The sequence below is a fragment of the Carica papaya genome, chromosome 4, assembly GCF_054855325.1.
Source record: "Carica papaya isolate Zhongbai chromosome 4, ASM5485532v1, whole genome shotgun sequence".
NCBI lineage: Eukaryota > Viridiplantae > Streptophyta > Magnoliopsida > Brassicales > Caricaceae > Carica > Carica papaya.
In genome coordinates this window covers 28,317,257-28,590,000 of record NC_142312.1, presented here as the reverse complement: position 1 = coordinate 28,590,000, position 272,744 = coordinate 28,317,257, and the positions used below count along the sequence as shown (strand labels likewise).

Genomic DNA, 272,744 nt, shown 5'->3' with positions numbered 1-272,744 from the left:
TTACATTTTAATTTTCAGTTTTACAAATTAACCGTAATCATGCAAGACAAACAATATATGCATTAAGAAAATACAACTGAATCATTTAACCATTCCAGTATATTATCGTGCATTTAAAAATGTAAAATCAATCATCAGTTAAACATGACAAACAATAAATAACTAACCAATTTCGGCTCTATTAGTAACCCGTAATTATTCTTAAAATTTTTTAAATTGCACAAAATACCATATTATCGATTATTAAGCTTCAATTCCATAATGAAGAATAAGGTGAGAAATTCTTACTCAAATCAGTGTACGAAATACCGAACTTTTTATTGCGCTTACTGGCGGTCCCCAAGTTTTCTGAATTTTTCTACGGAAATTAAAACACACTTTATGTATCTAAAAATACCCAAAAAATCCAAAATCAGTGTTAAAATCCTTTTCTGACAAATTTTAGGGCTCACATTCGCGGTTGGACTTTTTTTCGGCTAACTGTAGAAACATAACAAATAACACAACGGTGGAAAAATTGCATAAAATGAGAAATGGAAAGGGACTCATCAGAGGCGGTTGCGGGTTTTGCCTGCAACGGTGCCACTAGGCTTTATTCGCAGTTTTCGGCTCATCCGTCATTTATTTTGCTCTGATATGGCCATAGGGGTGCTCGGAATCGAATTCTGAGCGGGTGGGAGAATTTTTACCTTTTTTTGACAGTCGGAGGTGGCTCCGGTGCGGCGGCGGACGGCGGTTGACTCCTTTCTCTAGCGACTTGTTCTTCTTCTCTGGCGGGGGGCTGGTGTAACGGCCCCGGAAATATTAAAATGAAATGAGTATTTAAATATATCAAATGCGGAAGCGAGATCAAAATTTCAGTTAACATCCCTTACACGAAAACCAAAAACGTACTTAAATTATAAAAGGTTAAACTAACTAAAAGAGAAACTCGAAAACAAAGCTATGAGCATGACTACAGAGTCTCTAGGCATCCCCTTCGTCGTCCTCCTGCGGAACGGGCTCGGGAACCATGTCTTCCTGATCTGAAATGGTTAAATAATGAGTGAGCTACACTAGCCCAGTAAGAACATCACGATATCTCACCGTCACGGAGGTAAAGGTGGGTATAAAACACAAAAAGACCAATGGAGCATAATTTACAACAAACTCGCTTATTAACATAAAACCATTTTCCATCCACTTACCTCGGTGGAATTTATGAAAACAATATAAGAAAAACAATAATATTATCATAATCATGGAATAATATAAGCTGTAAAACATAACACTTATCACGCCTCTTGTAATTCAATCATTGTACAACATATCTTTTTCTCATTTACCAGCCTACTAGTATCCGTGGGGGTCCATAGGGGTCCCGCTACCCGTTAACCTTTAACATTCATAATCAGTTTCCAGGGCCGTCCCCATACCCCGTCCGGTATGAGAGTGAAACGGGTCGTCCCCATACCCCGTCCGGTATGGGCGCCAAAATCATAAGATCTCCATACCCCGTCCGGCATGTGAGACCACAATCCCGGTAGGGTTCCCTACGGACCTGGTCCGTCCACCATCTCTCAGGATATCTAGTCAGGCTGACCCCCATAATACAATTATCAGTCTACACAATCTTTCATTTTCCTTTTCCTCAGTCAGCACCATCAATTCACATTTAAACAAGCAAATCGTAATTCATGCCAAACAGACAACATACAGTATCAGTTTTTCAGTCATTCAACCCATGATTAATAAAAACGTAGTATATGCACACAAATCTGTAAAATGAACACATCAAACCTCATTTTGCATTTAAAGCTGTAAACATGACAAATAACAGTAAATCACCAATCACACTAGACTCGGACTCCATTAGCCACCTTAAACAATTTCACACATTCGTTAATTCAAGGAATACCGTTTTATCATTTTTGAACTTTAATACCGTGATAGGAAATAGGGTGAGGGGTCCTTACTCGTTTCGAGGTCCGAACACGGCTTCACAGTGCGCTTGCAGGCTGTCCCTAATTTTCCCTGAATTTTCCTCGGGGAACTGAAACGCACTACTGGTACCTGCACGTGTTCCAAAAAAAACCCAAATTAGGCCCAGGGCCTCTTTCGGCCCAAATCGCAACGGCGGCTCCGCCGTGCTCCGGCGACGGCGTCGCTGCTGGCGGCGGCGAGTCGCCTCGGGTTGGCTGTTTTCGGCCGTTTTCGGCCGAATTCGGCCACACTCGCATCAGTCCCTGTGAAAAAACAACCCTAGGGCCCTCGGGGGGCAAAAAAAAAATCACGGAAAAACGGAGCTTACCGGCGGCGGCGCTCTCGGGTGTGGCGGCTCTCCGACGAGGTTCGTGTTTTGGTGATTCAGCTCCGGTCAACCTGTAGAGAAAAGAATGGTGATCACGGTGATATAAAAATTGCATCAAACGGAGGCCGGGAAGGGCCTCATCGGAGGCAAAAACCGAGAAGGGGCGCGGCGGCGCCGCTGGGCTTCGGCCGCGTATTCCGGCCGTTTGGCCGGGATTTTGGCTCCGATTTGGCCACAGGAGGAATCAGCGTGGAAAAATGAGTCGGGGGTACGAAATTTACCTCGATCGGCGGTCGGAAGTTCCTCCGGTACGGCAGTGGGTGGCGGCGGCCGGCTTCTGGTTCGTCTTCTCCGGCGAGCGGCAGGCGGCTAGGGTTTGTGGTCTGGTGTGGGGGTTCTATTTATAACCTCTTGCCCTTTGATCTCAGCCATCCATTTTGATTTAATCTGGGCCGTCCGTTTTTGATTAAATCTGGGTCGTCCGTGCGATTAAATCTGGGCCGTCCGATCGTCCGCCTGATCTGGGCCGTCCGATCGCGCCCACGCGGATTGCCAACGTGGCCCTTTCTGGAACGATGTGGTATTACCACGTGGCAGGTCCTGGTTGGGCGGGGCTGCTGACCGGGCCTGCTGACGTGCCTTTTTTTTTTTTCCCTCCTCCTTTCCGGGTGCTACAGCTGGCGACTAGGGTTCAGGTTCTGTGTGATGCGAAATATTTATACTAATCTCGCGTTAATCTAAACCGTTCATCGCATTTAATCTCGACCGTTCGATCGCGCCTAAGGAGGAAACGAATCTAGACCATTCATCGCGTTTGATTTCGACCGTCCGATTACACTTAAGGAGAAAAAAAATCTGAACCGTTCATCATGTTTGATCGTGGCAATTCGATCATGCCTAAGGAGGGAACGGATCCAAACCGTCCACACGCACGGGAAGACTTCTGGGTCGTCCGATCGCGTGGTACGCGGATCACCAATATGGCCTCCCGCGTGGCACCGAGTCAGCGTGCCTTACCACGTGGTGCGCTCCAGTTCGTCGAGACTGCTGATTTGGTGGTCTTACGTGGTGCAATTTTTTAAAATTGTGTTCTGACCCCCCAGTTTCTAATTTTTCTTTCAAAAACATCATCCGAACCCAAATTTTCACCCGTTTTTTCCAAAATTATTTTCAATTTCATTCATAACCTAATTTTTTCATAATTCTACATTAAATTAAAATTTATTAATTTCAAAAAATAAATTTTTATACATTTTAAAATGTTAAAATTAATCTCGGGCCAAATTCCTGGCCTGAATATTACAAATTTTGACAAAAACTAAAATAGATCAAGTATGTGAAACATTAAACATTAGTATTACATTGAGATTATCTAACAATACGAATAAAATTAACGTTTCAAATTTCACTATGTAATAAATAATTTAATGTTCGAGTTAGTAACTGTTCATAATAGTTAAAAAATAATATGCGATATGTAATACCCCTAATTAATTTTAATGTAAATAAAATTAATGTATAAATATAATCTTTTAATTTTTGAATTTTTGTTTAATGTAAAATGAAGAAAAATAGGTGGATGATGAAATTGAAAACAATTTTGGGAAAAAATAGTACAAATTTGGATTCTGAGGGTGTTTGTGAAAGAAAAATCAGAAAATGATGATCAAAATGCAATTTAAGAAAATTGTGTCACGTAGGACGTCCAGTCAGCAGCCCCGACAAATCGAAGCGTGCCACATGGCAAGGTACGCAGACGCAGTGCCATGCGAGAGGCCACGCTGGCGATCTACGTGTCCGCGATCAGACGGTCTGGATTTATTCCCTCGCACACGGACGGTCTGGATCTATTCTCCCTTTAAACGCAATCGGACGATCCAAATCAAATGCGATGGACGGTCCAGATTAAAAAGAGGCAGATATAAATAACTCTCTTCACACCAAACTCTAACCCTATCTGCCAGACCCCCTCACCGGAGAAGAAGAGCCAGTCGCCGGGAAGGAAGTCGACTGACACCTGCCGCCGTGCCGGAGCCACTTCCGACTGCCAAAAGAGGTAAAAAATTTCTCATTCGCTCAAAATTCAATTTTAAACACCTCCATGGCCAAATTGGAGCAAAAGAACCGGCGGATGAGGCAAAAACCGCAGGCAAAGCCCTGCGGCGCCGCCATAGGAAAAAGTAAAAATTGCCTCCGATGAGGCCCTTCCCGATTCCCGTTTCGTGTAATTTTTTCACCATTGTAATCACCATCACTTTCTCTACGGGTTGACTGAAGCAAAACACCCAACCGCGAAGATGAGCCGGCGAAGCCGCCGCACCGGAGAACCCTGCCGCCAATAAGCTTTGATTTTTTGACTTTTTTTTGCCAACAGATACCCCTTAACGTGTTTTTTCGCAGGGATTAGTACAAAACTTGCCCAAAACAGTCAAAACCGCCACCGTGAGCGACGGTGCCGTCATCGGAGCATGGCGGGGCTGCCGTGTCAAAATTCTAGAATTGGCCAAAAAAGGTTTCTAACACTAATTTTGGGTTTTTTGGGGGGTATTTCTAGGTACTTGAAGCATGTTTTAATCCTCGAAGAATTCAGAAAATCTGGGGACTGCCAGTAGGCGCAATCAAAAACTTAGGGTTCGAACACCAATTCGAGTAAGAATCCCTCACCTTATTCTCTATTATGGAATTGAAGTTTAATTTTAAATAATATAGTATTTTGTGAAACTTAAAAAATATTCATAATTAATTACAGGTTATTAATAGAGTCAGAACCCGTTACTTATTACTGTTTGCTATGTTTAATTGATTGTCTGATTTTATAATTTTCGAATGCATGATAATACACTGAAATTGGTATGCTGATGCGATTGTGTTTCAGTTGATGCATGTATTATTTGTCTTACGTGATTATAGTTAAATTGAAAAATTTGAAATTAAAAGTAAACGAAAAATTATTTGATTAAGTGGATGGATGAACGATAGTCTTACTGGATATCTTGAGAGATGGTGGACGGACTGGGTATATAGAGAACCCTACCGTGAAATTTGCCTCATACCGGATGGGATATCGATGATTGGTAATTCGACACTTATACCGGATGGGGTATGAGGACGACTTGTTTCACCCTCATACTGGGTATCGATGATTGGTAATTTGCCGCTCGTACCGAACGGGGTATGGGGGCAGTCCATTTTACCCTCATACCGGACAGGATATTGATGGATAATATTTTTTGACGCTTATACCGGACGGAGTATGGGGACGGCTCGTTATTTGAAAATATTGAATAAAGGTTCACGCGTAAAAGAGAAAGTCGTTGTTTTGACTGATTGAATATAAGATTTTGATATTGTTAATGTTATTGACTTTATAAGTTAGTTTTTTGAAAATCTCGTTAAGGTAAGTATGCGGTAAATGATTTCATTCATGTTAAAGGAACTTACTTAAATTAATAGCTCTATTAGTTTTTTTATGATTTTTACCAACTTTCGTTTCTGTATCGGTAAGTAGTGTGATATTATTGCGAGGTAGTGTAGTTCATTCTTTCATTAACCATTTCAGATAAAAAGAACCAATTATAAAAAAGGTAAGACTTATTATAATGTATTATTTAAAATGTCTTAATAAAATATATATTTAAAAATAATACTAATTTTTATATCATTCATTATCACATTATTTATTATCACAGTAATTTTTTAGTATTGTGAATAACTTTTCAAGTGTCAATCATATTTACAAAAATAATAACGTATTAGATGTATGAATTTATTTTCAATTGATTTAGTTAATGTGCTAGAAATGCTTCTCATAATTATTTATGAAATATATCAAGAGATCAAATATGCTATTCTTTGTTTTGACATTACATTCGGAATATTTTCCATTAATTTTTAAATTTTTATTTTTTTATTTTAATAATGTATAATCCATGAAATAAAAAATATAATTTTATAGAATTTAATAAATAGTTAGAAATTATGATTATATATTTAAAAGCATTGTTATTAACTTTATTAAATTAGTTTATCTAATTTTTGAATTTCATTAAGAACAAAATATATAACATGAAAAACTCATAATTTATTATCAGAAATTTCACAATTATAAAAAATATCATGAATTAAAGTAATTTTGTAAATTTTTAAAAAATTATGAACTACAAAAAATTATACGATTACGTGGTTCAACCGACTGCGCGGGTGCATATTAATATTGCGGTGGTCCCTTCCCCAAAAGGCATCCAAGTAAACGTTAAGGAGACGGCGGCTGGAGTAAATGGGGCCCACTTGAGATCGAAAGCGCAAGTGGATATTCGTCAATATGACTCATTGTACGGTAGCTTTCTCCGCATAAAGAACGCACTATAAATAGCCCCCCATCTTCTTCAACTACTAGTATCATATCTGTATTCCCGTCTACTGATTCTTCAGTCAGGGCGAATACCAAAATCCATAAGCTTGTAAGAAAATTATTGACTTCTTTAGTTAATTCTTGGTTAAATCCGTAACTACTGTGTTAATATTCTCAAGCGAAGCATTTTTACTTGGATTTCTTATGATGTTAATGGTAATTATCTGTTCTTGATTGATTGGTGGTTTTGTTTCCTGGTCTATTTGATAGAGATTTTTGCGTGTTTCTCTTTCTTTGTTTGAATCAATATACCGCTTTATTTTTCCAGTCTTAATTATTTGTTGATACTCTCTGCAAAATACTTCCAAGTGTGAGAGCGTCGGGTCTTGTGTGAGCCGTTTACGGTGCAACTATCGGGAGCTATGTCGGTGAATCAAGTGCGGGAAAATGGTGTACACGACGTTAAAGTACTTCCCGCTTTCAATGATAAACATGGAGGTGTCATTGTGGAAATGAAGGAGCCTATGGATCCGGAGTCTTTTGTTGCTTTACTCAGGGACTCAATAGCATTATGGAGATTACAGGTTCTTTTCTGATATAACTTTATTTATGGTGGATATCTTGCTTATTTGTTTGTGGTTTACCTTTGTTTTAGACTGTTTTCTATCACTAAATGTTAGTGAATCTTGCTTGAACTCATTAATATCATTTTTACTACAGGAATCTTTTGTTATTTCGTTTTGTTTTTTATTGCTTAGTACATTTCAGTAAAGTAGCTGGTTCAAATCGTATTCTAATTAGTAGTAGTCTTTAAGGCTGCCAATGAAGAATAACTGGTAAACAACTATCATTATGCATTTGAGTTTCTGAGTCAGGTTTCTCAAAATGTGGTCTACTTCAGAATATATTAGGTCATACATCATCATTCTTAGGTTTACTTGCTACGCTTTTGTAGTATGTTTTGAAATTTTCACTATAATTATCAGCACATTGCGTAGATATTTCATTCTTTCCATCTTCTTCTTACACTAGATTGCAGAAAAAACAATTCTATGTTATACAGAGGTTTAGTTTTCGTGTCCTTCAATATGTGAACTTACTTTTCTACTAGAAGTCATTTAAGGAAGGATGTTAGGTGCCGGACCTTTAGCCTCTTCTTTCTCTTTAATTTGTCATGGATTTTCTTCGCTTTCAGATAGCCAGGTGCCTTTGTTATTAGTGACTGTATTTGAATTCACTTCGCAGGGCAAAAAGGGTGCTTGGATTAAATTGCCTATTGGACTTGCAAATCTTGTCGAAACAGCAGTTAAGGTAATTATCGTTAGCTGTGATATTATAATTACAAGAATCTTTAATATGTTGGATAGTCGTTGAAAATCCAAGTGTCTTTTATCTTATATTCTGTTAATCTGCCTTACTGAGGGAGCACGAATTGTGATAAGCACACAAGGCATAGGAGCAGTTGATCATTTCCCAGAAATTTGATACTCTCAATGCAGTCCATAAAATCTAATTCAATTTCATTTGAGAATTATCTTCATCTTTATTGCTAGCTTCATCACATATTTCATGGCTATCTTAGAAAAGATACCGTTTCAACTACTAATTTGTATGTGGTGTATGTGTCCTATTGTTTGCAGGCGGGGTTCTGGTACCACCATGCTGAGCCTGACTACCTCATGCTTGTTTGCTGGATTCCTGCAACAACCAATACAATCCCTGCAAATGCTACACACCGAGTGGGTGTCGGTGCTATTGTCTTGAATGATAAAAGAGAGGTACTCCTTGCTTTGTGGTTAGCATAATTTCCTTGATGTTTCTTTGTGCTCTTAAAATAGTGGCCCTTTCTAGCTTTCATTAGTTTGGTTTAAATCAACTGCTTAACTTTTCAGGATTTTACATATCTTTCTTCCCTCCTTAGCTGGGAGCTCTAGTTCTCTTTGCACTTTAAAATTTTTACTAGTTAACGTGCGATCTCCTAGGCTAATCAGGATATTGAGGAATTCAGCTCCTGCAGTTTCTATTTACCCATATCAGAGAAACTACTGTCCTTGACAGTCTCTATTCCAAAGATATATTGGGGTGAAAGCTCACCTCTTTAGAAATCTATGTTTTCTTTGACAACAAGGTATTTTATTTTTGTAAAATTGGGTTTCTTGATGACTTTGTTTCTATGATGTTTGAATTGAAAGAGAAAAAATTTCTCTGGAAATGATCTATCATTTTGGATCTTGATGTACATTTATGTAAATATTGTTTAGTATTCTATCAATTCTTTGGAATTTCGTTCCCTCATGGATCTGTATTATTGGTTTTGAGTCCTATTTACATGGAGCAGATGCTTGTAGTCCAGGAAAAGAGTGGCGTATTCCAAGGAACAGGTGTTTGGAAGATCCCTACTGGAGTTGTTGATGAGGTGAGTTTAACCAGAGGACTTTTACGATGTTTTGAAGCTAAAATGCATGATATAAAAACAAATAAGCTCTTTAACATGCAGGGTGAGGATATCTTTATGGCAGCTGTAAGAGAAGTGAAAGAGGAGACAGGGGTAAGTGAAACATGCGTCTCAATATTTTTTGTTCATACTTCTATTCACTCATCGGTATCGCTCTTTCTGAGACCACTATTTCCAATTATTCAGGTTGACACAGAGTTCTTGGAGATTCTAGCATTCAGGTAAGACATCTGCTTTCTCTCAGAACTTTTGACATTTCTTTATATTACAGTGTCAGACGTTGTAATTTTTTTAATACTAAGTCACAAGTCACACTTGTGATGTTTGAAGGGCAGGTTTGATAGGTTACTTGATGATGTAGCAGGAGCGCACCTCTGTAATATGTAGTTAGCCTATGAAAACTAGCGTATGGTGAGATTCTTCTTGGAATCTCATTCCCAATTGTAATGGTTTTGTATTCTGGTTGATGTGATGAAGACAAGGACAATGGCCCTTGTTTGTTGCAATTAAGAATCTACCTATGGGCTTATATTGGTCCTTACCTTTCGTATCCCTTCGGAAAAGTATTTTGTCATTAGGATCAAATATTTTAGGTGTGTCTCAGATGTTTGCCTTTTCTATTGTCGCAATATAGCTGAAAACGTATGAAATTAATTGTTGTCTAGCTCATTCGAAGTGGCTTAATATTTCTTCTGTACTTCTTTAAGACCTTAACACATATTTGCAGGCAATTACACAAGTCCTTCTTTGGAAAATCAGACTTATTCTTCTTGTGCATGATGCGCCCCTTATCCTTCAATATTCAGAAACAAGAACTAGAAATTGAGGCAGCCCAGGTACTCTGTTTATAATTTTGCTTCATTTGAGCTGATCATAATGATTAAGTTATTATAGAAATTCTGAAGATGAAATCAAGTACTAGAAACCATTAATTCAACCTACTTAGATGTCTTGTAATTTTACATGATGCTTAAGATTGATGATAGTCCATTTTTTTGTTTAGGAAGAATTGACGAAACCTGATATCAATAACATGAATTAAACATGAATGCTTTGGATAAAACCAGAACTGTATGGATGTGATTGAAATTTAAAAATCGAGACATAATTTGCAAACATGAATGCTTTTGTCACAGTTGTATTAACCGTTTCTCTGGTTGTTTCATTTGCATAATTAATTTAGCTTGCAGTCATTATATCTTAACATACTCGAGACACACATGTATGTGATGCTCTTCTTTGCCACTCCAAAGTTGCATAAACCAGAGAATGCTGAGTTTAAAAATCTCTCAAACTAATTGCTGATATTTTTTCATGTGTTTGCAATGTTTCTGCATAGTGGATGCCATTCGAGGAGTACGCAACTCAACCTTTCACCCAGAAGCACGAACACTTCAGATACATTGGTAATATATGCTTAAAAAAGATGGAAGATAGCTACACAGGATTTTGTCCCCAGCCTATAAAATCATCATTTACTGATGAGCTAAGTTACCTTTATTTTAATTCCAGGGATCTGAACAATTCAAATTCTGTTGATTCTTCCTGAACGGTATTTATTTTGTTGCCCAATTACGCTGTAACTCTATTATTTAGTTTATGTTAATCCTTTTGGTAAGTTCAGATATTTCCAGTCTTGCTGATAAAAAAAATGCCAAATCCGTGTGAAATTACTGACACAGAAGACAGTTACCATAAAGAATAAATTGTGATAGGCTTCACCTTTGGCACTCGCTAGTCTTTTCCCTTTTTTTTGTCGGTTCTGGATTTCTAGTTCTCTTTGGAAAAGGGACAACGCCTTGTTTTTTGTCTGTACATGTAAATGAGTCTCTCTTTCAGGATTGCCTCTTCATGACCATGACAAGTGGTTTGCCATGCGGCACCAAACCCGAAACACAGAAGAAGAAAGATCCAAACGAGAGCAGAGAGCTAGTGGTTATAAGTCTCAAGAGAGGTGCCCAATTTTCTGCAATCCCATCAAAATTCTGTGCTTTGTCAGTTAATTTAATCAGCTTAAAATAGCCTCTGCCCTCTGTTTCTTTCCCTTTTCATGTATATTATCATTGCCTTTTAGAGTTCTGCAGTGCCAGGAAGAAAAATATGTATCAACTGAAATTTGCTTTTCTTCTGGCATTCTGGTTCTCTTTTTTTAACCTTGAAGATGTCATAGGGCAAGATACTGATGATCATGTCTTACCTTCACCCACTACTTGCTTGAACTGCACAATTTGTCCATATCCATGCCATCAACTCCCTCCGCCAACACCATCAGGCTACCCTTCATATGGAACTCCACCACCACCAGTTTCAGGCTATCCTCTTTACGGAACCCCACCGCCACCGCCACAACTTTCTGGGCCACAGTCCCCAGGAAACTGCCCTCCTACCCCTGCACGTTGCTGCGGTTACCCTCCTCCAAGTGCTTATGGATATATCCCACAGGAGAGCCACTCTGCTTCTCCTTATTCGCCTCTCCTCCTCTTTTCCCTTGTGATGCTTTTGTTTTTATTCGCTCTCCTCCTCTAGATTTTCTTTCTGCCTTTTTCTTTCTATTTTTCTTCAGGTTTTCGTGCGGTTTACCATAAAACTCGTCAACCAATTTACTGTACTGCTAATGTTAGTGTGTAATGTAAAAGTTTCCCATTTCTGTTGTGTAGATACTTTGATGAGGCTTTCCCTTTTTCTTGAGTTATCATAAGCACAATGAATGGGTGTCATGTTCTATATATTTGCTTTAGTGTTCCTAGTTCTTATTATGGTTGGTTGAAGTACATATATACGAAAGAGAGTGAGAGACAAATGGGCATATTTACCTTAACTAGGCGAGGTAAGTTTGTCTTCTTTTGCTTGGTGGCTTCTCTCAGGCGGTTTCCTTTTGACTGAGATCCATCCATATATGATCTCAGGTTGTATACAGCCTCTTGGCAAGACGACAATGTATCATTCCTTTTATTAGTAAAGACTCCTCGTGGGTGATGCAGGACGAATAGTCTACTAGCTAGCTACTACAATGAATGAAGTTGTCATTATTCATCACGTTTCTGAGTCCTTTTTTTTTTTTTTTAATTCAGTACCGAGCTGTGATCCTGCAAACCAAATTTAGTGCCAATAATTTCTCTCTAATTTTTTTTTTACTTCAACAGCAAGTGTAGGAGTTATCCATATGTTTAAGAAACTATTTTTAGAGCAAATGACGTTGAAGAAGGATATTTTTCATAGCAACTCTGTATATTACCTTTTCAAGGAAATTAATGAGAATAAAGTCGGGGTTCAATGAACTCTTAGAAATTAGTCTTTAACCCCCATTTATTGAACCCTACCTTTTTTTCCCTATAAATCTTCCAATCTTGGTTTGTTAGTATTTTATAATTTATTTATTTCTTAATAAAAATAAATAATTTTTTTTATATCATAATATATAACTTTTTTTAAAACAGAAAATAATGTTTTCGTAAATATTTATCTTATTTTAATAATAATAATATAGTAATTTAATAATTAAAATTTTTATATTTTATTTAAAAATTATAATTTAAAATTTATTAAAAATATATTATTCATCACTTTATAAATATATTATAAAATAATAATGACCGATTTATAATATTTAATTCAATAAAATTAAAATTTTAATTTATTAATACATTAATAAAATTATAATAACTAAATTATATTAAATTACAGTAACACAGTGAATTAAAAATGATTATGCGATGATTATATTTTCTTAGTTGCAGTAACACAATATGTAACAATTTCGAAATTTTAAAATAAAATATGTGTATTAAAAAAGTCAAATGCGAAAGCGTAATAAAAATTTTGATTAACATTTTTATTTAAAAAAATGTTATTTTTATCGTAATATATAACATTTTTTTTTAATATAGAATGATGTTTTCGTAAATATTTATCTTATTTTATTAATAATAATATAGTAATTTAATAATTAAAATTTTTATATTTTATTTAAAAATTATAAATTTAAAATTTATTAAAAATATATTTTTCATCATTTTATAAATATATTATAAAATAATAATCATCGATTTATAATATTTAATTTATTAAAATTAAAAATTTAGTTTACTATTGATAAAATTATAGTGATCAAATTAAATTAAATTTACTAACATATTGATAAAATTATAGTACAATTATATTTTCTTCGTTTGAGTAACACAATAAATTAAAATTTTGATAATTCAATAAATTATAGAGATGCAGACCAACACGATAACATTTCCAAGAGTGAGCAAGTGATTAAGTAATTTTTGTGTAACAATCTCGTAATTATCAAAATTATTATAAAATCTTACAAAATTATCATATAAAATTACAGAATTTACTATACCATCTTAAAAAAATTACTACAAAGACATATACCTCCACACATTATTAAGTGATTACTACAAAACTTAGTAAACTAATATGCAATGCTAAAAAATTACCACATAGAAATGATGCTTCCTAACTCTATAGAATTTCCCAAAATTAAAAAATTAAAAAATAAATTACCCTTGATGCCAATAAACAAATGTGTATTTAAAAAAAAAAAAAAATCTACAGTATCTATCTTTAACAACAAAGACTAATCAACCTCACAAAATCAAACTGTAGGAAAATTCTATTCAACACAGAAGAAGACTAGAAGATAACTCACCACACTAAAAAACAATATCAAGAATTTGGGGAGAGGAGAAGAAAACACAAAGCATAAGAGAAAAAATGAAAATGAAAATGGAATATGATTTTTTTTTAAATATAAAATAAACACTCACTGAAGCAAGAACCCTAAGCACAAGCTTAACACCAAAGCAACAACTTTTCCACCATAGAATCTCACACCAGCATTATCATCTGCAGTCTGATCAGCAGGGTCTTCTTCAGGTGAATCAGCAGGTGCATCTGAGTCTGGTGAGGGGATTGCTGGTTTCTTCTTTTTCTTCGCGGGCTTGGGAGCATCGGCTGGCTCCTCTGGTGCGGGTGCAGGGGCTGGAGTAGGTGATAGTTCTACCTTGAACAACTCTTTTGGCAGCAATACCTTATTAGTCGTGTAGACTGCAACAGGCTGCTCATCAAACAGAGTTCCAGTGATCTTAACTGTGTTGATCCTGGTCTTGAGTGTCACCTGATCACCATCGTTTTGCACTGTGATGTCAAACTTATCAGCACCATCAGTGGCCAACGTGTTCATGATGCCATTGTTGGACTTCAACATGGACATCGATTGGTATACAGGCACAGCAAGGAATTCAAGGAATGATGTTTTGCCTGCTGCTGTCAAGTTCTTGAATTTCGGCAAGAATCCCTTCATTGCATCATCTAGAGGGCAGAACACTGTCAATCCTCCATCAACATTGTCCTGGGAAATGATCATTCATTCCAAATTAGCAATGGAGTTCAGGATTCAGTTTCCCCAAATCAATTCCAACACAACCAGGGTTAACAAAACAAAAAACACATTCAATAGTTCTTTTGCAGAAATGAATATTTGCCGGCATCATATCATTCTCCCATTATTACTCAATATCAACGAGACAGAAAATGTCAAACTTGTGCTCTCCATGTCGAGATCAATTCAACCAAAGAAAAAAAAAAAAACCACAATAAGATCCAGATCTTAGAATTCAGAGTTAGACTAGAAAATGGGGCAACATTGAAATTTTGGAAGCCAACAGTATCTCTGCTCCTAGTACTGATTTTAGTCAAGAATGGTGCTTTTCTTGGTTGATTAGACTGACCCTGTATTGTTAACCCCTCAATGGTCACCTTCAATCAAGAGCAGAATTATTAGTGTTCTTAAACCAATTTATAAAAAAATTGTCTTCTATACTTACTCCAGAAAAGGAAAAAAAAGAAAAAAAAAAAAACAGCCTTTTTACACTTCTCTATTTTTCAAGATTCTCTTTTAGCTTTTTTCTTAGCCATTCATAAATCTCGTGCAACAACCGACTTCTTCAAACCCAAACATTAGAAGCCGGATTTCAATCTTTTTACCCTTTCATTTTATTTATATGTATGGTTTCCAAGAACCCATAAAGAAACAAATCAAGTGTTTAATGGGATCCACCAGTTTAACAAATCTGCCAACAAATTCAAAAGCATTTCAGCTCAAAAATGTGTACCAAACAATAAAAAAATGTAACTGAAAGCTCAAAAATTATCCAAGACATGAAAACCATTTCAAGGATTTAACATTTCACAGTATACTATACATGCTATACCTGGTAAGTCTTGGCGGCATCAGGATTAGCCAATAGAGTATCTGCAAACACCTTGCAGCCATGGGCAGACATAATGCCAGTGAGGTTGAGGTCGCTGGGGCCTGGTGTCGGAGCCTCTGCGACATCAGACGGCAGGGCTTTACTGATCTGAATGATGGAGATGTTGTAAGGTATCTCCTCCACCGACTTAACGAAGAACGCATCAATTGTTCCCTCACTGTCCTGAGACGCGAAACCCACCTTGCCGCCTCTAAGGTCGGTGATGTTGACAAATCCGGTGGAGCCCGGCGCGGTTCCGGTGGCCTGGAACATGGTGGCGGCGAGAGCAGTGCCGTTGGTGATCTGGTGGAGCTTCCTCGCACCGAAGTAGTCGAGGAGGACATGGAAGGCTAAGAGGTTCCTCATGGAGTGGATAGAGAGGTGCTTAGACAGCACTTCCGCCATGGCGTCGTTGCTCAGAGCGCAGACAGTAATGGTGGTGCGCTGGTTGATGTCGGCGGCCAGATGAGTCTCCGTCAAGTAGTGGTTGAAGGTAGAGAAGTCTGGATGCTTTTCCAGGATACGTGTGATGTTGTGAGCGCGAGATTGGTTGGGGAAGAAGGAAATGAGAAAGAAGAAGAAGATTGAGAGAAGATTCCTCATCGCCTGCATTGTACTGTAATCCACTGTTCCTGCTTCGGTACTCTCTCTGCAACAGAGAAAACAGAGCTAAGTTTCTTCAACAATGGCAAGAGAGAGAGAGAGAGAGAGAGAGAGTCCAGTCTGAGGTTTTGGGGAAGTGTGAGTTTTGTAGAGAGGAAAGATGGGTTCATGAAAAGAGACTTAGATTTAAGTAAAATTACAATATTGCCATCGTCTTCTTTCCTTGTGGCTAACCTTTCAAAACACGGTTACAGCTAAAGCCAGTCTGAGAGCGAAAGAAGATAGCAGTTAAGGGGAAAACGAAAAAGGACATACTTTAATCAATTATTACAATATTGCCATTTGTATTTATAATAATCTTTTATTTCATTATGAAGTTAGCATATAAGTATGGATTATTATTATTATTTATTAGCTGGAATCATAAGATACACCAACCTTTTATTTATTTTCTTCACCTTTGGAAAATTAACATATTAGTTGTATTTAGCCATAGATTATCATGTAATAGTTGTATTAACATAATTTTCATAATCTATATTAACAAATGTAGTTAATATATTAGCTAGCATTAAAAATTATATATTTCTTAAAAGTATTTAAATATGTTTCAGAGTGTATAAATTTATAAATTCTTATCATAAAAAATAAAAACTAACATGAATCAAAATATTTAAAATTTTATAAGTTTAATTAATGTTATCTATTTCATGAGACAGATAAATCTCTATTTATATTATATATTTACAATTCATATTTTTTTAAAAAAATTGGGTACCAACTAAAATTAACTATACAAGATTACAATTCAAATTGATAAGATTAGATATGCACGTAGCATTATATGGGAAAAAAAATTATAAAACTATATTGCAAAATCAGGAATTAACTTCCACAACAAGACAAATTTATTACATTAAAAATGATTCTATGTTACTTTAATTTATTAAAATATTTATTACATTTTTTTTATCTCTCACTTACAGTAAAATTTTATACGAAAATTATTCATTGATTAAGTTATATTGTAATCAAAATTTATTCAAATATTTGTTTATTTTATTAAATTAAATAGAAAAAAATAGTATCTTTTGGTAAAATTTTGTACAAAATTAGCTATAAGAAAAATAATTTTTCAATTTTTTTTAATATTTTATTTTAAACAATGAGTTTAATATTTTATAGGAAAATAATATGGTACCCTCCTAAGTAAATATTTTTTAATCTTAATTGTTTAACATTAATTAATTTGTTAGTTATTCATTATTGCATAATAATGTTAAAATTATATCATATTATTTTTTTAAATATATTTTTCTTACAAGTAAATTTGTAATCTGTTATAAGTATTTTATATAAAAGAATATAATTATTATAAAATATTTTTTTAATTATAAATTTATTTAAATTTATCATAATATAATTATTACAGATACACGTCGACACATTAATAAAATAAATTTGTACTTGTATCAAATCGAATATTATAGATCAGTTATCATTAACTTATAACGTATACATAATAAAATAATAAATTTTATGTTTTTAATAAGTTTAAAATTGTAATTTTTAAATAAAATATAAAAATTTTAATCTATTTAATTTTTTAAAATCCAATTGAGAAGTTGTTAAAAGGTGTGGTATGATGTTTATAGTGGCTTAAAAAAGAAGAGTAAAAGGGTTGAGAGACTTTTTGGGTATGAGTGAATAAACACACCACGTGCATTGGCATCTCTTCATCGAAAATCAAAGCATCCAAAAATTAAATACAAACATTACAAGTATGGAATATACTATAAACCACATTTCCAAAACTCCAAAATCATCCTTTATTATTATTGGTATTTAAATTAAGTGTGACATATATTTACACTTGTTATGTTTAAAATATAAATTAAAAAAATATGATTTTAGAGATAAATTTAAGCTTTTAATCCTTTAAATTTTAATATATTTTTTATTACATTAAATTATATAACGTATTTTTTAATTGTAATAATTCGGAATTCTACGCTATCGTGTTTTATTTATTTATTTCAATATTTTGTAATATATAATTTAAAACGAACAATTTTATAAAATAAACGGGTATTAAATTAAAATAAATTTGTAAAAAATAACACACATAGTGAGATATAATGATTTTCTAGGCATGTATGTTGTGTCTATTTTAAATTCCAAAGATGTATTTTAAAATACATTCTTAATAAATTAAATTATAAATAAAATATAAATTCAAATAATTTCTTTTATTCAATCTTACATTTTCCCGTTCGGAATATCATCGGGTGTGGTGTATTTGCACAAAAGTATCATGATGATCGCCAATCGTTGGCCGTCAATCCTTCGAATCATCCGAAGAAATCAGCATCGTCCATTTTGTTGACATCAAGTAAGTTTGGAAGCGCGACTGTCGGCGCTGAAGCAGAGAATCATAACGGTCTGATTGGTCAACAGATTTCAGGTTGGGGTATTTTCGTAGTTTTAGCTAAATCCGGGGGTAATCTAGTCCGATGATTAAGGGGTTGTGTGGGGCCTGGTCACACTGGCTCCAAAACGTGCCAGCTGGCATTTCTTTTGGCCACATAAACGGCTCATAATCGATCGTCCGACGTCAGCAAAATCCTCCACCGACAATTTGGTGGATGGCTTGATTGGAAACACGATGCAATGTTCAACGGTTGAGATTTGTTCTCTCCTAAGCCTATTTTATTTCGTTTATGAATTTAATAAAATAATTTTCTGATGATAACATGGATGGAAAATACTTAATTAACAATTAGTCTCTCTAATAAATTTCTGACCAATAATTAATACTCAAAATTAAATAATAATTATATTTTTTATTAAAATAAATAATTTATTTTAAATTATCACTAAAAAATACAGCACTAAAGTTACAAAAAGTCAAATAAGAAAAATTAAAAATTGACTAATTATTTGAATATCTTGCATGGTTAAATGGATTATACTAAAAATAAGATTATATATAATCAAGTTAGTTGGTTCCAATAGGCAGCTTTGTTTATAATTCACATATATATAATATTATATATAATTAAGTAGTTAGTTCAAATATTCTTAGGCGCCTGTCTTTGATTAATTATTTATATATATATATATATATATATATATATATATATAAAGAATAAATTAGTCATGATGGAGAAAATTAAGGTCTCTTCTTAAAATTTTTCTTACCTACCCAGATTAAATTTAGTATAAGTATGAAAAATATAGCTCACATATTACCTGTATCTAATCAATTTGCCGAGTCATGCAAATATCACCCACCATTAACAAATATTTGAAGGCCTTAAAATATGGTGATCAAGAGATATTTATCTCATTAACCCACTTCAGTTCAATTGGCAGTGCAGAAACATTACAATTATATATATATATATATATATATATTCTGGTCTGTTGAATAGATTCTTGTAAGGAATGACAATCTCCTAATTAACTTCATCTTGATGCTTTGAACAAATAAAGTAAAAAACTTTTAATGCATTTTACATATAATATTTTCTAATCTGTTGTTAAATTTATATCTTACAGAGATGGTATGAGATGAGAAAGGATTTTTCTACCCACCCAATTATATAACAAATATGGTGGAGAAATTTTTCTACCCACTCCAATAATCAGGTATCAAATGAAGCCAGAAGCTTGTATCCTTCATATAATTGTACGTATAATATAATATACATCCATTTCAAAAAATGACATTTCCATTAGCCACACCACAAAAGGATATTCTAGTTGTATGTTAAGAGATTTGCCTGTGCCAATCTATCTTCTTCTCTCAGCTCAACAAGTTCTTTCCCTTGTCTATTTCTTCAAACATAAATTCTTCCTCCCTAATAATTTTGAGCATTGTTTTTTAAGTTTAATTTTCAGCTTTTCCACCATCGCAACCATGACATCCAGATGTTTTCTAAATTTTTGGAACCGTTACAATCATAATATTCACGGTAGAAATGTCCTAAAAGGATTCATCATTATAACAGGTTGTCATAAACTATGTCCATTGCAGCTGATCCGAGTTCATCACAAAGACATGCTTGCGGACTAGAGTTTTAGCCTCATTCATGCCTACCATATGTTTTGTTTCCATGCTGTTTCATAGTTTTTGTCAATACTGTTTCCTAATATGTCTTTCTACAATCATCAGATCCTATGCTAATATGCAATGTATAGTACTTAATCAAGTACAATCCAGTTTCCTCGGATAAGCATACCATTGTGATAACAATACTTGACCCTAGTTTACCCTGAAAAAAAATTCCACCTACTCAATTTCAAACACTTAGAGCCACCCATTTGATCTTTACACCTTTTCTCTTGAGCTCATGGATGATTACATGTGGGCATTAAGGTAGGGGGTGTAAATAGATAAGTTTGGTTTGGTTTATACCCTATACTCAGACCAAATCACTAAATTTGGTTTTTCAATAATTCAAACTGCCCATATGAGACGAAACTCTAAAGGATAGTTGACAAAAACTTTGGAATTCACACCCTGCACATGCTATATACATGAGTCAAATATATAACTCCGCTACAAGCCAAATGAAAACAGATTCTTTATGTGACCTTAAACCAAGCGTAATATTCAAGGAGTTGAAAATAGCATCCTTATAACATATGAAAAACCTATTTACTACTCTTGTCTCCACAAGAAAGAACACAAGCTCTGAAACCATGGACTTGCAAATTTCAGAGGGAATTCAACAAATATTTAGTTAAGATTTCACATCATCACATGCAATTCTTTTTCCCATGATATGGTTTTGTTAATTTGCATAAACGAAGAAAGACAATAAAGAGATGAAGATGATAAGTTATATAGTACAGAGAGGACAAGAATGGCACACTCATGGTTCTTTGGTCATTCCATTTTCTAATTATGTTGCAACAAACAAACAAATGGTATGCGTCTATTAAAAATAACTTCTATCCATTTTCAAAATTCCTAAGGGTGATATTATTTAAGAATCTAACTTAAAACGTGAGCTATATACACACTAGTATCTAATCACTAGGCTATGATTTCGGAAATAGTTATTCTTTAGATATTATAATCTAAATGACTAAAAAGCTAGTTATCGCAATTAAATTTGTGAGCTTTTGAGCTTATTAACATTCTTCGATTCGTGAACCAGACAGAAACCTCCAAACAAATAGGTCCTCAAATTTCTGAGGTTAAAATGACCTCTGAAAAAAAGTTTTGTTAATCACTAACTCTTAACTATACTTAACATATCAGTTTCTAGCCTGAGTAGCATTTCACAAATTAAAATCTCTCTAAATAACAAGAGGAAACCAACCAGTAACATCAACTGATGATATATAAAAAATGCATTCATGAAGCTATATGGGGGCTATGGGTAGTTGTTCAAAACTGCAACTGAAAAATATTCCTCATTCAACATTTCTCCTCCGTTAATCCCTCTCTATGTTTCACCCGAAAGGAGATCAAATACTAAAGTTTAATCTCTACTAAGATGATAAAGAATCTGTCCAGTAGGAATATACAATGCCTCAACCATGTGTAAGCCAAATAGAAAACTCACTACCAAGGAAAAGAGAAGGCCCATTTCTTAAGTTTTCTTTCTTTTTGGCCAAGTAAATTTTAAGCATTTGAATTATATAAAGAGTGAAACTTCAAAATCAATTACCAACAATTACAAAATCACAGAACCAATAAACAACAAATGGTCAAATGGGTGATCAAAGAACTTGCCTATCAGCAGCTTCAGCAACAATTGGCAACCTGGGAACCTGACCCAACAAGCAAGAAGACGACCCATAAATCAAGCACACCAACAAGAACAAAAACACTGTACTATCCAAGCTCATCACCAAATCCAATCCTAATCCACCTCTCGGATTAAAACTCCTCTCCAGAAGATCAGGGAAAATCAGTAGCACATCAAGCACGATAGCCTGCATTGTATTGAACCTAACGTACCTACTGAAATTCGTGTTCCTCACAACAACGAAATAAAGAGTCAAAAACACTAAGAACCCATTAAAGGGAAAGCTCTTAAAGACCCTTATAGCCGGTACAAGTGGCTGTATAAGCGTTTGAATTGGAGCAAACTGGGTAATTACATACTTGCCGTACTGTATACCGTCGAAGAAAGGGTAGAAGTAACAGACGGCGGAGATTATCCGGTCTGGCGGGTCAGCTGAGTTGCTGCCATTAGATTGCGCAGTCACAGGTCTACTTCTTCTATTGAATTTCAATTTTTGGCTTCTAGTTTTCTTTGTTAAGCTAGTTAGGGAGCGAAGCACAGGGGGTCTGAAGGAGAAGAGTAAAGGAGCACAGTAAATAGCTTTGTTGGAAGAGAAGGTGAGCGGAGATGTTGGAGATAAAAGATTCGACATCGTCATTGTTCGCTGTACTCAGAGATAAGAAAGCTTCTCAACTCTGCAGAGGAAAAAATCTACAGAAAAAGAAGAATGATGGAGGATTGGAGGTTACCAACTGATTGTCACTGACATGGGCAAGGCAAGAATATCCCGTTGCAAGATTTTTTCTTTCTTTTTTCTTTTTTCTTTTTCCTACAAGAAAAATACAGTAAAAACGACGTCGCTTGTTGGGCCGAACTGAAATCTAAAGGCTCAAGTTGAAGAGTTAGCCATTTATGCAAAACTTCTCTTAAAAATCCTTGAGGCCCATTACCCAAAAAAATATAAAATGGAATAATATATATATAATCAATTTTTATATGTTAATTATTATATATATATATATAATCAATTATGTTTCACTCATATGTTTAATATCACAAGGATAGAATTTTATTTTTTCATTTGTCAAAAAATGATTAAAAAATTATCTAATTTGAATTAAATGGATAATTAATTTAGAATTATTATTATTTATTTAAGTATTTATCTCATTTGCACTATAGTTTTATTTATAAAATTAAAATTTAAACTATACTTAAAATAAATTTATTTTTTATTTAGCCTTGGGGAACTGTGGAACCAATTCCATGTATCAAGCTGAATTTCTTTATACTTTTGGTGGTAATGAAAGCCGTGTCTTCTTCTTCCTCCCCGACAGAACACAAATGGCATACCAGTTTCTTCCCATCTTAAATAAGCAAATCTATACCAAGCTATTTTGTTAAGAGCTCGACGTACAGACCCACCAGAATATGAACCCTAAACAGAAGTGAAATTCAATGTACAAGTAGAGGAGACCACAGTCCTCTCACTAGCTAACTTTTCAGTCTATTTACTCACCATCATTATTATTGCCAGCAGTTACAAATGAAGAATCACCCCACCCTCCTACAAAACCTAGACTCTTTCCCATCTCCATAACATCTTTAGTCTATCTTATTGTTACTTTTCCGAAAAATTCATTTACGATTTCGACTATGAGTGTTGATTTCTACTGAATTTTTAGTAGATATCTATGTTGTCATTAACATGCATGGTTAAAACATAACTTGCACTTTAATTTTGTGAATTCCAATTTAGAATTTTTAAGTTCTAGTTAGAATTCTAATTTCATGAAATAAGACTGTAAATATAGTAATAATTAATATTCTAATCCTATGTCCGATCTAAGTTAAATATTTTCGTAACTTCTTAGTTTACACATAGAAATACAAATTCAGGGTCATCAAGATAAATATTTGAATGAACTTAATTTAACTATATATCCGATGTATAAATTATAACTAGTTTTTTTTCATGGCAAACAAAAAAGTAGAAACTAAACGAGAAATATAAGAAATTTGAACTAATCCGATTCATTCTTTAAGGTCAAAGTTCAAACATCATCGCAAAAGAATTCAATATATGATGATAGTTATTCAAACACAATAAGTTATATTCTAACTATGTACGACCACGATACATTATGAAAATTAAGATTAGAATTGACTAAGATTTAAGCAGAAACTGAATCAAAATAAAACCTCATTTTAATATGAGATAATAAAATTTCACTTTCACATAATTAAATTAAGAGGGTATTTTTAAAAAATTATTTGACTTAAATCCAAAGACAAGCTTTAAAATTTTGTCAAGGGCATTTCAAATACAGTGTTGCCCAACACAGTAATCCCTTACCTAAATTGTTCTTTCAATACCGACTTGATGGTTACTGTAAGCACACTAAAATACAGACAGGAACAATTTTCTTTAGTGCCTATAACAGCATAAATTACTACCTCGCTCCAGTTTAAATCCATAACCTCCACATAAAAAAAAAAAAAATGAAATAGTTAACTATTTCAGCTACCCCCAAAAGAGTCCTATAAGCAAATTAAATTGCTACTTCCATCCATTTTTTCATACCCATTAACTCTTGTGTTCCTTTGTGTCAGTGACTTTGTAGGGTTACTTCACTACTCAAACTCCTGTATATGTATCAAAGGAATTTCCTCAGGATGCTCAATGTCCAAATTTATATAACCTAGCCACTAACTAAATCCTAAGTATCTTTTACTAAGATGTCATGGTCCTGCATCATCTTCTTAGCAATCTTATTACCTGCTAGCTTTGCATTCTCTGCTCGTTCTCTGATGCAGATATCAGATGCAACCAGATGGTTAGTAGTATCTAATTCACACCTTTCACTGACTAGTTAACCAATGCAAATTAAATATGAACTCTTCTTAGTGTTACGTGTTTTGAGAGATTGTGTGTGCGTGTATTGTGCAATCAGGAACTCAAGAAGGCAGTTGGAGGCAGACAACATGACCGCCCCCTGTTTTACTAGTAACCACATTGATGCCTGTTGGAGGTGCGACCCCCAATGGGAAACCAATCGGAAAATGCTAGCCGATTGTGCAGTTGGGTTTGGTCGCAATGCCATTGGCGGCCGAGATGGTGAACTCTATGTGGTCACAGATTCTACAGATGATGACCCTGCAAACCCGGCTTTGGGTACTCTCAGGTATGCCGTCATCCAAGTAGAACCATTGTGGATCATCTTTGATCATGACATGGTCATCAACTTACAAGATGAGCTAGTAGTGAACTCATACAAGACCATTGATGGAAGAGGATACAGGATCCAAATATCGGATGGACCATGCATAACTATTCATAATGCTAGTAATGTCATCGTACATAACATCCATATAAAGAACTGCTTACCAACAGAAAATTTTCTAGATGGCAGTTCCACCGATGGAGATGGGATATCGATATTTGCATCCAGAGATGTGTGGATTGATCATTGTACACTCTCCAGCTGCTATGATGGACTCATAGATGCTGTATATGGCTCCACAGCCATAACAATCTCAAACAACATTATGGAGCATCATAATGAGGCCATGCTTTTGGGTCACAGTGATGAGTTCTTTGCTGATAAGGGCATGCAAGTAACAATTGCCTTCAATTACTTTGGAGAAGGTCTGGTTCAAAGAATGCCAAGGTAATTAAGCCTAAATAGCACCACATGCATCCAAACATAGATAACAGAACTATAAGTTCATATTTTCCTGAATGTGTTGCAGGTGCAGACATGGCTATTTTCACATAGTTAATAATGTTTACTCTGGGTGGGAGAAGTATGCAATTGGTGGAAGTGCAAATCCAACAATAAATAGCCAAGGAAATGTATTCACAGCAGCAGACGACAATTTCACAAAGGAGGCAAGTTTAGCTTCTCTGAGAATTACCATAAATTGGCCAATAGAAGAATTTATCTACGAAAAACACCTTTGGCTTGGTTTTGCCTTTGTCATATGCCAAAAATGCCCAAGAAAAGTAAAACTCCATGAAATTTGAAAGGCCATCCACCAAGTTAGATCTGATGAGAAAATAGTTTCATTTTGAATGAACTCAGTGAAAGTTTCCCTGTGTTCTCTAAAACTTTATTTATTGCCCAGGTGACTAAACGAGACAGCTTATTAGGCTACGATGACTGGCAGAAATGGAATTGGAGATCAGATGGAGATCTAATGCTCAATGGTGCTTTCTTTACACCTTCTGGACAGGAAGATCCTGCAAGCTACATAAAAGCATCAAGCATGGTAGCACGGCCAGCTTCACTTCTAACATCAAACCCCCTTTCTGCAGGTGTTCTTTCTTGCTATATAGGCCACCAGTGCTAAAATTCAGCCAATAAACATTTCTTCTTCCATTACCTCCTTTTCTGTCCCCCTTTTTCCAGAACCTACTTAAATAAATTTTTTTTTACATTTCAAGACAAGTATCAATTTTCAGGTCTCAATTTGTAGTCAACAAAGATTAAAGGCCTTGTACTTAGAGACGGTAAGAAGTAACAAAGCTTTCCCAACTGCCCTATCAGGAAAAATGTGTATATGCAAACATGCAATATACATCTACAATGTGGATGGTGAGGTACTGCACTTAATCATTAAGAAACAATTAATGATCAGATTGTGTCCAATGGTACTTTACAAATTGGCACTCATCTTTCTAACAAATGGGACAAAGTTATTCCAGTTTTCAACCCTAAAAATCTTGTCATTCATCCTGAAATAAGTAAATGATCTTACAGTTTCTGCATGAGGGTGATAACAGTTTGCATGTATTTGCCATAATCCAGTCTGCATGAAAGAAAAAACTGCACGTTAAAGACATAAAGTTTGAACTAAAAAAAGAGGAAATATTGATCAAGATCAAATACTGTAATTGATAACCGTCTCCTCAGGCTACTTTTAAAAAGCCTAAGCAATAAGGATACGTGCACTGTGGTTGGAGAACATGACTAGGCCCCAGAAGTATCTTAGTGGTTATGTACAGAGAAACCAAATTTATTTACCTTTAACTAACAATTACAGTAGTTGGAACATGTCAAGAATGGAACAGTGTTTACCTCGTCTAGGCAACAGAAGTGCCTTGGTGGTAATGTACAGACAAACCAGATTTATTTACCTTTAACTAATAATTACAGTAATTGGAACATGTCAAGAATGGAACAGTGTTCACCTCATCTAGGCACCATAAGTGCCTTAGTGGTAATGTACAGACAAACCAAATTTATTTACCTTTAACCAATAATTACAGTAGTTGGAACACGTCAACAATGAAACAGTGTTTACCTTATCTACTCGTTCGTTTGCATTCCTTCCAATCAAGTCTATGATCCTTTTCTTTGAAACAGCTCGTATCTGCCATAAAACGGAAGAAATCATGAAAATAACAACCATATGGGAAAGCTACAACAGAAGTAACTTTATGGTTGCATGACACATTTCTAAAACAATCGTGATTGAAGTTTCCTCGAAAATATGTAATCATAGTATTTGCATTCCGGACACATAAGTTTTAAGTTTCCTGAAGTGTAGTAAGTAGTGATAGTCAAAACAGCAAACTTGATCCATAAGCAGTACTTTACATCCCAAGAAATTGGGTGTGCAGAAATTTAGAATAATGATCACAAATTTCAGAATGGATACAAAGAGAAAGAGAAGGCATGAAGGAAGACATTTTTATGTTAACTCCATCCAAATTGTCTCTTCTAAATATGAAGTAGAAATGCAGTAAATTCATTAAATTAAAAAAAAATTACAGCACCAAAGAGGAAAAGCAGCTTTGTCAATCTCAGGACAATCAATACCTGTTCAAGCAATCCTTCAGGGCTGCAAAAATAGGTTGTTGGTGTTTCATTGTCCATCATCTCCAAGCAGCTATTAATAAAAAAAAGCAGAAAAAGGAAAAAGCAAAATTGTCAGGCTTCTCCAGAGCAAGACAGTGGAGAGGGCTTATAACAATTTTAACATAAAGAAATTTAGTTTTTGGCTTTATATTATGGGCTTTACAAGGAAACTAAAAGTTGGCATCCTTGTTTGGATGGGGTTAGACTTGCCTCGTCTGGGGCTGGAGGAAAGTTAAGCAGGATTCAACAGCCATTTTCTGAAATGGAAGTTGTCAAGGCTTCCAGTCCTGCAATGAGGAGAAAGCCCCTGGTCCGGATAACTTTTCACAATTTGAGGGAGTTTTGTATTCTTGGGCACTGAGACACAATGGAAGAGTATGTCCTTCAACTTTTTTCAGGACTCAATGAATCTGGCCGTTTTGTTAAATCCAGCAATACTACTATATTTTCTTGATCCTCACAACTGCAGGGCAACTAGACTGAAATAGTTCATGTTCATCAGCCTTGTGGAATATATCTACACGCTTATCAAAAAGTGCTTGCTAAAAGGCTTAGCAGAGGTGCAACATGCTTTTGTAGGGTTGGGGGAGACAAACTCTTGATGCCTTCTTGATCGCTAATGAAATGGTTAACTCTTTCTTGTAGAATGGTGAGCATGATGTTTTATGTAAACTGACTATTGAGAAAGCTTTAACCGTCATTGATGGTCCTTCCTCCTCTATCTCCTTAAAAGGATGGGTTTTGGCCACATACAGTGTAAACCAATTGAGCACTGTCTTTCCTCCCCATCTTTTGCTGTCCTTATCAATGGTGAGCTAGGATTTTTTCAAGCTTTTTAGGGATTTAATGTATGGAGTTCCCTCTCTTTCTTTCTTATCCTAGTCATGGAAGCTTTTAAATGTTTAATCCTAAGAGCCAGAGACGCAAATATAATTCACAGGCTTAGTGAGAGGATTGGGGTTAACTTTTTTTTTTGAACAAGATGGAAATCATCCATTTGACGCTTGTAGATGACATTCTTTTCCTTGAAGCAAGGAGAGATACCCTCGTCAACTTAAAATACAATATCATCCGCTTCCAGGTCTGTGTCCACTAACAAAATTAATTGGAGAAGACCTGAGATTGTTTGGGTGAGCCGAGGGATCAACGACATTGAGATTGCTCAATTTTTTGGTTGTAGAAACAATTCTTTCACCATGAAGTACCTTGGCCTCCTTCTAGGTACCAAGTAAAGAAAAAGCCTATTTGGGATTCATTGTGTGCGTTGGAAAGTGTATATGTGTCAGGAGCCTTAGATATAAATCATCAAGAAGTAGGAACTAGTGAGAAAGACAAAGAAAGAGAAAATATTGTTATGTTCCCTGATTAAGGATCGAGTTATCAAACGATTAATAACAAAGTCATCTTCTAGCAAAGAGTTAACACCCTTATTCTTATTGCAAATGTGATATATTATATGAAAATAAATTATAATTCATCAAAAAGAGCTCTATCTTGGATCTCGTTAGAAAGATCTCCAATCTTACAATTTGAGATATTATTCTGGTTTATCTTTATTAATAGTAAACATACTCTTTTATATAAAGATTAAAATTTTTATTTATAAATCTTACTTTAATTAATAATTTAAATCTAATTAAGAATACTTTACTAAAATATTAAAAAAATTTATACTATTTAGGAATCTAATATTAATAAAAAATCATATATTATTTAAAAATCTAATACTAATTAAAATTCTATGTTTACTATTTAGCAATCCAATATTAATGAAAAATCATTTATTATTTACGAATTCAATACTAATTAAGATTTTATATTTAATTGAACTATAAAATTCTATTATTTAGAAATCCAATACTAATTATGATTTCATATTTAATTAAACTTTAAACTCCTATTTAGGCCTCATACTCGCCCTCTGGTTTTCAAGTTCGCCCTCAAGCTTGAAATATGGATATAAATGCCTTGTCGGTCTTTTCTTGTTACTCAAACTAGAACAACCATTTACATTAGTGACCTAGTACAAACAGCTCATCACCTTTATAACACAACCCTTTCAATCTATTTTCTATCATCTCTGCCCTTATTAGGTTCTTCATAAATGGAGATGAAACATTAGCAAATTGTGTCGTAACGTTGCTACTCTGTGGAACCGGTATTTTTTAAACTTAATTGTTAGCCTTGATCACAGACTGAGAAAGGTCACTATAATTGTGTTCGCTCATATCTCACAACTGTTGTTTCCTTTCAAAAACTCTATCCATGCTCATTGCGTGCATGAGAGTGGTGAGCGATTGCACCTTGATCTCTAAATGGAGAAAATCAATCAGTCATGCTGCGAACAAATTGACTTGCTGATCATGGTGTACCGCACCGGCTCGGGCCAATAATCTTTAAAATTGTCATTGATACTCCTCAACCGAAACCGTTTGCTTAAGTTTGACCAATTCGTCTAATGGATTGCTTTGCAGGGCGGTCCAAACCGTAAAGTGTAATACTCTACAAATGTTTACCATATCGTGTCTGGCTCTTCCTGTTATATCTTATAATACAAAAATTGGGTTTCTCTTAACATGTGAAAAGCTACTACACTAAACTTGTCAGAAGCGGCGGTCTGTTGATTAGTAAAGAATTACTTGCATAGATGGAGGCATATCAAATGATCTTTTGTCCCGTTATAGGTGGGGAAGTCCATCTTGATGTAACGTAAATAATTCCTGTGTTTCCCAGCTCTGTGTTTGTAGTGCGTGATTCTGGCCAGCTGTCAGCGTAACCAGATTAAATTGTGTGGTTGTCGCCGCCTTCTGTTCTGCTCTGTAAATCTCTATCGCAAGACTAGGTGGCTATCTGAAGAAAAGACTTCATCTACTGAGACATCACTTTAATCAATTCATAGTACCCATGACGAATTCATCATAGATCTCTGCCCTCTAACTATCTGCCGCGTGATTGGATTGTGTGGCTGATGCATCATAGATTGGAAAGTTGTTGGTGCATTAATCAATTCAAATGACATCAGTTTCAATTCATAGTACCCATGATGAATTCGGAAAGTCTTCTTGTGAACATCTTTTTCTTTTACCTTTATCTGGTGGTACCCTACTCTAAAGTCAACTTTAAAATACCACTACCCTATGTAATTCATCCAGTAAAATCATCAATCATTAGTATCGGAAATTTGTCTTTAGTTGTTATCTTATTGAGCTCCCTTAGTCCACATAAAATTTCCAAATTTCATCCTTCATTTTGACTAAAAGTACAGGAGAGGCAAAGAGAGAGGGCTTGGTTGAATGATTGATTTATCCAGCATCTTTTTAACTTGTTGCTCAATTTCTTTCTTCTAGAAGTGTAGATATCGGTAGGGTCTTACATTAACATACGAGCTTGCATTATCCAGGCCTCTTGAAGGAGGAAGTCCAGTGGGTTCTTCAAAGAGGAGTTTATAGCAGTTGTTCCATGTTCAGGCTACCTTCCTGAACCCAATCTTGATCTTTGGGCAATTCTGCCTCCATCGCCCGTAGACAGCACATTGTTCCCCTGCTTTGCTTGTTCCTATTCCTCACCATCTTATTCAACTTATCTTCTGATATTTTGGTTAATTTATCAGATACTTTAATTCCTTATAGAGTTATTTGTTTGTTTCCCATTTTAAAACTGATTTTTGTTTCCGCAAAATAAAAAAAATATGGGATTATATAACTTCATCCAATCTACTGTAAGAATCATATCATATCCCCCTACTGGAATAATTCTGAAATTCTAACAAAATTCGTAAGTCTGTATCCTCCACTGTACTCCCACACATTCTCCTCCACTTGTTATCTTATGGTCATTTGCCACCATCACTGTGATAGGTCGACCGTACACCACTTGATCACTTAGTTCTTCTGCTATAAAAGTGTCCACGAAAGAATGTGAACTACAGCTATCGAACAGAATCATAATTATTTTTTTTATTAAGGACTCCTTTAATCCTTATCGTACTTCCTGAAGAACACCCTTCTATAGCTTCTAAGGTACTGTTATAGTATCTTCCTGATCTTTTGGTGGTTCTTCCAATTGTTCTCCTTCCTCCTCTTCCTCCTCTTCTTCACATTTCTCTACTACTATTACTGATTTCAGTTTGCACTGATGACCAGGAAAATACTTTTCTCCACAATGATAGCAGGAATTCTTCATTTTAGTTTCCCTTGGTGCTGCATCTTTCCTGTCTGGATTTTTGGGTTCGATGGAATCTTTGGTAATTTATCAGTGGTAATAGGGTTAGAGTAGTAGGATTTATGGCTGCATGAAGATGGATGGGATTGTTTGGTGGTTTCGCTCTTATTCATTGCCTCTACAGCTTGCTCTTGCCAAAGTGCTATCTCGAATGCATGATTAAGTATAGGAGGTCAATGCATTTTAACTACTGGCGTCAATTCTTCTTTCAGTCCACTAATAAAGCTTGAAATAAAGTATCTTTCAGAAAATTTAGAAATTTAAGCAAGCAATAGGGATCTCATTTCTTCAAATTTTTCCTGGTACTTAATCACTGTACTTTCTTGGACTAGCTTGTTAAATTCTTCTACAATATCTATACCTGCTAACCCTCCAAATCGTTTACAAAATTCATCCACAAATTCTTACCATTCCAACACCCTATGAGAATTAGCTAACACGCGATACCAGATTTCTGCCCTATCTCCTAAGTACAATGTTGCAGGTTCAATCCTAATTCTCCTCAGCCACATTATACACATGAAACATTACAGTGCATAATCCATGTCCTAGGATTCAAACCCTCAAAGATAGGAATATCAATCTTCAGTGTTGGATTATCCAGCGGGTTGACCCACAGGTTTTGCAAACCACTGCCCCCAACTTCCTACTGTTTCGAAGTTGGCAATAAACCTTTATCAACAGTCTATTGCATCTTCCTTACAGGAAATTTGGTCATATGGAGAAGTAAGAAACAGAATGTGGTGACAAGATCTAGTGCAAAATCAGCAATGACCCAAAGAGTCGTGGGCTGCTACGGTTGAAGGTGATTCTGGAAGACCTAAGGATCAAGTGAGCTGGTCTACTAATGCTCTATTGTGACAAGAAGCCAGCAATCAGCATCACCAATAATCAAGGACAGCATGACTGCCTACCAACTCTCAACTCGCAAATGTACTTACTAAGGACTTGAATGATCCAGCATTCCCAACCATTTTTGCTAAACTGGGATAGACAATGTCTATTGACCAACTGGAGGATATATTTGTAAATTAATGTATGAGGGTATAATAATAAAGTACCCCTATGTAATTAGTTTGTGGGTTTTCTTTCTTATACTTAAAGCTGTATATATATAGGACCCAGTTATTCAATAGTAAAAATATTATTATATTCTTCCATGGTGGGTAAAATGGAGAAGATGGTGACTGGGTTGAACTGGATTTATCTTTCTAAGGGTAAATGACTTACTTTAATTAAGAGTGCACTCTCCAGTCTCTCTCTGTTCTATGTTTCTTTTCCTATTCCAGTGAAACTGGCCAAGAGAATTGAATTTGTTCAATGCAGATTTTGTGGGGTGATTCTAAAAAGCAAAGAGAACATCATTTGATGGCTTGGTACATGGTTAAGAATCTTTTGAGCAAGGGTGGCCTTGGGATTAGGCCCCAAGTCTGCCTTGACAAAGCCATATTGGCCAAATGGCAATGGAGATTTCCCATAGGCAGGCACTCTCTGGTTGAAGTTTATTAGAGCCAACTTTCACCTTCAGTTGGATGGTTGGTATTCTAAGATGGGTAGTGATGTTATCAGGCAGCCCTCAGAGGTGGATTAGCAGGAACTAGAGAGGAGTCCTCGATTGTACTAGGTTCAAGGTTGGGAATAGCAACCTCATCCGCTTCTGGTTTGATCCTTAGTTTGTAGAATTTAGATCATTCTTGAACGACTCCTTCCCAGCTATTTTCGGCATCTCTGGAAGTAGGAGGAGAGTTCGAGCATAATTATAGAACTTTTGATGAAGTCCTTTTCTTCCTTCTTTTCCATCAGGTATCATTGGCTTACGACCCGGTTTATTTGGTTTAAGGGTGACCTCATTCTGGATGAGGTGGATAGATCTGTTTGATTTATTCACTCGTTGAGTATGAGCTCTTTTTTCATGGGTGACACCCCCTTAGCGCCTACCTCAGGTAGAATTGGTAGTTACAAGCGACCTTTATTTTATCAAGCATGTCATATGAAAGTTTCAGGAAAAGTATTACAAGTAGATTAAAAAACTAAAACAAAAGAACGTGGAGACAACAAACTTAAGGATAATTTCTTACGAAATATGTAAAGCAGCTCCATGGCGAGATAGAACTGAAGCAACAGGATCATATCCGTCTCTTAGAGCAGTATTATAATAACCAGCAGTAAGTTCAGCAGGGTGTGACACTGTCTGGTACCACCAATAAACTCCACCAATTTTAGCCACTAATACAACAGAAGTTTGCTTGTTTTCTTGGTATTTCCTTAGAATACTAGCTGCCTTCGCAAGAATAGCATCTGCATGACAAATAAGCCTTCCACTATACCATTCCTACAAGAAAAATATGATATTCAGAGCTCTTTATGCTCTATATAATCCTAAGAATTAGTTTTCATGCACGATAACAGGTAAAAATATTATATATTCAAGAGCATGAATTTCCCGAATCCCATACACATATATATATATATATATATATATGCATATATCTTAATTTGGCCTTCCTATGGTTTAATATTCAATCATCAGAAATTAGTTGATTCAACCTTCTCAAGCAATCTTAAATTATGTCATCAGCTCAACAACAGTGCTCCTGCCTCACAGATCACAACAAACATGGGTGCCTTCTCTATGTTTTAACATTCTTCATCTTGGATAATATCTTACTTATTTGGTCCATCAGTTGGTTCGAGAACATTGAAACTTTCTTAATTTTCTTTTTTTTTTGAGATAAAAGATGAAAGTATTATTATTCACAAAGGTACTAAAGGAGTACCACCCAATTACATAGAAACTACATATCAATTAGGCGGTCGATGGCGCATCCCAAATCTTCCCAATGTAATATATCATGACCATGTAAAATGGAACCAAGTTATTTAACCATCCATCCTAGATATTTACAAAATCCATTTCAATACCCTCAAAAACTCTAACATTCCTTTTTTTCCACACAACCCAAAAAATGGTAAGTGGAATAAAAAATAAATGTTTTTTCTTTTTTACAAAAACCTGTCCATGCCCACAATTCTTTACTAACATTACCCGCTATAACCCAACTCACTCCCATCATCCCGAAAACCGACATCCATAAACTGTGTATAACCGGGCAAAATACTAAATGCAGTCACATGTTTCCTCATCAGCCTTGCCTAAGTAACATCGGTTAACAAGAAAGTTGTCCCGCCTCTTTAACATATCAATGGTCAAAATACTTCCCCTTGAGACTTCCCAAGCAAAGAAAGTCATTCTAGGGGTAACTGTAATTTTCTAGATTTGTCTAAGTGGGGCTGTCACATTATTACCATTGTCCCCTTTAGCTATACTTTCCTTATTTTCTTATCAAATAATTTGCAGTTTCAGCAAAGTTGCAGACAAATACAAAGTTATAATGAAAAGGAGTGTTGTTGACAAATACATGAGATCAAGAAATTATAAAGAACCAAATAAGCATCAGGTAATGGAGTTGGGATCAAGAAAACATTCTGGTACATATTATTGAATCGGATACTTTCATACGCCACTTACAAGGAAGAAATGACCATAATCAGAGATAAAGCTTTCATGGCCCTCTTCAAAGAAAGGAACCCCTGATGGAAGACTATTGTAACAGCCAGCATTCTGTGGCCCCCTTTCTCCCCATTGAGGCTTTCCTTCTTGACATGCAGCCATCTTCAAGTCCTCCATCCTAAAATGAGCAAATTCTTGTCAATTTAGGGACAATGATATGGATACTATCAGATGAAAGATTTTAACCTACTTGTAACCTACATGTACTTGTCATAACACTGGAATTCACCAATTCCGGGGAACTTCCACCTCCCATCACCAAAAGGATGCGAAGGATATCTGCAAAAATTTCTACATGAGAAAACTTTGCAATGGCTTAGCAATTCTGGATCTATCATAGCTTAAAATTACCTAAGTTCTCCAGAAGGACCAAGACCAACACTTAATTCCTCAATCACACTTCCAATCAAGGAATCAAATTTGTTAACAAAACTGAGCATGAAGTCTTCATAGCATTGAAGAGCAGTCCGACCACAAAACAGAGGAAGTTGATCCACACCAAGTGTAAGATAATCATCATTAGAAAATCCCTTCTTGTCTCGATAATATATATCTTTATTGAGGTCCCCAATCTGAAAGGTTAAAAAGAAATACTTACTAAATTCCAGTTCTAAAACAAATGAACATGTGATGAAGGCCACATTTATATTCTCATTTCATGTTCTCTCCAGTGACAAATTTCTTGTACAAGGGAAACAGAATCATATCTGTAAATTTGAATGGGTAGCCTACACAATTTTTACTTGGAAAGGTGGTTTCCTAAATGTAAGGTCCACTATACAGATGGGAGATAACATTCTGACAGATGCTTCAAAAAAGTGATTTCGAAATTTAAATTCCCTCCAATTTAATATGTTTGCGCAGAGCCTATCTTCTGGTTAAATAGGCAAATAGTGCTACAAACTGTGTACCCCACTTCACCCAGTTTGCACCATAAACAGAAACTTCACCACGTAAAGATATACTAACCTCTAGAATCCATAATGGAAGAGTCACACCCTCTTTTCTGCTAGATGAGTGCATATTCGAGTGGAAACACAAAGCAACATGTAGTTTCAACCCCGAATTAGAAATTAATTTGAAAAGCTCTTCATAAAGAGACCAATTATACTCAAAAGGGGAAAAACGCTCCACAATGCCCCACCAAACTTCAACTGCAATTCCATGAACACCTGCAAGCTTGAGCGCTTTAAGGGATACAGTTAAGGCTCTGATTCTGAAACAGAAAAGAGCAGAATATGAAGTTTTCTATGCCAGCACCAGACAATAAAGAAAAATAAATTGTAGGACATTGAAAAGAAAAAGACCAGATCTCTTAACGTGGCTACTTGATTTATGAATGTTTGCAGTGAATACTTGCTGTACATCAGAAATATGTCCTGTTCGAAATTCAGTTAAATATTGGCCTGAAAATAAATCGTGATTTCTTAGGCAATATGGGATCATCTTAACTTCAAGCACGCATACAACTCTCCTAATACATCGAAAGCCGAAGGTGCTCAAATAGTTCTAGTTTAAAGCATTAAACTCACCTCTTGATCCTTGGACTCCCAGAAGAATCAATGCCAAATGTATCGACAGGCATCATCACAAATACAGGGATCCTCTTGTGTTTTGATGATTCCAATATTGTAGATCGCGATCTCTCTCGAGCATCCATGCTGCAATAAATGTATCATGAAAAACTGTCAAGAAATAGTTTCATTTTCCCCTCTTCTTTCAGGATGGTAAAAGAAAAGCATCAAAATCATGATGAATTCAACATGAAACCTATACCTCTCAGTCTAATGTTCACAAGAAAATGTAAATCGTAACCAAAGGCCTTATTATCTCGTCAATTAGTAAACTGTCAACATACATGACCAATACATGGTTTTGATCTTCCCAAGTGAAAGGGGAAGGGGGATAGGGGACAAGAGACTCGAATTTAATATAATTTTTCTTTCATTATTGAAATAAAACTTCTTCATGCATCAAATAACTTCAGCTTTTTATTTATTAAAAAAAACTTCAATTTTCAAAGCATTCAAACAAGTTAAAGCTAGAGGACATTGTTGTAAGATGAATATCCAAATAAAGATTCCCGTTCTCTAACATAGAATTCAAAGATACTAAAATAACCTTTATACTAATCTTCCTAGTGATGAAACTATGACCGTAACATCCTCTGATGGGAGGCAAAGATATTGTATCACCAAACTGAAAGATAATGTATTGCCAAACTGAGTCTCTAGAACACAATTTTGTAGGAATAAAAATTGGGTTGATTTTGGGTAAGATTTCAATAATGCACGTCTCATCACCTCAAAAGGTTTTAATATCAATCCAATCTCCATGCATCAGCTATTTTATTTGAAAATGCCACCCCAAACAATGGCTTGCACTTTCTCCTCCGGTCCTTAACCTATTCGTCAATCGTCAGCTACCATACTGACGGCAACACAGCTTAATCTGGTTGAGTTATTCAATTTATCATTGAAACCAGAATAACGCTGGAAGGAAATTCCAAAATTCTCGACTCGTCTTTCTTCATGTTTTATCGGCAACCAAACAGAGAACTAGAGAAAGATGGAGAGAAAAAAGATAGAATGAGTGCGTAGGGGCGACCTGAAAATGCGGCTGTTTCCAGCAACAAATCGCCATTTAGTGACTACGCGTCCTCTCCTGAAGAGAGGAATCATCGAAACGTTTCGAATGAAATTTCGAGTTCTTCTGGCGCTGTGATCGAAACTCGAATCTCTGGTGAATCCATGGCAGAAGCTTCCTCTTGTGGGCCCGCATTTGCACGCAAGCCCTCTATTCTCCGCCATTCCCCTCGGCCTCTTCTCGCACAGAGAAATTTCTCAGAGACAGAATGAGAGAGAGAGAGAGAGGCGAACGAACAAACCAGCAAAAACTGTTTTTCTACGGTATGATTATTGTGATGATAATTAATTTTGCAAAAACATTTTTTGTTTTCCATGTTTTATGTTTAAGGAATTATTGTTGATTTTTTTCAAATTCCACCTCCTACCCCTTTTTATATTTTGATAAAATTACCGTATTAGTCCTCCAATTTTGAATTTTTATTACATTTTCATTTTTAATTTTTTTTTTACAATTTCATCCCTAATATTTTATATTTGCTTTAAACGTTTAATTTTTTATCGTAGTAAAACTTTATACCTATTACTCACCCTATTTAACTTTTTTAATTTTAAAAAAATTATAAAATATTTAGATAATATTAATTAAAAAAATATTAAATATTGTTCAAAATAACATATAATTTAAAATTATATTAAGTATAATATTTAATAATAAATAGAAATTAATATTATAAAAAATATTTATTACATAATATTTAATTAATTTAAGTAAAATTTTTAAAAATTTATTAATTATATATAGTAAGACAGAAAAATACAAGTACGAGACAAATAAATCATTAAATCTATATTCATTATGTGTCTGTTTTAAGTTTATAACTTTTTACTCATATTTAACTTTTATTTTAACAGTGAGATATTTTTATTTATCTTATTCGGATAAGTTAAAAATTAATTAATGAATCACGTCCTCTAATACCAATATTTAGACCTTGACGACCTTCTCTTTTTCCTACATACTTTGACAATCTTATTAATGATGAAATTTGTCACATCTCTTCATCACTCGTGAATCTTTAATGTAAATTCGTTAATTTTATTTATTTTTAAATATTTTCATACAATATTTTTCAACATATATTGCAACTTATTATTATTAATTAAAGTCGTACAGGAAGAAATATAAATAATAGATTGAAGCTCTAAATTTCAACATTATTGAATATTTTAAAACAAATGAATAAAATAATTCTATGATTATATATATTATTAATTTCTAGTTCAAAATTAGTTCATAACATACCCAATTTGATATTATTAATTTAAAAGAAATATAAATATGAATAAATAAATATTGAATTTCAACAAAAATTTTCATAACGTACCGAATTTGATATTATTAGTTAAAAAAATATAAAAACGAATAAATGGATGCTATTAAATAAGTGCAAATATTCAAATACAAAAATTATTTTTTAAAAGTACAAATTTTATTATAAAGCTTAAAATTAGCTAAACCAAATTAAACAAATTACAGCTACGCTTAATTACATATGATGTAACGACCCCGAAAATATTCAAAGAAAATACTTGATAATTAAAGTGCGGAAGAAAAATAAATGTTTAAGGTTTACATTCATTACACGATAACCTAAAGTACCAAACAGTGTTACGGAATTCACATTTTCGAAAAAAATATAAGAAATAAAGAAATGAACGGAAAATAAAGAAAATCTGGATCCTGATCTTCTTTATCTGAAATGGTTAAATAAGAGATGAGTTATACTAACCCAGTAAGAATATCACACTATATCACCAACACATAAAAAAAGGTTGGTAGAAAAAATCAGAAAACAACTAACGGAGCACTAAATAAGCAAATTCATTTATCAATAATAAAATCATTTACCATCTACTTACTGTAGTGAGGTTTATAGAAAACAATCTAGAGAAAACAACCACATTATACGTATCATGATTCCGTATAAAATTGGCAACATAGCACATATTATATTTTCATATTTAAATCATCAAACAACAATTGCCCATTTTTTCACCAGCCTGCTGATATCTATGAGAGTTCATAGGGGTGTCCCCGCTACACGTGAACATTTTCCTTTAAAATTCTCAATTACGGGCCATCCTCATACCCCATTCGGTATGAGCGCCAAATTATCAAACTTCAATACCATGTCCGATATGAGGGTGAAGTGGGTCGTCCCTATATCTCGTCCAGTATGAGTGCCAAGTTACAAAGTCTCCATACCCCATCCAGTATGAGACACATTCATGGTAGGGTTTTCTGTGTACCCGGTCCGTCTACCATCTTCCAATATGTCTAGTAAGACTTGTGTTTCATCCAGTCACTTAATCACACAAGTTTTTCATTTATCTTTAACCTCCATTTTTCCAATTCAACCGTAAACACGTAAAACAACGATACATGCATTCAATGCTATAAAATAAATAAATAACGCACTATCATGCATTTAAACTATAAAAAAAAATCAACAAAATCAATAGAGAATAGTTTCTGGTTCTCGCTCCATTAGCAATCCATAATTAATCATGAACATTTTCTAAATTGTACAAAATACTGTATTTATTGCTAATTAGACTTTAATTCTATAACAAAGAATAGGGTGAGAGATTCTTACTCAATTTGGTGCCCAAAAAGTTAAGCTATTTACTGCACCTACAGACGGTTCATAAATTTCCTGAATTTTCTTTCGGGAATCAAAATGCGCTATAAGTACCTACAAATATCCCAAACAAACCCAAAATCAATCTCAGCGCCCACTTTAGCCAATTTCAAAATTTTGGCACGACGCCGCCGCCTGTAGCAGCGATCCGCCTCGAGTCAGTTGTTTTCGGTCGATTTCGCATCAATCCCTACGAGAAAACATGTTAAGGGGCCATAGTTGGCCGAAAAAATACAAAAAATTGAAACTTACTGATGACGAGGCTCTCTGGTGCGGTAGCTCATCCAACTCACGTTGCGATTTGGTATTTTATTCCGGTCAACCTGTAGAGAAGGAAATGGTGATCATAACGGTGAAAAAATCGCGCAGAACGGGATTCGAAAAAGGGCTTCATCGGAGGCATTTTTGGGAATTCTCCACGACAGCGCTGCCGGGCTTTACCCACGTTTTCCGGCCAATCAGTTGGTTCTTTTACTCTGATTTGGCCATGTGTATGTTTAAAATTAAATTCCGAGTAAAAAAAATTTTTTTTACCTTTTTTGGCGGTCGGAAAGGGCTCTAGTGTGGCAACGGGTGGCAGTGGTCTCCTTCCCGGCGGCATGGTCTTCTTCTCTAGCGAAGGGGTCTGGCGGCTAGGGTTAGGGTTTGGTGTGGATGGGGGTTATTTATATTCGTTTGCTTTTGATCTGAGTTATCCATCGCATTTGATCTGGACCGTCTGATCGCGATTAAATTGGAAGTGAATCTGGGTCGTTCATTGCAATCCAATTTGGACTATCCATCGCGATCTAACCTGACCATCCGATTGCGTTTGGGGAGAAAATGCATCTGAGCCGTCTGAATGAGTGGGAACGCATCTGGACCATTCGATCGCGGGCCTTCGGATCGCCCGCAGAGCCTACCGCGTGGCACGCATTAGCGACTGCTGCCACGCGGCTTGTTCTGATTTGTCGGACCTGCTGACCAGGCATCTGACGTGGCTAAACTTCTCTAAATTGTATTTTGACATCTGGTTTTCGATTATTTTTTCAAAAATATTTTTAGAACCCAAATTTTTACCCGTTTTTCCAAAAATTATTTTCAATTTAATCATTCATCAATTTTATTTTATTTTCACTCTAAATTAAAATTAAAAAAATTAAAAAATTAAGAAATTATATTTATAATAAAATCCTAAATTACAAAAAATTAATTTAGGGTGTTTCAACTGTCCCCCCCTTAAAAGAATTTTGGTCCCTCAAATTTATCTCTCTCACTCTCAATCAAACAGCTGGGAATATTTGGCTCTGAAGTCTGATTCTAGCTCCCATATGACCTCTTTCGGTGTGTGATTCTGCCATAGGACCTTAACAAAAGAAATTTTCTAGTTGTAGAGTAATATGCTCTTTCGGTCCACAATGTCGACCGGTACTTTTTCGTATGACAGATTCTTCTAGAGTGAAAGAGACTCGTAGACCAAGACGTGAGAGGGGTTCGGATTATACTTGCGCAGCATGGACACATGAAACACATTATGGACTCTGAAAAGTCCTGGAGACAGTACCAGTCTGTAGGCGACAATACCAATTCTGTCTAAGATTTCGAATGGTCCAATAAATTGGAGATTCAGTTTTTCCTTCTTACTGAACCTACTGATTCCTTGAAATGAGTGACCTTAAGAAACACCCGGTCATTTTTCTCAAATTCCAAGTCTCTCCTCCGGGTGTCCGCATAACTCTTCTACTTATTCTGAGCCGTCTAAATGTTCTTCTTTATCTTAACTATTTTGGATGTAGTCTCATCTATCAGATCTTGGCAGAATAGTTTTCTATCACCCACTTCCTCCCAATAAATCGACGATCTGCATGGGCGCCCATATAACGTCTCATACGGAGCCATGCCAATACTTGTTTGGTAGCTGTTGTTGTAGGCGAACTCTATCAGGGGTATATTGTCATCCCAATTGCGTCCAAAATCAAGAACACAAGTTCGGAGCATATCCTCAAGTGTGCGAATTGTCCTTTCTGACTGTCCATTGGTTTGAGGGTGGAATGCAGTACTATAGGACAATTTCGTTCCCATAGCTTATTAAAGGCTATACCAAAATCGAGAAGTGAATCTGGGTTCCCTGTCGGATACTACTGTCACTGACACTCCATGTAATCTGACTACTTCTCGGATATACATTCTTGTCAACTTATCTAAGAAATCAATCATCTTGATGGCCAAGAAGTGGAAAGACTTAATAAACCGATCAACAATTACCGAGATGACATCATGTCCTGAGTGTGCCTTAGGTAATCATGTTAAAAAATCCACGGTGATATGTTTCCACTTTTACTCCATGATTGGTAATGATTGAAGTAGCCCACCTAGGCATTGATCCTCTACTTTGACCTGCTGATATACCAAACACTTAGAAACAAAGTCAGCTATATCTTTTTTTATCCCGTTCCACCAAAATCAGGATCGCATACTTTGGTACATCTTAGTGCTTCCGAGATGCATGACAAACTTTGAGCTATGGGCCTCTGTCATAATGTCTCTTTTTAACTCAGTGTCACATGGAACACACACTCTGTCCTGAAATCTGAGCAACCCATCGGTGGCGACTCAAAATTTTGGGTTAACTCTCTGTTTTGCATTTTTCTTAAAGGCCGCTAGGGTGGAGTCGGCAGACTAAGCTTCATTTGTTATCTGTATTAACTCAGGTTGAACAGTCAAGTAGCCCAAACATGTGACTTTCTTCATGTCCTGAAATCGTACCTGTTGTGCAGCCCCTATCTGCTTGCATTCTGAAACCATCAAATGAGCTAATGTACCTGTATTTTTTCTGCTGAGCACGTCGGCTACCACGTTGCCCTTACCCGGGTGATACAAGATGTCGTAATCATAGTCTTTGAGAAGTTTGATCCACCTTATCTTACGCATGTTGAGATTATTTTGAGTGAATATATGTTTCAAACTCTTGTGATCAGTATAGATCTGAAATGTCTCCTTATACAAATAATAGCGCCAAGTCTTTAAGGCGTGTATGATTGCGACAAGCTCTAAATTATGGGTGAGATAGTTTTTCTCATGATTCTTCAACTGTTTGGACCCATAGGTTATGACATTCCCATACTACATTAAAACACAACCCAAACCTAGGTAGGAGGTATCATTGTAAACTGTATATCTTCCCGATCCACTCGGCAAAGCCAACACAAGTGCAGTAGTCAGTAACTTCTTTAGTTCTGAAAAACTTATTTTACAGTTCTCGTTCCACTCAAACTTGACATTCTTCTTTGTGAGCCGAGTCAGAGGAGCAGCTAGACTAAAAAACTCTTCCACGAACTTGTAGTAATAACCTACCATCCCCAAAAAACTACGGATCTCCTTAACCGATGTCAATTTTTCCCAGCCGAGCACGACTTCCCCCTTTTCAAGGTTCACTGACACTCCATCATTTGATACGATGTATCTCGGGAAGGTAGTTTACTCAAGCCAAAATCCACACTTACTCAACTTTGCATACAACTTCTTTTCTTTGAGGATCTGCAAAACTTGGGTCAAATTGTGAGCGTATTCCTCTCTACTTTTTTAATAAACTAAGATGTCATCGATGAACACAGTAACAAACTAATCCAAAAATTATTTGAAAATTCTATTCATCAAGTCTATGAAGATAGCTGGAGCGTTGGTTAGTCCAAATGGTATGACCAGGAACTCATAGTGTCCATACCTGGTTCGAAATGCTGTCTTGGGGATGTCTTCTGCCTTGATTTTTACCTGATGGTAACCTGAACGCATGTCTATTTTGGAGAAGACTTGGGTACCCTGCAACTGATCAAATAAGTTGTCAATCCTAGGGAAGGGATACTTGTTCTTGATCGTGACTCTGTTCAGACATCTGTAATCAATACATAACCTTAACACCCCATCAATCTTTCTTGCAAATGTGACTCCGGCACTCCAAGGGGACACACTATGTCGGATGAATCCACTATCTTGCAGTTTAGTGATCTATTTCCTCAGTTCCTCTATCTCAACATGGCTCACGTGATAAGGAGCAACTGAAATAGGCTAGGTGCCTAGCTAAAGGTCTATAGTAAATTTGACTTCTCTATTTACTGACAGTTCATGTAGTTTATCCGGAAACATATCTAGAAAGTTTCGGACTACCAGCATCTCTTGAATACAAATCTCTTTCTTGAATTTACCATATACCACGTCCAGGTTGACTTTTGCATCATACTGTGTGAGATTGTAAGCTCTGCCCTAGACAGGAGGTCTGACCTGGTTCTGGTTCCTCGGGCACTCCCTCGCATAATGTTGGACACTACCACATATGAAGCATATATTGTTGAGACGATAGCAGGGTCGGTCCCCATGATCATTGCTACAATGCTGACAGATCTTGCGACGTCCTGCTGCTGGAACCTGAGGGGGAGCCTGAGTCATCGGTCTGGGTCTCTTGTTCTATTGAACAGGTGCAGTAGGTGCTGATCTGCAGTATGTAGCTGAGGGCCTGAGGTTCCTGCTACTTAAGGGAATGTGCGAAGGCTCCTCTCCGCTAACTGTGCCTTGGCCAGAACAGCCGAATAAGTGTTGAGTTCGAGCACAAACAACTGCTGCCTGATCTCATGACGGAGACCTCACTCGAATCTTCTAGCCTTCTTCCTTCGTCCATCATGCTCTCAAGAGAATATCGACCCAATTTTAGGAACTTGCGAGCATATTCTGATACAGTCATGTCCCCCTGAACCAAGTGTGCAAACTCCATCTCCTTCAGATGTCAGAGATGCTCTAGAAGGTACCCTGCATGAAAGACCATCAGGAACTGTTCCTAAGTGACTGGAAATGGCAGGGTGGCCTGCTTGAGTTGCCACCAACAGTCTGCTTCTCCCACTAGCATCTAGGTAGTAAGGATGACCTTCTGTTCAGGGATCACCCCGAGGATTTTGAAGGCCTTCTCTGTCTTAGATAACCAGAGCTCGGCCTCTTCCAATGAGGATCTCCCTGCAAAAATAGAAAGATTTAGTCTTTTATACCTTTCTATGTAGCCTGGGTCCATCATGAGAGGAGTTGGGTCCCGTGGATGAGGGATTGGGCTAGGCCGAGGATGGACTGGATAGCCCTGCAGTGGTACTTGATGATACGATTGAGGCACCGCATTATATTTTGGTGGTGCCGGGTGACGTGGTGGCTGGGGCACCCAATCATACTGAGGTGGTACCGGGTGGTACGGTGGAGGAGCAGGGTCATATTGGGGTGGCTCAGGATCTTCCTCCTGCAGGGGTGGCTCAACCTGTGGCAACAGAAAAGGGTCGGGTATCTCCCTCCTTTCCTCCCAGGCCTACTGTGCAGTAATAAGTCTTTCCACCATCTCAAATAATAGGTTGACATTCTCTCTAAGCCCTCCTGGGCTACTCGGTTTAGTGGGGGTCTTCCTCCCCTCATCTATCTGTACTTGCATTTCACAAGAAAATGTTGAGGGTTAATTTATTATTTTCGGTGTTTTCTACGGGTTTTGTGTAAGGAATAGGTCCGAGGAACGCGGCTCCGATACAAACTGTAACGATTCCAGAAATATTTAAAGGAAATAACTAATAATTAAAGTGCAAAAACAAAATAAATATTCAAGATTTATATTCCTTACACGATAATCTAAAGTACTAAACAGTGTTACAGAATTAACTCTTTTTAAAGAAATACAATAAATAAGGAAATGAACGGAAAATAAAAAAAAACTTAGCATATACTCGCAATCCTCTTGCGTATCGGGCCCTAGATCGTAGTCCTCTTGATCTGAAATAATTAAATAATGGATGAGCTACACTAGTCCAGTAAGAATATCATATTATATTACTGACACATAAAAGACGGTTAGTAAAAAAAATCAAAAAACAACTAATGAAGCACTAAATTAAGCAAATTCATTTATCAATAATAAAACTATTTACCGTCCACTTACCGTAGTGAGGTTTATAGAAAATAACCTATAGAAAACAATCACATTATACGTATCATGATTCTGTATAAAATTGGCAATATAGCACATATTATATTTTCATATTCAAATCATCAAACAATAATTACGTCTTTTTTCACCAGTTTGCTGGTATCCATGGGGGTTCATAGGGGGGGTTTCTCCGCTATGCGTGAACCTTTTCCTTTAACATTCTCAATTACGAGCCGTCCCCATACCCTATCCAGTATGAGAGTAAAGCGGGCCGTCCCCATACCCCGTCCGGTATGAGCACCAAGTTACCAAATCTCTATACCCCGTCTGGTATGAGACACGTTCACGATAGGGTTTCCTGTGTACCCGACCCGTCCATCATCTCCCAAGATATTCAGTAAAACTGTCGTTTCATCCAGTCACTTAATCACATAAATTTTCCGTTTACCCTTAACCTTCATTTTTCCAATTCAACCATAAACACGTAAAACAACGATAAATGCATTCAAAGCTATAAAATAAATCAATAAGGCACTACCATACATTTAAACTGTAAAAACAATCAACAAAATCAATAGAGAATAGTTTCTAGTTCTGGCTCCATTAGTAATCTGTAATTAATCATGAATATTTTCTAAATTGTACAAAATATCGTATTTATTGCTAATTAGACTTCAATTCTATAACAGAGAATAGGGTAAAGGATTCTTATTCAATTTGGTGCCCAAAAAGCTAAGTTATTTACTGCGCCTACAAGCGGTTCCCGGGTTCCCTGAAGTTTTTTTGAGAATCAAAACGCACTATAAGTATCTACAAATGTCCCAAACAAACCCAAAATCAGTCTCAGGGCCCACTTTGGCCAATTTTGGAATTCCGGCATGGTGGCCGTGCTCCAGCAATAGCTGCGACGCTCACGGCGGTGGTCCACCTCGGGTTGGTTGTTTTCGGTTGGATTCAGCCGATTTCGTATCAATCCCTATGATAAAACATGTTAAGGGGCTCGGTTGGCCGAAAAAATACAAAAAACTGAAACTCACCGGTGGCAAAGCTCTCTGGTGCGGCGGCTCCTCTGACTCATGTTGCGGTTGGATGTTTTGTTTCGGTCAACCTATAGAGAAGAAAACGGTGATTACAATGGTGAAAAAATCAGGTAAAACGAAAATCGAGAAGGGTCTCATCGGAGGAATTTTGTAAAATTTCCTACGGTGGTGCCACCGGGTTTTGTCTATGTTTTTTGGCCAATTGGTTGGTCCTTTTGCTTCGATTTGCCCATGCGTGTGTTTAAAATTGAATTCTAATAAAAAGTAGATTTTTTTACCTTTTTTGGCAATCGGAAAGGGCTCCGGCGTGGCAACGGGTGGCGGCGGTCTCCTTCCTAGCGGCCGGGTCTTCTTCTCTAGCGAGGGGGTCTGGCGACTAGGGTTAGGGTTTGGTGTGGATGAGGGTTATTTATATCCATCCACTTTTGATCTGGACCGTCAATCGAGTTTGATCTGTACCGTCCGATCGCGATTAAATAGGGAGTGAATCTGGATCGTTCATCACGATCCAATCTAGACCGTCCATCACGATCTAATTTGGGTTGTTCAATCGCTTTCAAATCTGACCGTCCGATCACATTTGGGGAGGGAACGCATCTGGGTCGTCAGTGCACGCTGGAACGAATCTGGGTCGTTCGATCGCGGACACGCAAATCGCCCGCGTGGTACCGCATCAGTATATGCTGCCACGCGACGCGTCCTGATTCATCGGACCTGCTGACCGGGCGTCTGATGTGGCGAAACTTCTCTAAATTGCATTTTGACCCATGATTTTTTATTTTTCTTTCAAAAATATCTTTAAAATCTAAATTTTGACACATTTTTCCCAAAATTATTTTCAATTTAATCTTTCATTAATTTTATTTCATTTTCACTCTCAATTAAAATTAAAAAAAATTAAAAAATTAAGAAATTATATTTATAATAAAATCTTAAATTACTAAAAATTAATTTAAGGTGTTACATATGACATGGCCATTTTATTTTTGGTAACTTAAAGAATTATATTATAAATACTTTTAAAATTTTATTAATCTCTCAGTTTAATATTTACAATTTTATTATATTTTTTAATCTGAATTTTTGGACAAAAAAAAACTTATCTTACATAATTAATTACTGGTTTATAAATACTTTTTAAATTTTACTAATCTCTCAGTTTAATATTTACAATTTTATTATATTTTTTAATCTGAATTTTTGGACAAAAAAAAACTTATCTTACATAATTAATTACTGGTTTATTTTGTAATAGTTGTATATGTTATTCCTAAATATGAATATGTAAATAAATATTCAAAATACAAAATCATAATTAAATAAATTAAAAATTAAAAATTAATATACGTAACATAAAAGCTAAATTAAATAAATTTTATAAAGTTGGGAGGGGTTTTTTTTATATATAGAGAAACATATTGGACTGCATAAAATAAATATTTATTACCTAAATTTATCAATTTCCGACGTGGAAATAATAATCCAAAATGGATAAGAACGAAAAATACGAAGCATTATTGATCAGATCTCTCTCTAGTGCTCACAATATAAATAAATAAATAAACGGGTAATTATTTTCTCATTTTTGGTTTTTTAAATTAACTATTTTTGTAATTTAAAAATGCTAATTACGCCAAATTAAAAAATAAAATTAATTAAAAGCAAAAATAAATTAATACTTAATTCAAAATTATCATACAACGTGTTTAAATGAAAAGGCGAGAGATTTAAATTAATTTTAAAAAATTCTAAATAACTAAAGCGGCTCCAATGCCCAATAACCAGCATAAAGCGGTTCGGGCCTCGTATGCGGACCTTGAACCCGACTCGTCGCTAACCGGACCCTGAACCGTTTCGGGCGCCAAGTTTGATGCCGCAGGAGACATAGGAGGAGTGCCAGTCGACGGGAAGACAATAGGCGGTGGAACGCCGTCGGATGGAGACATCTCAGGCGTGGCCACAACAGCCGGACCTTCTGCTGTTGCTGGTGGGGCCCCGACCGGAGTGATTGCTGGAGTTTCCGCCGTTGGAGGGGATGTCGGGGAAGAGGACGGAGACGGGGAAGTCACAGTAGGTGTGGGAGCGGCGGCCGGAGTTGTTTCTGGAGATGGGAGCGGGGCGGTAGACGGAGTTTTTGCAGGAGTTGGTGCTGGAGTTGCTGCAGGAGGAGGCGGCGTTGCTGGAGAAATAGTTGGCGAAGCAGATGGCGGCGATGTTGCTGGAGAATGGGAAGTGGGTGGTTGAGAAGTTGTTGGAGGAGTCGTCGGAGAAGCCGCCGGAGTTATTTTTCTAGAGGGTATCGGCGACGGACTAGGAGCATTATCGGCTTGAACCGAAGCGGAAATGGAAAGGCAGAAAACAAACATGGAAACTAGTATTACGAGCCTATCCATCCTCTCCGCTTACTGCTATATCAAGGCCCAGTAAACTGTGAAATAACGAGGAGAAGAAGACGAGTGAGTTTGTGTTGAGGTTTCTGGTTCTGGTTTTAATGGAGGAGAGATTGATATAAGGAAGAATTTGAAGGCTAAACGTTGTGATTTCTGTTGGGTGATGTTCGTTGATTGGGAAATGTGACCGTTAGAATTGTGGGGTATTAAGGGGTAACCGGTTATAGCAAGTAAAGTAGCCGTTACTTGGCAGTATTTGACCGGCTGCTTCCAGTTACAGTGAATTTTTTAAACAAAATCTTAAAATAAACATTAAACTTCTATAATTATTAGAATAGTTTAGTAACGTTAAAAATTAGTATTCAAAATATTCATATAATCAAATGATATATATATAAAGTTGCTTTGTATTTGCAAAAGAATAATTTTAATTTTAAATATAGATAGAAGGTATTCCAAAGCTTACCACTTGTTTCCATGTACATTTTGGTAGCTTATAACCTTAAAAAATAATTTATAAAAAAAAAAAAACAGAAAAAGTAAAATATAAGAGTTTTTATTTTAATAAATAATAAGGTCCACCCATTGCTTTTGTTTTTTAAGTCTATACTATATTAATGCTGAATTAATAAATAATTATTTTTATTAAATAACATAAATAAATTATTCCCCATTCTACTCTTTTAAGTCTTTTCAAATTAATTTATATAATTTTTAATCGATCGCATGTTCCAAAAATCGTTTAAGTACCAAAGGGGAGGAAGAGAATTTTAGAACCCCTTCCCTAAACGGCGTCGTTTAGGACAGATGGTTTAGAGCGCTTCCAACGGGCTAGGCCTTTTCCTTTTGGAGTCTGGCCCAAGAAAGCAACAAAAATTTGACTTCTTTGTGTTTTTGTCAAATATTTGTTTTAATGCTTTTGAGTTAAAATAAAAATTGGATGGGGCTTATCTCCCTTCTAGGTTTGATCCTCATTTTGGTTTTCAAATAAAATTAAAAAATAGATTTATAGAATAAAAGAAAAACACATATGTATATGTATACTTTTAAAGCAAAATTTTGCCTGAGTTCATAAATACTAATGATATAGAGTTTTTACAAAGTTGTAAATTTTTATGATTCAAAAGACGAAACACAATGTGATTCACGTCCCATTTATCTCATACGACAAACCTCAACAATTTTCTTTTTATCTCAATTCTCATCTCTTGATAAAATTTTCTTTATAAATTATTTGTTTTTTTCGTATGAAAATAAATATCGTGTAAAAATACTTAACACTGTTATGTAAACCTATTATTTTTGTATCACCGTCAATATAAACTTTAATAACATGGTATATTACTTCATTTTGGATTAACTCGTCAATTTGGAGTCACAATAGGTGAGGGTGTACTAAATACATTTTGTTTGGTGAGATCAATAAGAGGTGAAGGATGATATATTCTTTTTAACTGAGCATGAAATGAGATAAAGAACAAGGCTTGGAGGTTAGAGAAGTCTATGGTTATTGTTTTTTCCTAATATAAGTTGTTGATAATTGAGATATCTAGACTTAGAGCTTCCATGTTATTTGAGTTCAGTCGTTAGAGTTTTTTATTTAGAATATTGAAAAAAGTTTCTTATATTTAAATTTTTTATTTTATAATAAAGTAGTTGATCTATGATAGATATTTATAATTTAAGAATATTTTTGAATATTAGGTTTATGTTGAAGCTAAAAATATAGTAAAAAAATTTAGTTTCAGACAAAACTTTTGTTTTTGAGGATATAACAACAAAACATATAAGTTTTTAGAAAGAATTATTGATAAGATTACGATTAAAAATTTATTTTTATTTTTTAAATTTTTTTATTAGTTATTTTAATATTTTGAGAGCAGACGAATAAAATAAAATAATATAAAATTTTAGAAAAAAAAAAGAATGAGAAAATAAAATTTTTTTGTTTTTATTTTTAAAATATTGTTTGATAAAAAATATTAAGAGTATACGCCACATGATGTAAACAATGTTTGAGGCTATTAATAGGGAGATACCAATTTGAATGAATTTTTATTCTACATGCTCAATCTGAATTATAAAAAAAATATTATTGTGAATTATGTATAACTTTATTAAATCATTGAACATTGAATATGCATCGATACTATTTTTTTGTCACGTTCTTATCTCACAAACTAAATAACTCATTTTGTACCTATGCCTTCATAAATGCAACTCGTGTACAAATAACCTTGTCTCTTAAGCATTGTCTCTTCAAGACGAAAACTCATATTTTAAGGTACATAAATTCGTAAACATTATGAACACCCGTATAACACAACCTATTAGTAAAGCTTTATAGTACAACAAATTAATAAAGATATTTGAACTTTGTTCTAAATCTATCAATAATTGATAAACAAGTTGATCCCATATGCCAATATTATGTTAGCCATGGTTTATATTGGTGTATGACCTTTAACTATACATTTCATATATTTTTTTTAAGTTTTTACTACATATTTATTTTTATTTATTTTTTTAACTAACTTGTGTATCAAAGTTATTACTCTACAAACCCCCTTAATGCATAAGTCATGCTCCATTTAAGTTGCAATACTTAGATGAATAATTTTTGGATTCCAGACCACTTTCAACATCGAACAATTTGTAATATAAAAATAATTTGATAATATAATCAAGCTCATACTTTTGTTAAAATAAATGTTATGGTGTATATTAAGTTTGCTATAAAAGTAAACATTTTAGCTAAATATTCAATATTTTTTTGTGGTAAATATTAAAAGGTAAGTTAAATTGTTTAATTATCTGAAACCAATGTCGTAGTTTCTTTTTATAAACTCGTTCATTGATTTTAACACGTATTTGAACAAATCACGAAGAAGTAATCTTATAACGTAAAAAACAACTCAATAAGACCATATTGCTTAAGAAAATAGAAACACATAATAATTTGAGATTTTTTTGCATACCATTAATAATTAAATTTTTTTAATTTATAATTATTAATTGGTGAATTGTATATTTGTTATCGTGTATAGCTATTATTTATTATAATTAACTTTTTAAATATTATAATTTGTTATTATTTTATATATATTATTATTCTATTCAAGTATCAAAATGAGGATGCTATCTACCTAGCTCCTGTCTGACTTAGTAAATGCCTAATTCGAACCATTGCAATTGGTAAAATAGATTAAGATTGACCGATCCAATTATTTTTAGTTTGTTAAAAATAAATAAATAATAATAATTTTATTAATAAAATAAATGATAAAAATATTAAAATTAATAATAAATTCAATAGAATTAGTAGAAACTAATAATAAAAAACTAAGAAATTAAAATATTACTGAAGTTAATTAAAAAGCAGGATACATGGGTCGGGTCGGGCAATCAAACTGGGCTTTCTGGTCAAACAAAACAAGGCTTTCTACGCCCATTTTTTACGCCTAGACCTCCTCCATCAAGGACGAAGCAAGGAAATAAAGGGTTGTGCGCAGCATGCACCCAGCGCACGTTAGAGAATACAGCCGCTGGATTGATAATTAGTAGGTTGTACACGCACAAGGAAAAGAGAAGGAAACCCGCTAGAAATTCACAATTATCTCGCAAACATTCCAGATTAGGGTTTCGTTGTCTTCTCTTCGGCTCTCCCTCTGCGGTCCATAACACTCTTCGTCGTTTGCCGGTAAGATCCGTGAACCCTTCCCCCGAGGTCTTCCTTTATGTTCGTTCCTGTTTGTTTCTTTCTTTACTTCGATAGAACGTCATGTTGCTTACTTTTGATTTCTAGAACGCCTTTGTATCATATCTAGCCTTTAGAAACGAGTGAAAACGAAGGGAAACAGAGGAAAAGGGGACAGAGGAGAAGGAGGGGAGGGAAAGGAGGAGGATGAACGAGGGTGAGGGAGGGGATCAGATGGATCAGTTTCATCGAAATGAGGCGATCTCGGCCGTTGCGGATGAGGGGTTTCTCGGTGAAGAAGATGATGATTATGAGGATCTTTACAATGATGTTAATGTTGGAGAAGGGTTTCTCCAATCTTTGAGAAAGAATGATACATTAGGGTTTAGAAATGAGGAGGAAGAAAAGAAAAATAGTAATATGACCAATAGAGTTGAGTCACCGTTGGTGCCGGAGCCTGGTGTTTCTATACCGGGGGTAGGTGGTGAGAGTGCTGCCAGTGGGATTGGCGGAGCCAGCGGTGGTGGTGCTGGAGTAGCAAGAGTTCCCGGTGGATATGAGGGTCAGGGGTTTAGAGGGGGTGAGATGGCTGGGAAGGGACCTGGCGGGCCTGTAGGTGGAGTGGGTGGTGGAAGTGGAGGTGGTCTTAGGGTTGAATTGGGGCAGGCTTCAAATAGGGTGAATGAAATGGAGGCTCATAGTGCCAATAATAGTGTTAGTGTAGGTGGTGTTCAAGGTGTCTCTCAACAGCCACATGTTGTGGGGAGCTCTGAGGGGCTGTTAAGACAAGGTGCAGGGAATGTGAATGGTGTTGGAAGTGGCAGTGGGACGATGGTCGGAAATGGTAGTGGCATTGTTGGTGGTGGAGGTGGTCCCACTGCTCCTGGCGTTGCTGCTGCTGCATCTGCATCTGCATCTGCATCTGCTTCTGTTCCTGCTGCTGGAAGCAGTGCAGGTGGTGGTGGTGGAGGGACGATACTCTTTGTGGGCGATTTGCACTGGTGGACAACTGATGCAGAACTGGAGGGAGAGTTGTGCAAGTACGGGTCAGTGAAGGAGGTAAAGTTTTTCGATGAGAAGGCTAGTGGGAAATCAAAAGGTTATTGCCAGGTTGAATTTTATGACCCTGGCGCAGCAACAGCTTGTAAGGAGGGTATGAATGGGCATGTGTTTAATGGCAGGCCATGTGTTGTTGCATTTGCATCACCATATAGCGTGAAAAGAATGGGAGAGGCCCAAGTGAATAGGAATCAACAGATGGCACAGGCTGGACTTTCACAAAATAGGAGAGGAGGGCCTAATGAAACTGCAAATAAAACTAGTGGGAGTAACATAACTACTGGGGCAAATTATCAAGGCGGAGAGAATAATAGAGGTTATGGGAGGGGGAATTGGGGGAGAGGAAATGCTCAGGGGATGGGAAATAGAGGACCAGTTGGTCCAATGAGGAATAGGGGTGGTGGAATGGGTGGAAGAGGTATTATGGGTAATGGTGGAGGTGGCTTTGGACAGGGCATGGGTGCAACGCCTCCTCTTATGCATCCTCAATCGATGATGGGTCAGGGTTTTGATCCAGCTTTTGGAGGACCTATGGGAAGAATGGGCAGTTATGGGGGCTTTCCTGGTGCCCCGACACCCCCATTTTCTGGGATTTTATCTTCTTTCCCACCTGTTGGAGGTGTTGGTTTACCGGGGGTAGCCCCTCATGTAAATCCAGCATTTTTTGGAAGAGGGATGCCAATGAATGGAATGGGAATGATGCCCACTAGTGGTGTTGAAGGAGGGCCTAATATGGGAATGTGGTCAGATCCTAGCATGGGAGGGTGGGGTGGTGAGGAGCATGGTGGTGGCAGAGCTGGGGAGTCTAGCTATGGAGAGGAAGCGGCATCTGATCACCAGTATGGTGAGGTGAGTCATGACAGAGGTTGGCAAAATCCCATGAAGGAAAAAGATAGAGCTTCAGAAAGGGACTGGTCTGGTTCTTCTGAGAGAAGGTACCGAGAAGATAGAGATCCAGGGTATGAGAGGGGAATGTCAAGAGAGAAAGATACAGGTCATGATCATGATTGGTCAGAGAGAAGACATCGTGATGACAGGGACACTGGTCGAGAACGTGATAGGGAGCGTGATAGAGAACGGGAACGTTCTCGAGACCGCGACCGTGACCGTGATAGGGAACGGGATAGGGACAGGGAAAAAGATCGTTATAGGGAAGACAGAGAGAGATATGCAGATCATCATAGATACCGGGACCGTGAACCAGAACATGATGATGAGTGGGACAGGGGACGATCATCAAGGACGCACAGTAAGTCACGATTATCTCAAGAGGAAGAGCATCGCTCAAGGTCAAGGGATGCTGATTATGGGAAGAGGAGAAGGCTTACCTCAGAGTAACTATTGCCTGATACTGCTATTCCAGAAATTTATTCTAAAGAAGAGACAGAGATTTTTATTATAGCCACACTTTAGGTTCATCATGCTCATTTAGATTCTCTTTCAAGTGGTGGTTTTGGGTCCTCAATTTCTTGAACGCCAGTTCTCACTGCATTTGCCTGCAATTTATGGATTGCTTCTTTCACCAGACTGTGGCTTGATTTTCATAGAAAAGAGGTATTTTACTTTTATTTTTGGTTGATTCTGTTAACCTATTATGAGAGAATATCAGTGGATAGTTTTGCATGAATTGTGTTATGAATATATCAGGTTTGTTGCTATTATTGTTGTACATAGCTTAGGTCGTCTAGGATGACTTTTTGAACCATTATACAGATTCCACTTATGTCACCTTATAATGTCAAGATAACTACATCTCGATTTGAATTTTTATTTACATGAGGCAGAGATAACATCACCCAACAATTCCTTGTTTGTTCCTTCCTTCCTGAAGTACTGCATTTGCTGCCATTTTCTATCAAAGGTGATGGGAAAAATAAACCTTTCTCAGAATTGATTGAAGTACTAGATAAATTTATGAAGACAATATTTAGGTCAGATTCGCCAATTTTATTATGCGGACACTGGCAAATAATATACTAGTCAAGAAAATTGTTAACCTAATATATTATCTTGCAAATAAAAAAGAATAATATGGATCTTTCTTGGTCAAATATTGAAAGTTAGAGTTTATGCAGGCATGATATTCATACTGAAATGAACACATGGCCCTATTCTGTGAATAATAATAAGCCTTGAATTTTTGTGATGGGTACTTTAGCATATCTCTGGCGTCCCGTGTTGTGCCAGAACTTTTAATATTGTGCATGTTATCTGATGCGGCGAAATTAGCAAGGATGTTATTGATATAAACTATTATTATTGTTTTTGATACTCTCCTTGCGGTTAAAATTTTAACTTTTCCTTTATAAGTAGAGGCTGCTGTTGCTTTCTGTTAATTGCCTTGAAGAACTGAATTGCTAATGCTATGTAACATTTGTTTGTTTTATCAATAGCTTGAAGGGTAGTTCATCTTGATTGTCAGTGCTGTTCGGCAGAGCCACGTGTTCATAGGAAATGAAGAGGACTTCCAACCTTATGTTGTGTGAGAGAGAATATTAGATGGTGATTCCCCTGTGGCAGCTCCCAGTGATGTAGAAGTGGAACTTTTTGCTTTTAAGTTTTTAGACTTCCTTCAATTTGTGTTTTGGTTAATTAAGACTTGATGAAACCAATGTTGTGGATGATATTATGGCTTGACATTGCTGAAGTCTTCTGAGATGTGGTAGAATATTTTAGCACTTACCTTTTGAATGTGATGTAATAGGATTTAGCACAGAGGATGTTGCTGATGTGCCTTGTTTTTATTGGCTAGTTGTTGTATCATTGCAGCCCCTCTTTTTTTTGCTGTTTAGCTTTGAGTATACCACAATGTTAACCATGCGAATCTTTTTTGTTTTCTTTTGTTTTATTCTTTTGTGAAGGGGATGTAGAAAACCTTATGTAGAAAACCTAACCTGTTCATTGCAGCTCAGCTAGTTAGGCTCTGAGAATTGTACAGAGATTTACTTGTATATATTGGACATTGTTTACAGATGTTCTTTATAATACAGAACTTTGTTTTCTCAGTGGTTTTTTGCCCCCATATTTTTCTTGCATTTTCTTCTTGATGGTTAAGAATTTGCCGACCCTTTTGTGCTTAGAACATCAGATTTGCGTTTAGAACATTAGAGTCAAATAATTTGTGTTGGTGCACCTAGCTCAAACCAGGAATTGGAGGCATGATATGGTCATGCTGGTTTCTTTCTTATTAATTCCTAACAAATTCTTATATTTGATTTTCACTTTAGTAGTAATATGTATGGTTAGAACACTACTTTGTTGTAATTGAGGTATCACTGTATTCACCTTTTGGTTCTTTGATGGTAACAATTAAAACCTACCTTTTAGGGTAGGAGTTGAATTGTTACTATCAAAAAGTCGAAGCAAGGGTTAGTGGTAATTCAAACATGACAAATTGTATCCTAACTAGACGTATTATATCTATGAGCATTGAGTAGGTGGAGTGTGGAAAATGAATCTAAAGGCAGGACAAGTCCTTTATCCTCCATTTTTTATTTGACTTCCTCTGTTTTCGTTTTTCTCTTTTCTCATCAGAAACTTAGAAAAACCAGAATTCTTTTAGGACCACCTGGTTTGAACTGGCATATGCATTTTGATAGTTATGATTTTTCTCCTTTTTCCTGTTTTGAATGTTAGATCTGTCATGGCCTATGGCTCTCTGGAAACTGTCTACTTAAGATTCCCTAGGTCCTGATGAAAAAACTAGAATTCTAATTCTCTTTTCATAGTGTTCTCTCTCACTAATGGCTCGGCCTCCACGGAAGGAAGCGGATTACTGTTCTTATTTCTAGGTCCTCTTAAGATTCTTTTTCAAACATATCTCTTGTTTGAGTTAAGAGATAAATAAATAGACGCGTCTATTGCCACTGATCGGGAACATTCGTAGTGACCGAGGGAGTTGGAAGGTAAAGAAGTGAATTAGACAATGCCACCTCTTTCCTCTTTTTATAGCAAAGTTGCGATTGGTAATTCTCTGCAACTGAAATTGCCAATTGAACTGCTACTTCCATTTTTTAGTGATATCAGGAGATTTGGCTTGTTTGGTGTCTTAGCTTTAATTTAGTGAAATCCCTGATGTTGTTTATCCTAATTCCCACGATGTTCATTCAACAGTGAGAATTTAAAAGATTTGTCGTCTTCAACATTTTTTTTTTTTTGGGGATATTTAATCATATAAAATTGTAGTTTAAGAATTATATAAACAAAAATTTAACCCTACTGGTTTCATTTCAACTTTGCCACGACAATGTTAATATATATTTTTTTAAAAAAAATTAATAATAATATCGATATAGAAAAAAAATGTAACAATAGTAATAATAATAATAATTTATTATAAGTGTATACCCTGTGTATAACACAGTAATCATGAACATTAAATTAAACCCTAGACTAATCAGTCACACGCAGCTATTCACAACTCATATACTTTCTTAATTTTTTTTTTTAAACATCCACTAATTCACAGAAAACCCCATTTAAAAATATGATTATGTCTTCCTAAAACTACCCCCACTTTAAATTAACCCCAAGAACAAAAAAAGTGTGAAAATCAACAGCCTATCCAACTAACTCCAGCCCAGGCCCAGTAGGACCCATCCCATCGGTCAACATACCACATCCGTACACGTGTCCCGGAAAATTCATCAGTACTACTATCTGGGCCTACCCAAGCTAGGTCCGGGCCCACCACTACCCTTCCCCAACACAACGCCGCCGCCACCACTAACAGCCACCTGATGAAACCCGCCAGAACCGTACACGTGTCCGCCCATCATCATCTCATACATCGCACTGCTAGTACTTCCGCCGCCACCATCCGCAGCGAAACCACCGGGCGGCGCGTCCTTGTCACGCACCCCAGCAGTCTTCTCGCCTTCCATCTCCCTGAATCTCTGCAGGTAAATCTTGAGGGGTTCGACGTAGTCTTCGAATCCCAAGGTGGTCATCGCCCACAGCAGATCGTCGCCGTTGATCGTCTTCCTCTTCTCCCTCTGGCACTTGTCGGAAGCCTCGCCGGTGATGAAACTGATGAACTCCGACACGCACTCCTGCACTGTTTCCTTCGCGTCTTTAGAGATTTTGGCGTTGGCGGGAAGCGCCTTCTTCATGATTCTGCTAACGTTGGCTATCGGCAGGAACCGGTCTTGCTCCCTCGGCGACAGCTCGCTGTTTCCCGCGTTCTTCCCTCTCGCTTCTCCCGATTCGTTGTCCGAGTCCGCCATTCTTATAACTCTCTCCCTTGCCTTTTGAGCCTCACAGCGATATGGATAATTTGGATTTTGAGCTCCTTTCGTGAAACTTCAACTGCCAAAACTTAATTATATTAATAATACAGTATATGACTACGCACGGTGAAGAATTACCAGAGAGAAGCTGAAAATGGAAGGTTTTGATTCCCGTTTTAGTTTACAGAGGAACAAAGGTAGGTAACGAACTTTCAATTTTAGTTTACAGAACGTTTGAAAACAAATGCTTTAGCTGCGAAAATGAATTGGAACGTCCGTGAAAATTCTTGCTTTCTGCGATGAAAATGGAGAAGAGTGAAGGAAGTAACGCGTTAAGAAATTCAAAACAGGAGAGTTTTCTTTTGAGTTTTGATTGGCGAGTTTACAAGGAATGGAAATCAGAGAGAGGGAGAGGAGGAGGAAGGTAGATTTGGGAGCGAGTGAGTTGGATCCGTTGGATCAAGGCTTTTAAAAACGGTAATCTTCGGCCACGTGGATGATTATTAACCGTTGTTTATCGATAAGTGCGACTTTACAAGGACGGGTTTTGGACCACCCGATTGTTTGTTCGCTGGCTTGTCTGAACCGTTGATTTGGTATCTGGCACGTGTTCGGCATTCCATTTTTTAAAAATTGCAAAAGAATTAACGGGTAATTAGGAAAAAAAATATATTACGTTCCTTAATATAATTTCTATTATTTTAATTATTATATTTTTAACAAAATAGTTTAATGACTGTAAAAATAATTATTATTTAGACTTTTAAATTCTATTCTTATTTTATCTCAAAACAAATAAAAAGTATACTTTATAATAAAATGACTAATGAATTTTAATTGAAGACATTATTTTAAATTAATATATTGCAATTATTTAATATTAATTGATTATTTTGTAATAAATTTAACAATAAACACTAAGATCAATACAAGTCATGTAAAAAACAATGTTGCCAAAAATTAGTCAAATAAATTTCTACCATGTGCAATGTCTTTTCCACATACCCTTAAAAAAAATTAAATTAATGGGCTAACTTATTTTATGTATTAGTTTACAGTAATATTCTTTAAATAAAAATGTATGTATTTTAATAATTAAATAATAATATTATATTAATAATAATAGAATTAATTATTAATTATATGGAATATGTATAAAGTTAAGTAAAAATAGCCTTAAAGGTCTAATTGGGTCACGACCTTTCACAAATATCTTCTTTCGTGATTGTATAGTTTAAGAATGTCTCTCCCCCTCTCCCCCCTTAAAACAATATTAAGGCTGACTAATGACGACCAATTAAACTATTAAGTTTGGTTAATATTTTGATTATAATTATCAAATGTCGGCGTAAGTATATATTTTAAGATAATTTAAGAAGGGAAGACAATCCAAAAACTTTGATTAATTAATAATAATTAAAGCTTAGACTCTTGTTGTAAATAAAATTTAATCTTTTAATTTCGAGTAATGAAAACAGCCAACCCACTTGATTGTGATTAGCTTATATATATATATATATATATTATAATATTTTAGGGACTTATCATATGGGATGATTATTTTGTACCCATTCAACTCAATCGTAAGAAATTGTAAAAAAAAAAAAAAATATCTTGAACAATAAGTAAATTATATATGCCATAAATTCATACTAAAGTCTCTAATTAAAAAACATTTTTTAACCCCTTGTAGTGCATGTGTATATATAAAAGTGTGTATATGTGTGTGTGTATACAGACATACATATATATATATATATATATAAATATTGTGTTGTGTGTGTGTGTGTGTGTGTGTGCATGTGTGCTTCTCATGACTTGAAGGTCAATTGAATTGAGTGCGCCACTACTTTAGTGGAGCATAGTTTTTGTTTTTAGTATGAAGATTTTTTTTTATATTTTGATATTTTTAAGATTTTCTTTTATTTGTCACTTTTAAAACTTTCTTTGATATTGTAATATATATATATATATATATATATGATATGATATGATTAAATGGGAAGGTTCATGAACGATTAAAAGTTGATTAGCAATGGTAAAACAGTAATTGCATTAGAAATGATGCCTAACTAATCTCACCTACCCGGTTTTTGGATTTATCTTAATTAATTTGTATTTATTATAAGATAAAAAATTATGATTTATGTAAAGCATAGGTTTAAAATAGAATATAGTTTTCTTTTTTATTTAATTTTATTGTAATTTGAATTCTATAGTTAATTACAATTTTATTTATATGGTTTCGTTTTTTCGTATGCTCTATTTATATTTTCAAAGAATAAGGCATGCCTCAAACTATAAATTCAGAAAAAATTATATAACAATAATAAAATAAACCCACATAAAATGAGATAACTAATAACAAAAATAATTAAAGCGTAGTATAATTTAAAGGCACATGGCCATATATATATATATATATATATATATTATAATAATAATAATAATGTTTGTGGGTCTTACCCAAATAAATTTATGAAATTTGAAAAACCTTGCCATTGTTATAAAGCTAAAAGGCATGGAGAAGGGAGGAAGATGATGGGAAATTTCCAAGATTAGTTATGATTGATTATAATGGAGGTCGAAAGAGAAGCTCAACGGGATTCAAAAAGAAAATGTCCCCACAAGGAAAGACTTCCATTAGAGATCTACAAAATTTCAAGTCTTAGGGTTTAAGAAATTTTTACAATGTAAGAGCATAAAAATATTATACTTACAAAATTATAATATGTAAACAATTAAGTCGAAAGAGTATTAAATGTGTTAAATAAATAGTCTGACTATTTGTGATATATTATAATATATATTTAATTTAACACATTTTGATACATATGCATAATTATGTATACTCAGTTTTTTTTTTTTTTTTCTACTCTACTTGTATTTATTCAAAGGTAATAATAGTTCATAATTATATTAGCTATTTAATATTACTATTTTAATCATTAGTTATTATTACATTAACAAACATAGTTATTCATAAACGACAGTTAATAAATTTTAGTTAAATAAATAATGACAACATATCGAATGTAATTTAATTAAATATTTTTAAGTGTCGATATTATTATTTTTTAATTAATTAAATTGGTATTTTTACAAACTAAATTGTTTATGAATTAGGGTTAGTAAATGTACATAGTATGTAAGACCAACAATGCATAGAATGACCTTGTCTCTGGCGGATTGAGCTTTAAGCCTCATTAGCATTTTGTAAAAGGGATGAACTCTTTCTAAGCCTTGAAGATTAGATGTGTGAGAGAAATCGGGATTCAAATAGGGCTCTGTGGAAGGAGCTTGAATTGGGTCTTCAAAATTTTATAAAGCCATTATTGGGGGGTGGTTGACCTTGGGATCTCTTGTCGATTAATGTTCGTGGTCGTCTCTGTCTTTTCAAATTAGGGTTTTAGTGGATAAACAGCCCACCCCACACAACACATGAGAGATTGCAATCACATTTACTGGTTTCACTTATTTTTTTTTTTTTTCTAAAAAAAAAAGAAACCCATAAATACAATTATTCAAAATCAAACAACTAAACCTACCTGGTAGTGACTCTTCAATCAATGGCTTCGGCTAGTGCCTTTCACGATATTATTATTGCCCACAAAATCGTATGACTACGACCTGTTTTAAAATCAAAGGGGTCATGACTTTGATACTGGCAGCTTAATTCAGTATCAATCACCAGTAAAAAGTAATTACAAATAATAATTTCAGTGAAAACCATAATGGTGCAAGATTCAGGAAAAGGATAAAGACCACTTCTAATTGTCAAAAATAAAATAAATATTTTAAACCAAAGTTGTAAAAGATTTGTTTGGTTTAAACCGTAGGTTACAAACTTTTGAACAAGACAAAATCCAATTTGGTAAAGTCAGAGAATTACCTGAAGATTTCATGAGCCAATCTTAGAACCGACCACCACATTCTGTGGTTGCCACTTTCTGTTCCGACCAGAAAGAAAACCCAATATTTTCCCGGTGAAAAAGAGGTCCCACATTCATAATGGACCACCATGGAATGCATTGCAGGAACGGTAAATAACTCAAGCAGAAGACAAACGGCAATGAACTATAAAAACAATAATGCATTTTGAACCCTACAAAAGGTAGGTCAGATAGAGTTTAAAACATGGGCAAGAAAAAAATCCTACACCTTATGATGTTACTATGTAACAACAAGCTGCAAATCCTGTAGCACAGCTTTCCCCTAGTTTTCTAACAAATGCTAGTTCTGCCTGCAACCACCAAACTCCCAACACTACAATAAAATTACAGCCCACCTTTACTTGGGCAAACAGGCTACCAGATACATAATGTTTATAGTCAAACCAAAAAAAGGTAAGATGACATTAAATAGCTACACTATGTTCATGCACATCTGTACCATCCTTTGGCCATGGGTTCAAGTTTAAACCCGTTGACCACCAGATTGGTTATTTGTCATCTTTCTCTTTCTCTGCATCACCTTCTCCTTCTTCATCTTCACCATCATCTGCTAATTTTGTGAGCTCCTCCTGGATCATAAGCTTTATAGACGACTTCCTCTGGGTGAGGTCTGTATCAAATTGCTTTGCTGAAAAGACGTAAATGTTTCATTAAGCATTATAGGAAGGCTGAAATCCAGGTACAGTATTATAGAATCACGTTAAACATTTAACTGTGAGGACCGGTTGAAAAATCAGACAAAAAAATATTTAATTTAAGAAATATTCATATATAATGACTCTGTTACCATATATGTTCACCAGATCATAAAGGCAAGTAAGAAGCTTGAAGCCAAAACAGATGAATCTACTTTGGTCATGTTTCAAAATTGAACAGGGGTAAAGAGTACCAAAATAGGAGAATTGAACAGGGGAAAGAGTTAAAAAAAAATGAGGGCAAGAACATGAAAAGAGCATACCCAGTAGCTTCAGAATGTCGGTAAATGTGGCCTGCAAAATAGAAAAAGAAAGCTTAACACCACCTGAAGATCAGAGAACTAACCAGCTGAAAGATAACAAAGAGTGAGCCACGTAATACAAAATTCTGCATGTACTTTTAGTCAGAATTGCATCATAGCTAGCAAGGCAAAAAGATAAAGAGATGAAAATCCAACAGCTGCAGAGATGTAGTAGAAATGTGGAAAGGTAATTGTTTGAAAGAGCCATTACTTCTAAAATTTCCAGAATATCTGAAATATTTTCAGGGGAACCTGCTAGTCATTTTAGAAGTTTTGACAGAAAGCTTACCGTATTGAAGTCCACTTCTTTAAGAATCTCACATATTGCATCTCTTAACTCTTCATCAGCTGGCTTCAGTTTCTCTTTTGACTTCTCCTCTTTAGCCTTGTCCTTCCCTTTCCCAACATTTGTTCCTTAAAAATAGGTGGGAAAAAGAAATTTTCAAAAGTGGTGGTCGACACTCAAAAACCTTCATGTCATTTCTATTAACTGTCTCAGCATCACATGTTTAAGTAAAAAACTCACAAAAGGTTTCGACAAAAACCCCAACCACCCAAGAAAAAGAAGTCATGTCTTACCAGCTTTTTCCTTTGAAGAGGATTTTGTAGGAGTAGAAGACTTCTCCTTGGGAGCTTTTTCATCTCTTTTCTTTCTTGAAGACACCTTTGGGCTTGCATCACTGTCATCAACTGTTTTTGTGGGTTTTGATGATGGTTGCTTTCGCGCTCGTTTTGGTTTTCCAGCTGTCATTTTCCTGGCCTTAGGTTTTCCAGCTGGTTCCTTCTTTCCAGATGATGCTTTTCTAGCTCGTTTCCTTTTGCCAATGTCCTCTTCAGATTCTTCTTCGGATTCACTTTTCTCTTCACTTTCAGAATTTACAGGTGTCTCATCCTCAGGTTTATCAGGAACACCATTTTCAGTTTCTTCTTCTCTGTTCTGCTCCTCTTCTTCATCATCTTCCCTTTCTTCCTCTTCAGCAGATTCATCTTCTCCATCAGCTGAACTTTTCTTCTCATCAATCGAAGTTTCTTCAGTCTTTCTTCGACTCTACAAAAGATGCCACATAAAAGATGAGAAATACTGAGACACTGAAAATGATATTAAATCATTTAAATCGAGAAGCAACAAAAAAAAAGGAAATCCTTACATGGTATGTTTCAAAACTATCCTATTTCATTATTTTCTCAACCATTTCCATTTATCTGTACGGTCTCAATCAAATTGACCCTAAAAATCAACATAGAATTCACACAAATCTAGACTCTTAACATAACCCAGTAGAATAGGTTAGGATCCAACAATGCTTATCTAATGATTAGTGGAGACATTGACCAGAAATGAAGAAGACTTCCGCTAATTCAATTCTAATTATTATAAGATAAAAAAAATTGAATCTACACAACCTAAATATGCAATCAAACTGATATTATTGCTCCAGCACAAAACAGCACATTATCCAGTCTATCCAAAGTCAAACTGCAAGAAAGTAGGATTGCATATGACGAATAAAAGGATATCCAAATAAAAACATTCCCTTAAGTATATTTTACTGCAAAAATCACAAGCACGTTTCTGATGAAGACCAAGAAAGAAATAATACCTTGGCTGAAAGTTTTGATGAAGCACTACCAGATGCCGACGAACTTTTGGAAACCCTCCTGCGCTTTTTGCCTTTGCTTGACTGAATACAAACAGGAAAATTAAAATAATGTTGTACCATGAATTAACAAAAGAAAGGCGATATTAAAAAAATGTAAATTAAATTTAAGCCACATAGAATAGACAAACCTTCTCTTTTTCTGCAAGTAGCACAGTTGTTGTAGCATGAGGAGCAACTAAGAAGTCCATGAGCTTCGCAACAATGTCCTCCTGTGCAGTTAAGCAAATTAAAAACCAATCCTCCAGGCAATTGTTTTTTTATAAACAGTATTGCAATAGGCAAAAATTAAAAATGGTAAGCCCCATAATTAGAGAGGAAGCCAGACAGAATGCTCAGATTATAATAATAACCAAAAGCATTGGATTTGCAAAATACCTTCTAAAGAAAAATAAAAAAGAGGAAACATCTTTAATGAATAGGCATGAAAACAATATAAAATTTAGTCATTAAGAAAAAAACAATTCCAGGGTAGGAAGCAGCAGTATCAAACACACCTTCCTGGTAGTTGCCCTGGAAACTGGTATGTCAAGCAAATCACAGAATTCCAACAGCTTCTCTTTAGTATGCTTGTCTAATTTTTCTCTGACCTTGCCCTTCTGTTTTTCCTGCAGATATTCGACATAAAAGCTCGTTAAGATAAAATACTTTAAAATAACATCCATTATCACATTTTACGGTCCAAAGTGCACCGTATATCTACAAAATGATTACAAGTTCAACAGATAAATTCCGTTTCTCAACCGTCTAATCGAAGCTTGTTTACCTCATTGTCATGCCATATGAAACCAGAAAACCTGGATATATTATTCTTGATCTGAACTGCCTGCAAAAGCAACAAGCAGAAGCCACATTAAGCCAGTAAGTCATAACCACTATGTAACCATCCAGCAAAGCACAGCCTTTTACAGTACCTAGCTATCTATATCCAACCTAACCTTCCACATATAGATACATGCATGTATACACATGCATATAATCCTTCTTAACTGAACGAGCAGAGATAAGGAAGGAAAATGCAACAGAGGAACTATTCCCAAAGTCTAAAACATTCAAACTACCTTTCCTCTTCTTCCATAGAGAACAGTATGAAGCATCTTGAAGGTGTCATCCATCTTTCTTCTAGATAACTTGAATGCCACTGAAACAGGAAACAGTTTCAAAAGTAATTCACATACATCAGCCTTTCTCGAGGATAAATATCAAATACCTAAAACATGAATATCACAAAAAGATGAGAAACCAAATTGATTTTTCAAGTTCTTTTATAAACCAAAGCTTTACCTACACCAACCCGGCATAAGTTTGATTGGCTTAGTGACCACTTGAAATTGTAACACGAAATATGACTAGATAGTTTGACTCCTACAGTCTCACAATAGATAAGTAAATACAGAAGGAAAATGCAGCAAGCAAGAACACCTCAATCAAGCAGCAACTGCTAGTCAACATAACTTCCAGAAGAGCTTGAAATGGAAAAAAAAAATAATTCGGCATGTTCACCAATTTCATCTTACACATTATTACAAGAAATTTTAAGACAAATCAAATCAGCATATCAAAAGTTAATAGCCAATGGGCCCAGATTAGAAGTAGACTTAATCTCTAACTAGCTAATGTGGAGAAATACCATCCCATAAATAAATATAAAAAATATAGTTCAGAAAAGGGATAAAAAATATACCATTTGGAATATCTTTCAATGCAGTACCACGTCCCTGTAATTTCCAAGACAAATTAAGAATAAATAAATCCTTCAAACCAAAAAATATTTACAGAATAGAAATTAAATAGAAAACTAAAAACCTTTTCAATGTGGAATTCCTTCACAGTGTCCCTCTCAATAGAAGCCACAAGCCTTTCAACAGATTTCCGCTCACGTACAGGGCGATCAGTTAGAGGAGTCCTTTGCTCCAACTCTTCCTTCTCTTCAACTTTCTCCTTTGCCATCTTCCCCCTCCCACGTTTCCTGGGTACTTTTGCTTCCTTCCTCTTGTCCTCCTTCTCCTCTTCCTCCTTAGAATCATCAACCTTCTCTTTCTCCTCCACATCCTTCTCCTCCACTTCCTCTTCCTCCTTCTTCACATCCTCTTGAGCTTCCTCTTTCTCGTCCACCTCCTCCTTTCTTTCCACCTTCTTCTCCTCTTTCTTTTCCAAAAGCTTCTCCTCCACCTCTTCTTCCTCTTTGTTTTCCTCCTTTTCATTCATCTTTTCATTTCCATTTGAACCCGTTTCTTCTTCCATTTCTTCAGCTTTAGGTTCCTCATCTTCTTCTTTCATGTCAGCTTCTTTGCTTTCACCATCTTTCTTGATCTCCTGATCTTCATCCATTTTCTCCATACCCGCTTTCTTGTCTTTCTGTTCTTCTTCCATTTCCCTTACTCCATTAGTTTCCTCCACCTTCTTTTCAGCCGCAACTTCAACAGGTTTATCTGGCTGAGTGTTCCCATTGGCTGCTGCAGTTTTCATTTCCTCGTCACCCATGTTAACCCAGTTCACTTAAAGCTTGGACAACTAGAAAGCACTGAAGCTGAAATATAACCTTCTGTCAAACTCAAGTCCCAAAGAAAAATTGTGAAATAAACCAAACAATAACTGAAAATCAAAGCAGTATCAAAGAACCAGAAACAAATGGCCAATTAAATATTTCAAGAATCACACGCAAGTTAAATTTCTAGGGAATATCACTTCTAGCATGTTAATTTTCCAGGGCATCTCTACCACAAATCTAACATTAAATAATTATAAGCATCCCCGATTTGCATTTCATAATATCAACGTGAATCCATCCAAGAAAGAGCAACATGCATGCAAGTTAAATTTCTAGCAAATATAACGTCTACCATAAATGTAACTTATTGCCAAAGTATGATAAAGTGTCCCAACTTGCACTTTATAACATAAATCCACATTGATACTACAAACATGCTAGTTAAATTTCTAGCAAAATATCAGTTCCACCCCAAATCAAATGATAATTTACCCTTAAAGTGTAACGAAGTTTCCCAATCCTTACTTCATAACATTAATGTGCATGGATCTTACTTTCAAAAAAAAAAAAGTGCATGGATCTTACGAATAGATCTGTGTGAAAGCTAAGTTTCTACTGAACCACAGTTCTATCAAAAATCTATCAATAGGTTACCGTTAAAGCATAATAAAGTTTCTCAATTTGCACTTTATAACATTAATTTGCAAACACGTGCAACTTAAATTTCTAGTAAATGTTATTTCTCAACAAATCTAACAACAATTTACCACAAAAGCGAACGACAGTTTCTAGATCTGTAGTTTAAAACATCAATGCTGATTGATCCCATGAAGATGCTGTGAACGTGCAAGTTAGATTTCTAGCGAAAAACAGTTATACCAAAAATCTACCAATAATTTACCATTAAAGCATAATAAAGTTTCTGGATTCCACCCTATAATATTAATTTGCATGATACTAGGATGAGCTGCATACATGCAAGTTAAATTTCTGGTAAACATTAATCCTACCACAAATCTAACAATCTACCATTAAATATACTAGAGTTTCTCAATTTTTAGTTAATAACTTGAATGCTCATTGATTCCATGCAAGTTAAAATTTCTAGTAGATATCACATGCAAGTTATAAGATCAGTACACATGCAAGTTAAATTTATAGTAAATGTCACTTCCACCACAAGTTTAAGTGTAATTCACTGTTAAAACATATTAAAGTTACCAATTTGCACCTTATAACGTCAATGTGCATCGATCCTTGGAAGAGCTGTCCACATGCAAGTTAATTTTCTAGAAAGTTTCACTACTGCCACAAATCTAGCAACAATTGACCGTTAAAGCATAATTAAATTTCCTGATTCACACTTTATAACGTCAATGTGCATCGATCATAGGAAGCACTGTTCACTTAATTAATTAAACAGAGGAAAAAACTTAAATAAAAAGGAAACAAACAATTAGCAAAATCTAATAAAAGTAGTGACTAACAAACCTACCAGAGTACAGAATCCCCACTAAACTCAAAAGCGCATGCAACCTGCAACATAAAATCCACATCAAAATCATGAGCAACAACTGGACAAGATCTACAGTAGCCTAACGGTTCTCAACCACACGAAGAAAAAAAATTTGAATTCTGTAAAACAGACTTCATAGAAAACTAAGACAGACAAAGAAAAAAGAAAACCCTTCTTTTTACCGAGTAAAACAGAGATAAGGTCGAGAGAAATGTTCAAAATCTCATACTTCGCTTCAGCTCTCAATTCAAACATAAAACCGAAGCACAACTATGGCGAAAAAAAAAAACCCTAGAAACAGCACAACAAAGCCATGCTCCAGTTATCTCACACGCCAAAAAGCAACCAACCACAAATCCAAAATTCAAACTCCTTCATTTCCTCAACTCTCTCCTCGGACAAACAGAACCACGCAAACAAAATCCAACAGAACCAAACACGAACAACAGCCAAGTAACAGCTCGAGAACAGAAAAACGTACTCGATAAAGCGCACCGAAAGGTAAAACCCTAAAGCCCTAATGCAACTTCAACCAGTAAACCAGTAAACAACACCGAAACAACGAGCGTATAACGACAATTAAACAGAATTACAAACAAATTCATGTAAGAACAGCATTCAATCAGATAAACCTTAAAAGATTCGAAGGCTCGAGCGATTCAAACCTCGAAACGAAAGAGGGAGACCGAAAATTTTTTCTACTCTCCTCACACCTCAGTGTTCTGGGGGGGGGGAGGACAATAACGATTCTTGGTTTTTTAATTTTCGATTCGAGTTTAGTTTGGCTTGTTCTGTAACGTGGGTATTTATAGTGCGGACTTGAAGTTCGGATTTTAAATCCAGTTAAATGCCACGTAGGAAGGGGGAGAGTGAGATAAACATGAGCTGAGGTTTGAGATAAAAATAATGAACGGTCAGGATTTCATCCTGAGAATATCAGACAGATCGACGGCTGAGGATTGAGTTCCGTCAACAACGGTGACTCATACTTGTGGGGTCCATCGTGGATGTACGTGGACCCGGGGCCAAAACGAGAAAATTGTGGGCAAAAAGTTGTTAATTGCCCGCTGTTAGACCTTGATTTTTCAAAAAAAAAAAAAAATTCCCATAATAACAATAATAATAAATTTGCATAAAAATAATAATTTAAATTCCTTATAAGTATCATTCATGCATCTCTTTTTATAGATAATTAATTAAATTCATTAAAAAATATTTTTTTTATAAAAAGAAAATCCTTAATTTTGTATAAATAATAAATGTAGATAACATATAAATCTACTAAATCTTCTTAAAAGAAAATAAATATGCAAATCCAGTAAGTAATTCATTTTATATTAACAATCTTTATAAGGAGTAGTTGAATATTCTTCCTTTTTTCAAATTATAAATATTAAATTTTTTTAATAATAAAATTACAGCGTCGATTTCTCATGCAACATTAATATTACGATTTCAATGACGTATTATTTTATATAATTTTTCATGCAACGATAATATTGTATTTTATTTTAAACGATTCCAATAATATATTATTCTTTTATCAATTTAGTACACGTAAAATTCTATTTTCATGATCTCAAATAAAATATTTATAGAGTTTAATTATTATATTTATATTTAAAAATTTAAAATTTACATACAAGATATTAGTTTTTTCAAAATAATATTTTGTGTATCTCTTTATAAATTTTGAGTATTGTGCTGCCCACAATTTCTTAATAAAATTTATTTTTATTTAAAAAAAATAAAATAACATAGATATGATAGTTTATGAATTTATTTAATTAAAAAATAAAATAAATAAATAAAAAATGTCCAAATAATTGTATTAATAAGTAATATAAAATTATTTCGATATATTACTAAAAATAATATAATTAAATAGTGTAATTTAGGTTTCTTCAAATATAAATAAATTATTTTTTATTAATTTTCTTAAAAAAAATATTTAATATTTAGAATATAATAATTTCAAACATATTATTTTAATTAGTATACGTAGATAATATTGTATAATGATTATTTTAATAATATTTTTTATTTTTATTTTAGAATTTAATTAAAAACAATATATTCATACAATGAGAATAAGAAGAGAGAATCTTGTTAGCAAACGACGGTGCTGACACCTTCCGCGGAGGTAGGATCACTTTATAAGCGTTGCCACGTGTTATTATTATGTTTTTTTTTTAAGAAAACACGTGAAAGATGTTCGTTGTTAGTTTCTTTTTTTATTTTTTTAAATTATTCTATGATCATTGAATTATAAGTAAATTCAAATAATTATTTAAAAAATAATTATAATATTTTCTTCATTCTTATAAAACATATTCTTTTAATTGCGTTCTAATTAAGATTCTCGATTAATTACTTAATTAATACCGTTATTTTTTATTAAACTTATTTATATTTCATTAATATTACTATTCTTCGTTAAAAACATATACATCTTATTAATTATGCTACACATATATACACCATCATAATATAAAATATTACAAATCACGTGTAGTAACATAAAATTGAAATTGAAATTATAAATTTTCATAAGATAGTTAATATATTAACTGAGTAAAGAATTATCAATCAAATAGTTAATTTTATTATTATGTTGCACGTTATATCAATAAATAATTAATTTATTATGTGATAGGCCAAGTCAATATAATGTTGAAGAATATACTTAAATTGTAAATATTTGTATCTTGTATTTAATTATGATGTAAAATTTAATTTAATTAAATTAACTTATTTGTTTATAATAAATCAAAGAAGATAGGAATTTGAACCATTTAAATTAATTTAATTTTTTATTCAAACAATATAGAGTAATTCAATTAATTATTTACCATCAATAAATATGGAATAAAAATATTTTTTATAGTAATGTAGTTTTAATAATAAATTTCATTATGTTGGATGATACAACATATAACATGTCTATTTTGCTTCACATGTCATGTTATTAATGCTGTTAATTAAATAATTACACTTACTTGAATCGGACAAAATATTTATATCTTTTTGTTCTTTATTTTTCAATAAATATTCTTGTTAAGTTCTATTAACGTCATTTGATTAAATATTTGTGTAAAAAAAATGTATTTATTTATGTTTTTTGTTGTTATTAATGTTATTGTACTTTCAATAAATATTCTTATCAAGTTATATTAACATCATTTAATTGAATATTTGTATAAAAAAATATGTTTATTTATATTTTTTTTGTTCTTATTCTTATTGTACTTTCAATAAATATTTTTATTAAGTTATGTTGATATCGTTGAGATATTTACCATATATTATTAGATTTAACACGTAATATTTATTTAATTAGTTAATTTTCTTCATAAGATATCATGTTATATTTGAAATATAAAAATAACGTATTCGCTAGTTCTTCTTAATAAAAATCAATAAATTGAAAATAAAAACAACAAAAAAATGTAGTTCCCAATTCCTCTTTCCCTTCATCATCATCTTTCTTGATGACAAACGCATCATCCCTCTCCTTGGCAGCCATAACCATCAATATATGCCCCTCAGACAAGGCTATACGACAAACATATTATCTTTTCTCGAGAAATGCCCTCGTTAGCATATGCTTCTTCCTCCTTCTAGTGGCCAAAAATAGAAGCCTAATCCTAAAAACCTTCTTAGATATGTTCTAATATATCAATGGCTTAAATATGGGTAATCAATTTAAAAAAAATTTAGGAATATTTTTTCTAATGACAAAAAAGGCTATTGAGATATTTAAAGAATTTTCATTCGATCATAACTATTAGTCGTACCCCTTTCTTCAATGATTTCCCCAATGAAGAAAAGCTCATGTATGCATGTGATCCAAACTCCATTGTCTATGAAGAATACGATAACCAAATGTTGTTCGACTCCTAAAAAGATATTGTTTTAGAGCAAAAAAATCACTTTGATTATCACACCTTTCACATTTCTTCTCACAAATCATCTCAATGGCCTCATTTTCCTTTAGATTAAAAGTTTATGATTCATTGTCGGTGGACTTATAGATATTTTGAAGGTTGACAAAGAGGGTGGTGACGAGTATGACGAAGTGGAAAGGGAGAGTGTAGAAAGTAAGTTTTAAATTTTAATATTTTTTTTTTAAAAATATTAAAAATAATCAAATATTTCTACATTTTTACATATTATCACGTAACATTTAACATGAAAATATGTTTAATCAAATAATATTATGTGTTGAATTCTGAAAATATATGATAAATGTATTAATATTATTAATAAAAACTAATGAATATGAGTTAACGTAAATAATTAAATATAAAAATTAAAAACAAAAAGGTCCTATACCAATCAAATTCAATAAAAATAAGTACCAAAATATTATTAGGCATATACATCACACACACACACACACATATATATATATATATATATATATATATGCGAAATACTCAATAACATAACTCTTTTCTCAAATGAGAATCTTCTATTAAGTTTTAAGGTGCAAATTTAGAAACATATTCTTCAACTATAAATAGATAAAGATGTGATAGTTTTAATTTTTAAAAGAGCAAGATTATAAGAATTGGTGTATGCTATTTAAAGAGGTGAGTACACATTAACTTTTGGTAAAAAGTGAAAGAACAATTCATTTTGTGTTCATGGTGATAGGTTTTAATTTTCAAACACCATATTAGGAAATTTTCTACTAGTTTGATATGAAACCCAATTTCAAATCTTTGTTATAACCTAAATTTTTATTACTTTCCAACGATTTATTTATTTTTTTCTTCGACTTCAATTTTTCATTATCTAGCAATAGATTCACACGTATATATGTTAGAGTATATAAAAAATAATTTCACGCTTATTTAGTAATAGCATTTAATTTTTTTTTCTCATCTTATATCGTATGTTACTTAAGTGGATAAAATCTTAAATTTAGAATTGAATGACCTAAAAAAAAAATACTTACGTTAATACACGAGTTATGATAATAAATGATAATATGTCAGCAAGCTTTGCAATAGATTCTATTTAATAAGTACTTTTAGGTTTTATTGAGAATTTAAAGAAAAACTATTTTTTAACATGGAAAGATAATTTGATTAAGAATATTCATAATTAACACTCGACTTAATGAATTAAAAAACAAATGTCTGACTATAAATAATTAATTAGAACTTATTATGAAAAACCGTATATGAATATTTTTAGAGAAATAGATAGCTTGTAGTATTTTTAAGATAATGTATTTGAAATCATTCTTAGTAATTTCTTATATCGAACTAACATTTGACTTTCCATACACATGATGATTGCATGACACTAAAATGAAATTCAAATAAAATATTTTATTAATTGATGATTAAACATATTTTATATCCCTTATAAAACTAATGATCCTAAATATATAAATTTAATTGTCCAAGTTTAGTAGATTTGGTGAGTTACCCATGAAATTTTAAATTTTCGTTTAGCAAAATTAATTTTTAAAAGTTATTGGTTATTAAGTGGGTATTATATATAAATATATATATATATATAATTGATATATTAACAAATATATTTTTTTTAATGAATAATCAAATATTTATTTGACTTTTTAATTTCAACATTTCTTAATCCTTTTGATTCTTTCCTATTCGAACCTTCTTTTTTCCTATTCTCCTCTTTCTTTCTTGTTTTCTGTATCTTCTTCGCCGGACTAGGGTTTAGTCCCTGCAAATAGGGAAGTTGTTCCCCGTCATATGCAGAATACAGAACAGAGAGAGTGTTTCCCGACAATAAATTCTCAAGGCTTCGGTCTGTTCTTGGGTTTGGTTCGAGGAAATTTGTTCATACACCGAGGAAGCAATGGCGGCAAGCTGTTATAGTTTGTTGGGGGGGAGGGGGGGGGGGGGGGTGGGCAATTCAAGCTTCGACGGCTTAACGTCTATGATCGATAATTTTATCGAGACATACAGAAACTGGACTCCTTCGATCCATATATCAGATTACCTTCTCGGCACTGACCGCTGGCCGGTAACTTTTAAGATTCTGGCCATGGCGGCCAAGAAGAAGGAAGAGATCAAGAAGGGCTTTTTATTAAGTTCAGTAAGCGAAAATATTATGATGCTAAAATTGGGAATTCTTGGAAACATGGGTATCTCTTTTATGGTCAGAGAGAACAGGCAGATAGATATAGCTCGCTTGATCTTTACAGGCAGAGAGAACAGGAAGGTGGTGGTGATGATGATGATGATGAGAAGGAAAAGGAGAAAGAAGAAGATGATGATATAAGAATAGTAAAGTGACTCTATCTGGATTACTGAACTTCATTGATGGACTCTGGTTATGAAGATGAAGAAAGCTGTTTGTAGAAGTTGATTGAGGGTCCTAAGGTTGCAAAGTAGAGATGCAAGCAAGGGAAATGGGCAAGAAAAGGTAGAAGATGAAGAAGTAGATATTCCTAACATTTAGAGAACAGGAAGGTGGTGGTGGTGGTGATGATGATGATGATGATGAGAAGGAAAAGGAGAAAGAAGAAGATGATGATATAATAATAGTAAAGTGACTCTATCTGGATTACTGAACTTCATTGATGGACTCTGGTTATGAAGATGAAGAAAGCTGTTTGTAGAAGTTGATTGAGCGTCCTAAGGTTGCAAAGTAGAGATGCAAGCAAGGAAAATGGGCAAGAAAAGGTAGAAGATGAAGAAGTAGATATTCCTAACATGTAGAGAACAGGAAGGTGGTGGTGGTGATGATGATGATGATGATGATGATGAGAAGGAAAAGGAGAAAGAAGAAGATGATGATATAATAATAGTAAAGTGACTCTATCTGGATTACTGAACTTCATTAATGGACTCTGGTTATGAAGATGAAGAAAGCTGTTTGTAGAAGTTGATTGGGGGGTCCTAAGGTTGCAAAGGAGAGATGCAAGCAAGAGAAATGGGCAAGAAAAGGTAGAAGATGAAGAAGTAGATATTCCTAACATTTTTATATTTAGATGAAATATACGCATCATTCACAATTTAAGTCCTATATAAACACATAAACCAATCATAACACACAAACTCCTGTCTAAACCTACAAAAACTCATGACTCGATGGGGAGCTAATTACCTTTATTTATGTAACATACACCTTCTACCAACTAATGAAAAAGGCAAAAGAAAGTAGATTCCATTTTCAAATATTGGCATGCTTTGATTATGGTCCCATATTATATACAAACTGCATATGAAAGTCAAAAATAAAAGTGAATCAATCACATTTACAAAATTTTCGCTAGCTTTATATTTTTTCATAGTATACATATCTAAGTAATATTAAGCATAATAATTGATAAAGATAAGCTAATTCATTTGACCCACCAAAAAAAAAAAAAAATCTTTATAACATTTAACCAAAATGGTAACTATAAGAAAGATCCTAAAACCTAAACCCTGGCTCCTTGTATCAGAAAATTTGAGATTAAAGTTTAGGGTAAATACATCTTGAATGGTCCTCTTGAGGCAGTGTTGAAGTAACCATTCATGCTTCAATCTCAAGGCTTTTTGAAGGAGACTTGATGGATCCCATTGAAATGTCAATCTCAATCAAGTTTTCATCTTCATTGATCTCTGCTAACAGCTCCCTTATCTCCTCTTGCCTGAAAATTGAATCTGGCAAGAAACTTTGCAGTTTTTGCTTTGGTTGATCTTCATAATTCAAATCAGTTGAATCACCTCCTCGAAGAGCAATTTCAATGAGGCTATCTTCATCTTCTTCCTCAGAGACTGAATCATAAGAAACTGTTGAACATACATTTTGATGGCCCATATTGTTGGGATAAATCCATTGACCATGATCAAGCTCGAAGTTGATCTCGGAACTTGTTATCGATTCTTCAATGCTGCTGCTTTCACTGTCTGATATTGGTGATTCAACTATGAACTCATGCATTTCAGCAGCTTGATCAGTTTCTTGGACAGTAGCATTAGGATCACATGCTTCTGCTGCCAGCATTTTTGGTTTCTGCTTAAGCTCTGTCTCAACCAGGCTATTCTTCTCATATTTTTGGCTTTCTTTTTGGATTTGGGAAACTGGGTTCTCAACCAAAACAACCCTTTTCTTCCTTTTTGAGAATGAGAGAATCAAAATTGTTGACAGACCCAAAATTGGGATTGTCACTAGGAAGGAAAAGAGCTTAGGAGAAGTGCTTAAGAAACAAGTCAACATCAGAGAAAATATCAAGACTGCAACATAAAACAAAGAAGCCTTGAAGAAAGACAGTGATGAACAGATTTGACTATTCTCCATTTTCACCATAAAAAACCAGCATCAAACATTGAAGAAACTGAAAATTATAAACAAACAAGAAAAGCTTGTAGAAAACTCAACTGCAAAAATGAGATTGACCTAGTTGTGGATCTGTGAAAAGGACAACAGAGGAGAATCATATATGGCAAAAAGCAGGTATTCTACATTTCTCTATGGCATTTTTTCATGCAGGTGGTAGGACAGCATGAGGAAGAGTAAGGTTCAAGATTTGCTGGGTCTATAAAAAGCGATAAAGGGCATTTTGGGTATGGAAAAAGAAATCTAGAACCAGAAAAAAGCTTCCAACTTTCAGTCTCTAAACTCAAGAAATCAAGAAAAGCAACCTCAAAATGCAGAGATCAGGCGGATAGAGTGAAGTAAAAACATGAAGAAGAAGAATACCTGGTGTGAGACTCCAAAAAGCTTAAACCTTGAAGCAGCTATAAGATTTTTTCCAAGTTGTGTTTATACTAAAAAGCCAGAAATCCAATACAAAAACACTCTTGTTCTTATCCCTGCAACTTATGATTCTCTTGAAAATTGCAAAAGACTGTAAATGTTTTTTTTAAGCTTTGGAACTTGCCAAATCCATGTGAAACACATCTTTGCTGAACACATGAACCTTGTATGTATATATAAATATATCTAATCCTTGGACAAAACAAAACAAGACCCTTGTAACATCGATTTAATACATTTGAAAGATCTTTTCCATCTACAATCTATCCCTACAGAAACGCTCGCTCTCTCTCTCTCTCTCTATTTTTCTCAGGAGCCAAACGAAATCTAACAAGCTGACAAAGACCAAGAGATGCAACAACTCTAATGGGTCAATATCAACCCCTGAAAAGATCATTAATTTTATCTTGTGGACAGAAAATCTGACCAACAAAATAAAAAAAAACCTGTGCTAGTGAATACAACAATAATTTAAGAGAAAAAAAAAAAAAGAAAAGGAGATTTACTGCAAAAAAATTTTGTCAGATACATTATAGCCAAAAATCACACACACACACACACACACACACTGCTCACCAATTATGACACTTTTTTTCTACCCATTTTCCTTTGTCTCCTCTTTTCTGTAAAGGCCATCAATATGTAATCATATACATGTATGACTCTATATTTTTCTTCCTCTGTTTACATGATATTTCAGGGCTTTGTTCATGGAAGCCCATGACAGTGATGAAATTTTTTTGTTTGGCTGGTAATGTCTGGTATCCAACCAGCCATTAATGGCTATTACTAGTCTGCTTTCACAAGCAAACAGAACAGGAAGTAAAAAGAAGTCCAGATGCAAAGGTATAAATTAGGCAGTGTATAGATATAATAAGACTTGATTGCATGTATGTGTCAATCAAGAAAAAAAAAAAAAAGGACAAATATAGCAGCTGCATTTTGTAAATATTAAGACAAGAAAATCATAAGGTCAAATTTTTTAACTTTTTCATTAAATACTCAGAATTTCTATCAATTATCATGGCTGGATGCCTTCTACCCCTTTGTAATATTTTGCTTATATGTATATATACAATTATATACCAAGTAAAATCTTCTACTATTTCCACAATTCGTAAATACATTATTTTATGAATGTGGGTCTAATGCATATATTGGCATGCAAAAGCAAATATTAAACAATATCTAATATTGTATGCATCAACTTTTATTTCTATACAATCAAACATTGAGGCCACATTACTTATACGTATATGTATAGTTTATGTCAATCTAGATTCTTCTCAAATTTTGTTTACATGTTCAAATTAGTCTTTATTTTAATTTTTGATTAAATTAATTTTTATATTTTTTAAAAAATTTAATTTATCCCGTAAATATGAGTTAATACCATTAATTTATATCTCATGTGATGTATTAATTTTCACTAAAAAATTAAATTACAAAATTTTAAATAAAAACAAAAGTTTTGCTAAAAAATTAATATATATAAACTAATTTAAAAAATTAAATATTACACGAATTAAATTCCTAAACTTTTTTTAATGAATATATTTTGAAATATAAATTAAAGACACGTGGCGGGCCCATTCTAGAGACCAGACCTACAGGCGTTCAGGTTGATTTTCCACCGTCAGATCACGAGAATCACGAAACCACTAATCCGGTCGCACCTGATGTTGACCTCCACTCGATGCCAAAATCAACCCATCATGAACCGAATCTCCACGTCCCGCACGACGCCACGCGCTATATCCACGCGCTGCCACCTCCAAATCACCACCGTACATCAGGCATACCAGAAAAATCACGTGACCAATTGACCAAACTACCCTTAACATCTAAAAACACCAAGGAGAAAGAAGGACTAGGCAGGAGCATCCTCGTTTCTTCTAGGGTTAGGGTTTTAAAATTCCAGAAAGAAATATATATTTACTTATAAACAGCAGGATTCCGTATAAAGATATATTCGTTTTTTTTTTTTGAGAGTGTATATAAAGCAACTCTGCGTTGATTATCAGACGGGAGGTACCTAAATTTTTCTGGGGGTTTGTATCTAAGTTGTTGATTTTGGGCTTTTACCGCCCTGTGGCCGTTCAAAATCCATGATCATCAGCGTATCATGGACCCATCTCCAGTGCGCACCACTCCTCAAGTCGATGAAGAAGATGAGTGGGGTAATTGTACTTTCCTTGTTAAGTTTTTGCCTCGGTTTCTTTTCCTGTATGTTTTCCGAGAAAACACAGGAAAAAAGGGGATGAGAGTAAATTTTGGATTTTTTAATGTTGTCTCTTGTCCTGGTTGTTGGATATGAGGTTGTTTGATTAATTATTTATTGTATTCTGATTTTAAGATGATTGCCTGAACATTGCTCCGATTGAAGTTGGATTTTTTCAATTCATTTTTTCTTCTGTGAATTCCTCGTTTCTGTTAACTGTATTAATGGCTTTGCTCTTAATTTTTAGGCAATTCATTGGGTATTGCAGTCTTCATTGCTATTATTGATTCTGCTTATGGAATTGTTTACTTCTATTTCTATTTGCACTACGTTTTTGCTCGTTTTATTTTATTTTTAGGGAAATGCTCTCTGGTTTTTATTAGTTCATGATCAACCAAAGTTGTTACTTACTAAACTTCTGCGTTTTCAACCTTGGCAAGTTCAAATATAGCTAAGTCATGAGAAAAATTATTGGTTCACTGACATAACTGAGTTGGAAGACCCAGATTGATTTATTCTAAGTTTTGTTCGTATAATTTTTTGACAAAGTTTTGAAATGAAAGAATTATATTCATAATATCTTCCAGTTTATTTGTGCTCCTAGGTTACAAATAAGTTGACATAGCTGCCATTTTTATTTTGGAGTTCCTCTCTGCATTTACTGGAGTGATTATGTTGCCTCTTTCATGCAATGGCGCTATACATTGAAAAACATATTAATATGATTTAGTTAAGCATGCTGTGCAATGAATATTTTGTGGTTGAGAATGAACTATCTTAGATGTTTTGTTCTTGCGGAAAGTATAGGTACTACCGGCTTATGTATTGGCATATAGATCGTTGTACGTTCCTTGAAGATTTCTATTATATTGATTTTTGTCAATTTGTCAAAGGCATTTACCAAATCACGTGGCTACAGATGGTTTGCTCCGGTACCTAAAATTGCCTATCATTTTGAGCTATGTCAATTGTTGAAGGCATGTGGTTGTATCTTTGTTTTTCCTGTCTCTTTACCTTATGTTCTGCCTTATAGAGTTGAATTGATCGAGTTACATCAGTTCCATATATTGTGCTTGAGGAACTTGATATGCATGGGTGTTATAAAGGCACTAATTTCTTGCCCTCGATGTTTCTTGCTAGACACTGATGGTTTTGTGATTCCAAGCTTGGGAATAGAAGATCCTGATAAAGGTGAAGTTGATTCTCCAGAACTAGAGTCGTCAAAACCTCCTCCTTCAAAGGTTGGCTGCAAGCAGTATTTTTGCTTCTCCAAACAAAATAGATCCATATTTCTAGAAGCTCTGATTGCGTCTATATTAAGCAATTATCCCATCCTGCATATTTCAATGCTTTCTTTTCCCTGTGCTTTTGTAGGATAAGGTTCAGGAGAACATCTACCTCGGACCACACGGAGCTCCTCCTTCACAATCAAAGCCGCAAGAGCTGAATCCATCTAGCCGGAAACAGCGGTTCAAGCAGAAACTAAAGGAAGCAGACAAAAGAATCAGCGGAACAGGGAGGGAGAATAAGGTGGAAAATTTAAAGGAACTTGTGGGTGGCGGAAAAGGCAGTGTCAACATGTCAAAAGGCTCCTCCCGCGATTGGCTTGATCCACATTGCCATGAGTCTCAGTTCGAGAAATGGTACCCCCAGTAAATGGAGCTTTGGATAGCTTTCAGTATCTCATCTTTGGTTGATCCTTGTTACTACAAAGATTTGGTCTCTTCTAAAGAGAAAACATGTTATCAAGGAAGTCTATGTATGATCTCAATAAGACTTGGGTTGAACATTTTTGTATCCTTACTATCTGTTATCTTTGCCAGATGTCTGAATCAAAATTTACATTTTTACAAAAGATTTCCTTTTCAAAAACCAAAGAAAACAACTTGATCTTAAGATTCTTAAGAAAAAATCTTTGACCTGATCTGAACCATCAGAAATATCTAAAGCAAACTTGTTTATAAAACTCATGGAAAAAGAAATGTATTATTGCCCTCAAAAATTTATCTGAAAGTATTTTATTACCAAAAACTGTTTGCTTGCAACACCCAAGATACTTTCTTTCCTATTTGGTAATTGATATTCTTGCTTGCATGAAAATTTGATCTTCTGTCTATGGGAAACTGGCATAAACTCGATATTAATGCATATCAAACATCTTACAAAAAGTTAAAATGGTCCAGTTCTCATTAGAAATACAAAAAACAATAATGATTTTTAACTGCAGTTCGTCACTGGACTTTCCAATGAATAATTCAATCAGCCTATATACAAAAGGGACTTGTAATAATGTGCCTATTCCTACAAAATAATCTGTGCTAATATGCTCTACTTCTACAGCTTCAAGACTGTCAAAGATACAGGTTGCATCCTTTAGAGTGCACCTTTGTGATCCAACCTTGAATAAATTCATACAGCTGCTATTGCCAGGATTGAAATTTTCGATAGTGAACACTTGAAGTCAACTTGTTTTTCATTTTTCCCTTCAAAAAATTGTTTGTTTCCATTTTATTCTCAGAAATTCTAGTTCTGTTGCCATGGGCGTCAAGCCATGCTGAGCCAAATACTGAGCGTCATAAAACTTGCTCAGATGCCTCATTCCACTATCACACAGAATAGTGACAATTGTATGACCAGGGCCTAGAGATTCTGCCACTCTTACAGCCCCAACGCAGTTCATTGCAGATGAACTTCCAATAAAGAGACCATCATTCTTCAGGAGAAACCTGGAAAATTCAAGTGAATTTCTAGGATCAGAAACAACTTAATGAAACTTCAGAGAAACTATAAAACCATGAAATTTCAAAGACTTGACTACAGAAAAGTAAAGGGCTAACGGAGGGTTGGCGTGAAACCACCAGTTCTAGTGATCCTATGAATACCCTGGTAGTTCTGGCATGGTATTTTTTCTTTAAACACAATTGTAGAGATTTGTAATCACCTTCTCAGCAATAGCTAAAAGGAATAGTGATAGAGTAAACTAACCTCGACATTTCAACTGCCTCTCTATCTGTGCCCCGAAATGCACCATCAAGATTTGCCATCATGAAATTCTGAGTTAATCTGTTGACTCCAATCCCTTCAGTTATCGTGTCAAAAGGATTTTTCAGCCTTCGTCCTTCTGCCTCCTCTCTGGTGTACATCACCCCCCTAGTTACCTTATTAAACAACCCAGAACCAGGAGGATCTATTAGGAAGCACTTGATCTTCGGATTCTTTTCCTGTTGAACGTGCAATAATACATTAATGAAATTTTCACATTGCAATATGAATTCATATTTTCTAGAAGGGGGCAAGGATTGGACCTGGAGAAACCTGGAGACACCAGCTACAGTGCCACCTGTGCCTGCAGCTGCAACAAATGCATCAAGATCCCCACCGGTCTGCGCCCAGATTTCAGGCCCAGTCCCCTCATAATGAGCACGGAAATTTGCCAGGTTCTCGAACTGATCAGCAAAGAAACCTCCAGTACAAGATTTTGGGAAAACTGATTCTTGCTTCTCCCCATCAGATATGTAACCATTAATATGCTTAAACTTTTGGTCCACATCTCTATTTTTTGAAGCTAATACTTTTGCTTCCTGCGCACGTCTCCTAGCAACATTTACATAATGGTCTCTGTGAGTAATTGACACTGGCCTTACCCTTTCCACAGTTGCTCCAAGGACTTCAAGAATTTGTGACTAAGAAAATTTAATACCACGGCGAAGTTAATTACTCAACTCAAGAACAAACATATTCATCAAAGATCGAGCATGCTTATACAGTATCCTTAACGTTACTATAAATACCTTCTCAGCAGCAACATCATCAGGGATAACCACATGACACTTGCATCCATAGGCAGGAGCCACGGTGGCAAGGCTAATAGCGGTGCTGCCAGCACTCCCCTCAGTTACTACTCCCCCTGGAGTTAGCTCACCAGACTCCAGAGCCTGCCAAGGAACAAAATGTAAAATATAAAAAAAAGAAAATATTTGCAAACCCAACCTCACATGTCTGTAAAAAATTCTCAAGGAACTTACTTTGGTCAGTAGCAAAACCAGAAGCCATAACCTTTCTCCTTTTCAAGGTCAGCTTAGAATGAATTTTAATTTCTATTTTCAAGTTACCAGATATCTAAGCATGGATACTTTTAATTTCTTTTACCAATAAAAAAAAGTTAAAGGATCTCACCTCCTGAATAATTTTCAGAGCAACCCTGTCTTTCACACTGCCTCCTGGATTGAAAAATTCACATTTGCCAAGAATCTGGACAGCTCAAAAGATGGAACAAATACATAAATATAGTAAACAGACATACTGAGGGAGTAAATACAGTTGTTGCAAAAAATTAGAAATGGGAATTCAGATCAACCAGACAGAGATAAATTGAAGAATCTATCACTTCACTTGGGAAGTAGGGAAAATTCATATGATCATACAAATCCTAAACTGGCAACAAAAGATGCAGAAGACCTGAATTGGGAAAGAAGAAATACATAGAAATCATCACTTAAAGATATGACTGTGCTAGTACTATACATATAGTTATATTCACAAGAAATTCCACTACAACTATATTAAAAAAAATCATCAAACACAGAAATTAGAGAATACCCAGATCTAAAAAGCAATAGTAAAACCAAACACACTTGAATACAGAGCGAGTTAATTCGACTCATAATTTTTTTTTAAAAAAAAATAAAACAGAGCCAGTAACCCCAAAAAAAAAAACGAAATTCAGACGAGACCCAAATACCAAAACCAGACGAAAAATCACTTCGAGACAACAGAAATGGAGAGAATAAACCTCACATCCAGTTGCTTCGGAGAGGCTGTTAATGCGAATCAATGGGGTGTTGCCAATCGCATCAACGAGTCCATTCCTCTGCCCTTTCTTCTCCTCCTTCTTCTTGCAGCGATTCTGAGCACAGATAAAGTAAGAAAGCACTGCCATGGAAATAGAGATTGTCCCCGCCGCAATAACAGCGCCCGTGGTGGTGGCTCTCACAGGCGCCATTTTGCGGTTCGATCTCCAGACCTCGCGCGGTGTTCAATTTGGGGTATACTAAAATTGGTCCGAGTCTCGTAGACGGTTAAGACGGTCTTGCATAATTGTTATAGCCTATAACTGAAGATGGATCGGGTTATCAATTTTGGTAGGCCCATTTTAGTTTCCTCTTTGCGGGTTTGGATCTAAGGGTCACCCCGTTTCACTTGACCCGAAACTACGGTCCGATTTTAGATCTTGATTTTTATTTTTTTGGTTTGAACCTTCCATCGTATTCTATATAATATTACATACATATATATATATATATGAGACAAACACGTACGTATGTATACATTCAATAACATAATATAATATAATATAATGTTTTTTAGTACTTAGATGATAACATTAAATAAGAAAAAATCTGTCGATATTTCAAAATTTAATGTCACACGTACTTTTAAATTCTCGCCTTTCTACATGCTCATATGAATTCAATTTCATATTAGAGACCAAAAAATTCAAACTTTATTTTTAATACTAAATAATTAATATTAAATAATATTGACTGAATCAAAAATACAAATAAATTATATATAATTATGTCATATTTTACAAGTGTTTTGTTATCCAACCATTAACATAATTTTTTAAAAATTAGATAAAATTTTATTTTATAAACTTTTTTACAATTTGTTCCATAAATAGCTATTTACTATTTTGTTATATGATAAATTAAATTGTATTTTTTAAAATTTAGTATATTTTAAAAAATTATCATATTATTACAAAATACACAAATAGATATTTATGATAAATCATTTGACGCCTAAATTTAAGAGTACAAACTTTTATTATCAATGTTTAATCCGATTACTAATATATCATGTTTCATATTTTAATTCTAAATATTCGATTTTTAATGATAATACTGTAACAACCGAGTTCAAAATTTGACTTGAGATAATTTAATATTAATAAAAAAATATATTAAAAATAATTTTATTATTATTTTTATGGAATTTTTGAATAATATAGATTTGGAGATGAGTTTAAAATTAATTTTGAAAAAAATAGGGTGAAACTGTAAATAAGTGGGGTGTGTTTGAAAGAGAAATTTAAAATAGGAGGTCAAATCACAAAAAAAATAAAATACGGCCACATGGGACAACCACGTCAGCATCAACGACTAGTCAGAACGTGTCGCGTGACAGACACGCTGACACCGGTTTAACGTGGGAAGTCATACAAGTGATCTGCATGCCAGCAGATCCAACGACATAAATCGCATCTCGCACGCACGGACGACCCATATGCGTTTTCTCTTTAGGCGAGATCGAATGACCTAATTTGATAAAATCGTGCGACTCAGATTAATTTTTCAAATAAGAGAGATAAAACTGCTGCAGATGAGTCATGTTGCCTTAAACAGACGACCCAAATCTAATCAATAGGAGTATTTAAACTCTTTTTGGCAGTGAACCAAAATCCTAACCAACAGAAAGGTGATCAGATAAGAAGAAGAGGGCGGCTGAGAAGTGAACTAGACGCCGAAGAAGGAGATCGGTCACTGTTGTCGTCGCATTAGAGCCACCGCCGATGCTAAGAATGTAAGATTTTCCTCCCCTCCACTTGAAATTTAATCTTGAACCTCCCTATGCCCATATCGGAGGCAAAAGGTCGACGGGTGAGCTGAAAAACATGAGCAGAGTTTGGCCAAGCTACCGTAGCCGAAACCTGAAACATCCTCTGATGAACCCTTTCCCGTTTTTCATTTTTCTTGATTTTTTGACCATCGTGATTGCAAAGGAGGAACCACAAAGTTGCCGTACTCGGAGACCCTTTCGCTGGTAGGATCTTTGTTTTTCCCTTTTTCGGCTAATAGAGGCATCTTAACTTTGTTTTTTTGCAGATTTTCATGCAAAATCGGCAAATATCAGCCAAAATATGTCAAAAACGGTCAGGGCGAGAGGAACTACCGTCGTGCAACAACCCTAAATTGGCCGAAAAAGTTCAAAAACACTTATTTTGGCCTTTTTAATGGTATTTTTTGGATATAAATGCGTATTTTTTATTTATGAAAAAAAAAATCAGGAAATCCGAGAACCATTAGGTGAGTAAAAAGTACGGTAGTTCAGATACCAATCCAGGGTAAGAATCTCTCATCCTTTTTTTCGTTATGGTAAAATAAAGTTTAATAATGAATAATTTTGTGTTTTATAAAAATTAAAAAATTCTAAAATTAATTTTTGGTCACCAATGGAGCCGATAACTGGTTAGTATAAAACTACCTATTTTGTCGATATTGTTTATCTATTGGTAGATTATATTTATTGGTTTGCCACGTACACTTTTATTTATAGATTTATTACCCTCTCGTTATTGATTGCCTAATTGTTTCTCTTCTTTGCCGATTGATTGAAATAAATGTCTTAATCATGTTTTATTGATTTACATATTGTCTATTTGCATGATTTACTATTGATTGGTATTAGTATGTGATTGGTGATTGGTTGATGATGTGAATCTATGTATGAGAGATTTTTCGAGTACCATAAAGAATGGTGTATGGACTCGGTGTATAGAAAAAATCTTACCGTATACATTATCTCAGTCGAACGGGGCTAAGAAGTCCAATACCAGAAGGGATTGGGAGGTGTAATTCACGTTTATACCGGACGAGATATTGAAGCGGTAGTATGTTTGGCTTCCATTATCGGACGGAGTATAGGGACGACTGGTTAATTGATAACTTATATATTGGGTACACGCATAGGGGGGATCTCTATGAATCTCTAGGGGTACTGGTAAGCATGTAAAAAGATAAGTTGTTGTTATTGCTCATTTGAATATGAAATCAGAATATTGTTCGAGTTATTATTTTCATTGAATGATTTTGAAAACTCATAAGGGTAAATATGAAATAACAATTTTTTTAAAGTTAAATAAATTTATTTAAAATGAGAAATAATTGATCAATTAGTTGTTTGACAAATTCTACCAACATTTTATTTTTCGTATATACGTTAAAAGTGATATTTTTACTGAGTTAGTGTAGTTCATCCATCTTATTTAATAATTTCATATCAAAAAGATCAAAATTCAGATACTGAATAGTAAGAAGGTTATGAATAAAATCTAACTTTCGAATCTCATCAGAGTCGCCCAGCGAATGTTAACCTTATAGAAATTTTAGTTACACTTTATTTTATTTATTTATTCAGTTATTTGAACATTCTTAAAAGTGATATTTCTGTAACCTTATTAGCTATCATGATTTACTGTGTAAGAAATACAAATCTTAAACTTTAAAATTGTTTCTGCTATGGTTACCGAATTTAATATTTTCATATTCGATAAATTCTGGACTTTTACGAATATTATAAAAGTAAAATTTTAAACGTATTAAATTAATATTATAAAAAATAAATGTAAAAATTATTTATGAACTAATATGCTATTAGTATGCAAAAAGTTAATTCGATAATATTTTTTATTGCGAAAGTAAAAAAATACCCTTTTGATAAAAGTATAAAAGTATTCTAAAATTTTATTTTAAAATATTATTTTTAAAAATAACCAAAGTTACCAAATGCTATGTGCTATATGTAATTAGAACTAATGCTTGATGGGATAAAACTTTAGGTTGTTCAATTGCCACACCATGTTAGGTCATACTTATCTTTCCCTTCCAACTTATAGAGAAAAATGTTTAGAAAGTTAAATAAATTAAATACATATATATATATATATATTAATGAAAATTAAAGCATATTGAAATTTTAAATAATTATAATTATTGAAGTTAAGAAAATTAATTATTTCGTATTAAAAAATATAATATATTTGTTCAGATGTAATTTAATTTGACAAGTGCAACATTAGTAACTAATTAATAAGTTGTCGTCAATTCTATCGAATTACATATTGCATAATGACCATTATTAATTATAATACACTAATAAAACGACGATGAATTTATAATTTTTTTTTAAGTGAAACAAAAATCCTACTTAACACACACCAAATTATTACACACACTTAAAAAGTAGCCGACAGATTTAAGTGAAAAGGACAAAATAACAGGGAAGATCTTGAATTTATTTATGTCTAACTCTCCAATTCACTATTTGTTCATATGTTCTTTAAAAATAAAAAATAAAAAAAAATTACCATGTATTAATAATTATAAAATCACTATGAAAAATATTTCAAACTAAAATTTATTATTAATATAAATAGACAAACAGGTAAAATTACTTTTAATTAAAATATTTAAAAATAATTAAAATGTAGTATAAAAATTTTACAGTTCTTCGTACGACCCATTCCATAAAAAGACGCATATTTTTTTCTCTTCAAAGAGAATCTCTGCAAAAACCCACAAACACCCAAACAAGAAAACTGAAACCCAACCTCCTCCTCCCCCCAACTTTCTCTTTCTGGTTTTTTTCTACTTTCCCAAACAGACCCCAGAAACCCGCCATGGAGATCCAACAAAAGCTTCTCAAGTTCAAGTACCACATACTCTTCTCCTTCACTCTATGTGCTTTCATCTTCTCTCTGCTCGTCTGGGCTCCCAGTTTCCTCACTATTTTAGCTTACTTCTGGCCTCTCTTCCTCTCCACCGCTATGTTCCTCGCCGCCGTCGTTTTCTTCGGCAAGACCTCGGCCTCCCCGGCGACCGACGATCCCGGTGACAAAGCCGCCGAGGGCCTCCTCGATTACGTCGCGGGACAACCGGATCATAACCACCATCATGATCCCGTAGTTGACAGCTACAAGACCGAGTAGAAACTGTAAACCCTCCACAGTGTAATCTGATCTCTAACCCTTTCTCTTTTTTCTTTTTGTTTGGTAGCTGAGAAAATGTGAACTATAAAAATTTGAAGGACAATAATAATGTAATTTCATTTTCTTTTTGCTGTTTAGTCCTCTTCTTTATTTCTTTTTATATTTCCCCCCCCCCCATCCCCCGTTACATATTAGTTTTTGTTTTAATTTTATAATTTGATTGATATTATATTTAATTTAACTATATTTTAGAATTATTTGATTAATAATATAAATAAAATTAATTAAATTATGCATTAAATATTTAAATTATAATTAAAACATATAATAATTAATTTTGATGCAAATACACAACATTTAACTGGACTAAAATTATTTACTATTTTGACGTATACTAATACGTCATCAATTTTTCCCCCTCTCTTTAACTTGATTTTAATTTTATTTATGAAATTTGAATTAAATTATAACTTACTTTCAAAATATTATTTTTACTATTTAATCCCTGAACCCATTAAATATTTTAATTTACAAAAATGGCAGGAGAATTTATTAAAATTAATATTTTAGTTGTATAATTTTTAAACTTTATAATTATGACATATTAATTTCATTTATTATCAAATAAAAGCGTAGATTTCCAAAAAATTCTGCAGAATTTAAATAATAATAATAATGAATTCGAAAATTATTCTAAAATAAAAAGTACAACTTTTTCTTTGGATAAAATCAAACTTAAAATAATGTGTTTGATTCTTTGGCAGACAAGAAAAAGAAAATAAATCCATCACCCATCATCAAAGTTTTGTACTGTTCTCTTGTTGCTGTTACGGTTTTTTTCCGGTGCTTCGCAAACATTTCTGAATTCCCCCACGATTTCAATTGGACCGTTGATTTTCTTCTGATTCTGGGCCCCACCCGGCAACCCACGAGACGATAGTCAAATTAAAATTCGAAAAGCCTCGAAAGTGCTGGCGCTTGTACGGACAATATATTCTTATAAAAAAAATATATCTCTTAAAATAATTAAATAATTTTTACTATAATAAACTATTTTCTGTATTTTTTGAGAAATAAATATAAGGCACATTAAGGGTCAAAAAAATATAAAATTATTAAATAAATACATAAAAAATTTAAATTATTTATTACACTGCTAAATATATTAAAAAAAGATTATTGATTGATTGATTCTATTTTTGAACCACTAGGAATTGATCCCGAGTCAAACCGAGTTTGTGATAGGCTAACCAAAGAGCCATAATATTTCATATAAGTTCGTGTATAATTCTAATTTTTATAAATAGGTCTATGCATGCACATTTTATCTACGTTAATTTTGTATTTTTAATTTTTTTTAAAATAAATTCATTCGCGAATGAATATTTAAATCATGTCAATATTACATCCGCAGCACACGTAACTAATGACATAATTATATTAACATTCACATAATTTTATCTATATAACTTTTATATGAATATTACACTAGTTTTCTTGTAATATGTATTATATGATTTTATTTTTATTTTTATTTATGAAATAATATTTAAATATTTTAAAATAAAAATAAAAAACTCTATCGTTTTCTCTAATATTTCCTACTCTTCAATGCCACTAACTTCTTTTATTTTGTCGGCTTTACTTTTTTTTAAGTATTTTATAAAATTCATAAATTATGTTGCCTGTAAATATTAAAAAAGGTAATCCAACACCAAGAACAGTAAAAAGAACAATATTACTTACTTTAATTTAGCCACTACAATTTTTCAACAAATAAAGCTTGTACAAACCTCTTAGTTTTCCTAAATATTTTTAATCTCAATATTAACTAGAGAAAAATCAGTCTCGATCTACTTTTCTCTTGACATCGTAGAAGGAATTCTATTCCACAATATCAAAATGCTTTGCGGGATTTTATTTTCTCAGAAAAAAAAAACAAAGATCACAGAACAGGCATGTCCAAGGCTCGCAGAACATCCTTGAATTCAAAATCTCGTGTTTCTTTATTAAACCGTTCAACGAGTTTGTATATGGTATCATTCAGATAGAGAGACTGAACCGTCTCCAAAAGCCACTTCGCTTCTTCATCAGTGAGCTTGCTGGTGAACACAACATCTCCCCGTATAAGTACCAAGTCCTTGGTTTCTGCAAATTCAGTGTAAAAAGTTGCAGTCAAGTAGGGAGCTGCTTGAGTTCCTCTTGCCTAGTAATCTTCAAGACCAGTGAAAAGGATGTGTGACATCTGCACTGCATATAAAATAGAATAAAAGCCTATAGAAATAACAATTTCTTCAGCAGTAATGGATCTAGTTTAATTTCAGTTCAAATTTTACTTTATGAAATAGGAACAAAAATAAACATAAATGAAATAATAATTTAATTCATCAATATATACCACATACTTTTTGTTTCGAAAATAAATAATTTAATTTCAAGTAAATTAAATGCCCAATTTAAATTTTGTTTCAGTTATTCTTTCTTAACTGTGAATACAAATTTATCATTTTTTTTTATTGAGTCAAAGATATGATTAATAAAGTTGTGACTGCCTAGTGAGAGAGATATGATTCAAGAGAGGTGAGAGTCTGATACCTGATTTAAACGGAGGGTGAGGCCATCACCTGTCGGCGTCGGGTGGGTGACTAGCGAATGTGAGTGAGAGTGAGAGAATGAGAGATATTAGATAAGATGAGAGAGAGAAATAGTTAGAGTCATAAAGATGAGAGAGAGAGCTGAGTAGATCTTAGAGAGAGAGCTTTGGTGGTTCTGCCATCATGGTCTGGACAACTCATGGCTGGATCTCTTCTGGTTCGACTGAGAGACAAAGTCTGAGGGAGTACGGGTTCACTTGAGGCGCCAAGGGCTGAGAATGTAAGTGGACTGTGGGTGATGGTGTTTGAATCCAGGGCTTAATATATGATTTTGAGAAGGAATGTAGATAATATTTTTAATTGGTATATTTATTAATTTTATATAATTAAATATTTTATATGTTAATTTGGTTTTTGAAAATACAAGTATTTTGTATTTATTAATTAAAAAATACTATATGTAGATATATTTATCTTATAATCTTATGTATAGTATCTTTAATATAATAAACTATCTAATCAATTTTAAATAAATAAAAAAAATAGAAATACAAAAATAATAACAATAATACAATAAACATCGAAATTTTTATATAGAAACCATTCAATTTAAAGTTTTTACATATGAAACTGTAATTTAATTTTATACTAATAATAATTATTTATCGTAATTCCCTAATCATTCTTCTACGAAGTTGTCACTCTATTCAACCGCCTTTCACAATTCTTCTCTATCAACCACGAAGTTGTCACTCCGTTCAACCTCCTCCCACAAGTCTTCTCTATCAACTGCAAGGTTGTCTTTCTGTTCAATCTCTTCCCAAATTCATTTATATCAATTACGAGATTGTCATTCCATTCAATCTTCTCACGCAATTCTTTTCTATCAACTACGAAGTTATCACTCCATTCAACCTATTTCCGTAATTCTTCTCTATCAACTGCGATGTTGTCTTTCCATTCAATCTCCTCCCATAATTTATCTATATCAACTATGAGGTTGTCATTCCATTCAACCTCTCGCAATTCTTCTATATCAACCACGAAGTTGTCACTCCATTCAACCTGCTCCCACAATTCTTCTCTATCAACTGCGAAGTTGTCTTTCCGTTCAATCTCCTCCCATAATTCATCTATATCAACTACGAGATTGTCATTCCATTCAACCTCCTCCCCGAATTCTTCTCTATCAACCACTAAGTTGTTACTCCATTCAACCTCCCCCCACAATTCTTCTCTATCAACAATGAGGTTGTCTTTCCGATCAATCTCCTTCCACAATTCATCTATATCAAATACGAGATTGTCATTCTGCTCAACCTCATTCCGCAAGGGTGTAGCAACGGTCATCTCTTCAGCTATTTCTCCATCATTATACTTCGCCGCCAAAGGTGCAGCAGTGGCCAATGGATTGATATCCCTCGCCACCAAGGGTGCTGTAATGGTCATCTCCTCAACTACTTCTCTATCATTGTACTCTATTGTCAATGGTGCAACAGTGGCCAATGGATTGATGTCTTCTGACGCCAAGGGTTCAGCAACTGTCATCTCCTCAACTAATTCTCTGTTATTATACTCCGTTGCCAATAGAGCAGCAGCGGTAAATGGATTGACGTCTCCTGCTGCCAAGGGTGCAGTAATGATCATCTCCTCAACGATTCTTACATCACCAGTGGTAGACATTACAAATGATGAATTGATGCACTGGATTTTATTTTGATTATGGTCTTCTGTATCAGCGCTCAATTTTCTTTTGTGAGTGTTGTTGCTGTTATCTTGTTGATGATATACAAATTTAATTTTTGTTGGTTGTTGAAGTTTATCTATACTTTTGTTTCTAATTTTGCAGAGTACGTAATTGTCAAACTGTACAAATTAAACAAAAATACATATTAGTTTTACTTTTAAAAAAATCCGATAATAATTCAAATTGAAAATATAGAATAACATTCTTGATGTAAATTATAAAGTAATCAAGATATAAAATTGAGATTGAAGCAAACAAGCAAGTATCCACATATTAGTACAGTAGTGTGTATATGTATATACAAAATTTCACTCCCTGTGAAAAAGATTTGGACTTTCTTCTAACATTAATCATAAAGAAACCTTAAACCCTCCCGCAGAGACTTGCAAATAAATGAATCGAAGCTTATGGAGGTGGAATCCTTAAGATGATGAATATATGGATGTAGTAAACTAATTTTGACTCTGCGAGTTTCTGATAGTCCCCATAAAAGCTCCAACTAATGATAACGATGAAGATGAAATCTTTGTGGCTTCTTTCTTCGTCACGAATGACCGCAACGCACAAATTCATTTGTAAGAATATATATATATATATATGGCTGGCTAGATGGTGTACAGCGAACATCACGTAGAAAGGTGTAAGGAACAGATAATGAGGTTCTACTGCAATACAACTCAGAATTTCTATATATATTCCATGCACTTCATGAATTTAGTATAGTGTAGAAGAAAAATTAAACTCCGACGACTACGTACATGGAAGAACCCATATAAAGAAAGTAAAGAAAGGATATATACATATATACACACACACACACGTCAAAGAAACTGATAGGAGAGAAAGAAAGAAAGAAAGAAAGAAAGAAAGAAAGAAAGCAAGAGAGAATACTCACGTCCCGTAGGGAATACTCGTGCATGATCCACCGACCATTCTCTGTGTTCTTCTTCTTCTCCTCAAACGTAAGCATCTTCTTGAACCCTATAACGTTTTCCTCCCAGTCGACGACCTCCACGGATCTCTCCATTTTCCATGTACCGCAACCGACCTTTCTCTCCATTCTTGATCGGCTTTTCTTCTTCAGACTTGTAAACACATAAAACGTGGTCGGTTCATTCTTGTCGAACACCAGCCACGGCTCTTTCTCATACGGATCAACCTCAGTCACTCCGCCCCCTTCATATTCTCCTCTCAGCTTCATTCCAAGAATCTGAAACAGCTCTTCATCGCTCGGCGTAAAATGGAAACCAATCCTTGCGACGTCCATCACCACTCTCAACTCGTGAACTCTCACAAATCTGCTTCGAATCTTCTTGTTTTCATCTTTCTTGCGTTTCTTTCTTTCTCTCTCTCTCTCTCTCTCTCTCTCTGCGTATTTCTCTCTCGCGTACTCCTTTCTTGGACCCCATTCTCTATATATACGCACAAATATTTCTAATTTTTTTCAATTAATATACATAGCCGTATATTATGCGGATTAATTATATTTAATTAGTTTATATATAATAAATTACATACATATAAATATTTTTTATATTAATCATAAAGAGTATAAGAATTTTATCCTTAACATCTCACAAAATTGAAATTAATGTCAGATGGCCAAATCATATTTCATATTCTTTAAATTATTGTGTTAACACTGAAAAGAGTAGCATTCAAATATTGGACATGTAAATTCTCTAAATTACTGTGCTAATATGAATAAATCAACTAGAGGATTAAATATATAAATGAAAAGAGATAGTAATAATAATAATACAATAATAATAACAATGATGTATGAAATTATATATATATGTATTATATAATAATAAGTTAGTGTTCAAAATATAATAAATATACTTTCATAAAACAAAGCAAGCATTATCATCCTGAACCCACAATCAATTCCAGGAAGAACATTCAAAGCATTATAAATTGAAGTAAAATGAGAAAGAAATATATATATATAGAACAGAGATGGAGTCTCCACTGTTTCAGGCTCCTCTATTTCTCCTTCATTCAATACAAAAAAAAAAAATCTCTCACCTTCGGCGTTCACCCTTTCTTCTTCTGGATTTTTCTAATGAGATTTTTCAGAAACTATAGTAAAATGAGAAAGACACACACACATATATATATATATATATATATAGAACAGAGATGGAGTCTCCACTGTTTCAGGCTCCTCTATTTCTCCTTCATTCAATACAAAAAAAAAAATCTTTCACCTTCGGCGTTCACCCTTTTTTCTTCAGGATTTTTCTATGGAGATTTTTCAGAAACTATAGTAGAAGAATCCTCACCCAACAACACCGTTTGTATCCCTCTCCAAAACCCCTCTCGGCCTCCCTCTCTTCTCCTCTGTTTTCCTCATGGAAACCCGTTCGGGAAAGCTCCTCTCGGTCTGTTTTCTTCTCCCTCAAAACGTTTTTTCTTCTTCCTCCTCCAGCCGCTTCCCGCCTGCGAAAAAGAAGACAAGTAAAGCATGTCCCTAAAACGATGCCGTTTCCTGGAGGGCGTTAAGCAGGCCTGCACGGGCTGGGCCGACGGGAAGAAAGCAAAAACAATTGGGCCGGGCCTGTTTGGGATTAATTTGAGCTTTTAAAATTATATATTATTTATCTGGTAATTAATTTGGTTTTTGGAAATAAAAGTATTTTGTATTTATTAATTAAAAAATATTAATATATAGATATATTTATCTTGTAATCTATTTAAAATAAAATTAGGAAAATATTTCCATAACTATGTTTGAGAAATATACAAACACAAACTTTTGAAAGATAAAAAAATAAATAATGTATTAAAATTTACTTTTATGTACGGTATGTCTGATGTAATAAATTATTTAATTAATTTTAAATTAGTAAAAAGAAATAGAAAGAAAGAAATAACAACAATAATATTAAAAAAATCAAATTTTTTTACACTGCAACAATTCAATCTAAAGTTTTTACATCGAAATTTTTATATAGAGGACTGTAGTCTAATTTTTAACTAATAATAACTATTCATCACAGTTTCCTAATAATTCTTCTACAAAGTTGTCGCTTCATTCAATCTCCTCCTGCAATTTATCTCTATCAGATACGAGATTGTCAGTCCATTCAACCTCCTCTCGCAATTCATCTCTATCAGCTGCGAAGTTGTCACTCCATTTAACCTCATCTTGCAATTCTTCTCTATCAACTACGAGATTGTCTTTCTGTTCAATCTCATCCCACAATTTATCTATATCAAATACGAGGTTGTCATTCCATTCAACCTCCTCCTGCGAGGGTGCAGCGACGGTCATCCCCTCAACTATTTCTCCATCATTATACTCTGCCGCCAATTGTGTAGCAGTAGCTAAAGGAATGATGTTCCCCACCGCCAAGGGTGCAACAACGATAATCTCCTCAGCTATTTTTCCATCATTATACTCCGTCGCCGAGAATGCAGTAGTGGTCAATAAATTGATGTTCCCCACCACGAAAGATGCAGCAACGATCATCTCCTCAACTATTTTTCCATCATTATACTCTGGCGCCAAGGGTGTAGCAGTAGCCAATGGATTGATGTCTCCCACCGCCAAGGGTGCAGCAGTGGCCAATGGATCGATGTTCCCTACTGCCAAAGGTGCAGTAATAGCCATCTCCTCAACTGTTCTTGTATCATTAGTAGTAGGTATCACAAACGATGAATTGATGCACTGAATCTTATATTGATTATGGTCTTCTGCATCAACATTCAATTTTCTTTTTCGAACGTTGTTGTCGTTATCTTGTTGATGATATACCAATTTAATTCTTATTGATTGTCGTAGTTTATCTAGGTTTTTGTTTTTAATTTTGCAGAATACGTAATCGTCTGACTGCGTAAATTAAAAAAAGTTATATATATATATTAAAAAATTGATAATAATTTTAAATAAAACTGTTAAATAATATTTTTAATATAAAATATAAAGCAATGAATATAGAAATTTAATATTGCTGTAATCAAATTAATATTGGCGTATTAGCATTAAAAGTGTATATATAACAGAAAAATTAAATTTTCTCCCAACATTATTCACAAATAAAATTTGGATGGTTCATGCAGATTCAAGAAATGGTAATAAAAGACTTGCAAACGTATGCATGGAAACTGACGGAGATGGAATCTGAACCTTCAGATGATGGATTATAGAAGTGATTCATATAATATAATATATTATAATATATATATATATTATACAAAAGAAACATTAGTTCTAATTTTACAACTATATACATATATATATATATATATATATTTTTCACGAATACAAGAAACAGATGGCATACAAAGGATAGAGCAAGAAAATAAAATCTTGAAGTTTATGTGTGCAGCAGCTGATGATGGCGGACAAGTACTGTATGGTTCTAATGAGGACCTGGAACAAGAACTCAGCATCTTCCCACAAAAGTCTTGAATATTCATGAATCTCAGTGGCAAATGGCAAGAAGCTGATTGCAATGCAAGAAATATTATATAAAAGAAACATACGTATATGTATATAAATATATATACAAACAAAGAAGAAAGAACTACTATAACTATATCCATAAGATGCAAGAAGCTGATCAAAGAACTTCAAGAAAGTAAGAGTATCACATGTATATAACATAAAAAAAAAAAATTACGCCTACGATTCGGGGCATGGGAAAACTCGGACTGAAGAAATTATAGAAACGATACATATATATATGTAAAAGATCGAAGAAAGAATTACAGTGTGTGTATATATATATATATTCTCCATGCAAGAAGCCGATTGCAGAAAGTAAAGAAAGAAAGCAAGAGAGAATACTCACATCCCGTTGGGAATACTCGTGCATTATCCAGCGACCGTTGTCGGTGTTCTTCTTCTTATCCTCCCCCTCCTTCCCCCCCTTTTTTGCTGTCAGTCCAAACTGATATTTTATGCACGTAATCTTTTTTTTTAGCATCACATCATCTTTACTTCCACTTATGCACTGTTTAGAGAAAGAATAAACAATAATATATGGTGAATTTGAGGTGAGGTGATGATACAAATAGCCACCATCCAAAATAATTCTTCTAATAACCACCTTGGTTTAAATGATTAATCTTTTTTCCAGTGTGGGTTATCTAATAAATACGCTCGTTGGACATTAAATTCAATGTTGGTGATGACTGAAAACTCTTTCCTTGATGATGATTGAGCTTGAGGCTTGCCAATTTCTTGATGTTATCTGAATTGTTGTTATTCCTCAATGAATTACTAAAAATTTGATGGACCCGTGACCACAATGCAAAGCCTAATTCGAGAATCATTATGACCTATTTGAGTAGTTAATTCAGTACCATATTTCTTATAGAGGAAGATGATCGATTGATTAATGCGACTTGGATATTAGAAAAAGGCAAGTGAGAAGAAAGTTTGTGAAGTAGGAATTTTAAAAATTATAGAGAGAGAAAAAAAGTTAATCACTTTGCTATTTTGGAATAAGAAGTTGGCATAAAAAGGGGAGGGAGATGAAACTGACATAATAGAAAAAACTGATGGCAATAAGGTATGTAGTGCCAACACTAGAGAGTTGAAAGACTCAGGAGTACACTGTTGACAAGGTATGCAGAGGTAATTGTAAGAGAACTTGAGGATGAAATAAGGTTTTAGTTCCTAAAGGTGAGAGCTTTATTTTTTAAATAATTTAAATATTAGTCTATAAATAAAATAAAAATGTATACTAAAAGTTTCAATAAAAAATACATATTGCATTTGAATCTATGTGGATGCTATATTTTCAGACATTTTATAATAACATAAAACGTAATAATATTGATACGTTAATAACTTTAACAGTTTTTGTATTGTTGTTTTTAATGACAGGGTTTATTAAAAAATATTTCAAAATACTTTATTAGATATGTATAGGTAATTTTTTAAAATGACTTATTTGTAAAAATTTAAATTATACATAAACTCCCGAGATACTTTAGCCAAAGTTATAATGGAGAACTAAAAAGTGATCAAAAAGATATCTCAACTTCAAATACTATAAAAACTCAAGATCACGCCAAGTAAAAAACTCTTGAACTAAAGACATTCTTAAAATAAAACTTTTACAATGTATGTTTACAACTCTTTATATGAAAGAGATTTCTTCCATAAGGTGCATTGACTAAGAAAAAGCTAATGCATAGGTTATTACATAAAGCACTTAAACTTGAGAACTTAAAATAACATAGAAGTACATATTTTAACTTATTATTATTCCAAATAGTTCAATGAGATCAATACAATTAATTATTTACTTTTGAGATTTTCGTGACTCTATTTGATCCGATCGCTTCTCGATTCAAGAAATCATTATTTTAGTCTTGAATTTTTTTCTCTTGTTTATAAACATGATCCTCGTACCCTTTCATTGCAGCTGAAATGTCGTCTTCGTTAATCTTCCCCGTTTCTTTAAGTTTATATACAATGAAATCAGTCATCCTATGCAAAGAAATCAAAAATTTAGTAAAGTTAAATATCATTCAATAAATGCACAATTATAAAATTAATTATGGATATTTATGAACTTTTCGAATTCTGCCTTTTCCATGAGAAATATTTACCCGAATTAAAACACAAACACTAATATACTTACCCGACAACCTTGTCATAATCATCATGAACATGAGTCATTGCTTCTAAATCGACAGGTGTGCACTTTTTAGCAATGATCTTCTCGATCATCTTTTCTTGTTTTTTGCCAACAAGTAGCTCAGCAAGACAAAGAAAAAGTTGAGCCAAACCGGTACTGGTTGTTGGTATCCATAAAATAGCAAAGAAACGCCCAGAGCCGGTTGAAAAACTTTCATCTCCAAATCCAAGAGTTGTGACAGTAGTGATGACACAATAAATAGCATCATCAGAATCCATTTTTTCCAGGCTTCCCAGCACAAAAGTGCCGACAATCATTAGCACCATCATGATTCCTGAGCCTATAACACACTTATGGAATTTAAGTTTGTTTTCTGCTTCAATTTCCTTCATAGCATCAGTTGGATTGACCTTTTGACACAAATTTAGGGTTCTGAATAACATTACTTGTTGCTTGACAACTAAGTAATGTCCTCCTGTGCATAGAATTAACCCAATGATGGCCATTCCAGAAAATGCTAAAATTGCTGAGAGCAATTTAGTTGCATCAGTATGAGGAACAATGTCCCCATACCCAACTGTGGAAAGTGTCACAACAGTTAGATATATTGCATCAATAAGATCATTTGTTTTCTTCCCTCTCATTTGGTTTCTGACAGTGTAGTAAATTATAGTGCCAACGACCATGTAAATCCCCAAGCAAATGGCTGGCAATTTGAAACTTGGGGGATCAATACGTTCGATTTCTGCAGGAATTATATCTGAAGAAGTTATAGTTTTATCGCTGCAGCTAAAGGTTGTCTTCTTCTTCGACTCACTTTCATGTTCTTTTTGAGTTGCAAGAGCATCGAAATCCGGCAACATGACCATCTTTGCATCGTTGAAGGCCATGGCTATAATAATTTTAGTTACTGACAACAATATCTGCATATAAACAAAAATATACACATATCAGAGCATAATATCAATTAGATGATTTTAAATAGATTTAAACTAAAACCTTTGACGCATAAGAAATTCTCACCCAGGATTTGTATTATAATTACCTAAACTTTTGCACTTCCTTCCATCCCTAAAAAGATATTGCATGCATATGAAAAATAAATGCCTACTTACTTGTAAGTTTTTGATCTGCTAATTAACTCTATATATATATATATATGCACGTATGTATGTGTACAGTGACTATGCATACTAATCGGTAGTGATTATACAACTTCTACTCAAATTGTATAGATGAGAAAAAGAGGTGAGAGTTTGAGGAGGAAAGTGAAGAGTTACCAGAGGAAGCAAGTTGTGCGCCTAGTAATTTAGTGTCATGTGTTTTTAAGTTGAAAGAGCTTGGCTAGCAAACTCTTTGGAAAATTCCTGGAAGATTCAAGTGGCTGTCGTTTTGTTTTTGCACTCTCGTCGTTTTGTGGTTTTTTTAAGCTCTTCGAGCGTGATGGAGGATTGTTCATTTCCTTTTTAGGAGCACGTGGGTGGGAAGCTTCCGCATTCGGCTCCAATTTTATCGTTAATTAAAAATATTTACTGTTGGTGATTTATAATTTGTGTTAATTAATTTTATTAATTACATTTTTATATATAAAAATAGGAGATTAGTTTGAACTGATTTTTTATATTTAGATAAAAAAATGTTAGTAGTAATTATTAATAATTTATGTTATTAAGTTTTTAAACTATATTTAGAAATATTTTTAAATAATATTTAGAAATTATTGTATTTTTATTTTATTTTATTTACATATAACAAATTTTTTTTACTATTTTCATTGGGTTAATTGGAATATATATGGCATGACAATGTAGTCTTGCTCCTCCTAACTACAAGGTAGGAAATTTCCCATGAAAATCCAGATAGTTATATTATATGTTTAATTATGTAAAAAAATTAGTGATATATAATTATTTTACTCGTATTTCATTCTAAGTCTAATGATATATTAACGTAGAAAGTAACTAAAATTATTGCAAGAATGTATCTAAAGATCAAGGTATTTAAAATATGTAAATTATTATATAAAGACGAGGATAGTTCTGAATTCGGGCCTATTGTCGAGAACTGTAAAACATTTTTAACTCGTTGGTCTGATGTTTCGGTGGGCTGGGTTAGGAGAAGTTCTAATGAAGCGGCTCGTTGTACTGCAAGATCCTCGTGGGATTTTTCGGACTTTTACGTTTGGGAGAATTTTTCTCTAAACATTGTTGTATTGTTTGCTTAATATGATTGAATGAAATTCCATTTTTTTTTTAAAAATAATATTTTTGCATCAGAACATTTATATATTATTAATTTTTAATATGTTAACAATTAAAATTTATATATTGTACCTCAAGGCCCAGAGTCAGGGGTGCACAAGGCCCTTAGTTCAGGCCCAGAACAGCTGGGTTTTAGATGCTGACCCCACGCGATATCCTGGCCCACTGCCCATCATCCTACTATAAATATCGGTTCAGTACCAAATTTTGAATTATGTTTGGTGGAAAAATTATGGAGGGAACTCGCTCGAGCACTGGACGCGATGATTTGCTTCGAAGAATCAGAGGTGGCAAGAACAAATCGACAATTATCAAGTTCTGAATTAAATTTTCTTATATTTTTTCTCGTGGTTTATTTTCAACTTATTATTGTTTAGTTTGCAGATTTTACTCGATCGGTGGTTGAAGATCTAGGTGAGGGACGGTTTCCGTTGATTACTATTGATCGGTTCAGAAACTATTGCACAAGCCCCGATTTTAACTGGTTCGTTTCATTTAGGATTTCTGAATCTTTTTCTTCTTTTAGTTTTTTTCAAATGGAAATATTGAAATGCAGAAACGAAATAAGGTTTTAGATGATTGTAAGTTTAAGCAACTGAGAGTAATGTGATCATTTGAGATTTTATTAATGGTTTGTGTGTTGAAACTAAGATTAGGAAGGAAACTGAAATTATGGATGGATTTTTAAATTTTTAAATTCTTAACGCAGGTAAGGTTTTCAGGATTCTAGAGAAACAGCAAATTTATTGTGGCAAAGAAGAAAAAAGGAAATATAGTATATTGATTTGTTTGAAATTTTGTGTGTGAAAATTAAGTAGTACCCGAGCTGTTTTGAGATCTGTTTGGAAATAAATCAAGAAGGTGTAGGTAAGATAGTTTACTGACTGTTATGTATCTTCTTTCGATTATTTTGCTCTCTGCAGCAGTTGCATATCTGATAAGCCAAAAGGGCAGGAAATTTTAACTCTTCAAAGAAAATCCCATGTATATAGAATTGGTGAGGATCTTAGTTCCTTTAGTGATGTGTTCTTTTTGTTTCTTGTAATCTGTCACTAGTTTATGAACGAACTTATAGTATAAAGGAATTAAACTATTTTGTTTCCATACATGTAGCAATGGTTTGAGTCGATGGGAAAGTATTAATACCTAATCTTTGTTACGAGTTCATTGTTATCAACATCAGTTGTCGTATGGTATCTTTACTGCAATTCCTTTTCAGATGTGTTGCTGAGAGTGCTGTTGATTGTCCAGCAACTTCTGCAAGAAAATAGACATGGGTCAAAAAGAGATATATATTACATGCATCCATCTGTATTTTCAGGTAATTCTGGATTAATTTTACTGTCAAATAAGCCAACCTACACCGTTTAAGATTATAAACTGGAATATGTTTAATAGGCTTCATTTTCTATACTCATGAATATTCATACATGTAGGTGATTTTATATATGCTTGTATATATTATTGTATATAACTACCTTCATCCACATATATATTGAGATGTATATGTTGATATACATGTATTTATATGTATAAAATTTTAAATCCTATATATTAGATATAAATATTTAAGATGATACTTTTGTTATTCAAATTTATTCTTGTACTATTTTTGTCTCAAATATATTACGTGCTTTTAAAAATTATTAATCAACCATATCTGCCATTTTTTATTATAAATGTGATCGTTGATGTGATGTTGTGATAAATTTTTTAGCTTTACTACTAAAATGGCTCAATATTATTGACTTCTCTCAAATGGCTAACGTATTCATTTTGTGTTAGAATACAATCTATAATTCTATGAAAATTATTTAAATAACCTTCAGTAATTAACTTTTCGTTAATGTTGTTTAAGTATATGCCATGTGGCTACTAGCATGGTTACATGACAACAATTTATATTGATTTTTGCTAGCGTGGCAGCTATATATATACACATGAAAAACTTATTTAGTCTTACATTTTACATGCTGTTTCTATTGTTCAACAACATCATATATTTTTTATTTACAAATATATTTATGTTGATATATCTAATATTATATGAAACTTTAAAATATTTCCAAGCTTGTTTTATTTTCTTGGTTTTCCACCTTCTCTGTTTATTTTGTAATGCAGCTCAGTCTGTTGTTGACCGGGCAATTAACGACATCTGTATACTTCTCGGATGCAGTCGACACAACCTAAATGTGGTTGGTAGTCCCTTAGGTTTTAGAATTTATTTTTTTCTTCCAATATTTTCATATGCTCATAATGGTAACAATCATTTTTTCCCTGGAGGAGTGAATCAGCGGTGATAGTATATGAAGGCTTATCATCTTTCTAAATAAGAAAGTTTTTTATTTCTTTTCTTTTATTGACATGCATGATAATTTTTCTTCATAATTAGTTCCATAGTTAATTGTTCTTCCTTTTGGCAGGTGCCAGTTGGGAAGGGGTGAGTCCTTCTGGTAATGGCCTTCTTCTCAAAAAATATTTTGCCTGTTCAACAACATTGTTTTCCGGTTTGGCTTAAATGATCCATCTGAAGCGATAAGGAAGGGATATTAGATTAGCTGTATAGTTTTATTTTATTGAAATTATTAAATTTTTTGAGATAAAATACATCTGTTTTATTAATTAACATAAATACTCATCGTAATATAATGTTTTAGAGATATTTGTGAACACACAATTCTATTTGAAATTATAATTTTTATAAAAGAAACGTATCGACTATTTAATGAAAATATTTTTGGTTATTAAAATTATTTAAATCCAACAAACATCACATTTATTAAATGGGATTGGACATTGACATGATGTAGGCGTCATTAAATGCATTTCATGGGGCTGGGGCTGAGGCTGGAAAGGGAAAGACAATTCAATTCTACTCAAATATTTGGAATTAAGATATTTTAGTTCCAATTGTATTGTATATACTGGGTATAGATTGTCCTAATATCCACCGATCCATTTCTATCTTTTAAAGGCTGGTGATGGGCTGGTTAAGATTTATGGAAGCTGGAAGGAAAGTTGACTGCATAAAGAGCCCCAACGCTGTAAGAATAGAAAAGTTAAACATTAAAAAGATGGAAACATCCATGCTGCCTATGATGTATAATTTCAATTTGTCACTTGCAGGATCATCCCATTCCTGTGCTTGTTGAGGAAGTTAAAGGTATCCCAAGTGTCAAAGTGCAACAAATTAACAAGACGAAGATATACCTTTTCTCATATTCGTATGTTTATTTACTTTCTGAATTCCTGTTATCACCCGTTTGAAAGAAAAAATCAAAATTCAAAATGGTCCCACTATTTAAGGTTAACTTTCTTAAGGAAAACATACCTTTACGATTTGTCAATTACAGAAGATTTTTGGTTTTTGAATTAATTTCTTACTCAAAAATCATAGGCTCATATACTTCTGCAAGAAAGTTACAGGAACACAGTGTTAATCCTGATTATGTATCATGTCATGAGAAAGAAAAGCTAGTCAGAATATTCGGATCAATGTTGTGCTTAATTCTTATAAACAGATATTGTTAGTGTTGGGCAGTACATACTAATTGTTGAAAAAGAGTCAGGTATTGCTTCTTATTAGCAATTGTTGTGGCTTAATCGAACTAGTCCAACAAAAGATCAGAGTTAATATACACAAAAAAAAAAAAACAATTGTTTTATTGTATGCAGTATTTCACCGTTTAGCAAACGATCAGTTCTGCAAGGAAAACCGCTGCATTGTCATCACAGTAAGCACATCATTTATGAATATTCTCTTCTTATATTCATCCTTTACCTTCTGAATTTTTTTTTTGCCATCAAATTTTCTAGGGAAAAGGCTATCCTGACATTCCCACAAGAAGGTAGAAACTCCAGGTTCTCTGCACATAGAGTTCTTTTTATTCACATCCGTGAATGAAGATTAACATTAATCTATTAGGTTTCTGCGACTCCTTGTCGAGAAGTTGCATCTGCCTGTCTATTGCCTGGTAGATTGTGATCCATATGGCTTTGACATCCTGACCACATACCGGTTTGGTTCCATGGTTAGATTTCACGGTTCTTTTCCTTTCTTCCTTTTTTTTTTCAAATGTATTGATTTTGTTTTCTGCCGTAAAATCATCCAATCAGTACATGGAATGGCATTGGACTAACTGCAAGGCTGCAATACCCGACTATTTATCACTTCATTCTTTTTCATCTTTTTCTTCTCTAATTGTAAGCAAATGGCATATGATACAAAATTCCTACGAGTCCCAGAGATTCACTGGCTGGGAATGTTCCCTTCAGATTCCGAGAAATATGATATTCCTCAGCAGTGTCTCCGGCGTTTAACTGCAGAAGGTGAGACTGATTTGCTATTACCAAAATCTGCTAAAAATTGGATTTCTTTCTCTCCGTTACTTTACTCATGCCATATGCAAGATCCTTGCACTTCCCTGCATTTCTTCTCAGATAAGAGAAGAACTGAAGCCATGTTGTGCCGGTGCTACCTGTCCCGAGAAGTGCCAAACTGGAGGTAGCATTCTGTTAAGAATCATGAAACACAAGTTTTCTTAACGAATTAGAGACACAAAGCTAATGCATGTGCTTTCCGTTTTCCACTTAAAGATTGGAACTGGAGAAGATGCTGCAAAGAGGAGTTAAATTCGAGATTGAAGCGTTGTCTGGGCATTCTCTATCCTACTTGTCAAACGTCTACATAACATCAAAGATTCAGGGTAGAGCATACATGTAATTCATGCCATAGTTCCAGCAAAAATGAAATCTAACCATTAGGAGGCACCGGCAATTTATTTGTGCATTCACCATCCTTCTGGTCAGAAGTCTACATACCACTAAAGATTCAGGATGGAGTGTAATTCTAGCGCATCCCACATTCTCAGCACATACAGTGTAATCATTACAAGGCATTAACACATGATAGTGATTCTCCAATGGATATAAATACATCTGTAGTTAATCCCCTTAAACGGTAGGGTTTATTTGTATTATTGGAATGTTGTGCTCAGAAAATGAAATGAAATGTATGTTCCATTCCCCTGTGAAGTTACATTGATAAGCAAAAACAATTTTGTTAATTTGCACCCTCGCAATGCTGTCAGAGCTGGTATGAAGGACTATTATTTTGCGGGTAAGTGAAATAGTCCACGGACAGATTATTGCCATATTCAAAATAGTCCCCGGTAAATCCTCTCTTGCCGCTATCTAAGATTAATTGACAACTGATGTTTTATTTTGTAAAGGATAAATACCTTAAATCAATCTCACCCATGCTTTTGCAGTTCAAGAGAAACAAAAGGCTCTTGAGCAAGCTCCAAACTCTGGTGATATGAAGGAACGGTCAACCTCAAGCATGTGATAAAACACAGAAATTGGATGGTCTCAACAATTATTTGGTCACGTTTAGATTATTGAGCAAGCATTATGTCACAATTCGACAAAGTGCCTGACTGATCAACATCGAGATCCTCGAATTCTTTCATTACAAGCAAAATGTCTTCTTGGCTAATCTTACCCATCTCTTTGAGCTTGTATAATATGAACTCAGCAGCCCTATTGACAAGCAAAGAACAGAGAGTAAGAGAAGAGTTAAAGCAAAACGGAAAACAAAATATCACAATGTGGAATCTTGCTCAAAAATTGTAAACGATTAGCTTACCCCACAACGCCATCATCATCCAGATCAGCTGCCTCCAGATCTAACTTCGTTATCCTCTTATTGAGCACCCACTTCACAAGTGCCTTCTGCCTGTTCTCTGTGTTTAGCTCAGCAGCATAAAGGAAAAACTGAGCTAAACAAATAGTACTTGTCAATATCCAAAACACGGCAAAGATCCGCCCTGCTGCAGTCTTGAAGCTTTCATCTCCATATCCCAATGTAGTAATTGTGGAACAAACACAGTAAAATGCATCAACAATGTCCAGTTTTTCAACTTTAACAAGAAAGATTGTACCGATAAAGATGAGCACTATAAGAAGAATAAAGGCAGTGAGACATTTATATTTCGCCCTGTGTGTTTCAATCTCATTCAGAATGTCAGTTGGACTGACTTTTTGACGCATATGTAAAGCTCTAACCAGCAAGATTTCTTGCTTCTCAACCAAATAATCTGCAGCTTTTGTCAGAATATGCCCAACAAGAGCCATTCCAGTGAACACAAATGCACAGGCAAATAATTTTGTGGCATCACTTTTAGGTACAAGATCTCCATAGCCAACAGTAGTCATGGTCACGATGCATAAATATAAAGAGTCAAGAAATCCATTGGTTTTCTTCCCTGAAATTTGATCCCTAACAAGGTAGAAGCATATTGTGCTTAAACCTAAGTAGACAACCAGGTACAAGGCAACCTTTCTGAAACTCGGATGAAGATTCTGAAAAATGGATTCTGATCGTTGAAGTGAACGTTCACCAATTACATCAGGAGAACCCAAATCAATTAAAGGAGCACTTTTAACACGGCGAAATCTCCTTCTCCTTGGGGTGGATGCACTATTCAATTGAGGTACAGGGTCTACTAACCCAGAAAGCAAGGGGTTCCTTACATCACCACTAGCCATGAAGCTAGTATAGCAACTATACAACTATGTAATAGACCAGCAAATCATTAGATTTCAAAAACCCACATCAGGAAAACTGTGGAGGATCTTCACTGAAGAAAACTGATCTGGGAATAATACTTGGTCTTCAAATTTCCAAAAAATATCAATCAAAACTCAAATACTTACAGATTTTCATGTAGCAGAGACAAACATGTGAATTCCTTCACTGTCACAAATCAAAACAGAAACAGAACCCTTATCAAATTCCCATACAAAAAATACAGAATCCAACTTTTTCCCACCCAAATTAAGACAAGCACCAGCACAAACCACAGTTCATGAGTTTAATATAAAGTTTGTTTCAGTTTCCATTCAGTTTACATTCAATTCATAATTTTAATTCTCTTGTAATACTTATAATTGTCTATGAGGTTATTCCACCTTAAAATATATAAATTGAGTTCCCACTATGAAATATGAATAACCCAGTTGTCTATACTCAAATTAGGAGTAGAAACTAACGATAAACTAAAAAAGAAATTAAACTAAATGCAACTAAAATTTAACACAAGTAAAGTTTAAAGCTTAAAATGAGAATCCAAGAAAGATAACTTACATCTGCATCTAACTCAAACAAGCAACTTTCTTAATCAAAACCTGATGTAACCCATCCATAATAGTCTCTGAACCAACCAAAATCAATTAACCACACAAAAGATTCGACAAAAAGAATTCTACTAACCAGGCAGGCAAATGGGTATTCATAAATGTGAGTGCTTACAGCTTTTTGTAAATGAAGCTCGGCTGAAAAACCCAGATCCAGAAAGATGGAAGGTCAGGCAGAGAGAGAAACTAAGAAAGAGAGAGAGTAAGAGGAGACTTCCCAGATTATATGCAGGGGTTTGACATAAAATTTTGCATTTTTAAAAGTTAGAGAAGAATTCTCAATGATGATAAAGAATTGATTTGGTAATTCGTATTAAATTAAAGAGAAGTTGAGAGTTGATGCTAATAAAAAATTGATTTAATATGATATAAACCTCTTGATGCGACTACTAGAAGTTGCAGTGAGATTGTAATATTTTCTTTTTTTGGAAAAAAAAAACGAAAGAGATAGTCTGAGTTTGTCAGTTTAGCCTGTTTATTTTTCTGTCATTTACTAGATAAATATCCTGTTATATACATATATATATATGATTAAATATAATTATTATATATTTTGAATAATATCGTAGATAATTAAAAATATTTTCTTTTTGTGAAAATAGATTGTGTAAATATTATAACTTATAAGTAAATAAAAATAAATTATCTAAATATATGTTAAGTTAAATAAAAATGTTAATACAGTGGTCACTTAGCCTAACCATTACTTACTAACATATTATACTACAAAATTATTATGGTCTTCCCAAATTATGGTATTTAGACTTACAATTTTATTAGGAAATATAATCAAAATAGGAAACTAAAACAAAATCTTTTATATGATAAAATAGGAAACTGATACAGAAGTTTTGGACTTCATATTGGAAAATAATTACAAATAATTTACAACTATCTGCATTTTATTTTCGAATAGTTTATAATTTTAATTTTCAACATATATATATATATATATATAGTATGTATGATATATCACATGAATTAGTGTTTCTAGTTCAACAAAACGGGAAAGGAGACAGACGGCCCAGATTTATTCGGGCTAAGCTGACAAAGATCAATGGGTTCAAGCCCATTTATTAATTATGGATATAACAAGTGACACGTTCGGAGAAAGTATATTATATATTTAATAATTTATTTATATAACTATTAAATATTCTATAATTGAATACATAATATATAATACGTACAATAATTATAAATTCAAATATACAAAAATCCCATATATAAAAATATTATATAAATTAAAACAATAGTAATTTTAATATACTTTAACAGTGAGTCAACGTGATAACAATAATTCACTCATATATATATATATATATATATAAGATTCTACACTATTAATTTAAGAGGACATATTTTTGTTAACACTAATAAAATAAGATACGTATGTATATATATATATTTTTTATATAAATGAAAGTAACAGAAAAAGAAAAGAAATATGGCTGTAAATAATTGAAATAGTACGTAATGTTATGGATTATATCAGCCGCTTTGGAACGTCGATAGACGTGACATATCATAAATATTAATTATATTAATTAATTAGTTAATTACGATTACTTCTACTTAACCATATTAATTATAATATCACACGCACAGCACACACTAAAATGACAAGCAATTATTAATATATTAACAAAATATAAACCTAATTAATTTGGAGTTCATATGATATATTACTAGTTCCGTACTCGTGTTAGCGCGCATGGTTTATAATTAATTAAAATAAAATATTAAGTCAAAATATATAAATATATCTATAGTAATAGATCAATTTTAATAGATTATATTTTCACCTGTTTGAACTAGACAATAAATTTTAATTTTAGAATTATTTAAAGAATGATATATATATATATTATATACTTTTTTATAGAGTATTTTATATGAATTATAATGTAAATAAAGAATACATGTAGCGCCCTGTCCTAAAGATGGAACCGATACCATAACCTTTCATTTCATTTCAAAAAAAAAAAAAAATTCATCATGCAACGAATTCCTACTATTAAATTCAAAAAGCAACAATAATTTCCTTTTAAATAAGCACCTAGAGAGTAAATGATTAATCTGTATAAATTAATATTACAACAACTCTAGTTTTGGTATTGATAAAACATATACACTCATGTATATCAAGAGAGCATTTTATACTAACGGTCGTCCCTTTCTTAAGTGTGGTGCTTTATTGCTAGGCACTCTTTTTCCGACTTCTGATCTAACATATCTGGAAACAAAAGTAATTAGTATCAATAAGTCCAGTAAGATAAATGTAGAGTTTAAGATTAAAATTATGGAAACTAAGAAATTTTTCATCCCGACACTCCTCATTTAAATTATCTACACCCTGCTTCCCCATACTCCCCTCTCTATAATAGAATAACCATTCCCCTAGAGAATTCGTTCCCTAAATCCACTCAATTAGACCTACTGCTTACTCATACTCTCAATTTGCTGCTCACATCAAACACCAACATTCCTAACACACCATTCTGCCACCCACAGCCATCGAGTGACCATCACCCCACATATCATAACACCAGAATACACACACGCATACCCTTCATTTCCCCTATACTATCACCCAATGTCAGCAGTAACTGGTCCCGAAGGGCTACACACACACACACACAGTTCACCTATAACCATTACTTTACTTCAGTATCAGACCTAATTGGTCTCCATAGACCACACACCCTCATCTTACTACACCTTCGGCTTGGAGAGGCCACTCACACACACACCAATCGGTCAATTGTCTATTTTCAAACTTGGAATAATAGGTTGTGAAGACCACACATACACGCTCTAGCCCACACCAACACCGGTAATGTCTGGCCTAAAGAGGTCACACACACACAACAACCAGTCAGTTATCTATTTCAAAACCTGGAACAACGGCCTATCCAGCCCACACCAACATCGATAATGTCTGGCTTAAAGAGGTCACATACACACACACCAACCAGTTAATTATCTATTTCAAAACCTGAAACAACGGCCTGTGAAGACCACACATACACGCTCCAGCCCACACCAACACCGGTAATGCCTGGCCAAAAGAGGCCACACACACACCCCAACTAGTCAGTTATCTATTTTCAAACCTGGAACAATGGTTTGTGATGACCACATATACACGCTCTAGCCCACACCAATACCAGCAATGTCTGGCTTAAAGAGGCCACACACATACTCTTGCTAATCCACCTCAATCTTAACTAAAACCAACAGCTTGTAAAGGCCACACGTACACACATGATACCGTACAAAATAACCTCCAACTAGCAACTCTTGGTCGGTGAAGGCCTTTCACAAATCCTCATCTAACTATCAAACACTAGCCGTAAAGGCCACATACACACTCACGCAAACCAGATCATAAAAACACACACTCAACACTGCAATACTTGGCCTGTAGCAGCCACATATGCATACGCTAGGTACAACATTGAATGACGCTGTCACACTCAGCTTGTAAAGGCCACACACGCACACAGACCTCTTCCCTTACCTTCGTCGCACCAGAGCACCCAACATAACTCTTCTACTCTGATTCCATGAACTTATCCTAACTTATACAACTCCCGTTCTCTCTATAACGTCTCCCGACTACTTCTAGTCGAGCTATAACAATTATTTTCACAATCGGTACTACTCTCATTCACACTCGGCCTAATGACTTCAACTGCATCCCTCCTCCCTCACTCCTGATCACAGAACTCAAACTGAAACAGCTCAAAAACTTCAAAGGAGATAAATTATAAATTTAGTGTGGAAGCGAAATAAATATTTTGGGTTTACATTCCTTATACAATAATTCAGATTACCCAATAGAAGTATGAAAATGAAATTTTTAAAAGAAATAACAAAAAATTAAAGATATAAATGGAAAATAAACAATTAGGCATCCTACTCACAACTCTTTTGTGGATCGAGTTTTGGATCTTGATCCTAATGGTTAATAAAAGAATGAGTTACTCTAGGTCAGTAAGAATATCACGCTACTCACCGACACAGAAATGAAGGTTGATAGAAATCATAAAAATAACTAATGGAGCTCCTAATTTAAATAAATTCATTTATCATGAATAAAATCATTTACCCATACTTATTGTAGCGGGATTTCCAAAACTAACCTATAAAGTCAATGACATAAACAATATTAAAATCTTATATTTAATCAGGCAGAATAACGACTTTCTCTTTTATCAGCCTACTGGTATCCATGGAGGTCCATAAAGATGTCCCCACTACGCGTGAACCTTTATTCAACATTTTTAATTAACGGGCCATCTCCATACCAAGTTCAGTACGAGTGCCAAACGATACCATTTCTCAATACCCCGTCCGGTATGAGGGTGAAACGGGTCGTCCCCATACTCCGTCTGATATGGGCGCCGAATTACTAATTCTCGATACCCAGTTCGGTATGAGGCAACATTCACGGTAAGGTTCCATATGTTCCGGTTCGTCCACCATCTCCCAGGATATCCAGTAATGCTCTCGTTCATCCATCCACTTAATCAAACAATTTTTCATTTACCTTTAATTTTTAATATTTCAATTTAATTGCAATCACGTAAAAACAAGCAATACATGAATCAGAAAAATATAATCACATCATCATACCAATTCCAGTTTATTATCATGCATTCGAAAACTGTAAAATCAGGCAATCAGTTAAACATAACAAACCATAATAAGTAACCGATTCCGACTCCATTAGTATTATGTAATTAATTATGAATATTTTTTAAGTTTCACAAAATACCGTATTATTTAAAATTAAATTTCAATTCCATAACAGAGAATATAGTGAGAGATTCTTACTCAAATTGTTGACTAAACGCTAAGTTTTTTTACTGCGCCTATAGACAGTTCCTGGGTTCCCTGAATTTTTCTTTGGAGATTAAAACACGCTTGAAATACTTAGAAATATCCTAAAAAACTCAAAATTAGTGTTAGAAATCCTTTTTGGCCAATTCCAGAATTCTGACATGGCGGTTCTGTCGTGCCTCCAGTGACGACATTGCCCCCCGCATCAGTGGTTTGCCTCGGGTTGGCTATTTTAGCTGGTTTTGTACCAATCTTTGTGAGAAAATATGTTAAGGGACCTCAGTTGGCAAAAAAAAGTCAAAAAATCGAAGCTTACCAGCGGTGGGGTTCTCCGGTACGACGGCTCTGCCAGCTCATCTTCGCAATTAGGTGTTTTACTTCGGTCAACCTGTAAAGAAAGGGATGGTGATTATAATGATGGAAAAATTATACGAAATGGGAATCGGGAAGGGCCTCATTGGAGGCAATTTTTACTTTTTTTTGCGACGGTGCTGCCGAATTTTACCTGCGGTTTCTGGCTCATCCACCGGTCCTTTTACTCTGATTTGGCCATGGGGTGTTTAAAATTGAATTTCAAGCAAATAAAATTTTTTTACCTCTTTTGACGGTTGGAAGTGACTCCGGCGCAGCGGCAAAGGCAGTCGACTCTCTTTCCGGCGACTGACTCTTCTTCTCTGGTAGGAGGGTCTGGCAGGTAGGGTTAAAGTTTGATGTAGATAGGGTTATTTACATCCATCTCCTTTTAATCTGGACAATTCATTGTATTTGATATAGATCGTCCGATTGTGTTTAAATAGGGAGTGAATTTGGACTGTTCGTTGCAATTTGATCTGAACCATCCGATCGCGTTTAAAGGGGAAATGAATCCGGACCGTCCGTACGTGCGGGAACAAATCTTGATGGTTCAATCGCGGGCACGCGGATCGCCAGCGTGGCCTCCCGCATGGCACCGTGTTTGTGTGCCTTGCCGCGCAGCGTGCTCCGATTCGTTGGTGCTGTTGACTGGGGTACAATTTTTTTAAATTACTTTTTGACCATCAATTTTCGATTTTTCTTTCAAAAATATCATAAGAACCTAAATTTTCACCATTTTTTTCCAAAATTGTTTTCAGTTTCATCATCCATCTATTTTTCTTCATTTTTTCATTAAATAAAAATTCAAAAATTAAAAGATTATATTTATACATTAAATTTAATTAGGGGTATTACACAAACTATTTTAAGAAAAGAGGAAAAGTAGAGATTTGAACTTGCTTTACCATAACCAAGTCTGAAGCCCTAAATTTTCTTACCTCTTGCCTCCATTTTCTATCCCTCAGCCACAACTCACTCAACTCCTCCTGTCCTTTGAATTCTCCCCACAATTTCACCCTCATTCGTCATCTTATTTGCTTTTCCTCTATCTCTCTCTCGATCTCTCTCCTTCCTCTCTATTTCTTTTTTTTCCACTTCTTTTTCTAACCCAGAATTTTCCTTTTATACCAAACCTAGCTCAAATCCTATCCGTTGAAACTCCCTCCCATAATCTCCACCGTTCTTCCCCTCTCTCTGCTCTCTCCCTTATTCCCCTATGCTAAACCATTACAATACATAATCTCATTATCACCTTAAAAATATAAAAATAATTATATAGTTAAGAAACATTTTGAAATACCTTTTTAAAAATAATATCAAGAGTAAATTTATGCATCTCATTATTTTTATCACATATTAATATTTTTAGTTCTCAATTGTTTGTCATTCTAGATAATATAACAAATAAAGTTGTCTATGATTGAATATACTTTTTGGAAAAAATAAACCAGCATGAGGAAATGATTAACTTGACTCTTACTTATGATTATTGATAGTGCCTAAAAACGACATTATTATTAACTACTTTTGAGTTGTTAAACTTGATGATATGCTATATAATCTAAACTATTTTCTATATTTTGTTGCAGGATAAAAAATAAGGATGAAGTAAGAAAAAAAAAATAATGAAAATAGTCATCAGCGCAGAAACAAGTTTTCGGCAAAACTTGAGTTCAATAGTCAATTATACCAAAGCAAACAACTAAAAAAAATTTGTCTCATTTGAAGCTTAAAATGAAGTCTCAAATCTAATTGAGTTAATGTAATTCAAGAAACAAAATTCTTACGTCAAATAGCGTTTAGTATTTTTCGGTGATTAAAGAATAATGAGCCTTTTACAATTACGTCTCATAAAAAGATAATCTAGTTTGACAAGATATTATTTTTAAAGGCCGGTTTGGTACACGTATATATGGATAGCAATCACTATTTATTTAAATAATTAATACATTACTTCTTTAAAAGGTAATAAATTCAAGTTAGATTATGATTTAATATGTGTATTTATTTAATTATATTATAGTTAGTATCATTTACTTAATAAATATATAAAATAAAAAGAATATATGCGTAAAATAAAAAATTCTGTGTTACTTAATTGTTACAATAGAGTAAATAAAAAATAAAATTATGTCTCTAAAGTTACGGGTGAGATAATTTTATAAATTTCGTGTAAAATTTATCTAAATATCTATATTTATTATAATTAAAATATGCTGTAATTACTAATTATAAAATAAAAATTATGTAAAAATTAAAACTATACAACGAAAGTCCCAGCAAGGTCAATATAATTTTAATAAATTCATGCGTAAATCGTATAAAAAAATAATTGAAAAAGCAAACCGACAAAATCGAAACTAGAGCCAATACAATTTGGCCTATTTGCCACGTGTACCTATAAGGTACTTCCGATCACTGCTATAATATCTAGCCATCAATTTAATTAATTCAAAACGCCGTCGTATCTGGAATTTGGAGTATCTAGCTACCACCACATAATCATGCACGTGCGGTACCGGGTACTGGAAATTGACAGTTAACATTGCCTCCAAACACAAACCGCTAAAAGAAAAATAATATGGAATAATTAATAATTATAATTAATTAAAATTTTAATTTAATAAATTTGTTTTTTTTTTAAAAGAAGTGGGAAAATTTTACAATATAATATGAAGAATATTTTGTGTTAGCATATGGTTCTAATTGGGTTATCCCTGACCGTCCATTATTTATACAGCTTTTTGGTTCTATATTCACAAAGTCTGAATTCTGTCGGCAGATTATTGGGTTTCCTCATTATTGATGCCTAAAGTTCCTTAAATTATTAGAACAGATATTCCAATTCTGGGATTAATTTGTATTTTATTATGTGTATATATATATATAGTACTTCTAGGCAATTCCAGATCTGAATTATAATAATTAGACATATATATATATATATACAAACATATATAGAGATACCCCACTTAATATTTTCTGATCAAACATTCACTTGTTTTTTTTTGCTTATGATAAGTGCATATCCTAGAACGATTTATTATTATTATTTGCTAATAGCCCATGACCTTGTTTCCCTTTCAATTGATGGATTATTAGGCGATCCTTGTTTTATGTGTTCTTAAGTATAATACTATGTATGAATATGTACATAATTATGTATATACAATCATTAAATTTTGCATCTATATATATATGTACATATAATTTGAATTCAATATGAAAGAGATAACTATAGTTTAGTGGGTAAAATCTTAATTCGTAGCCAATATTGAGCAAATTATGAATGAGATTTATTTCACTATTAAAAATAACCAATAACGAATTACTACTTATATATATATGTATATATATTACTAGTCACCTTTTAACATGATAATATATACTTTTATAATTTTTATAAAATTGTGAGTTTAAATTAAAATATATTTTACGTTTGTATTTACTATGAGATTAATAATATTACTATTAACATTATAATATTATTCAATTATTAAAATATATGTGAGATTTTCCTCAACATAAAGGCACAATTAATGCACATATAGTACGACGAAAAGGAAGAGAGGCCAGAATTAATTATGCATTATGCATATCCACACACACACACACACACACTATATATATATATATATATATATATATATATATGTATATCAAAGTGTTATGATCCTACACCTTACACGGTTTCCAAGGTCTTAATTCACTTAGGACATAATTGAATAATTTGTATAATAATTTATTAATATTATGTACGGTTTTGTAAAAATTTTATTATTATTTAAATTTAATTATGTTTGAATGATATTAATTATTTTTATTTAAATTAATATTATAATATAATTATATATTTAAATAAATTATTTATTTTGTTTCTATTTTATTGTATATAGTAATAAATAAAAAAAACTAAAAAAATATGATATAGATATATATAAATATATTTAGTTAAATATATATATAATATATAATTAAAAATATATATAAGTAAATATATTATATATATAATTAAAATATTACATACATGAAAATATTTACAGGAAAATGAAGAGAGAGAGAGAGAGAGAGAGAGGAAATTTGTGAGAGAAAAAAAAATAAAAAATTGGGAAGTTGCAGGTTGGAGTGGAAGCAAGGGTAATTTAGTAAATAAATTTTTTAAAGGGGTATAATGAAAAAAGATAATCGGAACATCATAAAACCATCAAATCGGTAATTTGAAAAAATAAAAAAAAAATTATGGTATTGAGAACTATGATTTAACTAGTAAAAAACTGTATCATGTATTTAGAAATATAAAAAAAAAATTGTAAAAAAAATCATACCATCTTCACTAAACTGTCATCGAAATAGGGCCTTAGTAAATTTTTTGTAACAAAACCCTCATCTCTTTTTTCACATAAACAAAATAGTATAGAATTAATTAAATACTTAATTTTTAAGGGCTGAAAACTGACAATCGATCTAAGATAGATAAATTAAAATGTACTGATTTATAAGCATATATATATATATCTTTCTGTAATACCCATGTCCGTAATTAATTTTGGCATTTATAAAAATAATTAAAAAATATTTTTAAATTATTTTAATTTTATTATATTAAATTATTTGAGAAAAATAGGTTAGAGACGTAATTGAAAACTATTATGGGAAAAAAGGTAAAAATTTGAGTTTGGGAGGTATTTTTAAAAAAAAAATTAGAAACAGCAAGTTAAAATATAAAAAGAAAAAATTTGGTCATGTGGGACAGCCCAGTCAGTAGTCTCGATGAACTAGAGTACGCCGCGTGACAAAGCACGCTGGCGTTGGTGCCGCGCAGGAGGCCACACATGCGATCTGCGTGCCCAGCAATCCGACGACCCAGATTCGATATCGCATGCATGAACAGCTCAAATGTGTTTCCTTCTTAGACGCGATTGGACGGACGAGATCAATCGCAATAAACGACCTAAATTCGCCCACACAATCGGTTTAAACATGCAACAATCGGACGACTCTCTTTGCTTCATGTCCACGCGAATGGATGACCTAGATCAATGTGGGGTGAATATATAAACATTACATCACATGGGAACCTCAACCTTAGCCGACAACCTCCGTTGAAAAGAACAACCAGATATTAGAGAAGAAATTGCCAACTGCCGCAACACCGGAGCCACCACCGACTGCCAAAAAAGGTAAAATTTCTCTGTACTCGCTCAGAATTTGATTCCGAGCCTCTTTGTGGCCATATCAGAGCAAGAGGGACGGCGGGTGAAACAGAAATCGTGGACAAAATCTAGCAGAGTCGCTGCTATTGAAACCCAAAAACTTCTCCGATGAGCCCCTTTTCGTCCCATTTCATATAATTTTCTGACCATTATGTTATTGTCCTTTTATGTGCAGGTTAGCCGAAGAAGAAACCTCAGCCGTGAATGAGAACTGGTAGAGTCACTGCACCTAGAGACCCTCCCCCCCTGCTGGTAGGTTCGATTTTTCTATGATTTTCGTCCAACCAAGACCTCCTAACGTATTTTTCTGCAGGGGTACGTGTAAAATCGGTAAAAATCGGTCAAACTGAGGCAAATAATTGCCATGGGCGGTGGAGCCGGCACTGGAGCACAGCGACACCACAGTGCTGGAACCCTAAAAGTGACCGAAAAAGGGTTTTTGATACCCATGTTGGATTTTTTTGTTGTTGATATTTTTAAGTATGTATGAATATTTTGGATTCCCATATGAAAAATTCAGGAAACTTAGGACCCGTTGGTAGGCGTAGTTGACAGTTCGATATTTCGAAATACTAATCTGGGTAAGGATCACTCACTCTATTCTCAATTACAATAAATTGAGAATTAATAATCGATAATTGTATGTTTTATGAAAAATTAGAAAAATCGTAAAAATATTACATTTTACTAGTGGAGACGGAACCGGTTAATTCATATTTGTTCTGATTTCCTGTTTATTTTTCTGTACTCCCTAAATTGCTTACTATTATACTGTACATGTTTACATTGATAGTTTTTATAATTTTTTCGATTATATGATTCATTTGATCCATTCCTGCATGATTTATCTGGTTATCTAGTTACTCGGTTATTGGTTATGATATATTAAATCACTTACTTAAATACCGTTTAGATTTATAAGTGAATATGATATGAGACGTTGATATGTGATTGGTGTTTGTTTTGTTGATGGAGATCTTTATGTGAAAGGCTTACTGGGTATCTTGAAAAATGGCGGACGGGTCCAGAACATAAGAAACCATACTGTGAACGTTATATCAGTCAGACGGGGCTGAGAATTCTCATACCATAAGAGTTTGAGAGATATGGTTCACCATCATACCAGACGATGTATCAAGGTAATAGAATATTTAGCGTGCATTACCAAATGGGGTATGAAGACGACTAATTAATTAATAAAATTGGGTATTTAGTTCACGCATAATGAAACATCCTTATGGATTCACAGGAGTACCAGTAAGCAGTTAAAAAAAAAAGGAAGAATTGTAATCCTATGAATGAAATTAAAATGTCATTTAGTTACTTGTTTTCGTAGGTTTATTTTGGAAAAAAATGTAATGGTATATATCAAATAAAAAGTTTTGAAGTTAAATGTGTTTACTTAAAGTAATGGCTTCATTAATTGTTTTCTGATTTTACCAATCTTTATTTTTCTGTATTTGTGATTAATGTGATATTTTTACTGAATTAGTATAACTCACCATTTCATTAATCATTTCAGATCAAGAAGACCTTGATTTAGATCCAGATTAGTAAGATAATTGTGGGTAGTTCACAACCCGAACTCTCTTCAAGTATTAGTGAAAATTGTCCTAAAATACTTATTTATTTATTTATTTTAATTACCGTTTGTCTTTTAAAAAAGATATTTCTATATCTCTATTGAACATTTTAAATTATTATGTAAAAAAATGTAAATTTTAACTTTATTATCCGCTTTGACATTTAAATTACATCTTTAAACATTCAATATAACATATATGTATGTATATATATATATGAGTCTGCATTAATCAGTCCCAGAAAGTGAGGAAGGTGGGTGCTGTGGGTCTTGGTTTCTAGATATCTCTCAACTTCTTTTTAATTATTTTGATGTGCTACAAACTAAGAGAAAACAAACATCTTCATTCAATATTGAGAGATTGATTTCGCCTTTGAAATTAAAGAAGGGGACCCCCATTGGCCTCCTCCTCTGGTTAATTGTATACAAATAAATAAACCCATATAATATTTATATCTCTGTATATATATATATATGTGTGTGTGTGTGTGTCTCCATATAATAATATAAAATATCAATTGAAAATGAACGGTTTGAAGTTTCCAACCACAAATGCTTAAAGAGTTCAATAGATTCTTAGGCCACCTGTGACAATGTTAGTAGATAAATACAATTTCAGGAATCTCTATCACCCACAAAAAAAAACAAAAATAACTTTGATGTCTTTTCATTGTTTATTACAATAATTTCAAGCTTCTCAATTTGTACTACTTTTTGAGTATTTTAAATTTTTTTGGGGTGAAAATAATTTTTAATTATTTACAGGATCCATGATTAATCATATAATTGATGTTAATCATATAGAGTGATTTAATTGTAATCTTTTTAGTAGTTTAAGGTTTTGTTTCAAATAAATTCGTAATTTATAATCATTTAATTAAAAAAAAATAAACTATTATATTTCGAAATATAAAAATTACACATAACTCTAATAACATCTGAGAGAAAACATTCAAAAATGTTAAAAATTAAAAATTATTCTTCGTTGTCAGAAAAATAAACATCTTATCTTATTATTTATGTATTGAAGTTAATCATAATTTTTTAAAGAGTGTTAATTAATGGAAGTTAAATATATATTTAAAAATTATAAAAAATTTAATAAATTAATTAGCACAACCAAATTAAGACCCTTAATCTAATAAATGGAGAAATTTAACTTTATGAGATTTTTAATTAATAATAATTAACTTTTGCTTTTAAAACAGAATCCGAGATTAAGACATTTTATCTTAATCCTCATCATATTATGAAAACTTTCTTTAAAAGAAAAAAAAAAAAAGAATATTGATGTCACGTTGCACCCATTGTAGTGAATATAACTAGATCATTCTTGGGATCTTATTTTATTTTAAAAAATAAAAAAACAAATAACTATGGTTACAATATATGTATATATATATATATATACACATATTATTCTGTATGTATGATTTATTTTAGGGAAGATATATATATATGCTCTAAATTTACTATAAAAATTAAAAAAAATAATTGTCATTATTTTTAGCTCACCTTCTAAAATTTTACTTCAATATACAATCAATTTAGTAAAATTATTATACCAAATTTGGTCGTAAATAGACAGAAGTAAGTTTATATATATTGAGTTTTGATTTTATAGAATGTAATATAAATAGAATAAGAATTTAAATTAAAAAAAAAATTGTTGTAGTTCTAACTCAATTCTATATCCAATTTAGTTTAGATTCTTTTGTTATTTATTTATTGTCATGCGAAAATAAAAAATTATAATTATAAAATGAAGATATATATAAAAATTCATTTAACTATATAAATTATAATAATTATTTAAGATTTTTGATATATATATAAATAATTAAAATTTAAAATTAAATAGAAGCACAATTAAATTTTAAAAAATAATATAAAAAATCTATTGCTTACATTGATCGAAGAATATTGACCATGTGTAAAGTTCTCTCCTAGTTAATGGGGTATCTTCTTCCTCTTCCTTATGCGTGAAGTATTGAATAAGAATTGCTTTACATATATATGTACATATATACATATAGATATATATATATATATATGTACATTTTTCCCAATTCATTGGTGGGGAAGGAATCTCAATATATGTACATAACATTCCACGTATTGAAATTTTATAGTAAAAATCATGCAAAGGAAGACAAGTCTAATTAGCCAATTTTATATCAATCTTTTCTCTCCTTTCATGCCGGGCCTAAAATTAAATTAGTCAAGTTTAACTTTTTCTATTATCGTCTTAATATGATTTTTTTTTTCTTGATTAACCATGTCTAATATGTAATTATTGTATTTGGACTTTTTATTATCATTAAACTATAATCTAAACACTGTGTAAAAATAGATTAAGAAAAAAAAAAAAACACTTTATTAATGCAATTAAGAGCTGGTTTAACCATATATATACAAGATGAGAAGTAGAGTAACATATTATATGGCGGCAAACATCTATACTAACTTAACTTCATTAATCTAATTATTAATTATACATATTAAACCATGATTAATTGTCTCTGAGCTTCGATCCTCAACTCTTCCTTCATTTTTCTAATGAACTCATCAAATTTCTTGTTCAGTTCCTCTGTACTCAACTTCCCATTTCCTTCTACGTCCAATCGTACTTCTTCATCATCATCTAAGACTCCATTGTCGTCGTCGTCTTCTTCTTCTTCTTCTTCTTCTTCTCGTCTTATCAACAAAGTCTCACTTTCCCCTTTTCCTACTCCTTTATCTTCCATAATGATCTTCTCAGTTTCTCCTCCTTTTTCTTCTGCAACTGGAACTTCATCTTCTATGGCTGCAGCAACATCATCTTCAACCTCCTCTCCAGCATCAGTTTCCTTCTCCATTATTGTTACTGATAATTTGAACTGTTCGCGAACATCTTCATAGTTGTTGATAATCATCAAGGACTGATCATCATCATAGCCAAGAAGATTATTATTATTATTTTGCCTCGATGGTGATGAAGAAGAGGAACTGGAGGTGATTAAGCCTGAGAATTTGGCAACAAAAACCACGAGTCCATTGCAGAGAAGGAACATGAAGTTCTTGTCAATGGCGTGGGAGAAGAAGTTGCAGGAATGGAGGAAGGAGAGGAAGTTAGATTTCTGGGAGAAGAAGAGAGAAAAAACAGAGACTGAGAGAAGAAGTAACTTAGTGAGTTTCTTTAACAACTGGGATTTTATGAAGAAGTTGCCTCGAGCTTTGCTGGTGCTCAGAGCATTGCTGCTGTTTTCATCCATATTTCTTCTTCTTCTTCTTCTTTTTAATCCTCTTAAATGGTTTCTCTGCAAATAACGTTTTAGCTTCTCTAATGGTGTCTGTAAATAGTGTCGGAGACGTGGGGAGCGGAGAGAGGTTGAAGAAGAAATGGTTTGTAAGAGGTTGGTGAGTCCAAAATGGCCATGAAGATTTCGCTTATAAAGGAAATGTGATGGAAGTAAATTTCCTAAAAAGCCCTTGACTTTAGAAGTCGATAGCTAAAAAATTATGTATTAACCCTCAAGCTAAATACCTTTTTTCATACGTATATATAACCATATTATATTTAATGATTATGATTAAGAAAAATAAAGTCATTGGCATGAAAACCATGAAGGGCAAAAAACAAACCACAGAACAAAAATATATCCTCCAAAATAATTTACTAAGTAATTACTAAACTAAATAAAGTTGAGTGATCATGTCAAGCTTGGCTTGGCCACATTGAAGAAGAAGGTATCTTCCCTACATTCACTACTTCAAACTTTCTCTCTGTCTATCTTTTAGGTAAAGGGAGAGTTATGTTCTTGTTTACCCAATTTTAGAACTTGACCACCCTCCATGCTACATAATTTTCTATCACTTGTATTAGGTCTTATATAATTTTATTTATTATTTTTCAAATACCAAATATACAATGATTTGTATATATATATATATATATATTTGGATAATTTTTTTTAACATCATATAATTACGGGTCAAAATCTAATATGGTATCAGAATTAATCTTTGTTTTCTATTTCATGTTTTAATAATATTTATATTTATTAATTACTTTATACGTCTTGTTAAAGATGTAATTTTATTATATGTTGAATACTTTGTTAAGTAATATTCTAAATTTAGGTTAGAATCAGAAAATTTAAATCAAGACTTGTTAAATTATTGAGGTTGAGAATTGTGGTGGTATTGTTGGGACCAAAGTAAAGAAGTAGATTTATTCCCAATAACAAAATATTATACCTAATAGATATACATGTTGTAACGGCCCCGGAAAATATTAAAAAGAAATGAGTATTTAAATATATCGAATGCGGAAGCGAGATCAAAATTTCAGTTAACATCCCTTACACGAAAAACCAAAAACGTACTTAAAATATAAAAGGTTAAACTAACTAAGAAAGAAAACTCGAAAATAAACTATGCGTATGACTACAGAGTCTCTAGGCATCCCCTTCGTCGTCCTCCTGCGGAACGGGCTCGGGAACCATGTCTTCCTGATCTGAAATGGTTAATTAAGGAGTGAGCTACACTAGCCCAGTAAGAACATCACGATATCTCACCGTCACGGAGATAAAGGTGGGTAGAAAACCACAAAAAGACCAATGGAGCATAATTTACAATAAACTCGTTTATTAACATGAAAACCTTTACCATCCACTTACCTCGGTGGAATTTATGAAAACAATATAAGAAAAATAATAACATTATCACAATCATGGAATAATATAAGCTGTAAAACATAGCACTTATCACGCCTTTTGTAATTCAATCATTATACAACATATCCTTTTCTCATTTACCAGCCTACTAGTATCCGTGGGGGTCCATAGGGGTTCCGCTACCCGTTAATCTTTAACATTCATAATCAGTTTCCAGGGCCGTCCCCATACCCCGTCCGGTATGGGCGCCAAAACCATGAACCTCAATACCCCGTCCGGTATGAGGGTGAAACGGGCCGTCCCCATACTCCGTCCGGTATGGGCGCCAAAACCATAAGATCTCCATACCCCGTCCGGCATGTGAGACCACAATCCCGGTAGGGTTCTCTACGGACCCGGTCCGTCCACCATCTCCCAGGATATCTAGTCAGGCTAACCCCATCATACAATTATCAGTCTACACAATCCTTCATTTTCCTTTTCCTCAATAAGCATCATCAATTCACATACAAACAAGCAAACAGTAGTTCATGCCAAACAGACAACATACAGTATCGGTTTTTCAGTCATTCAACCCATGATTAATAAAAACGTAGTAAATGCACACAAATCTGTAAAATAAACACATCAAACCTCATTTTGCATTTAAAGCTGTAAACAGGCCAAATAACAGTAAACCACCAATCACACTAGACTCGGGCTCCATTAGCTACCTTAAGCAATTTCACACATGCATTGATTCAAGAAATACCGTTTTATCATTTTGAACTTTAATACCGTGATAGGAAATAAGGTGAGGGGTCCTTACTTGTTTTCGAGATCCGAATACGATTCACAGTGCGCCTGCAGGCCGTCCCTAATTTTCCCTGAATTTTTTTCCGGGAAACTGAAACACACTAACAGTACCTGCACGTGTTCCAAAAAAAAATCCAAATTAGGCTCAGGGCCTCCTTCGGCCCAAATCGCAACTCCGGCACGGCGGCTCCGCCGTGCTCCGGCGACGGCGCCGCCGCTGGCGGCGGCGAGTCGCCTCGGGTTGGCTGTTTTCGGCCGTTTTCGGCCGAATTCGGCCACGCTCGCATTGGTCCTTGTCAGAAAACAACCTTAGGGCCCTCGGGGGGCAAAAAAATCACGGAAAAACGGAGCTTACCGGCGGCGGCGCTCTCGGGTGCAGCGGCTCTCCGACGAGGTTCGTGTTTTGGTGATTCGGCTCCGGTCAACCTGTAGAGAAAAGAATGGTGATCACGGTGATATAAAAATTGCATCGAACGGAGGCCGGGAAGGGCCTCATCGGAGGCAAAAACCGAGAGGGGGCGCGGCGGCGCCGCTGGGCTTCGGCCGCGTATTCCGGCCGTTTGGCCGGGATTTCGGCTTCGATTTGGCCATAGGAGGAATCAGTGGGGAAAAACGAGTCGGGGGTATGAAATTTACCTCGATCGGCGGTCGGAAATTTCCCCGGTGCGGCGGCGAGTGGTGGCGGGTGGCGGCGGTCGGCCTCTGGTTCGTCTTCTCCGGCGAGCGGCTGGCGGCTAGGGTTTTTGGTCTGGTGTGGAGGTTCTATTTATAACCCCTTGCCTTTTGATCACAGCCGTTCATTTCATTTTAATCTGGGCCGTTCGTTTTTGATTGAATCTGGGCCGTCCGTGCGTTTGAATCTGGGCCGTCCGATCGCGTGATTGATCTGGGCCGTCGGATCGCACCCACGCGGATCGCCAACGTGGCTCCTTTCGGAGTGACGCGATCTTGCCACGTGGCAGACCCTGGTTGGCCGGGACTGCTGACCGGGCCTGCTGACGTGGCTGCTGACGTGGCCCCCCCCCCCTTTTTTTTTTTTTTTTTTTCCTCCTTTCCGGGTGCTACAACTCTCCCCCCCATAAAGAAATTTGGTCCCCAAATTTGCCTCATTACTCTTGATCAAACAGATGAGGATGTTGGGCCCTAAATTCTGATTCCAGCTCCCAAGTCGCCTCCCTAGGCGTGTGGTTCTGCCACAAGACTTTTACAAATGATATTTCCCGGTTACGGAGTATTCTGCTTTCTCGGTCCATGATACTGACCGGTACTTCTTCATAAGACAAGTCCTCTCGGAGTGAAAGCGGTTCATGAGCCACGACATGAGAAGGGTTCGGATTGTACTTGCGCAGCATAGATACATGAAACACATTGTGAACCCGGGAGAGCTCAGGGGGCAGTGCAAGTCTGTAGGCAGTGGTACCAATCTTGTCTAAGATTTCAAAGGGTCCAATGTATCTGGGGTTTAATTTTCCCCTTCTGCCGAACCTACTAATTCCCTTGAAGGGGGTGACTTTAAGAAACACCCGGTCACCTTTCTCAAAGGCCAGGTCTCTCCTCCGGGTATCAGCATAGCTCTTTTGCCTACTCTGAGCCGTCTGGATGTTCTTCTTGATCTTAACTATCTTGGATGTGGTTTCTTCCACCAAATCCGGGCCAAACAATCTTCTATCGCCCACTTCCTCCCAACAAATCGGTGACCTGCACGGACGACCGTATAGCGCCTCGTATGGGGCCATGCCGATGCTTGCTTGGTAACTGTTGTTGTAGGCAAACTCTATCAGGGGTAGATGGTCGTCCCAATGGCCTCCGGAGTCAAGGACACAAGCTCGGAGCATATCCTCCAGCGTACGGATTGTCCTCTCTGATTGTCCATCGGTTTGGGGGTGGAAGGCAGTACTGAGGGACTGCTTTGTTCCCATAGCTTGCTGGAAACTATTCCAAAACCGAGAAGTGAATCTGGGATCCCTGTCGGATACCACTGTTACTGGGACCCCATGCAGTCTGACTATTTCCCGGACATACATTCTTGCCAACTTGTCCAACGAATCAGTCATTCTGATGGCCAGGAAGTGGGAAGACTTAGTGAGTCGGTCAACAATTACCCATATGGCATCGTGTCCCGATCGTGCCTTGGGTAGTCCCGATACGAAGTCCATGGTGATGTGTTCCCACTTCCATTCTGGAATCGGTAAAGGCTGAAGCAACCCCCCTGGGCGTTGATGTTCTGCTTTGACCTGCTGACATACCAAGCACTTAGATACAAAGTCGGCTATATCTCTCTTCATCCCATTCCACCAGAATCGGGGTCGCATAGTTTGGTACATTTTTGTACTTCCTGGATGCATGGCGAACCTTGAACTATGGGACTCTGTCATGATGTCTCTTTTTAATTCATTGTCGTCTGGGACACACATTCTGTCCTTGAAACGAATCAATCCGTCGGCAGAGATCTGAAATTCTGAGTTCACTCCCTGTCCTGCATCCTTCTTGCGGTTTACTAGGGCGGGGTCGATTGACTGGGCTTCCTTTATTCTTTGGATTAACTCGGGTTGGACTGCTAGGTGGCTCAAACATGTGGCCCTCTTCAGATCTTGCAGTCGAACCTGCTGCGTAGCCCCAATGGACCTGCATTCCGAAACCATCAGATGGGCTAGGGTGCCTGCACTCTTCCTACTGAGGGCATCGGCTACTACGTTGCCCTTACCTGGATGGTATAGGATGTCACAATCATAGTCCTTGAGGAGTTCCATCCACCTTCTCTGACGCATGTTGAGATCCTTCTGAGTGAAGATGTGCTTCAAACTCTTATGATCGGTGTAGATCTGAAAGGTCTCTCCATACAAATAATGGCGCCAGATTTTCAAGGCGTGTATGATTGCGGCAAGCTCCAAGTCATGGGTAGGATAGTTTTTCTCATGATTCTTTAGCTGTCTAGACCCATATGCTATAACCTTTCCATGCTGCATCAGGACACAACCCAGGCCCAGATAGGAGGCATCACTATAAACTGTATACCCTCCTGATCCACTCGGTAGAGCCAGCACGGGTGCAGTAGTCAGTCGCTTCTTCAATTCTGAAAAACTCCTTTCGCAGTTCTCATTCCAATCAAACTTTGCATTCTTCTTTGTGAGTCGGGTTAGAGGGGCCGCTAGACTGGAGAACCCTTCGACAAACCGGCGGTAATAACCCGTCATCCCTAGGAAACTGCGAATTTCCTTAACTGTTGTCAGCCTTTCCCAACCAAGTACCGCTTCAACCTTTTCGGGGTTCACCGACACCCCTTCCTTCGATATAACATGTCCTAGGAAGGCGGTTTGCTCGAGCCAAAATCCACATTTGCTCAACTTTGCATACAACTTCTTTTCCCTGAGTACCTGGAGGACTTGGGCAAGATGATGAGCATGTTCTTCTCTACTTTTTGAGTAGACTAAGATATCATTGATGAACACGATGACAAATTTATCCAAAAACTCTCTGAAGATTCTGTCCATTAGATCCATAAAGATGGCCGGGGCGTTGGTTAGCCCAAATGGCATAACCAGGAACTCATAGTGTCCGTACCTGGTTCGGAATGCCGTCTTGGGGATGTCTTCTGCTCTCACTTTTACCTGATGGTAACCTGATCGTAGATCTATTTTAGAAAAGACCTGTGCACCCTGCAACTGATCGAAAAGGTCATCAATCCGGGGGAGAGGGTACTTGTTTTTAATTGTTACCTTGTTTATCCTTCTATAATCAATACACAGTCTCAACGTTCCATCTCCTTTCCTTGTAAAAGTAACCCCGGCACCCCATGGGGAAATGCTGTGTCTAATGAAGCCACTGTTTTGTAGCTCAGTGATTTGTTTCCTTAGCTCTTCCATTTCGATGCGGCTCATTCGGTAAGGAGCTACCGAGATGGGTTGGGTTCCTGGCTATAAGTCTATGGTGAACTCGACCTCCCTGTCCCTTGGTAGACCGGGCAGTTCATCCGAAAATACGTCTGGAAAGTCTCGGACTACTGGAATCTCTTGGATACAAACTTTCTTCTTGGGTTTACCTAGTTAGGGAAAATACAATATCAACGCACTGAGAATTAAGAAGAAAAGAATTTGTCATTAGGGAGAATCAGTACCGAATAATTTTATTAACTTGTAAATGGCTCCTCGTTGGGAGGATTAAATACAATCTTTTTATTAAAGCAGTCTATGGTGGCGTGATACGCCGCCAGCCAATCCATTCCTAGGATTACATCAAAATCCCCTGTGTCTAACCCTATCAGGTCTACCCTCAATTTCCTATCTGCTATCTCCACGGCACATGCCCTGTAGACAACCTCTCCTAGTAATGTCTCCCCCCCAGCAGTAGATACAAACAATAATGAATCAAGTCTATCAGGTGGTACACAAATTTTGGAAGCAAGAACATGTGAAATAAAAGAATGTGATGCACCAGTATCAAACAAAATATGAGCAATGTGGCCAGAGATAGTATACATACCATGTACCACGTCCGGGTCTGCATCGGCATCCTTCTGGGTAAGGTTGTAAACTCTGCCCTGGATTGGAGGCCTCCCTTGATTCTGGTTCCTAGGACACTCCCTCGCATAGTGCTGGGCACTGCCGCATATGCGACAGGTGTTGTTGAGGCGGTAGCAGGGTCGGTCCCCATGATCCCTGCTGCAGTACTGGCAGATCTTCCCACGAGCTGCCCCCATAGCCTGAGGAGGGCCCTGAACGGCAGGTCTGGGTCTCTTACTGGGTTGGACAGGCATGGTAGGCGCTGGCCTGCGGAGCGGGGCTGAAGGTCGGGAACTTCCCGTTAGCTGAGGGCGGGTGTCGAAGCTCCTTTCTATGATCTGCGCCTTTGCCAGGACTGCCGAATATGTCTCGAGCTCCATCACCAACAAGTGCTGTCTGATCGCCGGGCGGAGACCCCACTGGAATTTCCTGGCCTTTCGGCCCTCATCCAACAATGTCTCCGGGGCATGTCGGCCCAGCTCCAGGAACTTGCGGGCATACTCCGACACTGTCATATTACCCTGGACCAACTGAGCAAATTCAATTTCCTTTAAATGTTGGATGTGCTTAGGGAGATACTCCGCATGGAAAGCCGCTAGGAACTGCTCCCAAGTAACTGGTACAGGCAGGGTGGCCCGCTTGAGCTCCCACCAGCGTACTGCTTCCCCTACCAGCATGTAGGAGGCAATGGCAGCCCTCTGCTCAGGAATTACTCCCAAGGTCTCAAAGGCTCTCTCAGTCTCCGCCAGCCAGTATTGGGCCTCTTCAAAAGAGGATCCCCCCGAAAAAGTAGAAGGGTTCAGTCTCCTGTACCTCTCTATGAAGCCAGGGTCGATCAAGGAGGGAGCGGGGTCCCGAGGTAAAGGAACTGGGGCCGGCTGAGGGTGAACTGGGGGACCCTGTGGTGGCGCCTGCTGATGGGGTGGGGGCACTGGAATGTGCTGTGGCGGTACCTGTTGGTACTGTGGCTGTGGTACCGGGTCGTACCGCGGCTGTGGTGCCGGGTGGTACTGTGGAGGAACAGGCTCCTGCCGGGGTGGCTCGGGATCAGCCTGCTGTAACGGGGGCTCAACCTGCGCTAGCGGAGGAGGTCCGGGTAACTCCCTTCTCTCCTCTTGCCTTCGCTGAGCAGCTACGAGAGCTTCCACCATCTCATATAATCTGTCCAAATCCTCCCGAAGCGAATTATCTTGGGCCGCTCGGTTTAGTGGGGGCCTTCCTCTCCTCATTTCTGTGTACCTGCATTTACAAGGAATGGTTGAGTAACGACCAATCGGTGAGTATTTCTTTAAAGGACTATAGTGTAAGGGATGGGTCCGAGGAAATGCGGCTCTGATACCAACTGTAACGGCCCCGGAAAATATTAAAAAGAAATGAGTATTTAAATATATCGAATGCGGAAGCGAGATCAAAATTTCAGTTAACATCCCTTACACGAAAAACCAAAAACGTACTTAAAATATAAAAGGTTAAACTAACTAAGAAAGAAAACTCGAAAATAAACTATGCGTATGACTACAGAGTCTCTAGGCATCCCCTTCGTCGTCCTCCTGCGGAACGGGCTCGGGAACCATGTCTTCCTGATCTGAAATGGTTAATTAAGGAGTGAGCTACACTAGCCCAGTAAGAACATCACGATATCTCACCGTCACGGAGATAAAGGTGGGTAGAAAACCACAAAAAGACCAATGGAGCATAATTTACAATAAACTCGTTTATTAACATGAAAACCTTTACCATCCACTTACCTCGGTGGAATTTATGAAAACAATATAAGAAAAATAATAACATTATCACAATCATGGAATAATATAAGCTGTAAAACATAGCACTTATCACGCCTTTTGTAATTCAATCATTATACAACATATCCTTTTCTCATTTACCAGCCTACTAGTATCCGTGGGGGTCCATAGGGGTTCCGCTACCCGTTAATCTTTAACATTCATAATCAGTTTCCAGGGCCGTCCCCATACCCCGTACGGTATGGGCGCCAAAACCATGAACCTCAATACCCCGTCCGGTATGAGGGTGAAACGGGCCGTCCCCATACCCCGTCCGGTATGGGCGCCAAAACCATAAGATCTCCATACCCCGTCCGGCATGTGAGACCACAATCCCGGTAGGGTTCCCTACGGACCCGGTCCGTCCACCATCTCCCAGGATATCTAGTCAGGCTAACCTCATCATACAATTATCAGTCTACACAATCCTTCATTTTCCTTTTCCTCAATAAGCATCATCAATTCACATACAAACAAGCAAACAGTAGTTCATGCCAAACAGACAACATACAGTATCGGTTTTTCAGTCATTCAACCCATGATTAATAAAAACGTAGTAAATGCACACAAATCTGTAAAATAAACACATCAAACCTCATTTTGCATTTAAAGCTGTAAACAGGCCAAATAACAGTAAACCACCAATCACACTAGACTCGGGCTCCATTAGCTACCTTAAGCAATTTCACACATGCATTGATTCAAGAAATACCGTTTTATCATTTTGAACTTTAATACCGTGATAGGAAATAAGGTGAGGGGTCCTTACTTGTTTTCGAGATCCGAATACGATTCACAGTGCGCCTGCAGGCCGTCCCTAATTTTCCCTGAATTTTTTCCCGGAAAACTGAAACACACTAACAGTACCTGCACGTGTTCCAAAAAAAAATCCAAATTAGGCCCAGGGCCTCCTTCGGCCCAAATCGCAACTCCAGCACGGCGGCTCCGCCGTGCTCCGGCGACGGCGCCGCCGCTGGCGGCGGCGAGTCGCCTCGGGTTGGCTGTTTTCGGCCGTTTTCGGCCGAATTCGGCCACGCTCGCATTGGTCCTTGTCAGAAAACAACCTTAGGGCCCTCGGGGGGCCAAAAAATCACGGAAAAACGGAGCTTACCGGCGGCGGCGCTCTCGGGTGCAGCGGCTCTCCGGCGAGGTTCGTGTTTTGGTGATTCGGCTCCGGTCAACCTGTAGAGAAAAGAATGGTGATCACGGTGATATAAAAATTGCATCGAACGGAGGCCGGGAAGGGCCTCGTCGGAGGCAAAAACCGAGAGGGGGCGCGGCGGCGCCGCTGGGCTTCGGCCGCGTATTCCGGCCGTTTGGTCGGGATTTCGGCTTCGATTTGGCCATAGGAGGAATCAGTGGAGAAAAACGAGTCGGGGGTATGAAATTTACCTCGATCGGCGGTCGGAAATTTCCCCGGTGCGGCGGCGAGTGGCGGCGGGTGGCGGCGGTCGGCCTCTGGTTCGTCTTCTCCGGCGAGCGGCTGGCGGCTAGGGTTTTTGGTCTGGTGTGGAGGTTCTATTTATAACCCCTTGCCTTTTGATCACAGCCGTTCATTTCGTTTTAATCTGGGCCGTTCGTTTTTGATTGAATCTGGGCCGTCCGTGCGTTTGAATCTGGGCCGTCCGATCGCGTGATTGATCTGGGCCGTCGGATCGCACCCACGCGGATCGCCAACGTGGCTCCTTTCGGAGTGACGTGATCTTGCCACGTGGCAGGCCCTGGTTGGCCGGGACTGCTGACCCGGCCTGCTGACGTGGCTGCTGATGTGGCCCCCCCCTTTTTTTTTTTTTTTTTTCTTTCCGGGTGCTACACATGTGTATAGATATGTATATATATATATATATATATATATATATATATATATATGAATTTGAGGGTGATATTTCTCATGAATATACCAAAGCCACAATATTCTTTTGTTTTCTCTTTTTCTTTTTTTCCTCCTAGACAGCAGACACTGTAGCTATCTTCTTGTTTGTGGGTGAGATTTAGTTGTTTTTGTAGTTTGGATATTGGACTCTTATGCATGAATGTGACAAAAAATACACACCATAATTTTGAAATTTAAAGAAGAAAAATATTTAGAATTGAGTTATTGGGTGTTTTGAAGAATGATATATACCATTAATCAAGGATTAATTACTCCTCTTGTTGGATTTATTTCATAGTTTACCCAATAAAAAAAAGTTTATTTTTATATGTTTTTTCCATTTTCATATATATATATATATATATATAATTTAGAAAATGGAAAAAAAAATAAAGATGTTGATTGTTGACTCTATCATTTCCATTCTTTCCTAATATTTGAATTTTTAATTTTTAAAAAAGAAGTAAAAGAATTCAAAATTTAAAATTCTAAATTTAGAAAAATTAAAAAAAAAACACACTACATAATTAATATCATCAATTTTTTTTTTATTTATTTTTTTGGGAAATCCCATATTGAAAAAAAATAAATATATTTCAAATCAATCATTAGTTTGCATATTTGTATTAATTATAAATTTATCTCTAAAAATAACCTAAGATATGATATTGAATTAGATACCTTATATTTTGGAATTGCTTGTGAGCTTCTCTAAACTACTACCATCATATCCACACCTTGAGAAAATTAAGTTTCAACTATTTATTAATCGTCCGATAATTATTTTGTACTAACTACTAAGTGGTCTCGAAATGTTTATTTATCGATTAATATGTGACTAATCGAATTTTTATATGCTCAATGATAGTTGATAATTATGTAAAATTAAGTATTTTTTTTTAACATAATTAATAGTCAAGTCTCTATAATCATAATACTATATGGATTAAATGAACTATGATATGCAGCATGTTGCCTAATAATTTTCTATACATATACATATACACACACATATATCTTTTGTTGATCCATGATGTTTTTGTAACGATCCCGAAAATTTAAAAAGAAATACATATAATAATATGAGTGTAGAAGCGAAATAAAAGACTAAGGTTAATATCCCTTACACAATAACTTAAAAGTACTAAACAATATCATGAAATAACTTCTCTGAAGGAAATACTAGAAATGAAAGAAGTATAAAGAAAACTATAAGATATCTAGCATCTACTCGTCGTCTTCTTGTGGATCGGGCTCGGGAACTAGGTCCTCCTGATCTGAAATGGTTAAATAAGGAATGAACTACACTAGCTCAGTAAGGACATCACACTATTCATCGTCACAAAAGTAAAGATTGGTAGAAAACCAAAAACAACCAATTGAGCACAGATTTTAAACAAATTCATTTATCAATAATCAAACCATTTATCGTCCACTTACCGCAGTGAGATTTATAAAAAAAAACTTATGGAAACAATAACATTATAAAGATCATAAATTCATATATAATCTGTAATATAGTACATATCATACTTTTATATTCAAATCATCAAACAACAATTGCCCCTTTCTATCAGCCTACTAGTATCCATGGAGATCCATAGGGGTCCCTGCTACACGTGAACCATTTCCCTAAACAAACTTAATTCCAGGACCGTCCCCATACCCCGTCTGATATGAGCGCCAAAATAATAAACCTCAATACCCCGTCCGGTATGAGGGTGAAATGGGCCGTTCTCATACCCCGTCCGGTATGAGCGCCAAAATAATAAACTTCAATACCCCGTCCGGTATGAGAGTGAAGTGGGCTGTCCCCATACCCCGTCCGGTATGGGCGCCAAATGACCAAATCTCCATACCCTGTCCGGTATGAGATAACATTCATGGTAGGGTTCCCTATGAACCCAGTCCGTCCACCATCTCCCAGGATATCTAGTGAGGCTGTCATCTTATTTACCAATTTTCTATTTTTCCTTAGTCTCTGTTACCAATTCAAACATGAATACTTAAACAAGTAACACGCATCCAACAAAGCAAGCATATCTTAAATTCCCAAAATCAAACAGTAGTGAAGTAAGCAGTGATTCATGTATTCAAACCATAGAATAAATAAACCAAATACCCTAATGCATTTAATGTAACGGCCCCAGAAATTTAAAATAAAATATGTGTATTAAAAATGTCAAATGCGGAAGCGAAGTCCAAAATTTCGATTAACATCCCTTACACTAAAACTAAAAACGTGCTCAAAATATAAAAAATCAAACTAACTAAAGGAGAAATTGGAAAGTAAAAGCTACAAATATGACTATGGAGTCTTTAGGCGTCCCCTTCGTCGTCTTCCTGCGGAACGGGCTCGGGAACAATGTCTTTCTGATCTGAAATAATTAAATAAGGAATGAGCTATACTAGCCCAGTAAAGACATCACGATATCTCACCGTCACGGAGGTAAGGTGGGTAGAAAACACAAAAAGACCAATGGAGCATGATTTACAACAAATCCTTTTATTAATAGTAAAACCTTTACCATTCACTTACCTCGGTGAAATTCATAAAATAATATACGAAAGCAATAACATTATTATCATCATGAAATCATATAACTGTATAACATAATACTTATCACGCCCTTTGTAATTCAATCATTACACAACATATTTTTCCTCATTTACCAGCCTACTAGTATCCATGGGGATCCATAGGGGTCCCGCTACCCGTTAACCTTTAACACTTGTAATCAGATTCTCCTTTTCCTCAGTCAGCATCATCAATTCACATACGAACAAGCAAAACAGTAATTTATGCCAAACAGACAACATACAGCATCGGTATCTCAGTCATTCAACCCATAATCAATAAAACAGTAAAATATGCACACGAAACTATAAAATGAAAACATCAAACCTCATACTGCATTTAAAACTGTAAAATAGGCCAAATAACAGTTAACTGACAAACACACTAGACTCGGGCTCCATTAGCGACCTTAAGCAATTACACACATTCGTTGATTCAAGAAATACCGTTTTATCATTATTGAACTTTAATACCGTGATAGGAAATAGGGTGAGGGGTCCGTACTCGTTTCGGGGTCCGAACACGGCTTCACAGTGCGCCTACAGGCTGTCCCTAATTTTCCCTGAATTTTTTCCGGGGAACTGAAACGTACTACTAGTACCTGCACGTGTTCCAAAAAGTCCCAAATTAGCCCCAGGGCCCCTTTTTGGCCAATATCGCAATTCTGGCACGGCGGTGCTCTCGGGTGCGGCGGCTCTCCGTTGAGGTTCATGTTTTGGTGATTCGGCTCCGATCAACCTGTAGAGAAAAGAATGATGATCACGGTGATATAAAAATTGCATCAAATGGAGGCCGGGAAGGGCCTCATCGGAGGCAAAAACCGAGGAGGGGAGCGGCTGCGCCGCTGGGTTTCGGCCGTGTTTTCCGGCCGTTTGGCCGGGATTTTGGCTCCGATTTGGCCACAGGGGAAATCAGCGTGGAAAAACGAGTCGGGGGTATGAAATTTAACTCGATCGGCGGTCGAAAATCTCCCCGGTGCGGCGGCGGGTGGCGGCGGCCGGCTTCTCCAGCGTCTGGTTTATCTTCTCCGGCGAGGCAGGCGGCTAGGGTTTTTGTGGTCAGGTGTGGGAGTTCTATTTATACCCTTTTGCCTTTTGATCTCAGCCGTCCATTTTGATTTAATCTGGGCCGTCCGTTTTTGATTGAATCTGGACCGTCCGTGCGATTGCATCTGGGCCATCCGTGCGCACGCTTGATCTGGGCCGTCCGATCGCACGTACGCGGATCGCCAACGTGGCCCGTCCCCGGTCGACGTGGTTTTGCCATGTGGCAGGTCCTGGTTGGTCAGGACTGCTGACTGGGTCTGCTGACGTGGCTGCTGACGTGGCGTTTTTTTTTAACTTAATAAAAATATTTAATAATAAAATAATAAATTTTTCCAATTTTTTCGGGCGTTACATTTAAACTGTAAAATAAATCAAACAGAAATTGACAGAAAAATATGTACAGTTCGAGCTCCATTAGCAACCATAATTAATTATACATATCTATTTAATTTGTACAAAATATAGTATTACCATTTATTCATACTTCAGTTCCATGATAGGAAATAGGGTAAGGGGTATTTACCTGATCTGAAGCCGAAAATTAGATTTTCACTGCACCTACGGGCAGTTCCTTGGTTCCATGAATTTTTTTTTCGGGAACTGAAACACACCTACGGTACCTACACATGTCCCAAATAACCTAAAAATCAGACTCAGGGCCTACTCGGCTAAATTTGAAATTCCAGCACGACGGTGATCCGTCTCGGGTTCGCTCCGATTTGGCCATAGGTGGGTTTAAAATCAAATTCTGAGCAAAGGATAGAATTTTTACCTCGTTTGGTGGCCAAAAATTGCTCCGGTACGACGGCAAGTGGCGGTGGTCGGTTCTCCGGCGGCTGGGCTGTCTTCTCCGACGAGGGGCTCTGGCGGCTAGGGTTAGGGTTTGGGTGTGGATGAGATTATTTATAACCATTCGCTTTTGATCTAAGCCGTCCATCGTATTTAATCTGGACTGTCTGATCGCGATTAAATAAGAAATGAATTTGGACCGTTCATCGCGATTCAATCTGAACTGTCCGTGCGCGATTCAATCCGGACTGTCTGTGCGCGATGCAATATGGGTCGTCCGTGCGCGTGGGAACAAATCTCAGCCGTTCGATCGCACGGATCGCCCACGTGGCTTCCTTCCGCGTGGCCTCTCGTGTCAGCGTCTTTATCACCTGGCTCGTCCTGGTTGGCTGGGGCTGTTGACCGGACAGCTGATGTGGCACAATTTTTTTAAATTACGTTTTTACCTTCCGGTTTCTTATTTTTCTTTTAAAAATACTCCCATAACTCAAATTTTTACTTTTTTTTCTAAAATTATTTTTAATTGATTCCCTAAATAATTTTTTACCCATTATTATTATTATTATATTTATTTCTATTAAAATAAAATAAATTAAATTAGATTATATTAATACTTATTTATATTTATATAGAATAAATTAAAATAAAATAAAAGAATAATAATAAAAAATAAAAAGGGAATTTCTTGGGTATTACAGATTTGGTACGGAAAAAAATTAGTACCCTATACATGAATTCAATTCCCTTTCACGGAGGTAACTAATTTAATGTGTTAAACGAATTTTGGCAACATTTAATTGGTAGGTATATATATATATATATGTATATATGATGAATTCATTTTGTTGAGAAATTAATGGCGTTTCCCCATCAGGATTTAACACCCACTAGAAAAGGAGAAGAATTTCAAAATTATATATATAACTTATGCATATTATATATATACATTTATGAAATCAATATATAGTCTTATTCCAATTTTTAGTTTTAGTGCATAAAAAACTAACACAAGTATTTTATTTTCTATGTAATTTAAAATTCTTTTTATAATACCTCAAGCCCGAAATTTAGGTTCAGGATGATAAAATTTATTTTAATAATTTTATAGTTTAAATTATTTTTTAAAATTTTTGAAGAAATATGCATTTTGAATATATTTAAAAATAATTTTAAAAGGAATGAGCCAAACTGGAAATCATAAAGAACCTACTTAAAATGAAAATTTGAAAACTGGGGACAAAGTGTAAAAATAAAAAAAAAGAACCACGTAGGACGGCCATATCAACAGCACGACCAATCGCCGTATGCCGCATGACAGACACACCAACACACATTCCACGTGGGAGGCTACACAGACAATCCGCATGCCAATCGATCCAATGGTCTGGATTCACTCCCGCGTGCACGAATGGCCCAAATCCATTTCTTTATTAGACGCGATCGAACAACCCACGTGCTTTCAATTGGACGGTCCTGATTTGCTTCCTAAATAGGTGAGATCCAACGATTGAGATCGACCCATGCGAACCCAAACGGACGGCCCAAATCGAAAGCAGATAGGTATTTAAATCTCTCTAACTGGACTCCCTAGAGCCCTAGCTGCCAAGGATTACCAGAGAAAAAGAAAAAGGGTGGCCGGAAAGCGAACTAGTCACTGGAGAAGAAGACTGACCACCGTCACCATCGCTGTGGAAACCCAAATCGACGCCAGTAAGTGAATTTTTCTCTCGTTCGTTCTTTTTTCCATTCTAAATTACCCAAAAACCTTATCAATGCAAGAAAATCCTAGGGGAAGCCAGAAATGGAGCGCAGAGCTTGGCTGAGTCGCCGCACCCGAAACTGAAAAACCACACTGGTGAGCGCAAATCCTTTTTCTGTTCCTTCTGTTTCTCGACCATAGGCTATCTAACATATTTTTGGTGCAGGGCAACCAAAGGAAGACTGCGACCGCGAGGAGGAAACAGTAGAGCTGTCGTACTAAAAAACCTGAACCGTTAATAAGTTTCAATTTTCCTATTTTTTTTCACAAACAGAAGCCACACTATCTCTAGAATTATATAGAGTCCATAACATCTTTCATATGTCAATGCTACGCAAGTACAATCCTGATCCCTCACATATCTTATCTTACAAGCCACTTCCACTTCAAGAGGATTTATCTCACGATGAGGTATCAGTTATGATTTTGGACTGGAAGAGCAGAATGTTTCGCAATATAGAAATTTCATTTGTCAAGATTCTATGACAAAATCACTCGCAGAACGAGGCCACCTGGGAGTTGGAATTAGACTTCAGGACCTTATATTCTCAATTGTTCGACTAGTGGGAGGGCAGCAATTTGAGGGACCAAATTTTCTATAGGGAGAGAGAGTTGTAACACTCCGAGCCCAGAATTTAGGCTCGGGATGACAAAATCAATTTTACTAATAATCTTAAAATTTTTAATTTTAATTTTTTTTTCAAAATTTTTTGAAAAATATATATTTTAGATATATTTGAAAACAATTTTAAAAGGGATGGGTCAAAATAAAAATTAAGAAAGACCCATTTGAAATGAAAATTTGAAAACTAGGGCCAAAACGCAAAAATAAAAAATAGGCCATATAGGACGGCTGCATCAGCGGCACGACCAGTCACTGTGCGTCGCATGGCAGACACGCCACTAGGCATTCCATGCGGGAGGCCAAGAGGGCAATCAACGTGCCAATCGATCCAACGGTCCGGATTCACTCACGCACGCACAAATGGCCCAAATCAGTTTCTCCAGTAGATGCGATCGAATGACCCACGTGCTTTCAATCAAATGACCTTGATTTACTTATTAAATAAGTGAGATCCAACGGTCGAGATTAGCCCACGTGGGCTCGAACGAGTAGCCTAGATCGAAAATAAAGATGTATTTAAACCTCTCTACCTAGACTCCCAAAAACCCTAGCCGCCAAGGATCACTGGAGAAAAAGAAGAAGAGCAACTGAAAAGTAAACCAATTGCCAGAGAAGAAGATCAACCACCGTCGCCACCGCACCGAAAAACCAAATTGATGCCATTAAGTGAATTTTTCTCCCGTTCGTTCTGTTTTTTATTCTAAACTACCCAAAACCCTTATCAATGCAGGAAAACTCGAGGGGAAGCTAGAAACGCAGGGTAGAGCTCAGCTGAGCCGTCATACCCAAAACTACAAAACTCCTCTGATGAGCCCAGATCCTTTTTCAGATCCCTTCCGTTTCTCAAACATAGGCTATCTAACATATTTTTAGTGCATGGCAACCAAAGGAAGATTACAACTGCGAGGAGGAAGTAGAAGAGCCGCTGCACCAAAAAAACTTGAATCACTGGTAAGTTTCGATTTTCTTTCTTTTTCACCAATATAAGCCACCTAACTCTAAATTGCGCAGGTTTTCACTTAGAACCTACCGAAACTGGCCTGACCGAGGGAGGAGCCATCGTAGATGGCAGAACAAGTGGCTGTGGAGCACGGCAGAACTAGCTGTGGAGCACGGCAGCGGCGGCGTGCCGGAACCCTAAATCAGCTCCTTGTGAGAATTTTGACCATTTTTTTGCCATTTTTTATGTATTCTCATGATATTTGACGTATGTTTTGGTTTTAACAAAAAAATCTAAGAAATCCGGGAACTGGAAACCGCCAGAAAACGTAGTGAAAAAGGCAATATTCCGGACACCGATTTAGGGTAAGAATCTCTCACATTTTTTTATGTTACGACTAAATTGAAGCTAAACTGATAAATAAAAATTTTAGTTAAACTATGGTCATTTAATTAATTAAGTACAGGTGGCCAATGGAGCAAATAACTGGTCAATCCATACCTGCTTCGAGTTTAATTGTAATATTTATCTCTTCAGTTGTTTATTTTACTTATCTATTTACTATTCTGCTTACTGTAATTTATTTGCTTTAAATATATAGCTAATGTGGTAAGGTTCCTCAATCTATGTTCTCCGATCACTATATTGTGTGTATAACATGTTTCTATAGGTTTGATGCATCCTCAATTTTTGTACCTATCTTAAGAATATGCGTTCGTATGATTGTGATGTATAGGCTGTTTAGGGCTAAGTAGTAGACAATGGAGAGCAATGCATGAATAATAACGTCTAATAAACAGGGTTTACTGAGTGCCCAAGAAAAGAGTGTACGAACTTGGTACCTAGAGTAACCCTATCGTGGATGTTATTCTCAGTCAAGCGGGGCTGAGGAGTCTCATTCCAGAAGGAGTTGGGAATTGTTTTGATTACACTCCTATCGGACGAAGTATTAAGGTAGTTGTATATTTAGCGCCCATTATCGGGCGGGGTATAAGAACGGTTGGTTGATTATTAAAATGAATGTTCAGTTAGCGTGTAGTGGGGACCGCTATGGATCCCTAATGGCACTGGTAGGTAAATAAAAATAATAAAAGTTAATGACTATTGGTCTTTTAGAATGCGTAGTGTAGAATACTATTTTGATTCTTATCTTCATAAATGACATTTAGGAACTTACATGTAAGTTAAGATATCAGTGTTTTTAATTAAACGAGTTTATTTAAAAATGAGCTCCTTTGGTTGTTTTACGATTTCTACAAACATTTGAATTTACGTACCGATGGTAAAATATTGATATTTTTACTGAGTTAGTGTAGTTCACACTTTTATTATTAACCATTTTATATTAGGACGACCAAAATCTTGATCTTGAACAATAAGAAAATTAGCAAAAAGTTGTTTCCTATTTCTCCATTTGCGCAACGAAAGTTGATTTTATAAGTTTTTCAAATTATACTTTTTTGTCCTTTAATTTTCTTAGGAGATATTTCCGTAACTTTATTTGGCATTTCAATTAAATTATGTAAGGAATATAATTCTAAATCCTAAACTACTTTTGCATAACTGATAAATTTCAATATTATTTATTTAACTATTTTTGGGCTTTTACGCTTTTATTACTGTAACGGCCCCGGAAATTTAAAATGAAATGTGTATTAAAAATATCAAATGCGGAAGCGAAGTCAAAAATTCGATTAACATCCCTTACACTAAAACCAAAAACGTGCTCACAAAATATAAAAGATCAAACTACCTAAAGGAGAAACTTGAAAGTAAAAGCTACGAATATGACTATGGAGTCTTTAGGCGTCCCCTTCGTCGTCCTCCCACGGAACCGGCTCGGGAACAATGTCTTCCTGATCTGAAATGATTAAATAAGGAATGAGCTACACTAGCCCAGTAAAGACATCATGATATCTCACCGTCACGGAGGTAAAGGTGGGTAGAAAACACAAAAAGACCAATGGAGCATAATTTACAACAAATTCTTTTATCAATAATAAATCCTTCACCATCCACCTACCTCGGTGAAATTCATAAAACAGTATACGAAAGCAATAACATTATCATCAACATGAAATCATATATAAACTGTATAACATAATACTTATCAATCCTTTCGTAATTCAATCGTTACACAACATATTTTCCTCATTTACCAGCCCACTAGTATCCATGGGGATCCATAGGGGTCCCGCTACCCGTTAAACCTTAACACTTGAAATCATATTCCAGGGCTGTCTCCATACCCCGTCCGGTATGGGCGCCAAAACTATAAACCTCATTACCCCGTCCGGTATGAGGGTGAAACGGGCCGTCTCCATACCCCGTCCGGTATGGGCGCCAAAACACATAAGATCTTCATACCCCGTCCGGTATGGGAGACCACAATCCCGGTAAGGTTCCCTACGGATCCGGTCCGTCCACCATCTCCCAGGATATCTAGTCAGGCTGATCCCATTAAACAATCACCCATTTACATAATCTTTCATTCTCCTTTCCCTCAGTCAGCATTATCAATCCACATACAAACAAGCAAAACGGTAATTTATGCCAAACAGACAACATACAGCATCAATATCTCAGTCATTCAATCCATAATCAGTAAAACAGTAAAATATACACACGAAACTATAAAATGAAAACATCAAACCTCATACTGCATTTAAAACTGTAAAACAGGCCAAATAACAGTTAACCGACAAACACACTAGACTCGGACTCCATTAGCGACCTTAAGCAATTTCACACATTCGTTGATTCATGAAATACCGTGTTATCATTTATTGAACTTTAATACCGTGATAGGAAATAGGGTGAGGGGTCCTTACTCGTTTCGGGGTCTGAACACGGCTTCACGGTGCGCCTACCGGCTGTCCCTAATTTTCCCTGAATTTTTTTCGGGGAACTGAAACGCACTACTGGTACCTGCACGTGTTCCAAGAAATCCCAAATTAGGCCCAGGGCCCCTTTTTGGCCAATATCGCAATTCCGGCACGGCGGCTCCGCCGTGCTCCGGCGATTCGCCTCGGTTTGGCCGTTTTCGGCCGTTTCCGGCCGAATTCGGCCACACTTGCATCGATCCTTGCGATAAAACAACCCTAGGGCCCTCAGGGGGCCAAAAAATTATAAAAACCCGAAGCTTACCGGCGGCGGTGCTCTCGGGTGCGGCAGCTCTCCGGTGAAGTTCGTGTTTTGGTGATTCGGCTCTGATCAACCTGTAGAGAAAAGAATGGTGATCACGGTGATATAAAAATTGCATCAAATGGAGGACGGGAAGGGCCTCATAGGAGGCAAAAACCGAGAAGGGGCGCGGCGGCGCCGCTGGGTTTCAGTCGTGTTTTCCGGCCGTTTGGCCGGGATTTTGGCTCCGATTTGGCCACAGGGGAAATCAGCGTGGAAAAACGAGTCAGAAGTATGAAATTTACCTCGATCGGCAGTCAAAAATCTCCCCGTGCGATTTCATCTGGGTCGTCCGTACGCCCGCTTGATCTGGGCCGTCCGATCGCGCATACGCGGATCGCCAACGTGGTCTGTCCCCGGTCGACGTGGTTTTGCCACGTGGCAGGTCCTGGTTGGCCGGGACTGCTGACTGGGTCTGCTGACGTGACTTTTTTTTTTTTCCTCTTCCAATTCCCGGGCGTTACAATTACCATTTTATTCACACATGACCTTAATTGTTTATTACATAAAGAAATATATTCATAATTTATATACTTAATGCATATATTGTAAATTACATTTTTAATTTCATAATGATATATTTAAATTCTATGAAATTAAAGTATGAAATCACAATTGAATTGGATAAAATTTTACTTCAAATTAAAATTATATATCTTCATTCAAATTTCTATCTGTTTCATAATATTGGATTTACAGTTACATTTTTTTATATATAATTCAAATTTGAAAAAAAATTCAATTTAGAGACACATATTATATGATTAGCTGGTACAGTTTCTGATTTCGTGGCTAAATAACTTCAATATAGAAATCTAAACAGTCAATATTAACCTTAAAAAAATATAAATATTATAAATTATTTTAGTCTAAATTACATATTATATATTTTATCATACAAAGTAACATGCAGTTCTATTACGGGAGGCTGATCATGATTATACCCATATATATAGATATGATATTCTTCAAACAAGCACCAACTAGCTAGCTAGTACTAACTAGCTATATGATACATACGTCTGGCATACACACACACACACACACACATATAGGTAAGTCGCCAAAATTAGTGAGGAAATCGAATTAGAAAGAAAGTGTCTGACGAGAGCTGCAATTTCAGAGTTGATCAGCCCAGAGAAATGCCCCCATAGCAAAAGCTCTCTTCTCAGGAAGAAGGGTATCCTTAGGAAGGACAAGGCCATATTCTTTAAGGAGCATATCCAGCTTCCACTCCTCCATCTTCTCATAATCATGCTTGGAATATCTAGGGTAGTGGAGTGGCATCTGGAAGCCATTAGGGTACGCATCTTCTCTACAACCTTTCTTGTCCGCCATCTCCATGGCCATAATTTTCTTTTTGAAGCTGCTCACGTCCTTTACTTCACTACTTGTAGGGCATGCCATTACCTCCTTCTGGGACATGTTGGCATCGTAGGATGACTGTCCAAAAACTTGAGTAAATGCTGAGCTTAGAACCCACTTGAGGGCCATGTTCTTTCTTTAGATGGGGAAGGGGAGAATTTTCTTTTCTTCTAGCTCAAAGCTTAAGATATAGGAGGATAAAAGTGGGTTCATGTATGTATATATATATATATAGGTAGGGCTAATCATGGGACAATTATTTGCCTTCATCAATATTTTATGGATATATTGTGAATTTACATATTTGGGTCTTTTATTTTTTCGGGTTATTTAAATTTGGTCCTCAAATTAAAATATTATTTATGAATTTAACATTTTTATTAATTAAATATAAATATTTAAATAAATTATAAATGCACAATTAACGTCTCATAATTTTAGGGAGTAAAAGAAGGGGCAATAAATAATTATTAAAACTTTCAACCATATTAAAATACAATTTGTTTTTTTACTCGTGTGAGATAATTAATTATTATATTAATTAATACAAATGTTTAAGGCTATTTATCATACTACATGTACCACAACAATTGAATTGATCATATGTTTTATTTTCTTCCATTTAATGTTGGTATAATTATAATTATAATTAAGAGAAAAAAAAAATTTAACTATTCCAATGTCACATGCATGCAATATTTATACTTATGTAGCGTGTACGTTGGGTTATTTGATAATTACGTAGCATTTATGAGATAACTAAAGTAAATATTTGATGTTGATAATGACTTAATTGATTAGAATGGCATGAAAAGAAATATTTAAGATAAAGTTTATAGCTTTAGAAATAGTTTAAATATTACTAGAAGACATTTATCTCATCCGGACTTAATATGCATGATATATCTACGTAGCTTATAATATGCATATATATGTATCTATATATATAAGTTATGTTTATTTTTATTTTATATTTGTAGAATCTAATACGATTTGAAGTTATTTTTATTTTATTTAAAAAAATTTTATAAATACGTAACAAAATTAATATGAAAACTGATTCAGAAGTAAGAGATATCTGTGACATACTATATAATAAAAATATTTATGTACATGGTTACTTTATATATATATGTATATGATGAATAAAACAAATAATTGAGAGAGAGAATTTGTCTCTCTCTCTCTCTCAATTATTGAGGGTGGGATGGTTTTAATGGTTATCGTCATATCAAGTCATTGAAGAAATTAGTTAGGGTTGTAAATTTTGGAGTGTAACGAAGATGTCAATGGTTTGTATTAAATGAAAAAAGAAAGAGTAGTTGTAAGTCTCTTTTGATGTTTGAGACTTGTAGCCTTTGAGCTTATGCAAATGAAGATATCAACCATTCATGTGATTTTCAACCTTCTAAGTGGTTCACTACATTTACTCTTTTGAGGATAACATAAAAGCTAAGCCACAAGCATTCATTTTCTTGTGTGAGATTTTGAAATTATAAAATATTCAATGTATCATCACTATTACATATATATACATTATATTATATATCTTTTTCATTAAGATTACATTTTTAAAAAACTTTAAAATTTATGCGGTATTCATTTATGCATTCTTAGTTATACTTTTCTAACGAAAATATAATCATTATCCAATATAAAATGAAAATAATTGAAGTTATGTAAAACGTTATATGGAATTGAAGCAATACATTTAAGTTCATCAAAGTTTCATATAGATCTTATGTTGCATTTGCTTTATATTTTATATTAATTCATATATCTTAGTTATTGGATATGTAAAAATTAGTTATAATGTACATATTTAATGCATAATGTAATCAACTTTACTAACTATTTATATTTATATATATCAAGTTAGAACGAATTATAAAAAATAATTAATTTAAATTAAATATAGAAGTGATTTAAAATTAAAATAATATTTTTGTTCAAAATTTTATTATATTTTTATTGTACTATTATATTTTTTTTTGTATTTTATGAAATTGGTCTGCAATTTGCAATTCAAGTAGTTAAACGAAATAAATTTGTATATAAAAATACCTAGTTGATATATAAATATATCATAACATTGTTTCTCCATTTATTCTAAACATATCATAACATTATGGTTAGAATAAATCTAAGTCTCTATTTGATATATAAAAATACTATTTAATTTTTATTTTTTGAATTTATATTTATTTATTTACAGAACTATATACACGAATTAATAATAAAGATAATGAAAAAGAAAATAATGATAGAATTTTTATTTGGAATTGAGATAAGACATTATAAATTCTAATAACTAATTTTGATATAATGTTAGAGATTTTAAAAAATTACGACCGTTACAATGGTTGCAAAAAGTTTTCATAAAGTTCTCATGTACTATTTCAGGTATATATATATTAACTATAAATTAATTAAAAAATATAAATTTTATAGAATAAAATCATAGTTTATTATTTTTTCTCTAAATTTTTCGTATTTTTCTTCTTTTTTCTCTTTAATATCTATCCTCTCCCTATATTTCTCTATTTCTCTCTCGCTCTCTCTCTCAATTTCTTTCTTACTCTAAAAACGAGTCTCCCTCTCTCTCTCTCTATCTCCTTTATTCTCTCCTCCATACATCCTTTCTTCTTTTTTTCTATTTTTTTTCTTCTATAAATTTCTAATTCTGTCTCACACTTCTTTAATTCTAAATTCTAATGAATCTTTTAAATTATTTTAAAATTATTCAAACTTTAATATTCTTTTTCAAATTATAAGTCTAATAAATCACATGTTAAAGTCGAGCTCTGACATATAATTTAGTTAATATATATTTTAGTACCACATAAAATTTTATGTGATATCAAATTTTGTCACCTTTTGATAGAATTTACATATGATCTCCTAATTAAATTAAGTGTAATTTACAAAATGATTTTTTCAAACATTTTATGTTAAACAATTGTAGATTTTTTTCAAATTTATATATTTATAAGTAAATTTCATAAATATTTATTTTAACCATAAATTACAAACAATTATCTGAAATATTTAGATAAATTAAAGTGATCAATTTCATCAAAATTATCTAAAATATTTTATAATATATTACCAAATAAGTTTCCGAAATTTAGCACTTTCTACGAATTAGTCCTCAATATATTTTTTTTTGTTATAATTTTATATCCCTTTTGTTCAAATTATAATAAGTATCAAACTTTGGGAGCTAATAAAATATTTTTCTAATGTAATAAATAAAATTTATTATTTTTGTAATTTTTTTATTTTTCCTGATTAAATTAATTTAAATTTTTATCAGATTTCCCAAACCTTATAGTCTGGGTTTGCTCGCCCCTCAAATACCCAATTTTTAAATTTGACCTAATTGTTAGATGGGGCCCAATTAATAATCAGTCACATTAGAGTGATTTCATTTTATGGCCCAAACACCGTCTTTGGACAGAAATTAGAGAAACGAAGCCGTTTTATATGTTTAGTGGGCTTAAACTAAACTAACCCCGGCTTACTCTGGCCTATTCCAGAACCAACCAACACCGACTCCCAAACACCCATCAATTACAGTGAAGAATTAGTAAACAGGTAATCAAAACCCCAAACCCCGAATATCTCTCTCTTTCCGTCACCATAAGCCGGAAAACCCTACTTAACCCCGAACTTCAAAACCCCGAAACGAGAAGAAGAAGAAAAGAAGTACAAAAAATGAATTCGACAATTCTTCGATCTCGCATAAGCTCGGGTTTATCAAAGATTAAATCTAACAACCCAAGGCTTTTCTCTGTGGAGGTGCCTCCTCTTGAATCATCACAGGCGCGGCCAATAATTGCCGTCGGCGAAGAGTTCGCTACCGATCCCAATTCATCATCAAAGAAACCGACCCCGGAAGGTGCGCCGCAGGTTTCGAAGCCGCTTAGGTTTCTCAAGTACGGTCTCATTGGCGCTCTCACGGGAGCTACAGCTGCTGCCGGATATGTCAGCTATGGTTCGTTTATTCTTCTTCTTCCTTTTTGCAGGACTGTTTTTGTATTGATTATTAGCTGGGAATGTAAGTTTTTCACATGAAAGTACTTTGGATGTTACTGTTAGCTAAAATTTTTCCTCGTTCTGTTATTGGTTTTTTGTGGCGGAATGATGACGCGATCATTCAAAATATTTTACAGTGTCGATGATGAAGTAAGAGAACATAATTTATTTTAAATGGTTTCTTTAAGTTTTCTTCATGTAAACAAATTGGAAGGAGTTGGGCTTTAGCTAGATCATGCAAGAGAAAATGATTTCAAATGCTTATCACTTTAGTTTAGCTTTTGATTTGTTGCTTTTGGAGTCTGAATTTGACTATCTTTCATAGAAAAGAGAGTGACGTATTATTGTTTGTAAACGGGTAATCTAGTGGCATCTGCTTCTGGTGTTTGCAATGGACTGCTTTAGTTGAATTATATGAGGAGGTGATGGCTTTGATTCATGTCATTGTTCTGTATTTCTTTGGCAGCTTATACCTTGGAGGAAGTTGATCAAAAGACTAAAGCTTTGCGTGAATCAGTAAACTATAAAGTTGGAGATGATTCATCAACTATGGATGTGAGTAGGGTTAAAGCATTGTGTTGAAGTTAAATTTTTATTTTTACACATGCTTCAGTGATGGTGTTGACTGTAAATTTCCCTTGAACATTTCAAATGTGGCATTCCTTAATGTAAAAACATGTTTACATAGCCTTATACAATTTAAGGTAGTCCTGCAAGTAGGACACTGGGTATAGGCTTTGATGATTCAGGCTTTAAGGAAATAGTATGTTGAAGGAGTGACATTCTCTAATCAATTTCCTATGCAGAAATATAAAGGTTTATTGTACTCGGCTGTCATGACAGGTGAGATCCCTTAAACAATGTTTAGAAGTATCTTTTTTTTTTTAACGATTGGTTCTAATACTTATTTCATTGATACGTTATAATTTCTTAATGATGCTATTAGCATAGAATTAGTACTCCCCGTGCATTGTTCTCAGGATTGCATGGTCAACTTTATCTGTTCTCATTCCTATAGATTGGCTGCTATATCCTCTCCGTCTGCTACAATGTTGAAGTTCCTATTCAGAGGTGGCAAGATTTTGTGACTACTGTGGCTCTCACATAAAATGCAACGTTGATATAGAAAATAATCAAAACAGTTCCTCCAATTGTCTCTGAAAACATATATCAATGATCAGCTTACTATATATAGAAAATCCTTTCCTATAAATTCCAAATATAATAGGAAACAGTAAAATGAGTTTTTTTGATTGTGTTGATTTTAGCATAACATTCTTTTGTCTATATCCTATTTCAGTTCCTGCTAAAGCAGTTGAACTTTACTTGGATCTAAGGAAGATGGTAGAAGAGCATGTTAAAGTAAGAGCCCTATCTGACACAAAATCATGGCTCCATTTCCTTTATAATTTGCTTGGACGTTGAACTAGTCGTATTTATTTCACTATTAATTTCTTCACTTTTAGGGTTTTACTGAACCAACCTCAGACAAGCTTCTCCCAGACTTGCATCCGGCGGAGCAACATGTATTCACACTGGTTCTAGATCTAAATGAGACACTACTTTATTCTGATTGGAAGGTGAGAATTTGACGAGAAAAAATGATTTAGGTCAAATTAGGAATTAATTTTCCTCTTTAGCATTTTGAAGAAAACCTAGATATCAGATCTAGGTTCTTTTAGACATTACACTTAATAAATTGGTTCTTAAGCATCACATTTGAGATTTGATTTCATTAGACAACTAAAAATATTTAAGTATGTATATTAAATCCTAATTAATCTGAAGTAATAATAATCAATCTAATTATTACTACCAAAATGTTGTCTGTCAAAAACATCTTTAGAGGCCGTAAACTGGTTAGTATCATTATGGCATGTGCTTAGCAAATTATGATATGGAAAATCGGAAAATCATTTTTCGTAGTTACTGTTTTTATGCCTCTGTACATGCGTCTTTCTAATAGAAATACTACCTTCAAAGCAGTTTTGTTCAGTTCCATGGTGTCTAGTAACCAACTAATCATTAAAATAAATTAATATACATTTTGAGCCAAAGAATTTCGCTAAAAATCTAGTGAATTGGTTTGCTTGCTTCAACGATATTGTATTAGTAACTGGATTATACATTATGTGTATGTATTGCATCCGCTGCACATTATTCAGTTATTGGACAGAAGAACCATACGTAATGCATCTGATCAGTTTTTTTTTTAGAGGGACCATTATATTATGTTGATTGATCTCCGTTTTCTTGGATGGCTTTATTGATATGCACAGCACAGCTCATACTTCTGTATGCATAGATATTAACTGTTGAAGATTATTGGTGTATCATGATTTACCCATTTCTTCCTTTGCTGGCATGTAAAGCGTGACAGAGGTTGGAAGACGTTCAAACGACCGGGGGTTGACATCTTTTTGGAACATCTTGCCAAGTTCTACGAAATTATTGTGTACTCAGACCAAATGGAAATGGTGATTTACATTTTTTAATTTAGATTTTTTTGGTTGAACTTCAGTAATGGGTTATGTTATCAACATTCTTTTCTTTTTACTCTTTGGGCCAGTATGTCGTTCCAGTGTGTGATAGGTTGGATCCAAATCATTATATACGGTATCGGCTAGCAAGGGGTGCTACCAATTACGTCAATGGCAAACACTATAGGGTATGGAACTGCTGTGTATTCTGTAAACTGTTTCCACTTTCATTTCCCTGTTGACAAGGAATGGAGCTTGCTATGCTAGTCATCTGTTTTCTTAGTTGTTTTTCTATTAATTTATGCACAAGCTTCTGTCCCACAAGTATTTTTCATACCAATAGCTTCTTTTACTCGCTTTTGTTAGTTACATATCTCCTTTGTTTGTAGTAGCAACCTCATTAAGATGGTCTTCTTTTGATAGGATCTGTCAAAGCTCAATAGAGATCCAGCAAAGGTCCTTTATGTGAGTGGGCATGCCTTTGATAGCACCCTTCAGCCAGAAAACTGTGTTCCGATTAAGCCATATAAGCTCGAGTCAGATGATACAGCACTTTTGGATCTTATTCCATTTCTTGAATGTGATTATCCTGCAAATTTTCCTGGAATCTTCTACTTAGGTTTCTGTTTTCTTCTTTAAACTTTTCTTAATTAATGGTTTATGCAGTTGTTGCACGGAATAGTCCAGCTGATATAAGAACTGTTCTATCATCTTATGAAAGAAATGATATTGCAAAGGAGTTCCTCGAGCGTTCCAAGGAGTATCAAAGGTATGAGTTCGTCTCTGGTTAATTATATTATAATCTGTAATAGGAACAAAAAACACAAGTTACTGATGGCATGCAAGCTGGATTACTTTTTGATTTGACAAATTATGGTACAGACGAATGCAAGAACAGAGGAGCCAAAAACGTTTCTGGCAACGATGATGATGATGATAGGATTTTGTATAGTTGACCGTACGTGTGAAACTCTTACGTATTTTCTGGAGAACCAAACGGATGAATACATAAGAAATCATTCCTGTGAGTGTTCAACATTGGCTTTGCAAGTCAAAGCCATTGCTGGTCAATTGTCATATATTTATGCAGTCTCCTTTCACTTAATCATTTAAACCTGAGAATTTAGAGTTCTTTTGCCCGGAGTATAATTCATTTTTCCTTCCATTAACTTGATGATTCAGAAATCGCAATTTTGGGTTAACGCATCAGAATATTGTACCTCGTATCATCCTTTCTTTTTTTTTTTTTTCTTCTAAACCTGTTTGTGCTAGTAATTAATTAGTTCCGAAATAGTCAATACTCAAAATTACAATTGACATTGTTTGGTCTCTTCATCCTTTCTCTAACCCCATTTTTGGTAATGGTTATATGTTTAAATTTGTATGCTGGTTGCTTTCTTGTTTGTACAAGTCTTGTGGAACCAAACAGTATTTTCTTCTATTTGTTGTTTTTTGGATTATAAAGCAAAACCCTTTATTTTCAATGGTATGAGCACTAAATTAGAGGAGTTGCCTTGGTTGATGGTGAGTGGACATTGATTGCACAGTGATTATGCTCAGTTGTCATTATTTCTTCAACTATTTGACTCTATATCTATTAGATTAAATTGAAAGCTTAGTGATACAGAGAGTTGACAAACTTCAAGATAATCAAAATTTTCTGGTTTCAGGTTTTAGATTGAACTCTCTAATTGTACAGAAAATGTAAAGATAACCAAAATCAATCTCATGAAAGGAAAGACTGTAAATCTTTTTTAAATAAAAGCACTATGGTATGATTCATTCCCATATATTAAGAGGTACAAACCTTTGTGTTTTGCACATTTATATAGATTTAAAAGGAAATTAATTCAAACGACTATTGGAATTCGACGATAGCTTTGTTAAATTTTACAGATAATCACTTAAAATCTTAAAAATTTGTTATAATTACTTAAAATCTTATAAATTTATGTAAATTGACAACGAAAAAAATTGCTTAAAATTGACTCTCAATACAATGAAACAGTAAATTTCATGAGCACTTTTGTTTTATGAGGAAAAAGATTTCAAACTTTTCAAAGTCATTTAGAATTGAATATTATGAAAATTTTACACTCTTTTTTTTTTTTTTTTTTTTTTGGGTTATTGGGTTATGTAATCTAAGTAGTTTATATCTTGATGATAAAGATATTTTTTGTATTTGATTTTATTTGTATAGGTAATATTATTTTTTTTGTTGTATGATTATTCTGCTATTTAACTTACGAAATTTAATTGTTTCATCGATTAGTTCTCGTCAACTTTTTTGTAAAATTCTTTTATTTTGTCTCAGTGTATAAATCTCGTCAACAATGTTCAAGAATTTCAGAAAAATTGCTCACAAACTTATTGTTTATTTCTTTGGGATGTATATATGTGCATGAAAACACAACACAATGAATCATTTGGTCAAGCTTGCACTCACCAACATTTACATACAAGCTCTTTACATAATGATTGACTTAGTTTGTAATTAAGGTTTATCTAATATTTAATAGTATTAGTTCACCTATATCACTAAAATAAAAGTTTTTCAAAAAAAATTAAGCAAATCAAATATATTACTTCTTTAATCAAAGTATGGATTATTCGATTACTATTTTGTAGACCCATAAACGTAAGAAAGACGAAAATGAATGGTGTAATACATTTGAGTTCTTACGCGTCGAGGTTTCAAGCTCTACAATAGACTTCGAATTGGACTCATATCATTTGAACACAATCTATGAGTTTTCTTCCTTCATGATATGTTGAATTAATTGACCAATTTAATAAGTGTAAATTATTTTGAGAACTATTCAATCTCTTACATTTATAGTATATTGAGATTCGATTTATAATTTTATTTAAGTGATGGTATCAACGAATTACTTATTTTTTCATTATTTCTTTTCTATATATTTAAAATTTTATGAGTTCTATTATATCATGATGTTCACAAAATTTATTAGAGATTTGAGATTAATATAATAATCAAATTTTGTTTAAAATTAAAATTAATTAATTAGATAGGCATTAACATCGAATAAGACAAAATTCTATTAAGTGTTATATTTAATTTTATTGAATTTTTTTTTTATTTTAAATTTAAATAAATTAAAAAATAAAATTACGAATTTAAGAAAAAAAGAGTCTCAATTATTTATTTATTTATTATTATTATTTAAAAAAACTGCATTCTAGAGTCTCATTAAAAAAAAAACTCTTAAGCCTAAATATAACCCTTACACAAAACCCCAAGAGGTTTTCTTCATCCAAACGGCGTCGTTCTGGAGATTCTTGGACTTCTCCTTCCTGCTTCACAAACTATAAAAGAAAAGCGAGAGAGCTGCAACAAACGCAGAGTCTACAGAGACGATCATAGCCAGGATAAGAAGACGCATGAAGAGAGAGAAAAAGCTGCTGGGAAGCGACAAAGAGCGGTGAAAGAGAGGACTGAGGAAGAGAAAAAGACGAGGCACGCGTGAAGGCTGATAAAGGGGCGATTAAAAGAAGGAGCTTTCAAGAAGCCGACACTTCTTCTGCAGGACTGGTTAGAGGGAAAATCGGGGCCGAGGACGAGGTTGAGGGAGGAAATATAGAAGAGGAGAGAGAGAGAGAACGAAGGCGATCTGGAAGGGATTGAGAGAAAGGACGGCGATTCTAGAGGGGCCGACTGAGTGGAGACCGAGAGAAGCAGAAACAAAAGAAGAAATAAAAAAGAAGAACAAAGAAGCGACGTGGGAGGAGAAAGTTGAGAGTAAAAAGGGGGTTCTGGCGACGAAGCAACAGAAGGAAAATCGAGGAGGTAAATCAGTGAGTGAGTGCGGTGGCAGCAGAGCAAGAACAAGAGATTTGAAACCGGGTTGCTTTCCGGAAACGCATTAGGTAACTTTCCCCGTAACACTTCTTGCTTAATTTTTGCGTAATCGTTCTTGCTTAATTTTTGTTGAATTGAGGTTTTTATTGAGTTTGTTCTGGTTGGACAAGATAAGTAGATGATATGTATTTTCATTTGATTGCTGAAAGAGAAGCAAGAAGTGACTATAGTGAAAACAATTTGGATATCTATCTTTTCGTGCTTGTTGAAAATTTTGCGAATTAAGTAGAAGTTAGAAAGATAGGTTGAGTTCGATACGGTGCAGGTTATTTAACTCTTTGGGTAAATTTTTCTTTTGTTTTATTTTGTTAAATAATATTATATTTGGGTTTTCAAAGAATCTTCCAATGGAAGTAGATGTTGTAATAGTTTAGTGATTCTTGGAAGATGGTTCACAAGTTTTTTGGAAGCACACTTGTATTGTTGGGTTTAATTACAATTTAGTGATGTGAGAACCAAAAGATTAGAGCATACGATATGGGCACATTGTTTGTTAATAATCATGAGGTACGGCTTTTTTGGTAAGAAGTGCAAGCACCATATGGGTTATTGAAAAGCAAGGTTAATGGCTATATACTTATGGCCTTCTTGGAATTTTATGTCTTCATGGTATTGTATATTTGCTTTAGCTACTGGTGCCTTGGAATGATTTGGGCATCTTTACTTGCAGAATGGAAAGCTTACAGTCACTATTTTTGTTTTCAATAGGAACCATTTTGTCCAAGATAGCGGCTATATGCTAATGAAAAAAGGTGCTTGGACATTGCTTAACTGGACCATCCTTACAATGCTGCATTTACCATGATATAGGGTTCTTGAATATAGAAAAGAATTGGGCTGTTTCCTTTATTAGGTTGATGATTTAGTGTTTTATAGGAAAGGGCGATTGGCTTTTGGTTTAGAATTAAAAAAAAGAGCAAAATATGGACTGTTTTGAGCAATCTTCTTTGCTAAATATTTAAAACCTAAAATAAGATAATTTTCAGTTGTAACAAATCTTTCTGCGTGAATTATCATTGTTTTAAGTTTAACTCATTTAGTTCGGGTCTTAGGTTATTTCATTAGTCTTTCTTTTCAATTTATTTTTTTTTCCTGTTCTTTTTTATTTATTTATTTATTTTTATTTTTTATAAATAGCAAGGCAGTTCATTTAATCTATATATCACCAGATGACTGCCTAACACCTTCCTGCCTAGTACCATTTGGACCTGGAATTCTGTTTCAAGACTACTAATAATTTAGTGTCAAATCCCATTTCTAATAGGATCAGTGATTATTCTCAGTTCTAATTTTGAAGTAAAAACAATAAAATTTGAAAGAAAAAAAAATTGAAATAACTTTTTAATCCTCGGGGGTTGCAACAACTATTATGAGTAAGGTCTGAATGATGGTTTATTTTGGCTTATGTTTGATGGTTTACTAGAATTTTATGGATTATTTAACTTGTGGATAATGTATTTAAACATTTGTATGAACGCCTTGACCTGCTTGAGGAACTGGTTAATCCATATGCTAAAATCAGCTGTGAAGGGTAAGATTCAGTTTTCTGTTTAGTGCTTAAACTTGCGTGAAAATTGGTTGCTCTGGTCATGTTTACTTGCAGCTGATATAATTAGCTTTTGAAGTTTATTGTAATTCTGGTACTTTGAAGTGTGTTTGTAAATGGTCTTGTTGGAATATCCACCGTGTGTACCTTCACCTGTTTAAGAAAAATCCTAAGAAAAGCCTTCTTGGTTTCCTTTTTTCTTTTATATCATTGTGTCTTTTGGGTACTTTGCCATGAGTGTTTTAGGTTGGTAGCAACAAGGCTGCTGCTGGCCCCTAAGTTCTAGTCTCATGTAATCAGTTCCCATGGCATGCTCCCTTTTTGTCCCGATGCACTAATGAGAGATGAACTACATAATCAGTTTCTATGTTAGTTTGGCAATCGTCACTGCCCCTGCTCTGGTTTCACTGTCCTGGTTCCCTTCGCTTGATAATGTTTGGAGGTTAAAAAAAAAAAAGCAAAAGGGGGCTCTTAGTTTGCTAGCCAGACTAAACTGGGCACTGTTTTGAAGGGTCTAGAAGCATGAAAACAAGCTGTTAGGATAGGTATGCTTCAATAGGTCTAAGGCTTGATACACTGATCCACATGATACCTGTTATTATAACTTTTTGATGTGCTTTTAATAGGTATTTAGTAGAAACTTTTTAGCTAAAATCGAGCCCATGCCACCTGGGATGGGTGAACCATTTCCCAAATCCAAATTTCTCTAAAAATGACTAGAGACTACTTTAGTGCCTGATTTGCTTCTAACAAGATCAATGATTACTCTTTTTCTTTAATTTGAATTATATAAGTTTATTTTTTGGGGGTTGCAACACTAAGGTTAATACTATTAACTTTGAGATTGAATTTTTTTTGGCATCTTATTTTAGTAGATTGAATTTCATTGAAAAGAAAATGTTTGCTTGTCATTGCAGGATAAGAACACCACTATTTATGGAAGCAGACATCGAATCTCTAGAGGAGAGACTGAAGACTCTACTGAGTCAGCTCCAAATAGAATGTGCTATTTTTGAGAGAATTGTCTACAAGAACAAGAACCAGCACAGAAGATGCTCGTATTTTCAGTATCTCCTAAAGGTAATCATTCATCTTTTCTACTCTTCTCTCTCTCTCTCTCTCTCTCTCTCTCTGTGTTCTTGGCTTGCCATAGAAATTCAAGAAAAAAGTGGTCTGTTATAGAGAAGTTATTTTGTTCTTGTACCAGTCGATGCGTAAGTAAATAATTGAATTTCAATTAAAGGAGGTAGGAGTAGAAACTATCCGTCCTGTGAGTTTTTCATTTTTTATGGAACAGAAAGGAAAGGAAATAATATTGGGTATCAGAATTGGTTTTATGAGGTTTAGTTATAAATTTATATATATTCTTGCTTGGCTTGTGTTTTCTATAACAATTTCTTGTGGTCTTAGGTGAGAAGGGATTTGAGACTTTTGCAATCAGCTGACTTGGAGGGGGTATTTACTTCCTGCTTTGAAGTTATAACTGGAAGGAGACCTAAACATATGGTGCATCTTTTAGAAAGGTACATGTTGTTTTCTGATCCTTATATGTGGTGGCTTAGACTGAATGAAATTTGAGCCTAATTCTTTATATGAATGAGGTCAAGTTCCTTTAGATTGACTAGGAAGACTATAATAAGTCTCACTTGAAGTTTCACCATAAAAGAAGTGTATCGTTAATCTTTCATGTGAGAATTAATTAGGTATCGAAAATTTACCCCTTTTTTGGGAGAAAGTTCAAATTTAGAAGAAGGAAATTCAAATCTTTACATAGATAAATACTTTCTATTGTTATTAAAAGACTACTATGGTGTCCGGTTGCATACAAGTTATCAACGATGGTTTATGGGTTGTTGGGATCAATTGGGTGATGACTAAGTCTGTAAGGGATGAGATCTGGGTTTGGAGGGGTATTAGTGGTGGGAAGAAACATATGGACCTCATTCCATTCACTATATTTTGGATGGTATGGAAAGAAAGAAATAGAAAAGCTTTTGAGGGGGGTAGATAAGGATTTTGATAGGGTTAGGACTAAATGGTTTCACACTCTAGGTTTTTTTAGTTTTGGGTCATCGTCTCTATTAAATGGAGGATTTTGGGAACCTTATCAATATCTTGGTTAATATATAAATAATTTTTACACCGGTTGACATTCCCTTGGTGCCTATGAATCAAAAGTACTTGGTATGTACCTTTCATTTAAAAAAAAAAAACTTGATTATACAAGCATTTCTACTTCACATTTCTGTCTTGTTATCAAGTTACCATACGTGTTGAAATTAAAATCAGGGAGCTTGAGCGATCTCGGTACTCTGTATGTCATCTAGTATCAGTTTGCTAACCCTTCCTGTTAAAGGAAATCTCTAAAAGTTCCTCGCATATGCACATGCAAATTTGTGACTGGTTATCTGATTATTCTTTGAAATAAGAGTAACTACATATAAGTCATTATCCAAATTTATTTGATGGAAACCAATGCTTGTTATATATTTTTATTTATTTTTATTTTTTGAGTTTAAATCCTAGGAGCTGCAGCATTTGTGGAACATGAGGATGTTAAAGAGCATGACTTACATTGATAGTTTCTTCGATCTCTAATGGTTTCTTGCATGCACCTGCAAATTGAAGTGCTTATCTGATTATTTGGTGAAACAAGAGTAACTAAACATATAGTTACGCCAAATTTATTTGATGGAAAGCAATGCTTATTATATATTTGTTATATATTTTTATTTTTTTGTTTAAATCCAAGGAGCTGCAGTATTTGCTACTTAATTTAACCTAGAAATTTGAGGAACATGCAGATGTCAAAGACCATGACTTGTATTGATAGTTTCTTCAAGGGAAATAAGTTTTGTGATGTTTTTTGTCCAGATGGAGTTATTATACCCCAAATTGAGATCACATCTCTCAGATTCATTTGGAGTTGCTTTTAAATTAGTTATGGTGTGTTGGGTAAATTTGTGTATTTGTGAAATTTATATGGAGTTTGGAATATGCAACCTTCAAAATTTGAGTTTTATGGTGTTGATCTTTTAACTGTTACTTAGAAAATGAGAGTAGTTAAACTTCTAGGCGTTTAAGATCTTATGTAGCATTAATACAGGATTGAATGATTTAAGTTTGACCTTTCTGAGAAGATTTATATTATTTTTTGCTGCTTGTTCGCTTCCTCTTTTTGTGGGAGCAAAGAGGGAAGCTTATTGTTAGGTTCCAATCTTGGATGTTCTTGCAATGGTCAGATTTCAGTCTTCAACTACATTTGCACTCTTCCTGTTTTCGAATCCTAAATTATGTACTTTGTACAAGAAACATTCTTGAATTCAGGAGTGAGAATTTTTTTTTTTTTTTGCAGCTTGAAGTGGAGAAAAACCGATGGTGGACAACCTAACTTTATGGAGCGTCTTTTAGGAGCTGCACGGTTACTATCACAGGTATAAATTTTCTCTTCTCCTATTAGTAGTTCTAGCTTTTCAAATCACAAGTACTATTCTCATGCATTATGTTATTATTCCAACTGTATAGGTTTTATGGAAGTCTTTATTGTATTAAGTGTCATAAGTACCATTTTTTTCATTTGTTTTTTGAAATAAAAGAAAAAAAAAAGAAAGGGGTCATAAGTACCACCTTTCTTCATACAGTTATATGTTTATTCACTAGTTTGGTAACCTGGATTTAAGTACTTTTTTTCTACCCTTTTATAATTCTAGTAACCCTTTAATAATTCTAGTAACCATAAATTCTTCGCTGTTGTTGCAGATGGTTGAGCCCATGTTGAAGGCTGCTAGGTATATTCTGGATTTCACATATGTATTTCTGCATCTTAATGTCTTGTTCATAATTGTAGGTGATGGGTCTTTTTTTTCTTTTGAATTTGAGAAAATGCTGCTTGAATTGTTTACTTTGACTGTTAAAGTGACTTGTGAATTGGTATGTATAATCTAAAGGGACAGTATACTCTTATATTTAATGTGTATTATAGTTTGTATGCTGTAGCTCTGATACCATAAATAGGTTTGAAAAAAATATCAAATGGTAATTTTATTAATCATATGAATGTGTTGTTTACAATTGTCATCTCCATAAGCAGATATTTTGAGAAGTATGGTGGTTTATTTTGTGGTTCTTTACTGCAAATCATATTTGATCATTAAGATTGTCTCTCATGAATTTTCACCCTTGACTATTCTATAGCGAGGTAGCTACTTTGCTTGCTCGTTCACATTTTATGGGATTTTCTGTTCTGGTTTTGGCTCTGCTTGCACGTCTTCGAGTTTTGGTTCAACAAGTAAGTTCAGCACCCCTCTTCATGTTTGTTAATTGTAAAAAAGTTCTGTTTGTAAAGCAAGTTGAATTGGTGTTGTAAAAGCACAATGGTATAGTTGGCTAACCACTACGGTGTTAGGAAGCTTTGACATGTACTCGACGACTAATACAAGTAACAGAAAGATTGAGACTGAGATTGAGAGAATTATAAGGCTGTATTCAATATTTTCCTACCATAAAAAAAAGCCTTCTTCCAGATATATTTATAACCTACGAAAATCGAGACATTTCACTGAATGTGCTGCAATTTCTTTAACAGAATTCGTTACACTGGATAGAATGAAAAACAGAAACCCCAGCTGCTGTGACCTCTGGATGAACTAACCATAATCGAGAAGTTTCCTGTAACTTTAATTTTCCATGGTTCTGTCAGATCTTGACAGGTTACTCCTTTTGTTTATTCCCATTGAAGTCACATAGCCTGTTCACCAGACTCTGCCATGTTACTGCTTTCCTTCTTGATTGAGGCCCTGTTGCCTGATTTATTACCCTCTTCCTGATTATTGCCTCGTGCCGTTCTTTTGGATATTCTTGCCACGTATCCTGCCAGCTGTTTTCGTCTTGTAGACGGTTAGTGGCTTGGATCCACTGTTCCTTGTCTCATTTTCATCTTCATACGGCCTTCTCATTACATAGTGTCGACCTTTGGATACAGCTACTACAGGTAGATTGTACAAGAGATAATGCAGAGCTAGATATTTGATGAGTTAGATATTCCAAACTTTTAAATGCAACTTTGCTTAGGCATTAGTGATACAGTGCCATAATTTAAATTACCTATATTTATTTTAGTTATTCAGTGTTTGAAATGTAGGTTCCAATAATTTGAATCTCTTTTTTTTCCTCCTGCAGATATTACTTGATGCTGTTTCAATTTTTAACAGAGTTTCTTCTACCTGCCAAAAGAAGCAATCTATGAAAATAACTCAGGGAGGAATTGAGGTTAACCTCTGATCCCTCAAGTTTCAAATCAAAAACTTTGGATGTGATGCCTTTATGCTTGTAATCAGTAACCTCTTTTTTCTTCAAAATGATCAGGTTTATAGGGAGTTCTATCCTGAAATCGAAGGGTTTGTGACCTTAGAGTGTGAGTGGAGGATAGATAAGTTTGTCTTACTTGAGAGGACAAATAAGAGTGAGATTAGAGATCCAGAGGGAGATGGCCAAGATGCTTCAGTGAGAGATTCTTCTGTACAGTACAATAGTCTGGAGTCTTTCCTTGGGGGTAAGAGCAGCTTCAACATTCTATTGGCCATACTTTGTGTTGCTTATTCCTAAAAAGCAATTTTCCTGTTGATCTTTTTTTTTTGAGTGAAATCTTTTCCTTCTGATTTGATTTATTTATTTTGGTATCATGAGGTTGATTCTTCTTCATTAGCAATATAAGCATTACTAAATGTGACATCGCTGCTGCTTATAATCAAGATGTTTGTCCATTGTGGTTGTTCTGAATATGGTTCTACCTTTACTACTCCATTTTTATCTACAACGGGTATAACGAGCACATCATATTCTCGATATCCATCACTTTGGAGATCTGGTTGATACACTTTTATAAAAAATTATTCTTGGTAATTTGGCAATTCTCATTCAAACTTCATTGTGTAGACGGTGAAGACAGCAACAATAAGGCAGATGTAGTTGTTACTGCTAAAGAAGTTTCAAGTTGCAGCAAGGAAAATAAGGTGGATTCTTCGGTGGGCTTCTCTCTTGATGCTGACAAACAAACGCACGTAGAAGTATTCTCGAGAGGAGAAGATGGTTTGAGTATTACAGGTACACCCGGCAAGAACCTCCCCATAGTTGAACCATCAAGGTTAGACGCAAGCTCAGGTGGTGCAAAAATCCAATCTTGCACAAGGAAAGTGGCATTTGTCTCGGTAAAAAGAAGTCTACCAAGGAGTAAAGATGTGACAGATCCTCCTCTTAAAAAAACTGCAAATAGTAGTTGTGGGGAGGGAGATCGATTTTACAATCTGCTTACTGGTGGAAACCTGAAAGGCAGCCTGTTCTAGTGATTTTGCCAAAAAGAACCATAAGATATGTAGATGCTGCATAATTATGTGGTAACTCTTGCTTCCTTAAGTCACTCTTCTTGTCTTTTGCTTTTCCCACAGAATCCAATTTTGGTTTTTCACTAGCATTTTAGATGATAGATTTTGTAGTACAAGATGAGATGATGCTCATTTGGTAGAGATCGGTGACTTTGGTCACATCCAATCCGAATTTTCTTGTGTATTCATTCTCGTTTTCGAAAGAGCTTAAGATTTTTTGCCCAACATCCAATCCGAATTCTATCATCAATTCTGTGATGAGAAATCATTGTTTCTTTGAGGTTTAATGTCTGAGAAACAAAATAGTTATATTCAATTAATGGAACTTGTTAGAAACATACATTTCCACAATATGTAAATAATAAAAATCAGTAAAAATTATGTTTGTTGAATATGTACGTCGTTATTTTCATAAAGTTCTTTCTCCTATATAAATTAAAGTAGTATTAATTATAATATAGTAAATGAAAATATATAAAAATAGATAAAAATATCATATGAATTAAAATATTTATTAATTAAATAATACTAGAAATATTATTAAAATATAATAATTAAACATATTTATATAATTGATGTAATTCCGATTGTTTTCTCATATAATTAAAATATTATAATTGAAAAAATTATTTTAATCATTAAATAAGTAATACCTAATATATGTATTGGTTATTTTAAAAAGTTGGTACAGATAAATAATTTAACTAATTATATATTATGAATGAAACATATTTTTAATATATATTCAAAAATAATTAAATTAATATTTTTTTTAATTATGTGGTTTAATCTGGTAACAGCAAGACTAAATGATATATATATATATATACACATATATAAGATTTGTTTGTTATTTGTAAAATATAAATTAATGGGAGTTTAAATTATAACTTTAGGTTTTAATATATCTTGTGCATAAATGTATAAATCTCAATTAAGTTAATAATTTAGCTAACTATTTATTTTGTAAAATAATTAAACATGTTTAAAATATGAGAATTACTGAAAAATAAAATAACAAATAGACACACCGATTGGTCGAAGTCAGATCGCGTTGACTCGGTCTCCACCTTCTCCACAAAGAGTTTCGTTTTTCGCGGCCTCCTTTTTACACTTAAAAGTAAAATCATCTGAAATATTAAAAGACCAACAGAAATATAACATTTCGGAAAAATTAATCTCGCAATAGTAAAATTTTAATTTTTTTAAATAATCATAATAATTGAATTTCTTTTTTTTTTTTAATTAAAAGATGCAAAACTAATTATTAAAAAGAATATATAAATTTTGGGCACCTTTGAAATAAATTTCAAAAATTAAGACCAATATGTAAATAAAGGAAAACACGTTTAAAAGAAAATTTAGAAAATATGAGTCAATTCGTAAAAAAAGAAGAAACAGGCCACGTACACGCTCAGTCAGCAGCACAACGAATCACCGCATGCCACGTGGCAGCTGCATCAACACAGGCTCCACGCAGGAAGCCCACGCTGGCAATTTGCGTGCCAAGAAGATCAAATGGCTCATGTCCACTCCTACGTGCGCAAACGGCCCAAATTAATTTTTTGAATAAGCCCGATCGAATGGCTCCTGTTGTTCCATGCGGACCCGAACAGATGGTCTAGATCAAAGGGAGAGATATATTACATCTCTCTTCAGTTGGCCCCCAAACCCTAGCCTACAGCTTGATCGAAGAAGACGAAGAAGGGCAGTCGGAGGAGAAGCTCAGTTGCTAGAGGGACGACGACACCACTGTGCCGGAGACCCAAAACACATTGGTAAGCCTAAATTTTCTTTCCCTTCTTCCTTTTTTCCATCCTAAGCTATCTAAACCATTTCCGATGCAGACTAACCAAGAAAAGTCGTAACCCGAGAGAGAGAGACAACAAAGCTTGGTTGAACCGCTGCACCGGAGAACGAAAATCGCTTGGTAAGGCCAAATTTTCCCTCTTTTCTCTGTAAAACACCCTCATTTCCACAATTTACACTAATTTCCATCAGGAAATTGCTCGAATTGACTTGGCTGAAAGGGAGAAATGTCGGAGAAGGAGAACCATGTGGCGGAGCTCAGAGGCACCGTCACACCGGAACCCCAACCCGACCCTGGTGAGTTTTTATGCCCTTTTCACCATTCCTTACGTATTTTCACGGTGTTTTGATATGTGTTTCAAAATTTTAGCAGAAAATCCAATAAATCCAAGAGTCAAGAGTTGTCGCAAACCATAACGAAAAAACAATGTCCTGGAACCCGACTCTGTGTAAGAATCCCTCAACCTTTCTAATGTTACGGTAAATTAAAGTTAAAACAATAACAAACGGTAATTCTAAATAGTCTTATGATTCCATGATGATTAAATACAGGTTGCCGATTGAGTCAATAACCAATTTCTTTATGTTCGTCACTAGTTTAATTATGTTATCTATTCATTATTTTATCATTATTTTATTTTGTCTATTTATTTTTATTTCGTTCTACTTTAATTTACTTCACCTTATTTTACTCTAATCTATGTCCTCTAAGTTAGTCTAATATGTTTTTCATTCTTCTTTTGTTATATCTATCTAGAATGAATATATTAATAACGCATTTTGAATTATTATATTTTATTCCATTCCGCTTCATTATCACATTCTATTATACTTAATTTCACCTTGATTTATTTGTTTCATTTCTTATTCATCATATTACAACGTTTGAATTTCTTATTCTATTACTCTATTTTATCCCACTTTTATTTATGAGTTTATTCTCTTACGTATTTTGAAATAAGAATTTTGTACTCTGGTGTTATTTGATATACAAGCATACGTGTAATTGATGCTAAATAATAAATAAAAAGAAAAAATATGCGTAAATTAATGTTGTTGAATAAAAGAACTTATTGAGTATCGTGGAAAAGAGTGTATGAACTTGGTATATAGGGTGAACCCTACCATAGATGTTATTCTCAGCTGTACGGGGTTGGAAAATCCCATACCGGATGGAGTTGGGAGTTAATTGATTTCACTCATACCAGACAAGGTATAGAGACGATCTTTAGTATGTGGCGCTCCTTACCGGACGGGGTATGGAGACGGCCGATGATTTACAAGGAAGTGTTATGTACCTACGCGTAGCAGAGATTCCTATAGGCCCTTAGTGATATCGATAGAAAAAAATAAATATGGTAAGACAGGAATGAGTATGATAAGAAACTCTGTAATACCCGGTCCCGAAAAACAGTGCAGGATAATTATTTTAAATTAATTATTCAATTTATTGTATTTTAGTTTTATTGAATTTTTGAGAAAAAATGAATTAGGGACGAAATTGAAAATAATTTTGGGCAAAATGGGTGAAAATTTGAATTCAGTTAGTGTTTCTAAAAGAAAAATTAGAAATATGAGATCAAAATACAAATACAGAAAATTTACCCATGTGGGACAGCCTAGTCAGCAGCCACAGTGAACTAGGGAGTACCGTGTGGCAATCATGCTAATGTCAGCACCACGCAGGGGCCATGCGAGCGATCCATGTGCCTAGCGATCCGATGCCGAAGATTGATCCCGTGCGCATGGACGGTCCAGATGCATTCCTCCTTTAGGCTTGATCAAACGGACGAGATCAAATGCGATGAACGGACGAGATTCAACATCATCATCAATTTAAACGGAAAACGATCGAACGATTCTTTTCGCTCTATGTCAACGTAAATGAATGACACGAATCGAAGAGGAGAAGAGTATTTAAACATCTCTTCGCAGGGCAACCCAAACCCTAGCCGCTAGCCCCTGCCGGAGAAGACGAACCAGACACCAGAGAAGAAGGCCGACCGCCGACTGCCAAAAAAGGTAAAAAAATTTCCTACCTACTCAAAATTCGATTTCGAGCCTCTTTGTGGCCATATCGGAGCAAGTGGGACGATGAGTGAGCTGAAAACTGTAGGCAAAATTCGACAGAGCTGCCACAACAAAATTCTAAAATTTCTCGGATGAGCTCTTTCCCGTTTCTAGTTTTACGTGATTATTTGACCATTGTGTTCGCCGTTCTTTTTTATGTAGATTAGCTAGAGAAGAATCCCCAGTCGCGAAGGAGAACCGGCAGAACCGCTGCACATGGAGACCCCTTCACTGGTGGGTTCAGTTTTTTAGTTTTTTTGCCCAATCGAGGCTTCTTAACGTATGTTTTTACAGGAATTCATGTAAAACTGATCAAAAGCGGCCAAAATCGGTCAGACCAAGGTGAACCACGACTGTGGGCGGCAGAGCCGACATCGGAGCACACTGGCGCCATAGTGTTGGAACCCTAAAATTTGTCATAAAGGATTTTCAATACCAATTTTGGGTATTTTTAAGTACTTGACAAGTATTTTGGGTTCCCGTAGGAAAAATTCAGAAAATCTAGGATTCGTTTGGAGACATAGTGAACAGTTCTTGGTTACGATAAATTGAGGATTAATAATTAATAATTATGTATTTTGTAAAAAAATTAGAAATACCCTAAAAATATTACAAGTAATTAGTGGAGCTGTGAACTGGTTAGTTCACATTTATCTTGATTTCTTATTTATTTTTCTGTACTGCGTAAATTACTTACTATTATACTGTGCATGTTTTCGTTGATAGTTTTTATAGTTTCTTGATTATCCGGTTTATTTGGTCCAATTATGCATCATTTATCTGTTTATCTAGTTACTCGGTTATTGGTTATGATAAATTAAATCACTTACTTAAATGTTGTTTAAATTGATCAGTGATTATAACATGAGACGTTTGTATGCTTTGGTGGCTGTTTGGAGAATCTAAATAAATAAAAGCTTACTGGGCATCTTGAGAAAGGGTGGACGGACTAGGTACATAGGGAACCCTACTGTGAACATTACTTCAGTTGGACGAGGCTGAGAAATCCAATACCATAAGGGTTTGGGAGATTTGGTTCACCTTTATACCGAAAGAGATACCGAGACGATGATGTTTTTGGTGCCAATTACCAAATAGGGTATAGGGACGGCTGAGTGAATTGTTAATTCTTGATACTGAGTCCACAAGTGAAGGAATATCCCCATGGACTCCCAGGTATCCTAGTAAGTAGGTAAAAAAAAGAAGAATTATAATCCTATGAATGAAATTAAAATGTCATTTAGTTATTTGTCTTCATAGGTTTATTTTGAAAAACCATAATAGTAAGTATCGAATAAAAAGTTTTAAAGTTAAATGTATTTACTTAAACAAGGACTCCATTAGTTGTTTTCTGATTTTTACCAACCTTCAGTTTTTCTATATGTGATTAGTATGATATTCTTATTGGATTAGTGTAACTCACCATTTCATTAACTATTTAAAATCAAGAAGACTAAGATCCAAATCCTGATCTGCAAGAGGGTTATGAGTCGTTCACCTCGTGAACTCCTTTCAAGTACTAGTAAAGGTTATCATATGATGCTTATTTATTCACTTTTCTTTAATTACTGTTTGTCTTTTAAAAGGGACATTCCCGTATCCCTATTGAAAAATCTAAATTAATGTGTAAATAATGTAAATCCCAACTTTATGCTTATGAATTTAAATTATAAATTTATTTTCTTTAAGGTCTCGGGCCTTTACAATTGGTATCAGAGTCGCGTTCTTCAGAGCCATTCCTTATACAAAGACTTAAAAATATCAAATACAAATTATCACTTAATCATTCCTTATGAAATGCAGGTACAAAGATATAGGAGAGGAATACCTCTACTAAACCGAACAGCCTGGGATGGTTTATTTCGAGAGGATGTTGACTAATTCTTTGAGATACTAGAGAGACTCATCTCTGCCCAGCAGGCCCGGGAAGAAAGGAGGGAGCTACTTGTCCCCCACCTGCTGTCACAATTTGAGCCACCCTTGTAGCAAAAAGATCTGGAGCCACTCTAGTATAACCCTGTTCTTCCACCGTATCATCCGGCATAGCCACAGTATAATTTGATGCTTCCACCATATCATTTGGCACCACCATAGGGTCATCTAATCCCTCCACAGCACAATTTAGTCCCTTTTCCACGGGACCCAGTTTCACCCATGATGGAGCCAAACTACATTGAAAGGTATAAGAGATTAAACCTATCTACCTTTGTAGGAGTATTCTCTTTCGAAGAGGTCAAGTATTGGTTAGCTGAGATAAAAAAGACCTTCGCGACTCTTGGGGTGGTTCCTAAACAAAAGGTCGTACTTGCCACCTACATGTTTGTGAGTGAGACAAGTCGCTGGTGGCAGCTCAAGCAGGCCACCCTACCCGTTCCAATTACTTAGGAATAGTTCTTGATGGCCTTCAATACAGAGTACCTCCTACAACATCTCTGGCATTTGAAAGAAATAGAGTTTGCACACCTAATCCAGAGCAATATGACTGTGTCGGAGTATGTCAGAAGATTCCTAAAGTTGCACCGGTATTCCCCCTGAGAGCATGATGGATGAAGGCAGGAAGGTAAGAAAGTTCGAATGGAGCCTCCGTCCTAAGATCAGACAGCAGCTGTAAGTATTTGAGCTCAGTATTTACTCAGCTATTCTGGCTAAGGCACAGTTAGTGGAGAGGAACCTTCACATCTTTCCTCAAGTAATGGAAAATTCCAGATCCCTGGTTTCACACTGCAGACAAACACCTACAGCATCGGTTCAGCAGAACAAGAGACCTAGGCCAGTAACTCAGCCTCCTCCTCAGGGTTAGGTAATAGGACGCAGTAGGACTTACCAATACTGTGGCAAAGATAATGAGAACTGACCTTGCTATCATCTCAACAATATATGCCGCATATGTGGGAGTGCCCAACACTACGTGAGAGAGTCCCTAAAAAATCAAAATCAGACTAGATTTTCTATCCAGGATAGAGCTTACAACCTCACTCAGCAGGATGCTGAAACCAATCTAGACGTGATACAAGGTACGTATACTATCTGTAATCACCTTACACATGTTTTGATTAATATTGGTGTTTCACATTCGTTTATCTCATATGCTTTTATACCAGACTTGAATGTATTACATAAAAGATTTGATTCTGTGTTGTTTGTGTCTACTCTTGAGAGTAGGACACTACTAGAAGAGGTTATATCTAAAGTTTATATCATAAATATAACAGATAGAAAATTGAGTGTGGACCTAATAGAGATTGACATGGGGGACTTTAATGTAATTCTAGAGAAGAACTGGTTAGCAGCGTATCACGCCACCGTAGATTGTTTTCACAAGAAACTTGTATTCAACCCTCTTAATGAAGAGTCATTTACAAGTTAATAAAAATTTTAAATATTATTCTTTTATGATAATTTCTTCATTACATAGTGTTTTAACTCGGTTTTCTTCTCTATATAAGGCAAACCTACGAAATAAATTTACATTTAAGAGATCCAGTAGTCTGAGACTTCTCGAATGTATTTCCTAATGAACTACCTAGATTGCCAGTGGATAGAGAAGTTGAGTTCACCATAGATCTTCAAGCTGACACCCAACTTATCTCAGTTGCCCCTTACCGCATGAGTGGTGTTGATATAGAAGAGCTGAAAAAAAGGATTAATGAATTGTAGGATAGAGGGTTCATCAGACATAGTATGTCTTCTTAGGGTGCTAAAGTCACATTTGTAAGAAAAAGAGATGAGACATTGATATTATGTATTGATTATAGGTGATTGAACATGGTCATGATCAAGAATAAGTACCCCATCCCCAAGATTGATGACCTTTTTGACCAGTTGTAGGGTGCCTAGGTCTTTTCCAAAATAGACTTGCATTCGGGTTATGATAAGGTAAAGATCGAGGGCGAGGACATTCCTAAGACAGACTTCAGAATCAGGTACGGACACTATGAGTTCCTGGTCATGTCATTTGGATTAACCAATGCACCAATTATTTTTATGGACTTGATGAACAAGATTTTCAGACAATTCCTGAATCAGTTCCTCATTGTGTTTATCAATGATATCCTGATATATTCAAAGAATAGAGAGGAACACGCTCACCGCCTGACTTAGGTTTTGCAGGTTCTTAGGGAGAAAAAGTTGTATACAAAATTGAGTAAGTGTGAGTTTTGGCTCGAGTAGACTACTTTCTTAGGGCATATCATATCAAGGGATGAAGTATCAGTGAACCTTGAAAAAGTTGAGGCAGTACTTGGTTGGAAGAAATTGACATTGGTTAAGGAGATTCGTAACTTTTTAGGAATGACAAGTTATTACTGCAGGTTTGTGGAAGGATTTTTTAGCATAACCGCTCCTTTGACCCGACTCACAATGCATAACGTTAAGTTTGAATGGAATGAGAATTACGAAAGGAGCTTTACAGAACTAAAGAAGTGGTTGACTACTACACCCATGTTGGCCTTATCGAGTGAGATAAGTAGATATACAATGTATAATGATACCTCCTATATGGGGTTGGATTGTATTTTGATGCATCATGAGAAAGTCATAGCTTATGGGTCCAAGTAGTTGAAGAGTCATGAGAAAAATTACCCACCAATGACTTAGAACTTCCTGCCATTATCCACGTCTTAAAGACTTGGAGCCATTACATGTATGGGGAGACTTTTGAGATTTATGCTGACCATAAGAGCTTGAAGTACATATTCACTCAGAAGGATCTCAACATCTGTCAGAGACGTTAGATAGAGCTCCTCAAGGATTATGATTATAATATTTTGTAACTCTCTTCAGGAATTGAAGAGAGTTACATACTTGGCCAACTAATAGCCAACCCGAATTGATCCAGAGAATAAAAAAAAGTCAAATTAACCGATTCCACCATAGCAGCTCTCAAGAAAATGTAGAAAAAAGAGTACATCCAGAATTTATAGTCTCTGTTGATAGGTTGCTTAAGTTTCAGGATATGGTGTGTGTTCCAGATGACAGTGATTTGAAAAGAGATATCATAACAGATGCTCACAACTCAAAATTCGTCATACATCCTGAAAGTCCTAAAATGTATCAAAGTATACGACCCCGATTTTGGTGGAGTGGAATGAAAAGAGAGATAGCCGACTTTTTCTCAAAGTGTCTAGTATGTCAACAGGTTAAGGCTGAACATCGACGCCCAAATGGGTTATTTTAGCCATTACCGATCCCGGAGTGGAAGTAGGAACATATCATAATGGATTTCGTAATGGGGTTGCCCAAGGCACGCTTGGGACATGATGCTATCTGGGTAGTTGTAGACTGGCTCACCAAGTCCTTTCACTTCTTAGCTATCAAGATGACCGACCCTTTGGATAGGATAATAAGAATGTATATTCCAGAGATAATCAGGTTACATTGAGTTCTAGTGACAGTGGTATCCGACAGAGACCTCAGATTCACTTTTCGATTTTTGTCTAATTTTCAGCAAGTCATGGGAATGAAGTTGTCCCTTAGTATCACATTCCACCCTCAAACCGATAGACAATCAGAGATGACGATTCATACATTGAAGGATATGTTTCGAGCTTGTGTTTTAGATTTCGAGGGCCATTGGGATGATCACCTACATTTGATAGAGTTCGTCGATAATAACAACTACTAAACAATTATCAGCATGACTCCGTACGATGCATTATATGGCCACCTCTACAAGTCGCTGATCTGGTGAGAAGAGGTGGGTGATAGAAACTTATTCGGCCCAAATCTTATAGAGGATACTACAGTTAGGATAGTTAAGATCAGAGAGAATATTTAGACAGCTTAAAGCAGACATAAGAGTTATGCGGACACCTGAAGGATGAATTTAAAATTTGAGAAAGGTGATCGAATGTTTCTCAAGGTCACCCGTTTCAAGAGAATCAGTAGGTTTGACAAGAGAGAGAAATTAAATTCTCAGTTTATTGGGCCATTTGAGATCTTAGACAAGATTGGTACGACCTCCTACAGATTGACACTACCTCTAAAGCTATTCAGGGTTCATAATGTATTTCATGTATCCATGCTACGCAAGTACTATTCGGATCCCTCACACATCCTGTCCCACGAGCCCTTTTCACTTTAGGAGGATGTATCTTATGAGGAGGTACCCATAGGTATTGTAGATCGGAATAATAGAGTACTTTGTAATTGGGAAATTTTCTTCGTCAAGCTTCTATGTCAGAACCATACGTAGGAAGAGGCCATTTTGAACTGGAATCAAGCTTCAAAGTCCACTACTCCCCCCCCCCCCCCCCCCCCAACTGTTCAACTGAGTGAGAGGGTGACCAATTTGAGGGACTAAATTTTCTTAAAGAGGGGAGAGTTGTATACCTAAGCCCGAAAATTAGATCGGAATAATTTTTTTATTAATTTAATTATAAAATAATTATTTAATTTATTGTATTTTATTTTTACTAAATTTTTGTGAAAAAAAAATTAGGGACGAAATTGAAAATAATTTTGGAAAAAATGGGTAAAAATTTGAATTTGTGAGGTGTTTTTTAAAGAAAAATTAAAAATAAAGAATCAAAATACAAATAGAGAAAATTCGACCACATGAGACAACCAAGTCAGCAACCACGATGAACCAGAGCGCGTCGCATGATAAAACATGCTAACGTCGGCGCCACAAGAGGGACACGCTGGTGATTCGCATGCTCAGCGATCCAACTGCCCAGGATTGATCCTGCGCGCGTGGACAGCCTGGATGCATTCTCCCTTTAGGCTTGATAAGATGGATGAGATCAAATGTGAAGAACGGACGAGATTCAGCCATGCCATCAGCCTAAACGGGAAATGATCGAATAGTTCTCCTCACTCTACGTCAACGTCAACGAACGACACGGATCAATGAAGAGAGGAGTATTTAAATTTCTCTTTATAGGGGAACCCAAACACTAACCGCCAGCCCTCGCTGGAGAAAAAGAATAAGACGCTAAAGAAGAAGGCCGACTGTTGATCGTTGCTGCACTGGAGCCACGACCGATCGCCACAAAAGGTAAAATTTTCTCCTACCTGCTCGAAATTCAATTTCGAACCTTCCTGTGGTCATATCAGAGCAAAAGGGACGACAGGTGAGCCGAAAATCGTAGACAAAGCCTAGCGGAGCTATTGCAGTCAAAATCCTAAAATTTCCCTGATGAGCCATTTTCTTTTTTCTGTTTTACGCGATTCTTTAATCATTGTGTTCGTCGTTCCTTTCTATTTAGGTTAGCTGAAGAAAAATTCCCAGTCGTGAAGAAGAATCAGCAGAGTCGCCGTACCCGGAGACTCTCTGCTGGTATATTCGATTTTTTAATTTTGCTGGCCAACCGAGACTTCCTAACATATTTTTTTTTGCAGAAATGCATATAAAACCGGCTAAAATTTGCCAAAACTGGCCAAAATCAGCCATGCCAAGGCAAATCACCAGTGTGGGTGGCAGAACCGGCGCCAGAGCACAGCGGTGGTTCCATGCTGGAATCCTAAAATTGGTCGAAAAGGATTTTCAACACCGATTTTAAGTTTTTTTAGATATTTTTAAGTACGTAACAAGTATTTTGGGCTCCCACAGAAAAAATTCAAAAAATCCAGAACACGTTCGGAGGCGTAGTAGATAGTTCGACATTTTAAAATACAGATCCGAGTAAAGATCCCTTACCCTATTCTTGGTTATAGTAAATTGAGGATTAATAATCGATAATTATGTGTTTTATGAAAAATTTAAAAAATACTAAAAATATTATAGGTCACTAGTGGAGCCACGAACCGATTAGTTCATATTTGTTCTGATTCCCTATTTATTTTTTTGTACTGCCTAAATTGCTTACTATTATACTGTGCATGTTTATATTGATAGTTTTTATAGTATTCTCGATTATCTAGTTTATTTGGTCCATTCTTACATGATTTATCTTGTTATCTGGATACTCGGTTATTAGTTATGATAAATTAAATTGCTTGCTTAAATGCCGTTTAAATTAATAAGTGTTTATGACATGAGACGTTAGTATGCTTTGGTGGCTGTTTGGAGAATCTAAATAAATAAAAGCTTAATGGGCATCCTGGAAAAGAGCAGACGAAGCCGGTACATAGAAAACCCTAATGTGGACATTACCCCAGTCGGACGAGGCTGATAAGTCCCATACCGTAATGGTTTAGGAGATTTGATTTATCTTCATACCGGACGGAGTATCAAGGCGATGGTGTTTTTAGTGCCCATTATCTGACACGGTATAGGGACGACCGGTCTAATTATCAATTCTTGATATTGGATCCACGAATGAAGAGATATTCTTATGGACCCCTAAGGGTCCTAGTAAGTAGGTTAAAAAAAGGAAGAATTGTAATCCTATGAATGAAATTAAAATGTCATTTAGTTATTTGTCGTCACATGTTGATTTTAGAAAAACTGTAACAGTAAGTATCAAATAAAAAATTTTAAAGTTAAATGTATTTATTTAGTTATTTTTTTATTTTTACCAACCTCCGATTTTTCGTATATGTGATTAATGTGATATTCTCACTGGGTTAGTGTAACTCATCTTTTCATTAACTATTTTAGATCAAAAAGACTAAGATCCAGATCTCGATCAGTAAAAGAGTTGTGAGTAGTTTACCTCCCGAACTCCCTTCAAGTGCTAGTGAAAGTTGTTTTAAAATGTTTATTTATTCACTTTTCTTTAATTACTGTTTGTTTTTTAGAAGAAACATTCTCATAACCCTATCGAGAAATCCAAATTATTGTGTAAGGAATGTAAATCTAACTTTATTGTTCGCTTCCGTATTTAAATTATAAATTCATTTCTTTTAAGGTCTCGGGCCTTTACAAACCTGATTTAAGGTAAAACAGTAAAGAACCCAAAGTTACATGTTTATTAAAATGTATGCTTGTTGTGATTAAATCGTCATTCTAATTTTATTTAGTGTTGTGTGTTTGATAGACTAGTAGTTAAAATAGAGAATATTAACATTTTTAGTAAAACAGATAAGAAATGCACTAGCATTTGAATTTCATTAAAATTATACTCAATCGGTTATTTTATGTTTTTTAAAACCTTTTAGTTTTCTGTATTAGTGATAAAATGTTAATATTTTTATTGAGATAGTGTAGTTCATTTTCTTTTTATTAACTATTTTATATTAGGATGATCAAGATTCAGACCCAGAATAGCAAGAAACCAGCTAAGCAATCATCTCTTTCCGCTCTGCCAATCTCAAATCAAGGTTATTGAATACTTCGTAGTGTTATTTTCGTTTTAGTTTTGAACTTTTTTTATCCCCTATTTGGGCATTCTAAGTAAACACGTAAGGAATGTAATCTTTAATCTTTAATTTCTTCTACCAAATGAAAAATTCAGTATTATTTATATTATTATTATTGAGCTAAACGTTCTAAATCCCTGATAGGGGTTTGAGCCTTTACAAGAAAGGTCAACCTTCTAAACACTTCGATCTCGTATGAGCTTAGGTTTATCAGAGATTAGATTTAATAGCTGAAGGCTTTATATATGGGATGTTCCTTATTTTAAACTGACACCTAAACCCGTCATTGTTGAGCTTGCTTAAGATTTTGCAAATGATCGCGAGCCATATAAAAAGAAGCAGACTATGGAAGGTGCTTTTAAGGTTCCGTAACAGTGGAGGTTTCTCAAATACTACCTTATCGGGGCTCTCACGGGTGCTACTAGTGCTGTTGGATATGTCGTCAATGGTTCGTTTCTTCCTCTGCTCACATTCAAGATTGTTTTTGTGTTTTCTTTTGGAAAATGTTTTGTACTTAGCTCAAAGTAAGAGTGACAATGCGATAATGTTGTTGAAGATTAATGTAGAAATGATAAAATATTTTATTTATTAATTTGAATTCAAATAAAATTTATCTTTACTTAGATTTAGAACATGTTTATTTTTTAAAAAATATGTTATTAATAAGAGTTTATCTTATATAATATTTAATTTATATTTATCTACTAAATAGTAATAAATTATTTTTAAAAAATTTAAATTTGATGTAAGCTTATTTAAAAACATTTTAAGTAATGGTGTTGTTTATGAATTTCTTTGAACATTTCAAATATGGAATTCTAAAGATTAAAAAAAATGCTTTTGGAATACAGGTATAGATTCTGTTAGTTTTATACTTAAGGAAATGAAGATATCAAAGTTGTGACATCTCTAATCCATTTTATGTGCAGTAATATAGGGGTGGGGTTTTCTGTACTCAGCTGTCATGACAGGTGAGGGTCCCTTATCAATGTTTTGTTTGCAATTCTTGTAATACTTCATTCATCCATGCTTCTATCATGGAACTCCTCTAATCGGATGTAAAAATATAAAATAATTGGCTTTACCAAATACAGAAATCTGATTTTAAATCCCAAATATAATAGAAGCAATGGAAACCTTATTTGGATCTAAGGAAGGTGGCAGAAGAACAGATTAAAGTATGTCTCATATCTAGTTAGTAATTAATGTATCATAATTCTTTTACAATTCTCTTCGTCTTTGAACTAATAATGTTTTCTTCAACTATAAATTCTTGCCATATAGTATTATGCTGGACTAATCTCAAACAAGCTTCTTCCAGACTTACATCCATCGGAGCAACATGTCTTCACACTGGTTCTAAATCTTAATGAGACACTTCTTCGTACTGATTGGAATGTGAGAACTTGATACTCATGCATAGTGTTTGGTGATAGTTACCCTTATGCACGTCCCATGCATAAATTTCTTCAATAGGATGTTTCATTTAAAATAAGTGTTAGTAATTCCATGGTAACTTTGGAATCAACTATTCTCTAAAATAAATAAATTTATCCTTGGAATTAGCTTCTGTTGCTTGGATGACAAGGTACTCCATAAGACTGGATTAGATAGTATATGTATGTTTGTAATGTAGCGCATCAGTGTCCATCTTGTTTATTTGGTGGAAAAACAATCATTCATAACTTCCTTTTTTTTGGGTAGCTAGTTCTGAGTTGCAACCTAGTGTTTTCCCTGTTAATGTTTTGATGAGTGGGTTAATATGCACAACCCAATGTTGTGTATGGGACAATTTTTTATACAACTATTTATGTCTATAATGATTTCACTTTTTTTCTTGTATTCTCTAGCATATGAAGCGTGACAAAGGCTGGAGAACATTCAAAGGCAGGGGGTTGATGCCTTCTTGGAACATCTTGCTAAGTTTTATGAAATTGTCTTGTACACAGACCAAAACTACATGGTGATTTACTTTAACTCATTTGGATTATTGTTTTTGTTAAAATTCAGAAACTAGTTATGATATCAACTGTTTCTCTTTTTTTCTCTTCATGTGTTGGGGGCAGTATGTTGATATAGTTTGTGATAAGCTGGATCCAAACAACTACATACGCCACCGAGACTTACAAGGCCTGCTACCAACTATGTGAATGGCAAGTATTGTAGGGTATGTTATTGGTATTTACCTGCATTTGGTAATCTCTTTCTTTAGTTGTCTTTATGGTAATCTACATACAAGCCATATCTTTTGTGGATTTCTTTTCTTCTTCTTTTGAGAAAAACATATCCTTTTGGACTTAAGGAAGTGATTAAAGGTCCTTGATCTGTAGTAACGTATCATCATCTTTCATACGATTAGCCTCTTTTCCTCAGCTCACAAATCCTCTTTTTAAACAGCTCGATAAAATGGTATTTTCTGTTTACGAACCACCATCTTTTTTGGCAGGATCTTTCTAACCTCAAGAGGAATCCGGCAAAGATCCTTCATGTGAGTGGTTATGCATTTGATAACAGCCTTCAGCCAGAAAACTGTGTACCAATCAAGCCATTTAAGCTCGACTTTGATGAAACAGCTCTTTTGGATCTTATTCCATTTCTTGAATATGAATGTCCTGCAATGTCCAATGAATATGTTCTGTATAATTTTGATATTTTCTTCTTTAAACTTGCTTGATTGTGGAGGTGAAATTTTTGTTTATGCAGATGTTGCTCGTAATTTTCCTGCTGATATCAGAACTGTGCTATCATCCTATGAAAGAAAGGATGTTGCAAAGGAGTTCCTCGAGCGCTCAAATAAGTATCATAGGTACGAGTTGTTTTCTGTGATTGTTTTACTTATACCATAATTTTTACTCGTAAAGTAAAACAAGAAGTGAATTTAGTGAGCTGCCGTTTGAAATGATCATATGATGATGCATATGGATGCAAGAAAAAAATAGGCATGGACGGTTCTGGAAACTATGAAGACATGAATTTGTACGGTTCATAGAGAGTGATGGAGATGAATACAACGAACTTCATTCAACATTGGCTTTGCAAGTCAAAATCATTTCTGGAAAAAATATTGTACATATATTATGTTCCCTTTCTCTTCATCATTTAGATCCCTTAACCTAAAAATTTGGAGTTTGTTCTTTCCCTGTATTATATAACTCATTTTGGCTTCCATAAATTTGACGAAATCAGAATTTTGGTTTAATGCGTCTGAATACTATACTTGTATAATCTCATACTCTTTTTTCTTTTTCTTTTAATCATAACAGTTTCTTTGAATGGACATAATTTACTTTGAACTATTTAGTTTGTGATAAATAATTACAGCTCTCTTTTACTTCTTTATAATAATTTTACTATTACATGTAAGGATCCCAGTATAAATAGAGAAAAATAGATTAAGAAGTACAAAATCTGTAATGGTGCACAAAGTGACAATACCAATTATTTTGTTAGTATTTCTATCTTCGAGAGTTTAATCCGAAATTTAGATTGTATGACTTGTTTTATTGTTACCGAGACGTATGAATTTTAATTAAAAAATATAAATTAATAATTTCATTAACCATTTATATTGGGAAGTAATTTAAACATATTTAAAAATATAAAATTACTTAGTAAGTAAAAAATAAGATAAAATAATACACCGATTAGTCAAAGTCGGTGGTCGCGTTGACCACGTTCCATCTTCTCCCAACGAGTTTCGTTTTCGCGCCCGCGTTTTTATACCCGAATATAAAATGACTGTAAAAGAAATCGGAAATATAAAATGACCAACAAGAAGGTCAACGTCCTAAACGCCATCGCCATGACTCATTTGAAAACCTTACTTAACTCCGAATTTGAGACTCCAAATCTAAGAAGAAAAGAAGAAAACTGTGTTCGATGGCTCTTCGATCTCGCATCAGCTCAGGTTTATCGGAGACTAGATTCAACAGCCGAAGGCTTTGCACATGGGATGTCCCTTCTTTTGAACCAACACCTAGGCCCGCTGTTATTGAGTTAGCTCGAGATTTTGTCAACGATCGGGACCCACGTAAAGAGAAGCAGACCACCGAAGGTGCTGAGGAGGTTCCGCAACACCGGAGGTTTCTCAAGTACGGCCTTATTGGGGCTCTCACGGGGGCTACTGCTGCTGTTGGATATGTCACCAATGGTTCGTTTCTTCCTCTGCTCACGTTCAGGACTGCTTTTAGTGTTTTCTTTTGGAAAATGCTTTGTATTTAGCTCAAAGTAAGAATTACGTTGTGAGACTGAAGAATACAAAATTTTTGCTTCTCGACTGTTGAAGTATGATTGGAACCAAAAGTTCTCTGACTTTGTTTGGATTAAGCGACAAAACTAATTTCAAAATTGCTAGAACTGTGATTCATCTTTTTATGTTACTTTCTTTCCAAGAAAGAACTATGGAGATCATCAGAATTACCAATCAGTTCAGTAGTTAGTAATGAACGCAAATTGATCGGGTAGATGGCGAATTCTTAAGATCTCATAATGTATTGAATGTGCATTGATCTAGCATTATGACTTTGATTCACTTCACTGTTCTATAATTGATTTGCAGCTTATACTTCAGAAGAAATTGATCACAAGACAAAATCATTCCGCGAATCTGTAAACTATAAAGTTGGAGATGATGCATTGCCTATTGATGTAAGTAAGGCTAAATCATTGCTCTGAAATTAGATTTTCAATTTAATTGTGCTCCGGTAATTGATGTTGCTTATGAATTTCTTTAAACTTTTCAAATGTGTAATTCTAAAGATTAAAAAGAAAAAAGCTTTGGGGATAAATACTGGGTATAAATTCTGTTAATTTCATACTTAAGGAAGTGAAAATATCAAAGGAGTGACATCCTCTAGTCAATTTTATGTGCAGAAATGTAAGGGTTTTCTGTACTCAGGTGTCTTGACAGGTGAGTGTCTGTTATCAATGTTTTGTTTGCACTTCTTGTAATACCTGATTCATCCCTGCTTCTATCGTGGAATCATTATTCCTATTGCATGAGCTCTTGGGATTGCTTTGTGTTAATTATTTTATTCTCATTCTTATTTATTGCCCACTGCATACTGTGGATAAGAATGTCGAAGCTATAGGCCAGATAGCTTGTGACTTTTGTTTGTTCTCATATATGCTCTCTACAATTCACCATTCTGTGAAACAAGGAGTAGGAATTCCTCTCATTGGATGTGAAAGTATGAAATACAATGGAAACTCGCTTCTTTGATTATCAATGATATTAGGAATGAAATTTCTTATTTATTTATTATTCCAGTTCCTGCTAAAACGATTGAACTTTATTTGCATCTAAGGACGGTGGCAGAAGAACAGATTAAAGTATGTACCATATCTGCCTTATAATTAATGTATTTTAATTCTTTTACAATTCTCTTAGTCTTTGAACTGATGATATTTGCTTTGATTATAAATTATTGGCATATAGCGTTATACGGGACCAACCTCAGACAAGCTTCTTCCAGACTTGCATCCATCAGAGCAACATGTCTTCACACTGGTTCTAGATCTTAATGAGACACTTCTTCATACTGATTGGAATGTGAGAACTTGATACTCATGCATAGTGGTTGGTGATAGTTACCCTTATGCACGTACCATGAATAAATTTCTTTAATAGGATGTTGCATTTAAACAAGTGTTTGCAATTCCATGGTAACTTTTGAATCTACTAAGCTCTAAAATAAGTAAATTTATCTTTTGAATTCACTTCTGTTACTTGAACGACAGTGTACTCCATAAGACTCTGGATTAGACAGTATATGTATGTTTGTAATGTAGCGCATCAGTGTCCATCTTGTTTATTTAGTGGAAAAACAATCATCATAACTTCCTTTTTTTGGGCAGCAAGTTCAGAGTTGCAGTTTAGTGTTTTCTGTGTTAAGGTTTTGATGAGTGGGTCAATATGCACAACTCAATACTGCGTATGGGACATTTTTTACCAACAACTGTTTACGTCTATAATGATTTCACTTTTTTTCTTCTCTTTTCTGGCATTTGAAGCGTGACAAAGGCTGGAGAACATTCAAAAGGCCTGGGGTTGATGCCTTTCTGGAACATCTTGCTAACTTTTATGAAATTGTTTTGTACACAGAGCAAAATGACATGGTGATTTACTTTTACTTGTTTGGATTACTGTTTCTGTTAAACTTCAGAAACTAGTTATGATATCAACTGTTTATTTTCTTTTTTTGCGGTGGGGGTTGGGGGGCGGGGGGGTTGCAGTATGTTGGTCCAGTTTGTGATAAGTTGGATCCAAACAAATACATTCGTCATCGGCTTACGAGGGAAGCTACCAACTATGTTAATGGCAAGTTTTGTAGGGTATGTTATTGCTATTTAACTGTTTCCACATTCTTTTCTTTGTTTTGCATCGATTGAGTCAGCTATTCTGAATTTCATTTGGATGGGATTGTGCTATACTTTTGTACCTCTATTTGGTCATCTGTCTCATTAGTTGTGTTTTTGGTGATGTACATCCAAGCCACATTTTTTGTTGATTTCTTTTCTTCTTATTATATTGAGAAGAACGTATCTTTTTGGATTTAAGAAAGTCACTAAAGGTCCTTGATCTGTAAGAATGTATCATCACCTTTTATACGATTAGCCTCTTTTCCTCAGCTCACAAATCCTCTTTTCAAACAGCTCAGTAAAATGGTCTTTTCTGTTTAGGAACTATGTTTTTCTTTGGCAGGATCTGTCGAAGCTCAATAGGGATCCGGCAAAAATCCTTTATGTGAGTGGGTATGCATTTGATAATAGCCTTCAGCGAGAAAACTGTGTACCAATCAAGCCATTTAAGCTCGACTTTGATGACACAGCTCTTTTGGACCTTATTCCATTTCTTGAATGTGAGTATCCTGCAATGTCCAATGAATATGTTCTGCATAATTTTGATATTTTCTTCTTTAAACTTGCTTGATTATAGAGGCAAAATGTTTGTTTGTGCAGATGTTGCTCGTAATAGTCCTGCTGATATCAGGACTGTGCTATCATCTTATGAAAGAAATGATATTGCAAAGGAGTTCCTCGAGCGCTCCAAAGAGTATCATAGGTACGAGTTGTTCTTTGCGATTGTTCACTTATACCACAATTTGTACTAGTAAAGTAGAAAAACAAGTGAAATTGTGAGTTGCCTTTTGAGTCGATTAAATGATGATACAGACGAATGCAAGAAGAGAAGAGGCATAAACGGTTCTGGAAACGATGAAGACCGGATTTTGTACGGTTGATGGAAGGCGAAGCAGATGAATACAACATACATCATACGACATATGCTTTGCAAGTCAAAACCATTTCTGGTACAAGTGAAGGAACAAATAAGTTGAGCATGTGTGTTTAATTAAACAGTAATTAGTTTTCGGTTTATTGAAAATAAATAATTAACGTAATTATATTAAATATTCTTATTCTATTTTTTTTTTCCCTTAAATTTTTGAAATAGATTATCCAAAATGTTTCTAATAAAAATTACAAAAAAATATATATATTTTTGTTGAATATGAATGACGTGTGTTTGTGTTGTTATTATTAATTCATATAATTTTGTATTTATATAATATTAATTCATATAATAATGACCATAAATTTACTAATTACAAAAATAAAACAACACCAAAACCATTGTTTTGTCGTTTCAGATGTTTTAACTACTTCTTTACAGAATAGGTGAAAGATAGCCAATAATTTGGTGGATGAAGAAACTTTCATATATTTATTGAACCATATTTTTAAATATATAAGTTGAGAAATAATTAAATTGGTTATGCATTAAAGTAATTTTAAAATTATTTAATATTTTTTCATTATGTGGCTATTACTCTCATAAACACCAAGACTAACATATATATATATATACACACACACACCCACACATACATATATAAGATTTGTTTGATTTTTTGTAAAATATAAAGTAATGATACAAATTGGTACTTTTATTTTTCCCTATGTCTTATGTGTTCGTTAATTAAATATATGAGTTTTAATTAAATATATATTTTAATAATTTCGCTGACCATTTATTTTTTAGAATAATTTTAAAAAATTTAAAATATAAAAATTACTAGTAACTGAAAAATAAAATAACAAAATAATACACCGTTGACTCGGCTCCATCTTCTCCACAAGGAGTTTCGTCCTTATAGTCAAATATAAAATGACTGTTAAAAGTAATCAGAAATATTAAATGACCAACAAGAAAGTCAACGTCCCAAACATCGTCGCCATGACTCATTTGAAAACTAACCTTAACTCCGAGTTTGAGACTCCAAATCAAAGAAGAAAAGAAGACGAAGAAGAAAAATGTGTTCGATGGCTCTTCGATCTCGCATCAGCTCAGGTTTATCAGAGATTAGATTCAACAGCCGAAGGCTTTGCACATGGGATGCCCCTTCTTTTGAACCAACACATATGCCCACCGTTATTGAGGTTGCTCGAGATTTGGTCAACGATCGCGTCCCACGTAAAGAGAAGCAGACCACCGAAGGTGCGCTGGAGCTTCCGCAACGGTGGAGGTTTCTCAAGTACGGCCTTATTGGGGCTCTCACGGTGGCTACTGCTGCTGTTGGATATGTCACCAATGGTTCGTTTCTTCCTCTGCTCACGTTCAGGACTGCTTTTAGTTTTTTCTTTTGGAAAATGCTTTGTATTTAGCTCAAAGTAAGAATTACGTTGTGATACTGAAGAATATAAAATTTTTGCTTGTCGATTGTTGAAGTATCATTGGAACCAAAAGTTCTCTAACTTTGTTTGGATTAAGCGACAAAACTAATTTCAAGATTGCGAGAACTGTGATTCAGCTTTTTATGTTACTTTCTTTCCAAGAAAGACCTATGGAGACCATCAGAATTACCAATCAGTTCAGTAATTAGTGATGAACGCAAATTGATCGGGTAGATGGCGAATTCTTAAGATCTCATAATGTATTGAATGTGCATTGATCTAGCATTATGACTTTGATTCACTTCACTGTTCTATAATTGATTTGCAGCTTATACTTCAGAAGAAATTGATCACAAGACAAAATCATTCCGCGAATCTGTAAACTATAAAGTTGGAGATGATGCATTGCCTATTGATGTAAGTAAGGCTAAATCATTGCTCTGAAATTAGATTTTCAATTTAATTGTGCTCCGGTAATTGATGTTGCTTATGAATTTCTTTAAACTTTTCAAATGTGTAATTCTAAAGATTAAAAAGAAAAAAGTTTTGGGGATACTCGGTATAGATTCTGTTAATTTCATACTTAAGGAAGTGAAAACATCAAAGGAGTGACATCCTCTAATCAATTTTATGTGCAGAAATATAAAGGTTTTCTGTACTCAGGTGTCTTGACAGGTGAGTGTCCGTTATCAATGTTTTGTTTGCAATTCTTGTAATACCTGATTCATCCCTGATTCTATCGTGGAATCACTATTCCTATTGCATGAGCTCTCGGGATTGCTTTGTGTTAATTATTTTATTATCGTTCCTATTTATTGCCTACTGCATACTGTGGATAAGAATGTCGAAGCTATAGGCCAGATAGCTTGTGACTTTTGTTTGTTCTCATATATGCTCTCTACAATTCACCATTATGTGAAACAAGCAATATTCACAGATTTAGTCCAAAATTTTTGTCTCACATCTCAATGAGACAACATGCTTCGTACCCTATCACAAAACGTTATATTTATACGTTCTGCAATACTATTTTGTTGTGGTGTCCCAACACAAGTGCGGTGTCTCACTAGACCTTCAGTACTGCAGAAGTCATCAAATTCATGATTGCAAAATTTTAAATTATTGTCGGTCCTAAGACACTTGATCTTCCTCTCTGTCTACTTCTCAATCATGGTTTTCTATCTGACAAATGTTGAAAATGTCTCTTTCTTGGATTTCAGAAAATATACTATACCTTCTTAGAGTAATCATCAATCAATGTTATAAAATACTCGGCATTACTTTTGGAGGAAACTCTATATGGACTCCATAAGTCATAATGAATATAATCCAACTTACCTCTGATCTTGTGTACTGCCTTTTTGTTGAATTTCACTCTATTCTGCTTGTCAAATACACAGTGTTCACAGAAACCCAAAGTTCTTTCTTTATACCCATTCATCAAACTTTGTCTGCTCAAAATAGATAACCCTTTGTTACTTATATAATCCAAATGTAGATGCAACAATTGATTATGCTTATTGCTCCCTAATGCTGCGACAGCTTCTCTTGAAACTATATTTCTCTGAATAACATATAATTTAGATTCTAAATTATCTTTCATGAGTACCTCGGAGCCTTTACAGACTTTAAGAATACAATTCTCTGCATGATATTTGTAACCCTGAGTCGCCAATGTAGAAAAAGAAATAAGATTTCTCTTTATATGAGAAACATGTCAACACTCAATAGTCCTGATAATACTATCAAACATTATTAATCTGATATTATCAATCTCAGTTATAGATAACGAACTGTTATCTCCTATATTTACGGTACCACTCATTTGTTTGTAAGTAGTAAACCAATGCTTATGTGGACACATATGAAATGTAGCACCAGAATCAAGAATTCAAGAGTTCTTTCTATAATCCGAATTCACAGGTAGAACTACTCTAACACTACTATTATCACTATCATCAGAATTATCCATGTCGACTATATTAGCAGAACTCTCCTGCTCATTTTCTCTATTCAGTATAGGACAATCTCTCCTAAAGTGACCATTCTCCCCATACTCAAAATCGTTTTTCTTTTTACCTCTACATTTTGATTTGTCCATGTCTTTCCCCTACTTACCAAACCTTCCTTTTCTGTTCTATACTCAGTAAAGTTTTTTTGTAACTCTTTCGATTTTAGTGTGTTACTAAAATCATCTAGTGAAATACTAGCTTTCCCATGCAGTAGAGTATTAACAAAATTCTCATAAGAAGATGACAATGAACACAGAACAATCAATATTTGATCTTCATTTTCAATATGAATATATATGTTATTTAGGTTCATAATTAAAGAATTAAACTCATCAAGGTGTTGTTTAATGGGCGTACCTTCACTCATTCTGAAATTGTACAACATTTTTTTTAAGATAAAGATAGTTTGTCAGTGATTTTATAGAGTACAAATCTTCCAGTTTCTTCCACGCAGCTGAAGCTGAAAACTCTTCAGCAATCTCTCGCAGAACATTGTTATTGACACTCATAAAAATCGCACATAAGGCTCTATCCTGTATACTTGCCTTTTCTGACTCTCTCATACCTTTAGAATATCTTTCTTCAGTTGCCCCCTACAAATCTTATAGTACCAGAGACGATTTCATTTTAATTTTCCACAAACTAAAACTCGTACCACCATCAAACTTCTCTATCTTATACTTTGTGGATCTCATCTCTAATACTTAAATTGTGCACTAAAAAACCAAACAGAGAAAAAAAAAATACTGTCAGAAAGCAAAAAAAAATCACCACTGCACAGAAAACTACCCAACACAACCACCGGAACACCGCACGCGCCTCCATGTGCCTCCACACGCTGCACAAACTATTACACGTGCGGCCGCCGGAGATGTCACGCACGACCGCAGGTTGCCTCTCACTGCCGCTGGGAAATACCAAGCAGGAATGTGCAACTCGATGGATCTGACATGGATTTGGTGAAAACGTGCCGAAAAACTGCTGGGAACGCTGAAAATCGGGCCTTTAGTGAACTGGGTGCCGCTGCACTGGTTTGTCTTCTCCGGTGTGCATTCTCCCTAACCAACTCTGGTTTCGTGCACAGATGAGGCCAAACGTCGCGGAACCGCCTTCAGTTTTTCTTCTCCGACCCTCCTCATGCGGACCCAATCTGTTTTTCTTCCAGTGGCCGGGGACCAGTTGTTTTCTCCAAACCACGCGGTCTCTCTTCTCGATCTGCCCTGGTCGCACCGATAGATCATCCCGCACCGCGACTGCAACTGAGCTTCTTCCACCACCTCGTGCAGGAAACGTGCAGATCGAATCTGATCTGGTCACGCTTTGTCTTTTTCGCCGGCAACCACCGCGCCGGAGACTGTTTGGTTGTACAGGTCCAGCCAAACAGGTTCATGGTAACTTTTTAACTTCTTCTAACTTTCTCTCATTAACCCGTGTTAAATCTGAGCTCTGATACCACTTGTTGGAGAAAATTAATCGCTGAAGCATGCACAATCATATCAAAGTAAAAATAGAAATAAAAAGAACATAAGAATTTTACGTGATTCGGCAGTGTGTCTATATCAACGAGTAAGACTTGTAAGAAAGAATTTCATTATGTAATTTGAGAGTACATCACCAATATATTAACAAACCTATTTATAAAGAGATTAACAGAGTTTTTCATAAATAAAAACGCTTTAGAATATACATCAAATATTTTCTAAAATAAATATAAAGAAAACCTAAATATATTATCTCTAAAATATAGATAAATATCACCATAATTAAAGATATATAACATCTATAAACTATAAAGTTGGAGATGATGCATTGCCTATTGATGTAAGTTGGGCTAAATCATTGCTCTAAAATTAGATTTTCAATTTATTTGTACTCTAGTAATTGAGATGTTACTTATAAATTTATTTGAACTTTTCAAATGTGTAATTCTAAAGATTAAAAAGAAAAAAGCTTTGGGATACTGGGTATAGATTCTGTTAATTTCATACTTAAGGAGGTGAAAATATCAAAGGAGTGACATCCTCTAGTCAATTTTATGTGCAGAAATGTAAGAGTTTTCTGTACTCAGGTGTCAAGACTGTAACGACCCTGAAAATATCCAAAAGAAGCAAATGATAATTAAAGTGTGGAAGCAAAATCAATGTTCAAGTTTTACATTCCTTACACAATAACTTAAAGTACCAACTAATGTTATAGAATTCACCATTTTGAAAGAAATAAGGAAATGAACGGAAAATAAAGAAAACTAGCATTCTACTTGCAACCCTCTTGCGGAACGGGTTTTGGATCCTGTTTCTCTTGATATGAAATTGTTAAATAAAGGATGAGTTACACTAACTCAGTGAGAATATTACATTATATCACCGACACAGAAATGAAGGTTGGTAGAAAAAAATAAAAAATAACTAATGGAGCACTAAATTAAGCAAATTCATTTATCAATAATAAAACCGTTTACCGTCCACTTAACGTAGTGAGATTTATGGAAAACAACCTATGAAAAACAATAATATTATATATATCATGGTTCCGTATATACTTGGTAACATAGTACATATTATACTTTTATATTCAAATCATTAAACAACAATTGCCCCTTTTTCATCACCAGCCTGCTGGTATCCATGGGGGTACATAGGGATGTCCCCACTACGCGTGAACCTTTTTCTTTAACATTCTCAATTACAAGTCGTCCCCATACCCCGTCCGGTATGAGCACCAAGTTACAAGTCTTCATACCCGTCCGGTATGAGACACGTTCACGGTAGGTTTTTCTATGTACTCGGTCCGTCCACTATCTCCCAGGATGTCCAGTAAGGTTGTTGTTTCATCTAGTCACTTAATCACACAAGTTTTTCGTTTACCTTTAACTTCTATTTTTCCAATTCAACCATAAATACGTAAAATAATAATACATGCATTCAAAGTTATAAAATAAATCACTAAGGCACTATCATGCATTTAAACTGTAAAAACAATCAACAGAAATCAACATAGAATAGTTTCCGATTATGACTCCATTAGCAATCCGTAATTAATCATGAATATTTTTTAAATTATACAGAATACTGTATTTATTGTTAATTAGATTTCAATTTTATAACAGAGAATAAGGTGAGGGATTCTTATTCAATTTGAGACCCGAAAAACTAAGCTGTTCACTGCGCCTATAAGCGGTTCATGGGTTCCCTGAATTTTTCTTCGAAAATTAACACGCGCTATAAGTGCCTACAAATGTCCCAAAAAAATTTTAAATCAGTCTCAGAGCTCACTTTGGCCAATTTCAAAATTCCGACACAGCGGTTTTGCTGTGCTCCGGCGATGGCGTCGCTGCCCGCAGCGACAATCCGCCTCGGGTCGGCTGTTTTCGACTGATTTTGCCTCAATACCTGTGAGAAAATATGTTAAGGAGTCTCAGTTGGCCAAAAAAATACAAAAAATTGAAACTCACCAGTGGTGGGGCTCTCCGGTGCGGCGGCTCCTCCAGCTCACGTTGCGATTGAGTGTTTTTTTCTGATCAACCTGTGGAGAAGGAAATGGTGATCACAACGGTAAAAAAATCACGCAGAACGGGAATCAAAAAAGATCTCATTAGAGGCATTTTGTGGAGTGGGACTTTGTCCACGTTTTTCGACCAATCGGCCGGTCCTTTTACTCTAATTTGGTCATGGGTGTGTTTAAAATTGAATTCAAAGCAAAATAAAATTTTTTTACCTTTTTTGGCGGTCGGAAAGGGCTCTAGTGCCATGGCGGATGGCGACGACCTCTTTCCTGACGGCTGGGTCTTCTTCTCCGGCGAGGGGGTCTGGCGGCTAGGGTTAGGATTGGTATTGATGGGGGTTATTTATATCCGTCCGCTTTTGATATGGGTCGTCCATCGCGTTTGATCTGGATCGTTCGATCATGATTAAATAGGGAGCGAATCTGGACGGTTCATCGCGATCCAATCTGGATCATCAATTGTGATCTAATCTGGGTCATCCGATCGCGTTCAAAATCTGACCTTCTGATCGCGTTTGGGGAAGGAAGATATCTAGGCCGTCCATAGGCACGGGAACGAATCTGGACCGTTTGATCGTGGGCACGTGGATCGCTCACGTAGTGCCGCGTCAGCGTCTGCTGCCACGCGGCGTGTCCTGATTCATTGGGCTTGCTGACTGGGCATCCGACATGGCAAAACTTCTCTAAATTGTATTTTGACCCCCGATTTCCGATTTTTTTTTTCAAAAATAACTCCATAACCAAATTTTTACTCCTTTTTCTTGAAATTGTTTTCAATTTCATCATTCATCAAATTTATTTTATTTTTACTCCAAAATAAAATTAAAAAATTACATTTAAATAAATTTAATTTACATTAAATTTAAATTTGGGCATTACAAAGATAGGTGAGTGTCCGTTATCAATGTTTGTTTGCAATTTTTGTAATACCTGATTCATCCCTGCTTCTATCGTGGAATCACTATTCCTATTGCATGAGCTCTCGGGATTGCTTTGTGTTAATTATTTTATTCTCGTTCCTATTTATTGCCCACTGTATATTTTGGATAAGAATATCGAAGCTATAGGCCAGATAGCTTGTGACTTTTGTTCGTTCTCATATCTGCTCTCTACAATTCACCATTCTGTGAAACAAGGAGTAGGATTCTTTGATTATCGATGATATTAGGAATGAAATTTCTTATTTCTTTATTATTGCAGTTCCTGCTAAAATGATTGAACTTTATTTGGATCTAAGGGCGGTGGCAGAAGAACAGATTAAAGTATGTACCATATCTGCCTGGTAATTAATATATCTTAATTCTTTTACAATTCTCCTAGTCTTTGAACTGATGATATTTTGCTTTGATTATAAATTGTTGGCATATAGCATTATATGGGACCAACCTCAGACAAGCTTCTTCCAGACTTGCATCCATCGAAGCAACATGTCTTCACACTGGTTCTAGATCTTAATGAGACACTTCTTCATACTGATTGGAATGTGAGAACTTGATACCATGCATAGTGGTTGGTGATCGTTACCCTTATGCACGTACCATGCATAAATTTCTTTAATAGGATGTTGCATTTAAACAAGTGTTTGCAATTCCATGGTAACTTTTGAATCGACTAAGCTTCAAAATAAATAAATCTATCTTTTGAATTCACTTCCGTTACTTGAACGACAGTGTACTCCATAAGACTCTGGATTGGACAGTATATGTATGTTTGTAATGTAGCGCATCAGTGTCCATCTTGTTTATTTAGTGGAAAAACAATCATCATAACTTCCTTTTTTTGGGTAGCAAGTTCTGAGTTGCAGTCTAGTGTATTCCGTGTTAAGGTTTTGATGAGTGGGTCAATATGCACAACCCAATACTGCGTATGGGATATTTTTTATCAACAACTGTTTACGTCTATAATGATTTCACTTTTTTTCTTCTCTTTTCTGGCATATGAAGCGGGAAAAAGGCTGGAGAACATTCAAAAGGCCCGGGGTTGATGCCTTTCTGGAACATCTTGCTAACCTTTATGAAATTGTTTTGTACACAGACCAAAATGACATGGTGATTTACTTTTACTCGTTTGGATTACTGTTTCTGTTAAATTTCATAAACTAGTTATGATATCAACTGTTTATCTTTTTTTTCTTTTTTTTTTGGGGGGTGGGGGGTGGGGGGGAGGGTTGCAGTATGTTGGTCCAGTTTGTGATAGGTTGGATCCAAACAAATACATTCGTTATCGGCTTACAAGGGAAGCTACCAACTATGTTAATGGCAAGTTTTGTAGGGTATGTTATTGCTATTTAACTGTTTCCACATTCTTTTCTTTGTTCTGCATTGATTGGAGCCAGCTATTCTGAATTTCATTTGGATGGGATTGTGCTATACTTTTGTACCTCTATTTGGTCATCTGCCCCATCTTTTGTTGGTTTCTTTTCTTTTTGTTGATTTCTTTTCTTCTTCTTTTGTTGAGAAGGATGTATCTTTATGGACTTAAGAAAGTCACTAAAGGCTCTTGATCTGTAAGAATGTATCATCATCTTTTATATGATTAGCCTCTTTTCCTCAGCTCACAAATCCTCTTTTTAAACAGCTCGGTAAAATGGTCTTTTCTGTTTAGGAACTACGTTTTTCTTTGGCAGGATCTGTCCAAGCTCAATAGGGATCCGACGAAGATCCTTTATGTGAGTGGGTATGCATTTGATAACACCCTTCAGCCAGAAAACTGTGTACCCATCAAGCCATTTAAGCTCGACTTTGATGACACATCTCTTTTGGATCTTATTCCCTTTCTTGAATGTGAGTATCCTGCAGTTTACAATAAATATATTCTGTATAATTTTGATGTTTTCTTCTTTAAACTTGCTTGATTGTAGAGGCAAAATGTTTTTTTATGCAGATGTTGCTCGTAATAGTCCTGCTGATATCAGGACTTTGCTATTGTCTTATGAAAGAAAGGATATTGCAAAGGAGTTCCTCGAGCGCTCCAAAGAGTATCATAGGTACGAGTTGTTCTCTGCGGTTGTTCACTTATACTACAATTTGTACTAGTAAAGTAGAAAAATAAGTGAAATCGTGAGTTGACCTTTGAGTCGATTAAATGATGATACAGACGAATGCAAGAAGAGAAGAGGCATAAACGGTTCTGGAAACGATGAAGACCGGATTTTGTACAGTTGATGGAAGGCGAAGCAGATGAATACAACATACATCATACAACATTTGCTTTGCAAGTCAAAACCATTTCTGGTAAAATTTGGTACAAGTGAAGGAACAAATAAGTTGAGCATGTGTGTTTAATTAAATAGTAATTAGTTTTCTGTTTATTGAAAATAAATAATTAATGTAATTATATTAAATATTCTTATTCTATTTTTTTTTTCTCAAATTTTTGAAATAGATTATTGAAAATGTTTCTAATAAAAATTATAAAAAATATATATATTTTTGTTGAATATGAATGATATAGTTTAGTCACATGTGTTTGTGTTGTTATTATTAATTCATATAATTTTGTATTTATATATATTAAAATAGTATTGGTTATAATATATAATACAAAAAATATTATATAAAATGTTATATTAATAATCATAAATTTAAATTTATGTTTTCTCATAAAAATATTACATAAATTAAAATATTACTAATTACAAGAATTAATATTAAAACTATTATTAAATATCTTATAAGTATATACATATATATATACAATAACCATAAATTTAAAAATGTATTCTCTTATATAATTAAAATATTATCAATTGAATAAAATTATTTAATAATTTCTTAAGTATGTGAAGTTAAATTTGTGATATACAGTGTATATATTAATTATTTTAATCATATGTTAATTATTTTAAAAAGTTAGTACTCATAAAAAAAATTGAATTAATCATTACAATGATTATGATTATATTCATTGAGTTATATCATACATGATCTCCAAACACAAATATACAGGAATATTTTAAGCATCCAAAATGTCAAGAACTCTGAGACTCTCTTCTTTATATTCACATGTGGATTCCCATATGACTTTTAGTTCCACATGGCTCACTCTTTGCTTCTCCTCTGCCTCCTCCTTTCTTTCCTCATCTCCTTCACCAACCATGGCATCGACGACGACGAACCTACCACCGGCCGTACAAATCCAGATGATGCCCCCTGCAATCTCCGGTCAAGGACCTTCATTGCAGTGAAAATGTGGTGCTTATTCGTCGTCTTTGTAAGCGCATTTTTGGCGGATTGTCGCCGTGCTTCTTGAAGTGGAACGAGGGGTTCTTGGTTCTGGGAACTCAGTTTGCTGGAAGGGTGTTTCTAGGTACTGACACGATGCATTTCTTGAGCAATGCCAATGAGAGTTTTGGTGATTTGATGACGGTTGAGTACCCTTTTGTGTTATGTTGGCTTGATGTGGGTACCTCTTGAATATGGTCGCTGATTCTGTTATTTGCCATTTTTTTTGGGAAACAGCAGAGTGGCGACATGGAAGCTCAAGGTAAACAATTTTACACAAGTTCTTTCCCTTTTTTTTTTTTTTCTTTTTTCTTTTCCTGGTTGAGAAAAAATAGGGAGAAGAAGTTTGTAAGTTGGAAGTTAGTAAAAAATGTTTCCATCGTTATGTTCGATTTTCCAGAGTTGAGACTCTATTTCGTTTTGTTTCTCGGGAAAATGTGGAAAGACTGAATGTTCAGTCTTCTCTCTCCCTCTCTCTCTTTTTTTCTCCCCTCATGGTTTTTCAGTTCAAGCGATAAGAAAAATCAGGGAGAAAAAGTGCTAAATTTACAAAATTTCAGTAGATTTTGTTCGTTAGGTTATGTTTGTTACTCAGACGAACTGGGAAAAGTCTTTCAGAAACAAGAGTATGTGGACTTCGTTCACCCAGATTTTGTTTTTTAGGTTATGTTCGTAATGGTTTTGTTCCTTTTCCGTTAAAACTCGCACATTTTTTCTCCATAACAAGGGGTCTCAAGCAGGGAAAAGACGACGGTCACAATATTCAGGTGACATGCTTATACAACCCAACTTTTCAATTTGCAAAATCTGGAATCAAGAATTGAATTTCGATCTGATTTTCTTTTTATGTAGGTTTCTATTGGCAGAAAAGCCACCCACTTCAAACACTCTTCATTTGCAACAGTCATCTCACTTGGAGACAACATTCTCTTGATTGTAGCCTTGTGCTTCCACTCTGTTTTTGAAGGTGTTGCCATAGGAGTTGAAGAGACCAAAGTCGATGCCTGGAAAGCTTTATGAACCATCAACTTGCACGAGATATTTGCAGCTATTACAATGGGAATAACTCTCTTCATAATGATCCCAGATCGCCCTTTTATATTGTGTGCAAAGTATGGATTTGCATTTGCTGTTTCGAGCTCAGTTGCGGTGCCAATTGGGATTGTGATTGATGCCACAACCCAGGGTGTAGTTACAAACTGGATTTTTGCCATATCAATTGCTGTAGCATGTGGTGTTTTCATCTATGTACCAATAAATCATCTGATACCCAAGGGATACATACCTCAGAAGCCGATTCTGTTGAGACCCCCCTTTTAAAATTTTTGACTATTTTGTTGGGTATTTGTGTGATTGCTGTTGTCATGACCTGGAACACCTGAAATTCAAGTTTATAGCCTGCACTTCGAGTGTAGAAACAGAAATGGTTTCATAGTATTATACTATTAAGTACCTTTACTGTAAGTTCTACAAGACGAGGGACACGTTTGCCTGAAAGATAAGAGTTGTAAACATCAGCCAAAAGGCGAAGCTATAATATACTATGTAGCCTGTGATTCTTTCCTGAATTCTTGCTTAGCTTATCTGATAAAAATTGATTCGAATTTAATACAGACATGGACAGTCATTACAGAGTCCATATGTTATGAATGCTCAGCAATCTAACCCACTATAAGGTGCAAAAAGTCACTAATGAATTTTTCAATTAGAAGTTAGCATACAAATGAGACTCCAAAAAATTCTTCAAGCAACAAAAATATCAACTTGAAACGTGTTTGAATAGATATGTCAGCTAAATGATGCCAGGTGAGCTTTAGAGATCTGAATGGAGAGCTTTCTCAAGGCAAACTGACACAACAATAGGTCCTGCCAAGTCCCCAAGAGCACATCCTGCAATAAAAAGCAAAAAGAGAGTAATAATAATGTTGCAAATAAAAAGGCTGGCACATATTTGACATGTTAGAATCTTAAAGTGCCTCTATTCGGGCTTGGTTCTTCTATAATATTTTTTTGAAACATTAATACTTAACTAATATTGGAACAGTATATACTAAATGAAATCTTATTGAGGTTGATTTTATATAGTTCGAGCTTATTTAAGATCATTTAGGCTTAGTTCTTTCATTTCTCCAACCAATATTAAAATGCATGTTTCTCGAACAAGTCAAGCTCGAAGGTAAAGCAAAATTCAAATCTAGTAGAAATCAAGCCAGACAGCATTCTAAAGCAAGAAATCCAAATATTCATATATTTGACTCACTTCAGCTTAGTTCTACTCCTAACCATGATCATCAAGAAGTTCAATAAGTTGGGTGCAGATGGTCGGCTTACCAATCCACTGTCCAGAACTAGGACGAATGAGGACTGCACCTATCCCAGCTCCAATTGAAGCGAAAACAAGTGATGCACCGCATCTGATAGTAATACCTGAAACTTTCTTCCCAAGAACTTTAGCTTGTTCTGATTTATTGACCTGATTTTCCTCTTCTTCCGAGTTTGTTATGCGAGAAAAGCATCGGAAGATTTCTATACCAACTTGGACTAGCCATGATGCAGCAACACCTAGAAAGTGTCCTGCTCAAACAAAGTTATGCTAGAGGTTAACATAATGAGATTCAGCTATAAAGAAATTGATTAAAATGAACAAAGAAAATCAGATCTGACCTCTAAAAGTTGTTCTACTAACTCTGAAAAAATAAACCAAAGTAGGCATTCCTCTGTGAGCTTTCCGCACAGCTGATTTAGGTACATCTGCATATAGTTATCAAATTTATCAATTACAATTTATCTCTCCCATCCATGACCAACTTATCATCTGTTCTTTTTCGAAAGGCAGGAACCAAATTTCTCATAATAGTTGAAACAAGATTACCCTTTAGAAGCTTCCATGCCATGCGTTGTGAGACATAATGGATAGCAAGCCTTTCAAGGATCCTCCGAGTAGTTACGACAGTGGTCTGAGTTTGTACACATACTGTAATTCAGTTAACGTTGTCTTGAAATTTTGGAAAATAGAATGAAATTGGTACTACAAGAACGGAGAAATTGTGGATTTCATTTCAAACAACCTTGAGATTTATTATACTAGAATTTTAAACTAAAACGAAAAGATCCAATTTATTATTTCCTCATATGTAAGTACTTCAGCCTAATCCATTATATTCCTCAAGTACAGACCCATCTTAACTTGAGACTACAATTCAGTTGAGATTTGAGTATTAGATCTTTGACTATGATGTCATGTTAATTTGATAAAAAAGAATCAATTTATTATTTACACATTAGCATACTGGATCTTAACTGACCTTGGATATCATTGAGCAACTTGAAATAAATAAATTTCAGGAACATCAAGGAAAAGAAACAGTAATCTGTTAAATTCATTTATTTCAATAGATTAGAAAAAAAAGACTCAGTCCTTGTGCCAATTTAACTGTGACCTAGCATCTACCAAGGAGATTAGCAAAGGGAGAAATCTAGGTGACAACTTGGACTGTGGAAATAATTTTGGACAAGAGTGGTTCCAGGAGAACCTGACCATCGCACCATGTGCAACTCTATGGAAGATTCATAAATTAAGCAAGCACCATAGTTAGAAAATGAGGCAACAAAGTTATATTGAAGATAGGACTTCATGATTGAAAGGAAAGGGAACCAGAAAGGACATCGATAACAATATTTATAAGATTACAACTGATAAAATGGTATTTCACATGTACAATGGTTTCCTTTTCACATGAATAAAAATTAAATGTTTATCATGCAACAAAAAGTAGGCTGATGAAAGCAACTTACCTCACGAACAATTTGCTTCATTGATTTCTTGAAAGGAACAACCAAATCGACATGCCTTCCGTCTTGAGTGTCCTGCAGGAAATCTTCATCGTCCTCTTCAGTGCTCATATTAGGCTCCAGAAGAGGCAAATAGAACATCAAGAAAGACCTCAAGGTTGTCATAGCAAATGTCTTAAACTCAAAAGCTGAAAACAGAGGCTTTAGCTCGATGTTGTACTCTTTGGTAGTATATGTGAGAGAATTATGCCGAAATATATCTCCTGATGCTCTCCGTATATTAGAAATGTAATCATCAGTGAGTGCTGCACCAGCATCACAATAAGCCACTGGTGTTTTAGGACAACTGTAGCATGACAGGAAGAGTCAATACAAAGTAAAACCTGAGCCAAACAGGCATAAAATCTTCCAAATTATCAAAAATCAAACAACACCAAAGCCATTGTTTTGTTGTTTCAGATGCTAACTACTTCTTTACAGAATACGCAAAAGATTGCCAATAATTTGGTGCATCAATAAGCTTTCAAAGAGAAACAACAGTGGCTAGTTCTCCCTCCAGCCCCTAACTCAAAACAAACCCACCCACCATGATCAATCTCCATTTTTTTTCCTTTTCTCGAATAGAAAATTTTTCCCTTTTGCTTTCCTCCTTTCATCTTATCTCACAACAATAATTATTTTACCACATAGCTTTTGTTTAAAATGTTGTTTTACCTCATATCGTGTTAGCTATCATATCCGGAATGCTAAAAGAAAGGAGGAAAGGCCAAAATATGAGTAAGCATATGCTATACTAGGTGACTGAAGAGGGAGAAGGTGATGAAACCAGAAACCAGCTTAAGAAAGCTAGTGTATATAAAAGCAAAATGTCCTAATGTTCCTTTTATCTTAGAGAATCAATCTTCACTCCAATTATCAGTCATCCGAGACAAGACCAGAGTGTGCGATACTGCACCGAATAGCAAGTTACTCATCTCAGCCAACCCATGATTTTATGATGCCAGCTTCCACGAGTCAATATCAAGAGTGAGTGACCCAGACAAGGTCTAATTGCAACCAAATTCTGCAATTAAACAACTAACCCCTAATCAAAGCTTTTCATGTTTGACAGCCAATCGATGGTGGACTCGAGCAAAAAGAATCATAGTTTCTTCTTCTGATAAAATCCCGTTAAAAGAACAATACCATATCTACTGGTTTTCCAGACATGTTCAATCAACTAAAACAGCCAGACTCAAGGTGATAACTCCACCAAAACTCCACATATAAACTAAACCAAACAGTCAAAACGCACTACAGTAATTAAACTAAATAGCATATAGGCTTAACTTAAATCAAAATTACCAAACAAATAAAACATCAATATTGCTTATATAATCTCCAAATCAATAACTTTGTTCTTTGATCAGAACTTACTACAGAGAACGTACATATATTCAATTAATGTTTGTAGACAAAGATAGGGAATTTATGAACATACCCGAAGAGAAACCTAGATGCAAAAGGGGCGCTAGCAGCAACGGAAGCCGCGGCTAGGGATGCGGCGGAGGAGGCCGAGAACAACCCAGAAGAGTGGAAGCTTTGTTGTGAATGAAAGTTTGGGTTTTTCCTTAACATATCTAAGATTAAAGCTATTCCCGCCATTGTTCTCGCTGTTTGTCGTTCTCTCCGAAGCTAGACGAGATAACCCGGTTCCGCTGTTTGTATCACCCAATGTAAAATAAAGAAACTTTCCGAAGTACTTTTATGGCGTTTTCGCTTTGATTTTCTCGAGAGAGTTTATATGATTCGACTTGATTAAAGTGAAGGAGATAGGATCTTGGAACACGGAGGGAAAGATTGATGATCTGCAGGATAGGGGTAGGCCTGTTAAGGAGGAAAGAGAGCAGAGAGTCAGAGAGCTGCTTCCACGCTGTCGTGGTGGTACTCTATGGTAACTCCACCCTTTTAAAAAAAAAAAAAAATTCAATTTTAGAATTAAAAACAATTTAAATACATTATGTATTTTACATTACAAAATCTATACAATAATTGTAATATAAAATTAAATATAATTTTATATTTCTAATTTATAATTTGGTCAAGAATATATTTTTATTATATATTCACCACATATGAACTATAATAACTTATATTGCACAACGTTTTTTAATGTTATTTTTCAGAATCTAATATGATAAATTTCTAATATTCTATTAGTTATTATTTGAATGACCAAAAAAATTTATAATTAAATGGTATATTTATAAAATATTAGTCATATATATATAAAGTGATACCAAAAATTATCAGATAATATTTTTTCATTTTTTTTTTTGTATAATACTACTACAATTAAAAAATAAAATTCAATGGGTACTTAAATTGGATTAATATAACTAATTATTCAACATATAAAATTTAATTAGAATATATATATATATATATAATATAATTAATTCAATTCTATTCATATTATATCCAAAATTTATAATATTAATAATATGTGAAAATTATTTAAATGAAACCCAACCCAGCCACCGCCCAATAGAAAAAAAGAGAATGAATCACGTCGGCCTATCAGAGGCCAATGGGCCTCTTCAGCTTGGCCTGATAATGAGGCATCGAACGGCGACGTTTTGAGGGTCTGGTTTTTAAATTCCTCCTGTAGGCTTGATCGACAAGTCACAACTGAAGCCCCGGAGAGAGAGAGAGAGAGAGGGAGAGAGAGCGGGCAAGCCCTCTTCGAGAATCGGACGAAGAGAGACAGGGCAGAGAGGAGGGAATGGAGAAAATATGGATTTAGGGTTTTCCCGGGGTGGCAAAAATTGAAGTGAAGGAGAGAAATCGAGGGCACACCAGCAGAAGAAGAAAGAAGCGAGGAGGAGTTCGGGTAAGTGCCTCTGGGTGCCGAAAACGCAACGACGAAGGGATTGAGAGAATAGAGAGTTGGGAAATCGCTCTTCTGAGCATCCGACAGGAGACAATCCAGGAGTATTTTGAACAAAAAGCTTTCGGGACTCGAGGTATCAAGTGGTAAAGTTGTCTCTTGCGGTCTATTCATATGTGCATGTTTTTTTTTTCCTGTGATAAGCAGTTCAATAGCAAGAATGACATTTTTGTCGATGAGGAATGGAAGAGTCCCATCTTGCATACCCCATTGGACATTGTGAGTTGTTTGGAAAGAAAGAAATAATAGAGCTTTTGAAGATGAAGTCTCTTCTTCAGTTAATATTAGAGATCATTGATTTCGGATTTTAAGTTTTTTGTTTAGAGGTCACTCTATCCCTTCTTAGAGAGGATATTGGAACCTTTGTTGATATTTTGTGTTTCACTGTTTAGCCTTTTCTTTTATACATCGGTGGCATTTCATTGGTGCCCTTTTAATATATTTTTCTTTTCTCTCAAGAAAAAAGAACTGAACAAATCCTGGGTATGATCTGGCATTTGAATGAAAAGGAGTCCGTTTGCTGAAGAGGAGTATGTGGGGAGCATGGTGCTTTTCTAATTACTAATTGAATGCAAACATCAGTTTTTTAATATGGAGTAACATTGAATCTTCCATTTTTCCTGGTTGATTTTTGTCTGGTCGAGGTTAGCAGTAAGTAGGAGTAGTTTGAGTCCTTTCTCCCTCAATAAATTTGTTCTATGTATTCTTCATTTAATCTTAGCTTTGTGCTCATGTGTACTCCATATTCCAGTATTACTATTTTTTTTTCATATTTCTCATGTGAGAACAGTACAACAATTCTGCTAGTCAGCATTCTAATTTAGATTTGTTTGCCCTCTAACTCTAAGTGCTTTGACCAGAGGTCCTTAATGAGAGTTCAGGACTGATAGTCCCTGCAGAAGGTTCTTTTACTGCGATACATAGTCTTTGATATGTTGCATTAACCAGCCCAAGAATCAAGATTATATGAATCTTTAGCCAATGCTTTGCTTACCTTTTCTTCTTCTTTTTCTCAGTCATATGGTTGGTACTCTTCTCTGTTATTTTCACATATCCTATCCTGGTTCCGTCATTTTATAGATCCCTTATCTTCCAACTTACATGGTCCTCCAAGAAAAAATTTACATTGACAATTCTGTTTTTGCTTTAGTTCTTTTTTTTTTCTCATTTCATAGCAGAATCGGTTTCAGCATTATCCTACATTGTACCTTGAGGATAAGGGCAGGAAGTTTTGGTTAACCTTAAAACTTGCCCTATTCAGCATTTTATCCCAAGGGTTTCTTTCATGCTACTTCATGGTTAATTCATTCACTTTTCTTCCTTATTTGTTGATGTATCCTTTTTTCTTACTAATTTTTCCAAAAGAAATAACTTGAGAACTTTACTTGTTCGATTGTGGTTTATGTGTACATTAGGTTTGCAGTATGGGTAATTTTGGTTTGTTGATAGTTGACATTTCAGTCTTTGTTAAAAAGATTAGTGGTTTGGGTGTGGGTGATACCCTTTTATGAGGTGCATCTTTGAATGGCGATAATGCATTACAATGTTCATTTAAATGGATATCTCAGCAAAGGTTTAAATTTTATTTTAACTTATTATTGCCAGGAGGGAATAATCTTGCTCTTTAACCATGCATGAGTTGTAAGTATGACATGAGTAAAAAATAATTTGTGCCATACTAGGGGTGTTTCTGTCCTTTCAATCCTATACTTTTTTCAACCTAGAATTTATTGATAAGATCCGTGTTTGGTTGATGTTCATACTCTAAAAGAATTATTGCTGACTCCCCATTTTCTTTCCCTTAATAAAATATTTTAAAAGAGCTCCGAGATCATGGTTGTAACAGGTTTTGGTTTTGTCTGTAAAAGGCAATGAATGTGTGGGATCTGAACAAAGTATGGGAGATCAAAGCACTAAAGAAGCCGGGACAAGATGAAGCAAAGAAGATTCTTGAGAATATTGCCAAACAGGTCCAGCCAATAATGCGTAAACGGAAATGGAGAGTCCAGCTTCTCTCAGAATTTTGGTAATTTCTTCCCCAAAATTGTATTGAACTATTTATTTGGTCCTAAGGAAGTTATGGAAAGCCAGAATAGTGGAAATCTAGTAATATAAGACCCAAAACAAGTTTTTCTCTAACTAACCTGATTTCTGTTAAAAAATGCGTGCTGAGAAAACTGAAGGAAGGGGGATTTTAATCATGTCTAGTTCTATTATGCGTCCTTTTTTTCCCTTGTAAGTTTCCTTGCAGTTTATCCCAGTTAAGTGGATTGTTGGTTTATATTTTTTATCTTCTTGGTTGGGATTATCTTTGGTATATGGTCATTATAAATTTGAATACTGATGCTTTGGCTTGTCTGGTTTTTTACTCTAAATTTGTTCTCCTGGAAGGTTATATCTTCATCTTTTGTATTTTTATGGGGTCACCAGTCTGTCTGAGCTGAAAAGCATTTTACCTCTGGTGCAAAGAATGATATATTGATTTTTTGGATCATTTTTTTCAATCTTCATCATTCAATTGCAGTCCAAACAATCCATCTCTTTTAGGAATGAATGTGGGAGGTGGTGTGCACGTGAAGTTGAGACTTAGGAGGCCAAACAGAGATTGGGATTTCTTTCCTTATGATAAAATTCTTGACACGATGCTTCATGAGCTTTGCCATAATGTCCATGGTCCCCACAATGCCAGCTTCTACAAGCTTTGGGATGAACTCCGAAAGGTGCTTATATTTTTGGCTTTTAATTTTCATGCAGCATGTTGTGTTTTTGTAGAATTTTGCTTATTCCTTCTAAGCATGGATTTGAAATTTATTTGATCATGTTAATGAAGAATGGGTTATTCCTAAATAGATTAAAACTTATAAGATTAACATTGCTTAAAAGAGTTATGATGAACCATATTTCAATTTCAATCTGGCTGCTATCTGTAGCATTTTCTTTCAGGAGTATATTGCTGGTGAGCTATTTGCTTGGACCAAAGGTTGCGGCTTGTTAGATAATTAAGAAATTTTCTTTTATTTTATCTTTTAAATTTGCCCTGGCTTTGTGTTTCTCATTCGTTGATTTAGTTAAGGGTGGAGTAATCTGGAACACTGTCTTTGGAAAATTGACAGCCTTGATTCCAGCTTAGTAACTGTGACCAGAAAGAAGATAATTCATCTAGGTTGGGAAAGGTTGCGGCTTGTTAGATAATTGAGAAATTTTCTTTTATTTTATCTTTTAAATATGCTGTGGCTTTGTGTTTCTCATTCCTTGATTTAGTTAAGGGTGGAGTAATCTGGAACAGTCTTTGGAAAATCGAAAGCCTTGATTCCAACTAGTAACTGTGACCAGAAAGAAGATAATTCATCTAGGTTGGGAACTTTTCTGCTATGATGCTTCTGACGAATATGATGTATCCAACTGGATACAGGAATGTGAGGAGCTAATTGCCAAGGGAATAACAGGCTCAGGAAAGGGGTTTGATCTTCCAGGGCGACGTTTGGGTGGATTTTCACACCAGCCGCCTCCACCTCTTCGCCAAGCGGCAATAGCTGCTGCAGAGAATAGAGCACGTTTGGGATCTTTACTGCCATCTGGACCTAACCGTCTTGGAGGGGATAGCACCATAATGGCTGCACTTAGTCCAATACAAGCTGCTGCAATGGCTGCAGAAAGAAGATTACAAGATGATATTTGGTGTGGTTCTCATTCTTCTGAGTTTTCTGGCGATGAAGAAGGTTGCCCTGATAATTTTGAGGATCTTGTCAATATGGAACAAAATATTTCGAATTTGGGAGACAATGGTGCTTCTGGCGAGAATCGTTTGGATGCAAAATCACAAAAAAGAAATCACGGATCAGATACCAGGGATGATAGATTAAAATCGAATGTTATAGATTTAACAGAGGATGCTTTAAAGTCCAATTCTCTTGATCATGGTGCCAGTTCGCCCAAAAGGAGTTGTAAATCATATAATTCAGCGCCTAATCAACAGACATCTCAACCTGATCGTAGTTTTATGGATCTATCATCTGGTTCCACTTCCAGGTCTCCTCTTATGCAAAACGAAGTACAGAGCATGGAGAAATTTACTATGTGGGAGTGTGGAACATGCACTTTACTGAATCCAGTAAGCTTTTTCCGACTATCTATTTATCATGTCTTCTGTCCTCTGTATTTAACTCAGAGCTGTACTCGTGTTTGTGTATTCTTATTTTCTTTTGGATTTCAAGTTCAAATTGTTTGGCTGTTTGGCTGTTTGGTTTTTATATAGTGCGTATCAACTTTACACTGCTTGATTCAATTTTAGTTTCAGTTTTGGTCTATGTTTAGCTATGGTTTTAACTGCATCTCTTCTCTGGTGCAGCCATTAGCTCCAGTTTGTGAGCTATGTAGTGCGGCGAGACCCAAAAACATTTCTATCAAGTACAAAATCTGGTCTTGTAAGTTCTGCACTCTGGAGAACAGTGTGAAGTTGGATAAATGCTCAGCTTGCGGTCAATGGAGATATTCACATGGTGCGCCTGTATCGACCCGAGGTCCCAATCTCGGCACGTGACTGATACAATCATGGGATTCCATGAGCTGCCATCTCTTCGTGGTGGGTATGACTTTTTTGGTTTTGTTTAGCCAACTGAAGTAAAGATAGAGCAGATTCATAACTCAGGCAATCAAAACCATCATACCATCTGCTCCAAATGACCATGACTACATAGTTCTAAGCCTGTTATAAACTATTGCGGAGCTTTATATCATTTCTTCATGTGATTAGTTTGGGATGTTCAGCAGTGCTTAGTTTTAATGCTTTTCTCGCTCAAATTATTTCAATCATCGCGGTAGAAAAAGATAATTTTTAGCGAAGAATAAAAAAAAAAAAAAGGTTCATTCTCAAAAACCGTATAAGATTGACGGTAAATTCATTTGCGAAAACAGTAAGTAGCTTTTGAAGATCAAGAAGGTAGTGAAAGGAAGCCATGTACGAAGAAGGGAAGAGACTTGCTTCAACTGCAAAATGTCTTAATGTGGTAAGTAATGAATATCTCTTATATTCTTAATATAAATAAATATCTCTGTTTATATATGTGTATGTAGTGATTGAAGTAGTATACGGCTGTTTCGCCTATATGTTATTCTATACCAAATTTTTGGATCACATTATTACTTGCAAATATAATGTATGGTTTGGGGATTGAAATTTGAATAGTTTTGGAATATGTATTTATTCTACACCGTATGATGTATGGTTTTACAATATCTCATATTATGACCAATAAACAATTATTTTTCTCATAAAATTAGAGTAATCTATTTAACTTAATTATGATTATTTTTGATAATCCCATACTGCTTAAAGTGACTTTTTAAGATTTAAAATATTTTATTTAGAAAATAGTTAACAAAAAATAAATTCTAAATATAATTCAAATAATGTACGCTTAAAATTATCAAAATTTAATAAAAAAAAGTAGCATGTGTTGTTTTCGTTTTACTGAATTTATCAAGTGAGTTTTTATTTTTATAATTGAAGTAAAATATATTTCTAAATAAATTAAATACAAATAATATATCCCACCCACCTATTAAATGCGAAAGCCCGAGGGCCCATGGACCCAATGCCGTGCCAGAATGAGTGATGGTGGACTCAGCCTCTATACAATAATAAATTTAATTTAATTATAAAATTATTTATTTATTTATTTAATTATTTTTTAGATTTTCTTTCTCTTCTCTCACTATTCATTTCATCATCATCAGCTGCATGCCAAACTTCTGCAGCTGCCCGGGCATCCGTGGAGTGATCTTTCCCTCCTGCCTCTCGCTTCTTCTCTCCCCTCACCTTCCTCAATCTCTCTCTCTCTCTCTCTCTCTCTCTCTCTTCCTTGGGCCAGATGCCAGAACGCGTGCAAAATTTTCTCTCTCTCTTGAACACTTCGTAGCCACCATCACCATCTTCGGTTTGATCTCTAATATTTGCAAAGTTCCGTTTTTTGTGTCCTAGATTGTCGCTTGTGGTCTAAACTGAGATGCCCATTTTGCTCTCTTGATGATTCCCTTAGTTAACTCAGTCAGAGCTGTATCTTGGTGCCTCCTGGTTCTTTCAGGCTTGGATCTTAGTTTCCTTGGCTTCGTTTCTTATCTGCTTGCAGATCTTCAAACCGTAGCATTTACTGAGTTCTGTTCTGTTTTCTCTAGTTCCCTTTTCTTCTTTGGCAGAGTTCTGTGAGTTTGAGCTGAAAAATCCATGGGGGCTTTTTTCTGTTAAATCAATTTGTGTAATTTTTTTTTTTTTATAATATATACCTGGATTAGATGGAAAATTACCCCTTTGGTTGTTTCCGACGGTGGTGATTTTGAAGGGCAAATAAATCTGTTGATGATGATACATTGAAGACTACTAACTTCTTTTTGGTCCATCTATGGCTATGGAACTAGGGTTCTTGTTTTTCTTCTAGATGATCGGACAATTTTTGTGGACTTTAGTCTGTTTCTGTGAAATAGCAAGTTGTTGTTTGTTTCAGTTATCCTACTTTCCGGACAGGGAAAATCATTAGTGTCCCTTTTTTAGGTTATAATGTGTTCATATAGTCTAGCTATCTTCCCTTAGTATTACAAGATTCTTACTTCTTAGGAAATTAGTATCAACAGTGTCGATTAAACCTATTGCAAGTTCTACCGCGTTTTTGTGTTATGTAAATAAGTATCATTGTGGCTTTCCGGTGTGCTGCAAAACCCCTCTTGGTGCTCTATCATGGCTGGCATTGATCACAGTTTTGTAGAGTGGAAAGAACAATTCATTTCGCAGGAGCGGGGTAACCGTGTAGTTCATTATTTCTTGAAGGATTCTTCGGGTGAATCCATCCTTGCAGTGGTGGGCACTGAGAGGAGTGTTAGGCACATGTTCTATGTTGTTTCAGAGGAGTTTGTGAAAGTTTATGGTGACAAAAATTCCATTCATGCTGGTTTCAAGTGGAGGTCGAGGAGAGAGGTTGTGGATTGGCTTACTTCTATGCTATCAAAACAGCATATGCAGGGCGATCAGTCCAGTATGTGTTCCTTCTCTCGAATATCGTTTTGTTCTTAATGTTTTTTCTGTCAATGTTAATATAATCAACCCTTTTGTGAATTGTCTTTGGACAAAAAAGTGATATATGAAGGCAAGACAATACTCTGATACTTTTATTAAGAGTCTTCTGCATTCATTAATCATATAATATATTTACACTAATCATGACATATTGTAAATAATCTTAAAATAAAGACATCCACAGGAGTACAATCTGACTCAAACATAGAACTTTGTGTAGAGGAAGTGACGTACCAATCATCAAACAAAACAATGATTGGTTATTAAGAATCTTTATGAAATTTGATGTACTTGATCTTTTTCTGTAGTCACCAATATCAATCTGTTAAATTACAAATTAAACTTCACTTGTAAAAGACAAACTTCACCTTGTTAAGACCTATTTATGATTTACTGTATCAGGTGTTATTCATGCATAAATCAGATCCTGCATACTTGCATGGTTCTTGTTGGTAGACATGTCAATTGTTAGCATTTGTTCTTATCTATGTCACAACTGTTTGTGTTCTGTAGTTATAACTCTGAGGTATTATCAATATTTTGATATGCTAACCTGGATATTGGACCAATAATTTATTGAGCTACCTTTCTGAAAATTAATATGCTTATTTTTATTTTCAATGCAGATTTGCCAAAAGGGGATACAGTGCAATCAGTAGAGTCTTTTGAGTGCCCAATGAATGGGGTCCTCACTCAACAAACTCGACTGGCAGATAATATGGTACCTAATGTTTTTTTTCGGCAGATAATATGGTACCTAATGTTTTTTTCCTTCCTTTTTCTCTTGTCCTTTGCAATTTTCTCACTCTTTCTTGTCATCTGCAATAATTTAAAGGGTCGTCTTCCACGAAAATTGAATGGACATAATTCAGAAATTGTCTGGTCAGGCACTCCGTGGATGTGTAGTAAACAACTCAAGCATTACCCTGCATTTTGCAGAAATGGGACAAAAATAGCGGTAAGAATCTACTAATGGTTAAGAGGAAGTTAACAAGTTATTTGCATCCTTAACTGAGTGACATGAAAGCTTTGGTATTTCCTAGTGTGTTTGTCTTTATATTTCAAAAAAAAAAAAAAAAAAAAGAAAAAAGAAATATTCCCCGCAGGCTTGCACTGTAATGGAACTAAGCAATACATAATACAACCTTGTAGACCAAAGGTGCCTCTATGAAAACATCCTAGACACATATGAAAGTGCACATCATGCTGTTTGTCTTAAAGATTGATTACATGGAAGTTAAGAAGAAATAGATTTTTAGTTGCAATAATGTAAACTTGCTAATAAAATGCGGATAATCCACAGTTGAATTAATTCAAGTTAGAATTGTGTCGTGGAGATTTTGGTGGTTAATACATAATTGCCACATCACATAATAGCATGAAATTATTTCAAAAAAACTTTTATTTAATTATTTCAAAAAAAAAAACATAATAGCATGAATGTATGGTTTACCTTGATTGACATGTTGAAACCCTTAGTCTTAGGACTTTCAGAAAAAAAAAGTTATCTATATGTTCTTCTTGAGGATCTAGAGTTGTTTGCCATGGTCTAAAATGTTATTTTTCCTTAAGGAATCATTTTCATCCAATGTTATTCTAGTGTATTGTTTTCTTTGATTTCATGTTCGATTTACTTTTTTCGTCTATTTCTAATGTTCAGATCCAGTCCTTCGTATTTGTAATGGCTAAGGGAGAGAGTCAATATATTGCATATTTGGAAGACATATATGCAGACAAGCGAGGGCAGAAAAAGGTAAGAGTGAGGTGGTTTCATCATAATCAGGAAGTGAAGGGCATTATTGCTTTGCGAAATCCTCATCCAAAAGAAGTTTTCATCACTCCTTATGCACAAGTCATCAGTGCAGAATGTGTTGACGGTCCTGCTACAGTATTGACTCGTGAACATTATGAAAAATGCTTGGCTGCTTTTCCTAATTCTCTGTTAGCTAGAGTGCACATGTGCAGTAGGCAGTTCAGGAGCAATAAAGTGAAACCATTTGATTTGAGTAAACTGCGTGGCTATTTTGATCAGCCAATTGTGTCTTGCTTAAATTCCTATCCCTTCTCACAGCCTGGATTTGGATGTCATGGCCTAGATGATGATGACAATGAAGAGCCAAATAAGGGTGAGCATGTAAAACTGGGAGCTAAGAGAACCAGAAGTGGTAGAGTGAGTCAAAAGTTTGCAACAGAGTATCCAGCCATCAAAGTTCCTGGTAGATATTCCGAGGAACCTCCATACAAGAACCTAAAATATGGCAAGCAATTGCTTTCTGTCAAGCATGTTGAGAGGTTTCCTGTGTATGGTACAGCATTTGGGGCCGGTGAAAAAATTGAGTTACTATGCCAAGACAGTGGTATACGAGGCTGCTGGTTCAGGTGTACCATCTTGGAAGTATCCAGAAAACAGATAAAAGTCGAATATGAAGATTTACAGGATGAAGATGGATATGGCAACCTTGAGGTATGCTTTATGTTTTTAGAAGCAGTGTAGACTATTGTGCCTTTCTCAAGAAAGATAGTAGCAATCTGGTTAACTAATCAAGATTTTCAAATCTTTTGATGTGCCTCTATACTGAATTATACTTGCTTCCCATGTTGGTTCATGCTTTTTCTTCATATGCATTTGGTAGGAATGGGTTCCAGCTTCCAAGCTAGCTGTGCCTGATAAACTTGGCATGAGGTATTCTGGCCGCCCAACAATTCGGCCTGCCCCTCTTGATGTTCAAACAAACCTTGCTCTTGAGATTGGGAGCGCTGTTGATGCATGGTGGAGTGATGGCTGGTGGGAAGGGGTTGTAACTGGAATTGACAACTTTGATGCTGATAATTTTCAAATCTACTTTCCTGGTATGCTTGTTCAGAAAGCATGCATTTGAAATAATTGTTGTTTCCATTTCTTCTTCTGTTCCTTTCTGCTTTTTTTCTCTCTATTTTCCCAGTAATAATACATTGTTGTGATGATATTAGGAGAAAGTTTATTCGTGAACATGCACAAAAAGGACTTCAGAATTTCCAGAGATTGGGTGGGGGACCAGTGGATTAATATTGAGGCAAAACCCGACATACTTTCAGTCATATCTGCTGGCATTAGCCCCGAAAGTAAAGCTTCAATTTCTTCTACTCTTGTGAAGGACATCAAATCTGATGATCTCATCATGTCATCTGTTGAAATCCCTGTTGGCAAACTGAGCATTGTTGAAGTGGAAAATGTTGAATTGGTTGCATTAGGTAGTTCTGGCAGCCTTCAGGAAAGCATGGACTTGGTTAGTGACGTGAAGGTCCCAGCCTTAAAAGACATAGATAGTGGAGATGGTAGAGGCTGCGAAGAGCCTCATTCACTAAAAGAAGGTAAAGACCGTGAAAAGCCTCAATCATTAATAGAGGATAATGGCAATGGTAAAGATAGTGAAAAACCTCCATCATTGAAAGAAGATAATTCGGATGGCATTAGTCACACTTATATTGATCTTGACAAAGTAAATGACGTTGAGGATCATCATGATGGAGATGACAAAGATGGTAATGATGATGACAAGCTAGAAACAGACACGAGTTCTAAGCAGAATTGTAAAGCCATGGAAATAATGCAAGTGACCTCACAGTAATGAGTTTGCTCAAATGATACTTCATGATGTTGATAGTTGTACTAGTGGGTGAATCTTGAGATGTTTTCAGTTGATGCAATCAGGATTTGTCTGTAAATATCAACGCTGGCATTTCAGAAAGTCATTCTGTTTTTGAATTTGACTTGGTGGCCTTCTTAGGTGTACAGTCAGGTTTTTATTCCCTTTTTCTTTTAGCCCGTTGTACTTGGATTAGGACTAGCTGTTAGATCATTTGGTTGAGACCTAAGCATGTATCAGATCTCCCACTTGGTAGCTAGTTAACTTGCCTTTATCCTTCTTCTTGGTTGTAATTGTATCATTTAGCAACTTTATATCCTCGTAAAAGTTTCAGAATTTACCTCTTTCTTGGGTCTGTATTTTCAAGAACTGGTAAATGCTTTAAGTGTTTGGAATAGTGTTCAGAAAAGCTGGCTCTTGCCCTTTTGTTGTAACTCTTTTTTTTTTCTTGAGAAATTTTGGTATAACCTTTCTGGGTTTTACAAAGAGAGAACTTTCTTTCTATTGGTAAAGATTTGGCTATAACATTATATTTTCTTTTTGCCCGGGTATAATAAGGGGCCCTAATGACTTAGACTAGCAAAACTGCAGAGCTGAATATAGAGGAATTACAGTCTAAGCCACATTCCCCCATCAATAAACTTTGTATCGAGAAATGGCTTCACTTCATTGTAGGTTAAGTTTTTTGACCACGGAACCCTATATCTTCTGTCTGCTCCACCTCCGGTGCATCCATACTCCCCAAACACTGTGGTCCTGCAGAGAATAAGTCGGATATATTATGCTATGTTAAAAACTTTTTGTTAGCTCATCCAATATTAGAATATCGGAAAAGAAATATGTAAGTCCACATGATGTTTGTTTAGCAGAATGGAACTCCTTCATTAAAGTTTTATAATCTCATCATGTGAAATACAAAAAAGATACTAAGAAATCAATTGTAGAGAGGCGATTAATATATACTTTTGCCTCGAAGGATTGTTCCAATCACTCCATCCTTGAGGGTTTATAATGTCATCAATGTAACAGTTGGCATATACTACTCTTGAATAGTTTCCCCAAGCTCTTCCTAAGTAGATTTTGCCTGTTCCGCTGATTTCACTGTCAACAAAAGAAAATCCTGTGTTCTCATCGGCTGAATCTCTGTGATGAGCTGCAATTGCTCCTGATCTTTTCGCCGTGGAATGAAGAATACAACCCTGTTTTTACAAAAGCGCGTCAATGTTAGAGTGATCTTGCTCGGGGAACATCTCTCCATCCCAAAACATGGGGTTTTTACTGTCTGAAGTTTCATTAAGAAAGCATTATATTTGGAATTAAATTACCTGATAGAGTGATCTTGCTCGGCCAAAAATGAAATCAATAGATCCTTGAATATAAGACTGATAGAAGTAGTGTGAACCAGACTCATCCAGGAGAGTGTCTTGAGTTCCTACGACTCTGATTTTGTAGAGCAGTGCTTTATCACCTGAAAGTCTAAGTGCTACTGCTTGCATCCCCAATCCTTTGTTGTCTGCAACTATTGTATTCTGTAACAAACCATCCTCAAACATCAATTTAAACTACTAAAAAATGCTTCGACCCATTGAAACAAAAATGATTATTACCTCAAAGGTAATCCCGGTTGCAGCAAAGTAATCAGATTCTATAGTTACAGATGCTGACTTATAGGTTCCTAGTTGAGCTCCATTGCTGTCTTTATCAGAAGCTTTGTTGTTCCAGCTTATTATCGTTTCGAAGACTTTGTTTTCATTTCCTATGAATGAAATATATGGCTTCAAATTTGGAACGATCACCTTTTCTCTGTATAAATTTATTGAAATTAATCAATAGGGAAAAGAGGAGCAAGAAACTGCAAGAAGGGATCAAAAAATAAGCACTTTATTTTTGCATCCGTAACTTATAACTATGTAACTAACTGTCTTTGTTCATGTCCGTGTTGCAACAATTAGATTTTCCCACTAACCCAGAAATATAGGATAACTGCTAAAAGTGCATGACTTAAATCCAATGAGCCAAAAAAGAATAAAGCAATAAGCTTCAAGATTTCACAGCACAAAGATCACGACTTTACTGACAAACAGAAAAAAAAAAAAAAACAAGGAAAATAGAAATTAAAAAGTCTTGTATGAAGACAGACAGACCTGTAAATTCCTGGAAGAATGAAGATTTTAACTCTCTGTTTATTATTATTTGGCACCATATTTACTGCTCCTTGAACTGTAACAGAATCTCCTCCACCATTTTTGTCAACCACAATAACTCTGCTTTCATTGAAAGAGTCTCCTGAACTCAACCTCGCCATCTGCTCATTCACCTTCAAATCATCCCAGCTTATAAAATCCTTTGGCTGATTAACCTCACCTTGACATAGACTCTTCTGAAAACCACCCGGAAAAGCCAAAGTTGCCAAAACCAGAAAAGCACTTACAAAAAAGTTACCCATTATAGTTCATCAAAAATCTGCTCCTGGGTATCTGGATTTTGAGTCTTAAAACTTTGATGACCCAAAAAAAAAAAAAGGCAAATTGCGTTTAAGGTCTAAACACTAGAATAACTCCATGCACACTTCTATAGATTAATTAACGAGTTGGAGAATGCAGAAGTTCTTTTTCTTTTGGCTTTTTCTTTGAAGATGAAAGGGTGTGTACATAATAAATATAGGAGCGTGGTTCCTTGTGTAGTTCTTATGAAACTCAACGTTCGATTTAGTAGCCAAAAAAAAAAAAGGAAAAAACACTAAAAAAACTAAATCATAAGAGGGAACGCAAAGATGATTATCAGTTTAAAAAGGCTCAAGAGTGGAGAAGCTAGGCTATGTATTCTCCAACTCAAAGCAAATGTGATTTAAGTGAATAGTTTACATGGTAAATGCATGAAAAAAGAAAATCAAAATAAAATATATATATATATATATATTTAGATAGACAGCTTTTCATTTTCAGGGAGGTTTAGAATTTTGGAGAAGATGAGTAGTTAAGAAGAAAACTGCAGCGGTTTTCTTCTTATTTATTATTATTTTTTAAAAAAATTTAGCTGAAACTGCAAGTACCCTTTTGTGACAGTTCAAATAAATTTGAAATCCATATAAGAGAAGATTGAAAGAACTGATTTTGGCAACTGGGTATAGTCTGGTGAGTGTGTTTGGCTGCTGAGAAAAAAAGCTGGAGATGAGGTTAGTATGAACATATAGATATTATGTAAATTATATACGAAGAGTTGAGATTAGTAGTAAAGAAATGATCTTTTAAGTTTCTTGTTTAATTAAACTGTGGCATTAAGTGTATTTAATTAGAATCATGGGAATCTTTTGATCTTCTTTGCAGTGGCATTATATTGATAATAAATTAAGCCAATATTCCATGGTATGCTGTGTTATGGCAGTTGAACTATAAATAATATTACTAATTAAAAGAAAAAACAAGATCAAGTTAGTACACTAGGTAGATGATTATAATCCTATTTGATCATTTAAGTTTGATTTCTAACTAGTATAAAGTTGGATTTGAAATATATATATATATGTATATATATTTAAAATTGTTTGAAAAAATCTTAATAATAAGAAGTAAAGAGTAAATTATTAAATTAGATATTAAAATTTAGTATTTATTACAGTTTGATTTAAAATATTTTTTTGGTTATAATTTTAACTAATTAAATTAACATATTAATAAATTAATAACATTATTAGACATTTTTGTAGTATTATTGATTTATTAATTTAATTAATTAATAAAATTGAATTTTTTTTAAAATATTCAAATATAATTTAATTTTTTTAAGAAATTAAATAAAATTAAATGTTTGAAATAAATAAATAAAAATGATTATTAAATTAATTGAATAAATTACCCAAAAATAAAATACTAAATTATAATTTGGAGACCAACAAGAAAGAATTATCCTACTTTTATAGAAAAGAAGGAGAATAACAATTTTACTCTACTAATATTTTTTTTGGTCAATTTTGTTCAACTAATTGATCTTTACTCTTTCTTGTATTTGTGTAACATTCTATATATATATATATATATATATATACACACATTACATATACTTGCATGATCCTCCATATCTATGCCTTATATTTCATGCATTGGTAAAAATTAGGGAGGGGCTAAAATATAAGTGTAAAAGAAATGATGGATTGCCTTTTTTTAGTTTCTCAATCTCACTCATTGAAGTAAAATTTTCAAGAATTGTAGAGCATACTAAATGTTATATTACATTCTTTAGAGTTATTTTTTCAATATATTAATTCTTAATTATTTGAAATTTCGAGTTTTATTATAATATTTTCCAAGTTAAAAACCCAAGAATTTCTCTTATTTTTTTTTATAAAAAATACATATTATGTACATATATTGACTATGACATAATATATATTATTGATGTGTCTTAAATTATGATAATTTTAATTATAAAAATATTTTTATAATTATCTTAAAAATTAAGTTTGTGTATATTATAATAACGTCAGAAGTCTTCCTGTACATAAGTTTGTTAATTTATGGATAACGTATTCTCTTTTTTATCATAGTAAAATATTTTTTTGATGGTCTTACCTGTGGATGTAAACATCCTGTCGAATCACATAAAATCTTGTGTTGTTTTTTTTTTTTTTATATTTTACTTTGTTTGTGATTGTGTATGATTTAGGGAACGATTTTTTGAACGTATATCTTGATTTTATTTTAAGTTAAAGCTTCGTATATAATTTCATATTGACTTATTTTTAAAATAAATTATTGTTTTGATCCTATTTAAATGATAAAAAATAGGCCCATTAAATAAAAGATGGGCCTCGCTTAGATCCATAAATAAACATTTCTTTTTTTTTTTCCAGTGTTGGAAAATTCAGAACGTAATTTTTTAAAAATAAATAAAAATAAAAATGCAGTTTGGATAATGGAGGAGTAGGCGAAAGAGAGGGTATCACTCTGCGTAGCAGAAGACAAGAGGGGGGAGAAGGAGGTTCAATTCGATTCGAGTTAAATCAATGGCGGTTTCTTCAGTATCTTCATTGCTGTTTCCTTCTCTTACTATTTCATCTTCTTCCTCATTCTCTTCTAAGCAAAAGCTTTCTTCTTTCTCTTCGTTGCCCTATGCCGAGAGTGGCTTCAAGCTCAGTACCCTTAAATGCTCACAGTCTTCAAGTAGGGTTTTTGCCGCTCCTGAAGCTTTGGAAGCTCAAGAAACCCTTGATGGACCAGGCTCTGGTGATCTTGAGGTACGTGTTTTGTTTCTTTCCCCACTGGAATTCCGTTTGGTTGCCGAGAAAATGTGGAAAATTAAGACGGGTGATTTTTTTTTTTTTTTTGTTGGGTTTAATGAAAGATTATAAAATTACCGTTTCAGATATGTGGATTTGAGTTGTCTTAGAGTAGTATAACCATGTTATGCTTGGGTGCTAAGAAAACGTGGGAAGATAATAAAACAATCTTGGGTTAGGAGTATTGGTGTTTTATGTACTCAGGGTATACCAGAAAGCTTGAAGGATTCAACTTAGCTTAGTTGCATAATGGTGTTATGATATTAGTGGAGCATTCTTTTCAGTACATATTGTTTGTTCAATGTTATTTTTGGGTGCTGTAGGTGGAAAATTCTGAGGTCCCCCTCCCTTCATCTATCAGTTCGGATGCAGATAAGGTATTCTCCCTGCTGATGTTGAGGTCACAAAGACATTTTACATTATGTTTATAAATTATTTAAATGAATTTTGAAGAGAAGACAGTGGAAGTAAATCCCCATTTTTATGTTCCAAAATGAATTTTGGATAATTTCTTGTTTGCTATACAATTGTCGAGCCTGACTATGTTGAATAGTTGGTTTAATATGGAGATCAGTAGCTTTTTGACTGGTTTGATGGTTTGTTTTACATTATTTCTCTAATATAATAAATGGATTATGCTGTGTGTGGTGGATGATCAATAGAACTACCATTGGCAGGCACCTAGGAGCGAGTATTTACCTGGTAATCGAATTTGAAGACTTGCTATTATGAATAATTAGTAAGTTAGCACTATGATTTGCTGCTCCCTAAAAGCTTTAGATAACTAACTTGAAAATTCCGTTTATCTTGCATTGTGAAATCCTTTTAATTCAATTGTTCAATTTGAATTCCAAATACCAAACTTTTATGTAGGGACATCTGTAAAAGTAGCATTTTATTTGGGTTTGGAAAAAGAAATATAATGCTAATAATTTGAGGTTTTGTTTTCTCTTTTTGTCTAGGCGGTGGCAATGTTTCTTTAATTGCCTTGCCGAGCAATGGGATTTTGAATTTTCTATGAGAAAACCACTTGGTTGAAATTGGCCATGACGTTGCTAATTGATAATAGTGCAACATTGAGGTTGAACCTAGCTGCTCCAGTAATACCTTTCCCTTGTAAAAAAGTTTATTTTAACCCCTCTAACTTTTTAACTTTTTCTATCCAGACTCATGGGTCCATCTTACTTTACCAATGTTTTAGGCTTTTGTGACGGAATGTTTCTTCAATAAATCATTTCTTTTCCTCAGATGGCGCCGAAGCAAAAGATTAGAATCAAGCTCAGGTCTTATTGGGTGCCTCTGATTGAGGACTCTTGCAAGCAGATAATGGATGCTGCAAGAAACACCAACGCAAAGACTATGGGTCCTGTGCCCTTGCCAACCAAGAAACGAATCTATTGTGTTCTCAAATCCCCACATGTACACAAGGATGCGAGGTTTCATTTTGAGATTAGGACCCATCAGCGACTGATAGATATTTTATACCCAACTGCTCAAACAATTGATTCTTTGATGCAACTCGATCTTCCTGCTGGCGTTGACGTGGAGGTCAAGCTCTGAACAAACAATGTCATAGCTTAGGTAAATCTTTTGTATTTCTGAAGTTGTTGACACAGCCTTCAGTTTGGACTTTGCTACAGTTTGTAAATCTCCTGTTTAATAGTTTTCTTTTGGATTTCTGGCGAATGATATTAGAGAAAAAGAGGAGATACCTGCAAATCTTGCTGTATTTGCAACTTCTATTTTGTGTACTATGAGTTCAGTACCATCACAAACGAACTTTTTGCAACTTATTTAACCTCCAGAAGAATTTAGGTTCGCTGTCTTAATGGTTGTAACACATTTTCTGCCTTAATACTTGAACATGAGCTCTTAACGTTTTACATGATAGGATCTATTTTCACCAAGAAAGAACAACTATTTATGACTTAACAACATTATTAGTTGGTATTTTATCTCCAAAGTATTACGTGAAGAAAACATGTGAAATCCATATTTACTGTCCTTTCAACTTTTCAAGTTATTTGCTTTTGCTTCTCTTTTTAGAAAGATAATGTTGCTTCTCAATTTTTTAACATGGAGTGCCTGAAGCCTAGCCAGTGATCTCTTTTTGATTTAGTCATGAGATTTGGATGCCTTGTAATTTTTTTAATACGTGGATGACTTGGTTGTTGTTGTGATTGGATAAATCAATTCAATTCAATTCAGTTCAAATAATCCTTAACTCCTCTCTGTATTATGTTATGTACTCCATTAGGTGCAAGTCTGTTCTATTACCGTTCCATTCTTGAATCTTTTATTAGTTAGATAAGTACAATTTTTAGTTACAGTTTATATATCTAACCAATGTAATTGAATCGATTAGACTCATATGGATTTGGATCTCCAAGCTTGGAATTGTAATACTATTTTTATCAAGACTTATATTTTGTTTGAATCATATTCTCATTCTTATTCAATTGGATTGGATTTGGAACTACATGCAGCCTTACTTCAATTACACTGGGTAAACCTTATCTCCTTTTACTGGAATTGCTCATCAATGTTGATATATATAGATGTAAGGAAAGGAAGAGACTGCTTCTGGTTGATGCATTGGGAGGAATGAGTCTGTTTCTCCTTATTACAGCTTTATGGCTGTGACTGCTTTTTGGTTTTTGTTCTAGCCCATGTCACTTATTGTGTTTATACTTGTTTCTCAGTCATTTTCTGCCCTTCTGTTCTTCAGCTTCTGACTGATTACTGCAATGTTAGGTGCTGGATCTCTACAGTGAAATTATATCTGGTCAGAACAGATAGTCACTCTAGGTCTTCAACAGAATTGCTAGACTATATGTAAATCTTGTTCAAATATCTCATTATTCATTTTTCTGGGAAAGAAGCTTGTAAGAAACATTGCTTGTAGCGAAAATACACGTATTGATTTTCTTCTTGGCCGGACTGATTTGATCTTCGAGATCAAGGAACTTGTATGTTTGTGGAATTTTCTTTCAATGAGTAGCGATAGCGTGATAGGATTGCGATTTTTGATGTACCTCCTTGAACACTGCAATAATTTGAGAAGATGATTACACAAAATGACTTTGTTTAAGTTAATAATTAGTTATTTTAGATTAAGTTAATGAATATTTGAAACATGAACCAAAATTAATATGGCATTTCCACATTTTTTAAGCTTTGGGTGATCAATACAGTTTCTAGACTTGGTAGAAATTTTCTGTCGGATGTGTAAGTTTCTTTTTGTTATTGTGAAATTGAATACATAATTCAATATGTTAAAAGTTATTTTATATATCAAGTTTATGATAATATATATATATAGCACATTTTCATCTTAATATAATGTAAATAGTTATTAAAAAAAAAGTAATACCACAAATTCACAACAATATATATATACACACACCATTATATAGGATTATTTCTATCATATATATAAATTATGAATTTAAAATTCAATGGAAAAATATTAGTTTAATTGGTTAGTAACTTACTTGGAGTTTTGGTTTAAATATTTTGTTAGTAAATTAGTGATAATCAAAGAAGAGAGTTTTACTTAAAACTAAAAAGCAGTTGATAGAAAATTAATTCCTTCAAAATTAAAATAATAATAATAATAATAAATTTATATATATTATTCAATTTATATTTTAAAATATATATTTTAAGTAATCTAAAAAGTAAGAAAATAAAAAAAAAAAATGTTTAAAAAAGGATTAGACTACAATACTATTTTATTATTTACTTATTATAATAATAACCATTTTGGTCGTGACAGTACAAAGCCATGGCGCTGCACGAGGTGGTTACCCCCATTTTCGTCCCTTTCTTGTTAACATATTTACTGTTCTACCTCCGAGGATTATGGTGATTGACATGGAAGCGATAAATCCAAGGTTACTTTCTTCTCATCTCCATTCACAAGAACTCGGCCTCAAAGCATCCAGGAGAAGGTGTGGAACAAGATGACGACGATGGGGAAGACGATGGAATCTTGGTGCCCAAACAAATTCAAGCTCAATCTCAACAACATACCTCCTCTTGATCCATCTTCAATCAAAAGTTCCCCCATCCTGGTAAATTGAGTAACCCATGGTTCCATTTTTTTTTTTCTGGTTGTCTGATTTTACTTTTTTTTTTTTTTTTGGTCGGGTATTCGTGGAAGTTCATAATCTTTTCATGGATGTTTTCAGTTCAGACAGGAGAAGCCCAGAAATAGAAAGTTCTCTGATGTTGTGACGGCCGGCAGGCAAGAAGCTCTGGGTAGTGGGGCAAATTTAGAAGACATAGTTAAGTTTGGAAGACAAAGTGTTCGTGTTTTTTCCGCAGAGAAAGTACACCCGGAGCCCGGTGAAGATGGGACTGAATTCAGAATTCAAGGTAAAAAAATTTTAGCTCCTGATCAATTTTAGTGCCCTTTGAAAGGGCGTTTTTTGCTTGAATTTCAGCGTGTTCTTGTAATGTTTGATGCATGTATTATGTAGTGTTTATCAGTGTACGGACAAGGTATATATCAATCATCATTATTTTATCTTGTTTAATCTCCATTGCTATAAAAGTAATATATCTTAATTGCAAACTTTAGTTTTCTTGTACAAGCTTTTCGTTGCTAAATATAGAATTCAATGGACGATTTGGAAAATATGCATGAATTGTTAAGTGCTTCGTAGATTAATAGAATAAGAACGGGATAGACACTATTAATGGATGATAAATATAAGATAAGCACTGGATTATCCAAATATAGGATAATGGTATAAATATAGGATGAATACTTTGTTACATAATCTGTATATACTCTATCTTGTAATTATGTACTCTGTTTTTCAAACTCTTAAGATTTTATTAACGCGCTGGCCCATGTGGCCTGGAACAGTGAATATTCACTATTGTAGAGTGTTGTTATATCTTATATAATGATACATATAAACCATTACAGTTCACTAACTTGTATATAGATTTGGTGGAATTTGGCTTATTTTAGCCAAAATGTTTTGCGTGTGCTTGTTGCCCACTTGTATGGCGTAAGGAGAATTTCTTGTCTTATAGTCTAGTGCTTTATCTGTTTTTGGTTTCTGCAGCTTTTTCTAGTTCAATAATATTGCTTCTGCTAGTGAGTTTTAGTTTAGGAGTCCATTAGACAAGAAGGTTCTGAAGCTCAATCATTTACTTTTCTAGTTAGAGGTTTAAGCATTTTCTTCTGAAGCTCAATCATTTAGCTCAATCATTTACTCAATCATTTACATATATATAAAATATATTTTTTTTAATGGAAAGTCGTAGTTTTACACCTTGGTCTGGTCTAATCGTTGTTTAACCCGTGTTTTTTTTTTTTTGTGACAGTTAATTAGCATAGGCTTTAGCTTTTGTGATTTTAATTAAAATTATTAGTTTTTTTTTATGTATTTATCTTGTAATTTTTTGAAGTTTTTCCTCCAATTTCGATTTGTTTGGCCTTGAAGTTTGATGAATTGTTTTTCAAGTCTAAGCAAGTATAGATATACTCTCAAAAACTAACAGTTTAACTTTAATATAAAATGAAAAAAAAAAAAATCAAACTATAAGATATTGAACTGGAACAAAACAAAATCATAGGGTTTAACTGAAATTAGGCCGAGTCCCAAAGTTCGTACTCTACATAGCCCTATTTCTAATTAGAGACATATATCTTGAAGCTAAGGAAGGTTTTGCTCAATGACTTATAAATTTAGATAAAGCATTTAATATATTTTCCAACTAAAGAACTTGTTTTTGGAGCAGAAACTATGCAGTTTCTGTCACATAGGCTTTTTGGTGAAAGAAGTTCTTAGAGATTATAACAATCTGGACTTGAGTAGGTCTTACCAATGATTGTAACCAGCCAAGAATCTTTTATAAGATCATTCTGGTGGTATGATTAGGCTTTTTGCTTAGAACTTTAATTCTCTACTCTTGTTTGTGTATTCAATTGAACCTTTCAATTCAACATTAGAGTGGTGTTTGTGTTGTCCATTAAGTTTAAGTCTAACTAATACTAACTCTTCAGATACTTTGTCGGCGAAACTTCTGTTGCATGAAGTCTGTGTTGCAAAGAGATGGAATTCCCCGGTGTATCAGTGCTGCAAAGAGGAAGGGCCTATTCACTTGACTCTGTAAGTGGAGTTTTTATGTCAACACACCTTTAGAATATAAGCAATAAAGTTTTATTTATCCATATAAGTTTGATTTAATTTGTGAAGATTCAACTTCCCATGATAACTTAAAAAGATGCTAAATAAAAGTCTAAAATTTCATAATAATCAATCTCTTAGTTAATCAATCATTTAACTATGCCTAATAACTTATTTCATAAAGAAATATATCACAACTTAAACTAGAAAGTAAGTAAATTCTGAAAAAGCAAAGATTTAAGACTCTGTTTAATAGCTAAAATGACAAAATGCAGTATCGTCCGTGTGATTTTTGCCCTGTTTCAATCTAATTTCTGCACCCTTTTCATGACAATTCAAGTATCTTGCTGAGTTTTTTTTGTCATAAAATTGGTAGTTTTGCATGAAACATCTCAAAGTATCTAAGCTTCAGATATAAACATGCGGAAGTTGGAATCTAAAGGGAATCAAATTTAAACCATATGATACTAAATTATCACCCCAAAAAGAAAGTTATATGAATAATATCAAAACAACAAAGAATTGAGCTCCTAATATACCCAGAAAAAATGGTTATGTCCATATACATATTTATATATGTATGAATGTTGAATAATTGCAGGTTCATATTCAAGGTTGTGATTGAAATTAGAGAATCATCAACAATTTTGGAGTGCTATGGTGCTCCACACTCCAGAAAGAAAGCAGCAGCAGAGCATGCAGCAGCAGGAGCATTATGGTACTTGCAGAATCTTGGCCATTTTCCATTAAAAAAGCAAAAAAAGAGAAACAGCAAGTAACAAGGCAGTATTTATATATATATACATGTATATATTTATTATTCTTATTGTAAAAGAAAAGTACTCTACATATACCATTCATGTGAAAATATGCCTTTCCCCGGTAATTCTTCATATTTGGCATTAACCTTTTTCATAAACGGTTTGATGTGGTGCAAAAAGTCAAAAAGTTAGAATGAATCACCATTCAAATTAGATTCTTTGTGTTTGTATCCAAGCCTCTATATTATATGCTTCATATCCAACATAGAATAAATAATAATATTTTATGTTGGAATATTCCAACAATAAAAGAAATATATTCTCTGCCTCCATTATTGTCTAGTTTACTTATTTTTTTAAATCTTTAGAATCTTAATCTATTATATATATATATATATATATATATTTAATTGATCAACTTAGTATGGGGAAAAAGATTTACATCTAATCAAAATTTTCAATCGAAGATGATTTGAGTTTTTATAATTTTTAGTAATTTTATTTTTATTGATAAGAATAAGTAGTGAATTTACAATATTAGTCATTATGAAAATATAATAATTTAAACCCATTATAGTAATTTTAAAGGGTGTGTGGTTCTTCAAAATTGATTTCAATAAGGTATATTTTTAATTTTTAAAAAACCCTAGTGGGATATTTGGGTCTTGATGAGAAGAGGTAAGTAACTCTTTTTGTTGCGACAATTGTCATCGTATTCGTTCTCCATGAGTTGTTTAGATAATATGAAAGTTTTCTCGCTAACTTAGTGAATCAAATTTAGTTGTGACTTATAAGATAAAATTCAAATGCAAAGAGAAGAAGAAAACAATAACAAAAAATAAGGAGAACGAAAACATAGAGGGAGTAGAAAAAAGGCATACTTACGCCTCAAATACATTTTGCCGTTTCTTTTAATCCTAAAAATTATTAATACACACATATATGCATATGAACACACAACTCTAGTTTCAAATGACGATCGACGTCTTTTTTTTTTGACAAATCTCTCTCTTAGAGTTGTTTGAATTCGTATTTTGACTAATTTAGTTAAAATATTTATTTTATATTTACTTGAATAATAATATTTATTGTATACAATAAAATTTATAACACATATATATCTTGTTAATTTTTCACAAAATAAATAAATGCTTATTTTTTAAATGAAATATTTATTACATAAGTACATTTCTTTAAGCAAATTTTATACTTTCTATTAACTACTTATTACATTGTTACCACTAATAAATTGTTTTTTAACTTCCCTTTAAAGTTTAAATCATACAAAGGTTAGGTAATAATATTAACAACAACAACAACAATAATAATAATAATAATAATAATAGTCTTTTGGAAAATAATATGATGAGAATTATTGAACCTAAACAAAATTAAACTTAGAAATCTTCCTATGGTATCATGTAAATAATAAAATTTAATAATTATATTATTTAATAACTAAATTAAAAATATAACATACTATTTTAGATTATATATAATTCTAATTCTAATTCTAATTGTATTAATTTGTTTTTTCAACATAATGAAATAAAGTTGAAAATATTTATTTAAAGAAGAGTTGTCAATTCGACCTCTTTCTCAATTTGGTTAGTGTTTATATATTTTAGATTTTAGATTTCAAAGTTTGAAGAGTCACCCTCTCACACCTTTACGAAAATACCCTCATATGCAAAATTTATTTCCCTATATACACACACATTCGATGAAGGCCTCAAATTGAAATTTTGTACGTATATATATAAATATATAATATACATATACGCATATAGTGTGGACCAAAGTTGATGAATTGAATGGTTACCAAGTGATATTACAATGACACTCATGAATAGGACTAGTGGGATTTTGCGGGTGTGGCAAGTTCCAAAAAATAATATTAAAAAAATTACATCCCACATAAATTAAATTTTAAAATTAATAATAATTTATAGTTATAAATGTAATATCCGGACTCAAAAATCGGTCCGGGATAATTGCTCTTATTTATAATATATTATATAAATAATTATTTTAATTTATTTCAATTTGATTTTATTAAATTTTTGAAAAAAATAAATTAGGGACAAAATTGAAAATAATTTTAAATAAAAAGAGCAAAATTTTAAATTCGAGAGATATTTTTAAAAATATATGTTAAATCGTAAAAAAAAAAAGTTTGGCAATGTGAGACGCCTCGGTCAACAGCCCTGGCAAACCAGAGCACATCGCGTGGCAACTCCACTGATATCGGCACCATGCAGGAGGCCACGCGAGCGATCCGCATGTTCGACGATCTGACAGTCCAGATCTCATTTCGTGCGCGTGAACGATCCATATGCATTCCCTCTTTAAACGCAATCAAATGATCGGATTCAATTTGATCATGCGGTCCATATTCATTACCCGAAGAAGATAGATCTAACAGATGATAGAGGGCCATGTATTCCTAAACAAATGGCCAAGATCGATATAGGGTGGGTATTTAAGCATCGTGTTCTAGGGAACCCTAACCCTAGCCGCACCAGTTTTCGCCGGAGAAGAAGAACTAGACGCTGGAGAAGGAGGCTGACCACCGGCCGCTGTCGCACCAAAGCCATCGCCGACCGTCAAAAAAAATAAATTTTTTTTCCCACTCGAAATTCAATTCTAAGTCTCATTGTGGTCATATCAGAGCAAAAGGGACGACGAGTGAGCCAAAAATTACAGACAAATCCCAGCGAAGTTACCGCAGCCAAAACTCAAAACCCTCTTTGATGACTCCCTTTTCGTTTTTCATTTCACACGATTCTTTGATCATCGTGTTCACCGTCTCTTTCTGGTGCATGATAGCTGAAGAAGAACCCCAGCCAGGAGGATAAGCGGAGCCACTGCACCTGGAGATCCCCCTCGGTCGTAAGTTTTGATTTTTGATTTTTTTACCTAATCGAAGCTTCCTAACGTGTTTTTTCTTAGGGATACGTATAAAATTAGTTAAAACCAACCTAAACTAGAGCCACCGCCGACTGCTAAAAAAAGTTAAAAAAATTTCTTCCCACTCAGAATTCAATTAAGAGTCTCCCTGTGGCCATATCAGGACAAAAGGGACGGCAGGTGAGCAGAAAATCGCTGGCAAAGCCCAGCAAAGTCGCCGCAGTCAAAACCTAAAATGTTCTCCGATAACCTCATTCTTGTTTTTCATTTTACACGATTCTTTAAGCACCGTGTTCATCGTCTCTTTTTGGTGCACTTTAGCTGAAGAAGAACCTCAGCTGGGAGGACCAGCGGAGCCGTCGCACCCGGAGACCTCCCTCGACAGTAGGTTTCGATTTTTTACTTTTTTTGGCCAATCGATGCTTCCTAACGTGTTTTTTCTTAGGGACACGTATAAAATTGGTTAAAACCAACCTAAACTGCCCAAAACTGACTAAGTCGAGGTAAACCACCGCCGCGACGCCAGAGTACGGCGACGGCACCCGAACCTTAAAATTTGTCGGAAGGTTTTTCAACACCGATTTTAGTTTTTTAGGTATTTTTGGGTATGTGACAAATATTTTAATTTTCGCATGAAAAATTCTGGAAATCTAGGAACCGTCAGGAGGCATAGTAGATAGTACGACGTTTCAAAACTCCAATCCGGATAAAGATCCCTCACCATATTCTCTGTTATGGTAAATTAAGGCTTAATAATCGAATATCTTGTGTTTTGTTAAAAAATAGAAAAATCTTAAAAATAATTACAGGTCACTAGTGGAGTCAGAACCGGTTAGTTCATATTTGTCATAGTTTGTCTGTGTTGCCTATTTATTTTTTTTATACTGTCTAAATTGCTTATTGTTCCGTCGTGCGCTTTAAATGATTGTTTTTAATTATTTTCTCATTTATTGATTATGAAATCGTTATTTTCTTGATCTGATTGATTGATTAGAAATAAAGACTCTAATTACGTTTCTTGATTATTAAGGTATAAAATTGTATTGTTGTTTAAATGCGGTTTAATTAATCTGTGAACATAAAATGAGATATCGATATGCGATTGGTGATTATTTTGTTGATGGGGAACTATATATAAAAGGTTTACTGGGTACTTTGGGGAATAGTGGACGGACTCAATACATAGAGAACCATACTGTGGATGTAGCGCCCGGGAAATTGAAGAAAAAAAAAAAAAAAGGGGGGGGGGGGGGGGGGGGGGGCGGCCACGTCAGCAGCCATGTCAGTAGACCCAGTCAGCGGTCCCGGCCAACCGGGACCTGCCACGTGACAAGACCACGTCGATCCGGGACGGGCTACGTTGGCGATCCGCGTGCGCGCGATCGGACGGCCCAGATCAATCGCGCTCACGGACGGCCCAGATTTAATCAAAAACGGACGGCCTAGATTAAATCAAAATGAACGGCTAAGATCAAAAGGCAAAATGGTATAAATAGAACCCCCACACCAGACCACAAAACCCTAGCCGCCTGCCCTCGCCGGAGAAGACGAACCAGAGCCGGCCGCCGCCACCCGCCGCCGCACCGGGGAGATTTTCGACCGCCGATCGAGGTAAATTTCATACCCCCGACTCGTTTTTCCATGCTGATTTCTCCAGTGGTCAAATCGGAGCTAAAATCCCGGCCAAACGGCCGGAAAACACGACCGAAAGCCAGCAGCGCCGCCGCGCCCCTCCTCAGTTTTTGCCTCCGATGAGGCCCTTTCCGGCCTCCGTTTAATGCAATTTTTATATCACCGTGATCACCATTCTTTTCTCTACAGGTTGATCGGAGCCGAATCACCAAAACACGAACTTCACCAGAGAGCCGCCGCACCCGAGAGCACCACCGCCGGTAAGCTTCGGTTTTCCGTAAATTTTCGACCCCCCGAGGGCCATAGGGTTGTTTTATCGCAGGAACCAATGCCAGTGTGGCCGAATTCGGCCGGAAATGGCCGAAAACGGCCAACCCGCGGCGAACCGCCGCCGCGTCGCCGGAGCACGGCGGAGCCGCCGTGCCGGAGTTGCGATATTGGCCGAAATGGGCCCTGGGCCTAATTTGGGATTTTTTGGAACACGTGCAGATACCAGTAGTGCGTTTCAGTTCCGCGGAAAAAATTCAGAGAAAATTAGGGACAGCCTGCAAGCGCACTGTGAAGCCGTGTTCGGACCCCGAAACGAGTAAGGACCCCTCACTCTATTTCCTATCACGGTATTAAAGTTCAATAAATGATAAAACGGTATTTCATGAATCAACGAATGTGTGAAATTGCTTAAGGTCGCTAATGGAGCCCGAGTCTAGTGTGTTTGTCGGTTAACTGTTATTTGGCCTGTTTTACAGTTTTAAATTCAGCATGAGTTTTGATATTTTCATTTTATAGTTTCGTGTGCATATTTTACTATTTTACTGATTATGGATTGAATGATTGGGATATTAATACTGTATGTTGTCTGTTTGGCATAAATTATCGTCTTGCTTGTTTGTATGTGTATTGATAATGCTGACTGAGGGAAAAAGAGAATGAAAGATTATGTAAATGGGTAATTGTATAATGTGGTCAGCCTGACTAGATATCCTGGGAGATGGTGGACGGACCGGGTCCGTAGGGAACCCTACCGGGATTGTGGTCTCCCATACCGGACGGGGTATGGAGATCTTATGTGTTTTGACGCCCATACCAGACGGGGTATGGGGACGGCCCGTTTCACCCTCATACCGGACGGGGTAATGAGGTTTATAGTTTTGGCGCCCATACCGGACGGGGTATGGGGACGGCCCTGGAATATGATTTCAAGTGTTAAGGGTTAACGGGTGGTGGGACCCCTATGGATCCCCATGGATACTAGTGGGCTGGTAAATGAGGAAAATATATTGTGTAACGATCGTATTACGAAAGGCTTGATAAGTATTACGTTATACAGTTTATATATGATTTCATGATGATGATGATGTTATTGTTTTCGTATATTGACTTATGAATTTCACCGAGGTAAGTGAATGGTAAAGGTTTTATTATTGATAAAAGGTTTTATTGTAAATTATGCTTCATTGGTCTTTTTGTGTTTTCTACCCACCTTTACCTCCGTGACGGTGAGATATCGTAATGTCTTTACTGGGCTAGTGTAGCTCATTCCTTATTTAATCATTTCAGATCAGGAAGACCTTGTTCCCAAGCCAGTTCCGCAGGAGGACGACGAAGGGGACGCCTAAAGACTCCATAGCCATATTTGTAGCTTTTACTTTCAAGTTTCTCCTTTAGCTAGTTTGATCTTTTATATTGTGAGCACGTTTTTGGTTTTAGTGTAAGGGATGTTAATCGAATTTTTGACTTTGCTTCCGCATTTGATATTTTTAATATACATTCCATTCTAAATTTCCGGGGCTATTACAGTTGGTATCAGAGCCGCATTTCCTCGGACCCATCCCTTACACAATAGTGCCTTAGAGAAATACTCACCGATATATCGTTACTCAATCATTCCTTGTGAATGCAGGTACACGAGAATGAAGAGAGGAAGGCCCCCACTAAACCGAGCGGCCCCAGATAATTCACTTCGGGAGGATTTAGATAGACTATTCGAGATGGTGGAGGCTCTCGCAGCTGCCCAGCGAAGGCAAGAGGAGAGAAGGGAGTTACCGGGACCTCCTCCGCTAGCGCAGGTTGAGCCCCCGCTACAGCAGGCTGATCCCGAGCGACCTCGGCAGGAGCCTGTTCCTCCACAGTACCACCCGGCACCACAGCCGCGGTACGACCCGGTACCACAGCCACAGTACCAACAGGTGCCGCCACAGCACATTCCAGTGCCCCCACCACATCAGCAGGCGCCACCACAGGGTCCCCCAGTTCACCCTCAGCCGGCCCCAGTCCCTCTACCTCGGGACCCCGCTCCTTCCTTGATCGACCCCGGCTTCATAGAGAGGTACAGAAGACTGAACCCTTCTACTTTTTCAGGGGGATCCTCTTTCGAAGAGGCCCAATACTGGCTAGCAGAGACTGAGAGAGCTTTCGAGACCTTGGGAGTAGTTCCTGAGCAGAGGGCTGTCATTGCCTCCTACATGCTGGTAGGGGAAGCAGTACGCTGGTGGAAGCTCAAGCGGGCCACCCTGCCTGCACCAGTTACTTGGGAGCAGTTCCTAGCGGCCTTCCATGCGGAGTATCTCCCTAAACACATCCAACATCTAAAGGAAATAGAATTTGCTCAATTGGTCCAGGAAAATATGACAGTGTCGGAGTATGCCCGTAAGTTCCTGGAGCTGGGCTGACATGCCCCGGAGACATTGTTGGATGAGGGCCGGAAGGCCAGGAAATTCCAGTGGGGTCTCCGTTCGGAGATCAGACAGCACTTACTGGTGATGGAGCTCGAGACATATTCGGCAGTCCTGGCAAAGGCGCAGATAATAGAAAGGAGCTTCGACACCCGCCCTCAGCTAGCGGGAAGTTCCCGACCCTCAGCCCCGCTCCGCAGACCAGCGCCTACCATGCTTGTCCAACCTAGTAAGAGGCCCAGACCCGCCGTCCAGGCTCCTCCTCAGGCTACGGGGGCAGCACGTGGGAAGATCTGCCAGTACTGCGGTAGGGATCATGGGGACCGACCCTGCTACCGCCTCAACAACACCTGTCACATATGCGCCAGTGCCCAGCATTATGCAAGGGAGTGCCCTAGGAACTAGAATCAAGGGAGGCCTCCAATCCAGGGCAGAGTTTACAACCTTACCCAGAAGGATGCCGACGCAGACCCGGACGTGGTACATGGTATGTATACTATCTCTTGCCACATTGCTCATGTTTTGTTTGATATTGGTGCATCACATTCTTTTATTTCACATGTTCTTGCTTCCAAAATTTGTATATCACCTGATAGACTTGATTCATTATTGCTTGTATCTACCGCTGGGGGGGAGACATTGCTAGGAGAGGTTGTCTACAGGGCATGTGCCATGGAGATAGCAGATAAGAAATTGAGGGTAGACCTGATAGGTTTAGACACAGGGGATTTTGATGTAATCCTAGGAATGGATTGGTTAGCGGCGTATCACGCCACCATAGACTGCTTTAACAAAAAGATTGTATTTAATCCTCCCAATGAGGAACCATTTACAAGTTAATAAAATTATTCGGTACTGATTTTCCCCTAATGGCAAATTCTTTTCTTCTTAATTCTCAGTGTCTTAATCTTGTATTTTCTCTAACTAGGTAAACCCAAGAAAGAAGTTCGTATCCAAGAGATTCTAGTAGTCCGAGACTTTCCAGACGTATTTCCGGATGAACTGCCCGGTCTACCAGGGGACAGAGAGGTCGAGTTCACCATAGACTTACAGCCAGGAACCCAGCCCATCTCGGTAGCTCCTTACCGAATGAGCCGCATCGAGATGGAAGAACTAAGGAAACAGATCACTGAGCTACAAAACAGTGGCTTCATTAGACACAACATTTCCCCATGGGGTGCCGGGGTTACTTTTGCAAAGAAAGGAGATGGAACGTTGAGACTGTGCATTGATTACAGAAGGATAAACAAGGTAACAATTAAGAACAAGTACCCTCTTCCCCGGATTGATGACCTTTTCGATCAGTTGCAGGGTGCACAGGTCTTTTCTAAAATAGATCTACGATCAGGTTACCATCAGGTAAAAGTGAGAGCAGAAGACATCCCCAAGACGGCATTCCGAACTAGGTACGGACACTATGAGTTCCTGGTTATGCCGTTCGGGCTAACCAACGCCCTGGCCATCTTTATGGATCTAATGAACAGAATCTTCAGAGAATTCTTGGATCAATTTGTCATCGTGTTCATCGATGATATCTTAGTCTACTCAAAAAGTAGGGAAGAACATGTTCATCATCTTGCCCAAGTCCTACAGGTACTCAGGGAAAAGAAGTTGTATGCGAAGTTGAGCAAGTGTGGATTTTCGCTCGAGCAAACCGCCTTCCTAGGACATGTTATATCGAAGGAAGGGGTGTTGGTGAACCCCGAAAAGGTTGAAGCGGTACTTGGTTGGGAAAGGCTGACAACAGTTAAGGAAATTCGCAGTTTCCTAGGGATGGCAGGTTATTACCGCCGGTTTGTCGAAGGGTTCTCTAGTCTAGCAGCTCCTCTAACCCAACTCACAAAGAAGAATGCAAAGTTTGAATGGAATGAGAACTACGAAAGGAGTTTTTCAGAGTTGAAGAAGCGACTGACTACTGCACCAGTGCTGGCTCTACCGAGTGGATCAGGAGGGTACACAGTTTATAGCGATGCCTCCTATCTGGGCCTAGGTTGTGTCCTAATGCAGCATGGAAAGGTTATAGCATATGGGTCTAGACAGCTAAAGAATCATGAGAAGAACTATCCTACCCATGACTTGGAGCTTGCCGCAATCATACACGCCTTGAAAACCTGGCGCCATTATTTGTATGGAGAGACCTGGCCTTTGAGAAAGGCGACCGGGTGTTTCTTAAAGTCACCCCCTTCAAGGGAATTAGTAGGTTCGGCAGGAGGGGAAAATTAAACCCCAGATATATTGGACCCTTTGAAATCTTAGACAAGATTGGTACCACTGCCTACAGACTTGCACTGCCTCCTGAGCTCTCCCGGGTTCATAATATGTTTCACGTATCTATGCTACGTAAGTACAATCCGGACCCTTCTCATGTCTTGGCTCATGAACCGCTTCCACTCCGAGAGGACTTGTCTTATAAAGAAGTACCGATCGGTATCACGGACCGAGAGAGTAGAATACTCCGCAACTAGGAAATATCATTTGTAAAAGTCGTGTGGCAGAACCACACGCCCAGAGAGGCTACTTGGGAACTGGAATCAGAATTTAGGGCCCAATATCCCCATCTGTTCGATCAAGAGTAGCGAGGCAAATTTGGGGACCAAATTTCTTTAAGGGAGGGAGAGTTGTAGCGCCCGGGAAATTGAAGAAGAAGAAAAAAAAAAAAAAAAGGGGGCCACATCAGCAGCCATGTCAGCAGACCCAGTCAGCAGTCCCGGCCAACCGGGACCTGCCACGTGGCAAGACCACGTCGATCCGAGACGGGCCACGTTGGCGATCCGCGTACGCGCGATCGGACGGTCCAGATCAATCACGCGCACAGACGGTCCAGATTTAATCACATGGACGGCCCAGATTAAATCAAAATAGACGGCTAAGATCAAAAGGCAAAAGGGTATAAATAGAACCCCCACACCAGACCACAAAACCCTAGCCGCTTGCCCTCGCCGGAGAAGACGAACCAGAGCCGGCCGCCGCCACCCGCCGCCGCACCGGGGAGATTTCCAATCGCCGATCGAGGTAAATTTCATACCCCCGACTCGTTTTTCCACGCTGATTTCCCCAGTGGCCAAATCGGAGCCAAAATCCCGGCCAAACGGCCGGAAGCCAGCGGCGCCGCCGCGCCCCTCCTCAGTTTTTGCCTCTGATGAGGCCCTTCCCGGCCTCCGTTTAATGCAATTTTTATATCACCGTGATCACCATTCTTTTCTCTACAGGTTGATTAGAGCCGAATCATCAAAACACGAACTTCACCGAAGAACTGCCGCACCCGAGAGCACCGTCGCCGGTAAGCTTCGGTTTTCCGTAAATTTTCGGCCCCCCGAGGGCTGTAGGGTTGTTTTATCGCAGGAACCAATGCTAGTGTGGTCGAATTCGGTCGGAAACGGCCAACCCGAGGTGAACTGCCGCCGCAAGCGGCGGCACCGTCGCCGGAGCACGGCGGAGCCGCCGTGCCGAAGTTGCGATATTAGCCGAAAGGGGCCCTGGGCCTAATTTGGGATTTTTTGAAACACGTGCAGATACCAGTAGTGCGTTTCAGTTTCTCGAAAAAAATTCAGGAAAAATTAGGGACAGCCTGCAAGCGCACTGTGAAGCCATGTTCGGACCCCAAAACGAGTAAGGACCCCTCACCCTATTTCCTATCACGGTATTAAAGTTCAATAAATGATAAAACGGTATTTCATGAATCAACGAATGTGTGAAATTGCTTAAGGTCGCTAATGGAGCCCGAGTCTAGTGTGTTTGCCGGTTAACTGTTATTTGGCCTGTTTTACAGTTTTAAATGCAGCATGAGGTTTGATGTTTTCATTTTATAGTTTCGTGTGCATATTTTACTATTTTACTGATTATAGATTGAATGATTGGGATATTGATACTATATGTTGTCTGTTTTGCATAAATTATCGTCTTGCTTGTTTGTATGTGTATTGATAATGCTGACTGAGGGAAAAAGAGAATAAAAGATTATGTAAATGGGTAATTGTATAATGTGGTCAGCCTGACTAGATATCCTGGGAGATGGTGGACGGACCAGGTCGGTAGGGAACCCTACCGGGATTGTGGTCTCCTATACCGGACGGGGTATGGAGATCTTATGTGTTTTGGCGCCCATACCGGACGGGGTATGGGGACGGCCCGTTTCACCCTCATACCGGATGGGGTAACGAGGTTTATAGTTTTGGCGCCCATACCGGACGGGGTATGGGGACGGCCCTGGAATATGATTTCAAGTGTTAAGGGTTAACGGGTAGCAGGACCCCTATGGATCCCCATGGATGCTAGTGGGCTGGTAAATGAGGAAAATATATTGTGTAACGATTGTATTACGAAAGGCTTGATAAGTATTACGTTATACAGTTTATATATGATTTCATGATGATGATGATGTTATTATTTTCGTATATTGACTTATGAATTTCACCGAGGTAAGTGAATGGTAAATGTTTTATTATTGATAAAAGGTTTTGTTGTAAATTATGCTCCATTAGTCTTTTTGTGTTTTCTACCCACCTTTACCTCCGTGACGGTGAGATATCGTGATGTCTTTACTGGGCTAGTGTAGCTCATTCCTTATTTAATCATTTCAGATCATGAAGACCTTGTTCCCGAGCCAGTTCCGCAGGAGGACGACGAAGGGAACGCCTAAAGACTCCATAGCCATATTTGTAGCTTTTACTTTCAAGTTTCTCCTTTAGCTAGTTTGATCTTTTATATTGTGAGCACGTTTTTGGTTTTAGTGTAAGGGATGTTAATCGAATTTTTGACTTTGCTTCCGCATTTGATATTTTTAATATACATTCCATTCTAAATTTCCAGGGCTGTTACAGTGGACATTATCTCAATCGAACGGGGTTGAGAAGTTCCACACTGAAAGGGTTTGAGAGATATGTTCCACCCTCATATCGGACGGGATATCCAGGTAATGGTGTGTTTGGCACTCATTACCGGATGAGATATAGAGACAGTCGGATTAACTGAAAAATATTGAGATTGAGTTTACGAATAAGAAGATATCCCTATGGACCCATAGGGATTTCAGTAAGTAGGTTAAAAAGGAAAATTACTGATCTTGTTCACTTGTGCATGAAATTAAAATATTATATGGATATTAGTCTTTATATATTGATTTTTGAAAAATACGTAATTGTAAGTATGAAGTAAATATTTTAATGTTAAATGAATTTAATTAAATTTAGAACTCCATTAGTTGTTTTGTAATTTTTACCAACTTTTAGCTTTTCCGTATCAGTTATTAGTATGATATTCTTATTAGATTTGTAACAATCCTGGAAATTTAAAAGCAAATGCATATAATAATTTGAGTGCGAAAGCAAAATAAAATGTTAAGGTTAACATCCCTTACACGATAACGTAAAAGTACTAAACAAACATCACGGAATAAATTCTCTGAAAGAAATACGAGAAATAGAAAAAATAAAGGAAACTATAAAGTATCTAGCATCTACTCGCAGCCTTCTTGCGGATCAGGCTCGGGAACCAAGTCCTCCTGATCTGAAATGGTTAAATAAGGGGTGAGCTACACTAACCCAGTAAGAACATCACATTATATCACTGGCACAGAAGCAAAGGTTGGTAGAAAATCAAAACAACCAATGGAGCAATAGATTTAAACCAATACATTCATTAAAAGTAAAACCATTTACCATTTTTCTTACCATTGGGGAATATGTGAAAATAACCTATAAAGACAATAACATCATATAGATCATAACTTCATGCACAATTAGTAACATAAGACATATCATAAATTCGTATTCATTAACAATAACTAATCATAACCATTCTCGTTTCACCAGCCTACTAGTATTCATGGGAATCCATAAGGGTGTTCCCGCTACACGTGAACCCTTTTCCCTAATAATCTTAATTCCAGGGACGTCCCCATACCACGTCTGGTAGGAACACCTAGACATTAAACATCAATACTCTATCCGGTATGAGGGTGAAGCGGGTCGTCCCCATATCTTGTCTGGTATGAGCACTAAATGACCAAATCTCTATACCCCGTCCGGTATGAAACAACATTCACAGTAGGGTTCCTTATGAACTCGATCCGTCTACCATCTGCTAATCATCTAGTGAGGCTGTCATCTTATCTGTTTATTATATCACACCCATTTTCTGTTTTTCCTTAGTCTCCGTTACCAAATCAAACACAATCACATAAACATTGAACATGCACCCGGTAATGCAATCATATTTAAATCCTAAATCATACAGTTGTCAAGTAAGCAGTGATACATGCATTTAAAACCATAGAATAGATAAACCAGATACCGCAATGCATTTAAACTGTAAAATAAATCAAAAAGAAATCGATAAAGAATAATGTTCGATTCGGGCTCTATTAGCAATCCATAATTAATTATGCATATCTATCTAACTTGTACAAAAGACCGTATTATTATTTATTCAAACTTCACATCTATGATAGAGAATAGGGTGAGGGGTCCTTACTTTATTCGACACCAAAAACTAAATGGTTACTGCACCTACGGGCGGTTCTTAGGTTCCCTAATTTTTTTTTTTGGGAAGTGAAACGCACTTACGGTACATGCAAATGTCCCAAATAAACAAAAAAATCAATTCCAGGGCCTACTTGGCCAATTTTGGGTGTTACAAGATTAGTGTAGTTCACTCTTCTATTAACTATTTCAAATCAAGAAGAGTAAGATCCAGATCTCAATAAGCAAAAAGGTTGTGAGTAGTTTACCTTCCGGATTTCCTTCAAGTACTAGTGGAGGTTAACTCACTAGAACATTTATTTATTTGTTTTAATAATTGTTACTTTTTTTTTTTTTTTATAAACCGCTGTAAAAGGGACATTCTCATAATTTTATTCAGCATTCTAATTTACTGTATAAGAAACGAAAACCCTAATTTTATTATTTACTTTTGCATTTAAAATATAAATTATTTTCCTTTAATTTCGAACCTTTACAATAAATACAGTTAGGATTACCATATTGTTTCAATATATGATTTAACTCCTATTAGAAATAAATGGAGGGCCAATGTGGGACTCTAAAAGTATATAATATAAATTATTAAATTCTTGGCACCATAGAAATCAATCGGACCACATATAATTAATTATGCTTGTATAAGATACTTTTGTTTAGGAAATATGTAAAAAAAAAAAAAAATGTTGTTTCTTTTAAATGCTTTTATTACAAAATATATCTATAATAAATTACAATTAACAATCACATCTAATATTTTTTTGTGTTTTTTCATGATTACATTTAATTATAATAATTTGTAGTGTCACGTTATGTACATGAAATTAATCATTATAATTGAAAATTACAAAGATAAGTAAATTATAAAAATTATTTTTGGTGAATTTATTTATCAATTGCGTTTTCTTAATTACTTTTGTTGCATCAAAAGTAAATAAATAAATATTTATCCGTAAAAAAAAAGAATCAAACCTTACTACATAGATATCTCGTATAAATACCAGTCAAGAAAAAATATAACTGGTATAAATATTTAATTAAAATTATAATGAATTTTTATATGAAAATTAAATCGAAACAATTAGATTTCAAAAAAATTGGAATATTCTAACAATAGTTTGAATATTCGTGCTTTATTTAGTTTTTAAAAGTGGGATAAAAGGTAATATCAAATTAATTATTACGTTAATTTAATCAAATAAAAAATAGAATATCTATGAAAAATTAATTGTCTAACCATATTTTATTTTCTAAATCAATTACCATAATTTAATAATTCTTTTTTTTTAAATTTTTCTGATAAAAAATATATTTATATTTATATATATATATACATATATTAACGTACCAGTGGCAGGTAAACATGTGAAGGTGACGGGTGGAGAAATTTTGGGAGGAATTTTCACGTGTAGTTTTCCTGTTGGCAAGACGTAATCGATTACATAAGGGTTAAATACATTTGTTGATAACGCGCTTGATATGCGTGTGAGCAATACTTCCTTTCGTGGCGTAGAAGCTACAGTTGGACCAATCCAAACCAATGCTAGTCCGTTTGACCGTAACTAGCTGACAAGCAAGTCAGAAACCGCACACGTCACCGCACACGTCATTTTCGTCAGTTATTTTTTTTTACCCATAAATATTATTATTAATTATATCCTCCACTCCTTCAATTTACTGCCTCAGTAATTGTAATAATAAGCGATTATTATTATTATTATTATTACTTTTTTAGTTTTTAACAGTAAAATATTTTGGGATGAAAATCTTTAAACAGTATATGTTAATATTTTATTTAAAGTTGTATTTAATTTAATTTCTTAATTTTTATGTATTAATTATATGGTCTCTATAAATTAATTATAATTCACAAATTTTATACATAATAAAATAATTTTCACTTGGATATTCAATCCTACAATTATGAATTTTATATTTTTACATGGTAATGAAATAATCATAATAATTTTTAATTAATTTTATTTTATTACAGTATTTTAATTCAAATTTGTATCTTGTATTGATATTATATTTTGTCTTTTTTTTTTTTATTATCTATAAAAAGTTTTGATTTTGAGACCTCAAGTTTCGTGCTCACATATGGATGGTATGAATTTTTTTTATTTATAATATATATGATATATATAATTTACTTTTTATCAATTGTCATCTGATAATAAAAGGTAACATATATGTTCATATATATATTTATGTTTTGTGGGTTGTGGGGTCATGATGTTTACAAATTCAAATTCAAATACAACTTAATTATATTCCATCTTGTGGGCTATATTATACTTCTTTTACAACCTCAATCATGAGCTTTGTACATTTTTTTTTTTCCTAAGAAAAATAATAATGGGTAAAGATAATTAAAGTTATGGATTACTAGGTTTCCATTTAATGAATTAAGTTTTAGGATAAATATAAAATAACTTTAATATGTATACATATCATATTATATAATCCATAATCTTAACATTAAACTATTACCTTAAAATATTTTAATTTAAAATTACAATCCTAGATGTGAAAAGAATCTAGAATTTATAAAAAAAGTATGGACAAAGAGATGTAACGATTAAGCAAACGGTAATAAATCTTAATTAAATCATTAAATGATATTAGAATATTAATTACTAACGTAATCTATAATTTATAAATTTTTAATTTTCTTAGGTTTTTATTTCCTAAATATTTTTATTTAAAACTACTAAAATGCATATTATATATAGTAAATTATTAAATTATTATTATTTTTTTACTAAATAAAAAATTATTTATTTTTTAAAATTAAAATTTTTATTACCTGATAAGAACGTTAATACATCGAACCTTACCCCATCAAAATTATCTTATTTTATTGTCAACTCCAGAAAAGGAAAACAATTAAAATATTCTTTTAAATTTCTAGAATTATTGTCGTTACGGAAATAAATATTTATATTTTTCACCACTTAATTTTTCTTTTTTCAAGTTTGACCTCTTAAGTTCTGTATAATTGCAGGCGAAAGCAACGTTACGACCCCCTTAAATACCAATCTCCATGAACCAGACAGTCAATCGGGACGTCTATAACAAGCCACATTTGCTTATCCCTTCCAACCCTCGTTCCCTATGTCAGATCACATTTTCCCAAGAAAATCTCCTTTTCCATGAAAGTTCATGTCATAGGTAGACCTTTGAGTCTCCTGTTATATATTAACTTGCCTTCTTTTCGATCCCCTCAACGTCTCCAGTTTTCTTCCCGCGCATCTCCTGTGATTTTCTGTCGGGCCAAACCCCAGAAAGCTTCCGATAATTCTATGGCGGCTTGCATTGAAGCTTCGATATCAGACTGTCCCCAAACCGATGATGGGTTCAGGTACGTCAAGATTTACAGAACCGGTTTCTCTGACCATTCTTCTTGTATACCCATCACTCGGAATCAGACTAAAATGATTCACACTCGCCCACTCGTGGACGAAATCCATCGGGAAGAGGATAGAGTCGATGTTTGGGTTAAAATACAAGAGGAAGCTAGATCGGATGTTGAGCGAGAACCCATTTTGTCAAGCTACTATTACACTTCGATATTGTCTCAGCAATCGTTAGAGAGGGCATTAGCGAATCATCTCTCGATCAAGTTAAGCAACTTGAGTCTCCCTAGCTGTACCCTGTATGATATTTTCTTGGCGGTGCTTCAAGATGATAGGGAAATAATCGAGGCAGTGGAGGAAGATTTGCGAGCTGTCAAAGAACGAGACCCTGCCTGTATAAGTTATGTGCATTGTTTCTTGAACTTCAAAGGATTTCTCTCCTGCCAAGCTCATAGATTAGCGCATAAACTCTGGTCGCAAAACCGGAAGGTATTAGCACTGTTGATTCAAAACAGAGTATCCGAGGCTTTTGCCGTGGATATCCATCCTGGAGCCAAAATCGGGCGGGGGATTTTGCTCGACCACGCTACCGGAGTAGTGATCGGCGAGACGGCGGTGATCGGCAATAATGTTTCAATCTTACACAACGTGACACTTGGAGGGACTGGCAAGGCTTGTGGGGACCGGCACCCCAAGATTGGGCATGGAGTGCTGATTGGAGCAGGGACTTGTATTTTGGGGAACATTAGGATTGGGGATGGAGCCAAGATTGGTGCTGGTTCAGTGGTGTTAAAAGATGTGCCGCCGAGAACCACAGCTGTAGGGAACCCAGCAAGACTTGTTGGAGGAAAAGCAAATCCAATCAAGCTCGATAAGATTCCTAGTTTCACCATGGATCATACTTCCCATATATCTGAATGGTCTGATTATGTTATATAGTTGCAATTTTTGTTTGGTTTACAACTTTAGTCTTTCTGGGTTTTTTAAGAGAGAACTGAAGTTCTCTTATCAAGAAATGGGTAATTTTAAAGCTGCTTAGTCCATGTTAAGCAGGCTCTAGTCATCTGCGATGTACTGTACTGGTTTTTAGATATTGCCATGAATTACTTGTACTTAACCAGATATATAAAGTTCTTCTCATTTAGTTAAGTTGCTTGTTTATTTCCTCTGCTTTTAATTTCAGCAGGGTTCTTGCCTTCTGCTTCCTGTCTTTTATGTAGAGATGATTGACGGTGTTGCAATGTGGGTTTGTTTAGTACATGCCAGACCTCTGATTTTGAAGCAGAGCTTCATTTTACAGAGATGAAACAGAGATTTGTCTCAAGAGGCTGGCCTGAACCAGTGTTTGTTAGGGCAATGATTTAGTAACATTGAGTTAAAATTTTGAGAGAATTTCTTGTTACGTCTGGGCAAGTTTAAGCTTGATATGGCACCTGTAAGAGCGCAGGGAAGAAAGATAGGGGGGAGTCTAGTAACCTGCAGTTTACTTTTATGTCCTTTCTTATTCTTCTTTCAACTTTTTTGCATACCATTTATACTATTTTTTGTCCAGATTTTGTTATGTAAAAGATGCATCACTAAATACTCCAAAAGAGTTTTAAAAATCAGGTACTTCTCTCTGAATTAGCTTTAGCAAGGAAAGAAAGAGATAGCTCCTTGAATTAGTCAAAAAGGATAAAGCTTGGAGTCTAATCCTAATTATTCAAAACCAAACTAGCTTATGGAATATGGCATCAATCTCAGACAGCTCTTTTCTTTTGAAAAAAAAAATAAATCTTTTCCGAGATGCCATTAGAAGAAAATCTTGTAAAACTCCAAGGCTCAATAACAAAATATAACTGGGTTGAAATATCTTATGTATGATGATCCTTAATGATTAAATGATCCAACTTCCTCATGAAGCTCCATCTTGCCCCAGTCCCAGTGCTTTTTAGCTTTTCTTTCTGTTCATGGTCCTGGAACCAAAGAACATATTGGACTTCAATGACTCAAGTCTGAATCTATTTCTAGGGCCGTGGGAGGTCATAGAAGACATTCTCAACTTTTAAAGCTCTCATCCTTTCCATAGATTGACACACATGGCCAAAAAATATGGAATCTGATGCACCTATAACTGGTGAAATTTCTATTTTTGTTGTTTCTTCACCAGAGATTACCAGAGAGGTGATGAAACCTCATGATGCTATCTTCTCGGCCAGGCCTGAGATTCTTGCTTCAAGCATAATTGCTTATGGTCTGTAGACATTGCTTTCGCATTAGATTGTGAGTATTGGAGGCAACTTCAGAAAATTTGCATGTTAGAACTCTTGAGCTTGAGACAAATGCAAAGCTTCGGCCACTAAGAGAGGAAGCGGCAATGAATACCATTAAATTGATTACTTCAAAAGAGGATCATAGGTCAATCTGACAGAGAAAATTTGCTCAAAAAATTCACATTATGACTTTATGGACTGTCCTTAGTGACGGATGCAAAGACCTAAAAAATTTGTGCCAATTATATAGAGTATTGAAGCGGCTGATGATTTCGAATCTTACAGATCTAAATCCTTTTGCTAAGTTGCTCCATGTGATTATCCGCATGAGAGGCTGCATAAAGAGGCTGACAGAACGCATAAGAATATCGTCAATGAAATATAGATAGGAAGTTAAAGCCAAGAACAAAAAGTGGTGAGTGTCAAGCAAATTAGCATCTGATTGATGTGTTTTCTAAATGTTCAGATGAAGAACTCATATTTTCATTAACTAGAAACAACACTAAAGTAGTAATCTTGTAAAAATTCGTATATCATAACAGTTTTTTATATTAATATTTATATACTTGTTTAGTTATTGAACTGAGAGATGTTTTAACAAAATTTTAGAATATTTTCAGTGGCAGGAGTGAAATATATGCGCCCATTCTAGATTGTACTGTGTAAGTAAAGAGTGTGAGATTACATCATGTTGCTCGTATTTTACTTCCAAGAGAAAATGGAGAGAGGTGTGAGATTAATATAAATAAGATTTCTCTCAAATCCCATATAATTATTAACGTATATGGCATATGAGTAGATTCTAGTTTCTCGAATGAAACATAAAGATTTGCTCAGAAAGATTTCTTAATAGTTGTATAATTATCGAAAATAATTCCGATAGTGTTTTTCTGTCTGTTTTTAAAATTAAAATAATCTAAATATATATAGAAAATGATAAGTTTAAGAATTAAAAATACAAAAAGAATGTTATCAAATCTAAATGAAGATATGAACCCACATCTATATTATATATGATATCATTCAATAATTACCATAATGATAAAAATTGAAAATGAAAATAAAATACTAACAGTTCTGTCACATAAAACAATTGTGAGACTTCATTATAAAAAGAATATCTATTTGTTAAATAGACAACTCTATCATCAAGAATGAGTTAGAAGAGTTCATTGCTCGTCAAATTCAAAACGTACATGAACCGTACGTTATACATTTTGCTCTTTCAATAAATTTTTGTGGAGTTAATTGCTGTGGATTATAAGTGGTGCGCTAATGAAAAAGTTGCATGAACATTTTTATTAGTAGATGAGCAAGGATGTAATGATTAATTTGGGTTTCGTCTCGGTCTGTAATAGCTAATTCTTTTTAATTTAATATTTTTAACTTTTAAAATAATTTTATATTATTTTAAAATTAATTACAAATTTTTATACGATAATCTAAAAATTGAGAATGTATAACCGTATTCGTACTATAATTTTTGGTAGTAACACTTCAATTTCAACAAACTATTGGTTAGTTTACTTGAGTGACTTAATTAGGATCAAGCTTAGATTGACTTATTGGTAAAATTTAAATTTATTTAAGATTTTAGCTTAAATTAAATATAGTCAAACGGGCTTTCTGGTCAAACTGGCCGGGCCCATTTGTACTCTTATTTATTTGGGCCGTGTCAAAGTCCAATTTACAGGTCCTTTGAACTAAAATTCAAATTCCTAAAAAAATTTAAAACGTAAAAAGGAAATCGTCTTCTTCCTATTTGGCAAATTTTACAAGCCTACAATGGCAGATTATGTTGAATATCGACAAGACTCGAGCCAGGGGTAGTTTCTTCTTCATTCCTTTCTCTCCTGGCAGTGCTAAGCCACGAATAAGGATCAGGACTTTCGTGCATTTTGACGAACATCACGTGAATGCATGCCTGTAAAGAGTGTAAGGATAATGGCAACTTTTGCAGGTGTTTATTCTTGTGCTCTTCACTTTGGTTTTGAGCATGACTTTTAATTTGTTTTGACATTTGATCAGTGTGGTTGTTCATAAATATATACTTTTGCAAAATGTTCCTGGAATTGTGAAATTCAATGATGCTTGTTTAGTTCTAGCTTTTGCTTTTGTTAATATAAGAAGTGGCTTAGCGTGTGTTTGGATTGTGGTTCATTAATTTATGGTATGGTACTGAGATTTGTCCTTGATTAATTCCAAAAAACCAAGGTTTTCTTTTCTCCTCCTCTAGGTTTTCTTTCCATTAGACTCGCGGCTCTCCTCCTCAAGGCTCGGCCCCGCCCCTCCAGCCTCTGCCGGATTCGACGCTGCCGACCTTGCTTATCTGTTATTCTCTTCCGAATATCACCTGCTATATTCAAAATATGGTACACTTCTTTTCTTTTTTCTTTTTCTTTTTCTTTTTTTATTTATTTTCATTTATCTTTTGATTCTTCTGATCTTCTTTTTTTAGTTCTTCGTGTTCTATGTAACTCGTGAGATTTTCTTGCTTGAATTTGCTTTGAGTCATAAGTGAGCATAAGTTGTCAGAGTTCTCGCCACTGAATTGGAATCAATGGGTTTAAGTATTAGTAAAATGTTATATTAGCTTTGCATTTGGGTCTATTTTTGCTAGATACGCTATTTTATGGTATTCTGATTTGTGGGTTTTTCTTGTAAGCTCGAGTTAGCTCTTGGGTACAATGAATTTTGACAATTCTGTCTTATGTAATTGGTGGGTCGTTTTGGTTGCGTGTTCTTATGGGCGATTCTAGTTCTGTATTGTTTTCTCACCATTGTTGCTGGAAACTAAATACACCAACACTTTCTTGAAGATATTATCTTTCATGCATTTTAAATTTTTTCTTTGACAAAATTTAAATCTGATGAATAAGTTCATTTTCTGCTTTCTGTGAGTTTCATCAATTGTTTGTTTGTATTTGTTGAAGTTGGTCAGGATTACAAAAGAGCTTAGCTTAAGTATAATAGAATTAAATGCAGTTATTTACCGTGATTTTGTTAGATTGGATTTAGACTTACAGATAAATTTACTGTCCAAGTTCTGATATAAAGTTCATATTTCGAAGTACCCTAGAGATCATAGTTTATCTCAAAAAGAAGACTTTTCCATCTGATGTATAAATGTCAAAACTAAGATTTCAAGAACTGGTTTTGGCACATCAACTAAGCATATGTAACCACCTTTGAGCAAGTGCAATAACAAATTGTAGGGAAGCTTTTAAACATTGACTCATAACTCCTAAATGAATCCAATCCATGCATGGTGATAAGTGTCGAAAAAACTAGATACCAATAGCTTTTGACTCATAACTCCTAAAGAAAAGCAGTCAGTGACTTAACAGAGACGAAGTGGAGATTTTCAGGTAAGTAAAACATTCTTTAAATTGAATAGCTTTTCTTGTGGGTCATCTCTGCATGCTATTGACCATCCAAATATCCCAAACTTGTCTCTCTTTACTCTTCACACACCATTAAAGCAAACCCAAAAAAGAAAAGCACTCTCTCCACCCAAACCAGCAAACCCAGTATTTTATCTCTTATTTATTTAAACCCAAAACCGCCTTTCACTCCTATCTTTTTTCACAAATGCACCAAACTAAGTTTCAAGTATTCACTTCTTTACCTTCTCAAAATTGTTGTACAAGAAATGATTTCTAATGGCTAAGCGTGTTTTCCAAGTTTGGAAGGGACGCAATGTATGCTGCTAGCTTCTATCATGTCTCTGTTCTTTTTTTTTTTTTTTTTTGGTTTAATATCAATGGAGTTTCTTTACTTAATAGAATTTGATCTGGTTCTCATTGAAGATGTTGTATGATATTATATTGGCATAGTTGCATTTTGTCTTCTTTTACTTTTTGCTTGCTTGATAATCTAAGTAATTTTGGTAGGCTTGTGTGGAATTGTGTAAGGTCTGATTTGCTGGTCTTTCCCATCTTGGTTTTTTTAACTCTGTGAAATTTGATCCGGGTTCTCTTTTATTTGTATAATCTGCTCCAGTGAAGCGACTTTCTCCGTCACCCTTTATTGAGAGATAACTGAGAGAAATTTCTGTCTCATTGTTGAAGAAATTGATAGAAACGAAATTACATTTCTATCCTAATTTATCATGTTGATTTGGTTTTGGCAAGTAGAAATAAAGTTCAAGAAAGCTAATGGCTGAGTGGGGGATGATTCTTGCTTATTTAACAATTTAAAGCCAATAAAATTCTCTTTTTCATTTTCTTGTCCCCAGTCAATAGGGGTTACCAGACCATATGGAAGACTGTTAGGGTAGATACTGATGCTTCTATTTTTACATAATGCATAATATGTTACCTGTTATATTGTAGTAGCATGCAGCCCTTCTTAAATCTACATTAGCATTTTCATGTTTGAAGTTATCTTTCATTGCGATTATTTTGATTAGAGGAGGGTTTTGGGTAGGAAAATATTAGCCCTTTTTCTGTTCCTCTTAGTCCTAATTTTGAGAAATAGGCATCTCTAGTTTTCTGTTAATCTAAAGCAATATCTTTTTTCCCTGCTTGCATTACAAGAAGCTTTTTCATAAAATATAAAGTGTCGAGCTATCAGTTTGATATTGTAGTACTCGATGCTAATAAAAATTTGATAAACTTCCAAATAGAAGCTAGAACAATGAAGTCACAAAAGAAACTTCGTAATGAGTTTGATGAATTTTGAAGATTAAGAGATGATTACTATTTTCTATTTTTTTTCAAGAAAAAAAGAGGATATCTTTTATTTGGTGCATTGAGGCACATTAGTATTGGGCTTGAATATGATGCTTGTCATGCTTTTTGTGGTTTTTGATTAAATCTTAACCATATTTGTATATATTTTTAGATGGATCATAGAGAACGTATAGTTGTTTTAGTGGGGTACTTTGTCATGCTTATTGGAACTTATGTTTATAGAAGGAGAAAACTTAGACTTACTCATAAATTAAGACTAGAGGGAGAGAAAGTTCGAGATAAGCTTATGAAAAATTTGATCTCAAGTGAGTTTTGGCGGCATATCATTAGGATGAGAGCTTCGGCCTTTTTGAATTTATATTATTTACTAGTTATAGAGGGTGGACTTAGGCCCACCATTCATGTAACTGTGGAAGAACAAGTTGCCAATACACTTTACTTATCAGGACACAATGAGAAAAATCGAATTATGTCTTGGCATTTTCGATGATCCGGAGAGACGAGAAGTCGCCATTTCCATAATGTGCTATGATGTATAGTACAAATGACAGATAAATTTCTTAATCAGCCAGTTGGATCACAAATGCCTTTGGAAATAGTCAACAATCCTAGTTTCTTTCTATTTTTTAAGGTAAATATATATGTTATTCAATCTATAATTGGTTTTTTAATGTATGAGTTTAATTAATTTTTTTGAAAAAAAGTATAAGTTTATTTAATTAACGAACAATTAATTTCAGGATTGTGTTGGTGCAATTGATGGAACACATATACGTATGAAAGTGTCAAGAATTGATGTTCCAAAGTTTCGTGGAAGAAAAGATTTCTCCATACAAAATGTATTGACAGCTTGTAAATTCGATTTGAAATTTTCATACATCCTAGCTGGGTGGGAGGGGAGCGCATCAGATTCAATGATAATAATTAATGCATTAAATAGACTTGAGGATCCTTTAGTAATTTTCGAAGGTAATTAAAATATATTGAATTTCAATATGTAATGTTTAAGTTTCAAGAAAATGTTATAATTTAATTTGTTCATTGTTTAGAGGTAAGTTCTACTTTGTGGATGATGGTTTCATGTTGCAGGGTGGATTAATTACTCAAGGGGGAATATTACCATTTGAATGAATACTCAAGGAATCCACTACGCAATGCTCGTGAGCTATTTAATTTTCGTCATTCTTCTTTATGTAATGCGATTGAACGTGCCGTTGGAGTTCTTAAAAAACATTTTCCAATTATTTCAAGCTCTAATGAACTTTATTATTGGGTGAAAACTGTTAATTATATTATATTTGTTTGTTGCATTTTGTACAACTATTTATGGGAAGAGGATCCAAATGATGAATTTCTTGTAGAGGTTGATGAAGAACTTCTAAACGTTTCTCGTGAGGAACGAAATCCATATAATCATAGGGACAGTATCAAGAAAACAAGAAGAGGGGAAGCTATTAGAGATAAAATAGCAACTGATATGTGGGCTGCTTATAATGTTTGATTACATTTGTGGACTTATTGTGTTGCTTATGAATTTTTGTTATTTATGACATGTGTGTAACATTAATCTTTTAATTGAACACTATAATTTGTAATTTATTTTGTTATAATTGCGTTATATTTTGTTATCTAGTGTTCTTGAAAATGATTATATTTGTTGCTGTTGTACTGTAATGTTCTTGAAAATGGTAATGATGAATAAATTTGCAGATGGAGGGAGTAACATTGTCCATTGAACAGATTCTATGGATGATGCATTAGTAGATGTTATTTATAGTAAACATTTATTGGGCCGTAGATCTGGTGGGATGTTCACTGCATAATCTAAATAAAAACAATTATTATTACTATACATTAATAGATAATTTTTTCAAATATAGTATAATTTTGTCATTACCATACATTAATAAACAATTTTTCGAAATATAGTATAACTTTGCTATTATCATACTCTGCCATTATTATACAACACCATACACTAATGAACTACCCTGAAATTCATCCAAACAAGCCCTTAATGTAACTAATTTTCTATGCTTCCCTGTGTGAAATAATTGATTGTGGTTAATGTTTTTCAAAAGCTTAATCTTATAGAAAATGATTCAATAAACTATTTATATAGTACAATGTTCTTTCAGATGCAAACTTATATTTTGTAACTTAATGCTGAAATTTATTTAATAGAAATATAATACAGTTAAGATGTAAATATTAAACCTTTGCTTTTGATACCACATAAATTAATCCATTGTGGTCAACTTTTCGGGTTTGAAAAGACATCTGGTATCTTCCTCTTCTAAGATATTTGTTGCACATGGTTAAAATTTGTCGGTATTGATTTTGTTGTTATGTACTGTTGATTGCAAAGTAAATTAAGCTAGACTTCTCACAGGCCTCAATGCTTCATGTTTGTCGATATTGTACCACGGAGGGAGATATGTTTTGTTTATGAGCTGCCTCACTGCTTCTTGTGCCCGGCAGGACAGTCTTCTTGTGGTAAAGATGAGTGGGCAAAATTTTTGAGTTATTTTTGGAGGAGGGAAATGGTAAAAAGTTCTTTCTTGATTTCACCTGTTCCCTCCTGAAATACCTCTAACTTGGTCACAAAGATTTTGAAAACATTACGAATATGTAAGGTTCCAAAACTGTGAAAATTTACCATTTCCTTTCCTGCTCTGTGTTACTTTGAGAATTTAATACCAAGAAAGGTATTTCTTTATGCATATTATCCATTTTGTTTCAAGAGTCCATAAATTGACCACGTTATATCTTGTAAAGATTGCTATTATTGTGAGTTCTATATACATCCATTGGATGGAGGCTTGGATTTTGGCCTTGTCAAAGTTGCATGCAAAATATTGGAGGAAAGGGACAGCTGTTCTGATGGCCAAGGCTATCATAAATCAGGTATCTGATTATTCTTTTATGATGATGTTCTATTTTTCACTGTCTGTTTGTCGTCCAGTCATTATAGCAATAAATTGTTGTTAACAAGTTCTTTTTACATTAGCTGGTGACATGGTGTGCTTATTTCAGGGCAATTCTTTTTTTAACTTTAATCAGTGGCATTGAAGTTGGTGATGGAGCCATGGGGTTGTGTTGTTACCATATTGATTTGTTCTTTTTCAGACATATATGGATAATTTGCCATATACACCCGGAAAATGTCGGATTTTGCAATCAAGAACAAGGACTTGCACAAGAAGGCAAAACTGTCAAAGAATTTGCTGTCAGAAAACATGAATGTGAAGAAGCACCGGATTCACCTGTTAGTGAAATTAATTCCACTGAAATTAATTCTTTTCCTGAAAGGAAGTTTTCACAGTCAGCTGTTGACCATCATGCACGTGATTCAATACTTGAAACAAGTAGCTGACTGCAAACCCACATTGTGCCACGTGAGGGACTGTTGGAGAGAAATTATGCATGAGCAGACCCAAGTCATTTGGGAACTATTGGTCAGGCACATTCTGGTTGGATTTTTGGTGCCATAGCTAAGCTTGTTGATAATTCTAGAGACTAAAGCTACTAAGCCGGTTAAGATTGATGCATGATTAATGACTTTACCTTTGTTCGTGTTTTTTTATTGCTATTAGAAGTCCTCATTGTTTTATAGGACATGATGATCATTATGTGTTTGAACAGATTGGACATCTCTATTGAGCTTAGCATAAGAGCTGGCAAAAGCAGCCCTATGTTATCAGTTATAGATGATGGAAATGGAGTGGCACATAACGAGATTGTGAGAATTACATTTCTTTGTGCACAAGCAACCTCTTCTGACGTCCACAACACATTGGGAGATATGGTGTTGGGTTTAAGGTAGCATGTTTCTTGTTTTGGTGTTTTGAATTGCTTTTTTGTGGTTGCTAGCCATCTAATAATTGTTTGGTTGGAAACTGTTTGGAATATCCTTATGAATTGTTGACATACAAGCAAAGATGAGACTAGTGTCTTTTATTTCTTTTATTCTCAATGTTTTCTCTCAAGGTCCTTGCTAATGTTGGGCCTTGCATGACCAATTTTAATATGCCTTTTGAAGTTCTTAAATATCTTGTTTTCATCTTGTGCACTTGGTTTCATAGATTCTGCACAAACAAAACAAATACATGTAATTAAATTAATCTGTGTGAATCTTATTTCCTGAAGCATATTTTAAATATACATTCAACTCTATTGGTTTCTATAAAGATTCGGACAATTGTTTGTAACTCAATGTACTAATCTGGTATTAATTTCTCAGATGGGAGCTATGAGGCTTGGTAGGGACCTGTTGGTTCTTACTCAGACTGAAGACTCGAGATCAGTAGCATTTCTTTCACCATCACATGATTCTTGCTTTACAATTTGTTCCTTACTTGTGCATTTATGTTATGATAGTCATTTTACTTCACTAATTTCATTATAATATTCATCACTTCTGCGGCTGCAGAATCTTGAGATCCCCATTGTTAGCTACTACAGAAAAGGACAGTTCGGGGAAATAGATAGAAGTGCTGAATCTGAAGCTTTAGCAAGCACAATTTAAAAGCTATTAAGGAATTCTCACCATTTGACAAGTATTTGATTGGTGAAAAAGCTGGCTTATTTCAGAAAACAAAAAAAGAAAAATACAGGGACACAAAAATACAAATGGAATTTGGATGAATGGAGGTCAAATTACTGCCTTGAATGGACTGCCCGATTGAGTGGTGGGAGCTCTCTCCCCCAAGGTAACATACTCATCAGTTCTAGAAGGGTTTAATCTTGTCCTGGTCAGATCAGTTGAAATGTTGTGGATAATTTCTTTCTGCTTAATTGCATAATATAGAAATTATTACTCAAATCACTTGTTTTAATTTTGACTTTGGCTTCATCTTCATGGTGCCATTAGATTATTCACTTAGATCACCTAGGAGTCATCTATTTAGTTCAAGGTTAACTCGCAATGAATTGCAGTTCTTTTGTTGGGTTTGTTTTGCACTGGAATTATCCACTTTGATTTTTGGTATTTACCTCTTAACAGGTACAGAGTTGACCATTGACAAATTCACTAAATAATACTTGTGTAGAAATTGGTGCTATCACGGGAAAACCTATTTGTTTGCTTCTAGGTTGCAGTCAATTAGAGTGGGAGCAGGCAAATTGTGGAAAATTTTTTTGCCGGCATGGTCACATAATTTCCATGACTCAAGGAAACTACTAATAATAGACAAGAAATCAAACCCATTTACAATACAACAAATGCTGAACATCGTAGAATGATCAATGTCATTTGACCTTCAACGTTATTCATGATATTCTGTCAGAATTTGTTTTCAAAGTTTGTTCTTTTATCCTTATCCTCTTCTATCAGACAATGTTTTATGCTTCGCAAATCTTACACATTCTCTTTTATATAGGAGATTTGCCACAATACAACAAATGCTGAACATCGCAGAAGGATCAATGTCATTTGACCTTCAACGTTATTCATGATATTCTGTCAGAATTTATTTTCGAAGTTTGTTCTTTTATCTTTATCCTCTTCTATCAGACAATGTTTTATGCTTTGCAAATCTTACACATTCTATTTTATATAGGAGATTTGCCATTTAATATATTTGTTCTTTTAGTAAGAATTTTCAAGTTCATGTCTTATTTATTCTTGTCTAAATACTATTTGTTGATTAGATCCTTGATCCTAGGCTCTAATTCTGCTTATTCTTTCTTTTTTTTTTTTTGGTGAAACCTTATCCATAGGGTGCGATCTACTTCATTTTTATATTTCTTTTTAAAAAGCTTTTTCCCCTTGTGATATAGAACAACAATTGAATATTGCCAAAAATATTAGTCCTTTTATCTATATATGGCTTGTTTCCTCCTTTACAATTGAAGATTTTAGAGAAAAAATAATTATTAATTTTATTTTTTATTATTTGTGTTTATACTTAAAATATATATAGAGTAAATTATCCTTATTTTAGTAGAATTCTAATTACATGATATAACTTTATTATTAGAACTCTAAATAATAAAATATCTTATTTAGCATAATATCTTACTTTAAATATAATTCTTATCAACACTCCTATTCAAGTTGGTGCAAAAATATCACACATGTTCAACTTGCAAATCAGATTCTGAAGAGATTTATTGCATAATTTTTTAATAAAAATATTACCCATCTAGTCATCAGAAGATACATAATAAAAGCATAGGGAGCCATCAACCACTTTCTTTTTTTTTTATGAAATGTCGATCAATCTTAACGTGTCTTGTTATATCATGTTGAATTAGATTATGAGCGATATTAATGGTCTTTCATCTTTACACAGTTTTTGTTCTCTCATTACCTTTTGCAAACATAGTAATTCATATATTACTTGGGCCATCGCTCTATATTCTGAATCAGTACTGGAACGGATAACTACACTTTACTTCTTATTTTTCCATGTAACCAAGTTGCCTCCTGTGAGTGTGCAGTAACATGGAGTTGATCTTCTAGTCATGTAGAGATCTACTCCAATCAACATCTGTAAATGTTTCTATTTTAAGGTGACAATGTTTAAAAAAGAGCAGACATTTTTTTTGTGTAGACTTCAGGTATCGTAATATGCGGAAGACAACATGTAAATGAGTTTTGCGAGAATCATGCATGTATCGACTCATCAGACTAATTACATATGCTATATCAGATTTGGTATGTGAGAGATAAATAAATCGTCCAACTAGTCTTTGGTATCTTCCCAAGTCAATTAATGTACTACTACCTACTTGTAGTTTGTGGTTACTCTCAATAGGTGATTCTATGGGCTTCCAACTCATCATACCAATCTATTCTAATAAGTGTAGGATATATTTTCTTTGATAAATGAAAATCCCCTTATTAGACTTAACAACTTCAATTCCTAAGAAATATTGCAATTTTTATTGATAATTTATTTCAAACTCTCGAGTAAAAAGTTCCTTCAGTCGAGCCATCTTCTCTTTATCATCTCCGGTCACAACAATATTATCTACATAAATAATGACAAAAATGATCTTACCCTCATGATATTCGATAAACAAAGTATGATCAGCATTGCTTTGTTGATATCCAAAGGAGATCATAATTCTTCTAAACTTTTCAAACCATACTCTTAGAGACTGCTTTAATCCGTATAAGACTTTTTTTAATTTACAAACTTTTTCTTGGGTCATCTCATCTTCAAATCTTGGTGAAATTTACACGTATACCTATTCCTCTAAGTTTACATAGAGGAATGCATTTTTTATATCAAATTGTTATATATCCCAATCAAGGTTAGCTGCACAAGATAAAAGTATTATAATTGTATTCATCTTCTCACAAGTGTATAGGCCTTTTGATAGTCAATTTCATAGGTTTGAGTAAATCTTCTACTCAGCAATCTAGGTTTATACCTTTCGACCAATCCGTCTGCTTTATGTTTATGGTGAATACCCATTTGCAACCAACTTTCTTCTTTCCCTGTGGAGGTGAAACAAGTTCCCATGTTTTACTTTTTGTCAATACTTTCATTTCTTCAATCATGACTTTCTTCCATTAGGAATCTCCTAGAACTTTTCTTTAATCTTGTGAAATAGACATAAAAGAAACAAATAAGACAAAAACTTGATAACAGGGAGATAGAAAGTCATAGAAAACAAAGTTATATATAAGGTGCTTAGTGTAAGTTCTCGTTCACTTTCTAATAGCAATAAGTTTATCTGATAAATCATAAGATAAAGATAACTCACCTATATCTTTTGGAACTAAATAAGATTCTTGCCATAGGACGGATTGCATGATGGTTTTTTTTTTACTTATCTTTCATTAAATACCTTTTCAAGTTTGGTTTATCCAGACGTCCAACATTTTCGTCTTGAGTAAGACCTTCCGCAATAGAACTCTCCCCCTGAATATGACTGTCAGTTATTATCCAATTAGGTATCACTTTTTGCTTGTCACACTCCCCCTTAAAAGGTGTTGGGTTTGAGTTGAAGTAAGACTCGGTTTCCCTAAAGATAACATCCATAGTTACAAAATATTTTTTCCAGGTAAATGATAATACTTGTAGCCTTTTTGGGTAGAAAAATATCCAACAAATAAACACTCGAGGACTCTAAATTCTAGTTTACCCATATTTCTAACATGAACAAAGCACACGCATCCAAACATTTTTGGGAGAACAATGTCAGAATTTTTTCCTTACAAAACCTCCATAGAACTTTTAAAATGTAGAACTCGTAAAAACATTATATTGATAAGATAGAGAGCTGAGAGAACTACATCTTCCTAGTAACTCTTCGGTAGATTCATGGTAAATATTAATGATCGAGTTACCTCCAGTATGTATTTATTTTTCCTTTCAGCAATCTCATTTTGTTCACTGGTGTAGACACAACCTGTTTGATGAATTATTCCATTTGATTTCAAGTAGCCACGGAATCCACTATGCATATATTTTGTGCCATTTTCAGTTATTAAAACTTTAATTTTAGCACCAAATTGTATACATATTATTTTATGGAATGATTGAAAATATGAAAATACATCACCTTTTGGTTTTAATAGATAAATCTATGTTAATATAATACAACAGTTAATAAAAGTAACAAACTATTTATGACTAGATAGAGAGGTATTCTGAGTAGATCCCCACATATAAGAGTGAATAGTTATAAAAAAATTATTATTTATATTATTAGTTAAATGATAAGAGCTCATTTTATGTTTAGCAAGTTCACATGTATCACAAGATAAAGAATCCGTAAAAGCTCTTTTAAATAAACTAGCATATAATTTTTTAAAAACAAAAAATGAAGAATGTCCCAATCTTCGATGCATTATAGTATTTTCATATTAATTTCTTTATTCCTAATAGTGGCTTGATTCCCAATTAAGTTTTATTTTCTATTCAAGACATATAAGTCATTTTGCAGTTTATTAGTGTCAATCATCTTTCTGGTTTGAAGATCCTGAAAGATTCAATAATTAGGAAAAAAATTAATTTTACAGTTAAGATCTCCAGTGATGGCATTAATAGATAAAAGATTGTCAGAAAAAGTAAGCACATGTAAAACTGAAAATAGTGTAATAGCATGAGTATAATTAATGGAACCTGTTTCAGACATGAAGGTGTATGACACAAATGTTATACATATATTTTCACATTTAGTATAAGAAGAATAAGTTAAAATTTTTTTAGAAGGATCTGTCATATATTTGTTAGCTTCAGAGTCTATAATACAAGTATCAGGAGTAGAAATAGGATGAAGATGAGCAATACCTGATTTTACCACATTTGATGTGTCAACAGTTGATGAAGAGTTAAGTTGACTTAAAAGATGCTTTAGGTTTTGAATTTCTTATGTAGAAAAGACTCTAATAAATGGTGAACCAGGAGTTTTTCTACATTTAACAAAATTTGTTTGAGCTCTCGTGGTTCTACTTCCTCTTCCTTATCGACTTCTAATTGGTCTTCTATGCAACATCCAACAAGTTTTTCTAATATGTTTTGGTTTACTACAATAGTCACACTTCTGTATATCCATAGATTGGTCAAACTGAGCAACTAATCTATCTTTCTCAACTGGTATAATTTGAAACATGACATTTCTTCTACTTTTTTTTTTAACTAAACATAAGTATAAGTTCGTTCTAATGAGAGAAAATAATTTTTACTAAGTACTTGGACCCGTATTTAATCATATTCGGTGTTTAGACCAGATAAAAATTATAAATTCATTTTTTTCTATCAATTTTTGAAATTTTATTGGCATAAGCCATTCAGTTTAGAAAAATATTAAAAAACAGTCATATTTTATTATTTTGTGCCATGAAATTTATTCTAGAATTCATAAATTTTGGTGTTATTACCCACTTTTGAATATGTAAGAGATGCTGTATTTCATATCTTTTCGTCAGTATTAACAACAAATATGTTATGACAATGTGGGGTTATATGAAATTGATAAGTCATGGCATTACCAAGAAGTTCTCAGAGTCTTATATATTATATTCTAAATTACCAACATCTGGTTTCTTCACTTCATCAGTAATGTAATTCTTCAATTCTTTAAATTTAATGAATAATAAAAAAGATCTCGACCAAATAAAATAATTAGTTTCACCAAACTTTATGAGACTGATTTGTAATGAAGGGTTATTGAAATTAGTAACACTCACATTTTTTGCTTATATCATCTTAGAATGCTAAAACCAAGAAGAAAAATACCCGGTAATAAAAAATAGACCTCGTAATATGCATCAAAGGAGCTAAAAAAGGACCAAAAAATTGAAAAAATGACAAAAAACTGGAATCAGATGGCTCAGTTGGCTGCGGCTTGGACGCTGATGGCTCAGCTCAAGCACAGATTGACCAAGTTTAAGTGGTCCGACAAACAGAATGGCCACACCAAACATCCCCATGCACGGAAAAAACGGAATGGCACAGTGGAGGAGATTTGTCCGGTCAATGCAGCGCGACTCATCGTGCGATCGGAGCGGCGTGACGTGCGGGAGGAGCAATCGATCTGTCTCCTGAAGTAGATTGGCCGAAACAAAGCGACAGATGACACAGAACGATAGATCTTTCAAATGTGCACAGCTGCGTGAAAGAAGGCCAATAATCCACGATCAAGTCGGATTTTGTGCGGGAAGGAATTAGATTTGTCTCAATTGGGCTTTTCTGGCGGTATTCCAAAATTTTTCGGCCGAAAGGGATGAAGCCGGCGGCGTATGTGGCTCACGCGCCTCTGCTGCCGGGGGTGTGTGTGGCTCATGTGCGGAAACCGTGGTGTGCTGACTGGGGTTGAGCGGTGATTCTGTATGGTTTGTTACGAGTTTGGTTTTTTTGGTAACTGAATGCCAACTCAACCTATTTTGTTATTTTAGGATTTTGAAAAAAACGTTAAAATTAAAACCCCAAAATAATCTTCTTTTAGCTTTGATACCATAAAAATTTTAGAGAAAAAATAAATTATTAATTTTATTTCTTATTCTTTGTGTTTACATATAAGGTATATATAAAATAAATTATTTTTATTGTAAAAGTATTTTAATTACATGATATAATTTTATTATTAAAATTCTAAATAATAAAATATTTTATTTAGCATAATATCCTCTTTAATATGAAATCTTTATCAACAACAACTCAGTTAAACGAATACTTCATCGCATGCGTATACTTCTTAACTAAAAAGTTCTGTGTTCTCTTCCCTTCATTGGCTTATGGGAGAGTTGGTGGTATGATTCATAATGAAGATTTTGGTTGTGGGCTGATTGCTTTATAGATGTTAGTGATTTGATGGTACAAAATGATCCTTCGGTTATTATTGGTTTTTTCCTTTTTTTTTTCAGTTTTAGTATTCTGATGTAGTCATGTATCAAATTATGATCTGAAGACAATTCCTAAAAAGTTGAGATGCAGAAATATAAAGATTGAGATAGTCAGTCTGTTTATGATCGAATACCTTTGATCTTTGCTTTGATTTTTTCAGTGGTTGAAGAAGTACTGATGTTGATCATCATATCAGAATCAATATAATAGTTTAACTGTTGCACTACTTGTGTCCAGTTAGAATATGTACTTTCATGTCCTAGAGATAAATATTAGAGATATTTAATTGGTTAACAGGTCTATTATTTAGTCTATATTTGTATAAGGGTTCATATATTTAGCGCAATGTGCTTCTTGTACTGTGCTGTATATTCTTGAATAGACATGTGGGAAAATGTAGTAATAAACTGCACGTATTCTTGTTCTGATATCTGTCTTTTGTACTAGTGAGGGTCCAGTTTTAATATGTGCTTTCATGCCCATTCTAGAGATAAATATCTATTACTTAGTTTGTATTTGCATAGGACTTCGTATATGTAGCGTACTGTATTTCTTGTACTGTAAATAGCACCATAATATTCTTGAATAGATATGTGAGACAATATAGTCATATGTAGCATAATATACTTCTTGTACTGTGAGTAGCACCATACTATAGATATTCTTGTTCTGATATCTGGTTACAAGAAGCTGACAAACTTCCCTGCCACTAAATCAGCATATTTGATGGAAGTAAATCTATGAACTCGGATGCTGATGATGTTTACTTAACTATGAACATCTTTTGCATAGCTGAAAGCTCTTTCTCCCCACTTGAACAGAATGATGGGAAATCTAACGTCGGTGTGCTTATCAACAAACAAGGATTCCAGGATTGATGAACGATATGCTCAACTATAGGAGTGGCTTGGCAGCAAAATGGACGAAAATTTGGGACAAAAAAATTAAGACATGCTGCAAATAGCAAGAGTCAATAAAATGTCTAATTGCTGCCCGGGACCATTTTTCTAGCACAAGCACATCCATAGACCATAACTACTATTTCAAATATACATCTTTCTTAAGTATGCTGTATGCTTTCCCAACAGAATTATCATGGGAAAATCATTATAACTAGTTTCTTTCTACTGTTTAACATATTCATGAGTAGTCATAAATGATGATATATATTCCTATTATGTAAATGTAGAAAAGGATTACATTCTGTGGAAAAGACGTACATAAATTAATACGATTATATTTCTCCTTAATAGTTGTTTCACATGTAATGATGCTTGTTAACAATTCTTTTATTGTCATTTTACTCTGAGAAAGGGCAGTAATCTGTATAAACCTGACCATGAGCAGGTGCAGCGCGATCACTGTAGGAAATGAAGGCTATTGAGTTCTGGCTTTGACATCAAGAACTTACCTTTACAATGGTACTAACTGTACATGCAAGAATTTGTTTATTGTCTGCTTTTCCTTTTTATTCTGGATGATCATATTATACTTCAAATACATTGGATGTCCATTTATAGTTCTTCATTTCTGTTGCGGAATATCATTTTATTTTCCATTTATAAATTCCTTAGCATTTTTCATCATTTATGTCATTTGGATGATTTTATTTGACATGGAGAAAAAGATTTAAGAATGTCTTCTTCGGATCCTATAAAAAAAATTCTTCTTTTGCATATTCTTAGTTCTTTTTCTTCCCAACAAGTATCATCTACTAGAATTAGAAAAAAATGAGAAGGAAACTCAGTGAAGCTTATGCTGTCATTTACATATTTGAACAATGTTATACTGATTAGGGTTTACTCTGTTATTTCTTGATTGACATCCTTGTAGGTTCGGTTATATGGAATCTTTCGTGGATCGTGTGAAAATCCCGAGCAAAAGTTGATAATTGTTTCTGTCAAGCGGTCTGGATATGAGAATGAAGAGAAGCCTGTCAAGTGCAAAGATGTTATAAATTCCACGACCATCAAATTGGAAGACAAGTTTTCTTGTTTATCTTTCCAGCTTCCACAAAAACATACACTTTGTCTCTTACCATTCTTTTTTAAAAAGAAATATAGCAGAAAAATGTGAGAAAAATATGACAATTATATAACTAATAGCACAAAATGTGATAAAGGGCCAACAAAGCCAGCAAAAACAAATAAAACAGTGATTTCTTTCTTTTGTTAATGATTAATTGTTTATTTTTAAGTGTTCACTTTGATGGATGGATTGTCTTTAAATATTAATAACATATGTTATAAGTTGGTTCCTCAATCACTGGTCTATTGTGGAAGTTGGTTTTTTAGTGTTTGGTAAGACGTATTTCCTATGAGTAAGAGGTATTCACAAATCGACAAATGATGACATAGGTTTGTGCGAACCTAAAACTAATGACTAAGTTTTCGTAATCAATAGGTAAGCTTTTAAGGATTTGAAACACAAGGCCTTCTTCTGATAGATCATGACCTACATAGATGAGGGAATCATATAAGGTTTTAAGTTTTTGAAGGTAGGCATCTATGGACAGGTCATTTCTTGGCTGTTATAGAACTCAGATTTTAGGTAGAGGAGTCGAGCGTATGCTTGATCATGAACAATCTCTTGCCATGCTCGACGTGTAGTTAATACTTGGTTGGGTTTGAATAAACTACGTAGGATGTTTGAGGAAACTGTTGTCTGGATCCGAGAAAGGACTAAGGAATGCATTTGTTTCCAGAGGAAGGTTAGATTGTTCATTGCCTGTCTTCATATATAATAGTTAAAGGAGCCATCAAAATGATCAGGGAAACCATAACCTTAAAGACGAAGATAAACAAAGATTTCCATATGAGAAAGTTGGTGAAGTTGACAAGGATAAACAATCATTTCCATATTAGAAAGTTGGTGAAGTTGAGAAAGTCCAAAGAGGGTGAGAAATTCCTGGAAGTAACATAAGAAAGAGACGTGGAAGACACAAATAAATGGTTGGTGGAACTCATTTTGAGAGGGCAAGTTATACTACCATGTAAATTTTTGGAATAATTTCACTCCTGACTTGTAATTCCATTTATGAGCATGTGTTTCTTAGAACTGCAATCTAGAGATTCTTTAGAGTACTTTTCAGTGGTTGGATGTTTATGGGGTTCTTTTTGGAGGAGGCAGCCAATTCATTTTAAACTAGGAAGTATGAAGTTTATTCATTTTTTTTTGAAGTATATTTTGAAAAAAACTAGTATATATATATATATATATATATTCAGACATGTCAATATAATATTGGCTTTAATTTATCATAAAATATAGTAGAAAAATTAAACTAAATGATTCAACATTTTGCAAATTAACCATTTTCAATTTGATTTTGTAACCAAGAAATTCCATGATACCTTTCTTGAATATATTCATTCTCATTTAGAACATCACAATTTATTCCCAAGTCCCAACTATTACTTTCTCTCAAATAATTTCTTCAGCATTTGCCTAAATTACTTATGTATATATATATAATTATTTAAACCATAACTTGTGGTGCTCTAGTGCTAATTGAATGTATAAATATGTGTATATACATAATGCACAACAACGTACGAGTAAATTACAAGTTTGGCAAACAAAACAAAAAATACATACATAGAACTATAAAGTATATTTAAATAAAATATATAACAAAATTATATCTAAAAAATGGAGTCCACAGTTTTTTCTTTTTTAAAAAAAATTGTTAGTTCATCTGTTACAAATCTGACTGTACAAAATACATACTCAAATGAATCATAATCCAATTAATGCCATCTCTTAAGTTAAGAGGTAATGTGATTTACAGAGACAAACGAATTCCAGCGAGGGATCAGATGTGAGATTACATGTACCACCTAACAAGTTATATATATCTATTTATGTATGTATATGAAGTTTTTTTAAAAAAAAAAATAATTAGTTTAATTAATTATTTAAGTTGATATTATAATTAGAGTTTAATTTTTCAGATTTTGTTTTCTGTATTTTCACTAAAAATTAACTTTAAAACTTTCAAATAAGTTTTGATGTGTTTGTACATGATTCATACTTTTAATCATATTAAGAATATATCTCTGTCAATTATTAGTCATACAATCGTACAACTTATTTATTTAAAAATTTCAAACTCGGATGACATATGGCGAATTGTGTCGTATTGTTAAACTTGGGTGGATCTCAAGAGAATTCTTTCTCAGAGACTTTACGATTTTAAGATATGATATAATATTTTTTTATAAATAAAATAATATTTCTTCTATCGATGTATAAAAAAGATTTTTTATTTTAAAATTAAATAAATAAAATATTTTTATTAAGAAAATAAATCCTTAATATACTCACAATCACATAAAGTAAAGAGCGAAATAGAAAAAAAAATATACAAAATTTAAAGCATGTTTAAATTTAAGGTAACAGTAAGGAAATAATAAAAAAAATTTATTATGATGAAAGTTGATAGTGCATTAACACATCAATAATTGTACTTACTGTACTCTCTGTATACATCTAGTTTCCATTTATAGTTCTTTACCTCAGTTGCAGTTAAAGAAAAAAGAAGTCAGAAGGAAACTCTGTGAAGCTTATGCTGTCATTTACATATTTAAACAATGTTTATACTGATTTATTACTGGATTGATATCCTTGTAGGTTCTGTTATATGGAATCTTTTGATGGTTCATGCGAAATTCCAGAGAAAAAAAAGTTTGATGATTGTTTCTGTCAAGCGGTCTGGATATTATTATGAGGACGAAGTGCAAAGATGTTTGTGGACTCCATGAACATCAAAGCGGGAGGCAAGTTTTCTTGTTTCTCTTTTCGGCTTCTACAAACACATACACTTTTTCTCCTACCATTCATTTTCATCAGCTTGTGGAGAAGGCAAGGCAGACCTTGAAGAGAACCAGAAGGGGATGAACTTCCGGGACACAGGTATCAACCATCTTTCTCCTAACAACTAGTAATATTGTACTACGTAGAATACTGAAACAAAATATAAATAATAAAATTAATTAACAAATCTGCTGTATACAAAATACGTACTTAAATCAATCAAAACCCAGTTCTTGCTATGTCTAAAGTTAATCCAATTGTAGTGGGATATGACTTACAGGACCACTCTAGGAAAGTCAACAATATTGACTAATACACTTCAATATTAATCATGCATCTAAAAAGTGAGAGGGGTCATGTGATTCACAGATACAAGTTGTACGTATCCATGTACGTGTGTCTAATATGCGTGTGTATATATATATATATATATATATATATATATATATAATGTTTCTAGTAATTTAAACAGTTAATTAAATTCTTTTAAATTTTTGAGATGATTAGTTTATCAATTCTTTAAAATAATATCTCAGTGTTCTATTTTTTTATTAAAAATTAATTTTTACTTATTTACTTATAATTCACACTTTTAATTGGATGGTTTAAGTATGTTAAAATATCAATCAACATATCATTATTTTTTTAGAATAATTATTTTAAATAAATTATTTAAGATAGTTCATCAAATCTAAAATGGAAAAGCATAATTATAGAGTCAAAAGGTTAAGAAAGCACATCTGCTGAAGCCAAGGACTATTTAAATCTTTAGATAGACAGGTGCTGAAACATATTATAACAGCAAAGAAAAATTAGTCTTCATGGAGTTTGAATCGTTCTTCTCCACCACTTTTTTTACCTTCCTTTTCTTGCTTCTTATTCTGAAAATTGTTAAGAATACTAAAGCCAAAAACAGAAGAGCTGCAAAGCTACCTCCAGGGACCATGGAAGTTGCCATTGATAGGCAACATACACCAGGTGATCTGCTCACTACCACACCGCTCGCTGAGAGACTTGGCCAATAAATATGGAACCTTGATGCACTTGCAGCTCGGCCAAGTCTCAACCGTTGTTATTTCTTCGCCGGAAATTGCAGAAGAGGTCTTGAAAAACCATGACATCGTCTTTTCTTATAGACCTTGTATTGTTGCCTCTGACACAATGTTTTACAACTCTACAGACATAATATTTTCCCCATACGGTGACTATTGGAAAAAACTGCGAAGAATCTGCAACATTGAACTTTTGTGCCCAAAACGTGTCCAATCTTTTAGGTTGATCAGGGAAGAAGAGGTGGCGCGTCTAATCAAAACTATCTCTTTGAGCGAAGGTTTGCCTATCAACCTCAGTGAAAAGGTTTTTTCGTTGACATACGGCATAACATCGCGAGCAGCCTTTGGTGGTAAATGGAAGGACCAAGAGGCAGTTGTTTCAATTGTCAAGAAAGGAGTGGAGCTAGCATCAGGCTTCTGTCTTGCCGATATGTACCCTTCATGTAAAGTGCTTGAGCTGGCGAGTGGATTGAGGTTTACGCTTGAGAATCTGCATAAAGAGAGTGATAGGATTCTTGGAGACATCCTCAATGACCACAAACAAAAGAGACTAAAGAGGACTGAAGCAACGAATCCAGAGCAAGAAGATCTTGTTGATGTTCTCTTAAAACTTTCAGCAAGATGGTGATCTTCCCTTGACTGACAATAACATCTAAGCAGTTATCTTGGTTAGTACCCAACATATACATATTTAGTTAAATACATAATAATTAGAATGGATGGTTAATTTTGCAAAAAACAGAATGTGGAAGAAGGTAATTTTCATAACGTGATTGTTTCATTTAAAATTTTTTAGTACATTATTATTTGACAAAAAAATTTAATGAAACAATCACGTGTATGGAACTATGCTGAGAATTATTTGACGAAGTTTATGTCTTGGTTCTATCAAGAGTCTCAGACTGAAATTACATTTCTCGTTTCTGCTTCAGGACATCTTTGGTGCTGGGAGTGAAACATCCTCGACAACTGTGGAGTGGGCAATGTCTGAACTACTGAAAAATCCACGGTTGATGAAAAAGGCACAAACCGAGGTCAGGCAGGTATTTGATGCGAAAGGATACGTGGACGAAACAGAACTTCATGAGCTAAAGTTTATTGAATCAGTAGTGAAAGAAACACTCAGGCTACACCCTTCTGCACCTCTGTTAGTTCCAAGAGAATCTTCTGAGGACTGCGTGATCAAGGGGTATGAAATACCTGCAAATACCAAAGTCATTGTTAACGGGTGGGCGATAGGGAGAGATCCAAAGTATTGTAGTGAGCCTGAAATATTTGACCCAGAAAGGTTTCTTGATAGTCGAATTGATTATAAGGGAAAGGATTTCGAATACATTCCGTTTGGTGCAGGAAGGAGAATATGTCCGGGCATCTCATTTGCAATGCCTAATATTATATTGCCGTTGGCACAACTGTTGTATTATTTCGATTGGAAGCTCCCTGGAGGAATGAATTATGAAGATTTAGACATGACTGAGGCCTTTGCCGTGACTGTGAGAAGGAAATATGATCTTGTCCTCATTCCCATCAGCTATCATCCTTTATCTATCAAATAAGAGCATTACAATCTATTAAAATTAATATGGTTTTCTTGTATACCAAATATTTGCAGACTCTGTAGTTCGCACTGCTTATTTTCTAAGTACAATTTAGAAATTGTGTAGAAGCCATACAAGATTATTCAGTAATAAATAAAAAGGCATTAAGTTGCTTGCAGCTACCTACTTTCTGCATTGATGTAGTTGAAGTTGTTAAGATCCAGTCCATTGAAAAAAAAAGAGTAAATTAATAATTTTAAGGAAAAGAAAAAAAAAAGGAATTAGGGCTGCAGCTCATATATATATATATATATATATATATATGTATGTTGCACGAAAAAAAAAAGAAGATATTCAGAGAAAAAGAGAGAGAGGCTGTGCCCAAAAGAAAGAGAGAAAGAAGAAAGAGAAGAAAAAATGAAGAAGAAGAGACTATAGAGGTTGAGTGGCTGCCAAGAGAAAGAAGAAAAAAATAGTTTTCATTCTCTGTTGACATCAACAGTGTCATCAGCAATTTTGTTATTTTTCAAAAAAGTTTAAATTTTATTTTATTTAACTTTTTATTTAAGTTCTGCCCAAAGAAAAGTTATGTATTCAATTCTCATTAGATTATCTTGTATTTATTTTCGTTGATAGTAGATTTGATTCGAATTTTGACTCGTGATTTTTTTCTTCACACTGAAAGGTTTTTCATGTAAAATTTTGTGTCTATTTAATTTTGACATTATTATCTCATTATTTTTGTTCGGTTGTGCATCAATTTAGCTTGTGATTATTATTATTAGTTCATACTAATTAATTTAGGATTATCTTAATTTACACAATTACTTATATCCATGTTCAAGACCCAATAAGTAGTATCATATGTAGGTTGACTGGTTTGTTTATCGATATGTGGTCCAAAATTAATTGTGTAAATTAGAATGAACGAATACATAAGTACTATGATTAAATTGACAGTTT

At 34.8% G+C, this 272,744-nt stretch overlaps 29 protein-coding genes, 1 long non-coding RNA gene and 3 pseudogenes across 70 annotated transcripts; 19 read left to right on the top strand and 14 right to left on the bottom strand.

The window, feature by feature from the left end:
- The first annotated feature begins 6,610 nt into the window (after positions 1–6,610).
- On the top strand, positions 6,611–11,752 carry LOC110820659 (nudix hydrolase 2-like). 8 transcript variants are annotated; one of them, XM_088218744.1, is made up of 10 exons: positions 6,611–6,750; positions 7,011–7,225; positions 7,887–7,952; positions 8,282–8,419; positions 8,980–9,057; positions 9,139–9,317; positions 9,824–9,932; positions 10,436–10,502; positions 10,609–10,648; positions 10,936–11,752. In XM_088218744.1, exons 2-9 carry the CDS (start codon positions 7,064–7,066, stop codon positions 10,614–10,616), a joined length of 807 nt encoding a protein of 268 aa, XP_088074870.1. In that variant the 5' UTR covers positions 6,611–6,750; positions 7,011–7,063; the 3' UTR covers positions 10,617–10,648; positions 10,936–11,752. The 8 variants fall into 8 exon arrangements, with proteins under 8 accessions (XP_088074870.1, XP_088074869.1, XP_088074868.1 ...); XM_088218743.1 differs by having other exon boundaries at positions 10,609–11,752; XM_088218742.1 differs by having other exon boundaries at positions 10,436–10,648.
- Positions 11,753–13,685: 1,933 nt separating this feature from the next.
- FLA1 (FASCICLIN-like arabinogalactan 1) lies at positions 13,686–16,093 on the bottom strand. Its single transcript, XM_022050424.2, has 2 exons — positions 15,321–16,093; positions 13,686–14,458 (listed from the first exon to the last, which is right to left on the bottom strand). Exons 1-2 carry the CDS (start codon positions 15,969–15,971, stop codon positions 13,871–13,873), a joined length of 1,239 nt encoding a protein of 412 aa, XP_021906116.1. The 5' UTR covers positions 15,972–16,093; the 3' UTR covers positions 13,686–13,870.
- Positions 16,094–21,448: 5,355 nt separating this feature from the next.
- TIC20-V (TIC 20-v-like protein) lies at positions 21,449–22,511 on the bottom strand. The gene has a single exon (XM_022050348.2). The coding sequence runs from the start codon at positions 22,362–22,364 to the stop codon at positions 21,699–21,701; it is 666 nt and encodes a 221-aa protein (XP_021906040.1). The 5' UTR covers positions 22,365–22,511; the 3' UTR covers positions 21,449–21,698.
- Positions 22,512–24,299: 1,788 nt separating this feature from the next.
- LOC110820724 (Pectin lyase-like superfamily protein) lies at positions 24,300–26,157 on the top strand. Of its 2 annotated transcripts, XM_088218741.1 has the most exons (5): positions 24,303–24,543; positions 24,661–24,891; positions 25,120–25,377; positions 25,460–25,598; positions 25,835–26,157. In XM_088218741.1, exons 1-5 carry the CDS (start codon positions 24,446–24,448, stop codon positions 26,057–26,059), a joined length of 951 nt encoding a protein of 316 aa, XP_088074867.1. In that variant the 5' UTR covers positions 24,303–24,445; the 3' UTR covers positions 26,060–26,157. The 2 variants fall into 2 exon arrangements, with proteins under 2 accessions (XP_088074866.1, XP_088074867.1); XM_088218740.1 differs by having other exon boundaries at positions 24,300–24,543; positions 24,661–25,377.
- Positions 26,158–26,302: 145 nt separating this feature from the next.
- Positions 26,303–38,301, bottom strand: BAM4 (beta-amylase 4). Of its 3 annotated transcripts, none has more exons than XM_088218737.1 (10): positions 37,970–38,301; positions 36,895–37,023; positions 36,332–36,578; positions 35,714–35,934; positions 35,564–35,641; positions 35,321–35,480; positions 33,870–34,123; positions 27,532–27,601; positions 27,014–27,082; positions 26,303–26,518 (listed from the first exon to the last, which is right to left on the bottom strand). In XM_088218737.1, exons 1-10 carry the CDS (start codon positions 38,170–38,172, stop codon positions 26,366–26,368), a joined length of 1,584 nt encoding a protein of 527 aa, XP_088074863.1. In that variant the 5' UTR covers positions 38,173–38,301; the 3' UTR covers positions 26,303–26,365. The 3 variants fall into 3 exon arrangements, with proteins under 3 accessions (XP_088074863.1, XP_088074864.1, XP_088074865.1); XM_088218738.1 differs by lacking the exon at positions 37,970–38,301 and adding an exon at positions 37,666–37,928; XM_088218739.1 differs by lacking the exon at positions 37,970–38,301 and adding an exon at positions 36,683–36,768 and having other exon boundaries at positions 36,895–37,029.
- Positions 38,302–49,266: 10,965 nt separating this feature from the next.
- Positions 49,267–50,115, bottom strand: LOC110820727 (uncharacterized). The gene has a single exon (XM_022050304.2). It carries the CDS (start codon positions 50,006–50,008, stop codon positions 49,364–49,366), a length of 645 nt encoding a protein of 214 aa, XP_021905996.1. The 5' UTR covers positions 50,009–50,115; the 3' UTR covers positions 49,267–49,363.
- A 3,408-nt stretch (positions 50,116–53,523) lies between these two features.
- On the top strand, positions 53,524–57,524 carry LOC110820728 (RNA-binding (RRM/RBD/RNP motifs) family protein). The gene is made up of 3 exons (XM_022050305.2): positions 53,524–53,705; positions 53,811–56,315; positions 57,155–57,524. Exon 2 carries the CDS (start codon positions 53,910–53,912, stop codon positions 56,097–56,099), a length of 2,190 nt encoding a protein of 729 aa, XP_021905997.2. The 5' UTR covers positions 53,524–53,705; positions 53,811–53,909; the 3' UTR covers positions 56,100–56,315; positions 57,155–57,524.
- A 1,548-nt stretch (positions 57,525–59,072) lies between these two features.
- On the bottom strand, positions 59,073–60,442 carry LOC110820869 (nuclear transcription factor Y subunit B-3 pseudogene; annotated as a pseudogene).
- Positions 60,443–64,062: 3,620 nt separating this feature from the next.
- On the bottom strand, positions 64,063–71,411 carry LOC110820640 (DEK domain-containing chromatin associated protein). 5 transcript variants are annotated; one of them, XM_022050176.2, is made up of 14 exons: positions 71,270–71,411; positions 70,584–70,624; positions 70,320–70,404; positions 68,404–69,127; positions 68,282–68,315; positions 67,659–67,738; positions 67,364–67,423; positions 67,095–67,205; positions 66,729–66,809; positions 66,541–66,621; positions 65,519–65,987; positions 65,229–65,353; positions 64,901–64,931; positions 64,063–64,570 (listed from the first exon to the last, which is right to left on the bottom strand). In XM_022050176.2, the coding sequence occupies exons 4-14, from the start codon at positions 69,079–69,081 to the stop codon at positions 64,431–64,433; spliced, it is 1,890 nt and encodes a 629-aa protein (XP_021905868.1). In that variant the 5' UTR covers positions 69,082–69,127; positions 70,320–70,404; positions 70,584–70,624; positions 71,270–71,411; the 3' UTR covers positions 64,063–64,430. The 5 variants fall into 5 exon arrangements, with proteins under 5 accessions (XP_021905868.1, XP_021905869.1, XP_021905866.1 ...); XM_022050177.2 differs by having other exon boundaries at positions 71,237–71,392; XM_022050174.2 differs by lacking the exon at positions 70,320–70,404.
- A 6,441-nt stretch (positions 71,412–77,852) lies between these two features.
- LOC110820596 (uncharacterized) lies at positions 77,853–80,128 on the bottom strand. The gene has a single exon (XM_022050105.2). It carries the CDS (start codon positions 78,888–78,890, stop codon positions 78,114–78,116), a length of 777 nt encoding a protein of 258 aa, XP_021905797.1. The 5' UTR covers positions 78,891–80,128; the 3' UTR covers positions 77,853–78,113.
- Positions 80,129–81,214: 1,086 nt separating this feature from the next.
- On the top strand, positions 81,215–83,358 carry LOC110820606 (Na-translocating NADH-quinone reductase subunit A). Its single transcript, XM_022050123.2, has 3 exons — positions 81,215–81,520; positions 82,702–82,802; positions 82,936–83,358. The coding sequence occupies exons 1-3, from the start codon at positions 81,466–81,468 to the stop codon at positions 83,215–83,217; spliced, it is 438 nt and encodes a 145-aa protein (XP_021905815.1). The 5' UTR covers positions 81,215–81,465; the 3' UTR covers positions 83,218–83,358.
- Positions 83,359–83,720: 362 nt separating this feature from the next.
- LOC110820861 (Pyridoxal-5'-phosphate-dependent enzyme family protein) lies at positions 83,721–86,646 on the bottom strand. Of its 2 annotated transcripts, XM_022050477.2 has the most exons (6): positions 86,354–86,645; positions 85,738–85,812; positions 85,353–85,496; positions 84,867–85,244; positions 84,547–84,782; positions 83,721–84,287 (listed from the first exon to the last, which is right to left on the bottom strand). In XM_022050477.2, the coding sequence occupies exons 1-6, from the start codon at positions 86,561–86,563 to the stop codon at positions 84,047–84,049; spliced, it is 1,284 nt and encodes a 427-aa protein (XP_021906169.2). In that variant the 5' UTR covers positions 86,564–86,645; the 3' UTR covers positions 83,721–84,046. The 2 variants fall into 2 exon arrangements, with proteins under 2 accessions (XP_021906169.2, XP_088074861.1); XM_088218735.1 differs by having other exon boundaries at positions 84,547–85,244; positions 86,354–86,646.
- A 4,232-nt stretch (positions 86,647–90,878) lies between these two features.
- LOC148266525 (uncharacterized) lies at positions 90,879–91,454 on the top strand. The gene has a single exon (XM_088218734.1). It carries the CDS (start codon positions 91,022–91,024, stop codon positions 91,328–91,330), a length of 309 nt encoding a protein of 102 aa, XP_088074860.1. The 5' UTR covers positions 90,879–91,021; the 3' UTR covers positions 91,331–91,454.
- A 10,251-nt stretch (positions 91,455–101,705) lies between these two features.
- LOC110820699 (two-pore potassium channel 1-like) lies at positions 101,706–103,573 on the bottom strand. Its single transcript, XM_022050278.2, has 3 exons — positions 103,554–103,573; positions 102,277–103,196; positions 101,706–102,122 (listed from the first exon to the last, which is right to left on the bottom strand). Exons 2-3 carry the CDS (start codon positions 103,161–103,163, stop codon positions 101,999–102,001), a joined length of 1,011 nt encoding a protein of 336 aa, XP_021905970.1. The 5' UTR covers positions 103,164–103,196; positions 103,554–103,573; the 3' UTR covers positions 101,706–101,998.
- A 1,124-nt stretch (positions 103,574–104,697) lies between these two features.
- ATSPO11-1 (Spo11/DNA topoisomerase VI, subunit A protein) lies at positions 104,698–109,482 on the top strand. 11 transcript variants are annotated; one of them, XM_022050243.2, is made up of 15 exons: positions 104,698–104,821; positions 104,919–105,018; positions 105,458–105,531; positions 105,754–105,855; positions 106,656–106,729; positions 106,958–106,974; positions 107,509–107,578; positions 107,661–107,697; positions 108,056–108,103; positions 108,210–108,268; positions 108,351–108,382; positions 108,460–108,565; positions 108,743–108,863; positions 108,975–109,038; positions 109,131–109,482. In XM_022050243.2, the coding sequence occupies exons 1-15, from the start codon at positions 104,749–104,751 to the stop codon at positions 109,255–109,257; spliced, it is 1,104 nt and encodes a 367-aa protein (XP_021905935.1). In that variant the 5' UTR covers positions 104,698–104,748; the 3' UTR covers positions 109,258–109,482. The 11 variants fall into 11 exon arrangements, 9 of the variants coding, with proteins under 9 accessions (XP_021905935.1, XP_088074856.1, XP_088074853.1 ...); XR_015818683.1 differs by having other exon boundaries at positions 104,755–104,821; positions 108,651–108,863; positions 109,131–109,203; XR_015818684.1 differs by having other exon boundaries at positions 104,755–104,821; positions 108,651–108,863; positions 108,945–109,038; positions 109,131–109,173.
- A 370-nt stretch (positions 109,483–109,852) lies between these two features.
- On the bottom strand, positions 109,853–112,211 carry KCO1 (Outward rectifying potassium channel protein). Its single transcript, XM_022050245.2, has 4 exons — positions 111,847–112,211; positions 111,682–111,748; positions 110,182–111,291; positions 109,853–110,075 (listed from the first exon to the last, which is right to left on the bottom strand). The coding sequence occupies exons 3-4, from the start codon at positions 111,081–111,083 to the stop codon at positions 109,931–109,933; spliced, it is 1,047 nt and encodes a 348-aa protein (XP_021905937.1). The 5' UTR covers positions 111,084–111,291; positions 111,682–111,748; positions 111,847–112,211; the 3' UTR covers positions 109,853–109,930.
- A 13,871-nt stretch (positions 112,212–126,082) lies between these two features.
- On the bottom strand, positions 126,083–127,142 carry LOC110820775 (uncharacterized). The gene has a single exon (XM_022050357.2). It carries the CDS (start codon positions 126,980–126,982, stop codon positions 126,230–126,232), a length of 753 nt encoding a protein of 250 aa, XP_021906049.1. The 5' UTR covers positions 126,983–127,142; the 3' UTR covers positions 126,083–126,229.
- Positions 127,143–149,376: 22,234 nt separating this feature from the next.
- On the bottom strand, positions 149,377–149,751 carry LOC110820836 (uncharacterized). Its single transcript, XM_022050439.2, has one exon. It carries the CDS (start codon positions 149,749–149,751, stop codon positions 149,377–149,379), a length of 375 nt encoding a protein of 124 aa, XP_021906131.1.
- Positions 149,752–153,225: 3,474 nt separating this feature from the next.
- LOC110820729 (mitochondrial import inner membrane translocase subunit TIM50-like) lies at positions 153,226–157,272 on the top strand. The gene is made up of 10 exons (XM_088218725.1): positions 153,226–153,619; positions 154,127–154,215; positions 154,467–154,503; positions 154,961–155,022; positions 155,127–155,240; positions 156,033–156,137; positions 156,230–156,328; positions 156,564–156,720; positions 156,807–156,909; positions 157,023–157,272. The coding sequence occupies exons 1-10, from the start codon at positions 153,340–153,342 to the stop codon at positions 157,066–157,068; spliced, it is 1,092 nt and encodes a 363-aa protein (XP_088074851.1). The 5' UTR covers positions 153,226–153,339; the 3' UTR covers positions 157,069–157,272.
- Positions 157,273–159,481: 2,209 nt separating this feature from the next.
- Positions 159,482–168,171, top strand: LOC110820837 (uncharacterized). Its single transcript, XM_022050440.2, has 9 exons — positions 159,482–160,028; positions 162,484–162,646; positions 162,977–163,089; positions 164,922–165,000; positions 165,326–165,354; positions 165,761–165,854; positions 166,745–166,834; positions 166,931–167,117; positions 167,501–168,171. The coding sequence occupies exons 2-9, from the start codon at positions 162,503–162,505 to the stop codon at positions 167,905–167,907; spliced, it is 1,143 nt and encodes a 380-aa protein (XP_021906132.1). The 5' UTR covers positions 159,482–160,028; positions 162,484–162,502; the 3' UTR covers positions 167,908–168,171.
- Positions 168,172–181,841: 13,670 nt separating this feature from the next.
- LOC110820730 (mitochondrial import inner membrane translocase subunit TIM50-like) lies at positions 181,842–183,914 on the top strand (annotated as a pseudogene).
- Positions 183,915–184,818: 904 nt separating this feature from the next.
- On the top strand, positions 184,819–188,579 carry LOC110820731 (mitochondrial import inner membrane translocase subunit TIM50-like). Its single transcript, XM_088218724.1, has 10 exons — positions 184,819–185,218; positions 185,627–185,715; positions 185,941–185,977; positions 186,338–186,399; positions 186,506–186,619; positions 187,081–187,185; positions 187,303–187,401; positions 187,772–187,928; positions 188,029–188,131; positions 188,242–188,579. The coding sequence occupies exons 1-10, from the start codon at positions 184,948–184,950 to the stop codon at positions 188,285–188,287; spliced, it is 1,083 nt and encodes a 360-aa protein (XP_088074850.1). The 5' UTR covers positions 184,819–184,947; the 3' UTR covers positions 188,288–188,579.
- Positions 188,580–189,143: 564 nt separating this feature from the next.
- LOC110820838 (mitochondrial import inner membrane translocase subunit TIM50-like) lies at positions 189,144–198,695 on the top strand. 4 transcript variants are annotated; one of them, XM_088218720.1, is made up of 10 exons: positions 189,163–189,661; positions 190,070–190,158; positions 190,380–190,416; positions 196,455–196,516; positions 196,624–196,737; positions 197,198–197,302; positions 197,428–197,526; positions 197,881–198,037; positions 198,138–198,240; positions 198,351–198,695. In XM_088218720.1, exons 1-10 carry the CDS (start codon positions 189,382–189,384, stop codon positions 198,394–198,396), a joined length of 1,092 nt encoding a protein of 363 aa, XP_088074846.1. In that variant the 5' UTR covers positions 189,163–189,381; the 3' UTR covers positions 198,397–198,695. The 4 variants fall into 4 exon arrangements, with proteins under 4 accessions (XP_088074849.1, XP_088074847.1, XP_088074846.1 ...); XM_088218723.1 differs by lacking the exon at positions 198,351–198,695 and having other exon boundaries at positions 189,144–189,661; positions 198,115–198,239; XM_088218721.1 differs by lacking the exon at positions 196,624–196,737 and having other exon boundaries at positions 189,155–189,661; positions 196,455–196,536; positions 197,859–198,037.
- A 465-nt stretch (positions 198,696–199,160) lies between these two features.
- Positions 199,161–201,045, top strand: LOC110820625 (zinc transporter 11-like; annotated as a pseudogene). Its single transcript, XR_015818682.1, has 4 exons — positions 199,161–199,621; positions 199,715–199,739; positions 200,141–200,244; positions 200,330–201,045. The product of XR_015818682.1 is annotated as a zinc transporter 11-like (transcript).
- LOC110820732 (isopentenyl-diphosphate delta-isomerase) lies at positions 201,005–205,202 on the bottom strand. Its single transcript, XM_088218719.1, has 6 exons — positions 204,750–205,202; positions 203,273–203,615; positions 202,350–202,434; positions 202,142–202,228; positions 201,809–202,051; positions 201,005–201,367 (listed from the first exon to the last, which is right to left on the bottom strand). Exons 1-6 carry the CDS (start codon positions 204,911–204,913, stop codon positions 201,291–201,293), a joined length of 999 nt encoding a protein of 332 aa, XP_088074845.1. The 5' UTR covers positions 204,914–205,202; the 3' UTR covers positions 201,005–201,290.
- Positions 205,203–205,929: 727 nt separating this feature from the next.
- On the top strand, positions 205,930–211,374 carry LOC110820626 (zinc ion binding protein). 5 transcript variants are annotated; one of them, XM_088218717.1, is made up of 6 exons: positions 205,930–206,274; positions 208,067–208,224; positions 208,723–208,918; positions 209,611–210,309; positions 210,547–210,780; positions 211,113–211,374. In XM_088218717.1, the coding sequence occupies exons 2-5, from the start codon at positions 208,070–208,072 to the stop codon at positions 210,736–210,738; spliced, it is 1,242 nt and encodes a 413-aa protein (XP_088074843.1). In that variant the 5' UTR covers positions 205,930–206,274; positions 208,067–208,069; the 3' UTR covers positions 210,739–210,780; positions 211,113–211,374. The 5 variants fall into 5 exon arrangements, with proteins under 5 accessions (XP_088074843.1, XP_088074839.1, XP_088074842.1 ...); XM_088218713.1 differs by lacking the exon at positions 211,113–211,374 and having other exon boundaries at positions 210,547–210,964; XM_088218716.1 differs by lacking the exon at positions 211,113–211,374 and having other exon boundaries at positions 208,045–208,224; positions 210,547–210,964.
- A 348-nt stretch (positions 211,375–211,722) lies between these two features.
- LOC110820733 (Agenet and bromo-adjacent homology (BAH) domain-containing protein) lies at positions 211,723–217,234 on the top strand. Of its 2 annotated transcripts, XM_088218711.1 has the most exons (6): positions 211,723–213,223; positions 213,891–213,985; positions 214,100–214,222; positions 214,925–215,728; positions 215,898–216,114; positions 216,235–217,234. In XM_088218711.1, the coding sequence occupies exons 1-6, from the start codon at positions 212,929–212,931 to the stop codon at positions 216,870–216,872; spliced, it is 2,172 nt and encodes a 723-aa protein (XP_088074837.1). In that variant the 5' UTR covers positions 211,723–212,928; the 3' UTR covers positions 216,873–217,234. The 2 variants fall into 2 exon arrangements, with proteins under 2 accessions (XP_088074837.1, XP_088074838.1); XM_088218712.1 differs by lacking the exon at positions 211,723–213,223 and having other exon boundaries at positions 213,891–214,017.
- Positions 216,876–219,611, bottom strand: QRT1 (Pectin lyase-like superfamily protein). The gene is made up of 5 exons (XM_022050312.2): positions 219,035–219,611; positions 218,498–218,693; positions 218,216–218,419; positions 217,854–218,089; positions 216,876–217,646 (listed from the first exon to the last, which is right to left on the bottom strand). The coding sequence occupies exons 1-5, from the start codon at positions 219,334–219,336 to the stop codon at positions 217,499–217,501; spliced, it is 1,086 nt and encodes a 361-aa protein (XP_021906004.1). The 5' UTR covers positions 219,337–219,611; the 3' UTR covers positions 216,876–217,498.
- Positions 219,612–221,782: 2,171 nt separating this feature from the next.
- Positions 221,783–225,199, top strand: LOC110820628 (Ribosomal protein S10p/S20e family protein). Its single transcript, XM_088218710.1, has 4 exons — positions 221,783–222,123; positions 222,489–222,542; positions 223,414–223,746; positions 224,920–225,199. Exons 1-3 carry the CDS (start codon positions 221,893–221,895, stop codon positions 223,723–223,725), a joined length of 597 nt encoding a protein of 198 aa, XP_088074836.1. The 5' UTR covers positions 221,783–221,892; the 3' UTR covers positions 223,726–223,746; positions 224,920–225,199.
- Positions 225,200–225,922: 723 nt separating this feature from the next.
- Positions 225,923–229,207, top strand: LOC110820629 (ribonuclease 3-like protein 1). Its single transcript, XM_022050156.2, has 4 exons — positions 225,923–226,241; positions 226,359–226,545; positions 228,191–228,296; positions 228,916–229,207. Exons 1-4 carry the CDS (start codon positions 226,131–226,133, stop codon positions 229,091–229,093), a joined length of 582 nt encoding a protein of 193 aa, XP_021905848.1. The 5' UTR covers positions 225,923–226,130; the 3' UTR covers positions 229,094–229,207.
- Positions 229,208–245,810: 16,603 nt separating this feature from the next.
- LOC110820847 (serine acetyltransferase 1, chloroplastic-like) lies at positions 245,811–247,273 on the top strand. Its single transcript, XM_022050452.2, has one exon. The coding sequence runs from the start codon at positions 245,921–245,923 to the stop codon at positions 247,061–247,063; it is 1,143 nt and encodes a 380-aa protein (XP_021906144.2). The 5' UTR covers positions 245,811–245,920; the 3' UTR covers positions 247,064–247,273.
- Positions 247,274–250,092: 2,819 nt separating this feature from the next.
- Positions 250,093–258,587, top strand: LOC110820872 (uncharacterized). Of its 7 annotated transcripts, none has more exons than XR_015818681.1 (10): positions 250,094–250,336; positions 250,613–250,748; positions 253,811–254,039; positions 254,160–254,230; positions 255,463–255,977; positions 256,200–256,892; positions 257,314–257,376; positions 257,503–257,782; positions 258,076–258,372; positions 258,452–258,587. It is a non-coding gene; the product is annotated as an uncharacterized LOC110820872 (long non-coding RNA). The 7 variants fall into 7 exon arrangements; XR_015818679.1 differs by having other exon boundaries at positions 250,095–250,336; positions 256,200–256,528; positions 256,716–256,892; positions 257,314–257,782; XR_015818678.1 differs by having other exon boundaries at positions 250,093–250,336; positions 257,314–257,782.
- Positions 258,588–271,226: 12,639 nt separating this feature from the next.
- Positions 271,227–271,963, top strand: LOC148266524 (cytochrome P450 71D10-like). The gene has a single exon (XM_088218708.1). The coding sequence runs from the start codon at positions 271,227–271,229 to the stop codon at positions 271,797–271,799; it is 573 nt and encodes a 190-aa protein (XP_088074834.1). The 3' UTR covers positions 271,800–271,963.
- Positions 271,964–272,744: the final 781 nt, after the last annotated feature.

Excerpts from the sequence above, each read along its gene's own strand:
- LOC110820659 (XM_088218742.1), top strand. The coding sequence starts at position 7,064 with ATGTCGGTGAATCAAGTGCGGGAAAATGGTGTACACGACGTTAAAGTA. Across the intron at positions 9,318-9,823 it reads TTGGAGATTCTAGCATTCAG|GCAATTACACAAGTCCTTCT; the intron begins GTAAGACATCTG and ends ACATATTTGCAG. Across the intron at positions 9,933-10,435 it reads TAGAAATTGAGGCAGCCCAG|TGGATGCCATTCGAGGAGTA; the intron begins GTACTCTGTTTA and ends GTTTCTGCATAG.
- FLA1 (XM_022050424.2), bottom strand. The coding sequence starts at position 15,971 with ATGCAGGCGATGAGGAATCTTCTCTCAATCTTCTTCTTCTTTCTCATT. Across the intron at positions 14,459-15,320 it reads ATGCCGCCAAGACTTACCAG|GACAATGTTGATGGAGGATT; the intron begins GTATAGCATGTA and ends ATCATTTCCCAG.
- TIC20-V (XM_022050348.2), bottom strand. The coding sequence starts at position 22,364 with ATGACGATGTCGAATCTTTTATCTCCAACATCTCCGCTCACCTTCTCT.
- LOC110820724 (XM_088218740.1), top strand. The coding sequence starts at position 24,446 with ATGTCATGGTCCTGCATCATCTTCTTAGCAATCTTATTACCTGCTAGC. Across the intron at positions 24,544-24,660 it reads ATATCAGATGCAACCAGATG|GAACTCAAGAAGGCAGTTGG; the intron begins GTTAGTAGTATC and ends TTGTGCAATCAG. Across the intron at positions 25,378-25,459 it reads CTGGTTCAAAGAATGCCAAG|GTGCAGACATGGCTATTTTC; the intron begins GTAATTAAGCCT and ends AATGTGTTGCAG.
- BAM4 (XM_088218737.1), bottom strand. The coding sequence starts at position 38,172 with ATGGCGGAGAATAGAGGGCTTGCGTGCAAATGCGGGCCCACAAGAGGA. Across the intron at positions 35,935-36,331 it reads TTCCATTATGGATTCTAGAG|ATTGGGGACCTCAATAAAGA; the intron begins GTTAGTATATCT and ends TTAACCTTTCAG. Across the intron at positions 27,602-33,869 it reads GGAGCTGCTTTACATATTTC|CTGCTTGGAGATGATGGACA; the intron begins GTAAGAAATTAT and ends TTTTATTAATAG.
- LOC110820727 (XM_022050304.2), bottom strand. The coding sequence starts at position 50,008 with ATGGATAGGCTCGTAATACTAGTTTCCATGTTTGTTTTCTGCCTTTCC.
- LOC110820728 (XM_022050305.2), top strand. The coding sequence starts at position 53,910 with ATGAACGAGGGTGAGGGAGGGGATCAGATGGATCAGTTTCATCGAAAT.
- LOC110820640 (XM_022050176.2), bottom strand. The coding sequence starts at position 69,081 with ATGGGTGACGAGGAAATGAAAACTGCAGCAGCCAATGGGAACACTCAG. Across the intron at positions 68,316-68,403 it reads AGGAATTCCACATTGAAAAG|GGACGTGGTACTGCATTGAA; the intron begins GTTTTTAGTTTT and ends TGGAAATTACAG. Across the intron at positions 67,424-67,658 it reads TCTATGGAAGAAGAGGAAAG|GCAGTTCAGATCAAGAATAA; the intron begins GTAGTTTGAATG and ends TTGCTTTTGCAG.
- LOC110820596 (XM_022050105.2), bottom strand. The coding sequence starts at position 78,890 with ATGGTGAAAATGGAGAATAGTCAAATCTGTTCATCACTGTCTTTCTTC.
- LOC110820606 (XM_022050123.2), top strand. The coding sequence starts at position 81,466 with ATGGACCCATCTCCAGTGCGCACCACTCCTCAAGTCGATGAAGAAGAT. Across the intron at positions 81,521-82,701 it reads CGATGAAGAAGATGAGTGGG|ACACTGATGGTTTTGTGATT; the intron begins GTAATTGTACTT and ends GTTTCTTGCTAG. Across the intron at positions 82,803-82,935 it reads CAAAACCTCCTCCTTCAAAG|GATAAGGTTCAGGAGAACAT; the intron begins GTTGGCTGCAAG and ends GTGCTTTTGTAG.
- LOC110820861 (XM_088218735.1), bottom strand. The coding sequence starts at position 86,563 with ATGGCGCCTGTGAGAGCCACCACCACGGGCGCTGTTATTGCGGCGGGG. Across the intron at positions 85,497-85,737 it reads CTCTGAAAATTATTCAGGAG|GCTCTGGAGTCTGGTGAGCT; the intron begins GTGAGATCCTTT and ends GTTCCTTGGCAG. Across the intron at positions 84,288-84,546 it reads GAGGCAGTTGAAATGTCGAG|GTTTCTCCTGAAGAATGATG; the intron begins GTTAGTTTACTC and ends TGAATTTTCCAG.
- LOC148266525 (XM_088218734.1), top strand. The coding sequence starts at position 91,022 with ATGGAGATCCAACAAAAGCTTCTCAAGTTCAAGTACCACATACTCTTC.
- LOC110820699 (XM_022050278.2), bottom strand. The coding sequence starts at position 103,163 with ATGGCCTTCAACGATGCAAAGATGGTCATGTTGCCGGATTTCGATGCT. Across the intron at positions 102,123-102,276 it reads GATTATGACAAGGTTGTCGG|GATGACTGATTTCATTGTAT; the intron begins GTAAGTATATTA and ends TTCTTTGCATAG.
- ATSPO11-1 (XM_088218726.1), top strand. The coding sequence starts at position 104,767 with ATGGAGGGAACTCGCTCGAGCACTGGACGCGATGATTTGCTTCGAAGA. Across the intron at positions 105,532-105,753 it reads ATCCCATGTATATAGAATTG|ATGTGTTGCTGAGAGTGCTG; the intron begins GTGAGGATCTTA and ends ATTCCTTTTCAG. Across the intron at positions 105,856-106,655 it reads GCATCCATCTGTATTTTCAG|CTCAGTCTGTTGTTGACCGG; the intron begins GTAATTCTGGAT and ends TTTGTAATGCAG.
- KCO1 (XM_022050245.2), bottom strand. The coding sequence starts at position 111,083 with ATGGCTAGTGGTGATGTAAGGAACCCCTTGCTTTCTGGGTTAGTAGAC. Across the intron at positions 110,076-110,181 it reads GATGATGATGGCGTTGTGGG|GGCTGCTGAGTTCATATTAT; the intron begins GTAAGCTAATCG and ends GCTTGTCAATAG.
- LOC110820775 (XM_022050357.2), bottom strand. The coding sequence starts at position 126,982 with ATGGATGAAAACAGCAGCAATGCTCTGAGCACCAGCAAAGCTCGAGGC.
- LOC110820836 (XM_022050439.2), bottom strand. The coding sequence starts at position 149,751 with ATGGCCCTCAAGTGGGTTCTAAGCTCAGCATTTACTCAAGTTTTTGGA.
- LOC110820729 (XM_088218725.1), top strand. The coding sequence starts at position 153,340 with ATGAATTCGACAATTCTTCGATCTCGCATAAGCTCGGGTTTATCAAAG. Across the intron at positions 155,241-156,032 it reads TACTTTATTCTGATTGGAAG|CGTGACAGAGGTTGGAAGAC; the intron begins GTGAGAATTTGA and ends TGGCATGTAAAG. Across the intron at positions 156,910-157,022 it reads CGTTCCAAGGAGTATCAAAG|ACGAATGCAAGAACAGAGGA; the intron begins GTATGAGTTCGT and ends ATTATGGTACAG.
- LOC110820837 (XM_022050440.2), top strand. The coding sequence starts at position 162,503 with ATGGAAGCAGACATCGAATCTCTAGAGGAGAGACTGAAGACTCTACTG. Across the intron at positions 163,090-164,921 it reads ATGGTGCATCTTTTAGAAAG|CTTGAAGTGGAGAAAAACCG; the intron begins GTACATGTTGTT and ends TTTTTTTTGCAG. Across the intron at positions 165,355-165,760 it reads CCCATGTTGAAGGCTGCTAG|CGAGGTAGCTACTTTGCTTG; the intron begins GTATATTCTGGA and ends ACTATTCTATAG.
- LOC110820731 (XM_088218724.1), top strand. The coding sequence starts at position 184,948 with ATGGCTCTTCGATCTCGCATCAGCTCAGGTTTATCGGAGACTAGATTC. Across the intron at positions 185,978-186,337 it reads GTACTCAGGTGTCTTGACAG|TTCCTGCTAAAACGATTGAA; the intron begins GTGAGTGTCTGT and ends TTATTATTCCAG. Across the intron at positions 187,929-188,028 it reads CCTTATTCCATTTCTTGAAT|ATGTTGCTCGTAATAGTCCT; the intron begins GTGAGTATCCTG and ends TTGTTTGTGCAG.
- LOC110820838 (XM_088218720.1), top strand. The coding sequence starts at position 189,382 with ATGTGTTCGATGGCTCTTCGATCTCGCATCAGCTCAGGTTTATCAGAG. Across the intron at positions 190,159-190,379 it reads ATGATGCATTGCCTATTGAT|AAATATAAAGGTTTTCTGTA; the intron begins GTAAGTAAGGCT and ends TTTTATGTGCAG. Across the intron at positions 197,527-197,880 it reads TTAATGGCAAGTTTTGTAGG|GATCTGTCCAAGCTCAATAG; the intron begins GTATGTTATTGC and ends TTTCTTTGGCAG.
- LOC110820732 (XM_088218719.1), bottom strand. The coding sequence starts at position 204,913 with ATGGCGGGAATAGCTTTAATCTTAGATATGTTAAGGAAAAACCCAAAC. Across the intron at positions 202,052-202,141 it reads TAGTAGAACAACTTTTAGAG|GACACTTTCTAGGTGTTGCT; the intron begins GTCAGATCTGAT and ends TTGTTTGAGCAG. Across the intron at positions 201,368-201,808 it reads TAGTTCTGGACAGTGGATTG|GATGTGCTCTTGGGGACTTG; the intron begins GTAAGCCGACCA and ends TTTTTATTGCAG.
- LOC110820626 (XM_088218717.1), top strand. The coding sequence starts at position 208,070 with ATGAATGTGTGGGATCTGAACAAAGTATGGGAGATCAAAGCACTAAAG. Across the intron at positions 208,225-208,722 it reads CAGCTTCTCTCAGAATTTTG|TCCAAACAATCCATCTCTTT; the intron begins GTAATTTCTTCC and ends ATTCAATTGCAG. Across the intron at positions 208,919-209,610 it reads TTTGGGATGAACTCCGAAAG|GAATGTGAGGAGCTAATTGC; the intron begins GTGCTTATATTT and ends AACTGGATACAG.
- LOC110820733 (XM_088218711.1), top strand. The coding sequence starts at position 212,929 with ATGGCTGGCATTGATCACAGTTTTGTAGAGTGGAAAGAACAATTCATT. Across the intron at positions 213,986-214,099 it reads CTCGACTGGCAGATAATATG|GGTCGTCTTCCACGAAAATT; the intron begins GTACCTAATGTT and ends AATAATTTAAAG. Across the intron at positions 215,729-215,897 it reads ATGGATATGGCAACCTTGAG|GAATGGGTTCCAGCTTCCAA; the intron begins GTATGCTTTATG and ends TGCATTTGGTAG.
- QRT1 (XM_022050312.2), bottom strand. The coding sequence starts at position 219,336 with ATGGGTAACTTTTTTGTAAGTGCTTTTCTGGTTTTGGCAACTTTGGCT. Across the intron at positions 218,694-219,034 it reads ATTCTTCCAGGAATTTACAG|AGAAAAGGTGATCGTTCCAA; the intron begins GTCTGTCTGTCT and ends AAATTTATACAG. Across the intron at positions 218,090-218,215 it reads GAGCAAGATCACTCTATCAG|GGTTGTATTCTTCATTCCAC; the intron begins GTAATTTAATTC and ends TTGTAAAAACAG.
- LOC110820628 (XM_088218710.1), top strand. The coding sequence starts at position 221,893 with ATGGCGGTTTCTTCAGTATCTTCATTGCTGTTTCCTTCTCTTACTATT. Across the intron at positions 222,124-222,488 it reads CAGGCTCTGGTGATCTTGAG|GTGGAAAATTCTGAGGTCCC; the intron begins GTACGTGTTTTG and ends TGGGTGCTGTAG. Across the intron at positions 222,543-223,413 it reads TCAGTTCGGATGCAGATAAG|ATGGCGCCGAAGCAAAAGAT; the intron begins GTATTCTCCCTG and ends TCTTTTCCTCAG.
- LOC110820629 (XM_022050156.2), top strand. The coding sequence starts at position 226,131 with ATGACGACGATGGGGAAGACGATGGAATCTTGGTGCCCAAACAAATTC. Across the intron at positions 226,242-226,358 it reads TCAAAAGTTCCCCCATCCTG|TTCAGACAGGAGAAGCCCAG; the intron begins GTAAATTGAGTA and ends GGATGTTTTCAG. Across the intron at positions 228,297-228,915 it reads GGGCCTATTCACTTGACTCT|GTTCATATTCAAGGTTGTGA; the intron begins GTAAGTGGAGTT and ends GAATAATTGCAG.
- LOC110820847 (XM_022050452.2), top strand. The coding sequence starts at position 245,921 with ATGAAAGTTCATGTCATAGGTAGACCTTTGAGTCTCCTGTTATATATT.
- LOC148266524 (XM_088218708.1), top strand. The coding sequence starts at position 271,227 with ATGTCTGAACTACTGAAAAATCCACGGTTGATGAAAAAGGCACAAACC.